Raw genomic sequence first — 236,783 nt, forward strand, 5'->3', positions numbered from 1 at the left:
TTGACTGTCACCCTTAAGGACAAATGAAGAGTGACAGACAAGTGGGGAATCGATATTTGTCAAGAGAATCTGAGGCTCTTTTCTACATAGAGGTATATCAAAACTAGGGATCAGTGCAAGGATAAAAGGAACTCAACCATCACAGTTATCAGTGAGCTGAATTGTTAATGAAAATGTTCTTAAGTTAAGTAGCTCTATATCAGATAATAATTAACTTGAGTTTTAGGACGGGCACAAAAATATCGAATAAATGCCTAATCTTTGTTGGGCTTCATGGACAGCAATTCATTTTTTCAAAGAAAATATGGGTTAAATATACAGGGTGGGCCATTTATATGGATACTCCGTAATAAAATGGGAATGGTTGGTGATATTAAAGTCCTGTTTGTGGCACATTAATATATGTGAGGGGGCAAACTCCTCAAGATGGGTGGTGACCATGGTGGCCATTTAGAAGTCCATCTTGGATACAACTTTTGTTTTTCAATAGGAAGAGGGCCATGTGACACATCAAACTTATTGGTAATGTCACAAGAAAAACAATGGTGTGCTTGGTTTCAACGTAACTTTATTCTTTCATGAGTTATTTACAAGTTTCTTTGTTCACAGCCATTGACATGTCGAAGAGGTTAACACGTGAGGAGCGGATCGAAATTGTGTTGATATCTGGTGAACACAGTAACCGGGTCATTGCAGCAGATTTCAATGCAAGACACCCTACGAGACGACCCATCTCCCATGCTACAGTTAGCAAGCTGCTTGCTAAGTTTCATGAAATTGGTTCAGTGTTGGATTTGCCAAAATGTGGACGCAAGAAAACTGTCACTAATGAAGAAACATCAGTGGCTGTCCTAGCTTCATTCAGCAAGAGCCCACAGCGTAGCACTCGCCGCATGTCACTGGAGAGTGGCATTAGTCGAACATCCCTTCGGCGGATATTAGCTACTCACAAATGGCACCCTTACAAACTCCAGCTACTGCAGCATCTCAACGAGGATGACCCAGATCGGCGCACAGAATTTGCAGAATGGGCAAAACAAAAATTGGAACAGGACCCTCAGTTCACGCAGAAGATTTTGTTCAGTGATGAGGCAAACTTTTATGTGAACGGTGAAGTCAACAAACAAAACCACCGCTATTGGTCTGACACTGACCCACATTGGATGGATCCCTCCAAGACTGTTGGAACAACAAAAGTGATGGTTTGGTGTGGTATATGGGGTACAACGATAGTGGGTCCATTCTTCATCAATGGAAACCTCAAGGCCACTGGATATTTGAAATTGCTACATGATGTTGTGTTTCCCTCTTTATGCACTGAAGCTGGCACGTTCCATGAGTTTTTCCAGCAAGATGGTACACTACCACATTATGGGTGCCAGGTCCGAGCAGTTGAACAGTTTGATGAACAGTTTCCTGGAAAGTGGATTGGTCATTGTGGGCCAGTCGAATGGCCCCCAAGGTCTCCCGATCTGACCCCCTTAGACTTTTATCTTTGGGGTCATCTGAAGACAATCGTCTATGGTGTGAAGATACGAGATGTGCAGCACCTGAAACTACGGATACTGGATGCTTGTGCTGGCATTTCTCCTGCGGTGTTGCTATCAGTGTGTGAAGAGTGGGAGAAGAGGGTTGCATTGACAATCCAACACAATGGGCAGCACATTGAACACATTTTATAAGTGGTCAGAAACTTGTAAATAACTCATGAAAGAATAAAGTTACGTTGAAACCAAGCACACCATTGTTTTTCTTGTGACATTACCAATCAGTTTGATGTGTCACATGGCCCTCTTCCTATTGAAAAAACAAAAGTTGTATCCAAGATGGCCGACTTCTAAATGGCCACCATAGTCACCACCCATCTTGAGGAGTTTGCCCCCTCACATATACTAATGTGCCACAAACAGGACTTTAATATCACCAACCATTCCCATTTTATTACGGTGTATCCATATAAATGGCCCACCCTGTAGATAACTGCCAATTGCTCTGATATAACACTAACACATCTAACACAGTGAAGATGGTTTGTGTTACATCTAGTGTCGTCTTTGTGAGTGTGGTGACAGAGATATCCTAGTTATTGGATGGATTATGATTAATGTGCTCCAGATACTCATGGTCCCCTTGGGATGAGTTGTATAACATTAGTGACCCTCTGGTTTTACACATTGGATTTGAGCTGAGCTAATGATACAAAAACAGCATTACTGTGGTAGATATTAACACCGGTGGGCATGTTTAATGTTTATTAGGATGGACTCCTTGTCTTTCTCTGCTGAATTTGCATGTTCTTCCCATGTTTGCGTGGATTCTCTACCAGTATTCCTGCTTCCTTCCACAGTCCAAAGACATGTATGGAGTTAGGTTAAGTGGAGATTTTAAACTGCTTGAATGTGAACATTTGTTTATGTGTCTTATTGGCCCTGCGATGGGTTGGCAGCCTGTCCATGATGTACTCTACCTCTCACCATGTAGGAGCTGGGATAGGCTCCAGCCCCCTGTAGCCCTGAACTGGATAAGCGGAAGAGAATGGATGGATGGATGGAGGGATGGAGTCCAATAATTCTGTGAATCCTTCTTTTTAGCTGCTCATTGATGGATTAAAAGTTTAGATGGACTGAAAATCTGGCTGGAGTAGCGTCACCTGTTCCTGACAAATCTCATGCTAGTGCACCCATATCCCACCAACTCATTACTAGCACATATTTCCAGATTGTTCCGTCTTTTAGAACTGATATGGGCTCTGTTATGTATTCACGTATTTAACTGTTTCCCCTTCATCCACCCTACATCACCTTTAGTGCCTGCTTCCCCTCGGGCTCATAATCAAACACTCACTCTGGAAAAATTATTCACCTGTGAAGGACCTCAGCAGCTTGCCCACTCTTCACCAACCCCTATTCAATATTGTGCATTCTGGTCTTGTAATAAAAACCCTAAAAGTGTGTTTGTTGTTATTCTGTCTCAGTACCTGCCTTTACATCTTCTAGTTTCAGCTAAAAACATAACAATATAGAGAAGACCATCACAGATCCTCTAAAGACTGTACAAATACGAAACACAGGCACAGATCAGACTCATACCTGATTAGTTAATGACTGATTAACGAGTGATTCTCACTGTTTTTAAAAACCAATATAGAAAGGAACCAGCAGGCGAGTCTGTAATGTTGGTATCAGCTCAAAATAAAGTAATAACCTTTTGTAAAGCACATCAGTATAATTATGAATACTTGCAATAATTCAAACATGTGAGTGAGAGCCACAGCGGTGAGGCTAAACGCGACATGGGCCAAACTAATCAGAGAATAATCAGCTAATGAGGCCAAAAGATAAGTTTTAAGTTTCACTCTAAAGGGGAGCCCTCCTGATGTCATCAGAGAAATTATTCCAGGGATTATTTAATTATTGTGAAGTATAATGAACACTGCAGCCTCCTGGGTCAGTTAACAGGGCTGTGGTCTGCTGTATTCACCACTGAAATGCACATAAGGACAATTTTATTAAGGAAGAAAATGCAACACAGAACTTGGAGTCTTTATAGCTGCCGTGGGGGGTTTGGAGCTCTATCTGCGCACTGTCGCTCTCACAGGGAAACCTCAAACTCCCGTTCCGTCAGACCACCCACGAACACTTATTCAAACGTAGGAGTGTTTTAAAGTGCTCACTCCAGCTGAGCTGCATGTCTGTGTGCTGTGGGAGGAAAGTGGAGCGCCTGGAGGACTCCTACTCAGACACACGGAGAACATGCAAGCCCCACGCAGAGAGCATCAGTTGCTTAGGAACAGAATTGTTCATCTGATGTGGGTGTGATCACTTTTACGTAGGGTGTGGGTTTTATTCATGCAAACGTGCGTGAAGCAGGGGTTTCATAACACTCATAATGCCTGGAGGTGGGTGGAAAAGGTGAGCTGCTGCTTATGCGCCATCTGCCAGCTGAACAACCGGTTGCTATAACAATGCTGCTGCAAAGAGGAGAAAAGGATTGTTTTAGAAATTCAAAGCTTTATGAAATATTTATATAAACACTTTTACTGTGTGATTCACCCTTCACTGGTGCTCCCCACTGTCATATCTTGCTAAAAAATTAGTTTCACTAAACTAAACCTGCTTCAGCCCCCTCCAGCTCACTCCTCCAGCGTTATGTGGTTCAGTTTGTGCCCAAAATAGGTGCACCTGCACACTTTTTATGTCAGCTGAACTGACATAAAGGTTTTAAAACATTGCCTTTGACCACTTACCCTTATTCGTACTGATTATTTGTCATTATGTCCTGATTGAGTTGAAGTTATGTTTCTGCAAAGTGTTGTCGTCTCTGCATTGTAATTTGAATGGCAGGCAATTCAAAGAGCACACACGTGCATGGCTACCAGCTGAATAAAGTAATCCAGGGTTGGAGAAAAAAAGTCAAAAGTTTAGATGCTGTTAAAAAAAATTTTAGAGTCTGTTAGTATCTGTCCACAGAAGTATACCATCCAGGAATGGTGACTTTTTTTTCTGCACAGAGGATTGGTGATTTAACTGTCACATCTCACACAAACCCTGCACAGGAGCAGGTTTGGTCTGCAGCAGGACGTGAACCACCTTAATATCAGTGAGAGCCCAGGCTGTTACCTGGATAAGCCCAAACCCTGCTTCCTTTATAGGTCTCCTGCTATGCTGGCATGTTATATTTTGAAGAAGCTAAATAAGTTAAATAAAGATTCTGCAAACTGTGATGTACAAGGATAAATATATTGATTTAAATTGATAAAATACAGGATGATTGCGTTTACAGTGTAGATTACTTGCTGACTTGTGTAGTTTAAATGATTCATTTTGGCATTACTCAAAAACTTTAAGTGGTATTTTTAGTGGTATTCCAGTATTCCAGAAATATCTCCCTGTATATTGTAGGTTGAGAAGTTTAACTCTAAAGGTATTATCATGAGGCGTAAAATTGCTAAATTTTGTAAAGGAATTGTATCTACATATGTTCAGATGCATTCCTTTCTTTTTCTTTTTTGATGATGTATATTGAATTTATCTGACAATGTTCACTGACAATGAATAAAGTTCAAAAATACCTTCAGCTATGCTCCTTCCCATTAAAATAATGTAGGTCCCTGCTTCAGATTTGTGCCCACACTTCCTGCCTTCCACCATTGGACTACCAGTCCAATCAATTTCCAGCTGATTTACATTAAAGCAGGGCTGCCAACTTTCCATTTGTTGCATCTGTGTTTTACGGTGATCAGTCTAACTTTGCATCTGTAGTGCAGGAGAACATGCAGAGGGTTGGTGTGAAGAAGACGCTACGGATCGGGTGAGATGGAGGCAGGTGGTGATCAGCTGTGCAGCTCCTAAAGGGGCATAGGTTGGAGAGGAGATGGGCATAGAAAATGTGGGTGTCCTAGTGTAGCCCTGCTCTTGTCATGTGTGACCCCCTCGTCTGTCCCATTTTCTGTCCATGGACTTTATGTGATTAGACTATTATATATCATAAATCAATGTTTGAATTTAATTTTATGTATTATGTTGTATTCACACTTTACCGGTACTATATCCAGTTGTCAAGTATGGCATTATTTTTTCTTTCAGTAAATCTTTGTCTAACTGTTTGATTTTCTTTACACAAAAATGTGCTTAATTTAAATCCAATGTATTTATTTTGTTAACATAAAACATTATCAAGGATCAGGCAGGTATAGCTGTGTGGGAAGCAGCACCCAGAACTCAGGATATAGGGTGAGGTAATAAAGTGAGCCTTTAATATTGTGCTAAAATAACAGAAAGTCCAAGATAAACCAAAAGTTAAGCTCAAACAAGGGAAAGCACATATTAAGGAATACCATGGGGAACACACAGCAGTGACTGATGACACAACATTGGGCAAGGAGAGACTCAGACAATATATATACATAAATACAGTTGGATTGATGATTGAGGCGTCCTTAGGTGCAAAGTTTTTAAGACATTTCAGCTGTTTTAAAACTGAATCCACATTGAGGTGCTTCGTGTTCTACATGACGCGCATCTGAATCTCAAGTTCAGTAAGAAATGTGCATTCTCTCTTCTGTCTGTCTTCAGGACATGACACTTTACCAGTCTGTCAAACTCAATTTCGTCATTATCACTCTCGTCCAACAGTTTCCTCAGGCACCATCTGCACGCCGATCAGCCTCTGTTCACTTTAAATCCCTGCTCGTCTGTCATTCTGCCTTTCAGAATCTCATTTGTGCGACCCGCCTCTTCCTGGTCACTCAGAGAACCTCTCCAGCTGCTCCATCGCCACCCCCACCAGCATTTACACTGCAGGCGGTCATGTTCTACTTCCTGCCATCATTGCACTCTAATTACCAGTTAGTTCATTACTCAAACTTTGTGCTTCCATAAAGTCATAAAGTGGGTTTAAATTTAAGTTTAACTACAGTCACTAGGTTTAATTTTGGTCTTTTAGAAAATATTATTTCAGTTAAATTTCTGTTGCTCATGGTTAAAAAGTCATCTTTCGGTTTGTTTGTTTGTTCTTTTGTTTTTGTTTTGAGCTCAGTATTTTTTTTTTATGTTCTGTTTTCTCTTGTAAAAAAAAAAATCCATTTAAACCTTTTAGCTGTGAATAAAGCTTCTCCACCTGCATCCTTAATGGTGCGCCCTGCTGTGCTGGGATGTAACTGCTGAGCTGTGCAGATTTTGCTTAACTTGCTTGACTTTTGTTTTAAAACTGTTAAGACGTTTGCTATTTGTGAAAATAATTTTCTATTTTTTTCAGTTCAATTGTATTTATATAATGCCAGTTTACAACAACAGTCACCTCAAGGCACTTTCTATGGTAATACAATAACACAGAGAAAGATAAGATCATTTCTCATATCCTTTGTTTCTCAAGTATGAAAAGATTAAAAAAAAACTTTTGAATTCCAATTAAAGACTCTTTAAAGTTTTTGTAAAACTGGAGAAAACTGCAGCGGGTGGTGAGGGCAGCAGAGCGGGCAACTTCACAACTTCACTAACCCCCCTCAGAGACATTTATACTGGCAGACTTCAGCAGAAAGTCAGTTTCATCATCAAGGACCCCTCGCACCCTGTACACTCCCCCCCTTCCCTCTGGTAAACGCTACAGGTCAATCAGGTCAAAGAGAAACAGACTCAATAAACATTTCTACCCACAAACTGTCAAACATATCCTACCTCCACCCTGATTAAAGGTTAACTTCACTGTTAACATTTCTACTGCATTTATAAACTGTCACGATTTTGACCCAGTGTTTTGAGTTTTAGTTTGTTTTTATGTTTAAGTCCTTTAGGTTTTCTAAGTTCATTTCTATCATGCCTAGGTTATTATTATAGTTCTTTGTTTATTAGTTTCCCCTTATGTTTTCAACCCCTGTGTTAAGTCTCCTATGTCCTTCATGTGTTTCATGTCTGCATGTCTTTTGTTAAGTTCATGTTGTCAGGTCTGCGTTTCATTATGTTTCCTGTTTTATTTTGAAGAGTATTGTGTTGCTGTGTTCATTGTGTTTAGTTTTACTCTTCCACTGTGACGTTGTTATGTTCATTTGTGTCAGCTGTTTCCCCATGTGTTTCCACTTCCCCTGATCACCTCCTGTGTGCTTTTAGTCTGTGTGTGTTCATTCATTCCTTGTCTGAGCGTCTGTTATCCTACCTTGTCTCCATGATTATGCATTCATGCAAGGTCTCTATGTCCATGTTCCACAGTTTTGTTATGTTTAGCTCACCCAGTTTAGGTTATGATTTAGTCTTTGCTTTTGTTTTTTTTATTGCTAAGATCAGCCTTCAATAAACAGTTCGTTTTAATTCAATATAAAGTCTTGTTATTCTGCGTGTCCGCACTTGGGTCCACCTTCTTCTGCCTCAGCCAGACTGTGACATAAACCATATTTATTGTAGTATAATGCAACCAACATTCCTACCTCTATTTATAAACCGTATTTATTATAATGCAACCTACCTCTAGTCCTACCTCTTACTCAGTGTGTGCTACCATTGATCACATCGCTCCCCATATTGCACCTGCTCCTTTATATGGCACATATAACTTGTACATATCTGTGTAGATACTTACGTTATTAGATACATTCCCTATGTAGGTGCCTCTTTAACTTTAAGTCAAGTTAACTCTTTTTTTCTTTTCTTTTTTTCTTTTATTCTAAAGGAATTTCAATGTAAAAATCTACATGCTGCTAACGGAGATTTGCTAAAATGTGTTTCATTGATTTTGCAACAGTAACAGTAAAGATCGATTCTAATTCTTATCTGTGTTTGTCGGTAATAACACAGTAATAGTGCTCACTAGTCCAGCCCTGAACTAAACTCAGCAAATCTGAAGGTCTCCAAAAACAAAGATCAGCAAGTCAGACTCCCTTTAACAAAAATGTTAGTCTTAAGTATAATTCAAAGTTTTTGAGAAAGGATCCCCCAAACCATCAGGCCAGATAACCAACCTATCCTGGGCTTGGTTCCGCAGGAGACTTGTTCCTATTAAAAGGGAGTTCTTCCTCCCAACCATCACCAAGTCCTGCTGGCAGGGATCGTTTGATTGTCGGAGTTCTCTGTAGGGTATTTACTTTGAATTTAAATGGGTAAAACTTCCTTCTTACCAGCTTTTGTTTGCAAAGAAAAATAAACTAAGTTGATATAAGAAATCATTGTAGCTTGATTGTCTGCTCTCTTTTTTGGCGTCACTTGCTGTCTGAGTTGTCTTTGCCTCAGGACGACCTCACTTCACCTGCTCTGCCTAAATGCGTCGTGCTTTTGGATCCTCAAAACAATTACTAGATTTGTCATTTGAGCGCTGGATGACTGGGCATATTTGGAGAGAACTGTCAGAGATGGTGAATTGCAAGAGGGGACAGAAGAGCTTTTGGCAGGATGAAGAGTGGGGTGACTAGCAATGCAGTGGATCTAATATAGATAGTCTACAGTATTAAATCAAAGCAGCAAATATGCAAATCCAATTAGGGAACTAATTTATTGTTGTTTTGAAGTAACAACAATAACTATACACAAATGAATCACTTATTTGAATCACATATCCCAAATGCAGTCGGCATCAAATACAGGCAGACTAACTGACACTGACAGCAAAGAATCAGACTGAGGCCAGTGTTGGGCTCCAACTGGTCCAGGTGGAGCTGTATTGGTGTTGGGCAGGAAGCTGGATTTCAACACTGGTAGTATAAGTTTATGTAGAACTACAGCCTTGTAAAAGGAAAGTTTTAATGCAGTCCTGAGGAAAAAAAACAAATGCTTATTGCTTCCATAGGAAATAAGAGGGTAAGCAGCAGCCAGGTGCTGCTAATCAAATGCAGCTGATTAACTGATCATCAGCAGGTGTGAGCACCTCAATAAGTTTTGGACAGTTTTTTGCATTTGAACAAACCACAAGCTTTCTGAATGAATCCCCTCTGGAAAGATGTGGAGTGAAGATGTTTGGCCATAATGTGCAGTTCCTTTGCTGATATGATGGGCTTGGTTGCTATAGCCAGACACGGGATCCCCAATTTGGGGTCATGTGACAGGACGATAACTCCAGCACAGCAAATCTACAACAGAATGGATGAAAAGCAACAGAATCAAGGTGTTGGGGTTTATGGAGTTCAAAAATACATATGTACAATACATTATGTTGGGGGGAAAAAGGTGTTACTGATCATACTGCCAAATGCTAAAATGGTAGTAATGAAAAGCAGACTCTTAAACAAGGCCCAACAAAAGCAATTTCACAGTTCAAAAGGTTTATTTTCACAGGAAAAAGTTTCACAGGAGTGGATGCCAGCGAGGAGGGTTCCAGGAGACTGAGCGAGACTTCACCGGGAGAGAGGACAGGCAGGTTAATCCAGGTGAGTTTGTACATGGAGATTTTAGCAAGCCCTACCTACAATTCCTGAAGGTAAAAGGTTTTTAACTGCGAGCAGCAGCTTACTTTGAGGTGCCACTGGTTTGCTCTGAAGCAGTAATGGAGGTTGGAGGAGGGTGTGTTGGCAGGTGAGCACTTCCTGAAGAAATGAACCAACTCAAAGAGGATAGGTGAATTTGCCTGAGATGAAAGTCGATTCATGGCATTTAGGAAACACTGGAAGGCAGTTAAATGTACAAACTTATAGGAACACACTGTTAAGAACAGAAACTCAGGATTGACAAATATGGGTAAAAAGATTTCTGAAGCACACCTGCATAGATGTATTTTTGACATCCTCACATATGTTCATTACTTTAAGAAAACAGTTAGTGGTTATACTGCATATCGTCTCCACACCAGCTGTAAAAAGAAACAGATTGTGCAAGTGTTCATGGTATTGTGCCCAAGCAGCCACCATAGTAATGATTCATTTTGTTTTAGCTAGCCATGATTCACATAGCATGTAAAAAGTCTATATGCATCTTCATTTTCCAGGAAAAGAAGATGCTTCCTGTCTCCACCACTACCAATACTATCCAATAAAGGCTGCATGCAATAAACCAGGACAGTTCCAAAAAGATGTGAAGTTCTTCTTTGCTACATGCTAATGTGTAGTGACAGGATCTTTTTTTTTTTTCCAAGGGGCAAAAAAACTACTTATGCATGATATTTCCCTTCTGTGTGCATGAGAGCCTCATTCATTCTTTCCCAAAGCCATTTCTGTTGTGCACAAAAAGAAAGTTGGCCTGTGTCTGTTTGTGTTTGTGTGCACGCATGCATGAGTGCAGGCATAGTAAACTGGCTTTTGTGCAATTCATTAGAAATTCTGCTGACAGAGACTTGCAGAGAAAGCAGTTGTGCGCGCGTGAAGGGAATAACAAGAGGACCACTCCTGCCCAGAGATGGCCTGCAGCTTTAAAGATATCAGCTCCCTCATATAAAGACTTATAACGTCTCTCACACACACACACACACACACAAACGCACAAACACTGACTGGACATCGATGTGTGGTTAGTATTCGGGCCCACAAACTTTTCTCATTACAGCTGGTATTTCTGATTAACACGGGCTGCAGTGAAAGAGAATAATGTGGCTGAATAATAGGCAGGAAAATGAGGTACAGTGTCATTAAGAAACAGAAAAATGTAGTTTGAGCCAGTGTTTGGGTTTTCTGGCTGTAAAAGCATTTTATTGCGAGTTGCACAGGTGCATGGTAAATTCACAGAGGAACTTCTGTAAGGTTAATGCAGACTAGTTGAAGTAAATAAAAGAAATAAAACCAACAAAAAGGTGTTTTACAATAAATTTTAAACCTAAGTGTCATGATATAATTAAATTAACAAGAATCTAGAATTTTTATCACGTCCAAGATAAATTCATTTATTTCATTTGCAGAATCAAATCTTTCTGAGTCTTTAGATGATGATGTCCTCTAGTTATTGCTGGTATTTTATTTTATTTTTTAAAGAACTGAGCTCAATATTAAATATTTAAAACTGTAATAATTTTTACATTAAAAGTCAGTCACAATATATATTGTTGCTTGCTGCATCAAACCCACTGAGAATGAGACAATTGTTTCAATCAGTCCTCATCTTTTCTCTTTTGATTCACTGCCTCTTCTCCTGTCAACCTTTGTTTCAGGTTACTTAGCCTGGCATTTAAAATAAAAGGGCTATAAACTCCCAGATAAACACAGCAAGCATCTGAACTTAAGAGCATTTGGCAGCTACAGGGACACAAGTTTGTATTGATAGACACCGGAGATAAAAGTATAGAGAGAGTGTCACAAAACAAGTGACATGGCCGTGAGAAGAAGCGAGCTGCACACACAAAATGACAGTTAATAGTTAATGAGGAATTTAAGCTAACAATGATGTGTGTGGTCGGTGTGGTTATTGCTGTGAGTGAGTGTATGAGTGCAGTGTTGTATAAGAAAACAAACCAGAGAGCAGCAAAACTCCAAAAGGGTGTCTCAAGGATTAGAATCACCCACAACTGAAATCTAAGGGCTTTCATAGAACACCAGTACACTGGGTCCAGGGTTGCCAGTGCTGGTTGTGGGCAAATCACATCTCCTTTCCCAATACCTGCAGAAGAGAGCGGCCACACAGGTAGCTGGAAAGAAAGGTGAATGTACACTCACCTGACATTTTTTAGGTACGTCTGTCTAATCAGCCAATCACATAGCTGTAACTGGGTGCAACTGAGCAATTAGACAAGGTCAGGACGACCTGCTGAAGTTCAAAGTGAACATCAGAATCGGGAAGAAAAATGATTGACGTCTGAGTGTAACTCCAGGACTACAGAGAATGCCCCGAAAAAGAGACAATATCCAGTGGGCAGTAGATCTCTGAGTAAAAATGCCTTGATGATGTCAGAGAAGAGTGGCCAGACTGCTTTCAGTTGATAGGACACCAACAGAAAATCAAATAACCCCTTGTTATTTGATTTTCCTTAAGTCCACACTTCAGCCAGCTAAGAACAGGAAATTGAGGCAACTATTTGCTCAGTCTCACCAATATTGGACAACAGAAGTTTGGAAAAATTGCCTGGTCTGATGAGTCCTGATTTCTGCTGTGACATTCAGGTGGTACGGTAAGTATCTATGTAAGCCTTTGAAAGAAAGCATGGATCCATGCTGCCTTGTATCAGTGGTTCAGGCTGCTGCTGCTGGTGTAATGGTGCGGGGGATATTTTCTTGGTACACTTTTGGGCCCCTTAGTATCAACATGGCATCATTTAAACTCCACAGCCTGCCTGAGTATTGCTGCTGACCTTCCTGTCCATGCCTTAATGACCACAGTGTACCCATCTAAATGCAGAATGATGATTAGATATCACTCTGTATTGGATAATTAGTTATTATTAATCTCTGGCTCTCCTCCACAGTGTCTTTTCCTGTCTTCCTCCCTTCACTCCCAAACCGTGAGAGGGGGAAGACAGAACCAGGCTCAGGGAGGTGGCCTCTCCCTGAGCAACAAACAGCGTTGCTCATCACAAATCTGTAGCTCTGTTTCCTAAAATCTGAGCCCCCTGGGTGGGCTCCATGTGGATCACCAAAGTTTCTAATCTACCTTTTTCATTGTTGTAGTTTGATAATCAAGTTACCGTACAATATTTAATTAAATTTTGACAATTTTAAAGAGTAAAAAAACAAAGCCACAGGGTTTAAATTAGGCGTTAGTCTTCCTTTATTGAAGGGGTTTTGACCAGGAAATGTAAAAATTAATACTTGGAAATAAGATGTTCTAGTGGCTATCTGATGTCTTAAGCACCACAAAATACTTCACCTCATGATTAAAGGTTTGAGGAGTCTTAATTTTCAGACTTCAAATTGTGACTCAGTATTTTTACCTTAAAGAATAGCTGCCATAAAGAACCGTCACCAACTCTGCACTTCTACTCAGTGGCACGGAGCATCTCACCATCATCCCATTGTTGTGGTTTTATGGCTCACAAGCTCGCTGTTGTAGTTCATTCTCTCATCAGCCTCATTTCCAGCCTCAGCGGGCAGTGAAAAAACCCTGCTAAACCGACTGCTGTTTGGCATAAGGGCTGACAGCATACAGTGTGCAGAGGTGTGAAATTGGACAGGGTTTAAACTTCTCTCTGGAACTCGCTTTTCATCCATCACACAACCTCTTTTTGTGTGTACAACTGAGGGAAACCAAAAGGCTTCTAAGAGAGATGGTCTGAATGTGTGCACCGTAATCTCCACCCTTATGATTCATCACGAGATAACAAAGGCACACAAAAGACAAAGCCAAGGCGATGCCGAGTGATTTGCACCACCCCCGAGTGAGCAGGTGTAAATGTTTCTGCCTTGAATGTGACTACATGACACTTTGTATTTGAAAAGAGACCCTCTCTCTACTCTTCTACTCCAGGATTCATTTTTTAGATTCGGCCAACTTGACCTAGACAGCTGAGAGGAGAGGACCTGTATGAATATTAAAATAAGCGCTGTAATCACTCTCCATTTACTAGCCCACAAACATATGCCATGCTTTAAACTGTGCCTGAATAGCTGCATTAATCTTTCAGTATGCACTCATCTACTGTGAGTTCATCATCCAGGGACCCTCACTCCCTCCAAGGCCATTCATTTTTCATGGAGCCCCGACGGTGATGGAGCATGTCCACGAGTGCAACTGGGAAATTACCGTGAGAATCTTCAACACTTTGTGGTACGAACGCATATTAAAAGAAAATCACATGGACCTTAATCTAACTAAATGTTGCTTTCTGCTTTTTTATTTTTTGTTGTTGCCACTCATCTCTGTTTTATATCCCAAGCTGCATGGGAACTACTTGAGTTGAGGTGCAAAACATCACTGCCATTATCCATCCGTCTCTCCTTTTGAGGGTACTGGAGCCTATTCCAGGTGTCATAGGGCCAAAGGCGGGGTACACCGTGGACAGGTTACCAGTCTAACAAACAGAGACAGACAACCATTTGCACCTATGGGCAATTTAGATTAATCAATTGACCTATCCACACAAACTGCATGTGGTTGGACAGTGGGAGTGCTCAGAGGAAACCCACACAAACACAGGGAAAACATGCAAACTTCATACAGAAAGACTTCAGTCTAATGGTGGAATTGAACTATGCAGCAACAGTGCTAACCACTGTGCCACTGTGCTGCCACTACCATTAAACCCTGTATTTCCCTTGCACATCTTTGCTGCTTGTTTAAGACTCTTAAAGCCTGTAAGCAAGTTTCCAAACCATCGGGAATATCTGCTTTATTTATTAACCCTCTCAGGCTCAAATTAAACTTTTTGTTGCTAATGCACAACCAAGTCCTACAGTGATACTTCTGAGTAGAAAAAACTCATAAAATATGTATGTGGGGTAATCAGGTTGTTAGTTTTTAACTGTTGCAAATCGGCAACGCCTGCCTCGAGAGGGTTAAATCCAGAAAGTTAATTTAATTTCAGAACAAAAGATTTATGGCTTTTCAGAAGCATTTCAAATCCTATATTTCTGATGAGGTGCTAACTCCCCAATAAATGGCTGATGAGCCTTTACAGTGTAAAAAAACACCCCAAAGCTTCAACGAGATTAATGATAAAAAAAAAAAATATCGGGACATGGATATGAAACCCATTTGTTCTCATATTCATACCCAGCTCTTTTTGCTTTTATGCTTGTCAAACTTTAGTGAGTATTTCTTTTAAAAAAAAGAAAAGTATAATGTTGTCAGAACCCTCGAAAGAAAATGACTTATGACTTGTGAAAAATACATTTATTTAAAAAGGAAAATGTGAAAGATCAGCTCATATCAGCTCATCAGTAATGTGTGTGGATCTGTGATCAGTGCAAAAAAAATAAATAAAAAATCAAAGCATAAAGTAAACCAAACGACTTGGAATGAATGCAATGGAGACCGATTGCAAAGGTCCTCAGTTGAACAATTAACCCAGGTGACAAACATCACTCTAAATAAGCCACACCTCTAATCCAGGTAGCCGCCACAACCTGTGAGTGGATACAGAAGCCCCATCACATTGATGTTAAATGATGTTAACATGTTTTCCCTTCTTTCAAGAGGTTTCTGAGAACTTTGGAGATTATTAAAAGTCACATTAAGCAGTGACAGCTGTGCAGCTATAACACATTAATTTCTACTTAATATCTCAGATTACTCTGCTCTTATGATATGCAGAGACCAGTGCTTTCAATACAGCTGCTGTGGTTGCGTTTCAGAGAGGTGTGGGCTAAAGTGTCTGAAAATAACCAACTCTGTGGGGGACATCAGAAGAGAGAAGACTCACACCTCTAGCTCACCTCTACCCAAGGCTGTATAGGACTAAAATAGCAAGTATTCTGCACATGTAGAGCATCATTTAACCTTTAATAGGTTCTTCAAAGTGTTTCGGAGGAACGCACATGCAGCCAACTCTGCGATTAGCGAACACATGGGTCTCGGCCACCCACTTGTTGGCTCTAAGCACAGCAATTTCCTGTTGATGCTCTTATTGTTTCATAGGCTGTGTAATATGACAATGATTTACATTCATACTGGGCAATTCAGCATCTCTTGTACTGAAGTTTAATTCCAGTGTGCAAACCCTGTGGCTACGATAATGAACCCAAACAGATTAACTCTATTCAATTCAGAACAATTTAATTTTAAATACGCGATTTTAAATCATATGTCTCTCGAATGAGGTCAGCACTTTAAAACTAAGAGAAACCAAACAAGTCTCCAGCGAACATGGACTCAGAATTAAAACTGTCCTTTATTTGTGGAGTTTCTTTTTAGAGACTTCTAGCTTATGTTTTGCTTTTCCCAGCGGCCTCACTAGCTGCTTAGATTCACTTACAACTGGGGTGTCAAACATAAGGCCCGAGCAGGCTGAAATTACTCAAATCTGGCCTACTGGTCAGCTTTGTAAAGGAGGACATACATTTCAGACATTTAAGTGCATTGTCATAGGTTTTATAGCTTTTTCTGTTAATAAAGACCTCCCCCATGGCCATTCATACTGTACCAAACTAATTAAGTAATTACTAATTAGTAAGTTATTGTAATTCCAGTGCTAAAACATTCATCTTTCCTATGAAATATGCCCTCCATACATTAAAAATAAAAAGACCAAAAATAAAAATAATAAAAATTAAATGTTGTCAAACAATAAAAACTTAACTTAAAGAAGAAAATGCACCCTGGAAACTAAACTGAATTAAAAACATATAGTCAAAGTGGAATAAAAGTAAAATCTAATTAGAAATTCCAAAACTACAACAACACTAATTTGTGGCAACCCATAGTTTTACAGACCTGCCAGATGTTGCCGATCCTGTCTATTGACAGAATCGATCACCTGGTTACTGTGTTGCTCTACGACGTGCTGAACCAGCAGCAGCTGACACCATCACAATCAACAAGACTCAACATGAGGAACTCTGGCTCTGTCCAGGCGGTGGGAGGGGCAGGCAGCACTGGATCTTCCAGTCTTGCTTGAGGTATCACGAACAATGGCTCTCAACCCTTCGATGAATGTAGGCGCTATAAACTAGAATACATGAACTCCACAGAAGCTCCTTTTACGCTTTTCCTTATCTTTTGTCATATACCTATATACGGCTAAAATGGTGGATGCTTGTGAAACATCACTGAAGATTCAAATAATGAGTTCAGCGTATGTAAAAGTAACCTTTGCACTCTAATTGCTCAGTTTCAGGCAGAATTTGCTACACTTGGCTCTGTATCATGTTCATGAGAAGAAATATAGTTAATATGGGGCATCACTTAAGGCCCAGGTTCAAGTCTGACCTGCTGCCCTTTGCTGTTCGTCTTCTCTGCTTTGACCTCCACTTCCCTGACTAATCTTCACTAATAAAGGCAAAAAATGTTTTTAAAAAAACATACCTAATATGGTTACTTCACTCAAAGCTCCAGGTGTGAGCACAGAAGCCCCACCCACCTGCAGTTCAAACCTTCTCTTTGCAAGAAGCAGCCAATCAGAAGAAAGCTGGCTAAAAAGAAGTAACAACAACTCCTCTAACAGAGGGGACAATGATGAGTTGGATGAAGGCCTTGAATTATATAAATAAAGATTATAAAAAAAATTGTGTCAATCATGGAATCATGCACAGCTACTCCAGTAGAATTCAGGTATAAACATGGCGCTGGAAAATATTAATAAAGGTTGCCTTTATAAATAATAAAACATTTCATTTCCCCTATGGGGCATCCTGTTGACGTTATTAGCATCCTTAATAAAGCAGTCTGCAACACTCTGATGGCACAGATGTAATCTGAGGCCTCGAATCCAGTTTGAGTAACTGATCCAGCATTTCAAAGGTTAATGAACACCAAAGGGCTGCACAGCAGCTCCTGCTTCTTAATATTTTTTTTAATCATTCCAGCAATCATTTCATCGTTCCTCTCCCTGCCTTTGAGTTGAACAGCAGACATATGGTGATTACGTTGCAAAATAATGTACCAGCCTGGCAATGATATTGTATCAAAGGCTGAGTGACTTTTAAAGCTGTGTTCACACCAATTTGAGAACAGTGCGAAAAAGTGAAGCCCTCTCATTCATTTGAATGACAACAGTCTAGCAACACAGGGAGGGTGTGAAGTTTATTGCCTGTTAAACCTCACAAATAGACAGCATAATGTTTACTGTGCATAAATTACCACTTTTCACACTACGAACTCAAACCCTCAAGCTGAGATACAAGGCTGCAGATTATCAGCATTACGAAACAAAAGAAAAATGGGACTACGCTCATCATGAAATAAAACAGAAGCCCACTGTTTGCATGAGAAAGCAGTATTAGTGGCATACGGCATATTCTCACAATGCTTTAAAGTCTCAGTAGGTCGAGGTGTCCTCGTTGTAGAAGCGTCTCCTCACTTCTCCTTCACCCACACTTCTATATTTGGAGTTTGTGTCACAATGCCTGCAGTAATCTTCCAGTCAGGGAGTTGAGCTTATCTCGGTCGTGATTTCAATTAGAGGCTTTTTTTGTAAACTGTTTCTACAGTCATGTGAAAAAAATAAAAATATATTTGAACTAATAAACACCTGAATTTCTTTGAAACAGTAGTAGAAGGTGTCAAAAATCAACAAAATGTTAGGTTTTTTTAGTCATAATGTAAAAGAGTTATTACATAGATAAGAGTGAACAAAAAAGCCTGACGTTTATCACAAATTCAAATGCAGAAAGTCTGAATCAAAGGTTCAAGAGTCTGCTAAACGTTTTTTATCAACAACCTCCAGAGAAAATGAGCTGTGGGTGTCTTCGTGGATAAATCATTCTACCAAGTGAGGTATATTTCAAATGATTGTCTAATAGCACGTAAACGGCAAGAAGAATCTACCAGAAGTGATGAGCAATCCTAAATGTCTTCATAGGTTGGGCAGGTATCTCAATCAGAAAGACTGTGCACAGATTTTATTGTCGTGGGAGGCGAGCCATTAAGAAGCCCATTATGAGAGCTGGACAAAACCTGAACTGGAAAAGTGTCAGTCTCTGATTGAACTACAAATTCTGCTTGAGCATAATGAGATTATATCTGTATCAAATTAAAGCTGAACCAGAAAGTGAACTTTCATCAGGATAATTATGATCCTAATTGCACTAAAAAAAATCCACAAAGAAATACACTCGGTAGTCACTTTTATGGTGAAAAACTTGCAAAGAAAACTTACAAAAATTGTATTACTTACGCCTTGCTAGGACCAGTCAGACTCCCTTCTACCTTTACTTTTCATGCCACAGATTTAAACAAAAAAAAACAGTTCAGTGGAATTTTGGTCCATCGCCACCAAAACCTGCAATCCATATTTAGAGGGCTAACTGTATCTGGCTGTTCTAGGCTGATATAAAACTTCAGCAGTGTGAAGATCATGTATTTGCCCCCAGAACCCACACACTGAAGCAGATATTGATTTCCAAAGTGTTTACTTAGCAGAGTTACACCTGCGACAGCTTGATTTAATGAAGAGTTAAACTGATTTTCAGCTGTAGATCTGTGATAAATGCACAGAGATGTTCTCCGAGCACAAATCCCATAAAGTCTCATGGTAACAAGTGTAGGTGTGGAGCTTTCTAGCAACTTTAGAAGCAAATGAAATCCTCACAGCATGCACAGACCTACAAATGAATGCAATTTCTGTTATTATAAAGAAGCTTAAAATCTTCATAGCATGTAGGTTTGCAGCATTTGACTGACCACACCCTCAGGAATGCCACTGATAGCTAATTTTCCTCCTTATTTAGTCACCAGGATGATTAGTGTTTATTAGTTTGCTGATTGGAATGAAGCGCACGCACCGGGGTCATGTTAATACATAAATTACATCTCAGGGTGAAGAGGGGGGGGAACAAACAACCCTGCCAGCTGACTGGTATAGGAGACCTTTAATGCAGCTGCAGCTCTTCATTCAGATGCTGAGTGGAGCAGCGGACGGCTGGAGGAGGAGGGACGCTTTTCCAGGAAAACCAGACACAGCTCTATTCTAATCGCATTTTTGAAAAGCCCACTTTGATGCATAGTGAGGGAGTTTCCCTCTCTACCTGAGATATTTAGCTGGGGGAAAGCGCCGTCCTAGATGCAGACTGAGCGGATTGCGGCAATCAAAGCGTCCTGAATGATCGGAGCTCAGCAGCAGCAGCAGCAGCAGCAACAGCATCACATTGTATGAAATGCGTCACCGCGATCCAGTTTTCCCATTTACACACATCGGCTCGCCACTCACGGACCGCTTCCCGCACTGACTGTTTTATCAGGTAAGACTCCAGCTTTTTTCCTCCTCCTGTTTAAATATAGCCTACCTGCCTGAGCTGATGCAGATTATTATACTCTGCGTAAAGATGACATTCTTATCTTAAAACGCTGCTGCGTGGAGCGCAGAAAAGGGCTTCTGTTGGGTCTAAATCTCGAAGGCCTACACATTACAATAGCTGATGTATTGTCCCGACTTCTGCTGTGTCTTACATTCAAAGCAACGTCCGAATTTAATTCATTCATTTATTTTCAACCTGACCTGGGCGTATTATCTGTTAGGAGTTGGCACATTTCATCTAACACTGGGATTCAGTGCCATCACAGTGCCATCACAGTGCCACTTGCCATCTTAATTGTCTCGGTTTGGTTTTGTTAATGTAGAATGGATCAGCTAATGGGGAAACTGGAGGGCGGGTTTCTAATGTTCTGCCTCCACTGGAGCTGATCAAGCGGGTCTCGTGTGTCTTCTTTTCGGTGCAGGTAACCACATGCGCGGGCCGGTGTCACCGCGCTGAGCCCGGAGAGCACGAAGGGTACAGGGGTCAGTGAGACTTGGAGTGGCCGGGATGACAGCCAGAACCGCCGAGGCCTCGGGGCTGTCGGTGCCGCTGCACCGCTGTCACGGGGGGTTCCAGGCCAGTAACGGCACCTGCGCGGAGCAGCTCAGCCTATTTCCGCCGTTCTCCTCCACCCTCGCGCTTCTCGTGCTGGTGGCCGTGCTCGTGGGGATCGTCCTCGTTTCCCTGGCAACCTTCCACTTCCACAAGAGGAAGCTTCGGAATAGGAAGATCCAACGCGCGCAGGAGGAGTACGAGCGCGACAGTCGCAACCCCGCGCGCGCCGGGGCGAGCGGGGAGCCCGTGAGGCCGTGCGTCATCGTCCGACCAGTGAGATGTGAGGAGAAGCTCTCGTGTCAGAGCGCGGAGAGCGCGGAGAGCGGGGACGTGGAGGCGGAGGACAAACAGGCGCTGCACGAGACAGTTTCTCTTGACTGTTAACTTAGTGCAACTTCAGGGAACGAGACTGTGGAATAAACAGGAAAAGCAATAAGGCACAAAGAACTCCCACACCCCTCTGCTGCTTGTAGATGAATTAGGAAAAAAAAATGCAGAATACTGAGCAGAATAGGCCTAGAGGTAACATTTCACGGACACACAGATTAGCTGTGATGCCACACTCCTCCCTAAAACACCACTATTTAGCCAACTCCTTTTGGGACTATGTAAAGTATTTGCCTGCTTTGACTTTTGGGCCTCCCTCTTTCCCCTTTCCCCCCCAGCCCTAAAATGTTGTTTAAACCTCAAATATGTTGAAACTTTAAATCCTCCCAGGGATGTGCACATCGTTGTGCTTAAATTATTGAGAGCTGGTGAGATAACACAGACCATAATGGCTCGCTGATCTTCCTTGGCATGTCCTCTGACACACTACCAGTATGTAGTTAGTCTATAATGGATGTTGTGGTGCTGTTAGGCAGTGCAAAGCTGCACATAGGCTATAGACAACGGCTTATTTGTTTGCTGTAGTATTTTTCCTTCAATCAAGTGACTTAGCATATTTGCATAAAGTACTGTCCTCCAATGTCTGATAGACATCTGTAGGTAGCTCTAGTTAGCCTGACAGGATGCAAAACCTTTTTGCTGTAGTTATGCACATAAGATTTTTTCTTTTTTCCTTTCAAGTGTCTTTAACGTAACTCTTTGGCGCTAATACAGTATTTTAATTTTTGAGTATTTATAATGTATTCTCTGAGATGTAATAAATTGAGAAATCTTCCAAGAGAGGCTTTCAGTTGAAGCCAGTCTTTTCTCTCTCTCTCTTTGTCTCTCCTGATCCTTAATATTGTATAATAGTGGGCCTACTAGAAATTCTGTGTCATTTATTATATGAATTCACTGTAAATGTATGCCATTATGAGAGCTGGAATGTTTGCAGTAACACCATCTTTCTGGAGTTCATTTAACCTGCCTTATCAAAGGAAAATGTGTAATATTCAAAGTTTCTAAATAAATACATGATATATATAAATACTTTATGTTAATCCCTTGAATGTGTCAGGACCACCTTTACTACTGAAGGAAATGTACAACTACACTGGAAACTGAATTGACAGGTACAATTTATCATCATGATTGCAGTACTGTATAGGTGACTGTCACGGCGGGGTGCGCCGGTGTGTTTTTTGAAACAGGACCCAAAAGCAGATGTGGACGAGGTGTTGCAGGTTTAAACAGAAAGTGATCCTTTATTTGGATGATTGCAGGGGTTAAACAAGGAACCCTAAGCAAACTAAAAACACACTAAGAAACAAATACTATGAAGGACAAGGACTATGACTATGACTATGACTATGGTGGGGATAACAGACAACCCGACAATGACATTCAGAAAACAGAGGACTTAAATAGGGGAAGTGGAGACACATGAGGAAACAGCTGACTAGGATAAACATAATGATGCACAGGGAAGAGTAAAACTAACCACATGAACACAGAACACAAGACCCTTTTCAAAATAAAACAGGAAACATGCAGACTTAGACACGACAACACAACTTAACAGGCCTAACACACATGACAGACTAGACAAGGAACCAAACATAACCACACAGACATGACGTATGAACCAGGGAGACTTAGTACAGGGGAGATGACATAACTAAGAAACAGGACTACACAGTAATCTAGAAATTAACTAGGTGAACTAAGCTAAGGCACAAATAAATACAAAAGATACATAAACTCAAACACTGGGTCGCTCGACCCAGGACCATGACAGGTGACATTATGAAAATGTTTACATTTACATTCTTACCATTGCCCAATCCTCTTGGAGTGAACAAATGACCTTCCCAAGGGTCTCTAAGAACCCATGAGCCGTGAACTACTGGTGCTGAAAGCTGTGTCTACTGAATACAAAATCACATTCACTGCATATAGGGCAATATCGTCCATACAGACCCTATCAGTCTTGCCCACAGACACACCATCCTTGAGCTCAACTTCTTTCTGCAAGCCCCATCACATCTTATTGGACATTGGTGGCCATGAGTCGGCATCAGACAGCACGTTGGCTGGGTACCAGGACACCATGTTCCTAATTGTCCCCAGCAAAAATGCTTGGGAATAAGAAGCAATCTTTGGCAAGATGCCCCCTCTGGAACATGCACTGACAGCCCGCCCATCTATCTTATCTCATTGGCATAAGTGCAACAAAATGAAGCCATTTATCCTCACAGGAAAATTGGAAAAAGTCAGTGAAAGATGACTGATGCATCCTACATTTAAACATATGTTTACTTCACAGCAATTTATAGATTTGAAACCAGAAGGTCAAACAAATTATTGACATTTAAAATAAATACGTAATAATTAGAAGGATACGGTGCATTAAATGTTGCAATTCTATGTAGCTAGATCTGGCCACAACCTGCAGCAATCATACTCATAATTACCTTGTGCAACTCTTGCCTCTGATAAATGTGGATCTAAATTTTATTTATTTGGACGTGCAGGCATCTCTTGCCAACAAGGCAGGATGAGGAAGTACACTGACTTGGTGTCAGTAGCAGTGAAAGAATGAATGTGAGTGGGCATGGGCGGATGGAGATCAATGATAACTAGATAGTTTAAATGATTGAAGGTCAGTGTCTCAGAAGAGGTGGAGGGAAGTGGAACACAGTAGCTGGGGAGGGAAGTGGGTTCACCAGCCAGGACTCTATTGTGCCCAATGACTACAAATTAGTGGAGGTCTGTGGCTAAGTCTTTTATGATGATTAGTCCCTAAGAAGGGGAAGTCTGTGGCTGTCAGTTGTGGGCAATTCGTGGGAGTGTGTGTGTTGCAGTTGGTGTAGATTACTTGTGGGGTGCTACTACAAAAAGAATAGGGTGACTAGGCTAAGTACCCAGGTGGAAAGAAGTAGCAAAGGGTGGATAAAGGTGATTGACTAATGGTAGGGAGTTCAGTATCTAAGAATGGATAGAAGGCTCTGGCTATGAATGGACAGAGAAATGGAAGGAGGTCAGCTGCTATAAAATGACGAAGTATGTAAATAAGATTGAACAGAAATGCATGGCTCAAACTGTATGAAGTACTGGAAGAGCTTATCAGCTAGACTTGGCTAGGGTTGTCAAAGTTCAGTGACTAGAAATGGTTGGAAGCTTTGAATCTTTTAAAAATCTGAGTCTAGGAACTGACAGTGGAATGGTAGCTGGGGATGGATGGAAATCAATGGCTAGGAATCATTTGAGTGTCTAGGAATGGACAAATGAATGGTGGGAAGCTAGTAACCATAAATGGATGGAGGTTACTAGATAGAAATGGACAGATACATGGAAAGATATCGGTTATAGTGAAAGAATAGTGAAAGTCCATGGATACAAGTTAATAGAAGTGTCTGGCTCAAAATGTACATGGTAATGGAAGAGCTCAACAGCTAGGTTTGGATAGAGCTGTCACAGTTCTGTGGCTAGAAATAGTTGGAAGTTAAGAATCTATTAAAAGTCAGAGTCTAGGAGTTGACACTGCAATGGTAGGATGGCAGTAGCTAGGAATGGATGGAAATCAGTGACTGAGAATCAGTTGAGTATCTAGTAATGGACAAAGGAATGGTGGGAGGTTAGTAGACAGGAATGGGTTGAAGTAACTGGATAGTAATGGACAGACAAATGGTGAGGGATCAGCAGCTAAGAATTGATGGAGGTCAGTGGCTAGGAATTTACAGAGGAGTGGAAGGGGACACTAGGTAAAGATGGAAAACGGTTGGTGGCTAGGATGGAAGTCAACAGCGTACAAAACGAAATGGAAAAAGGGCAGTAGCTGTGATTTAAGTAAAGTCATTGTCATTGCCTCAGAGTCACTGAGGGTTGCCAGTCTGGAAAGATTTAAGGAATTATGAGGTCTGTTTCGAGGAATTATTTAATCAGTGAGTTGAAATGGATAGAGATCAGTTGACGAATGTAAGCTGAAAGTCAATAGCTTTGAAATGGAGGTCAGAAGCCAGTAGCCGGGAATGGATTGTGATCAGTAGTCAGTAATTGGGAATGGATGGCGATAAGAGGTCAATAATCAGTAATGAATTATGACAGCTATTATCTATTATCAGACATATAGCTGCATTAGAAAGGCAGAGACAGAGGGCAGACAGAGACTTTTGTGACATAAGTTCACTTTGGGAATAGCCTACTTATCGTGTATAACCTCATTTAAAATTAATGGGGCCAGTTTTCACGGTTTTGTTGTCTCAGGAGGCATGCTCATCACCGCTCCAAATAGACTCTGCAAGGTGCGCTGGTTGGCCAGTAAGTGGAAATAGGGGCTCTAGACATTGTTTAATGTCTCAATGATGGTGCCATTATGGTTGTGAGTACTGTGTATGTCACCTAAGGCAACATGCCTTCATATAGGTCTACACATCAAAGTAAAACTATCTATATTAGCTTGCACCACCTTCTCAAAGGAAATGACTGCATTTTTTTTCTTTCTTTTTTGTCTTGTGGGATGATGTCCCAGCATAATTAGTAACTAAACATAATTTAAGGCTAAGCGGATAGAGAGCGACATCATCCAAATGATGATTTATAAATTCAATTCTCAGTTGTGAAGTAAATGAAGTGAAAATAATACAGTAAAACAGCTGCTAGTTTCACTTCTTTTAAAACATTAAAGTGACTCTACGTAGGTCAGCAAAAGGGGTGTGGCAGTTGGCATAATCGTTGCACAGAGTGTGCGCTTGTGGATGAGTGAACTTTGTGGTGTAGGATGTAGCACTTAATGGCATAACTCGAAGATGCATGGCGGGAGAGGGGAGAGAAAGAAAAAGAGCTCTATTCAGACGAGGGTGTGTGTGTGCAAGGATTTATGGTATAGAAAGATGCAGTCGCTGGTTTGGCTTGTTTCTCTGTTCCACACTGAGACATTGTTGCAAACTGTGTAGCTTGATGTTTGAAAAGAAAACCCAGAACATAAGGAATATTACCTCTGAATTGTCATGCGAAAAACAGAAATGTTTCTGCAGTGCAGGTGTAACATTACATCGAGACAGTGTGAAGATTTGGACCTTCTCCAAGCGGTGAAAGAACTCAGCTCAGGTTGTTCCTACAAGGCCTGGCAAGTAAACTACTGGGCGTGCCAATTAATGGGCTTCCGGTTGCACTCAATATAAAACCAACACTTCTGCCAACCTGCCTGCTGTGGAGCATCGGACTTTAAAGGGCTACACATTAACAGAAGCAGCATGAGTGGGGGATTAAAAAAAAAATAAAAATTGAGTGATAAACACTTCACAGTCCACTGCGTCAGAGATTGGAAGATTTCTCAGTCTTTGATATGCAGCAGGAATTCACTGGAATTAAAACATTTCTCAAGGTGAAGGGATGAATTAGACGCGCGTCCGGTTACAGCTTTCTCATGCTGATAAGGCTTTGCCTGCGACTTTACAGCTCGCTCCGATTATTCCACTGAGCTGCATTAGCAGATTGGTTCTGGGCTCCATATCTCGGCTCAGAGTGATGACAAGTGTCAGTTCACTGTCAGGAAGAGAGGGAACCACTGCTCCCGTTCTCACCCCTGCTGTCAGGGTTTGAGGAGGATGATTTGTCACCACCAGTGTCTGTGTATATGCTTCATTACTGCGGGTTCAAGCTGTGACTGTGAGGGTACATTACCAAGAACTCAGGCAAGTACCTTCATGGCTCTGTGGGCAAGAAAGAAGGAATCGAAAATAAGATTTGTTCAAAGTGTGTATCATTTTTGATGTGCTGTACTGTTCTGCCCTCATTCTCCTGTAATTCATATAGGCCTCAGTTTAACTAGAACATTACTAACAGAGATGCAGTGGTCTCTAAGAAAATGGGTGTTTTAAATGGAAGCCTTAGAGTCATTGAAAGAGTGGAGTAGTCGCATGTATGTGTGTGAACTACAACACAGTGTTTTCTGATCATGATAGTATGTAAGATGCTTGGTCCATAATTTGATCTAAACTATATAAACTACTGGCTACAATTGTAGCGACCAGATGATGACTCCAAATGTCTACATTGTCTCATGCAAATTATTTCTGCTGATCACAAAATGACAGGAACGCTCATGTGGTTATCAAAATATCATGCAGGGAAAAGGGCAAAAATAATCCTTATGGTCTGCATCTAGTTAAGTTCCTTAAGAGAGGTCTGTGATTTTTTTTAATGATTAAAATATATTTTTCGCTCAAGTAAATTATATCCATCTTATAAAAATAACTTCAAGTTAAAAATCACATTCGGTGGAAAACCAAAGCCTCTTTAGTGGGAATCGAAAAATTTTTGTATTTTTGAGAAAAACTCAACCAGTCCAGTTAGCTTCTATCAAAAGATTGTAGGGAAAAACAAATAAACAAACCCCAAAACAATGGCCTAAAAGAGACAAAAGTTCTGCAGAGCTGTGGGATTTGTTACTATGACTGATACAGGCAGTCACAAGATCTATAGTTAGTAAATAATTCAATAACAACATGTTATTGATCCATTGTGAGATTTTTTTTTGTTTCTCCTGATGTTGTGTATGGCTGTGTTCCTCTTACCTTCACCTAAATAAAACTCATGATGTGTATTGATTTACTGTGTGTTCACCCTGCTTGGGTATTACAGTGGGTGCATTTTACAGCCATCGAGGCCCCACAGGACACCAGAATGTGAGTATAGGCCCGAACAGCAAATATGTTTCTCGAATGTAAAACGGCTCCAGTTGATACCCTCCACTGAATTTTCTCGCGGTGGAGAGGGGCTTTAAGATGAGATTACTGATGGATGGGGCTGCTGCCTGTTCACACTTCTGGAGATTAATGGCTGCATGGCTTCATGTCCTGTATAGTAATCCATTTGTGGGACACTGCATCATTTTCTGACAGCTGAATTAGGGTTCTGTGTGATTGCTCACCTTAGTTTATAGCACAAAGGCTTGGAACATCATATCCTGTGAAAAGGACAGTGACATTTTTCCTTATAAGACTGTTATGTAATGGATACACATTTCAGTCTACACACGGTGAAGTGAATTGTCAGAGGTTCTCCATTTCACAGACGAAATTAAACTATCCTTAAAGAAAACACAGATTATCGCTCAAAGCAGGAGTCTTTGATGATTTTCATGACTGGACTACAACCAGCAGTGAACTGGTTCCAACGCTAACATTATGCTGAACATTTTGATGGTTTTCTTAAGTCAAAATGGATGTGCTGTTTTTTGTTTTGTTTTTTTAATTAGGGCATTAAATAATGTTAAAAATGTTCATTTATAAATATGTGCACTCTGTGCTGTCAGACACAAATACCTCTTCTCCACTGGCACACTGCACATCTGGATCTGGTTCTAGCTTCTGAGAATGAGCCTACAGCTACTTTTTTTTCTCCCAAATATAATTTGGCTCCTACAAAAGAGGCTTTGGTCTTCCCCTGAAAGAAAATCCCCAGGGCTGTGATTTATAACCTTAAGGGGTTTTTTTTTGTTGTCATTGTTTTGTTTGTTTGGTTTTTATAAATGGATATCATTTACTTAAGCTTAAAAATATATTTTGTTCACCCCCCAAAAAATTCACAAATCTCTGTTGAGTCCCAAACTTAACTCTATGCAACCCAATCAAGCTTAAGTGCAAAGCTACTACCACAAAGGCCCATTTTGAGCCACAAAGACCCATTTTTTCCAGCTGTACAAGCAGCAGCAGGGAACTACACTACCTGACCAATAAATAAATGAATAAATAAATTATCTGGAACTCTATGTGTCCCAAAATGAGGTCAACTAACTGCCTCCTTCCCCCCCCCCCTTTCTCCTGGTCTGTCACTTTAACCCTCAACACACTTTCTTCACTACAAAAGCAGTAAATTCTTTAAAGATTTAAACGTTGTTTTTTTTTTAAAGTAAGGTCTTATATTGCCATGAATACAAAAACAGCATACTGTCTTATTGAATCACACTGCTGTATTAATCCCCCAGCTACAAACAGTCCCCAACAAATGCACCATTTACCGGTAGTCCTGCTGGAGTAATGTTTTCCAAAACTCCAGAGCGCAGCTGTTTTAGGAAAATTATTGAACCTAATAAGCCTGGAGTACAGACATAATGGGGAAATCTCAGTGCACCAAGAAAGAAACGAACATATTTTGATGCCAGAAGAAAATCAGAACATTACCATAATGCTGATTCTTTATCTCTACATTACATTACTCTGTGAAAGGGCTAAATTGTAGTGATAAGCCTCAAGATTTATTAGTATCCTGCTGTTTAGTTTTTGTTCTCAAAGTCTTTTTTTTTTTTTTGTTTAAGCCTGAAAATCTGCTGCACACTACCTGCTCTGCACCAAACAGAAATGCAGCAAAAGAGCCCAACTTTGTGGAACAGCAAACCCAAAACAGAGCTAAAAGAGACGAGCTGGCCACAAAAGTGTGTCCAAAGTAATGACAGTGGGGGTCCATAAGAGTAGGATGAGTTAACCATTTGCCAACAACCTCATCATATTAATGAAAAAAAGGCAATGAGATGTCAAAATTGCATTCTCAACATACTTTTATAAAAATTTTACAGGTTTAAGATTATTTCATAAGCCCATGACTTTCCAGTATACAATTGGTTTGTAGCTCAGCCAGTAATCAGGAGCTCCAAAAACATTACACCAACACCTCAAGCCTGAACTTTTGATCCAATGCATGATGGATCCATGCTTTCATGTTTTTCACACAAGTCCTTGCTGTTTCTTTTTAACATTTTACATACCTGAATAACAAAACTACATAACTGTTCTGAAGTGGAGGCCAAGTTGATTAACTTCCAGGAGGAAACATCACATTTATTTTTCTCATAACAGCAGTCATATACTGGGAAAAATATAGTCTTTCTTAATTCACTTCCCACACATTAAAAGCCTCGTAATTTGACATAGAAAGATGTGAGAACCAGAGAAAGACGAAAACAAAGCGTCTTCAAAGGAAATTACAAAAACGTTTCTGTGTCCATTTAAATAGGAGTCTCCACATTACATCTGCCCTCCTCCCTCTTTCTTCTGTTTGGGCTTCTTCTTCTTCTTGGCTGCTTTGCTCTCAGACTCTGTTTTACTCTTTTTGGCTGGGTTGGGCTGTGATGCTGTCGCGCCACCATTGGGTCGTTTCTGTTTATTTTTCTTGTCTTGCTTCTTTTTGCCTTGTCCTTTCTCCGTCCCTGGTTTATCTGTGGAGGCCGTGTTGCCTGCTGCCGGCTCCAAAACAGGCTTATTGCGCTTCTTACGTTTTTTGGTTTCTGGCAGAAAACCCTTCTTCTTTGCGGGGCCCGACTCTTGTTCTGTCTCCTTCTCAGGCTTCGTTTTTTCAGCTTTAGGTTTCCTGCAACACACACAAGGTCAACATGACAGATTTTATTTTTAAAAAACAACTGCTGTGGTCAAGAAATAATTTGTTTATGTAAATAAAGTGCTGTATGAATCTACGGTTAAATGTGACTCGTTGTTTAAACTGTCGTCAGCAGGACTAGAAAAGCACTACATAAACACACATTAAGTATGCTAATGAATTTATGGAGTGCAACATTCGGCATCTTTCTTTAAGACACCTTGAGGTGTGGGCTGGAGTACCCAGGGATCGAACCACTGATCCTCCGATTTGCAGTCAAACTGCTCTACCTCCTGAGCATCGTAATCAAAGCACCGAAAACTGAATCATCAATCAATTTGAAACTCTATTAAAACACAGATTAACTACCCCAAACCTAAAACTTCAGAACAGTTTGTCCTTTAAATGTCCTTTACTCAGTATGTGAGGATTATGGAACTGAGGCAGGAACTTCTAATGGACATGAACAAAATTCAGAACAATCTAATCCAAAGAACGAGAAGACACTTAACATTCGTCCTTGATAAAATGCTGCTACTACTAACACTTCAAAATCCTTCCTAGTTATGACTTCCCATTTATTTTTACATTTTATTCTAGCAGAAATTACAGCAAGTCATTTATACCTGCAGCACACAAAAGAAAGGCTCAACTTCTTTGTCCTAGATTGGATCTTTGGATATTAAATACCATCACAGGCTGGCTTTTTTACATCCAGAAAAACCCGAGGAGATATAGAACAGATGGAGGTTTATTTAATCAATACTGGATATTCCCTTTGAGCAAAAAGAAAAAAAAAGAAAAAAAGTGGATACTTGGCTCAAGGTGTAGAAAAGAATAGTGTCTTATCGCTCAGACAGGAAATAGTGTTTCTATTACTCAGTCAAAGGGTTTCATAATGGCAGAGAGAAATGCGTATGCTCATCATCTGAAAGTGGAAAAGTGATTTCTCTCTCCCCGTCTCTGTGTAAAAGTGTTTTGTTCTTTCCTTTTTTTTCCAATAATGCTGGTCATTCTCATTTTTTATGCTATCAAATAAAACATTTGTACCTTCAAATGCCTTTAAAGACATTTGAAAATAGAGCTTTAAATCACATCAAACGATACTGGGGTATATTAATAAATGAATATGAGTTTTTACTTTACCATCTTTTCCAATCTGGGCATTTGAACTGAATATCAATCTTATACAGACTCAGAAATTTAGATTGTGGATGGCTAGCAACATGATCCATTTATTTCAGTGTTATTTGCTGTGCTTACTATTCAGCAGCAGTGGCTGCTGGCTGATAGAAGGAGAGCTAACATAGCTTGGAGGAAGCATACCACACTGCTTTCCTTATCCTGCTGTCTTAAGTGTAAAGCGACTTGTTTCATGTCTGCTCCACTCCACACAATAAGGAAGAGAACTACTGCAACCATGATTAAGAGCAGAATGCAGGAGATACTCAGGAGTCAAGATACATTTGGTGAATAATAATGCATACATGCATGCATGCATTATTTTTACACTTTCATGCATTTATCTCCCAACAGAGATAGTAGGTGGGGGGGGGGTCACATCAGGAAGAGCATCTGGTGCAAATTCAGTGTCAAATCAAACATGCAGAGCTACCCGCTGTGACGACCATTTGTGAATAATGGAGTAGCTGAAAGCCGCTTTGACTTTTGTTTTAAAGTCAGGAAAGCAACTGTTATTTGAGCCTTTATTTGATACCGGATCAGTACTCGGTCATCGGTAGATAAGCTGAGCTATCAATATGAGGATCCAAATTGAAAAAGTTAGATCCCCGAAACTTTAAAGTAATCAGCATATGAAAGGAAACGATGGTTTGCAGAAAGGTTTTGTGAGGTTACAGTCAGCTAGACCTTCAAACACCAAAATGTTATCAGTTCATCTTAAACAAGGGAAGATTTTTGCCATTTATCAACAAGACGACCCATAAATCAGAACTCCTATAATCAGTGCAGAAGCAAAATCATCGCAAGGATGTCCATCATTAAAAAAAAATCTCTGCCACTGAATGAATCTGTGCTGTTTAATACGTGTCAGTATTACAGGTTGAGAAAGTCTGCAAACATTAAAAAACTCCAGAAATACGACTTAGTGCACCGATCTTTCCCACTGAGTCCTTCTTGGGGGTTGGCAGCTATTAAGTAAAAGCCTGAGGATTACAATATGCACCCAAGCATGGTGTGATTTATACTTGTGAGCTCCTGGCACCCATGCGTAGCATTTAACAGAAGAAACGAGGATCGAGAACATACCCTTACATTGAGCTTCATTAATACGAGTTAAAATAAGCGACCCCTAGCACCAAACTGGTGTGTGTGGGCGAGGAAATCTGATTACTCACTTGCTGCACGGACACAAGGACTTTGCACAAACCTGATTTCTTCCTTTAATCTGATTTCTGCACAAGAATCACCTCTATAGCTCTTCATTTCAGAGATGCCGAAATAACTCACGTTACTCCAAAGTGTTTCATCACAGCCCAGTAGGTGTCTTCCAGCTTGCCGGTCTTCTTGAAAGCAATCACGCTGGTCAGGGACTGCAGGACCTGCTGGAGGGGCTCCAAATCCACAGACAGCTTCTACACATAGCATGCAACAGAGTCAGAAACTGGAAACACTTTACCTGCTTCTTCTCATCTCAACACTCCATGCAAACCTACCTGCTGGTGAACGTGCTTGACTATAAACTGGCAGAGCTCCAGAGTTTTCACCGCCTTCTCCTTCACCACCTTGCTCTCAGCATGACCAACTTGTCGAAGACTCTAGAAAGATGATGATAATGGGATTAGACTCATGTCCATGTTGGCCTTAATGCCTGATCCTGCTGTTTTCATTTGCTTCTGATTTGACAGCTTGGCCCATTATGCAACTACTGTTTATGGCCGCTGATTTAAACCTCTTGGTAGGTGAAGATGAACCTAATCAGTCAGCATTATCTTAACCATGTCTCCTGTGTTTATTTAAAACATGAGCTAATCACATATATACACTATACTCTGGGACCTTTTTCCTTTCAGATAATGATGAATGAAGGGGCTGCTCACAATCAGAGCGGTGTACCTGAGAGGACCATTTTATATTAGATCCACTCTCTTGGATCCAATAGTGGGAAAAAAAACCCCAGTCTGAAAGTGAGTATTTGGCTCACTTGCACATGGCTTCAGTATTTGAACTCCAGCCATGATTAATAGGAGTATCTACCATTATATAGGGCAGAAATAGAGGGGAAAACATAATAGCTCCACTTTAAGTTCTCTCTTTAGTTTCTCAACTCTAAACTGTCTTTTTATTCCATTTCTGCCACAACAAAACACAGTACAGACTATAGAAACCAACTGCATCTCAAACCTCCCCCCACCTCCCCCTTAGAGTACCAGATGAAGGATATAAACATAATCAGACGTCATCGAGTAATATATAAAAATAAGTGGTCATTTTGTTGCAAACCTCACGTACAATAACGACATTATGGTTGCGTGTTAATAATAGCCGCTGCAATACCTCCAACAAAGGATATAAATGGTAGGATATAATTTCCCAGCAGATCGTCTAATGGTGAATCTGATCTTTTCTAAATGAATATGACACATAACGTCTCTAATGGCCAAATGTTAGAGACAAAGAGTCCTTTTCATCTAGAAAGAAAACAGAGAAGACATCACATTCATAACACGCTCACAGTAAGAGAGATATCTAATGGGATCTATGTAGCTTTGTACATAGCCAACATATGTAACAGTGCAGCTCTGGCCCATCTGCATTCATCACACGTAGCATCCAGGTCTATCTGCATTTCTGATAACCTGACCAATAAAGACCATGTGCAACCTTAAACTCCATTACTGCGTGTCAAAGGCATGCTGAAGACGTATATATCCTCTTTATGACTTTTTTTTTTTTTTTGCCAAATTGAATCTGGGATGTTTTCCCCAGTTTCCTATTTAATTTAAAGATACTACACTGGTGAGCTGTGCATTGAATAAACGATACATTCTGCTCAAGATTTTCTTTGAGTCCATCTGGCCTTTAAAAATCAGATCTATAACTGACATCTGAGGACATAAAGGGAATCAATCTGAATTAGATGAAACAACTCGAAAACATTTTGACCTGACTTCATCTGGACAGCTGCTTTCTGTGGCACTGAACACTTCTGCTACACTCAGTCTGGCTACATGTCACTGCCTATCCCTTCATACAGATGGAGGTGGAACTGGAAGGTGAGCGGGGACCTTCTCATGCTACCAGTTAGGGCTGGGCCATATTATAACATGTTAATACCGGTACAATGTTAGGCAACGATAAGAAAATGGAATATCGCGATAGAATGTGGGTAAAAGGCGAGTGCCAGTGCCTTCGTTTTCATATGCACACGGCCGAAAAAGCATGACGGCAACGGAGAATGAGAAGGGAGAAAGCGGATCATTGAGTGAAACTGATGAACCAGAATTAGTTTGTAAAAATGGTGCCACTTCAGTGATGTGAAATTGGAATTTGTCCGTCAGACACATTTTTTTGTAGAACATGCAAGGGGGCCGTCATTATTGCCGTATTTGTCGGACTAAGGCGCTCATAAATCTCGGAGTAATCTGGGTCCTAACGAACACTGCAGCATCACTGACAGTTAAAAAAAATTGTCTAAATTCTTTCATCTTTAATAAAACGATCAGCATTGCTGCTTTACCAGGTGTAACTATGAAGTTTAACATCCAGGCATCCATAAAAACAGAATTTATTACACTTAAAGGAGTTAGAAGCTAGCAGGAAGTTAGCTCGCTAATTTCGCTAGTTACCTAAGTATGATATAGCATGTTCTGACTGAGAGATTTCTGAAAAAATTCAAACGTACAGCTCTGCTATCACTTCCAACATAAATGAAGACAGGAAACTAAACAGCAGTGACGTTTGTAAGGTTAGTGAAGTTGGGCTAGCTGGTTTATAATGATGTGCTACGTGATCGCTAGCGACACAGCTATGTTAGCATAACATTAGCACAGTGAAGCTGGAGGACGAGCGCTAATATTTTTCCACTCGATGAAAGTTAACGTGAGAGTTTCTGGTGGTTAGGGACAAATGCAATCACATGTCAGGATGCTACAAACGGACCAAACTTCAGTTAGGAAAACAACTGAGATAATCCATCCACAATACGAGGTTAGTTATTAATATACTGCACCAACACAGGAATAGAGCAGCTGCGAGAGAATTCAGTATTAATGAATCAATGGTAGGGAAGTGGAGGAAGCTCAGGTTTCGGCTTTCCCCATATTCCAAAAGTGCTTCGTCTCTTTGCTATTACTGCCGCCCGGCATAATTTGCAGACGATGTTGTTTGTAGCCGCTGCAATGCTTTCGACCAAAACAGGCGCAGCTTGATGATGACACCATCAACATGCTCTATCGCGGTAGAGCGGTATAGTCAAAATCTCTACCGTTGGCCAAATTTATATCGTTTCTACCGTATACCGTTTATACCGCCCACCCCTATTTAAAACACATTATAATGTAAATGTAAACACCCAAAAGGACATTTTAATGTTTGCTCCAGTACTTTACTATCTATCAAAATAAAAGCCCCCAAGAACAGATTGCAGAGGTTTTTAATTTAATAGACACTTATATTTGAGTACAACTATATCATGTTCCATTACATATTACCATAAATGTTTAAACATTACTTATAAATATTAAAACAGAGGAACAGCTGAGTTGGATAAATGAAAGCCTACACCTGCATTTTTGAAATATTGTTATTATATGATAAATAATTCTTGATGGAAGAGAAAAGCTAGGATTTATGTGCAATTTCTTTGAAAACACTTTTTTTCACGACTAAGTTTCTAAAGTAGTACAGCTGGTCGTGTCGTTTGGTCTGGGAGGAAAAAGACAGGAGGTGGGGTTATTTGCAGAAGACCTGCAGAAGCATGCAATTAGGCATGTCTTCACCCTCCACTCTCTGGAGGACACACAGAGGACAGCGAGAAGAGCAGCGGCTCTAATCATCATTTATCACAGGACGATGCAATCTCATAAACCTTCTGGAATAATATAATAAAAATGCGAACAAGCCTGAAGCATGCTGGTGTATGAATGCCTCTACTTACAGTGAGGACATGATGTGCAGCTATGGCCTCATGCTGCTATACTCAAGGAAAAATGACTTTCAATCAGTTCCACAAGCAGAGGTTTACAGAATTTAAATGAGGGAAAAGGCCTGCCATCGGGTTCAGTGTCTTGCCTGGGGAGGCTTTGTCATGTGAGGGGCAGAAGATCAAATCGCTATCTGTGCGATTAGTGGATAACTCGCTCTACCACCTGAGCACTGGCTATAATGCAGAGGTGTGTTGACTCACCGCTGCCAGCTGACCTTTGACCTTCTCGCAGAGCTCGGTCCACTGAGGGCCGCTCAGCTGCTGCTGAACCTCCCTGCTTTGCATCGCCCGCAACACCAACACACACGCTTGACCCTGAACACACACACACACACACACACACACACACACACACACACACACACACACACACACACACACACACACACACACACACACACACACACAAAATGAAGCAAGTAAGACAAAGAATTTAAAGTTAAATTGAGCACTTTAATCAAAAATTAGCATTTATGATTTTTTATAATGTGTCCATGGAATAAAAGGCAGCTCAGACACAATGCTAACAGAAAAATCTCACCTCATCTCATTTCGAGATAAGAATAAACATGCTGAAATGTTTTTTAGTTTATTTTAAATGTGTCAGACGCCACAGAAACACATTTCTGAGAAATGTATTATTCACAAGGCTGGTTATCTAGATCATACTCACAAACTCTTTCTTCGGGCAAAGTTACTTAAATTCCAGGATCTGGTTAATTACAATACATCCATAATTTTGTATAAAGCTTTTACTAAACTTTTACCGGCAAATTTACAAACTAGATTTGAAATTCGAAAAAAGGTTTATAATGTGAGAGGCTTTGGAGAATTCAAATTACCCAGAACTCGAACAACCCGTAAAGGCTTTTGTGTGTCTGTATGTGGTGTGAAAATCTGGAACAGTCTGAGTTTACAACTGAAACAATGCAAAAATATTCATAGATTTAAATTTCTCTACAAACAGTTGGTCTGGTCACAGTATACTCAATGATGGTTTTTAGTGTGCTCTATAATGTCTGTCCTCTTACCATTGCTGGTATGGATTCCAAAATAAAATAAAAAATAAAAAAGTGTGCGTATGTATGTACATATATGTACTTGTGTGTGTAGATATATATGTATGTATATGTATGTGTGTTTGTTACTTGTAGTTATTATTGCCTGTTACCTGTGGTAATGCAATTTATAATTTATATATTCTGTATTCAGTTATGAAGGCTCTAATTGTTGTTTGCGAGCTGCCGCTTAGATGCTTGTATGTGCCCGGGGCTGTTGATGGGTCTGTATGCAATGATGGGCGTAGCTGCGGGAAGTTTATTGTTTTTTTTGTTGATGAGTGAGTATAGGGGTGGGATTTAATAAGTTTTCTTCGTCCCACTCCTTTTTCAGGCAATTTTTGTTTTTTGTTTTGTGTATTTTATGTTCAATATAGGTATTTGTTGTGCCTGAAAATGAACAAATAAACGAATGAATGAAATGAAAACAGGAGTGGACAAAGGTGTGTAAATGGGAAAAATTGCCAGCAAATAACATTAAGTCTGAGGTTGTTGTTTTTTGGTTTGTTTGTTTTTTTAATCTCTTAGGATGCAGACAGTAAGTTGATGAACAAAAGCAGATTGCTGTTGTGTTTCTCTTTCGATTACTTTGTTATTGTTGTTCTAAAAAAAATGTGTTAATGGAAAAAAAAAACATTTTGACATGACAAATAAGTAAAATGCATAAATTTGGATGATGGCTCAGTTGCTTGAATTTTTTTCCTGTTGGAAAATGACTGCAAGTACTTTGCGGCAACCAACTGGTCATCAAAGGTCAAGCGTGCAACACCGTCAACTTCTGGGGGACAAATTTGGATTGCAGGGCGACTGCGCTGGTTGCTTGGTGGGAGATAATCTGTCTCCAAACAATTGCAGTCTGATGCAGACAGACTGGTGAAGTTTAACAAAATAACTTTCAATTCAGTTCAACTGTTTTTAAATAGTGCCAAATCAGATCAACAGTTGCCTCAAGGGGCTTTATATTGCAAGGTAGAGACCCTAAAATCATACTGAGAGACCCCCCTTGGAGCAACAACTTGTCGACAGTGGGAAGGAAAAAGTCCCTTTTAACAGGAAGAAACCTCCGTCAGAAGCGGGCTCAGGGACGGGCGGCCATCTGCCGTGATCGGTTGGGGGTAAAAGACAGAACACGGGACAAAAAAAACAAAAAAACATGCAGCTAATTTCTCACATAACTGCTGGCGTCTCATATAAATGCAGACAGATTGACTGATTGATGGCAGCATGTTGGCAGTCTCCACTGATGAGTGCAACTTGTCTGCAGTGAGTCCGTTTGCAATAGGGGCCTGACTCAACTGGTTGCCAGCTGATTGTATTCTGGATATATTCCTATATAAAAGTAAGGTTACGCTTATGTCATTTTCTAGTTAAATCACTGTTTTACAGCTACGTTGTCACTATACTTCTCTTATCCTTAAAGGAAACTCTTTAAAGGATAACTCTGGTGATACTCTAGGAGCAAAACCAGCAATACATTTATTATAAAGCAAGTAAACCCTATATGGTATAGAGTCTGTCGGTGTATTAAAATGATTTGTGATGTCACATGCTTGTTAATGTGCATGGACATGCTGTCCTGCTGTTGTAAATACTTAGTAGAGCGATAAATGTAAATTAATGCTTGCCAAAAAAGTGCAGTTTGCTCCCAGCTGTTTCAGTCTTTATTTATTATAAATATTTGTGAGCTATTTTTTAGTTTTATATCTCATTAAAGGAGGAAAAGCAGGGAGCTACTAAAAACAGTTGACTTTATTGCTTTTATGGAATCTGTTGACAATATAATAAATACAGAATATCACCAGTGCTATGTTTTAATATTGAAACACCATATGGTACAATAAGTCAAGGATCCAAACTCATGAACAGGTCTACTTATTCAGAGTGACACACCAACCGAGGACTGGGCATCACAGCTTTATTTGAAACTTTACTCTAGCAGACAGCACCATATGAGCCATATGTGCTCTAATTGTTTAACTTGCTCATGTGGGAGTTTTCCCAAAGTGAAGATGATCTTAAGTTCTCAATCAGTTAGTAAATGATATCATCTTTCAGTTTTATTCCCATGGCATGATGGGAGAAGAGAACTCTTTCATGTTTCTCATTTAGGATTAGGCTGCTTAACTGTTCCTATAGTAAACAACAAAAACAAAAAACAAAACAAACAAAATTGGGGGGTTTAAAACTTTTTACCTGCTGATGTTCTCTGACTCCAGATGTGATGTTCTGCACTGCTGTGTCCAACAGTTTCACGCATAAAACCTGCAAATAACACACAAGTGTCAGTTACTGCTTCAGAGGCGAGCGGCTGCACTCGGACGGAGGTGTGCGTTTTTACTCACGGGGAATCTGACGAATAAGTCGATGAACATCTGAGCAGTGAGTGGGCTCTTCCTCCGGCTCATGAAGGAGCACAGAGCATCTCTGAAGATAGTGGAGACCCGATCCACGTCGACATTACCCATGAACTTCAGCTGCACACATCAAATAGCAAACAGCAGACATCGGGGTTCAGATGCTAATTTAAAGCAAAAAGAACAAGCCTAAATAATAAAATTAGTCATGGCTGGATTCCAGTTAGCCATTTGTGTTTTTACTGGGAAAGCATGCGATTATTCAAGTAGACGATCGCTGCTACTCGTGCTACTACAAACACTTTCTAGTACAGGGTTGGAGCTCCTTTTGCTTTGAGCACTGCTTTAATTCTTCATGGCGTAGATCAAACAAGGTGCTGGAAACATTACATTTTAGTCGTTTTGATATGAGAGCATCACACAGTTGCTCAATATTTGTCAGCCGAGTACAGTGAACTCACTGAGTTCAAGAAACAAGTTTGAAATTAATGCTGCATCAGAAATCCAGACTCATCAGACCAGGCAACTTTTTTCTAATCTTTGATTGCCTAATTTAGGTAAGGCAGTGTGAATATTAGCCTCAGTTAGCAGCTGAAGAGAGAAGCTCCTGGTGTGGTCTTCTGCTGCAGTATCAGAGATGCTCTTCTGCATATCTAGGTTGTAACGAGTGGTTATTTGAGTTACAGCTGCCTTACTATCAGCTTGAAGTACTCTGGCCATTTCCCCCTGATCTACTGACATAAATAAGGCAATCAATAAGATGAGTATGTGGGAAAATCCCAGCAGATCAGCAGTTTGTGGAATACTCATACCCACAATGATGCCACATTCAAAGTCACTTAAACTGCCTTTCTCCCCCCACTCTGATCCTAGCAGTTGTCCAGGTGCATCTAATGAAAAGCAGTCAACTGTTTCATGTAGCCACTTGCTGCCAGACACCTCTCTCCATGACAGGAATTTGTATGCAAGCAAGACTTAAAGACATGACAGCACGACTAACTGAAGCAGCTTTGCAGTACTTTGATCTTGATTATGAGCAGCTGTGCGTAGGCTGCCTACTTGAATATGAGTAACTACATTGTGCACAGGTCTGTGGAGGGAAATCTGCAAGAAAAGAAATCTGCCAGTGCTACCGCGGCTAACATTAGCCACACTCAGCAAAATAATATTTGTTTAATAAAAAATGTGATTAATGGCTTCAATTAAGACTATTTTCTGAGTGCTTTAGAAAAGGTGATTAGTTAGTAGTTAGTTAGTTAGTAGGTAATTAATTTCTTTTCTTAATTAGTTGCTAAGAACAACTATAATTTTCACTTTGGGTATAAATGTGAGGAAAAAGTTGTGAGGTGAAAAATGTGGTGTATAAAATGATGTCAGAAAAAAAAAAAATCAAAACACAGAGAACAGAGGTGCCCCCCGAGTTCTGAGCGCTGAGGATGTTAGAATTAGGACCAGCAGTATTTCAGTGTACAGGCACAAACAAACAGAAACACACTTTCATTTGCATGTTTTAACAGATATTTGCACATCATTTAGATTGAAACTTGACTACTGTCGTGTCTGCTTGAATATTTGAAGAGAGAAGAGCCATTATTTAAAATAAAAGGCAAAAAAACCCCAAACAGATTAACGGTAACACTATTTGTGGAAAAAGAACATCCACTCACTGGTGTGGAGGCGTGAAGAGACAGATATGTCAAAACTGGGACAAACAAATCCCAAACTGTCTGCTGGAACAGAAGCTTATTTAAGGAATCTTTGTCAATACACTTTTAATAACAAGTCTTATGAAAACATCTGACAGCAGCAGCATCACGCAACGCTGGCGACGTGCATGGAACATCTGGTGAATGCCCCCCACCACCACACCACCACCAATCAGCCTGTCATTAAACTGAGGATTCACAGGACTCATTTCATTATTAACAGATCATTTTCTTAATTAAAATCAATATAGACAAGTTGTTTGGATTTAACTTATTGTTATCAAGCAGTCACTGATTTCATGATGTCATCGCTACAGTTAGCACAGACAGCGCTGGCATTAATATTGGCTTTCTGTAGGGCTCATGTTCGTGCTTTTCTCCTGCTGGGTATTAGCTCTCTTGGGATAATTAAGGCTTGACTGCACAACCAAAACAGGAAGAAGAAAAGTGCTTTCGTCTTCTCTGTAGCGATCAGTAGATTCCCTAAGGTAGCTGAAATAATGGATGGTAGAATAAAAGCAGTAACTGTGGAAGTGACAAGAGGAAAGAGTGCCCCACTGGCCGAGAAAGCAAGTAAAAAATGGAGAATCGAGGAAACTGAAAGTAACTCAAAACTGGACCACAGACGGGCAAACAAGTAGAAGAAGAAAACTTTCTACATTAATGTTAACTTTAGTACATCCTAAATAGTAATGGCTGGTATGGCTTATTTACAGTAAAATTAAAACTGAACTGGTAAAAACTGCCATGAAAATCACAGGAAACAAATGTTTCCAGACAACATAGGAACAAAAATTGTCATTCATCAGGCGCATAAAATGGTTAATGATCCCTCCTGTATCCTTTTTCACGGCACGAGCTATTACCCTCAGGGAAACAGTACAAAGCAAGCGGCTATAAAACAAACCGCTATAAGCTCTCTTTCCTCCCAGCATCTATTGCACTTTTAAATAGGACTTAGCCCAATTTAAAAGCTCTGGAGCCACATCATCGTGTAATCGAATGTTTGCTGGTGTCATATTATGGGATTTATTGTGGGAATGCTGCTATGTTTAGCACTGTTTGTCCAAAAAAAAATTTTCCCACGTGGGAAAATAAAGTTTATTCTTATCTTCTTATCTTAAAAGTTGAGAAAAACAGAAAATACTAAGAAGTGAGTAAGGACAAAAGTTCGTTCAAGGACGAGAGAATAATCTGGTCAAAAGGGGGCCGAGTTATCCAGGACACTCCTCTAACCCAGTAAAGTCCAGAAACAGACCTGGAATCTGGTGCACAGCTGAGCACAACATGAGAGAAAACATAAGAACAGTACCTGCCTGTTGTGTAAATGTTTAATTACCATCTGTCTACTGACCAACTGTGTGACCTACAAGCAAAAAAAAAAGAAAAAAAAAAAAGAAAGCCTGTCCTGTCCTTTATGTGACTTGTTTTGGGTAAAACTGGAAGAAAAAACACAAAAAAACAAAACGTACACATTCTGATCTAGACAGGCAACCCCCTGCAAGCAGGTAAACATGATGGCTGAAATTAGTGTGTGTGTCTGTGTACTTGTGTGTGAACATACGTCGGCCTGCTCCTCTGTGGTCTCAGCAGGAGGGGCTCCTCGCAGCACTTTCACCACATACAGAGAAGCACTGCAGGGAGAAAACAACACACTTAAGGCAAAAATAACTCTTCTCACACATTTAGAAATACGGTAGTGTCACATCATCTTCTCTTCAGCTCCGTAAAAAAACATCACTGCTGTACCTGAAGTAGTAAAGGGAGACTGAGGAGTCAGACAGCTTCTGGGATTTGGTGACCAGCTTCTCCAGCAGGTCATGGAGCTCCCCCTGTCTGTCACCGGCAGTCCTGCAGTAAACCTTGGACCTGCACAGGTGGTTCCTATAAAAACAGAGACATCAAACACTCAGGAGGACCTCAGGGGAAGCTGTCATTACTCATCCATTCATCCACTTTCTTAACAGCTTATCTGACTTACAGTTGTGGTCAGAAGTTTATACGTACTCGTCATGGGCATGAACGTCATGGCAATTTTATCCCCTTTGAACTGTTTTTATTTTTTATTCAGATGATTGTGCAGCCTACATCTTTAATGACTTCGAAAACAACAGGGAATTTGAATTTAATATGATTAATTTGGTCAAACTTATACATACACCCAGAAATATGTGGTTCAATGTCCCTTTGATGAGAGGTGCGCATCAACCAGATGCACCTTTGTCGGTTTCCTGGCTTTGTGGCCGAGTTGACAAAACCAGTGAAGGCTGTTCGAGAAACTTAATGTTAGCCTGCTTTATTTATTCCAAAACCAGTTTTAATGTGTTTTTGGGTGCACTGCCTTGTTGGAACACACAAATGTGTTCGAGTTTCAACCCAGCTGTTCATTTGAGGTGAAACTGAATTTTAAGGTACCGCTAGTCCTCCTTCATTACTCCACCATTCCAGTAACACTGGCAGCAAAACAGCCACAGAGCAGACCTACACCATGCTTGGTACAGTGGTAGATTTCTAAAGCCTCACCTTTACTCCTCCAAAGATATCTCTTGTCATTTTGGCCAAACAGCTCGATCTTTATCTCATCTGACCATAAAACATTTCCTGGGTCGTTCCTGAACATCCTAACCAATTTCCTCTCATCTGAGGATGATGCAGTTTGGATCTTCTTCCATACGTTGGCAAATTGGTGAAACATAAGAATAACTTGTACTTAATCTACAGTTTAAAAAAAGGCTCCAGAAGACCTACCCAACTTCTGTAAATCCACATAGCTCCTTAGATCACTTTCCCATCTGAGTATTGGTCAATCCAATGAGTGCTGTAACTGCAGTTTTGCAGGAGGGCTCGAGCAGCCATGTCAATTCAGAACAGAGTTCAAAGACAAACACACAGAGGGCTGAAACCCTGACTGACCTGAACTTAGTACTTAGATTCAAAGACATGAGCTTGGGCCATGTTAAAATCTATCACCTTGTCTTTTAGATACAAGCTGGGTACCTGAAACCTTCAACCTACTACTTAGCAGGGTAGGGTAAGAAGTGGATGTATGCACACCCTATTAATTCTGTGTGTGGTGGTGGGTTTGGAAGCCATCTGAAACCCCAGAGCAATAAAGTAAATTTTATTAATTTGAGAAAATCTGTTTTGTCTAATTCAGCAGATTAAATTGAAATTTACCCCACTGATGTTCGTAAAGTCTGTTATTGTAAAATTGTTCCTCCAAACTGATTTGCTCTGCCCACGTCAGAGATCTAATACAGTTAGAGAAACCAGCATCACCAGCTTTGAACTTGAAATTTTACAAATTGCAATAAATAAAATGAAGTAATACAAGCAAAAGTGTTTTGTAGTTGATCTCCAGTGGATAAAAACGCTGACGTGAACATTTCAAATTAAACATGAGACATAAATCGCAACACCAAAGATTTAAAATTAATTATGACACTAACAGTCAGCTCAGTCCACAGCTCACATGTGTTTACCTGAATATGTCTGCTGTCCGGCGCAGGAAGTCCTGCTCCTGCTGGTCACTGCCGGAGCTCATTCCTCGCTCGATAATGGCGAGCAGAGGCTCAACCAAGCCGAGGACGAGAGGGCTGCCAGCCTGCCGTGCCACAAACACTTCAATCAGGTCCAACACCTACAAGAGCAAAACAATGGGATGAGAAAGGTCTGTATTTTACTTCTCGCCGTCTCTCCTCTTAGTGTCATGCTGTGCTGGGTTAAAGATGTGTTTGACAGGACTGAGCTTAAGCTACCTTGATCTTAAACTCTCTGACCAGCGTCTTCTCCTTTTGTAGTTTTGTCTTCTCATCCTTCTTGGCCTGGAGCTTTTTCTTCTGCTCTGAGAACAGCGCTGACAGACTCTTATCCAGCTCCATCATGGCTTCATCATCCAGATCTTCATCACTGCTGGCATCCTCCACTGTGGCCTGAATATGAAGTACAACTGTGTTACTTTGACATTGAAGCACTGAATTATAGCTCTAGCCTGAGGTCTCTGAGGTGAAACATCTTCTGTTAGGCTCCACCTAAACTTAAATTATTCTAGCTGAGCTTCAAACACATGTAGTAAAATTAATAAATGGAACTGGGAGGGAGGTGGGTTGCAAAGAGGCTTGCAGTTATGCTGCAACTGAAGTCGGGCTAAAAGAGCTTAAACAGCAGACAAAATACAGAATACTTGCTCAGTTTTTATTGCATCTTTCTAAAAATTAGCTGTTAAACAAGTTACTGGTGACGTTCTGTTGCAATTTTATCTTCCTGCTTTAGGCTAAAGGATGACGATGGCATTACAAAATACAGCCCAAAATGTGGTGCTGAGGAATACAATCTCGTCATCCTAATCTCTAATGAAGAGAGAGGTGGACTAATGACAAGATGTATGATGAATATTAATTTGCAGGATTTTGCTTTTTTGTAGATTTCATGCCGGCACTGTGGACGATGCTGACTTAACGGCTGTGAAATTTTAATTTTGGTCACGTTTTCTATTTACGCACATAAAATTTGCTCCCAGGATGACAAAGATTAATGCACTTAATGACCACGGTGTCTTTACACAGAACACTTTGGTGAATCCTAATGAACACTGCTGCTGTGATGAGCCTCTGCTCGGCCTTAGTGGGCTCTTTGTATTAAAAGTTCATTTGAAATCGGAGCGGACAAGCTGAAAAGCCTGACCACCCACCAGAGCATTCTTCTGCTGGAGGACCTTCATGAGCTCCATGCGGAAGTTCTGGTCCACTGGTTCCTCGTCCATCTTCTCATCTTCCCCTTCCTCCTCCTCCTCCTCCATTGCTTCATCTTCAGAGTCGTCATCCTCGTCGTCGTCATCATCATCATCATCATCATCAGATTCATCAGATTTGTCATCCTGAAAAAAACAAAAAAAAAACAACTGAATAACTAAAATAAACAACGTTTTGTGTCTAAAAGAATAAACTGTAACCGTAAAGATAGAAACAATCGGCATGTGAAAGATAAATAATTTATGTTTGAGTAGAATTCAGTGCATAAGACAGAAAAAGGTTGATAACAGAAAATGCGTTTGACAACAACTGACCTCCATCTCCTCATCATCTTCCTCGTCATCCTCCTCGTTTGTTTTCTTCTTTTGTGTTGCGTTTGAGTCATCTTCGACAACCACAGCGGCGTCCTCTTCGTCATCCTTCTCTGGGTCTAAAACCTACACAAAATGTTGTTGTTACAAATAACACCGACTTTGTGCGGAAATCGCTGATGCATTCCTTTTTTGGCTGTTTGGCAAAATTAAGCAGGAAACTCATTATTTTAGGCAGATTTTACAAAAAATAAAAATAAAAAATTGCCGTGGCTAACCAACACATTACTCTTCACACAGGCTGTTTACCTGCAACCAAAGCCTCCACAGGTCAATAGCACAGGTGCAAAACAATCGTAAACAAAAAGCGTCCAATACCAGGAATCTGTTGTGTTTATAGATAAAGGCATAAAATAAATTTGCTCCATGGCTTTACTTCTTCAGGTCTGTGTAATCAAAGCCGAAAATAGATATCTGGCCTAAAATTAGAATAACATTGCTTATCTAGTTCTCTACGTAGCTATTACATAAATAAATAGCTACAGTTAAATAGCTGTTTGAAAATGGTTCCACAGAAAAGGCGTGAAAACACACTAACTTCATCACATGTTTTGATTTGGGGGTTTTATGAGCAAACTAATAACAGTAGAAAGCTGCAATCTGGCAGTTTTCCTATTAAGATGTGTATCACCACCCTGGAAATTTTTTTTCAGGGGAATTGGAGATGGTCAGATTGGAAGCATTTGCTCAGTTAATGTGGAATGAACCAAAAGTGTCATCAGGAAACCCTGAAAAACGCAGAAACCCCACAGCACTCTTGGTGTATCTTTGTCACATGACAAAGAAGTGGCCATATTTAGGTCATGTGATGAAAGAAGAACAGAAAAAAAACTTAACTAATAAAAGGCTCTGGTTAAAGTTACATTACACTGATAACCTGACTTATGTTAATTTCATGAGTGTCTACAGGGAATCCCGATAATGACCCCGTATGTGTTACTTACATCTAAGATGGCGGTGAGGGCGGCTGCAGTAACGTGGGGGCAGATGGAGGAGAAGACCGTCTTGCACACCTGTCTGATATGTCTGCTCTGCTGGGAGAGCAGCGACAACAAGATGTCCACCATCACCTCCACCCACTCGGGCTCCTCCTGTTCTGTGGCTGCATTTCAAAACATCCAACACATTCATACACTTAAAAGCAGCACTCGCTTATTCATTCTCTGGCTTCCTAAGAGAAAGCACAATAAGCTAAGAACACAAAATTCTTTTAATTTTAATTGGAATAAGCCGATTATTAAGAAATTCTGCAGAAGGTGAACAAAATTATGCCGAATAATCTGCTTTTAGCTTCGCTTTTGGTCTCCACCAACTGCATGGACATTTCTACAGGGAGTATGAATTAATTTAGTTGATTAATTTGATCAAAAACGGGAGTAATTACTGATACTTAAATACGGAAGTTCAGTCTTACCTTAAAAAAAAGGTACAGCTTACAGACCGTCAAATATGACGCTAAAATATGTTTGGATTTCTAGGTTGTTCTGCTCACTTTCATTTTCTGTGAGGCATATTTCAAAAGTTTGGGCATAGCGAGGTTGTCTGTGTCCTGCTGCTTCGAGTGTAGGAAGCAGTGGGAAGGTAAGCACAGACATGAAAACAATGTTGACCTTCTCATAACTCCTGGCATTGCCAAAAATGCTCAAGCATTTCTTTATATATATGAAAAGAGATGTGCTTCGTGATGCTGCTGCTTTTTAATCACAAGGCCTGACCTTCTTTTTTCTTTTTCTTTTTGGCCTTCTTCTCCTGAGCCTTCTCCATACAGCTCTGCAGGTCTTTCATGATGTCCAGCAGCTCCTCAGGGGCCTTTGGGAAGAAAAGTGTTACTACGCTGCTCTTATTCAGCTAATTTAGGTTTAATGTGTACAAATAACCAACTGTAAACAAGCTGATGGATGCTGTACCTTGAAGAGGTGCATGCCGACCAATAGGAAGAGCTGCTGGAACGCGCTGCTCTCTGCTGTTTGGCTTTTCTTTGCCTTCTTCTTCAGGTTTGCCACAGACTCCAGCATGCTGGAAGAAAACAAATCAAAAATGGCACAGGTGAATAAGCAAAACTCCTTTAAATGTAAAGATTACATCATATTCCAGCTTCCCTACCTGTCCCAGGCTTGTCTCTGCTCAGGGCTGAAGGGCTGGCTGCTCTGGACGTGTTTTGGCTGGTTAAGCAGGGCTTGCGCGTACTGAACCAGGTGGTAGATCCACATGGTGCCGTCAGCCGTCACACCCAGAACCCGCTTTTGGCTGACAGCTGCACCTTCGGTTGCGTCCTCAGTGAGCGGCATGTGGTGCATGGACAGGAGAAGTCTGGGTAGCGGAAAAACAGAAGACAGCTGAATGACAGCTCAATTTTTCTTGAAGAAAAAGATCAGAGAAATAAAGTACAGCCATCAGCGGGTGATATTTAAAAGCTGCAGAGAAAATGTCAATTCTCACCCGAAGAAAGAATTAACGAGCACGGCTCTGGTTTTATCGTCGATTGGGACAGAAAGCTTCGTCTTTGTCTCCGAGATGTCGGCCGAGGCCTTCTTGGCGCTGAAGAAAGCATGGAAAAAGACAAACCTGGGGAAAAAAAACAAAGAAACACTAGTGAATAACCTCCTCTTCATCAAACAAAGAACTTCACAGCGCTCAAACAAGTCTTACCTGGCCACATCCATGATGAGATCCTCTTGCTTCTTCACCTGGTGGTTGTCAATGATGGAGGCGAGCCGGGAAACAATCCACTTCCTCAGGCGGAATACAGATTCCTCCTTCCTGAGGAAAGATAATCAACAAGTTGCATTCATCCACTTTCCGTGCCTCTTTTGCCCTGTTCAGCACACATTCTCTGCACGATCTAGCAAAAACAACAGCAGATGCACTCACTGATCTTGTCCTCCCTTGCTGTCCTTCTTCTTGTGAGTACTGATGTCCAGCAGCTTGTCCAGCTGAGGCTGCAGGAATATGTCCTTAAGCCATTCCACATAGCCCTGCAGAGCTGCAGGCTGAAGGTGCTGCACCACCTTCCACACCGACGGCACCACGGGGTAGCCTCTGTTGGTGAGGGAGGAGAAACCCACCATCACTGCCAGCTGTTTGTCTGAGTCCCGACAGCCTTCCAAGAAGTCCGACACAAAGACGTCCATCTCAGGGGCCAGCTTGAAGCGGTCCGGTTTCTAAGAGTGAGAAAAGATGGAAGCGGACCTACATTAGCTTTAATATGTGTGAGTACGGCTTTAACATGGTGACTTGGCACTGATTCTGCAGGAAAGAAACCCTCATCAACAAGCTGGAAGTGATACAGTGCTTTACAAACCAGTGATATTGCTGCTTGGTGTCAACTAAAGTAAAATGATCACATGACCTCTGTGTTTGGTGAAAGACTGTAGGTCATTTGCTGGGAAATTTTCACTTTATGAATTATAGGCATGGCACATTTTACTACACAAATTACTACAAGTACAGTAACACTAGGCTCATTTTAGCAGGTCTTGTAGCAGAAAGCATTGCAAGCAATCTCCTCTAGTGTGCAGATTTTATTAGCTCGTCCCATTAGATGACATTGAAGAGTGGAAGCTGTTCTTTATAGTCAAGTCTAGACGGTGGCACTGACCTGAGCAGACACTACGTGTTCCCCATAGTTCATCATCACCTCTCCAGACAAGACGTCCTTCAGCTGGGCTGTGGACAGCAGAGGGAGGGTGCTGCCCAGCAGACGGAAGCTCATGTAACTGGACACAGATGGGAAAGCAGCAGAAGGGCTGAGCACAATGACATAATAAACAGGACAAATCAAAGAAAAAAGAAGAGTAAATCCTGCAGAAACAGGTGTGCTCTCTCTCCACCTCTGTCAAGTGTTACTAAAGCAAAGCAGCAAAGTGAGCACTAAACACAGCGACAATATAGTGTCAGATTTGCTGTTGCAGATTAAATCCTACACCCTCCTGCTCCAAGTTTGACTTTAAAATCAACACAAACTGCTGAGTTATTAATTTTCATGCTAAATTCCTGACATGAAGATGTCTGCACTTACATCTGATACAGGATAACGAAGTCAGTGGTATTAAAAAAGTGCTGTTTCATCTAGTGCAGCACTCAGTTGTCTACCACAGTTAGTTCACATCTGATAAAACCATTTCCAGTGAGCATAACAATATTTAATTACTTCATTTTAAAGGGCTAACTGTTCAACGGGCTGCAGGCTCCCTCTAAAGCTGACAGGACTCACTGAGTTGGCCCCGGCTGTTCCTTTAACATGCCATCGGTGATGGCTTTATTCCAGAAGAGCTCAAAGCTGTCTTCCTTCAGAGAGAGCTTCAGGAGGTCCAGGACCACTGCTGGGAGGATGCGCTCCTTTTTCACAGCGTGGGCTGCCGTCTTCAACACTTCTGTTATTCTGCCAGACATCAGATTAGACAGTTCAGTCAGAAGCTGCTGATTAGCAGACCCAGAAGGGGAAAGTGGTGCATAATTATAGGATGCACTTACAGTAGTGTAGCCAGCACAGAGCAGTGCAAGCTAAAATGAACATTCAGATCAGCAGCAGAAGATGTGCGTGTTTGTGAAAGCTTCTTACTTGGGTATGTTGTCAGCGTTGATGATGGTGGAGGAGCCCAGCAACTTCTTCAGTTTCTTGGGTTTGAGGGTTTGTGGGAAGCGCTGCAGAGCTACCAGCAGCAGCTGCAGCTGCTCCGGAGTCCTGAAAGCAGATTCCAGGTCAGTCTGCAGGGCTCCCATGAGGACCTCCTCAAACACCTCCTCAGGGACCTGATGGACAGGATGACATACACTAGAGTCAGAAAACCCCTGAAAATAGTTGAAAAACACTATTTTTGTAGCAGTAACTAGGCTGCAGCTGTCACCTCAGCGAGGATGTCCATCATGGTCTTGGTGGGTAGGTCCTTCAGGTGTTGTTTGTGCTGACTGAGGCTCTGCAGGAGCTGCACACATCCCAACACCACCTGCGGCTCCTGCACAGAAACAAGACAGAGAGCTCAGAGACCACAACGTATTTGACAGAGCATCAGCTGTCCTGGATCTCCTCTGTCACCTGGATCTTAAATCTCTCGTGAAATTTACAACCGCACAAAGATCTGAAAGTGATGATGATGACACGATTGGTATCCCTTAAATATTTGCAGGCATCCTCAGTATATTGTCTCAGGCACATTCTCCTCTTTAATGCAGCAAAATTTTTTCCAAGTATGCTAAAAATGTGAGAAAACTTACCTTAGAGAGGCGGTTGGACTGATGAAGGGCAAGAACACCAAACACGTTTCCAAACATAGCATTTCTGGAAAATTTCTGAAAGACAAAAGATGAAACAAGTTCAAAGATTGCATTCATCAATTTTGGTGCTAAAAGAGACCAAACACCCAAAACTCACCTTTTTAGCTCCTTGCAAGTTGTGCTTTTCTTTGATTCTGTTGAGTATACTCTGCAGGGAGACATCTTCAAAGGCACTCAAAACCTAAAAATAAGGGAAACTTTACTGCTTAGCTCAGTTATTATAGAGCACTTTCCTAACACTAGCAGCAAAACAGCATTTGTACACACTTCAAAACCCACATTAGGACCAATATATTCAGTTCAATACTCATCTTAAAATAAGGCAAAACTAGCACTTTAAATTGCATGACGCTGTACAGAAGGTGATACACAAATAAAGGGAGACTGTCCATGCTAGACAGAAAGCAAAGGATGATTCATTCAGGAGGTATGTCCATGTTTGACAAGGGGGAAAAACAAATTCCAGTGTACGTAATGACACCCTGGAAACTTCTGGCTACCACCCTAATTTAAGATGAATATAAAGCGGGGCTTTACAGCTGACTGGTTAGCTTTTAACATGATCACATCTACTCCTTAGACTTTTGAATTTGCTCTTTAATGAAGAGTAACAGCAACACATCTTGACCACTTTATTAGGTATATGTGTACATGCTGATGTCATAACCTATTGCTATACAAAGCTTATAGTGACACTTTTGTACGTACAAAAATGTGCCAAAAAAAAGGTGTGTATAAGTCTTTTACACACAAATCATCGCTTCTCTCTCTTTGTCTCTATCTTCTTTGTCTTCTTCATCTGCTTCTGTGACTTCTGTGACATTTGCCTCTTTCTCCTCATCTTCATCTTTGACATCTAAAGGTCATCACGGCAGATCATCTGAACATCCCCCCAGCATCTTCCTCTGTCGTGCCAACGCTCTGCAATGTCTTCCTTATCTACACATCATCATAAACCTGCTCTCTGGTCTTCCTCTTTTCCTCCTGGCTGGCAGCTCCGTATTAAACATCTGTTATCCTTCCTCTCTACATCTCTAAACCAACCTCAGCGTCACCCCTCTAACTCTTTAACATCTTTGAGATCAAAGCAGCTAAAAGCATCTACTCCCAGAAGCTGGAAGAACGGCTCTCAGCCAACGACCCTGCGTCAGTGTGGAGGGGCCTGCAGGAAATCACCAGCTACAGACGCCCCCCACCCACTATTGAAGCAAACAAAGACCTGGCCAACGAGTTAAACACTTTCTATTGCAGGTTTGAGACGGACAGACTCCCACCCCCCACCCTCCCCTCCCCAGGGACATTGCTTCAGACATTGACCCCCAACACACCTTCCACCTCTCCCCCCTTCACCCTGCCCCTCCCCAATCCAGACTCAACGACCACCACCACCCTCCCCAATCCAGACTCAACGACCACCACCACCCTCTCCAATCCAGACTCAACGACCTCCACCACACCTTTCACCCCCCTTTCCTCCTCCAGGAAACTCAGAATACACACTCAGGATGTGAGCCGACTATTCCAGAAACAGAAGCCCAGGAAAGCCCCCGGACCAGACGGCGTCTCTCCCTCCTGCCTCAAAACCTGTGCTGAACAGCTGGCTCCCATCTTTACTCGCATCTTCAACAGATCCCTGGAGCTGTGTGAAGTTCCCTCCTGCTTCAAACGCTCCACCATCATCCCTGTTCCCAAGAAACCCACCATCACAGGACTGAATGACTACAGACCTGTCGCCTTGACGTCTGTGGTCATGAAATCCTTCGAACGACTGGTGTTAGCCCATCTGAAAGACATTACAGGCCACCAGCTGGACCCTCTGCAGTTTGCCTACCGGGCAAACAGGTCGGTGGATGATGCAGTGAACATGGGGCTGCATTACATCCTGCAACACCTTGACCGCCCGGGAACTTATGCCAGGGTCCTGTTTGTGGACTTTAGTTCGGCTTTTAACACCATTGTGCCTGAACTTCTTTCCTCCAAACTCTCCCAGCTCAGCGTGTCACCAGCTACCTGTCAGTGGATCACCAGCTTCCTGACAGACAGAAAGCAACAAGTGAGGCTGGGGGAGATCACCTCTGAAACCCGGTCCCTCAGTATTGGTGCCCCTCAAGGATGTGTCCTCTCACCACTACTGTTCTCCCTCTACACTAACGACTGCACCTCCAAGAACTCGGCTGTCAAACTCCTAAAGTTTGCAGATGACACCACTGTCATTGGCCTCATTCAAGATGGTGATGAGTCTGCATACCGGCAGGAAGTTGAGCGGCTGGTACTCTGGTGCAGTCAGCACAATCTGGAGCTGAACACTCTTAAGACTGTAGAGATGACAGTGGACTTCAGGAGACATCCCTCAACTCTGCTCCCCCTCACCATATCAGACAGCCCTGTGTCAACTGTGAAGACCTTCAAGTTCCTGGGTACAACCATCTCCCAGGACCTGAAGTGGGAGACCAACATCAACTCCATCCTCAAAAAGACCCAGCAGAGGATGTACTTCCTGAGACAACTGGGGAAGTACAGTCTTCCACAGGAGCTGCTGATCCAGTTCTACACTGCGGTCATTGAGTCTGTCCTGTGCTCCTCCATCACAGTCTGGTATGGAGCAGCCACTAAACAGGACAGGAGCAGACTGCAGCGGACTGTACGGGCAGCAGAAAGGATCATCGGCACCCCCCTGCCCTCCATCCAGGATCTGTACCTCTCAAGAACCAGGAAACGGGCAGGGAAAATCATCGCAGACCCCTCACACCCTGCACACAGACTTTTTGATCTGCTGCCCTCTGGCAGACGGTACAGAAGCCTGCAGACCAGGACCACCCGACACAGGAACAGTTTCTTTCCCCTCGCCATCTCCCTTCTTAACAGTTGACCTGTCACACTGCTCCCACTGCAGCTGCACCTTATGTACATTTTGTAGTATTCATTCCACCTCATTCATTTCTGTATTTTATGTATATAAGTTTAGATTCGTTATTTATAGTTGGTTTACACAGCTTTGTGTATGTATGTGTAATGTGTATATATAGACACTTGTGTGTGTGTGGGTGTGTGTGTGAGATTTACATTGCTGTGCTTGAGAGCCACCATCTACCAAAACCAAATTCCCTGTATGTGTCTGCACATATACTTGGCCAATAAACACGATTCTGATTCTGATCTTTGGTTCTGCCACCTCCAACTCAGCTTCCTATTGTTTTGTCAGTCAAAGTCTCCAAACTATACATCATAGCAGGTCTCACAACCATCTCTTAGCACATAAAAGCCACATCCAGGAATTTTTATCACTTATGAAGATAAATAAAGAGGATTTTTGTTATTAAAAGTAGTGTTGAACTCCTGCACTGTGTTTATTACCCCCAACCCTGAAACAAAGAGATGTGGCTGAAGCTGTGGATGTGTGCGCAGAGGCAGGGCTGCAGACAAAGATAGATGGGGATAAACTCCACTCACCTGCCCCAGAGCGAGGCTGAACCCAGGTCTCGCAGTCTCCCGTGTGTGAGCCAGTCCATCCACCAGCCTTTTAAAGGTGTATTCCAACTCATCCTCCTGCAAAACATGAAGAAAGATGATTTAAAACTTTGAAACTACAGACACTTTAACACTGTGTGGAATCATATATATGCTGGAATATACTTATACAAGAAATACTACATACTAAACCTCAGACATTTTTATAAGTGCACTCTTTATGCTTCATCCTTGACCCTTGACAGTAAAATACTTTACTGTGCTTTACAGTATTTCTGCTTGCAGTACGGTAAGAAAAGGTTTACTATATTTTTAAGTAATTTTATTTAATGTTTTGATTCTTATACCGTATACAAGGTATTTTAACAAGTTTTGATAAAGTAGGTAGTTACGGTAATAGTGCCTTATGTTAATAATATAGGCCTGAAACTGTTATATGAGTATTTAAATTCTTGATACTTGAAATACTTCAGTGTGCCAATGACATCCTGTATGATATCCAGTCATATAATCAGTTACATATGAAAACATCTCCACCTCTCCATACGACACTATGTGTACAACTACTACTTCTAAAACTACTAGTGGAAAACTTCTGAGGAGTACATGTGCAGCGGGACCACGCTCCGTCTCTCAGTGACACCGATCGCAGTCTGCCTCACCTTGTTGTTGGTTTTTAGGTACTGTATCAGGTTTTCCACCGCCTTCAGTCGGACCTCTTGATCCGGTTTGGCCAGGTCCCAGAAGAAGTCGAGGAAGACCCGGTTCTGCTGCAGGTTACCGGCGGGCCGGAGCGGTTCCGCCGCCTTCACTGAGAGCTCCACCATCTCTACAGACATCTGTTCCAAATGCCACCACCACCTCAACTCATGCTGCTGCAGGGGGAACACGTGCCTCACTCACGGAAACTACATCCGGGTCAACTCACCAGCCATGTTTTTTTTTTTAAGAAGAAAAAACTTTATTGAGCGAGTCACAGAAGGGAATATATAATATAATATAATATAATATAATATAATATAATATAATATAATATAATATAATATAATATAATATAATATAGTTAAAAGAGTTGTTAGAAAATGAGCATATATAGCCACATATTCAAATAATAATAATAATAAATAATAAAAATGTATCAATGCATTTATTTATTGAATTACATTTAATTAATATCATAAAACATGTTTTTGTTACCATGAGCCTTGTTTTAAGATTTATTTCATCCAAATGGTTAAAATAAATGGTGACTTTTTTCATTTGATTTTCCTTGATTTGTCCATCCATTACATTTTCACTAGAATTGGAACATTTTATTTTAATTTAACATTGCACTTTGTGTGCCTTTGTTTGAATATAAAAAATTCACTTTATATTTTCAATCTTTCATATTTATATTTTCAGTGTGAGTAACAAAACAATTTCCCTCTGGGATCAATAAAGTATTCTGAATCTGTTCTCCACCCTATAAATGACTTATAATTTTTTATATAAACTACTCAAGCCACGCATTACACTGGATCACCCCGTTTTTCTGATTAATATAACAGGCCCATGTCTTGGTCTGAAAGACTGGAAAATAACTGATTAATGTTGTTTAAGGGAATATTATTTATTTTTTTGGTGTTGTTTTACAAAATATTCATTCTGACAGTCTTAAAAAAATACCAAAAAGGGCACAGAGATTCAGAATGTCTTCTATTAAAGCTACAAAAATTAATCCAGACTGCACAATTGAATTAAGATACTTAAGGCCTTATTTTATACCCAAATCCTCATACACAAGCACACTGTAATCAAATATATGCCTTTATTCAAAACAAGTTACAAATTCTGCAAATCCTGAGGATTATTTTGATATGCTTTAACTTTCTGGGGATTATAGGACGCTCCAGACTTCCCCGCTACAACTCTGTTTGTGAGGATCAAATACACCTTCAGTGGGCTGCTAGGATGGACTGAGGAATAAGCTAGTTTTTCTTCCCCAGTTTCAGTGACTTTGAAGGTTATTTTTATCACTCTGACAGATCCGAAGAGGTGGTTTCACCTGTGTTTTCAAGATGCCGGACATCTTGCTCACACTTCTTTCAGTTAGTTGTACTTAAAAGGCACCTCACAATTTACGTTCTGCTCTGAAGTCAAATCCTCTTATGGTATTTGCACTGAATTGTACACCCATGTGAGAGTGCACAGGTGTCAACTGAGGCCTAATTTTTAACTCTCAATAGCAATGCCATTAGATAAAGCTTTAAGGATTTCAAAGAGGAGATTTCCAAAGATTTACTTTGGCTGTAATAAGCAGAAAAGGAATTTTACTGCAGCGCCACCCTCTGGGAAAATATTACACTTTTAACTTTTTTCACAGCAGAAATTTTGACCTACCACAGTAGGAAAAGCAAAGGTGGACATTAACATTAGTTTGTGTTCAAAGTTTCACAGTGAGTCAGCACAGACAACACCTGGACTTGGAAATGAAGCACCCAAACCGACAGTGGCCATTAGATGTTAAAGGGACTGTTAATCTGTTCCTTTTTCCACATAGTGACTCTGAAGAACTATGAGACCAATTTCACAAACTATGACAAATCAAACACAATCACAGCACATCACACTCAGAAGTCCAAATGTCTCAAATCAAACGAAGCACTTCCATAAAAAGATACCTTTTATTAAACTGCATGCAAATCTCATCTTCACAGTCCAGATCATTAAGAGGCAGAGGTGACTATGCAAACAAATGATTAGCAGAGTCTGACACTGTCACATTCAGAGTGTGATTTCCTGTTATTTCTGTTTAGTTGGAGGGGGCAGCGAGCACAGCGTCCAGGGCACTCTGAGCCTCTTTGATCTGCTGCTGCAGTCTCTGCTTCATGGCCTCGTTCTGAGCCTTCCTCAGCATGTCCTGCATGTCTTTGATGGCAGCCCGGTAGCCCGGAGCATTGTGAAACACTCGGATAGCCTTGTCGCCACTGCACACCAAGAAGCGTCCGTTAATGTCAAACCTAAGGTCCGTGATCTCCATGCTGTGGACGCCGTGCATCTCCTCCTCCAGCTTTCCGCTGGCAGCATCGTACATGGCCACGTTGCAGCCATCGCTGACGGCCACCACCCGGCCGTCTGGAGACAAGGCCACCCGGCTGCCTTCAGACGAGCTGCAGGGAACGGTTTTCAGGAGGTAGGGATCCTGCTGCTTTTTGTACTCCACGTCCGTGTTCCATAGCTTCCACGTGCCGTCTTTGGAGACGCTCACCATCCTGAAAAATGAAAAGAAAGTATTACTGCTTAACACAGCAGGCTTCTTTACTCTCACCTTAACGTTTATATGCCATTTTATGTTGTCTCAGCTTATAAACAACCATTTATTTTCCATCTCAAATATTGCAGCGTATTACCTGCGAGAGTCGTTGGAAAAGGCAAATGCGTGGACTCCAGCAGAGTGGCCCTTCAGGTCAAAGGCTCGCACCACCTCTCTGAAGTCTCCTCCTTTGCCGAAGCAAACCTCCCACACCTTCACATCAGGAGTGAAGCCGCAGGACGCGACAAACCTGAGCGAATAGATGAAGCAGGATCAGAGCTCCCAAAGAGTGACACGCAATTCAAACACTTATTTTTATTTCGATTTTTATTTTACTGAATGGAATTTAAAAGTAAAAACAATATGAAGAAATCATCTTACATGTGGGAAAATTACTTTTCAGACCTTTACTTTTCTCAACAACAGTTTAAAGCAGAAGAACCTACAGCTCTTACTGTAAAACATCGCTTATAGACACTTTTTCTGTTTTAATGTCATGAAACAGTAAAACAATAAACTTACAGAGTAGATGTATATCATTTCTAAGCTTTCAAGTGTAAGCTGTGCAGTAAATAAGGAGTGGGACTGACCTGCCACACGGGGAGATGGCAGCATAAGAATTGGTTATCTGGTTCGTGTTGATAGAGGCCAGCACCTCTCCTTTCAGGTCCCAGATGTTGATACAGGTGTCGGTGGAGGCACTCATGATAAACTTGCCTGTGGGTGAGAAACACAATATCAGCCCCATAAACTGGTGACAAATACTGAAAAATCAATAAATCAATAAATCAATAAATAAGGTTTTAACAGATATTCCCTTTTTTGACAGCTTTCTTCTCATGTGAAACTAGAGTCAACTTTTGTTGCTTGTTGGTGGGTCGATTTTTTTCTTAAAACAGTTAGGCTGTCAAGAGGCTGACTAACCCAAAGACTGGACAAATAATCAGAGAGATGGAGCAGATGAATAAAAGAAACATTGAAATGAATTTACTGATTGTTAAATACTAAACCACAAATGGTTTCACACACTTTCAAAAACCCAGCTGGTGATAAAAACAAACCCAGCTGTGTTAACTGCGTTACTAGCCGATACTATAAGTAAAAACTTTTAAGTTATTTCGGCATTCTGTACCTGTCTCTGCGATGCCAATGTTGAGGATGGTGGCCTTGTGCTTCTGTGGGAAGTCCTCGGGAGCAGCTTTGAAGCTCATGGAGCCGTCATCCTTCTTTGTCATTTTGAAGATTCGTATGCAGTCTCCGTTGGCCAACCAGGTGATAAACGCCCTGTAGAGAAAAGGAGAAAATCAGTGAAGATTTTCTGAAGATTACCTCACCATAACTCTGGTTGTGTATAATACTTTGAAAAGGTATTGGTCCACTTACTGATTACTTTTCTTCATATTTTACATGCTTACATGTTTCAGATCATCAAACAAGTTACTTCACAAGTCTTTTCTAAACCTCTTTGACCTGGTTTATGTTAAACTTACACTAGCTCTTGTGTACAATTCACTTTCCTTAGGAAAGAGAAGAAATGCTTTATGTCAGTAAGTGTAGTTAAAGACCTGGAGTCAGGGCTAAACCGGACCAGCGTAGCGTGATCCAGCTCCACATTGGCTCTCAGACACTTGTGCTCGCGGTCCAGGAAGTCCTTGGTGCTCCAGATCCGAACAGTGCGGTCGTCAGCACAGGACGCCAGGTACTTCCCGTTACTGCTAAAATCGAGGCACGTCACATTTCCACTGTGGCCCTAAAAGGCACATGGAAACAAGTACACACATGCTGAAAAATGGCTATGGAGAGGGTGCAAGTGAAACCTTGTTAAATTATTTCAGAACAGCTCACTGAGCTGAGCGGCATCTAGACCAAAACAAAAGCAAGGCTTTTAACTCGCATAACCTACAGTGACTTAAAACAAACCAAACTCCGGTCTCTTATGAAAACTCTTCCTTGTCCTCTGAGGCTTTTACAATGTGTGTGTTTGATGATTGTTTCAGTTTACCTTCAGAGAGGCTGCCAGCAGCGGATGGCTGAAAGTGTGTTGTGTAGGTTTATCCTTGCGGCCACGCTGCTTCTCCTGCTTCTGCTTCTTGGATTGGGAACCCTTCACAGCACTGGCTTCAGCTGGAAGACACACAGGAAAAACATGACCATTGATGCCCACTAAGACTATTTTAAAAGGATATATACAAACTATTACTCAGATGGCTGTATATCAGGAGAATAAGCAGTTCTACTAATTGGAGCTTTGCTGCTTTGATCACTGGCTGCCTCAGTCTGCATGCCAAAGTATCCTTGGGGAAGATAGTGAACCCCAAGTTGCTCTCCAATGGGCGCATAGAGCATAAATATTAGGTAGTAAGTAGTTAGGCACAGGAAAAAAGTGCTTGTGTTAATAACTCTTGTAGTACAAAGCACTTACAAAACAGAACCAGTCCATTTATAATGCTATATGTTTAGCATTATATAGATAATAACATATCATATAGAATTTGTAATTTTGCACAATTTCTAACATAAATATAAACAAAATACACGTACTCATTTTGTTTTTTAGGTTTCCATTTTATTTCTTTACTTTTTATTATAAGTTTTTCTATTATCATTATTTAATTAAGTTGTGTGGTTTGTGTGGTTTGTCTTCTGTAATTTTACTAACAATATAAGTGTATCTAACTTTAATAAGCAGTCTAACAATAACAATGTACTCTTGTGAGCTGCTATGAATCCGTTATCTCTGGGGAAAAATCATTGATGGAAAGCTCTTGTTTATGGATCTTCTTCAACAAGCCTGCACATTAGCATGTATGTCAAAGCCCAGTCATAAGGAAAAGGCTAAGAACATAAAAAAAAGTTTTATTTCCACACATTTCATTTTAGAATAAACCATTGGTTATGCTATTTCTGAACATGATCTGGGTGTTATGAAGCATTAACAAACAGCTAAAAGATAATTGATGTGTAATTTTCCAATCCTTGGTATCATGACAACCCCCCCCAAAAAAAAAACAAACTCTGGAAATCAGGGAATTAGCTCTGGGAGGTTTTCTATTCACTGCATGCAATGTTAACAGAATGTGGAAAAACACTCTCAGCATGATTATTATAGTGAACTAAAATTAAATTAAAAGCCAAGAAAATTTTGGAAATAAGCTATACGATTGAAAACTAAGAAAATGAAAAAGTAACCAAAATAAAAATTTTTTTAAAAACGAATTACTTAACTTCCTCCTTTAGTATAAAGACATACACATTAGGTTAACTGGTGACTCTTAATTGGCCATAGGTGTAAATGTGAGTATGGGCAGTTGTCGGTCTCTAAATTAACCCAGCAACAGAGTGGCAACCTGTCTGGGATAAGTGGAAGAAAATGGATGGATGTGATGGATAAAAATCTAAACTAAAACATCCAAAATAACTCAAACTAACCTCAAAAGAAAAACAAAATTCAAAATGAAACACAAACAAAACCTATTTAGACAACACAAAACTATAATAAGTTACTATTAAAGTGATTAACTCCAAGGTTATAAAAATTATGCCCAGGATTATTACTGTATTATTATTCAATTATAAATCCTATTACCTGGAGAAAAAATAATAGTCTAACTACGTCTTTATTAGTCCAAAATTTAATTTAATGTAAATTCTTCTTCAAACATAGTTAAACAGACTCAACATCAGATGAATGTGCTAACCTTCCTCTGTTTTATAACTTTTAAGTACTATCTTTATACAGTGAGCTATTCTACTTTACGCTGTAAAGCGCTTTGGGGTCCTTAGGGACTAAGTAAAGCGCTATACAAATACAAGCCATTTACCATTTACATGTACAGGAGTGTTGTCATTAACTAATGTTACGTGGTACAGATACCGATTTGAACCTTTGTCATCAATGAAGCGTTAAAAAACAGGCAGTGACTCGACAGAAAGCAGTGCACCCATTGGTCTGTTAATGTGACAGTGACAGCCACTCAAAAGTTACCGTAGCTTGTACTTCTAGCTCTGAGTTCGTGTTAATATCGTTGGCACGGAGCTCTTTTGTTGAATGAATCGATTACTGAGTAAGTGAGTGAGTGAATGAATGAATGAATGAATGAATGCAGTATGACTGACTTGCCGCCTTCTCCACAGTCTCCCCCTTCTCCAGCTAGCTAGAGTTACGTTAGCCTGAGTGGCTCTTACCGGCAAACTCCGCTGCCTGCTCCGTTTCCTCTCTTATTTCTTCTTTCCGTCTGCCCACCGCTAACGCAACCAGAATAACCAGTGCACCCAGTAACAAAGTTAACGCGGCCAGAGCAGCTATCTCCATGTTGACACCCTTCTGCCACGTATTTTGCAACGCTAACGTCTCCTAAACTAACCCCGCACGACTGGGGCACCGCGCATGCGTCCTAATAGCACGCTTCATCTAAGGCTGCGTTCAGTTTACGACTGCAAATAGTAAATACGAGAATCCCCCGTCCCCAAACATTTCCGTGAAACATATAGTTTATTTTAAATGTATAAACATTCCGTTTCCATTCAGTTTGGCTTGCATGATTTTAACATGACGTTAAAAGACAACTTAATCTCTTAGATTATTCGTTTTCGTTTTTTTCTTAGTTTTAATGGCGTTACCTATCGTAACTGCCACAATTTTCACATTTCCTGTTCTGCGTGTAGTCATGAATGCAGCACAATCCGGGTATCAAATCGTCTCTAATGCCACCTAGCGGACTGGCGTGTGTGGAATGTTTGAAAACTTTTCAGGAAAAAGGTTGGAGCCATGCTTCCACGATGTTTACACCAACATTTATATCCTACCATCTGAGTATTTCTGTAAAAATCAAGACTCACCAGACCAGGCAAATTTTTTTCCAGTTTTTTACTGTCCGTTTTCTGCGATCCCGCGTGAAGAGTATCCTCTGTGTCCTTTTCTGAGCTGACAGGAGTGGCACTGATTGTGGGGTGTCTGCTGCTTTAGCTCACCTACTTCAAGGTTTAACATGCTGTGCATTCAGAGATGCTCCTCTGCATTCCTGTGTTTGTAACAAGTAATTAAATGAGTTTTTGGATCAGTTCAAAGTTGTCAGGCATTTTCACCTTTCAAAGTTTCTTAAATTACCCATCCCCATGCTGAGTTGAACTTCATTTTGACCATGTCTACAAGCCTAAATAAATGTGATTTAGATATTTGCATCAAGTATACCTGAAATATTTAAAGTAAAAGCATGTATTCTTCAGGAAAGTAGCCATTTACTGTTCCGTGGCAAGTGGTAATACTTTCAAATATGCTTTAAAACGCAGTGTGATTATTTTCTGAGAAGAAAAAGAAGTTTGGACTTATATCTAGTCTAACGTTATATTGAATCTGATTTCAACTCCAGCTTTCTTGAAATTAAATCACTTAAATTTATTGGGACTAACTCGTAGACACAGTGCCCAGTAAAACACTACTTAGATCTCTCAGAGTATGTTGGATATCAATTCTTGACATTCTTGTGCTGTAAGCAGCGTGTCATTAACAAAGCATTTTTCCAATGTGTTTCATGTTTTTGGCAGGGGAGAAACCCGAATTCAGAAGAGAAACCCACAGAAGCTTGGAGAAAAAAAAAATCCAGACTCCATAAAGAATCACTTTCCCTTCTTGCTCTGCTGTTCATCCACCATGTGTAGCAAACCCCTCTTTAAGGGGTTCTTCTGATTGGATGCCCCTCACAAAGAGAGGTGTTAAGGATTACTCCTCTCATAAACATCATACCGGTACAACCAGAAGTAGTAGAAGAAGAAAAAAAAAAAAAAAAACTATCAGAAACTGTGCGTTTGGAGAAGTTTGACGCCTGACAGGGTTTACTTGTTCATAAAGTGAACAAATTACTCAAAACTCTGGCCAAGTTTAATACGAGGATCCACTATTGTAACAGTATATACATGACAGAAAATAAGAACAATCATAACAGGTCCTCTTTAACTTCCTGCAACATTACTAAGCAATACTTGTATATCCACTACAAAAACAGCATACTGCTAATACACAGTATGAAGTATAGCCTCCACATCTTGGGAAGAAAATTTGGCGATCTTTAAAGGTTTAATGTGGAACATCCACAACTCACATTTTTATTTATTCAAATTTGACCATCCAAATAAAAAAAATAAAAAAAATAAAAAAGAAGAAAAAAGAAGAAACAAAGACAGACACCCCCCCCCCCCCAAAAAACAAACACAAAACCCAACTGGTAACGGCTCACTTTTCACAATAAGAGGTGATTATTACTGAGAACAGAGATCATTTGAATAAAACAGCTGACATCAACTGCTTTACTGTCCATGTTTGCTGCATGCTCAAAAACAAAAATAATAATAAAAACAAAAACGAAACAAAAAAAATCCCTGTATCGCTGTGAGAGATCCAATAGAACAGACTGTAATTTTAGTAAATCTGACATAAGGTAGCAGTGACATTTCTGAAGTGGGGATGTGTTGCTGTGCAGATATTTAAAAACTCACCATTTATCACAGTTACATGTGCATTAACAGCAGGTAGGCTGAAGGTAAAATGTAACTGATTCTAGCAGATTTGTTACGTTTCAGTGAATTAACAAGGATTCAGTGCCTGGGCGCAAAGAGAGGTAGTCTGGCACAACAAACACACACACAAGCACACTCTCATCTCAAGATTCTTTTCACAGGGAACAAGCTGAAGAGTTGGCTTTGGTTTGTCAGCGCTAGTCGAGTACTCATCCTACTCACATACTGACCTGCTAATTCAATCAGTTGGCAATCACTATCAAAAAAGGCCATCCACAGGAGGACTCTGGGAATGCTTGCAATGACAAAGAGTACGAAACAAGAACACAAGGGTCTGCACAAACTACGTTAAGACATTTACTAAGTCACCCTTTTAAGTGCAGAAACACATTATTCATTTACAGGGTCAGAGAGCCAATTAAAAAAATAATTTAAATGCAAACTTTACATTTACACTGCAGTGTTGTGTACCTTATCTGAATTGACTGTGCATTTCATCCCATTCAGACTCAGTCAGAGAATGTATTCAAATATCCAGGTAACATACAAACCAGCGAGCGTTTCACGTAAAAAAATAAATGTCTGAGCCCAGCTCCACCTTTAGCTCGACTCAACTTTCTCCTTAAGACGAACCAATGGGAGTGTCCGTGTATGGTAAAAGGAAAAAGAACTTTGGATATGCTTATGTTCAGCATCTATCAAATAGTTTTTTCTCTTTCAAGTATAGTACATCATTGTGGTTTCTCTCTCCTTACTGCTGCATTCCCTCACTGGGTCATGAACTCAGTAGGCTAATGTGCTCTATCTAACTCGTCTGCAAACTTCGGGCCAGCACAACCCACTGGAGGAGGAGACGGAGGAAGCAGAGGGCATGGTGGTAGCCTGATGGGGTGGGATGTTGGGCTTAGAACAGAGCAATGTTAGCCAGGTTAGCCATAGCAGCAACAGCTGGAGTCCTCCGAATGCGTTGTTGGAACGACGTGGCAGGCTACTTCTTCCTGTTGTGTTGTCGCCTCGCCTGCAGCCTCTGCCGTGCTCCGGATGTTTTCGATCCAGCTCCGATTGAGAAGGAAGGAGTTGCTGGAGATCCTAAACAAAATAAAAAATATATGGATATGTAACAATTTCTGCTACAAAGTATCCAGTTCTTAACAGTGGCATCAAATTTTCAAACTTCAAAACTGCCTCTTAATTTCATCTAAATTAGGATCAATATCAGGTCTGACAAGGAATTCTTATAGTGAGGCAACATGCTTTTAAGTATTTGGCTCCAATAAAAATTCCCATAAGCTTGCCTCAAGCCCACCTTTAATAACAGAACCCATGTGTTTCCACTTCGGCCTCACAGCAGTAGATAAACAGGCTAAATCCCACTACATTGCAATGCATAATGCTACAGTGTAGCATCCTATTACCAACAGAAGAGGTATAGAGTAATTTAACAAATTTATCAATAAAACTTTGTGATGGTGCTGCACTCTCACTAAATAAAATCAGAAGACTAATTTGTTTAAATCACTGGGTTACAGCTCCTTGAGAGCAACCATCGTTTAAACATCTAGCCACACATCCCTACTAAAGCCCCAGCTGGGCATCACCTCTAAAAAAAAAAAAAAAAAAGAAAAGAAAAAGAAAATTGATGCCTCACCAAACTGAACAGCATTGAAGCCTTGGAGTGGAGTTCCAGGACTTCCAAAGGGAATTGGACCTCCAGCAGCACTCTGGCCAAAAGATGGTGTTGACGTTCCTGCAGGGAAAACAGCATGCAACTTCAAACACCCAACACCTAAAACTCTGATAGACCAACATAGTAACCTAACCACAGAAATCTTTCTGTCAGTGTGTGGCACAGTAGGAAACCAGCACTCACACATAAGTGCAACCATACAGCGATGTAAACAAACAAAAATGCAGCCCACCCTCCCCACTACTGAGACCCGTTAATTCAACTACTGGTTATGTTTCAAATACCAATCATTTCAATTAATTTACTATCATTTACTGGTAATCAAAACTAAAATTATTTTAAGATATTCGCAACAGACAAAATTAGTGTAGTGGTTAACATCTTTGCCTAACACGAGAAAGATCCCTGACTTGAGCCCAGGAGGAGACACAAAAAGGTCACCCGGAGTAAAATCTGTGCCAAATCAAATGTCTGGTGTGATAAAAACCCTTTCAAGCAAGGGAACAGCCAAAAGAAATAGCTAGCCAACATTACATTCATTGCTTGAACCGCTCTACAGGTGGGCTTAAGACATAAACAAGCAAAACAACAACAGTCTTAATTCCTTACCAAAAGCTGGTTTGTCTGTAGCAGCAGCCCCAAAGTTGAAGCTTCCCATCTGTGGTGCAGGATTATTGGAAACTGGTGTTCCAAACTGAGGGCACGGCATTCCAGAGCCAAAGTTAAATCCACCGGATGCTGGCTGAGCTGGTCCAGAGGGAGCCGGCTGAGGAGCTGCACTGCCAAATCCAAAGGTGGGTGTGGAGGAGCTCTGAGCCTGGGTTGCTGCACCGAAACTTGGTGGAGCTGAGGGTGCAGCTGAGGGAGCGGCAGTGCCACCGAAAGCAAAACCAGCAGTGCTGGCTCCAAATGCTGGTTTAGCTGGGGTACCAAAAGTGGCTGCTGTGGTGGTAGGAGTTGCCCCAAAGTTGAAAGGAGCTGGGGCAGGGTTAGAAGCAGGTGTGGATGACGCTCCGCTGCCTCCAAAAGTGAATGGCTTTGGCGCTGCTGCTGTGGAGCCAAAGGTTGTCTGAGCTGCTGGGGCTTCAAAAGATGACTTTCCAAAGTTGCAGGTTGACTGTGTGGTAGCAGGAGCAGCAGTGGAAACTGTGTTGCCCATGGCAAAGCCTCCAAATGAAGCAGTGGTTGTGTTCTGATTGGGTGCTGTCTGGCCAAATGTAAATACTTTCTGGCTGGCAGCCTGAGCATCTGGCTGTGTGGCACCAAATGCAAAGGTACCCTGGCTGGAGGTTGTGGTTGAAGCAGTAGCAGGTCCTGGAGCTGGGGCCGTGGCTGCTGCTGTAGTAGTGGTAGCAGTTCCAAACTGAATTGTGCCGACAGCATTCTGAGCCTGATTCAAAGCTGAGTTGGTGGTACTTGTTGTAGATGTTGTGTTCCAGTTTCCAAAGAGGGATTTCATAGCTGGCTGTGGAGCAGGCTGTGAAGTGGGAAGGGAGCCTGTGGATGTGCCAGCTGTGGTGGTTGAGCCAGAAAACAGAGATGGGCCAGCTGTGTTGCTGCTTGTTGATCCACCAAATACTGAGGCTGTACTGCTTGTGCTTGAAATTGTAGAGGCTGCCTTTGCACTTGCAAGGGATGGAGGCTGTCCAAAGCCAGTAGCCGCAGTGGCATCTCCAAAGATGGGTTTGAAATTCTGGACAGGTGGTTTGCTTTCTGAAGCTGATGTAGCTGAAGTGGTGGTGGCGGTTACAGCAAAGATGGGCTTAAAGCCTGAAGCCATTAGTGGGTTGGTGTTACTGACTGATGCAGAGCTGCTGGCTGGGGCTGCAGTAACAGCAGTTGAGTTAGATGTTGAAGAAGCAGAGGAGGCGCTGACCTGACTAGCCACCCCAAATAGGCTTGCCATAGGTGGGGTGCTGCTGGCAGCCTGGGAGACCTGACCCAGCAGGACCTGAGCAAAGGCGGAGGACTGCTGCACAGACGCAGAGGAGGACTGGGAGACTGCAGGGATTTGTGGGGAAGCCACTGTTGTTGATGCCTTTAGGATTGAAACACTGGGTTGTGCGGGTGTGGTTGATACAGACACTAAGGGCACATTGGGAGGAAAAAAACATGAGTGTACAGAACAAAGAAATTAAAGGTAGTCAAAATTAAATCAAGTGAAGAGCAGTTGTACCTGAACTTGCACTGGTAGCGGATGTGGGAGAAGGAGCACTAGCTTTCTTCAAAGCCTCCAGCAGTGGGTTGGGGGATGCAGGCACTGTACCGGCACTGCTCACTGGATTGGGATCCAGGTTAATGACTGGGGTGGCAGAGCTAGATGTGGGCAAGGGAGCTGCCAGAAGGCTGCTCAAGGTTGTGGTGGAAGTTGTAGCAGTAGCAGTAGAGCCAGCAGAGGGGGCAGGCAGGGTGGAAGTGGTGGCTGAGGGGGAGACAGTCTTCTCAGGCTCTGGAGCTAAAAGAAAGAAGAGGGTCACAGACATTCTAGGGCTTTTTCCTCCATTTTGGTTGAAACACATTTATGTAGATTGACTTCTTTCACAATGGCTCTATAGTAATATAGATATATTTTATGTACATTTTATACATATCTCCATGCGATTTTTCTATACACATTTCTGTACATTGTTACCTGTATATGCGGACTTCAGTTGCTTATGTATAAACGACCACTTTGTGTCTTTGTTTTATATTCCCCTTACTATAAGAGCTGTGTAACAACAAAATTTCTCATCCGTGGGATAATAAAGGTTTATTCTTTTCTATTCTATAAATATTTTTTCTGGTGTTTAAATCTTTACATGTGAATGAAGGGTTAACAGATTGAACTGAATGCAACTTACCAGGTGTCTCCAGGACCTTCTGTATCTTACTTATACCAGCCTTTTTCTCCTCATCTAGATCTTTAACAGTAACTGTATAACCCAGTTCAGGAGGTGGGGGCTGGAAGGAAGCACAAGGAGAGACTAAAAGCACTGTAATGGCTAAGCATGAGAACAGAGGTTTCTAATGAGACTGCAGTAATCCTTACCAGAGAAATGTGATCATCCCGGTTGCTGGACACCAGTTGAATCTTCCTTTTTCTTTTCCCACTACCACCAGAGTCTGACGAAGTATTGAGTTGGACCTTGGGCAATGGAGCCAGTTTGACTGGAACATCATCATACAAGGCACAATAAATAGAAAGCAATTTAATGTCTCTGAAGGTTTTTTTCTTTTAAGTCAACTGCATTCATGTTAAATTTTTGGGGCACACGGATTGAACACTGCACAAATCCCAACTTGTTGTTCGTTCATTCAGACCCACTGAATGAATGAACATTTGCCACAAGAAGAAAAAAAACAAAAACAAAAAAAAAACCAAAAAAAAAAACCAACAGCCTTTCTTGGGATGTTTCTGGAAACCATTTTCTTAAACCGAGTAATGAGGGGTCAAACTGGCTAATCAATTTCTCTAAAAGTAAAGAAGCAATCTGAATTAAGCACAATTGCAATGATAATGTTCAAACGCATGAGTTTGAGTCCCATTTGAAAACTCTGATAATATTCTTCAACAGTCTTAAGAGTTAACTTAACAGTAGAGGGCCACTAAGATAAACCCCATGCTGGAAAATGGGTCTTTAGGGTACAAGTGAATGAATTTCTGGGATAAGGAATGACTTTGTGTAAATAAAGTCTAACTAGCATTACCTATGATCACTTCCCAGCAAATTAGCTCTATGGATTTTTAATTAGTAGTAGAACTTTTCAGTCAGTGTTGCATAAATCTAAATAATCTGCTGCACAGAGCTGCATTTCTAGGACAGATGAATCCCTACACAACACAGCTACTCAAGGTATGACACTCACAAGAGACAAGTGTGTTGTCCATAGACGTGTGATCTGACTTTGCAGAGGATGCTGAGCTGGGAGACTGCGTGTCGTCCTCTCTGGAAATGAAACTTAAGGTTACAATCCGCAATACTGGATTAAATGTCAACAACTGATCAGAAGCCTAACAGAGACACACCTGGGTCTTTTTGAGATGCCCTCTGGAGTCTGACAGCGAGATGATCCAGGGCTGGACAGAGGGGAGCTGGGTGCTGACGGCTTCTTCCACTGTGAAGGGAAAACAAGATTTAGAGTGTCATAGCTCCACTGTTTCCTCTAGAATCCTGTGCGTCCTTTAATGCAGCAGAGAAGAGTTACCTGGTTGAGACCCAATGAAGAGCTGTAGGAACTCTGGATGGCATTTCTCCTGGTGCCCGGGGTTCCTCTTGGAGCATGAGCTCCACTGCCAGAGCTGATTGAGGATGTCCGAGACCTCTTCATAATGGACTCCTCAGTCAGTGAGGTCATCCCTCTTTTCAGACTTCCTGGCCTGGGAAAAGGAAAGTATTTCTCTTAATGCACAGGTAGCACCACACTATACTTCACCCTGCACCACAGGCTTTCATAAGACATGATCTAACTGTATGAAAAGTTTAACTTACTTAGGAACCAGCTGTGACGGCGTGCCATTGGGCAAAAGGGGTTCAAAAGCAGAGTGTGCACTTCCACCGCTGTCATTACGTCTTAGGAAGTAAAAAATTAATTAAAAAATAAAATGGAAAAAACCAACAACCATTTATTATTTTGAAATATAACAATAGAGAAAACTAGAGCAGGGCGATATGACCAAAAATATTTATCACGATATACATTTGAAAATTTGCGATAACGATATAACTGATGATATAATTGACACTAGACAAAATACTTTACAATTCCACAACTTTATTATTGCAAAAAACCCATCAATGTATTTTCACTTAAACAAGCAGCTGTTTTTTATGTGCATTAAAGTTATATAAAAATGTAACAGTGCAAATTCCTTGCTGACAGTTTGATCAAAAGGCATTTCCAGTGGAAACTGGCCGACATATCATCAGCATAACCATGTATAATATCCACAAAACTTAAAAAGAGGTTATACACACACAATACGGTAATATTATGTTGAAGCACAGTACGTATCACTCCGCGAGGCGCCTGCCTAACATAGCCGTAATGCTCCGACAATCAATCAAGCGGTGCGGGTTCGTAGCTTAGTCGTACTAAAACATTTGACAGATTTTCGAGCGCCGTGTACGACATAAAATCGTTTCGAGGTCAGTAAACACAACCAGAATTCATACACAAGGCACACGGGATTATAAGGGGCACTGTCGATTTTCAGAAAAATCAAAGGATTGATTTTAAGTGTGCCGTATTTTCCAAACAACACGGTGATGACGACGGCCCGCTAACATGCTCTACCAAAAATAGTGCTTTGTTGTGTATCTGACGGACGAAAGCTAAACCAGTTCCACACCACTAAGGTTGCAGCATTTTTACAAACCAATTCTGGTTCATCCGTTTCATTCAACGATCCACTTTCGCTCTTCTCATTCTGCCTCGTCGCCATGTGCGTATGTAAACAAAGGCACTACGCACGCGTGTTTTACCCATATTCTATTGTGATATTTCATTTTCCTATCGTTGCCCAAAATTACACCGGTATTACCGTGAACGGTATGATATAGCCCAGCCCTAGAGAAAACCTATGTAAAATGTGCTGTGTTAAGTGTTAGTGATATTTCCAATTTTCTTGGCATCCAGTAACTCAAAACTGCATTTGAGCTTCGGTAATGTATTTATAGAAGACTTTAAGGCCACATTTGTACGTGTGATCTGTATCTATTCAAATTACTGGGGGAAAAAGGGAAGAAATGAATACAGCATTATAATGCAGATGTTATATGCATTCATAAGAATGCAAGGCCCCATGTGGGAGTGTATATTTTGTTGGAACATTACATTAGAAGAGTGAGCTTTCCAAGTGCACCACAAATGGACTGGGAAATGGTGTTAATAGGAAAAAGCTATTCATCCATTCTGTTTGCAGCTGTCCGTAAAGCTAAGAGACCGAGACAACTAAAAGCATCAACAGGCTGTTTTTCTGTAGCCTTGCTAATAACCACACTATGCATTACCTACAGACCAAGAAGGTTTAAACAAAACACATGATACTTTTTATGTCTTAGGTTTGCTGTGCGGGTATAGGAAGTCCTTTTTTTTCCAGTCTATTTTTTTAATTTATTTCAGTTGAAATGTTTTTATACCTACTTTTAGTTTACTATAATAACCTTACAGCTATCAGACAAAAAAAAAAAAGTGTCACCAAGCTACATAAAAAGGCAAAAATATAAAGCTTGTCAGCATTCATGTGCTGCCTCGTACCTTCTTTTGCTTTTCTGCTCAGTTGTAAAGCTCCTGTCCTCGTCGTCCACTTCTCTCTTGCGGCTTTCCTTCAGCACCTTGAGGACACTCTCTCTGGAGCACGGATCGGCAGGCGCTCTGGGGAGAACGGCATAACTCAAATGGTCCATGCTGAAACAAAAGAAAGGTAAACAGCCATTACAAAAGTTTTATCAAAAGGGTTTTGACATTAATCTCTTAAAACAGGTTATGTTAGAGTTTAAAGAGATCTGACTCAAGCTGATGATCTAGACTGAAACACTGTAATGCATAGATCGCACAGAGACCTGGGGGAGCTGTGGTCAGGCCTGGCGATCTTCACTGTGACAGGGCTGAGGGCAGCCGGGGAATTGCGAGGGCTGAGGATGTTTTTCTTTCTGAAACCGTCCCATTTGACGGGAGGAAGGATTCCCACTGACGAGACACCCGGCTGCTGCAGGGGGTAGTGGCGCTGGGGTGTGATGGTGAACCTGCTCGCTGCTCCCGGTGTCTCCCTGCAGGACAGAACAATTAGAGGCCAAGGCAAAATGAAGGGTCTGAAAGTCTGCTTTTCGTAATCCCACAAATGGCCATAATAGATTTTTCTGGGAAAACCCAAACATATAATACTCACTAATATTACAGAAAACGTGAACTTTTGTTCCTGTCTCTGATATTTCATGTTAAATACCATTCGTCAGTCTCTATAATGGTTGGGGCGATAGCGGAAATAAATCCGATTGTCAGGTAAAAGTCTAATGCTTTCTAAATACATTACTACATTGCCAATACAGCAAACCTGCTAAATATGCTTTTCAGTACTAAAGTAATTTATATGGCCAACAATTCAAGTTTTCTGTCATAACTGTTCACAGATTGGAAATGCCGGTACTATATTAGTAGTAAATTACTGTAATGAGAAACTCTTGCACATGACATAACCTGTACAGATATATACGCATAGGGTTGCAGTAACGTGTAGCACATTTGGATAGCTGTGTGGAGCTACAGAGATCGCTCTGACGACTCGAAGGTTAGTCATTAAAAACCGCCAAGCTGCACCTTTAACCTTTTGAATTCCAACAACTTAACCGCCTCCATTCAAAAAGACCGGGCTGTATTACGCCGGTAAAACCGAGATGTGATTGATTTGATTTTAGCCTGAACATACCCAGCAAATGAAAGCCTTCTGTTTGGAGTATAGACGGCGTGGTTGGGTCTGGCCAGCTTTTCCCGGAGCTGCTCTCGGGGATTTCTCACAGCTCTCCGCCTCCCCGAGTCGGCGGTTGGGCTCTCCGGTTTCCCGATGTAACTCCCCATGAGAAAATCCCGGGGGCTAAAAAGAAAAGACTCGCTTGATAAGGATTCCTTTCGATAAACTCCGCTTTCAGCGAGTCTTTGACTTAAGTGTCCCTCTGATTCCCGGAGCTCGGCTCTGTTGTTGCCGCTGCTCTTCGCTCTCCCCCGTGCGGGTACCGAGACGCCGGTCGCCTCCCAGCCCCACAGCCAGCGCCGCAGTACGGCCGGAACGTTTAGCCCACCCCGAGGATTCGGGCCTAACCTGGCGGGAAGCGGTTCTCCGCTATGATAATAACAGACAATACAACAAACTGCAAGAATTAAGGTCACATAAAGAAAAGTGGGAATATAATAAAAAGCGAGAATAACTAGGCCTAGAGCAGAGAGAAGCAATAAATGTTTTTCTCTAGGAGACATGGCGGCAACGCGCCGCCGGAGGACTCTCATATCCCATCATGCTGTTCTTCCGACATTACTTCTTGGATTTATATTTGTATTCACGCGCATTAGCGCCATCTACCGAGGTGGGGCTGTAAAACGCCGCCAGTGTTACTGCTCATTAAATTAATCTTCCTTTTGCTGAACCTTGGACAAATGTAATGTAAACTCTTGTGTAAAATATATGTATGATTATTATTTTTATTTTTTGCATATTGGTCACACTTAAATGTTTCAGATCATCAATTCAATTTTAATATTAATTTAATTTATTTAGGACAGTGCATGTTAATGAACATAAATGTAAAAAAAATTACATGAATGTAAACATACCAGATTATAGCCAAGGGCTAATTTCCATCTGTTGTCCATAAAACATAAAGACAAAGTTAACTGGAGTAAACATAGCATGCAGTTTGTGAAGGGGATCCTGATAATAGTTTGGGAATGGTCAGAGAGGAGTCTTTCCAGGGTCTGACGTGGAAAGTCAGCGCCACAGGTCTGTAATCCCGGGGGCCGCTGTGACGTCTTCCACTCTGCGGGCTCAGATTCACCATGAACAGTTAATGAAAGACTCCTCAAAGCTGGGGGCACAGGCCTTGAGGACAAGGGGACTCACCCTGTCTGGTCGAGCAGACTTGCCTGAGTGGAGTCTTCTCTGTTCTCTTTGAACCTGGTCACGATCGAAAACGATAGGTGTGGGAGGGGTGTCAGGATTTTCTCAAGATTTTATGGTGCAATGTGTAGAGAGAAAGAGAGTGAGTGGCTTGGCAGTGGATTGCAGGCTAACTACAGGTAGGTCAGTGGGGGGGGGGGGGGGGGGGGGCATTTACTGCAGTGTCAAATCTGTTGAAAACAAATCCAACTCATGGGATCTGCCCTCACCGAGGTGCTGAGTCTGTAACTGGGCTATGACAGAGTGCTAATGTCAAATGCAGCAGTGGGGTTAGCAGAGGGAGGAACATAAACAGCCACCAAGATTACATGGGTAAAATCCCTGGGCAAATAATCCGGCCTGAGTCCAACAGCGCACAGTTCAAAAATCACCAAACAACGGTGGACCTTTAAATTTAGATTTGCCATGCTACTCTTCTATTCATCTAGACAAGACCACAGACAAGTGACAGTGAGAGCAGGACATATGAAGCAATGTTGGTGAATCATTAGTAAAGAGGAACTGAGGGCATCTATGAATAGGATGAAAGTGGAAAGCCGGATGGTCCAGATGACAACCTGTAGAGGTATGGAGATGTCTAGTAGAGCGAGCAATGGACTTTTTGACCAGACTGTTTAACAGAGAATGCCTGGATGAGGTCAGGTACCCGGGGTCAGCCATCCAAACCAATGGAGAGGGGACAAGAAAGGTGAAAAAAAGAGTGCATGCAAGGTAGAATAGGTGGAGGCCGGTGTTAGGGGTGATTTGTGACAGAAGGATAGCAGCAGGAGTAAAGGGTAAGATTTACAAGATGGTAGTGAGACCTGCTATGATATATGGCTTGGAGCTGGTGTCACTGAGAAAAAGATAGGAGGCTGAACTGGAAGTGAGACAGCTGAAGATGTTAAACATTTTCATTGGGAGTGAGCAGAATGACAGGATTAGAAATGAGAATATCAGGGGGGCTGAGCAGTTTGGAGACAAAGTTAGAGGCAAGTCTGAGATGATTTGGACAAATGCAGAAGAAGGGATAGTAGATATATTGGACAAAGGATGCTGAAAATGAGGAAGCGCACAGAGAAAATGCATGCATAGGGATTGGTGTGACAGAAAAGGATGCTATGGATAGGGTGAGATGGAGGATCCACTATGGTGCCCCCTAAAAGGAACAACTAAAAGATGAAGAACAAAAAAAGAGGATAAATTTTATTTTACTTGATTTGAAATAAATCAGACACCATGTTATGTCAAAACATACAACAAGGAAAACAACAGAAATTATGGCCTCCCTGAGATTTATATTCATTAATATGATTGTCATTACTTCAGAGAATGTCACAGCTGGTGTACAAAAAGAGGTATGAAAGCCATGTTTGTCTTTAAAATTTAATAGATCATTGAAAATTACTCGGTTCACCTACTTACATAGCAAAATAATTAACTTTCCACATCAAGAAAGTAGATAAAATTACTACAACTGCAGATTCCTAGTTTCCACAAATAAGACCTGTTTTCAGTTTCTAAAATATAGATTCCTCATCCTTTGCATGGCTTCTGTTTCTTGCACTGAGTGGAGACATTTCGACTTCAAAGGTTTTGTCAAACGCACTGCAGTCCACGAGGAATGCTCCTTTTTCCAGGGAAATGCACGAAGCAAATCGGTGACCCCACAGAATCTCATCCTGTGTGTAGGATGTCCTTGCCTGGCATGTCATACCTGCAGAAAAGCATCAGCGGGTTAGGAACCGGTCACTTTATTGGAAAAAGATCCAACAGATTTTATCAGGACATAACTTTATTGTGTGCAAGTTTACATGAAAGCACATCTTTTTCTCTGCATTTATGCACTTTAGCCAGCACTGAGCCATAAGAATAAAGTTTTTTTTATAAACACAAATTTATTAATATTTTAGATGGTGAACAGTAACAGTAACCTTTTTCTTAGTTGGTTTCAGTTTGCCAACCACTCAAACAATGGCAAAAAAACTACCACAAAGCAGCTTTATGAAGATCTATGCTACTGTACGTGTTACTGTAACATCACAAAACAACCAGTAAACATCACAACAAGCAATAAAATCCCAGTTTAATAATAACACACATACTTAGCTCTTTTCAAAAATGACAAACAAGCAAAGTTGTAAACGTAGCTGTATCCATATTAAACAGCACAAGCACCACATTTCTACAAACCTGATGCCTCCACAATGCCTTCCAGGATAACGATAATCTCCAGTGTCTCCCTCTTCAAGCGCTTGGCCCCCACCTCCCAGAAGGGACTACTGTCATTGATGATATGGGCAATGGTTTGGGGCTCTACCAGGAGAAGCCTGTCTCCTCCAGTGTCATAGCCCAGATTGATCTCTGTCTGCTCCAGTGGGATGAACTCTCCCTCCTTGGTCTGCCTGGATTTGATCAGCTTGGCTCGGATCTTGGCGTCCACCATGTGGCTCTCTCGAAGGTCACCTATGCGGAAGAGCAAGCAAAGCTTCTCGTCACGCTCGCAGATGACGCAGTGTTTGCTGAAGATCAGTGTCTGGGCCCTCTGCTGTGGTCGGGAGATTTTAACGAACATACAGCCCACCATCACGGCATCGATAATGGAGCCGGTGATGGACTGGACCATCAGGAGCACCACACCCTCAGGACAATTAGCTGTTACCCTCCTGGTGCCGTACCCAATAGTCCTCTGGGTCTCCAGAGATAGCAGCAGGGCTGCGAGGTAGCTGTCCACATTTTCAAAGCATGCCTGCCACTGGGAGTCGTGGGCGTGTGCAATGTCGTCACGTAGCCAAGCATCTAAGAAGTAGATTGCACCAAAGGACATCCATGTGAGGATGTAACAGGCAGTGAAGACGAGAAGGAACCAGAGATATTTAAGATCTACTAATGTGGTGAAAATATCTGAAATGAAGCGACTCTTGTCTTTAATGTGTCCCAGATTAACCCTGCACTTGCCGTCCTTGGTGACGTAACGCTGGCGCTGATTGTTGGTAGTGACACATAGAGGCTGCTCGTCTCCCAGCAGCTTGCAGCGCCTCCTGAAGCTCTTTGCACTGTGCCACTTCTCTGTTGGAGAGAGAGCAATGTTGCCCCTGAAGGTTGATTGCCATTGAGAGCTCAAACGTTTAAAGTGTTTGTTACGATGCATGTGCAGAGATTTCAAGGTGTCTTCTACTGATTCTAGAGGAGTTTCTTGGATGACGTCCTGTTGATGAACCTCATGCTCAGCTGGAGCGAACACCTGAGAGGAACTCTCAGGTGGACACTGAGGCCCCTCTTGGGATGGTGGGTGTGACGAGCAGTTAGTGATCATCATGGATCAAAGTGAATTTATCTGCAACCTGAAATTGCAGAAAATATTACATAATATTCACAATATTCCAAAAATATTGCAGAAAAATGTGGATATGGATGATGTGATGTGGCCAACAATGATTCAACATTGCACACAGTTCATGCTTTATTGTCGGGGAGAGTTAGTGTACACAGAACAGAGTGGCTGAGTAAACCAATGGCTCTAGTCGTGTAGACGTTCAGAAACCAAACCAAGCATCATAGTGAAAAAGAAAGGTAATATGTGTGACTTCAGACATGACATGGTTGTTGGCTGAAACCAAACTTCCATTCTAAAGTAATTTAAATTAATTTAAAACAACAATCAAAATAATAAATCTGGTTCTTGTCATCCTTTTACTGAATAGAGAGAACACGACTCAGTCAAACTATTTATAATTATTTTATTTAATCATCTTCCGGAAGAGAGAGACATGCACAGCCCAAAGCCATTTTGCAGATCTCTAGCGTTAGAAACCAAAAATGGTTTGTATTATTTTGGTCCTTTACACGTCACACATAGTTTCGATAAAAACAACTCCTTCTGTGTTACTTAGTTCCTACTTAGTTCTGTCTGGTTTCCTGTATATGCCTCTGCAGCTCTGCACTAAACTTCCTGTTTTTCAGTCTGGCTGAGCACTTGGTTTATGAGTCAAAGCTGGCCTTGCTTTACAGGCCTTTATTATTAAAATACATAAAACAATATAATCTAAAAAAAAGGACTAAGAACATATATTTATTCTTTGACTATGTATTTACTTATTCATGCTGCCAGGTCATCCTCTATTTATATTCAGGTGATTCACGAGGTTACCTCAGATTCAGATCAGCATAACAGCAGGTTTCATCTGTCTGAAGTGGGCTGATCAGTCACCGCTGCAACTTGTTGCACATGCAGGGATTGTCCTAATCCTTAAAATTAATCTGAACTACACCAAAGAATACAAAGGATTTGAAAAGATTACCAACTGTATTTGCCTGAAGGCTTAAATCTAGAAAGTAGTGTCCAGATGTGGCCAAAATTCATCTTGACTACATGTGTGCCCATCTGTGTAATACATTTACAGCTATCAAGCAACATGAGTCAGGGAGACAGGATTTTACTACAAGGAAACATTCGAAAACAAATAACAACTTACAATCTTAAATCTTTCTAGCCCATTTATGCTTTAGAGTTGCTTAAGGATTTTGAGCAACTAGTAGCTGTTTGTAGATGAGGGTGTCGCATATCTCACGTGTTGTATTGATAATATAAAACACCTAGCAAGATTTTTGTTTTAAAAATAAGCATCAGCCATATGTGATAATTGTCAAATAAGATGTAGTCTATAAATAAAAAGTAAACTATTATAAAATATAGTAGTTTATATAGTTTAACAATGATAAAAAAAAATACTGTGTTACAATAGCCAGTTACAATCAATATAATTTAATATGAAGCTTAATTATGAACTCAGTCCAGACATTTTGTAAGGTGCAAGAGTATAAACAAATATGGTGGAAATACAGATTGATATTCAATTAGTATTATCTTCTACAACTTTGTAACTTTAGAGGTTTTATATAAACAATAGTCATTTCCATACATGTTGAACTGCTGTGGATGGGTTTCAGTCTTTTTTTTCTTCCTTTTTTGTTTCATTTTCAATGTAACCAGTCCTTGTGATGTTTTTTGTAACTATATTTACAATACGTTAATACTTAGTCAAAAAATATTTTGAGTAAAAAAAAATTACATTGCCAAATATTCCATGTTATGCTAAGCTGACCTGATTGGGGCACTCAGACTGACTGCTACTCCAGGCAACGAAAACCTGAAGTAAGTCGACAAGTACAGTATGCATGTATTTTTAAATTTTTAATGAGTTATTTCCAGGATATTCATTGGAAAGTAGAATATGTAGCGCAGTTTAATCAATAAGGGTACTGGCAGAAAATAATTCACCCACATTAGACTGTTTTTTTGTTGTTGGTTTTGACAGGTAATCTTTGATGTTTCCCTCAATTTTCACTTTTTTTTTTTTTACATTTTCCATATCCAATCAATCAGTTAACCAAATTAATCCAAATGTATCATTATGAATAAAAATTAATTTAATTTAGATTCCTGTGAAAACAAGCATTACATAAATACCACACAACAGTGTATCTGTGTTTTCTATTGCTTAAAATACAGGACAAGTAACTGAGTAAGTTTAGATAAAGAAAGCAAAGACAGTATTAATGTCTTATAGATTGAGTTCACATGTTCAGATTTATTTACTGAAAACGTGAAAACCCCACATACCTCTGCAAAGCATGTCTTAAGATGAACGCTGCTGCTGGTATAATGTAACTTCCTTCAGCTCATCGGGGTAATCAAATGGAGGAGGAGAGAGTTTAGAGTGAAGAGCTGCTGCTGTGGAGCTATGCAGCTGTTTGTCTCCTCCCCCTCAATCGTTCAGAGCACAAACACTGACAATGTTTTTTCATTCTTACAGTCTGCTTTCACAAACCTAATATGATTCACGGTGCATTCAAAAGCCTGCAACAGTTTTTGGAACATTTCAGCCCAGATACTCTCACCCTAGTCAGATAATTTAATCAGCCCTGAACATAATAAAACCTGGGTGTATACAGTTTTCTTTAACTTTTGTAAAGCGATTTGTTGAAATGATGCTGGAAAAAGTTCCACAAAAGCATGGACACTTAAGGCTGTTTTATAGGTCATCTATCAGTGGTGGCAGCTGTAAATGACACACAGACCCGACCGAATACAATACAGGGATCAAATTAACGAATGGAACTTACAAAAATAAGCTGCTACTATATTCTCTGCATACTGAGCATTATGAAGTTGTATGATGGCAAGACCCATCACCAAGAACACTCATCATTTCTATTCATCAAGAACAGCCTGGACAAGGTCTCGAAAAAATTGAGTGTTTCGGTTTATTTGGATAAGTTATATCAGAACACACAGACACACATGGAAAAATTCAGTTTCACTGCTCAAACAAGATAATTTGCAATACTAAGTGCAAGGTCCAGAGCAGGTCTTTCACAACATAATGGTCCTTTAGAGGCGCTTAGGTTCAAACAAATAAACTCCTGAAATCACATCAGTAAGTTTGATTAATGAAGTGCAGCAAAGTTACCCTGAATACAGCATCATGTGTCAATGGAGGGCAAGGTTCTGGTTACACCTCAGGGGGCTGGGGAGTAATAAATCCCCAGTGACAACACCTCAACCATTTATGTGATGAGCTGTTCAGCCTGTATACATGTAAATGTTTATATTTTATGCAAATAACAGAAAATAGAAATGAATAAAGGCAAAGAGTCCTTATTTCCACAGTGGAAAAGTGCTGTAGTATCTTGTTGGGATTTTTTCTCTTTCCAAGAATCTATTTGATTTTGGCCAAAGCTGCAGCTCTCCTCTCCGTATTCTGAAACAAAGCTCGGACCAGATTCTTCACCTCCGAACTCGAGAACTCCAAAGCCAGCGGACCTTTACTGTCAGCCCACCTATGGAGACGAATCAGAGACAAGTCAGACAGCCACACAAAAGAAAAGAGATATAGTAAGATACTTAGATCTTCCAGTCAAAGACTATTAATGGTCCCACAAAGTCATTTTAAGACCAGGGGGGATAAATCCTTTAGAACTGTGGCCCCCTCCAGCTTTAAGAAGCAGCTGAAGACTCATTTATTCAGACTGGTTTAACTAGTTTTAGGCAGTATGATGTTTTAAGTATGCTGTTATACATATTATGGCTATGTTCACACTGCAGGCGAAAGCGCATCAAATCCGACTTTTTTGACCCTATGTGACCCATATCCGATCATGGTATGACAGTGTGAACAGCACAAATCCGATATTTTCAAATCCGATCTGGGTCACTTTCGTATGTGGTACTGAATCCGATACATATCCGATGTTTCAGAAAGCGACTGCTGTTTGAACGGTGAAGGCGCATTAAATCCGTCTTTTACGTCACTGACACAAGACAGACGCCAATTATCAGCGCCGGAGAAGCGCCCGATAAGACATCGCGAACGCTTCCTGGCTATCAGGTGAAACTGCTGGGAAGACAACGTTGGAGAAACGTGACCATTTTATTTGTACTGCATAATCTGCAGATTCTGACAAAAATCTGCAACTATCCTTTGAAGCACCGCTCCTCTAAAACAGCAATAACGATAATTATTAGGTTATCTACATTATTATGTAAATAACAAAATAGCTTAAAGCAAAAAAATTGGGAAACGTAAAGTCTTTATATTAAGGGCCATCAGTCAAACAATACTGTTTGCTCTGGTCTAAACAGAGCGCGTTGTGTGTGACATCTTCTTTTGCGCATGCGGGCCGCTTTGAGCGTTCACACTAGAGCGCGTTTGCTGTCGCATTTTATTTGTAGTGTGAACGAGCAGACAAAAAAATCGGATTTGATCAAAAAATCGGAATTGAGCATTAAGACCTGCAGTGTAAACGTAGCCTATGTTTTTATCTTCTGTGCTTTTTTTTTTTTTTTTTTAATGCCAGTTTTTAATGCAAAGCACTCTGTGGATTATTTTCCTCCCCCCATGACAGGTACTGGATAAATAAATACATAAATAAATAAATATGCATGCATGTAAAAGCAGACTTATAAAAATTTATCAATGGAGAAATATCACTGTAAATTCCTACATACTAACTTTTCTTTTATAGCTATAAAAATATAACACCGTCACACTTACAAACAAGCCATTAATTTAAAGGCTGAATGGATTAAAAGTAATGACAAGCCACTGTTACACCACACCTTTATGTTATTTTCTGTGTTGTGAAGTTTCTTTCTTACCTGTCAACAATCTCCTGCAGATTGGCCTGCAGCACGATGACGAGCTCCTTGAAGGTGCCCCACTTCTTCACATAGAGGGGCACTTCCTCCTGATATTTCTTATTCTTCTTTTCCTCAGCCAGAGGGATAAAGACCAGCGGGCCTTCATCAATTATAGTTTGGCACAAAGTCTGGAGATGGTTCCCATCCTCAGAGGAAATGTCCTATAGTGACAAATACAATCCTTATTAAAGAGTAAATATGTCAACTCCGAGCATGTAACACAGCATCCTAGTATTAGAACCTGAATTTCATATTTCATCAACCAAAGACAACATCTTATTAGGGCTTTATTATGACAAATGTTTATTTGCTTGATTCGTCAACTTTAATTTCAGTAACGCAAACCTCTAGCATCATGACTTTGGCAGTAACTTCTGTGATGGCTGTGTTGAGGAGGTTGCCCATGGCTTTACAATAGATGCTGACCGGAAGGACATCCTGCCAGACTGTACCCAACTGCTTCAACTGATGAATAACCTGCAATCAAACAAAAAGATGAGTGGAGCATGAGTAAAAAGCACTGCACAGCCTAAAGGGTGAAAATGGACTAACATGTATGTAGTGCTTTCCTAGTCTTACTGACCACTCAAAGGACTTTGAATGGATATTTACATTATACTCATTAACTATTTAATAAGGATATCAATTAAGAAAGCATTTCAGCTGCCCCTCGTGTGGCTCTGATGGAATTGATCCCCCCATTTAGACACCCCTATTTACCACAGTCTTTGAAAAGCCTTATTGGAAGGTGTAACTTAACCTCATACGCCTCTTTTCCACTAGCACCTATCTGGCTCAACTCGACTCTTAGTGTTTTCTATCAGTTGGTACTACCTGGCACCGGGTACTTTTTAGTACCACTCGGCCAGGGTTCCAAGCACCCAAGAGTCGAGCCGAATGGCTCTCTTTTTCCTTAAGCCAAAGACCCAGCAGCAGACATTCCTCAGTGTCCTCCATTGTTGTGTTGCATTTGTGTCACATACAAATAATGTCACGGGCCTCCTTGCTCTAATGACCCCAGCTACACTGAGGTTATACTCAATTATAGTTCTTAAACTACAAAACCGAGTTTAGTCGAGTAAGAACAAGTGGAAAAGAGGCCTGATCATGATATACTTCTATTCAAACCTTCTTCTAACAACAGTGCTAACCACCACATCAGCTTGGTGCCCAAACTCTTTTTCTATAATGAGCATTTCTCCCCACTCACCTGCCGTACTGCTTTGCTAGCTGCAGTGTAGTTATCTTCATCATCCAGGTTGCAGAAATTGTGAGCAGTGGAAAGTCGCTCCAGCAGTTCAGCTCTCTGAACATTCAGCTGGGCTAAGAAGCATTGGGCACCTGCAAGAAAAAGAACAAAAAGGGATAAATGTTTTTGGAGAGATAAGTGTGCTCATATTTCAAAGCAAACTGTAGATTGAATGTTGGTCCTTGGTAGGAAACTTTTGCCCCGATTTTGCCATAAAGCCCCTTTCTCTCTTTGGTCCAGCGTGACAGAAACTTGAAATCAAATCTTGAGTATCTGAATCATTAATAATTTGCATCTGGCAACAACAGAGGGCAGTTCATAGTACGACAATTCATGACAGAATGCTTACCCAGTTTCCTGAATCCTGGCACCATGTCAACAAAAGTTGCGACGCCCTCGCTGAGAGGCTGCGGCAGGTGGTTTCTGAAATGGTGACCCAGGGTGAGTAGATGATGGGCCAGGTACATGCAGTTGTTGTGCTGGATGGCAGCTAGGTGAGGAAATTTGAGCAGGTTTTCCCTGAGTAACAGAGAAACAACAGTTACTCATTTACATTTTCGCAATACATGTACTGCTTTTGTCCGTCACATGTTATGTGATGGAAACAGCCTTACTTGTGGTACGTTGGCACAACATCGTAGAACAGCTGGAAAATGTTTCTCACAGTGAAGAAGAGCTGCAAAGCACTGCAAAGAAGAACAGAACAGTTTTCAAATTGAGTGCGTAAAGAATCAACCTTCCCCGTGCAGTGTAAAGTCTATATATAAATAAAAGGATATTTTGACCTATTTTGGACAGAGGTATTGAAATCACTTTGAAACTGCAACAGCTAAGGGACAGTATTAGATTTCTCATTTTAGAAAAGCACAGAAGGATTATTATCAGGACTCAAGCATACATCAACACAAAACACAGTGAGCTCTCTCAGAACTGTAACAGACCTTTGTGTTGAGCTCCCAACAGCTTCACACAGAGTGTCGAGTGCCAGCTCCATCAGCTGCTGCACTGACTCACTGATGCGACAGGCTGGCAGCCTCAGACTCCACGCAGACAGCTGCTTTGAGTTCTCCATTGTCACCTCCTCCTTTAAGCTCTCTGGCTTGACCTTGCTCTCTGAACTTGGAGCTGGCAGCTTGGGGAGGCGAAGTTTTGAGTCTGGTGTGATCTATTACATAAAGTTTGTAAGAAGGAAATAATTTGCAGCAGGGGTAATTACAAGCGTAATCACACATGCATGTAATTTTGTACAACTCCAGTGGAATAGTTATTTAAATACATCTTCACACAACAGTTTTTGTAGCATATTTAGGAGGTGGCCTGATGAAAACCATTTAATGATTTTTACACAAAGATCTTAAAAGGATAAGGAAAACTTCACAATATTAGCTAAAAATACAACATAATTCATTTTTTGACATTCTGTGGAATGTTTTTCACATTATGATAAGAGAACACTCAGACACTCAGCCTCACATACTTTGACTGTGTTATGCATCTTTGAGGTCATGAGTTTACGGGCTGCTACAATGACGTCCTTGCACTTCTTGCTGGCAAAATGACAGTTAACATCTCTGGCATATTTGAGCAGGTCTGTGGAATCACCCTGCAGATACTCCATCTCCTTTAGAGACTTCTCGAACTCCTCTGTTTCCTTTATCACCTTCAACACAAAAAGAGAACAAATACATAGTAAAAATGTAGTTGCGTGTATTATAATATTATTATACTAGACAAAGAGCTGTTAGGTCCATACAGTGTTGTATTTCTCCAGCTGGCTGCTGTTGGTGGGGATGGAGTGCACCAAGCACTCATGTATGATGGTGTGGGACATTTCCTCCCAAATCAGCTCCCCCAAGATAGCGGACAACTTTTTATCACCAATCGACACGTCTGGAAAATAATAAACAAGTGACTTGCCTCTTCAACAAGACTCAGATGCAATATTTCAGGTTAGCATGGATAATTTCTCCTCATATTCAGTCTGTCATTGCTTTCTATGTAATGACCCCAAAAGATGTAAAACCCAGTATGTATTTTACAACCAGTACGTGCAGCCATACTGTACCTAGGAGGTGTGAATGAAGCGTCTTGAGCACCAGCAGCAGCTTGTTGTAGACCTTTGAAGGTGCGCATCGCTCCTCGTCGCTCTCCTCCAAACACTGCAGGGCCAGCGTGGTTCCCTCACCCTGCTGCTCAGTCACTCTCACAGACAGAGATGCGTACATCACCAACGGCTTCAACATGTTCTTCAAAAGCACCTGACCTGAATATCAACAGAAAGCATAAGTGAGCGGGGTTCTGACCTCAGGTACATTGTGCTTCAGAGCTAAATAGATTAACCTGGCTGACTCACTTGAGAAACATCTTTAACAAAGAAAATTATGTTATAAAAATTGCAGCGCTGTACCACAAATATGGTATAGAACAGTCACACATTTATCATAAATATTTTAAATGAAATAAAGTACATACAAGGTATTATACACATTTTAAAAGAACACAAAAGTACTGCTGCTTTATGGCGGTGCTGCTTCTTCTTACTGAAGAGTTTGATCTTGTGCTGAAGGTCTCCCTGGATGGCCAGAGCTTGCAGGACAGAGCTCAGTAGTGTAGGTGGTTTCAGTTCGCCATCCTTACTGCAAGCACTGCTCAGTTTCAGCTCCACCTTCAAGAAAGACATCTCCCCTGCAGGCTCTGGGAACACACACCCAAAAGCTACAGCTCAAGTATACTTTAAGATTATCTTATAAAATCTAACTAATGTGTTCAAGCCTGTTGGGCACAATCGTGGATAACGTTCTCACCTGGAAAAAGGTGAGAGCTAGTTAGCAATAGAGCTTGGCTTGTTTATTTAGCACATGAAATGTGGAAAAGAGCTCACACAAAGAGTGGTACCCTGTTCTTTCAGGATGTCTTACCCTTTGTGGATGGTAACTTCCAGATGACGAGGCGCTTCCATTCATCTCCCAGGTGGTAAATGAGGTTCTCTCTCTGCACTGTCAACTCAGAGCTGAGAGCACTGAGGAGCGGCAGCTCAGAAGTCTTCCAGCGCTTCAGTGATCCCACACTTTTCCTTGCCTTCAATAAAAATATGACCCATGAAGTAGTCTGTTTATGTCCACTCAGCTACCGAGAGAAAGCATCTTACACAGGCAACAGGACAACAACTGTGGAACAGTAACCAGGTCACTTTAGGGAAACAGTTCCCCTCTTCTTCATTTAAAAGAGTCACATGTACGCAGGAGGCATTCCAGCCATCTTTTTCAGTCTATTTAACACAGTTGTCTGGGGTTCTCTTTTTGTATAACTGAACAGCATTGTTAGTGCAGCGTATCTGGTCACAGTAACTGACACACACACAGACCCCAAAGGAACTAAAAAAAATCTTTTAACAATGGCCCATTTTATCATGGTATTTGTGTGATTGTATTTGTTCTGCCTCATCTTTACTGACACAGTCATGCCTTTTGTTTTTCAGCTGTACTTCACTTAGCTTAAAGCCACTGTATAGGCTCACTGGGGTGAATTGCACATTGGATTAGATATGTCACAAAAATGCCATTGAGTGAAAAGGCCAAACATAGCTACCTCTGTTTGAATTAACTACAAACAGCATACAACACTGACTGGCAGTGCTTTGTTCTTTTTTGGAACAGCTTTTATTATAATCACATTTATTTCAGATATATTGTAAGTGAACTTTCTGAGGAAGCAGGCAAATATGATCAAGTCATTACACCAGTTTTCAGTCACCCTCTGCTTTTTTCACCTCCACATTTTGTATCACTAAATATTTTAACTTGTTTGTGAAACATTAAAACAAATTTCTGTTTATCAAAATGAAAGGAAATGAAAGAACTTGTTAAGTAAGGTAACACAGACTTATTACCTTAACAGTAAGTAGAATAAATTAAATAGTACTGGACTGATGGTTAATGATTGCCTTTCTAGTAAGTTGAGCACTCAAAAAGTCTCAGAAGCTCACATTTATCTATGCTTAAGCACTTTCTAACATTCACACGCACATTCAAACTCCAATGGATGTTATTCACAACTCAAGGTTTGGGATCTCGCTCAAGGACACTTTGGCATGCGAACCGGAGGAGTCCGCGACTGAACCTCTAACCTGCTTTACCACCTAACCTGGGGCTCATGTGTGCAGTCACCTTAAAAAGAAATTTCTGAGGCAGATAAATGCTGGTTTAGCGCTGAGTATTGTTTAAAGTAACCTAAGGCTGTGTGGACATGAATGAAGCAGCTCTTACTCTTTCCAGCCGGTTGGCAGCATCCACATACTTCTTCTCCAGTAAAGCCTTGTTGAATTCTTCCATTGCACTGTGAAACTGAGTCACACGGCAGATACATCAGTCACAGAAACATCTATACCGCCTTAAAAACAAACAAACAAACAAACAAACAAAAACCACACACACGCACAAAAAAAACAGGATCTTTGCTAATAAAACACTTTGTCAAGTGACAGAAGCTGGCCAGTTCACCCTATTTTTCAGGATAATTTACAATCATAACTCATTGTTATTATTTTTATCATTATTGTTGTTGTTGTTGTTGTTATATGAAAATACATTAAAAACAAAAACACTACATAGAAAAACAGAACACACAAATTCTCAAAAAATATAAACACAAAACATACAAGAGAATTAAAAACGAACATACATGCAATTAAAAACCGATAAGAGATGATTAAAGGATCACGAAAAGAACACAAACGAGAGAAGAAGAGACGCTATCACATCAAAGCAAATAATTAAAAATGTGTTTTCTGAAGTTTCATGAGGAAAAATTGATTTTGCAAGTCTCAGCTCGTCATGCAGGATTGTTCCATGCCAAGGGGTCCTATTACATTTAAGTGATGCTAAAACTAGTAAGAATATGAACTTCTGCATTTTGAAACAGTTGGTGTGCTTTTCTCTTTATATTAAAAAACAAAACAAAAAAACAAAACAAAACAAGAACAGTAGTAAAGTATCCTAGAGCAATAGAGACCTTTATTATGGGAGCTGTTTGGAGAAAGGACTGGTTGGAAGCATCCATGCAATTATTTGACTTTAATATAAAAACTCAAGAATAGTGTACCTCTTTTAGGTGTCCAAGCATTGTTATGATGACGGTATTTTTCTCCAGCTGTTGCTTCAGCTTTGTATATTCAGCCACGGCTACATGGACGTTCTGCACCTACGTCCACATCAACAAATACTTTAAAAGCATGCTACTAAGTTATACCACAAGAAAAACCTACTTCATGAAACAGAATGAGACCTGGTTCAACTTTCACTTTAAACAATTTCATACATACTTCATTCTCAATGCAGTTTTTTAGAGTGTCCATTTCTTTGGAGACTGCATCAACCTGTAACATCAGCTCCTCTGATGACTGGAGACTGGGCAGGAAATCGTTGTATCGCTTATTTATCATGTCGCACACCTCTTCCTGGAGAAAAGACATAAAGACAAACGAGTCTTTTATTTCATATTAATAATTATGAGACAACCATTTAACTTTTACTCATCTATAACCTGCTGAATAAGCTCAGATAGCACATTTTTGAAGTTTCTTAACGATTACAATTATTTGTGTGTTGTTGAAAATAAGCCTAAGGCTTAGTGTGTAGTGTAACTCCTATCAAAACACACAACAGTTGATATAAATACACTATGGTGGAAATCATGCAAAACCCAAATAAGAGCAGTTAAATTAATTTAATGCGGCAGACAAACGTGGAAGAAGGCTGTCAGAGCTGGCTAAAACTTTAACAGGTGTCCTGAAATCCTGTTAACTACAGCCTATTTATTACTATAAGTAAAGATATTAGACCTAAAAAAAAAAGATCAGCTGGCGATAACTAGTCACCTGGTGTTTGTATCACCTACGATGCCCAGCCAGAAACATTAAGCCTGTTTAACCACGGCACGGCAACTCACATCATTCATTATAAGATCTGCATCAGACCAAAAGTCGTCTCTAAATCTAGAGAAAGCATAACTTATTTCTTAAGCTTACACACCTCCTCCCGTTGTACAGTAATATTTACAAGCCACGTAACCTAGGTGTCAGTACTGAGTCTGTACCACAGATAGCTTAGTCCAAATCTTGCTAAACAAACGAAGTTAACTCGCTTTGAGCTTTACTGACAGTCTGCATGTATTATCAGATTTTCTGGTTAATTTCTACATGCAGCTGAGTGTAACTTCAGGTAGTAAAGTTAAAGCAATGACGGGGACTTAACCGTAAACCCGCTAACAGCTAAGAGTTGGTTCAAACTTTGCGTATCGCGACGTTAGCTGATGCTATGACGCTAGTCGGTGGTTACCTTTGTGTCCTCCACTTTTCGCGACATCTTGCTTATTTTGCCAGACAGATCCTCCTTCTCCAGTTTGCCAGAGCTGGCTAGAACTTCAGTCACAAACGACGCCATGCTTTTAGTAACGTTATATTGTCCTAGCAAAACTGTGACAGGTCAGCACAACAGCAGCAGCTCAGGACCCGCCGACCGCTCTGATTGGTCCTCACTGTCGTCTTTGATTACGCCTGCAAACTGCTGCGAGATCAAACCACTACCGCCCCCAGGTGTTCCCGCAGGGTAGATGTAAATATTTTGGAAAAAAAGAGAAGAAGCTGACGCAAAAAGACAGTCATAAAAAAATCTTGTTAGCCTTTCATAATTTTTAATTTTATTAAACTTTTTAAACGGTTTTAAACAATTTTAATTGTTTAAAATATATATAAAATACACACAAAAATACTGTCTGAAGCTCAAATTGTCTGGTTTATATGTGGAAATTTTGACTCGATTTTAACTTTATTTTATCCATGTCTTGTTTTCTTTTTCATTTACCTTTGGTCAATGAGCTGGTTTCAGTTTTTGTGCAAATGTACTGTTTATAAAGTTGGGGGATCCTGCAGTCAGGTGAGACTGAAAAAGTCACTTGGATGAGTGACGAAACGTTTCTCCTATTGTAAACGCTACGTCCAGATCAACAATTGTTTTGTTTCTTTAATTACCCTGCAAATTTTATTTGATTAACTTACTTATCTTAATGGTTAAATTTCATATACATAAATCCAAATTTTCTAACGCAAAACCATACTTTCAATGCTTTTTAAATGAAACCAAACTATATGTTAAAACTATACAACTTTCCCAAAATATAAAAGCTTTTAAAACCATAAACTAATGCTTCTTGTTAAATATTATGTGATTTTGTTTCTTGACTGTATCTATTTGTTTTTACACTAAACCCCCTGACATTATGTTTTGTTCATTTATATATTTACTTTGTGTTTTGTCAATAAAGTCTATTAAAAAACAAACAAACAAACAAAAAAAAAACCGTCCAGATGACCAGACTCAACGCTTTGGAGCTTTGGTCAATGGGTGGCGATAATGCTGCTGTAATCTGGTGTTCAAACCGCAAAAAACTAGAAGAAGAAGAACATCGTTTATCTCTATGGCAACGACAACTACCAATTTGCCTCGCTTTGTCCACAAGTGTTTCGATTTATATTTTTATACACATATATACATTTTTTTACTGCTTACATTTACACCTTTGACTAATGTCTTTCTTTACGAAATGAAAGTATCTGCACAAAGGCGTATGTGTGTGCTAACTGCAGCTAATAAAAAGTGCTACGTGAGGAGCTAACATCTCACCGCTAAATAGTCATGACAGATTGCTGGAACACAGACACCGGAGAAGCTGTCTATCGGTCCCGGGATGCTATCAAAAACTTGAAAATAAAGTAAGTAGCCTATGGTTGTATTAGATCGTATTTTATACGAGTATCGAAGGACAACTCATAAAGAAAATGAGTATTACTGAGACCGAGATGAGACATTTTTGAGCTGTTTTTTTCACCAAACTATTCCACTACTTTCACTGTTTTAAGGAAAGAATGTGAAGATTAGAAATCTACGTCTACAAACATATGTGTTAACGCCAAGACACGTTGTTTCCACGCTTTATTTCCATTTGTTCACATCCTTTAGGGTGCGCATAGAGAGAGTGACCTCCACATCAGCTCTCACACAGCATCTCCAGCAGCAGTTTCTGTCCCGGCAAGACAGAGGAGCAATTGAACTGGAAACACTGTCATCACAAGGCCAGACAGGTAAAATTACATTGAGAAACTACTTATTTTTTGCTTGGTTAGTGTTGAGTCGACGTTTGATTTCCGGCTTTCCAGCTTGGTTTTAAAATTTATGTTCAAGCTGTGATCATTTGCAGGCCTTGAAGTTTACTGAGGATGTTGCATGAGTTATTATGGCTACATAGCTCAAACCTCTAGCCAGTTTAAAGCTGGTATAAAGGTGGACTTTGCATGAAATAAAAAAGAGTGCTACATTTAAATTGGCAGTTAGTCGCCCTGAGTAAACTTTAATACTACAGCCTTTTCTGCACCAGTCCAAGCTGTCCTACAATACTTCCAACTACCCTGTTAAGCCTTCAAGCTTAGCCCATAAATAACAACACAACATTATTATCATTCTTTCTGTGTTTCAGTGTCACTTGCTGAACAGTCCTTGGTGTTGAAAATGATCAGTCATCTTTCCTCATTTTCTCTTTCCTGTCCTCTTGTTCTTAAATTCTGAGAACAAAGTTCTCTTATTTTTCCTCAGAAACTGGCTGTACCTGCAAAAAAGTATAACTGAATAGTATTCCAACCATAACTTAATTCACATTCTGCATGTATTATTAACATAAGTTGTCTGGAAGCAACCTCAGGCTGCAGCACCTGAAAAATTGACATAATTGATACAATTTCTTCATTAAAGCCTCTATTATAATTAATTATTTATTAATGGTGTTCTGAACTGGGGCGTGGCACTTGTATTTGCCCATATTAGGATGGCTCTTTCCTTTGAGGCTTATTTTAATATCTTGGCATTTATGCTACTCTGACATCAGGTGATAATGAAGAGGAGCTAGTGGTTGGCTGGCAGGAGAAATTCTTCAGTCAGGTAGAATTTTGAATATTTAACATCCTACTCTCACTGCAAATTATATTGAAAACAATTGAAATGTTTACTATTTAAAACTGGACACTGGACATTATTACTTTACATTTCTGTGACTGTCTGTAATTCCAGTATGAAATGGAGCTGTTCCAGAACGAAGCAGCATGTCAGACCCCTCTGGACCGTCAGTACCACACAGAAGTCAAAGCCCTCAACAGGGGCAAGGGTCGACGCAATCGCAGAATTTTCACATACACCGATCATGACCGCTACACCAGCTGCCTTCCAGTACATCAGCTGGTAGGTTGCACTGTATTCTCATTGTATTTGTCCAACACGACAAGCATATTTGCAGAGGTATTCCAAAAGTAATGTTTTTTTTTTTATAAATATATTTAAATGGGACACACTAAAGGCTAGATTTGGACCAAAAACATGTTGTAGGTTTAGAAGCAGTTACAGTATTTATCACCTATGAGTGTATCCCTTTATCATGTGACCAAATGGACGTGTTTACTGTAAAGGCTTTTTGCAGTCCTCTGTGTGTTGTGCTTGGTATTTGTGGCATAGTGCAGTCTGGCTATCCTTAAAAACCTTACACAGATCTATCAAGTAAAGTTTTGTGGATTATCATGTCTCATAAGACATGCCTGCCAGCAAAGTTCAAAAGCAATCCTTTTAACCACTCATTTAGTGGCCGCATTAGGCCCTATCATGATTGTTGTTGAACTTTTTGTGCCCAATAATGGCCATAATTTCAAATTTGCAGGGAACATGCAACACATTAAATATAAAAATGTAGTGCAGTGTATCCAAAGTGCAGGTGTACCTATCTTTAAGGTGTATTTTTAGTACAAGGACGTATAGAGTACATCATGCAGTTCATAATGCAGTTCATAGTGCAAATGAATGATACATCCATATAGTTTCAGTGCATAATGGTGCATAATTGCTCATACTTACTGAACAGGTGATGATGAGGGTGGGAGAGGTTAGTGATGATGATGCTGGCAGCCTTCCTCATGATTCTGGTGGCATATTGTGATGATATGGAGGGCAAACTGCAACCAGTGTTCTTGAAGGCTCTCCATAATACTTTTCAAGCTGCTGTTTGTCCTGACTGTTTTACCGTACCTGTCAGGATGGAGAAAGTAAGCATGCTGTCTGTGATGGCTCTGCTCACAGTACTTTCCCTGACAGTTTTTTTTTTTTGATAACTCTGATAGTTTGACAACTTATTTGCTACACATGGTCTAGACTTTTCTCTCCAAAAGCAACCAGCTTTGCAGATTTCTAATTTTTATTTATTTGTGCAAAATAAATCTAAGACCCCAAACTGTGCAGTTCCAGCTTCTCTAACTGTGTTTGTGTGTTTCTTGTGACCTTGTGGCCCTCGCAGCAGCATGCTACTGACATATTTACCACCAAATCCAACCCAACCTTCCTGGCTGAGAGGATGGCCAGTGTGAGACACAGACGTCAAGAAAGACGCACCATGTGGGTGAAACTATGTTTTCAGATTGATTAAAAACCTACATTGTCTTTCCTCATTACATTCTGTGTATTATTTTCTATTCATCTTCCTGTCTAAATCCATTATAATCCACCTAATGATTCTTTTCCTAATGAAAGTCAAGACATAAAAATAGGATATAATCCTAACTCTAGGTATAAACATGTAAAAAGTAATGCTATATTATTGGCTGGCATGCTTTGCAGGGATTCCAGTGTCCCAAAGTCAAAAATCATCAACTGGGAGCCAACAGAGGAGTTTGTGAGGAACAGGCATGTGGTCAATAATGTCATGCAGACCATGCACATCATGGGGGACCTGGGCGCCAGTGGAAGGTAAGGGAGTCGGCTTTGTTCACACTTTTGATCTCTCATAAAAAATGCAGAAAAAGTTAGTCTTCATTTATTAGGCTTCACTTTCTTAGAACATGTAGTCTGTACTCTGTGTTGGTGACTTTGCTGTCTCTCAGATCAGAGAAATCCATTACCATTAGTATCCATTAGTATGCAGTGTAGGCCCTGCTTGTTTTAGCTTTTCGAGGGGCAGCTTGTCTTGCAGCACAAAGTGAAGGAGTTAGGAAAACTTTCAGTCTATCAGGCATTTTTCTTCTTGTTCTCCTATTACTAGGGTTGATTTATTCAGTGTTTCTTATGTGATTTTTCTGTTTGTGTTTTTTGTTTCCTCAGGCTGGGCCAGAAAGAAAATGAATGTTTGCTGGCAACTATAAAAACCGATGGCTGTGGAACAGTGATTGTAAAACCTGATTTTAACAAAGGCAAAGAGCCCTACAGGCAAGTCTTCAGCATCAGTGGAGATGCGTAGCTCAAGTTCTCACTGATAAATTATTATTATGTTTGATACTAACTGAAAAGACAGCAAAAGATCATGTCAGAAGGTGATGAATTAAATGCAAAGCTGGTGTGATGTTTGTATTGTTGTGCAGGATTGTAACAGAGGGGGAGAGGAGAGAAGTCTGGCGTCTCACTGTTGAGAATGTATCGGCATGTATGAAACCTGAGGACAAGGTCAGGGAGCAGAACATGTACAAAGATGTGAGTTCATCTTCATGCTTATTTTTTCAGGCTTCAGAAAAAGTATAGTCAAATAACAGGTCTAATCACACAAATACATCTACCTTTCTCTCTTTGTAGCTGTACATAAGGCACAAGGAGTACTTAAATAGCCTCGTGGGACAGGACTTTGAAATGGTAAGACACCTAAGGTCAAAGGATATAGTCACAAATTGTCTTTGTTCTTACAAGATTTTATTCCTGTAGCCTCCTCTAGGTATTCTGCGTTACATGACGAATGGAGAGATAGGTGAGTAGAAATACTGTGCCCATTTTTACAGATACTTTAGGAAACTAACAGACTTCATCATTCAAATGTCCTTTTTTTGTTCTTCTCTCTGCCCAGTCTCAGCTCAAGGCTTTGAATATGATAACTTGTACATCCACTTCTTTATGGAACTGCCCAACAGTGAGTCACATGTGATACTTCCAGTATGCAGATGCACTGTGCACTTTATAATGAATTCATTGCATTTAATTTGCCAATTCAGCCTATATTATTATTATTATTATTATTATTATTATTATTATTATTATTATTATTATTATTATTATTATTATTATTATTATTTAAGATTGGTCCAGCCGGCCATTCCAGTCTATGTCAGGGGTTACCCAGACCTGTCGGACTAAAACATTAGGGAAGGTGTGTATTGAAAAGAACTATTTGTTCAATATATTGACAGCATGGCTGTTTGATGAGATATGTTAAACTCTGTATGTTCTTTCGGCTAACAGGAAAACGTAGCTTTCTTTAGCTACCCCTTCCACTTCGAGGCTTTCTACATGACCGAAAAAGAGAGTGACCGTTAGTATCAGTAACAGATAATTGTCTTTAGGTGATTCACTGTTTTAAAAGGTTAAACTGACACAAGTTTCTTGTTTCTAATTTCAGACTCAGTCCCACAGTGGCCAGTGCTCTACTTCAAGGTTCTTTCACTGGACTCCTGGCAGCGTTATCGAACTGAAGGCTATGGCTATCTGCTGTTTCCTGCTATGCCTGGTATGCTATGTGTACTGGAAAACTGATGGATTGAAATTAGGGGAAAAAATATATATTGATAATTTCTCATATTCTAAGATTACACATTCAGAATAAACAGAAGTCCCAAACCCAGTTCAGTTAATTTACCCTATATTATAAATAAGCATGCCCTATGTATGTAGCATTTTTGCTTAGAAATGACTAAAATGAATAATCTTTGGTTAAGATGTCCTGTTCATCAAATTTAATCAGCCAAATGTTGGAGCTTAAGTTAACATTTAGAAAATATATTTTTCCAATTATTAAAATTTTGCATTTTAAAATTTTTATTTCAGATAAAAATGTTTTGATTAGTTATAAAAATCACAACTTTTTATTGTCCTGCATTATATGTTTTGTCTGCATTTATGTGTGTGCACGCCAGGTAAACACACGATGACATGTCACACATGGAGACCCCTTCAGATGGGGACGGTTTCTGCACTCAGGCGCTTCTTTATTGGAGGTTCTCCAGAGCTTGAGGACCACAGCTACGTCAGAATACCAGGGACATTCAAGGTGGGGTCAAAACTCTGCAGAGGCTATATGGATCTGACAAATGTTTACACATAATTTAAGTGTATGTTTTTTTCTGTTTTGCTTAAAGAGGATTAGATTTAAAGATTTTTATTCTTTTTATTTGTTTTTATGAATAAAAGATTGCAGAACTTAACAGCTGCTTAAAATGCCAAACTGGATTATAAAGAAAATACTTAAACTTTAATTAGGATGTTTGCCTATTCAAATCATATTCTAATTCTTGATTTAATAATTAAATTATTTACATAATACAATTAATAAACCCAGTAGGCTTACTGCATTACTTAATTAAACAGGGAATGACTTATTTGTTAAACTACAATCTGTTAAACATTTAAATGTACCGTACAACAGCTTAACATAAGTTCTGGTTACAGCAATGTGTGCATACATGAGACCTTACAAATGCAGTGGATAAATTTAACTCCTGGTACAATTATGAAGGCATTCTTTAACCTTCTGGTTTTATATACATGTTTTATGTTATGTTAAATATGATCATTTTTGTTTTATTTTATTTTTTAATATGTCTGTATGTCTGTGTGTGGCTGCAGGGGGAGAGGCTCAGTCGCTTTGGCTTCTGCACTGAAACCACGGGAAGTGTCACTTTTAATCTCAACTGTATTCAGCAAGCCAGGTAAGTAAAGCCTGGCTTCAAAAAAGTAGCCATGCATAGAGTGCCTAAAAAATTTATTACACCACCACCCAATGTAAGGTTTATGCCACAGCTGCCCTAAATGAACAGTATTGGTAATTACCAAGATCTTTTCTAATGTTTTGTAATGGTTAACCACCAATTTACGTGAGCTATTTAATTGAAATTGAAATTGAAAATAGTAAAGAACACTATTATTGTTGTTAGTATTATTATTATTATTATTATTATTATTATTATTATTATTATTATTATTATTAATGAATGAAATGAAAACACGAATTCCAGTCTAATAAAAAGGAATTTGATTTTTAGTTTTAAACAAGTGTTTGACTGATTTCTAAAATATTTGTTTTCTTGTTTTTATGACAAGTAGTCTAATAAACTTGTTAAGTATTGTACCTAACATTTAATAGAAATACATGTACTACTTATATGGTTGGTATGCTCTACATTATCTGCATTGTTATAGATTATCACATTTCTTCAGTGGCTAGACTTTATTCGTTTCAACACAGCAGCAAATCTACAACTTCACAACTGTCTCCTATTTCACAGTCCCAAAATACACTGTAATTTTATTTTTATGTTAGTGCAGGTGTTGAAAATATAAACCTCTGTTTGTATGCATTCAGATGATCATCAGTGATAACATGAAATATTTTAATTTCATGTGCAGGGCCTTTGTTGATACCGCCATGTTGAAGAAGAGGAGACAGAGAGTTTTTGACCAGCTGGGAGGATTTAGTCAGCAAGGAGCTGTTTGCACCATCCTGGGTAAGAAGTCTGGATTTTCAGGACCCACTGAGCTTAGGCTATTAGTTTGAAAGCTAAACCCTGTGGGAGATCAACTCGCTGAGATACAAGTTTCTTTCAGCACTTCAGCCTGACATATGTGAGATATGGATGGATTGGTTATAGCTTGGTTTGTTTTCTGAGCTACAAAATGTAGCGTATTATTTCAGACCAGTTATATGTAAAATCAAGAAAACAGTTAACCTTTTTTTTCTTTGTTATTTCTGTTTGTATTCGTTATAAATTGCTATGTAAGCCTTCTCTGTATGTGTGTAGTATTCGACTGGTACTTTCTTCCTTTTGCAGAGGCCTTTCAGAGGGCCAGGAAAAAGATGCAAGAAGCCCGAAAAAGTCTTCCACAAGACCTGATCAGCAGCGCTTCCCAGCTACAAATCGAATCCTCTGCTTAAGTCTGAAAAATGGAGTAGGGCTGTTACTGTTATTTTTGGAAGTTTAGATTATAGATTATCACTGGCTGTGATATAAGTGCGTTTTTCTCACAAGAGGAAAACCATGTCTGAATGTTTTAATCTTTGTATTTATGGCTAACATAGTGGATGGTGTACTAATAAAGTTACAATATGAGTGAAGCTGGTAGTTAATAGAGAGCAGAGCCATTATACCTGCTGTGTATGGTTGTACCTGGTAATGCATTTTTTTTTTTTTTTAAAGTCACTGTTTATATTTGATTTCAATAAAGGGTCCGATTGTTGGCGTTAACTGAGGCTTTTAAAAACTTGTGAATATAAAGTAATGTTTTGAAAGTTTGGTTTTATATTTTCTGTTGGTTACTTCAAATCTCAATGTAGTTGCCATATTTGTTGTAATATAAACATTTTATATCAACTATTACAATTATCTTTAAATACTTAAAAAAAACATCTAAATCTTTTTTCTTCGTGCACTATATTTTATATTTGGTATATGATATTTAGGGGCATTCATACAGTAGTTTAAAGCTGTTCACACAGTCTAGATTGTTTGCTTCTTCCACTGAAGCACAGGTTTTGCTTAATGCAGTTCAGCATCTTAATAGATGACTTAAATTCAATAGGATTTCACGCTTTCATTACTCAACCTTAGTTATCTGTAAGCTTTAGATCAGGGGTTGGAAACAAGCAGGACAGCAGCCCTCGAGGCCTGGAGTTCGACACCTGCGCTTGAGATAGTGGAATTAGGGCTGCCACAAACGATTATTTTGATAGTCGACTAGTCACCGATTCTTTTTGCGATTAGTCGACTAATCAAATCCATTGAAGTAAAACGTACAGCTTATTGCACCAGCAGCATCTGCTCTTATATAACTATCATTAGCTTACAGATTTAAGTGTTTAAGGTCTGTGCTAACTAAAAATAAAGACAAAATGATAGTTTATTAAATTTTAATGAAATTTGCAGATTGTTTCGGTGAAGTTTAATAAACTCCCTTGCTATCTAAACTATAACAGGAAACCGGAGTAAATTCTGGAGCATCTCACGCTTCTGATAATCAGCTGTCTGCTTGAGGTTTATTCAGCTGTGTAAAAACTATAACTTTAATCTCAGCCAAACCGATTCACTCAGGTACAAATAAAATACTAAAAAAAAAAGCCAAACAATAACATTTTTAAGTTATCTAAGTGACTTATATATGTTTAACCTGAGTAGCATATTTGCCGGGAGTCCGGTGTTCTCACGGCTCTAGTGAGCCTAGCCCCCAGCTAGCTATGAGCTAGTGGGTAACAAACGTCTCCGAAAACGTCGGAGCGCTTTTGAAAGTATGTGGTGTCTTAATAAACTGAGCAGATATTTGAGGTTTACACAGCTACATTCTCGCCTGAAAATATGTTAAACATTTATTTTGTGACCCAGAAAGAATAATAAGAGTAATATTAAAACTAACTAGCTGCCGCCATATCACAAAGTCTTAGAAAAAGTAAATATTTTAGATAATGTTGACAAATGTAAGACAATCCTAAATAAGTGGTTACAAAGAGACATCACAATTTTTGGAAGAATATTATTAACCAAAATGGATAGTTTATCTAGATTTATATATCCAGCTTACTCTCTATCAATATCGAATAAAGTTATTAAAACAATTAATAGCTTGAATTTTAATTTTATTTGGAGAAATAAGTGCCATTATATATCTAAAGATGATTTGGTTAAACCATACATTGAAGGCGGTGGAAACGCAATTGATTTTGACATAATGAATGGTGTTTTGAAACTTAAATGGTTAAAATCCTTCCTAAATAATCCACACTCCATTTGATTTTTTATACCAAGTAAGGTCTTTAACACACTAGGGGGTATCGACTTTCTCCTAAAGTGTGACTTTGAAATTACTAAGCTACCTGCTAAACTCTCTGAATTCCATAAACAGGTCCTTCTTTATTGGAAAATGTTATTTAAACATAATTTCACTCCACATAATAGCCCAATTTGGAACAATAGATATATACTGATGAACAGAAAATCTATTTTTATTCAAGATTGGTTATCAAAAGGTGTTTGGGCAATTGCCCATTTTGTAGATGAGGAAGGACATGTTCTAGGACATCAAGATTTTTGCCAAAAGTTTAATATCCAATGTTCTAAAAGTAAATTTAATCGGGTTATAAAATCCATTCCATTGTCACTTAAAAACATAGTTGTAAATGATATAATATATTCTGACATCTCCCCCAAGTTAAGGCAATTATATATAGATGGTATTCGATTTTGTGATGTTAAATGCAACAATAAGTTTCTTAGATCTTCATTAAGGAGTCTTTATTCTCCAAATTTACTTAGACGTAATTACATATTAAAAGATTTCCAAAGGGAAGAAATTGAAAAAATAAGAACTGATTATATCACCTTCCCTATCCCTCCTAAAGGGAAAGAAGTCCAATTTAAAATCTTGAATAAAATTTACCCGACAAATAGACTCCTTAGTGATAGATTCAAAATAGAAACGGGTAATTGTGTATTTTGTGAAACAGAAGAGGAGGATTTGGACCATCTATTCTTTTTGTGCAATTTTATACAAATATTTTGGTTGGATTTTCATACCTGGCTTTATTCCAGTGGGATTCAAATTACCCCATTTACCTTAAATATGATAATGTTTGGAGTGTTTTTGAAAGAAAAGAAAGCTAATTATGGTGTTAATGTGTTATTAATCTTGTGTAAGTATTTTATACATAAATGTCGCTTTTTTAAGATTAAACCAACACTGGCTCACTGGAAAAACGACCTAAACCTGTTGGTTAAATCTTTGACTTTAGTTAAAAAGAAAAAGGCTGCTTTTTTTGTTTCCTTTGTAGAAGATTTTGATTTAGTGAGTTAATAATCTGTTAATTTATGTGACCCCATCTTTATATTTTATTTTCACTATATATGAAAGTTGCTAATATGTAAGAAATGTTTATTCTCTGAATCTGTAATATATGGTGCATTTTGTTTGTATGTTTATATTACTAATAAAAGAAAAAAAAACAAAAAAAAAACAAAAAAAAAACGGCAACTGGCATCCTTGTACATGTAGTGCTGCCATCTTCTGTTTCAGTCCGTTATTACACTCTTAAATCCTACTACTTATTCCTGCGTCTTTTGGGATCTTACAAAGCTTCAAACGACGTGTCGACTATTAAATTAGTCGTCTACGATTTTAATAGTCGACATAATCGTGGCAGCCCTAAGTGGAATTGTAAAATCTCCTTCGAGCCGGAGTTGAACCAGCGACCTAAGGATTCCTATTCCCATACACCTACAGTCCTCCGCTCTACCAACTGAGCTATCGAAGGGATCACATGTACAGTGTCTGGTTTGTTGGACCATCGGATACATGGGACCTGACAGAGTCTGTTTTGCAAGAATTCCATGTTTCAAGGACTTAAACATAACAAAACTGTATCTGTCTGATTCTACATGTTCCTTCATGCCTGAGGCACTGAACATATTTCACATCAACATGAGTATCCTTCCTTTTTCCAACTCTTGGGCTGCGTTCAGACGCAGGGGAGTACTTTGCAGCTCCTGATTTGAAACTGCTTTGAAAAAGCCAGGACTGTACAGTTGATAGAAGTAACTTTTAAGTTTAAACTGCAGATGTCTATTATTAAAAGATACCTCCGTTATAAAGCTTTCAAATGTATTAAAATGTTCATATATTTTTGTATCACATGCCATTACATCCTGACACACACACACACACACACACACACACACACACACACACACACACACACACACACACACACACACATACACATGCTAATAAGTAAGCTTGAAAAACAGGAAATGCTACGCAACTGTCTCTTGGTATAAATAAATCTGACTGCAATGCCTCGGTTGTGAGTATGATCCAATCTCTCACCCGTGCACGTAGTTCTCTGAAAACTCTCTGACTGTCTTGTATTCCTTCATTGTACTTAAAATGTCACAAAACCACTGACAACAGTGAAGGTGAAACGCTGATGTTATGGAATTCTTTTCCTGGCTGTGAGGACACGGCGAAATCCCTACCAAGAGTTCCCTCCAGTGTTGCATTCATGATCATAGGAAACCGTGCCGTCATATAGAGTCATTTATTATGTAATGTAAATTTCCCCTTTAAATACTAAAGTTTACACTGATTTATATTTGCCTGTGAATCCAATTACAAAAAAATATATAAACCCTACCGACCGATTTGTACACATGACCTCGAAACCGTGTGGTGTCATTGCCGTTAGTGGTTTCCTGGATTTGCATATACATTTTATATAATACATCATTTATATTCGCAGATCTTAACTATACAAACATCTACTAACAGCCGTTATAAAATCAACCAAATGTGTTCGCTGCAACAACGCATCCTGGTATTCTTTACCTCAGGAGGGAAGTTGTCCAGTTTCCGATGAGTGTGAACGCACCATCGTTATCCTGGTTCTCCATCTTCCTCCAAACAGACGAAGGAGCACCCTGCGTCTGACACCCAGTGGAATATTTTTCTCTTCTCACGTATACTCAGCAAGGTATGGGCGATATTATACAATACAGGACCTTCTTTTAACCTTGCTGTCATTGTGGTGTGATTTTGTATCGACTGTATTTTTGCAGGGCTGCTCATCGTTTAGCTACCGTAAAGGCAGCTCCTGGAAACTGGGCCGCTGCTCACGTTTCTATTTTGACTCCAGATTTAACATAACGAAATCTTGTCATATCGGACTGTAAACCCAGGTTGATGTTAGAAGTTGTCTGTGTTTGGAGTTTGTTGTTAATATTTGTGGTATCGCAGGAGGGAGCGGATGTATTTAGCATTTAGCTAACGCTAGCTAAGTGGAAGTGCTGTGCCTCCCGGTTAATTAAAGCTAACCTGATGTTTGTTGAGAGGTCAAACGTCGTCACACCCAGAAACACAGAGCAGTTAATGTCACCGTTAGATTAGAGTAGGTTCTTCTTCACCATACAGATGAAGAAAATGGCTAATGCCGGCTAAAGTAAAGGTTTAATTGTTTAAGATGTAACGCTAAGTACGTTTTCTTCAATGTAATAGCATGTTTTAGCTAGGGCTGTACAGATACATAAATGTGTGGTCATAGGTTTACATACAGTCATTATGGACATCGATATCATATGTTTGTGCTTTTAATGATTGCTCCGAACTTCGAATTCTTTTCCAGGTTTGCATGATTGTAGAGCTTACATCATTAATAACTCTGCAAAAGTTTGAAATTATGTTGGATTTTCTCTCATCCATACAGATTCAAATATATACATAAACCCCCATTAATATTTGGTTAAGTGTCCCTTAGTAAGTTGTATCTTCCCCAGATGCTTTTGCTAGCGATCAACAGCCATAATTCTTGACCACTCTTCTCGTCAGAATTGGTAAATAAATCTACCACCGCCGTGCTTTACAGCTGCCACTCTGTTCTTAGATTTGATAGCCCTGCCATTATTCCTCCAAACATATCTCTTGTCACTGTGGTCAAATCGTTGTCTCATCTGACCATAAAACCTTTCTACAGAAGGCATTTTGCTTGACTATGTTTCAAATTGCAGTTGAGCTTGAAGCAAGGGAGCAGGTGAAAGAGAGCCTGGAGAGGCAGAGATATGCTCTAGTGGCACTGACAAAAAAGATGGAAGGCCGAGCTGGAGCTGTCAAAGCACAATATGCTCAGACCACACTGGACAGGATTAGAAATGAGTACAGAGGGACAGCACAGGTTGAGTAGTTTGGAGACAAAGTTACAGAGGCAAGGCTGAGATGGTTTGGACATGTGCAGAGGAGGGATAGTGGAAATACCAGACAAACAATGTTGAATAGGAAACTGCCAGACAGGAGGAAAAGAGGAAGACTGCAAAGAAAATAAAAATAATAAAATTCATGCATTTAACGAAGGAGGGCATGCAGAGGGTTGGTGTGACAGAGGAGGATGCAAGGGATAGGATGGCAGATGATCCTTTGTGGTGACCCCTAAAGGAATCATCTGAAAGAAGAAGAAAGGGGAATGAATAATAACAAAAACAAATTAAACATAATAAAATTGCATTCTGTACTTCCCTAGTGTGGTGCATTATGATAAAATTAAGTTGCCTATTTCAGAGTTTACTAGAACTTCATATACTCTGTAAAACAGTTGGGAGTGTATAATTCAGACATAAATGGTTCTCCTACCCTGTGCCAAACCCAGGATCCTCCATTACAATTCCTGAAAATAAAGCCATATTAATGAATCCAGACTATGCGATTACAGTGCTCTGTAGTCCACTGGTTGTGTTTAACACCACTCCAGCTAATATTTGGTATTTTGCTTGGGGCTCATAAGCTTTCATTTCCACAACAGATTTTGCTCAGTTATTTATTGAAAGGGGTGTTCTCCATACTTGTAGTGTAACCTTGTATATTTGTAAGGCAGTTATTCATACATTCATTTAGAAACTAAACACATCAGGTTGGTCTGTCATAGAAGAAACCTGTAACATTTTTAGATTGGTTACTGGCTGTTGCAGTGTACTATGTTGGAGGCAAACCTGATGACTGAATTTCATTGAACTACTTTGTGGCTTGTCACCACGCCACTTAGTCATATGGCAGCCTCACTGAATGATTATGTAATATTTTTTTAAATGTATATATCTATTTATTTTTTTACAGAACTAAGGACCACAATCATGACGGACTCCAAATATTTCACAACAAACAAAAAAGGTGAGTATGATAGAGAAATTGTTTTTGTTCATGTAGGCATGTTAGAGATTGGAAATCTATGGCAGTGTATATATAAACAGTACTGCCGTCAACTCTTCATCTGATTCATCTTTCAGGGGAGATCTTTGAACTGAAGGCAGAGCTGAACAATGAGAAGAAGGAGAAGAGGAAAGAGGCAGTGAAGAAGGTCATTGCTGCCATGACTGTTGGCAAAGATGTCAGGTACACTGCATTTATGACATGCGCCACACAGGTCTATAATTATAACAGTGTGATAAGATAAGCAAATCAAAGTGACGTGGCGTCTGTGATTTCTCAGTTGTATTATGTGTTGGCACCGAATATCTTAAACAAGAAGAAAATTGTGTTGTGCTTACTGACCAACAGACAATTGGATTAAAGTCCTTCACTCTCCTAAGTAATTCAGCTGCTGATATTTAACTCTGAGTTTTGCTTTTGGAAAGCTGATTAGTCTCATCCTCAGTAGACTGATGTGTGGTCATTGTTTCCGGCTCTGCTTTTGTTTCCGCTGCTCTCTGCCAACTCCCAGGATATGTTCCTGGAACTGTCAGTGCTGCTAAGAGAGTAATAGTAAATAAAAGTCTCAGTATTGTTCAGGGGGCTCACTGCTTTGCTATTGATTGCCATCGGTCAAGGAAATCAGTCATTGCAAATTAAGAGAACACAGTAGCAGAGATTAAAAAATAGGAGAGAGCAGTTGCTAAGGTACTTGGAGCTCTGGCCATTTTCACTCTTTTTATATATCTGACCAGTAGCCTCAGAAATCAGGAGGTAAAAGTGTGAATGAAAGGATGTTTTTATTACTTTCAGGCTATTCAGACATCGTTATTGATGATCACTTTGCACACAGTGTTTTTTCACAGTGTGCTAAAGCTTTACAGACATTAATTAGTCATACTACAGTTGTATGATATGTCCGTTAAGCCGATTTGTACTGATGTGAGTTCAGGACAGTTACTCATGCAGTAAATTCACAGCTAGTGTGAGAGAACATGACAGTGTCGCAACATTGTCTAGTACTCCTTTTTGAAGTCAATTTGCTTTGCTCTCAGTTCTTTGTTCCCAGATGTAGTCAACTGCATGCAGACTGACAACCTGGAGCTGAAGAAGTTGGTGTACCTCTACTTGATGAACTACGCCAAGAGCCAGCCTGATATGGCTATAATGGCCGTTAACAGCTTCGTCAAGGCAAGACAGAGAATGAACTGTTGATTAACGGCATCCTACACTAATCTGCACTAAGGCAGTTAAATCTAAAAATACTTTTTATTGTTTTCCTGCTACCATAGTTTGTCCATGCTGTTGCACAGGATCGATCAATGGGTTTCCTACATGCCAATAGGGATTAAGATTTTTGTACAGTTTTCAGATGTGTCTTGCACACAAGCTCATGATTTGCTCCAAATTACAAAGTGAGTTAGTTTTTTAACTTTGACGCCCATTGTACCTATGTAAAATCTTTCTTCGCCTATTCCTTAGGACTGTGAGGACCCCAATCCTCTGATCAGGGCTCTTGCCGTCCGCACCATGGGTTGCATTCGGGTGGACAAGATCACAGAGTACTTGTGTGAGCCACTGAGAAAGTGCTTGAAGGATGAGGACCCATATGTGAGGAAGACTGCAGCTGTTTGTGTAGCTAAACTTCATGACATCAATGCCCAGATGGTGGAGGACCAGGGCTTCCTGGACTCCCTGAGAGATCTTATTGCTGACTCCAATCCCATGGTAGGTCTCAGTACTTTACACCTCTATCTGTATCTTTCCCAAAGTTGTGTTAGTGCTTTAAAAATGCTGTTAGTTTCCTTTGGATTACTATTAAAGAATAATTAAGTTAATATAGAGTTAATTATTGTTGAAATCATTATTGTTTCATATCTTGCATTTTAGGTTGTGGCCAATGCAGTTGCTGCGTTATCAGAGATCAGTGAGTCTCACCCCAACAGCAACCTGCTGGACCTCAATCCACAGAATATCAACAAGCTGCTGACGGCCCTCAACGAGTGCACAGAGTGGGGACAGACCTTCATCCTGGACTGCCTGTCCAACTACAACCCCAAGGATGAGCGTGAGGCTCAAAGGTAGCAGTCCTGTCAACTTTTACTTAAAACTACACCATTTGTGATATTAATCAGAGTTAGAAAAATCCTTTTAAGACCAGAGATAAGCCCAGCATTATCACTACATGACACCACTGAAAATGATGGGATTTCTGCTTCTTCTCCTCAAAGCATCTGTGAGCGTGTCACCCCCCGGCTGTCTCATGCCAACTCAGCGGTGGTGCTGTCAGCTGTGAAGGTACTGATGAAGTTCTTGGAGCTGCTGCCCAAGGATTCTGACTACTACAACACATTGCTGAAGAAGTTATCTCCCCCACTGGTCACCTTGCTCTCCGGGGAGCCAGAGGTCCAGTATGTGGCTCTGAGGAACATCAACCTCATCGTCCAGAAGAGGTATATTGTCAGAAAGGACAGAGAAAGGTTTCAAGTTGAGCTGCTGGGTTTAATATTAACTCTAAAAATATTTTTAATATATAGATTTTGAAATTTGGTTATTTCCTTATTGTAATTTCTTCATATTTTACTGTGTTTGTTTGTTTACACACTCTTATGACAAGCAATTGGAAGCTGGGAAAGACAGATTTCTATTTTTGTTCTCACCACCTTTTAATGTATATTTTTTGTGTGTACACACTGAACTGAACCTTAGCACACACACAGGATAAACCTTCTTGTCTAGCAGCTTAAGGGCTATAGCAGGCAATATTACTCTATGACTGACACTTACATGCTTAGTTGCCTGCTACTTGAAAAGCATTAAATCCCTTCTTGGGATTTTTCTTTTGGACTAGGTGCCACACTATAATGTGTCATGTATTGATTTTGTGCAGGCCTGAGATCCTGAAGCAGGAGATCAAGGTGTTCTTTGTCAAATACAATGACCCCATCTATGTGAAACTGGAGAAACTGGACATCATGATCCGTTTGGCTTCTCAGGCTAACATTGCCCAGGTACTTCACAGAAAACAAGACTAAAAGTATATTGTAGCAATTAATTGTTCGAAAATCTTTAACATTATTTATAGAAAGTAGTTTTAAAATGATTCACTTCTGTTCTGTGATTTGCAGGTTTTGGCTGAATTGAAGGAGTATGCCACAGAGGTAGATGTGGACTTTGTGCGTAAAGCTGTACGAGCCATCGGACGCTGTGCCATCAAAGTTGAGGTGAGAATTATGGGCCCAGTGAGCTAAAATAATGATGTGTCATTAGTAATTTAAAACTCTTTTCTGGTAGTAAAGGTGACAGATGTTTCTGTCCTGTTTCCCTTCAGCAATCGGCAGAGCGCTGTGTCAGCACTCTGCTGGACCTGATCCAGACTAAGGTCAACTATGTGGTTCAGGAGGCTATTGTGGTCATCAGGGACATCTTCCGCAAGTACCCCAACAAGTAGGTTTCTCATTGAATGCGTGAAAAGTGTTTATCGAGTAACTATCCAGTGCTCTATATAAACCTTTTTAAAAAATTGATGGACTGTGTAGCTCACATGTGTACATGTCATTTCATGTGATGTGTAGTGTGTAGTCCGATTCTTACTTTAGAGATATGGTGTTCTTTAGGTATGAAAGCATCATTGCCACACTCTGTGAGAACCTGGATTCCTTGGATGAGCCTGACGCTCGAGCTGCCATGATCTGGATTGTTGGCGAGTATGCTGAGCGGATTGACAACGCTGATGAGTTGCTGGAGAGCTTCCTTGAGGGCTTCCATGATGAGAGCACTCAGGTAAGTTTATTTAAAAAAAAAAAATACTCATGTAAAATAAAATACACAGATTACGATACAATATACGAGAGCAGCATTACATATTTCAGAAAGGCTAGTCTTGCTTACAAAAAAACATTGAGTTGAATTTTAACAGTTTATCTAGAATAATAAAATGTTTTCATGTATTTTATCATTTTGACTTTTTTAACAATGTCAACAATGTTCCTATGATTTGTAATTATATTGTGTATTGTTATGAATTAAATAAGAAAGGTTTCAATAATCTTATAAGATAAGATAAGATAAGATAAGATAACCTTTATTAGTCCCACACGTGGGAAATTTGTTTTGTCACAGCAGGAAGTGGACAGTGCAAAAGTTATGACGCAAAAATTAGAATACAATAAGAATAAATACAGTACACAGCTGTACAGAATAGAATAAAATAATATACTATATACAGTAGAATAAAATAGAATAAAAATATACAATAAGATAAAAATAGAATACGAATGCTATATACAACTGAGTAAAAATACAACGATGCCAGAAAAGATTATTGCACTTAGTCTTATTGCACATGTGTGGATGTGTGTGTTTGTTCAGTTAAAGTCTTTGTTGTGGAGTCTGACAGCAGTGGGGAGGAAAGACCTGCGAAATCTCTCCGTCCCACACCGTGGGTGCCGCAGTCTCCCACTGAAGGAGCTGCTCAGTGCTGTCACAGTCTGCTGCATGGGGTGGGAGACGTTGTCCAACAGGGATGACAGCTTAGCCGCCATTCTCCTGTCACTCACCACCTCCACTGGGTCCAGAGAGCATCCCAGAACAGAGCTGGCCTTTCTGATTTATGTTTCTGTAAATATCATTAAGTGTTGTAGTCGGGGATCGACTGTTTCAAATATTTTTTGACCTACCACAGCTATGATGAGGGGTTAGACTTTCAAAGGCATTGCATGTAAAACAGCCATATTCCAATGGTGTGTGTGTGCTCGGACTTGCAGGTCCAGCTTACTCTGTTGACCGCCATTGTCAAGCTGTTCCTTAAGAAGCCATCAGAGACTCAGGAGCTGGTGCAGCAAGTCCTCAGCTTGGCCACTCAAGTGAGTCGTATATTTTATTCTGAAGAGGCTTTGCATGATTTTGATGACTTGTTCGGTTTCCCTCTCTCTGAGAAGTGTTTCTTTCTCTAACATATATGAAAGTATTATTCTCAGATATGTAGCTTTCTTAGCTGCCACTTTTGTAACGACTTGTGAAACTGTGGTCCTCACAATCTTCTGGTATGTGATTTCTGCCTATGTTGAGTATAACTTGCACAACGTGTTGACCTCCTATGCAGGACTCTGACAATCCTGACCTGCGTGACAGAGGCTACATTTATTGGCGCCTGTTGTCCACTGACCCCGTAACCGCTAAAGAGGTGGTGTTGTCAGAGAAACCCCTAATCTCAGAGGAGACCGACCTAATAGAGCCCACCCTACTGGATGAGCTTATATGCCACATTGGTTCTCTGGCCTCTGTGTATCACAAGCCCCCCAGCGCCTTTGTGGAGGGAAGCCATGGAATCCACCGGAAGCACCTTCCTGTTCAGCACAGCAGGTCAGACACTGTTTTCAGTGCCATACCAGTTCTACACAATGTCATGTCAGCTGCTTTTACCAGCTGTTGTTCTGGGTGCCGGACGCTGTCATGCAAAACTTTTATTGCTTTCACTACTAGTCCATTGTACTAATACATAGAGCTCATACTTTAATATATGGCTTTTTGGACATGATGGCCTGAAAGATCAGTGTAATAAAACGGTTGAATTTTTGAAATTCTTGGAAGGAGCTTAACTTTAATAATCACACTGGCGTAAACTGATTATATTCAGATATTTCATATTGGTCGCACTTTGCTTTGCTTCCATTTTCCATATATAAGAGGAAGTATTTATCCCTTCAGCAGTTCAGTTCTGTTGCATGGAAAATTTGCAAATTGGCCAGGAAGGTCAGTTCATGAAAATGTGTCATATGTCGAAATTGTGAGATAAAATTACACAACCTGTAATTGTTGAGGAGTAGATTTTGCTTGATCCCTGGTGCTTATAAGCAGAAACACTATAGTGGCTATCGTTGTACTTGTACCACTTCATAATTTCCAGGAATGTGCCCGTATTGATCTGTTTGACAACAAGCAGCTGAGTCTAAAGTCTAAACTGTTAAAATTAGTGCTACTTAAAAAAAAAAAAAAGTAATTGGTGTGAGTGGTTTGATGTTTTTAAGATAAAGACAGAGTTTCTTATTCATCCAGCAGTTTAAAATGCAGTCTTCTGGTTTCAAAGCATTTGGTTTGGTTTCAAGAAAATGTTGGATAATACTTATTAATGTGATATTGTATGTTGTATATGTGAGCTGAGAACTGTTCAATTTGTTAATCATAGCTCAGTTTATGCTTTAAACTAGTTTCGAAAACAGGACATTGCCCAACTCTTAAGATATTGCCTCATGCCCCACTGATGTTGAAGAGTCAGGCAAAATCTTGTGTGAAAGAAGAATCTACAACAGGAAGCTGTGGACTTGAGGACTTTTAGATGAATTTCCGTTGAAGTGGATGTACTGTATTTGTCCCAGTTTAATAAGGAAATGTATTTACATAATGGAAACAAGTTTTATGATATAAAAAATTTGACATTTCTGTTCCAACACAGTGCTGTAGCACAAGGCCCTCTTTAGCAGTGTGCTTGTTTGCTGCTAGTTTAGCTCACAAGGTGAGATGGAAATCTCATGCAGCAGCCTGGACCCAATGGCCCTTTACTGCTCATCTTTGCCCACCTGCCTTCTTGTCTACTCTCCAGTAAATCTACTAAATGCAATAAAAACCTCCCCCAAATATAATGTTTAACTTCCTAGGACCTGGCGTCCACATATGTGGACATCACATTTTGGGTTATTTCGACCAAAATACTTAATTTTGCTCTACAAGGGACTGACATCCACCTACAAGGACAATATACTGCCACTGTTCTATCAAAATTTTAAACAAATATCCTCATATGTGGCTCTCATTTTTCTAAAAAACAAAAATCAGGTAAAAAACAAAACAAGAACTGGTAATTCTTTTGTTTTTACATTCATTGGGTCCCAATATGCCCAAATATCAAAGTTAAATTAAAAATGCATGCCTTAGGAGGTTAAAGAAAGTTGTTGCCGTGCTTCATAACTAAAGATTCTACTATTTTGCATTCTTTCATAATTTTCCAGTGATCTGTGATACTTTTGGAGCTCTTAGGATTTGAGTTTCCAAGTACATTTCATTTACCAGTCTACTGTTTTGCCTTACGACAGCATCGACACAGGTGAGAGCCCAGTGAGCGGTGGGCCAGCAGCAGCCATGGACCAGCCACATGTCATTCCCAGTCAGGGTGACCTGTTGGGTGATCTGCTGAACCTGGACCTGGGTCCTCCAGTCAATGTGCCCCAGGTCTCCTCCATGCAGATGGGTGCGGTGGACCTTCTGGGAGGAGGCCTTGACAGTTTGGTGAGCATGAGCATATTTATGCACACTTACTTTACTAAATTTAGGTAAAGATCCACTGAGCGATTGCACTTAATTGTCATTGCAGCAATGGGTCTTACGTGTTTGGCACATTGTATGGAATAATAATAGACGTTTATACTGTATTCAAGCTTTGACTCCCATTAGATCCTTCTATAGTTTACCAGTGCTGGTTACGTGATGCTACCTAGTGGTTATCACCATTCATTTTAATGACTCTTTCATCACATTAAGGAGGAAAGAGGCTGTGCAGGCAGTTGTAAAACATCTGGAAAGCTGAAATTTTCCCAAAAGAAATGGGTATATGATGAAAAGTTAGTTTTTCTTTGTTCCTCCTTAGGATTGTTATAGTTGAAGAAGACCTGTTCAGATCTTGTACCTGCTGACACCATTTTCTTTTCTACTGGGTTTTATGTGTTCATGCAAGTGCGCTTGTGATAAAAAGTAACTGTTATGCTCATATGCTGTATCTTGCTGTAACACAAATTTAAAATGTTTTAATACCGTAACATTGGCTCATAAACATGTTACTAGGTATTTGTCTTCTATTACCACTTCTCCGAGCTGCCGGAATATCTGGATTTCTTCATAATCTCCTTGCAGAGTGATTTTTTTTTTTTTTTTTTAATGTCTAACCTACAATGCAGAGATTAATATTTCCCAGAAAGTGAGGGCTCCTCTTGATGGGTTATGGTTGCTAAGAAAGTCTCTGTCTCTGTCTTTGTGTCTTTGGTCTGTCGATAATGTTTGGATGCTGTCTTTGGTGGCCTCTCCTCTCTCCTGTAGCTGGGGGGAGACCTGGGCGGAGGTGTTGGGGGAAGTCCAGCAGTAAGTCAAGCCCTTCTGTTTGGCCGTCTGCATGCTGCATGCTTCCTGAATTTAACCCACCACACTCGTCTTACTCACGCATTTTTCAACAAGATGACCACACGGATGTTTTGAATGTTTTAGCCCATTTAAGTCTTTGATGGGACACACAAAGGCATACAGGGGCAAACTGAAAGCCTTCTCCTTCTGTCAGACATCAGGATGAATACATCACTTAGTTCTCTTTCTCACTTCCTGTTAAGACCTTCCTTAAATATTCATAGTGTGGGAATGCAGTAGACATTATATTTATGGTCATTTTTGGGGGTGGGGGGGTGGTGGTGACATGGCCACTGACACCATTTATAGGCTTTAAAGAAAGGAAGAGGTCATTGTGTAGTAATGAGGACGCAACAGATTTTACTGTGTTGTAGAGCCATTCATAGACTAGAAACCTCTTTTCTAAATCCTTTGTAATTTTTTGGGCAACCAATAATTACAACCACCTTATGAAAATAGTAGATTTTCATATTTTCCATCAATATCACTTTCAATATATCAATATATCATAATTTTTTCCATCAATTTGAACATATAAAAATATACACAGAACTGATATATTTGTTTATGCCCTCTTTTCCATACTCTTGTATGATTTTATACATTGTAAGAGGCTTAGTTAATATGATGTTAATTTGGACTTCTAATGTATTTTTTCAAATAATATTTTTTATAACAAATGGACTCAAACAGGCAAAACAAAATTTTTACTCTTTTAAATTAATCTCACATTTGATTTTTTTGATTTGGCTAATCGTGATTTTGATGTGATTGAAATCTTGTTTTTGTTTTTTTTCTTCATAATCACAAAGACCAAATCAGTTGCTTCTTCCGTTGTTCTGGTCTAAGATTTTATTTTCTGTGTGACCCGTTTAGTAGATTTTAGTAAGTTTCTCAAGTCTTCTGCGATACTTCATAAAATTATACTTTATTAGATTGTGTTTTGTGTGTGTTTTTGTTGTGATTTTTGTTGCAGGTGGGACAAAATTTTATCCCGTCATCAGTCCCCAACACTTTTGCTCCTTCACCTACACCTGCACCTCCTGCCACCAGCAGTGGCCTCAACGACTTATTTGAGCTTTCCACAGGCATGGCCATCACCACAGGAGGCTATGCAGTCCCCAAAGCAGTGAGTTCACGCAACTTTTTCTTGGAAGGTGTAACGTAAGTAAAACACTGTCTGTGTTATTGACTGCAGTTGTACTTTTTACCAGGTATGGCTTCCTGCAGTGAAAGCTAAAGGGCTCGAGATCTCTGGAACATTCTCTCGCCGTCAGGGTCACATGTACATGGACATGACTTTCACCAACAAAGCCCTACAACACATGACCGACTTTGCTATCCAGTTTAACAAGAACAGGTCAGTGATCTGACTCAACAGGAATGTCATGTCGTTGCTTATTGCACTCTTTCAGAAACGTTTTAAAACTAACTTTAATATTAATATATGTTTCTGCAGTTTTGGGGTGATCCCCACCAGTCCTCTGCCCGTTCATACTCCACTGATGCCCAATCAGAGTATTGAGATCTCTTTGCCTCTTAACACCATTGGGCCAGTTATGAAGATGGACCCTCTCAATAATCTTCAGGTACAGCAGCACACAGTGGCCACACATTTTATCAGCAGTGGAACACATTTAAAGACCTGGCCAGGGACAGGTGTCTTGCTCTTTCTGTCTCTCTGAAATGTGTGTTTTGTTTTGTTTGGTTTTTTTTAATTATTATTTAGTGTGACATGGCCATTAGTTCAGAAATAATTTCTCAGTGTCTTGCAAAAAATGAAAATTCCAGGGTGTTTGCACTCAGTACAAGAATTGGAAACTGAGAAAAACAGCTAGCCCTCATAAAATATATTTTAGAAACTGATGTTTAGTTTACAGTTTTAACCTGATTGAATGCAAATGTTAGTATATTGGTTGTTATACTCAAGATGTCAAACTTACCATGTTCTCTTGTCTTTCCTATAGGTGGCTGTAAAGAACAGCATTGATGTGTTCTACTTCAGCGTACTCATCCCTCTCAATGTATTCTTTGTTGAGGATGGAAAAATGGGTAAAATTCTTAAAACCTTTTAAAACAGCAACAACAGTGTGGTACTATTCCTTAAATGGCTAATTATATTCCTCACAGCTATTGAAGCTTGACAAACATTGCTGTTACTTGGGAAATGTATATTCAGTCTGCTTTTGGGCTGTAAAAGTATGTTATAGGCAACTGAAACCTACCTTATTGTGAAGTGTAATTTCTATGGAATGAAAAGAATTCCTTCATCCCTAATAATAGATCTGAATAGAATCAAACAAAACAGTAAATCATTTAAAGGGCTTTGAATTATCAATGTCAGTGGTTTGAAACATCCAACACTTTCTACATCACTGCTGTCGGATATTTTGTTTTTTCTTCTTCAGAGCGACAGGTGTTCCTGGCTACTTGGAAAGACATCCCAAATGAGAATGAGCTACAGTATCAGATAAAGGACTGCCACCTTAATGCAGGTAGACAAATTTGTCAAAAATCTCATGAGCATGTTAAATTATTTTTACCTGCTTGTTTATTGTTTTCTTTCTCGTCCTCATAACTTGGCTCTATACTTCTTTATTTGGTAGTTTCTCTAACATATCAAAATATTAGACAATGCTTTTACTCGTGCAAAATATGGCAAATGGCACAATGATGCATTTTTGAAGTAGTTTTTCTTTGTTTCAATGATTGAATACAATTTAAGCTAACCATATCATCAGCGTGGTTGCATTAAATATATAGATGACTGATTAACACATTCTCAGCTCAGTGTTTAAAAACCTCTGTTATTTTTAAGACATCAAAAATACTCCAACTTATCCAAAAAGCCTTATTTCTCTCTGTTTTCTTTCTCCACCCGCATGCTTATCTTTGGATACTCTTTCTTTTTAACCAATGCTGAACATCTCCTTTCCTTTAAAAAAGTTCACAATATTTTTGCCACTATAATCCTAGCATTCTGATAGCTAAAAGTTGACCAAAGCAGTACTACTTTCAGAATATCTGTCCAGCTTTACTGACATCTAAAGGTTGAAGTTGATTAAAATCCTCACAAACCTAGTTTACCCTTTGCCAGTAGTGGACTTTGTATTAGCCCATGCATACATTAGTGTGAGTTCCTTAAAGTGATTATGGTTCCAGTAGTGATAGCACCCTCTTGTGTGTGTGTTTTTATGTGGCTTCTGAAATGTGAGTGAGGTGTAATCATAATCTGAGAAACCTTCCGGTCTTGCAGACACAGTTTCAGGGAAGCTGCAGAATAACAATATCTACACCATTGCCAAGAGAAATGTAGAAGGCCAAGACATGCTCTACCAGTCCCTGAAGCTAACCAATGGCATCTGGATCCTGGCTGAGCTCCGCATTCAACCTGGCAACCCCAACTACACGGTATAGCATCACAAGATTTACATTTTGACGCGCTGTTCTGGGTTTTAAAAAGTAATGAGGAAAGTTTCACCTTCGCTTACAAAGATTTTCTTGTTTTAGCTGACCACCAGTTAAAAGTTCAAAGTAACTATAAATACAGTGAAAATCAGTAAGTCATGGTATAGAATATAGTGAATCCAGAAAATAACCAGTATTTATTTATTTATTTTAACTTATACTACTCGAAAAGCAGCTAATGATTTTCAAATAATTACCGGTTATTTGTGTTAATGAGCTGATCATTTCAGTTGTGGACAAAAAGTGAGAATGCTGTAATAAAATGGTAAGGGAATACAATTACACAGCACTACCCTTCAGTAGGGGAAGCACGCTACAATATTCGTACAAGATCCTGACCCACATCCTGACCTTCCTTGTACACAGCACAAATCCTCAAAGTAAAATGGGAAAAGCACTGTCAATAACATCCCTCGTTCCAGTTTTACTCCTTTATTCCTCAGTTGGTCAGTATAAGCAGTGTAAACAGAGCTGTGATTGAGCATCTTTATAAATGTGTGAGTGAGTGCGTCTCCCTTTATAACTCTGCTCTCCTTTTGTCCACAGCTCTCTCTGAAGTGTCGGGCTCCAGAAGTGTCTCAGTACGTCTACCAGATGTACGATTCTGTGCTGAAGAATTGACGCACTTCACCACTTGCCGACTCTGCTTCATCCTGACAACAAACCGCAGTGTTTTTTTTGTTTTGTTTTGTTTTTTTATTTTATTTTTTTGTATGTGCAGCTGACTGCCAAAACAAGAGAATCCAAACAGTAAAAGATGGATACTAAGCAATTTTGGAGATTGTGTTTTTCCTCAAAGTGATCAACAGGGTAAATGTGAGATGAGACAAAGGGTATTGGGAGTGATTATCAAGCGTACTGTTGACATTTCCTTTATTTTGGCAGTTGAAAGCATCATTAAAATCCTCTTAATTCTACCCCCTATTTTTACATCTCAGTGAAAACCATTCCATCCTTAACATTACGTCTTATTGTTGTGAAGATGTGATTAATGATGAAATTGTCCTGAGTGGGGACTTGCTTTGTTCAGCTCGCACTTCTTTTAATTTAGATCCACTTTTGACGCTTTCTTTGCTTCAGTTGTACCTCCAGAGTCACAGCAGTATTCTGTTGTTTTGAGACCAGAAACGTCTGTCTGACTGCTTCTGCCACATCTGGTGGGATCACTTACAATTTGTGCAATTTGTTTAGAAACAAATGTCAACTTTTCTCCCCTTACTGTGAAGCATTGTACACTAATTGAGAAACTTAGCGATAAGTTAGCAACCCTGTAATTGCAAAATCTAGGCATTTCATTGTTTCCTTATGCCATTTATGGTCTTTCTGGCAGAGGCGTTTACAACCATCCGGTCTTCACAAAGCTCTAAATCCTTTTAATGACACTCCACCTTATCCTTTTCTTGTTAAAGCGTTCGTAAGCAGTTCGCTGTGCTGGTTCTGATATTAAACAACTTCAGTATAACATTTTATGAAGTGTGCTCTTCAAAAATTAAATAAATCCATAAGCAAAGGAAAAGTTACACTGTTTAGTCTTCTGATGAGCAGGTGGCATAAAGGACATTGATGGGTTTAAATTCTTAAAGTTTTACAACCACTACAAAAGCAAGAGCAGCCAATTTTGTGTTCACACTCCAGTGCCACTCTGTTTCCGGTTATTTGCTTGACACGATTTTTTTTTTTTTCTTCTCCTCCTCCTCTTTTCTGAAACGGTCCCATTTACTGCAGCCACACTTTTCACAACTATATTTTCATTCCTATTTATTGTGCATCTACCTCTGTGTGTTTTCTTTTCACAGGTGTTATTGTTGCATTAGTTTCATTTCCTTGATGTGCTTTACATGTCATTTGAATGCCAGTGTTTTTATTTTTTATTTTCTTGGGGGGATTTTCATGTAATGCTAAACTGTGGGAAATCCGCCAAGTCAGATTCACAGGACCACACATTTACAAAAATGAATTGCCAAGTTTATTTTTATTACTCTCAAAAGAATCCTTATAAAGTTGGCATAGTGTGAGCTATATGAACATTAGAGTACATATACCCAAACCCCCAGAGTTGTACTGTAGGCCAGTAATGGTGTAGTAAGAAAATGTTTAGTAACTATGTATAAAAATGAAGCAAAAATGCTTTCTCCCTATCCCAGTGTGTCAGTTGTGTTGGTGACGTACATGAGATGAGAACATTAATGTGCCTGCATGAGCTCGCTGTCATTTTACCCTTTCTTAATTTCAGCTGTGGATTTCCTCAAGTCTGAAATTCTGCTCCTAACCTACGTTTCATTGTAGATCCCATTAGTTTTTTATTTGTTTTTTTTTTTTCTAAACACAGCATCGTCTTAAACACACTCCTGCAAATAGAAATGTTTCCAGCAGCACAGAATGTGGGCCGAGGTCGGTCACGGCATCTTATGAAATGGAAAAGTTTGTGTCATTGCTGTAAGCTTGTTGTAAATGATTTGTTACTGTCACAGTACCACATCTTGTGTCAATAAATCGTCAAATCCTTGGTGGTGGTGCATGGTTGTTGTTTTTTTATTTTTATTTGTGTGTTTTGTAAGTCATGTGCAGCACAGCAGACCTGAAAAAGGGGGTGAGTGGTACAGAGGACTGCAGGTGGAAGATAAAGGGTATCCTTTCGTTACCTTTCATCTCCATGTTGAGGAAGTTGCTTTGGCTTTCTGTTTATCAGAAACATGAGAGCAAAGAGGGCTGCAGCTCTACCGTGCTGTGGATTCTTGCTAAGAGACTTAATCACACTCAAAAGTCTCCCAGAATTAAATAGTTGCCCCAAAGTACACTATTATTAACCTTTACCTACATGACCGGTTGCAGCAGATAGCCCCCCTCCCTCAGCCTTCCTGTTAAAAGGATGTTTTTCCTTCCCACTGTTGCCAAACTGCTTTCTCATGTGGGGTCATATGATTGTTAGATTCTCTACCTATTGTATGATCTGCTGTACAATATAAAACGCCTTCACGCGACTGTTGTTGTGATTTGGGGCTATTGGAATAAAGTTGAATTAAATTCACCTTGGAAATATCAAAACAGCTTCCTAACAAAACTTAATTGCAATGGCGTGTAATACCATTTCATAGTATAGCTGTACTCCTTTGAGTGATCAGTTGGAAAAGCAAAGACTTCTCTGTGTGTTGGAAGAAGACATGTTTCCTCCCACTTTACTCTAGTTTTCAGTCAGAAAGTAGGGCCAAGTCCTTAGGTCAAAAAAGACTGATCTACATTAAAGGTCGCTGACATTAAACTCCCACCGTCCTACAATCAAGTATACATTTGAGGGACACTGTAGGTGTATGGGAAATATCAAAACAGCTTCCTGTACTCCCTTTGACTTGATAAGGTGAAGGGTTCTAAGTCAGTAGCTATAGGTGCCCATGCAGTGTAACACACAGCGAACATAAGACATGTTCCAGACAGGTTAGGACAATTTTCAGAGAAAAAGTTGGGTGCAATCCCATGGTCCAACAGCGTTGGATCTACCAACAGTAAGGTAAGTGACATTCAAAAAAACACAGTCCTATGCTCTAGTATCAATTTCTCAAAATTGCTCCCTGTACTCCCCTGCGTCTGAACGCAGCCCAAGAGTTGGAAAAAGGAAGGATACTCATGTTGATGTGAAATATGTTCAGTGCCTCAGGCATGAAGGAACATGTAGAGTCAGACAGATACAGTTTTGTTATGTTCAAGTCCTTGCAACATGGAATTCTTGCAAAACACAGACTCTGTTAGGTCCCATGTATGCGATGGTCCAACAAACCAGACACTGCACATGTGATCCCTTCGATAGCTCAGTTGGTAGAGCGGAGGACTGTAGGTGTATGGGAACAGGAATCCTTAGGTCGCTGGTTCAACTCCGGCTCGGAGGAGATTTTACAATACCTTCTGTCTGTTCTGATTGAATGCAGCTAAAAATGAAAAAATTGATTGCAATGGCGTGTAATACCATTTCATAGTATAGCTGTACTCCTTTGAGTGATCAGTTGGAAAAGCAAAGACTTCTCTGTGTGTTGGAAGAAGACATGTTTCCTCCCACTTTACTCTAGTTTTCAGTCAGAAAGTAGGGCCAAGTCCTTAGGTCAAAAAAGACTGATCTACATTAAAGGTCGCTGACATTAAACTCCCACCGTCCTACAATCAAGTATACATTTGAGGGACACTGTAGCTGTATGGGAAATATCAAAACATCTTCCTGTACTCCCTTTGACTTGATAAGGTGAAGGGTTCTAAGTCAGTAGCTATAGGTGCCCATGCAGTGTAACACACAGCGAACATAAGACATGTTCCAGACAGGTTAGGACAATTTTCAGAGAAAAAGTTGGGTGCAATCCCATGGTCCAACAGCGTTGGATCTACCAACAGTAAGGTAAGTGACATTCAAAAAAACACAGTCCTATGCTCTAGTATCAATTTCTCAAAATTGCTCCCTGTACTCCCCTGCGTCTGAACGCAGCCCAAGAGTTGGAAAAAGGAAGGATACTCATGTTGATGTGAAATATGTTCAGTGCCTCAGGCATGAAGGAACATGTAGAGTCAGACAGATACAGTTTTGTTATGTTCAAGTCTTTGCAACATGGAATTCTTGCAAAACACAGACTCTGTTAGGTCCCATGTATGCGATGGTCCAACAAACCAGACACTGCACATGTGATCCCTTCGATAGCTCAGTTGGTAGAGCGGAGGACTGTAGGTGTATGGGAACAGGAATCCTTAGGTCGCTGGTTCAACTCCAGCTCGGAGGAGATTTTACAATACCTTCTGTCTGTTCTGATTGAACCCAGCTAAAAACGAAAAAATTGATTGCAATGGCGTGTAATACCATTTCATAGTATAGCTGTACTCCTGTGAGTGATCAGCTGGAAAAGCAAAGACTTCTCTGTGTGTTGGAAGAAGACATGTTTCCTCCCACTTTACTCTAGTTTTCAGTCAGAAAGTAGGGCCAAGTCCTTAGGTCAAAAAAGACTGATCTACATTAAAGGTCGCTGACATTAAACTCCCACCGTCCTACAATCAAGTATACATTTGAGGGACACTGTAGCTGTATGGGAAATATCAAAACAGCTTCCTGTACTCCCTTTGACTTGATAAGGTGAAGGGTTCTAAGTCAGTAGCTATAGGTGCCCATGCAGTGTAACACACAGCGAACATAAGACATGTTCCAGACAGGTTAGGACAATTTTCAGAGAAAAAGTTGGGTGCAATCCCATGGTCCAACAGCGTTGGATCTACCAACAGTAAGGTAAGTGACATTCAAAAAAACACAGTCCTATGCTCTAGTATCAATTTCTCAAAATTGCTCCCTGTACTCCCCTGCGTCTGAACGCAGCCCAAGAGTTGGAAAAAGGAAGGATACTCATGTTGATGTGAAATATGTTCAGTGCCTCAGGCATGAAGGAACATGTAGAGTCAGACAGATACAGTTTTGTTATGTTCAAGTCCTTGCAACATGGAATTCTTGCAAAACACAGACTCTGTTAGGTCCCATGTATGCGATGGTCCAACAAACCAGACACTGCACATGTGATCCCTTCGATAGCTCAGTTGGTAGAGCGGAGGACTGTAGGTGTATGGGAACAGGAATCCTTAGGTCGCTGGTTCAACTCCGGCTCGGAGGAGATTTTACAATACCTTCTGTCTGTTCTGATTGAACGCAGCTAAAAACGAAAAAATTGATTGCAATGGCGTGTAATACCATTTCATAGTATAGCTGTACTCCTTTGAGTGATCAGTTGGAAAAGCAAAGACTTCTCTGTGTGTTGGAAGAAGACATGTTTCCTCCCACTTTACTCTAGTTTTCAGTCAGAAAGTAGGGCCAAGTCCTTAGGTCAAAAAAGACTGATCTACATTAAAGGTCGCTGACATTAAACTCCCACCGTCCTACAATCAAGTATACATTTGAGGGACACTGTAGCTGTATGGGAAATATCAAAACAGCTTCCTGTACTCCCTTTGACTTGATAAGGTGAAGGGTTCTAAGTCAGTAGCTATAGGTGCCCATGCAGTGTAACACACAGCGAACATAAGACATGTTCCAGACAGGTTAGGACAATTTTCAGAGAAAAAGTTGGGTGCAATCCCATGGTCCAACAGCGTTGGATCTACCAACAGTAAGGTAAGTGACATTCAAAAAAACACAGTCCTATGCTCTAGTATCAATTTCTCAAAATTGCTCCCTGTACTCCCCTGCGTCTGAACGCAGCCCAAGAGTTGGAAAAAGGAAGGATACTCATGTTGATGTGAAATATGTTCAGTGCCTCAGGCATGAAGGAACATGTAGAGTCAGACAGATACAGTTTTGTTATGTTCAAGTCCTTGCAACATGGAATTCTTGCAAAACACAGACTCTGTTAGGTCCCATGTATGCGATGGTCCAACAAACCAGACACTGCACATGTGATCCCTTCGATAGCTCAGTTGGTAGAGCGGAGGACTGTAGGTGTATGGGAACAGGAATCCTTAGGTCGCTGGTTCAACTCTGGCTCGGAGGAGATTTTACAATACCTTCTGTCTGTTCTGATTGAACCCAGCTAAAAACGAAAAAATTGATTGCAATGGCGTGTAATACCATTTCATAGTATAGCTGTACTCCTTTGAGTGATCAGTTGGAAAAGCAAAGACTTCTCTGTGTGTTGGAAGAAGACATGTTTCCTCCCACTTTACTCTAGTTTTCAGTCAGAAAGTAGGGCCAAGTCCTTAGGTCAAAAAAGACTGATCTACATTAAAGGTCGCTGACATTAAACTCCCACCGTCCTACAATCAAGTATACATTTGAGGGACACTGTAGCTGTATGGGAAATATCAAAACATCTTCCTGTACTCCCTTTGACTTGATAAGGTGAAGGGTTCCAAGTCAGTAGCTATAGGTGCCCATGCAGTGTAACACACAGCGAACATAAGACATGTTCCAGACAGGTTAGGACAATTTTCAGAGAAAAAGTTGGGTGCAATCCCATGGTCCAACAGCGTTGGATCTACCAACAGTAAGGTAAGTGACATTCAAAAAAACACAGTCCTATGCTCTAGTATCAATTTCTCAAAATTGCTCCCTGTACTCCCCTGCGTCTGTACCCAGCCCAAGAGTTGGAAAAAGGAAGGATACTCATGTTGATGTGAAATATGTTCAGTGCCTCAGGCATGAAGGAACATGTAGAGTCAGACAGATACAGTTTTGTTATGTTCAAGTCTTTGCAACATGGAATTCTTGCAAAACACAGACTCTGTTAGGTCCCATGTATGCGATGGTCCAACAAACCAGACACTGCACATGTGATCCCTTCGATAGCTCAGTTGGTAGAGCGGAGGACTGTAGGTGTATGGGATCAGGAATCCTTAGGTCGCTGGTTCAACTCCGGCTCGGAGGAGATTTTACAATACCTTCTGTCTGTTCTGATTGAACGCAGCTAAAAACGAAAAAATTGATTGCAATGGCGTGTAATACCATTTCATAGTATAGCTGTACTCCTTTGAGTGATCAGTTGGAAAAGCAAAGACTTCTCTGTGTGTTGGAAGAAGACATGTTTCCTCCCACTTTACTCTAGTTTTCAGTCAGAAAGTAGGGCCAAGTCCTTAGGTCAAAAAAGACTGATCTACATTAAAGGTCGCTGACATTAAACTCCCACCGTCCTACAATCAAGTATACATTTGAGGGACACTGTAGCTGTATGGGAAATATCAAAACAGCTTCCTGTACTCCCTTTGACTTGATAAGGTGAAGGGTTCTAAGTCAGTAGCTATAGGTGCCCATGCAGTGTAACACACAGCGAACATAAGACATGTTCCAGACAGGTTAGGACAATTTTCAGAGAAAAAGTTGGGTGCAATCCCATGGTCCAACAGCGTTGGATCTACCAACAGTAAGGTAAGTGACATTCAAAAAAACACAGTCCTATGCTCTAGTATCAATTTCTCAAAATTGCTCCCTGTACTCCCCTGCGTCTGAACGCAGCCCAAGAGTTGGAAAAAGGAAGGATACTCATGTTGATGTGAAATATGTTCAGTGCCTCAGGCATGAAGGAACATGTAGAGTCAGACAGATACAGTTTTGTTATGTTCAAGTCCTTGCAACATGGAATTCTTGCAAAACACAGACTCTGTTAGGTCCCATGTATGCGATGGTCCAACAAACCAGACACTGCACATGTGATCCCTTCGATAGCTCAGTTGGTAGAGCGGAGGACTGTAGGTGTATGGGAACAGGAATCCTTAGGTCGCTGGTTCAACTCCGGCTCGGAGGAGATTTTACAATACCTTCTGTCTGTTCTGATTGAACCCAGCTAAAAACGAAAAAATTGATTGCAATGGCGTGTAATACCATTTCATAGTATAGCTGTACTCCTTTGAGTGATCAGTTGGAAAAGCAAAGACTTCTCTGTGTGTTGGACGAAGACATGTTTCCTCCCACTTTACTCTAGTTTTCAGTCAGAAAGTAGGGCCAAGTCCTTAGGTCAAAAAAGACTGATCTACATTAAAGGTCGCTGACATTAAACTCCCACCGTCCTACAATCAAGTATACATTTGAGGGACACTGTAGGTGTATGGGAAATATCAAAACAGCTTCCTGTACTCCCTTTGACTTGATAAGGTGAAGGGTTCTAAGTCAGTAGCTATAGGTGCCCATGCAGTGTAACACACAGCGAACATAAGACATGTTCCAGACAGGTTAGGACAATTTTCAGAGAAAAAGTTGGGTGCAATCCCATGGTCCAACAGCGTTGGATCTACCAACAGTAAGGTAAGTGACATTCAAAAAAACACAGTCCTATGCTCTAGTATCAATTTCTCAAAATTGCTCCCTGTACTCCCCTGCGTCTGAACGCAGCCCAAGAGTTGGAAAAAGGAAGGATACTCATGTTGATGTGAAATATGTTCAGTGCCTCAGGCATGAAGGAACATGTAGAGTCAGACAGATACAGTTTTGTTATGTTCAAGTCCTTGCAACATGGAATTCTTGCAAAACACACTCTGTTAGGTCCCATGTATCCGATGGTCCAACAAACCAGACACTGCACATGTGATCCCTTCGATAGCTCAGTTGGTAGAGCGGAGGACTGTAGGTGTATGGGAACAGGAATCCTTAGGTCGCTGGTTCAACTCCGGCTCGGAGGAGATTTTACAATACCTTCTGTCTGTTCTGATTGAACGCAGCTAAAAACGAAAAAATTGATTGCAATGGCGTGTAATACCATTTCATAGTATAGCTGTACTCCTTTGAGTGATCAGTTGGAAAAGCAAAGACTTCTCTGTGTGTTGGAAGAAGACATGTTTCCTCCCACTTTACTCTAGTTTTCAGTCAGAAAGTAGGGCCAAGTCCTTAGGTCAAAAAAGACTGATCTACATTAAAGGTCGCTGACATTAAACTCCCACCGTCCTATAATCAAGTATACGTTTGAGGGACACTGTAGGTGTATGGGAAATATCAAAACAGCTTCCTGTACTCCCTTTGACTTGATAAGGTGAAGGGTTCTAAGTCAGTAGCTATAGGTGCCCATGCAGTGTAACACACAGCGAACATAAGACATGTTCCAGACAGGTTAGGACAATTTTCAGAGAAAAAGTTGGGTGCAATCCCATGGTCCAACAGCGTTGGATCTACCAACAGTAAGGTAAGTGACATTCAAAAAAACACAGTCCTATGCTCTAGTATCAATTTCTCAAAATTGCTCCCTGTACTCCCCTGCGTCTGAACGCAGCCCAAGAGTTGGAAAAAGGAAGGATACTCATGTTGATGTGAAATATGTTCAGTGCCTCAGGCATGAAGGAACATGTAGAGTCAGACAGATACAGTTTTGTTATGTTCAAGTCCTTGCAACATGGAATTCTTGCAAAACACAGACTCTGTTAGGTCCCATGTATCCGATGGTCCAACAAACCAGACACTGCACATGTGAGCCCTTCGATAGCTCAGTTGGTAGAGCGGAGGACTGTAGGTGTATGGGAACAGGAATCCTTAGGTCGCTGGTTCAACTCCGGCTCGGAGGAGATTTTACAATACCTTCTGTCTGTTCTGATTGAATGCAGCTAAAAACGAAAAAATTGATTGCAATGGCGTGTAATACCATTTCATAGTATAGCTGTACTCCTTTCAGTGATCAGTTGGAAAAGCAAAGACTTCTCTGTGTGTTGGAAGAAGACATGTTTACTCTAGTTTTCAGTCAGAAAGTAGGGCCAAGTCCTTAGGTCAAAAAAGACTGATCTACATTAAAGGTTGCTGACATTAAACTCCCACCGTCCTACAATCAAGTATACATTTGAGGGACACTGTAGGTGTATGGGAAATATCAAAACATCTTCCTGTACTCCCTTTGACTTGATAAGGTGAAGGGTTCTAAGTCAGTAGCTATAGGTGCCCATGCAGTGTAACACACAGCGAACATAAGACATGTTCCAGACAGGTTAGGACAATTTTCAGAGAAAAAGTTGGGTGCAATCCCATGGTCCAACAGCGTTGGATCTACCAACAGTAAGGTAAGTGACATTCAAAAAAACACAGTCCTATGCTCTAGTATCAATTTCTCAAAATTGCTCCCTGTACTCCCCTGCGTCTGAACGCAGCCCAAGAGTTGGAAAAAGGAAGGATACTCATGTTGATGTGAAATATGTTCAGTGCCTCAGGCATGAAGGAACATGTAGAGTCAGACAGATACAGTTTTGTTATGTTCAAGTCCTTGCAACATGGAATTCTTGCAAAACACACTCTGTTAGGTCCCATGTATCCGATGGTCCAACAAACCAGACACTGCACATGTGATCCCTTCGATAGCTCAGTTGGTAGAGCGGAGGACTGTAGGTGTATGGGAACAGGAATCCTTAGGTCGCTGGTTCAACTCCGGCTCGGAGGAGATTTTACAATACCTTCTGTCTGTTCTGATTGAATGCAGCTAAAAACGAAAAAATTGATTGCAATGGCGTGTAATTCCAATTCATAGTATAGCTGTACTCCTTTCAGTGATCAGTTGGAAAAGCAAAGACTTCTCTGTGTGTTGGAAGAAGACATGTTTCCTCCCACTTTACTCTAGTTTTCAGTCAGAAAGTAGGGCCAAGTCCTTAGGTCAAAAAAGACTGATCTACATTAAAGGTCGCTGACATTAAACTCCCACCGTCCTACAATCAAGTATACATTTGAGGGACACTGTAGGTGTATGGGAAATATCAAAACATCTTCCTGTACTCCCTTTGACTTGATAAGGTGAAGGGTTCTAAGTCAGTAGCTATAGGTGCCCATGCAGTGTAACACACAGCGAACATAAGACATGTTCCAGACAGGTTAGGACAATTTTCAGAGAAAAAGTTGGGTGCAATCCCATGGTCCAACAGCGTTGGATCTACCAACAGTAAGGTAAGTGACATTCAAAAAAACACAGTCCTATGCTCTAGTATCAATTTCTCAAAATTGCTCCCTGTACTCCCCTGCGTCTGAACGCAGCCCAAGAGTTGGAAAAAGGAAGGATACTCATGTTGATGTGAAATATGTTCAGTGCCTCAGGCATGAAGGAACATGTAGAGTCAGACAGATACAGTTTTGTTATGTTCAAGTCCTTGCAACATGGAATTCTTGCAAAACACAGACTCTGTTAGGTCCCATGTATCCGATGGTCCAACAAACCAGACACTGCACATGTGAGCCCTTCGATAGCTCAGTTGGTAGAGCGGAGGACTGTAGGTGTATGGGAACAGGAATCCTTAGGTCGCTGGTTCAACTCCGGCTCGGAGGAGATTTTACAATACCTTCTGTCTGTTCTGATTGAACGCAGCTAAAAACGAAAAAATTGATTGCAATGGCGTGTAATACCATTTCATAGTATAGCTGTACTCCTTTCAGTGATCAGTTGGAAAAGCAAAGACTTCTCTGTGTGTTGGAAGAAGACATGTTTACTCTAGTTTTCAGTCAGAAAGTAGGGCCAAGTCCTTAGGTCAAAAAAGACTGATCTACATTAAAGGTTGCTGACATTAAACTCCCACCGTCCTACAATCAAGTATACATTTGAGGGACACTGTAGGTGTATGGGAAATATCAAAACATCTTCCTGTACTCCCTTTGACTTGATAAGGTGAAGGGTTCTAAGTCAGTAGCTATAGGTGCCCATGCAGTGTAACACACAGCGAACATAAGACATGTTCCAGACAGGTTAGGACAATTTTCAGAGAAAAAGTTGGGTGCAATCCCATGGTCCAACAGCGTTGGATCTACCAACAGTAAGGTAAGTGACATTCAAAAAAACACAGTCCTATGCTCTAGTATCAATTTCTCAAAATTGCTCCCTGTACTCCCCTGCGTCTGAACGCAGCCCAAGAGTTGGAAAAAGGAAGGATACTCATGTTGATGTGAAATATGTTCAGTGCCTCAGGCATGAAGGAACATGTAGAGTCAGACAGATACAGTTTTGTTATGTTCAAGTCCTTGCAACATGGAATTCTTGCAAAACACACTCTGTTAGGTCCCATGTATCCGATGGTCCAACAAACCAGACACTGCACATGTGATCCCTTCGATAGCTCAGTTGGTAGAGCGGAGGACTGTAGGTGTATGGGAACAGGAATCCTTAGGTCGCTGGTTCAACTCCGGCTCGGAGGAGATTTTACAATACCTTCTGTCTGTTCTGATTGAATGCAGCTAAAAACGAAAAAATTGATTGCAATGGCGTGTAATTCCAATTCATAGTATAGCTGTACTCCTTTCAGTGATCAGTTGGAAAAGCAAAGACTTCTCTGTGTGTTGGAAGAAGACATGTTTCCTCCCACTTTACTCTAGTTTTCAGTCAGAAAGTAGGGCCAAGTCCTTAGGTCAAAAAAGACTGATCTACATTAAAGGTCGCTGACATTAAACTCCCACCGTCCTACAATCAAGTATACATTTGAGGGACACTGTAGGTGTATGGGAAATATCAAAACATCTTCCTGTACTCCCTTTGACTTGATAAGGTGAAGGGTTCTAAGTCAGTAGCTATAGGTGCCCATGCAGTGTAACACACAGCGAACATAAGACATGTTCCAGACAGGTTAGGACAATTTTCAGAGAAAAAGTTGGGTGCAATCCCATGGTCCAACAGCGTTGGATCTACCAACAGTAAGGTAAGTGACATTCAAAAAAACACAGTCCTATGCTCTAGTATCAATTTCTCAAAATTGCTCCCTGTACTCCCCTGCGTCTGAACGCAGCCCAAGAGTTGGAAAAAGGAAGGATACTCATGTTGATGTGAAATATGTTCAGTGCCTCAGGCATGAAGGAACATGTAGAGTCAGACAGATACAGTTTTGTTATGTTCAAGTCCTTGCAACATGGAATTCTTGCAAAACACAGACTCTGTTAGGTCCCATGTATCCGATGGTCCAACAAACCAGACACTGCACATGTGAGCCCTTCGATAGCTCAGTTGGTAGAGCGGAGGACTGTAGGTGTATGGGAACAGGAATCCTTAGGTCGCTGGTTCAACTCCGGCTCGGAGGAGATTTTACAATACCTTCTGTCTGTTCTGATTGAACGCAGCTAAAAACGAAAAAATTGATTGCAATGGCGTGTAATACCATTTCATAGTATAGCTGTACTCCTTTGAGTGATCAGTTGGAAAAGCAAAGACTTCTCTGTGTGTTGGAAGAAGACATGTTTCCTCCCACTTTACTCTAGTTTTCAGTCAGAAAGTAGGGCCAAGTCCTTAGGTCAAAAAAGACTGATCTACATTAAAGGTCGCTGACATTAAACTCCCACCGTCCTACAATCAAGTATACATTTGAGGGACACTGTAGGTGTATGGGAAATATCAAAACAGCTTCCTGTACTCCCTTTGACTTGATAAGGTGAAGGGTTCTAAGTCAGTAGCTATAGGTGCCCATGCAGTGTAACACACAGCGAACATAAGACATGTTCCAGACAGGTTAGGACAATTTTCAGAGAAAAAGTTGGGTGCAATCCCATGGTCCAACAGCGTTGGATCTACCAACAGTAAGGTAAGTGACATTCAAAAAAACACAGTCCTATGCTCTAGTATCAATTTCTCAAAATTGCTCCCTGTACTCCCCTGCGTCTGAACGCAGCCCAAGAGTTGGAAAAAGGAAGGATACTCATGTTGATGTGAAATATGTTCAGTGCCTCAGGCATGAAGGAACATGTAGAGTCAGACAGATACAGTTTTGTTATGTTCAAGTCCTTGCAACATGGAATTCTTGCAAAACACAGACTCTGTTAGGTCCCATGTATCCGATGGTCCAACAAACCAGACACTGCACATGTGATCCCTTCGATAGCTCAGTTGGTAGAGCGGAGGACTGTAGGTGTATGGGAACAGGAATCCTTAGGTCGCTGGTTCAACTCCGGCTCGGAGGAGATTTTACAATACCTTCTGTCTGTTCTGATTGAACGCAGCTAAAAACGAAAAAATTGATTGCAATGGCGTGTAATACCATTTCATAGTATAGCTGTACTCCTTTCAGTGATCAGTTGGAAAAGCAAAGACTTCTCTGTGTGTTGGAAGAAGACATGTTTCCTCCCACTTTACTCTAGTTTTCAGTCAGAAAGTAGGGCCAAGTCCTTAGGTCAAAAAAGACTGATCTACATTAAAGGTCGCTGACATTAAACTCCCACCGTCCTACAATCAAGTATACATTTGAGGGACACTGTAGGTGTATGGGAAATATCAAAACAGCTTCCTGTACTCCCTTTGACTTGATAAGGTGAAGGGTTCTAAGTCAGTAGCTATAGGTGCCCATGCAGTGTAACACACAGCGAACATAAGACATGTTCCAGACAGGTTAGGACAATTTTCAGAGAAAAAGTTGGGTGCAATCCCATGGTCCAACAGCGTTGGATCTACCAACAGTAAGGTAAGTGACATTCAAAAAAACACAGTCCTATGCTCTAGTATCAATTTCTCAAAATTGCTCCCTGTACTCCCCTGCGTCTGAACGCAGCCCAAGAGTTGGAAAAAGGAAGGATACTCATGTTGATGTGAAATATGTTCAGTGCCTCAGGCATGAAGGAACATGTAGAGTCAGACAGATACAGTTTTGTTATGTTCAAGTCCTTGCAACATGGAATTCTTGCAAAACACAGACTCTGTTAGGTCCCATGTATCCGATGGTCCAACAAACCAGACACTGCACATGTGATCCCTTCGATAGCTCAGTTGGTAGAGCGGAGGACTGTAGGTGTATGGGAACAGGAATCCTTAGGTCGCTGGTTCAACTCCGGCTCGGAGGAGATTTTACAATACCTTCTGTCTGTTCTGATTGAACGCAGCTAAAAACGAAAAAATTGATTGCAATGGCGTGTAATACCATTTCATAGTATAGCTGTACTCCTTTGAGTGATCAGTTGGAAAAGCAAAGACTTCTCTGTGTGTTGGAAGAAGACATGTTTCCTCCCACTTTACTCTAGTTTTCAGTCAGAAAGTAGGGCCAAGTCCTTAGGTCAAAAAAGACTGATCTACATTAAAGGTCGCTGACATTAAACTCCCACCGTCCTACAATCAAGTATACATTTGAGGGACACTGTAGCTGTATGGGAAATATCAAAACAGCTTCCTGTACTCCCTTTGACTTGATAAGGTGAAGGGTTCTAAGTCAGTAGCTATAGGTGCCCATGCAGTGTAACACACAGCGAACATAAGACATGTTCCAGACAGGTTAGGACAATTTTCAGAGAAAAAGTTGGGTGCAATCCCATGGTCCAACAGCGTTGGATCTACCAACAGTAAGGTAAGTGACATTCAAAAAAACACAGTCCTATGCTCTAGTATCAATTTCTCAAAATTGCTCCCTGTACTCCCCTGCGTCTGAACGCAGCCCAAGAGTTGGAAAAAGGAAGGATACTCATGTTGATGTGAAATATGTTCAGTGCCTCAGGCATGAAGGAACATGTAGAGTCAGACAGATACAGTTTTGTTATGTTCAAGTCCTTGCAACATGGAATTCTTGCAAAACACAGACTCTTTTAGGTCCCATGTATCCGATGGTCCAACAAACCAGACACTGCACATGTGATCCCTTCGATAGCTCAGTTGGTAGAGCGGAGGACTGTAGGTGTATGGGAACAGGAATCCTTAGGTCGCTGGTTCAACTCCGGCTCGGAGGAGATTTTACAATACCTTCTGTCTGTTCTGATTGAACGCAGCTAAAAACGAAAAAATTGATTGCAATGGCGTGTAATACCATTTCATAGTATAGCTGTACTCCTTTCAGTGATCAGTTGGAAAAGCAAAGACTTCTCTGTGTGTTGGAAGAAGACATGTTTACTCTAGTTTTCAGTCAGAAAGTAGGGCCAAGTCCTTAGGTCAAAAAAGACTGATCTACATTAAAGGTCGCTGACATTAAACTCCCACCGTCCTACAATCAAGTATACATTTGAGGGACACTGTAGCTGTATGGGAAATATCAAAACAGCTTCCTGTACTCCCTTTGACTTGATAAGGTGAAGGGTTCTAAGTCAGTAGCTATAGGTGCCCATGCAGTGTAACACACAGCGAACATAAGACATGTTCCAGACAGGTTAGGACAATTTTCAGAGAAAAAGTTGGGTGCAATCCCATGGTCCAACAGCGTTGGATCTACCAACAGTAAGGTAAGTGACATTCAAAAAAACACAGTCCTATGCTCTAGTATCAATTTCTCAAAATTGCTCCCTGTACTCCCCTGCGTCTGAACGCAGCCCAAGAGTTGGAAAAAGGAAGGATACTCATGTTGATGTGAAATATGTTCAGTGCCTCAGGCATGAAGGAACATGTAGAGTCAGACAGATACAGTTTTGTTATGTTCAAGTCCTTGCAACATGGAATTCTTGCAAAACACAGACTCTGTTAGGTCCCATGTATCCGATGGTCCAACAAACCAGACACTGCACATGTGAGCCCTTCGATAGCTCAGTTGGTAGAGCGGAGGACTGTAGGTGTATGGGAACAGGAATCCTTAGGTCGCTGGTTCAACTCCGGCTCGGAGGAGATTTTACAATACCTTCTGTCTGTTCTGATTGAACGCAGCTAAAAACGAAAAAATTGATTGCAATGGCGTGTAATACCATTTCATAGTATAGCTGTACTCCTTTCAGTGATCAGTTAGAAAAGCAAAGACTTCTCTGTGTGTTGGAAGAAGACATGTTTCCTCCCACTTTACTCTAGTTTTCAGTCAGAAAGTAGGGCCAAGTCCTTAGGTCAAAAAAGACTGATCTACATTAAAGGTCGCTGACATTAAACTCCCACCGTCCTACAATCAAGTATACATTTGAGGGACACTGTAGGTGTATGGGAAATATCAAAACAGCTTCCTGTACTCCCTTTGACTTGATAAGGTGAAGGGTTCTAAGTCAGTAGCTATAGGTGCCCATGCAGTGTAACACACAGCGAACATAAGACATGTTCCAGACAGGTTAGGACAATTTTCAGAGAAAAAGTTGGGTGCAATCCCATGGTCCAACAGCGTTGGATCTACCAACAGTAAGGTAAGTGACATTCAAAAAAACACAGTCCTATGCTCTAGTATCAATTTCTCAAAATTGCTCCCTGTACTCCCCTGCGTCTGAACGCAGCCCAAGAGTTGGAAAAAGGAAGGATACTCATGTTGATGTGAAATATGTTCAGTGCCTCAGGCATGAAGGAACATGTAGAGTCAGACAGATACAGTTTTGTTATGTTCAAGTCCTTGCAACATGGAATTCTTGCAAAACACAGACTCTGTTAGGTCCCATGTATGCGATGGTCCAACAAACCAGACACTGCACATGTGATCCCTTCGATAGCTCAGTTGGTAGAGCGGAGGACTGTAGGTGTATGGGAACAGGAATCCTTACGTCGCTGGTTCAACTCCGGCTCGGAGGACATTTTACAATACCTTCTGTCTGTTCTGATTGAACGCAGCTAAAAACGAAAAAATTGATTGCAATGGCGTGTAATACCATTACATAGTATAGCTGTACTCCTTTGAGTGATCAGTTGGAAAAGCAAAGACTTCTCTGTGTGTTGGAAGAAGACATGTTTCCTCCCACTTTACTCTAGTTTTCAGTCAGAAAGTAGGGCCAAGTCCTTAGGTCAAAAAAGACTGATCTACATTAAAGGTCGCTGACATTAAACTCCCACCGTCCTACAATCAAGTATACATTTGAGGGACACTGTAGGTGTATGGGAAATATCAAAACATCTTCCTGTACTCCCTTTGACTTGATAAGGTGAAGGGTTCTAAGTCAGTAGCTATAGGTGCCCATGCAGTGTAACACACAGCGAACATAAGACATGTTCCAGACAGGTTAGGACAATTTTCAGAGAAAAAGTTGGGTGCAATCCCATGGTCCAACAGCGTTGGATCTACCAACAGTAAGGTAAGTGACATTCAAAAAAACACAGTCCTATGCTCTAGTATCAATTTCTCAAAATTGCTCCCTGTACTCCCCTGCGTCTGAACGCAGCCCAAGAGTTGGAAAAAGGAAGGATACTCATGTTGATGTGAAATATGTTCAGTGCCTCAGGCATGAAGGAACATGTAGAGTCAGACAGATACAGTTTTGTTATGTTCAAGTCCTTGCAACATGGAATTCTTGCAAAACACAGACTCTGTTAGGTCCCATGTATGCGATGGTCCAACAAACCAGACACTGCACATGTGATCCCTTCGATAGCTCAGTTGGTAGAGCGGAGGACTGTAGGTGTATGGGAACAGGAATCCTTAGGTCGCTGGTTCAACTCCGGCTCGGAGGAGATTTTACAATACCTTCTGTCTGTTCTGATTGAATGCAGCTAAAAACGAAAAAATTGATTGCAATGGCGTGTAATACCATTTCATAGTATAGCTGTACTCCTTTGAGTGATCAGTTGGAAAAGCAAAGACTTCTCTGTGTGTTGGAAGAAGACATGTTTCCTCCCACTTTACTCTAGTTTTCAGTCAGAAAGTAGGGCCAAGTCCTTAGGTCAAAAAAGACTCATCTACATTAAAGGTCGCTGACATTAAACTCCCACCGTCCTACAATCAAGTATACATTTGAGGGACACTGTAGGTGTATGGGAAATATCAAAACATCTTCCTGTACTCCCTTTGACTTGATAAGGTGAAGGGTTCTAAGTCAGTAGCTATAGGTGCCCATGCAGTGTAACACACAGCGAACATAAGACATGTTCCAGACAGGTTAGGACAATTTTCAGAGAAAAAGTTGGGTGCAATCCCATGGTCCAACAGCGTTGGATCTACCAACAGTAAGGTAAGTGACATTCAAAAAAACACAGTCCTATGCTCTAGTATCAATTTCTCAAAATTGCTCCCTGTACTCCCCTGCGTCTGAACGCAGCCCAAGAGTTGGAAAAAGGAAGGATACTCATGTTGATGTGAAATATGTTCAGTGCCTCAGGCATGAAGGAACATGTAGAGTCAGACAGATACAGTTTTGTTATGTTCAAGTCTTTGCAACATGGAATTCTTGCAAAACACAGACTCTGTTAGGTCCCATGTATGCGATGGTCCAACAAACCAGACACTGCACATGTGATCCCTTCGATAGCTCAGTTGGTAGAGCGGAGGACTGTAGGTGTATGGGAACAGGAATCCTTAGGTCGCTGGTTCAACTCCAGCTCGGAGGAGATTTTACAATACCTTCTGTCTGTTCTGATTGAACCCAGCTAAAAACGAAAAAATTGATTGCAATGGCGTGTAATACCATTTCATAGTATAGCTGTACTCCTGTGAGTGATCAGCTGGAAAAGCAAAGACTTCTCTGTGTGTTGGAAGAAGACATGTTTCCTCCCACTTTACTCTAGTTTTCAGTCAGAAAGTAGGGCCAAGTCCTTAGGTCAAAAAAGACTGATCTACATTAAAGGTCGCTGACATTAAACTCCCACCGTCCTACAATCAAGTATACATTTGAGGGACACTGTAGCTGTATGGGAAATATCAAAACAGCTTCCTGTACTCCCTTTGACTTGATAAGGTGAAGGGTTCTAAGTCAGTAGCTATAGGTGCCCATGCAGTGTAACACACAGCGAACATAAGACATGTTCCAGACAGGTTAGGACAATTTTCAGAGAAAAAGTTGGGTGCAATCCCATGGTCCAACAGCGTTGGATCTACCAACAGTAAGGTAAGTGACATTCAAAAAAACACAGTCCTATGCTCTAGTATCAATTTCTCAAAATTGCTCCCTGTACTCCCCTGCGTCTGAACGCAGCCCAAGAGTTGGAAAAAGGAAGGATACTCATGTTGATGTGAAATATGTTCAGTGCCTCAGGCATGAAGGAACATGTAGAGTCAGACAGATACAGTTTTGTTATGTTCAAGTCCTTGCAACATGGAATTCTTGCAAAACACAGACTCTGTTAGGTCCCATGTATGCGATGGTCCAACAAACCAGACACTGCACATGTGATCCCTTCGATAGCTCAGTTGGTAGAGCGGAGGACTGTAGGTGTATGGGAACAGGAATCCTTAGGTCGCTGGTTCAACTCCGGCTCGGAGGAGATTTTACAATACCTTCTGTCTGTTCTGATTGAACGCAGCTAAAAACGAAAAAATTGATTGCAATGGCGTGTAATACCATTTCATAGTATAGCTGTACTCCTTTGAGTGATCAGTTGGAAAAGCAAAGACTTCTCTGTGTGTTGGAAGAAGACACGTTTACTCTAGTTTTCAGTCAGAAAGTAGGGCCAAGTCCTTAGGTCAAAAAAGACTGATCTACATTAAAGGTCGCTGACATTAAACTCCCACCGTCCTACAATCAAGTATACATTTGAGGGACACTGTAGGTGTATGGGAAATATCAAAACATCTTCCTGTACTCCCTTTGACTTGATAAGGTGAAGGGTTCTAAGTCAGTAGCTATAGGTGCCCATGCAGTGTAACACACAGCGAACATAAGACATGTTCCAGACAGATTAGGACAATTTTCAGAGAAAAAGTTGGGTGCAATCCCATGGTCCAACAGCGTTGGATCTACCAACAGTAAGGTAAGTGACATTCAAAAAAACACAGTCCTATGCTCTAGTATCAATTTCTCAAAATTGCTCCCTGTACTCCCCTGCGTCTGAACGCAGCCCAAGAGTTGGAAAAAGGAAGGATACTCATGTTGATGTGAAATATGTTCAGTGCCTCAGGCATGAAGGAACATGTAGAGTCAGACAGATACAGTTTTGTTATGTTCAAGTCCTTGCAACATGGAATTCTTGCAAAACACAGACTCTGTTAGGTCCCATGTATGCGATGGTCCAACAAACCAGACACTGCACATGTGATCCCTTCGATAGCTCAGTTGGTAGAGCGGAGGACTGTAGGTGTATGGGAACAGGAATCCTTAGGTCGCTGGTTCAACTCCGGCTCGGAGGAGATTTTACAATACCTTCTGTCTGTTCTGATTGAATGCAGCTAAAAACGAAAAAATTGATTGCAATGGCGTGTAATACCATTTCATAGTATAGCTGTACTCCTTTGAGTGATCAGTTGGAAAAGCAAAGACTTCTCTGTGTGTTGGAAGAAGACATGTTTCCTCCCACTTTACTCTAGTTTTCAGTCAGAAAGTAGGGCCAAGTCCTTAGGTCAAAAAAGACTGATCTACATTAAAGGTCGCTGACATTAAACTCCCACCGTCCTACAATCAAGTATACATTTGAGGGACACTGTAGGTGTATGGGAAATATCAAAACATCTTCCTGTACTCCCTTTGACTTGATAAGGTGAAGGGTTCTAAGTCAGTAGCTATAGGTGCCCATGCAGTGTAACACACAGCGAACATAAGACATGTTCCAGACAGGTTAGGACAATTTTCAGAGAAAAAGTTGGGTGCAATCCCATGGTCCAACAGCGTTGGATCTACCAACAGTAAGGTAAGTGACATTCAAAAAAACACAGTCCTATGCTCTAGTATCAATTTCTCAAAATTGCTCCCTGTACTCCCCTGCGTCTGAACGCAGCCCAAGAGTTGGAAAAAGGAAGGATACTCATGTTGATGTGAAATATGTTCAGTGCCTCAGGCATGAAGGAACATGTAGAGTCAGACAGATACAGTTTTGTTATGTTCAAGTCTTTGCAACATGGAATTCTTGCAAAACACAGACTCTGTTAGGTCCCATGTATGCGATGGTCCAACAAACCAGACACTGCACATGTGATCCCTTCGATAGCTCAGTTGGTAGAGCGGAGGACTGTAGGTGTATGGGAACAGGAATCCTTAGGTCGCTGGTTCAACTCCAGCTCGGAGGAGATTTTACAATACCTTCTGTCTGTTCTGATTGAACGCAGCTAAAAACGAAAAAATTGATTGCAATGGCGTGTAATACCATTTCATAGTATAGCTGTACTCCTGTGAGTGATCAGCTGGAAAAGCAAAGACTTCTCTGTGTGTTGGAAGAAGACATGTTTCCTCCCACTTTACTCTAGTTTTCAGTCAGAAAGTAGGGCCAAGTCCTTAGGTCAAAAAAGACTGATCTACATTAAAGGTCGCTGACATTAAACTCCCACCGTCCTACAATCAAGTATACATTTGAGGGACACTGTAGGTGTATGGGAAATATCAAAACAGCTTCCTGTACTCCCTTTGACTTGATAAGGTGAAGGGTTCTAAGTCAGTAGCTATAGGTGCCCATGCAGTGTAACACACAGCGAACATAAGACATGTTCCAGACAGGTTAGGACAATTTTCAGAGAAAAAGTTGGGTGCAATCCCATGGTCCAACAGCGTTGGATCTACCAACAGTAAGGTAAGTGACATTCAAAAAAACACAGTCCTATGCTCTAGTATCAATTTCTCAAAATTGCTCCCTGTACTCCCCTGCGTCTGAACGCAGCCCAAGAGTTGGAAAAAGGAAGGATACTCATGTTGATGTGAAATATGTTCAGTGCCTCAGGCATGAAGGAACATGTAGAGTCAGACAGATACAGTTTTGTTATGTTCAAGTCCTTGCAACATGGAATTCTTGCAAAACACAGACTCTGTTAGGTCCCATGTATCCGATGGTCCAACAAACCAGACACTGCACATGTGATCCCTTCGATAGCTCAGTTGGTAGAGCGGAGGACTGTAGGTGTATGGGAACAGGAATCCTTAGGTCGCTGGTTCAACTCCGGCTCGGAGGAGATTTTACAATACCTTCTGTCTGTTCTGATTGAACGCAGCTAAAAACGAAAAAATTGATTGCAATGGCGTGTAATACCATTTCATAGTATAGCTGTACTCCTTTGAGTGATCAGTTGGAAAAGCAAAGACTTCTCTGTGTGTTGGAAGAAGACACGTTTACTCTAGTTTTCAGTCAGAAAGTAGGGCCAAGTCCTTAGGTCAAAAAAGACTGATCTACATTAAAGGTCGCTGACATTAAACTCCCACCGTCCTACAATCAAGTATACATTTGAGGGACACTGTAGGTGTATGGGAAATATCAAAACATCTTCCTGTACTCCCTTTGACTTGATAAGGTGAAGGGTTCTAAGTCAGTAGCTATAGGTGCCCATGCAGTGTAACACACAGCGAACATAAGACATGTTCCAGACAGGTTAGGACAATTTTCAGAGAAAAAGTTGGGTGCAATCCCATGGTCCAACAGCGTTGGATCTACCAACAGTAAGGTAAGTGACATTCAAAAAAACACAGTCCTATGCTCTAGTATCAATTTCTCAAAATTGCTCCCTGTACTCCCCTGCGTCTGAACGCAGCCCAAGAGTTGGAAAAAGGAAGGATACTCATGTTGATGTGAAATATGTTCAGTGCCTCAGGCATGAAGGAACATGTAGAGTCAGACAGATACAGTTTTGTTATGTTCAAGTCCTTGCAACATGGAATTCTTGCAAAACACAGACTCTGTTAGGTCCCATGTATCCGATGGTCCAACAAACCAGACACTGCACATGTGATCCCTTCGATAGCTCAGTTGGTAGAGCGGAGGACTGTAGGTGTATGGGAACAGGAATCCTTAGGTCGCTGGTTCAACTCCGGCTCGGAGGAGATTTTACAATACCTTCTGTCTGTTCTGATTGAACGCAGCTAAAAACGAAAAAATTGATTGCAATGGCGTGTAATACCATTTCATAGTATAGCTGTACTCCTTTGAGTGATCAGTTGGAAAAGCAAAGACTTCTCTGTGTGTTGGAAGAAGACATGTTTACTCTAGTTTTCAGTCAGAAAGTAGGGCCAAGTCCTTAGGTCAAAAAAGACTGATCTACATTAAAGGTCGCTGACATTAAACTCCCACCGTCCTACAATCAAGTATACATTTGAGGGACACTGTAGGTGTATGGGAAATATCAAAACAGCTTCCTGTACTCCCTTTGACTTGATAAGGTGAAGGGTTCTAAGTCAGTAGCTATAGGTGCCCATGCAGTGTAACACACAGCGAACATAAGACATGTTCCAGACAGGTTAGGACAATTTTCAGAGAAAAAGTTGGGTGCAATCCCATGGTCCAACAGCGTTGGATCTACCAACAGTAAGGTAAGTGACATTCAAAAAAACACAGTCCTATGCTCTAGTATCAATTTCTCAAAATTGCTCCCTGTACTCCCCTGCGTCTGAACGCAGCCCAAGAGTTGGAAAAAGGAAGGATACTCATGTTGATGTGAAATATGTTCAGTGCCTCAGGCATGAAGGAACATGTAGAGTCAGACAGATACAGTTTTGTTATGTTCAAGTCCTTGCAACATGGAATTCTTGCAAAACACAGACTCTGTTAGGTCCCATGTATCCGATGGTCCAACAAACCAGACTCTGCACATGTGATCCCTTCGATAGCTCAGTTGGTAGAGCGGAGGACTGTAGGTGTATGGGAACAGGAATCCTTAGGTCGCTGGTTCAACTCCGGCTCGGAGGAGATTTTACAATACCTTCTGTCTGTTCTGATTGAACGCAGCTAAAAACGAAAAAATTGATTGCAATGGCGTGTAATTCCAATTCATAGTATAGCTGTACTCCTTTGAGTGATCAGTTGGAAAAGCAAAGACTTCTCTGTGTGTTGGAAGAAGACATGTTTCCTCCCACTTTACTCTAGTTTTCAGTCAGAAAGTAGGGCCAAGTCCTTAGGTCAAAAAAGACTGATCTACATTAAAGGTCGCTGACATTAAACTCCCACCGTCCTACAATCAAGTATACATTTGAGGGACACTGTAGGTGTATGGGAAATATCAAAACAGCTTCCTGTACTCCCTTTGACTTGATAAGGTGAAGGGTTCTAAGTCAGTAGCTATAGGTGCCCATGCAGTGTAACACACAGCGAACATAAGACATGTTCCAGACAGGTTAGGACAATTTTCAGAGAAAAAGTTGGGTGCAATCCCATGGTCCAACAGCGTTGGATCTACCAACAGTAAGGTAAGTGACATTCAAAAAAACACAGTCCTATGCTCTAGTATCAATTTCTCAAAATTGCTCCCTGTACTCCCCTGCGTCTGAACGCAGCCCAAGAGTTGGAAAAAGGAAGGATACTCATGTTGATGTGAAATATGTTCAGTGCCTCAGGCATGAAGGAACATGTAGAGTCAGACAGATACAGTTTTGTTATGTTCAAGTCCTTGCAACATGGAATTCTTGCAAAACACAGACTCTGTTAGGTCCCATGTATCCGATGGTCCAACAAACCAGACACTGCACATGTGAACCCTTCGATAGCTCAGTTGGTAGAGCGGAGGACTGTAGGTGTATGGGAACAGGAATCCTTAGGTCGCTGGTTCAACTCCGGCTCGGAGGAGATTTTACAATACCTTCTGTCTGTTCTGATTGAACGCAGCTAAAAACGAAAAAATTGATTGCAATGGCGTGTAATACCATTTCATAGTATAGCTGTACTCCTTTGAGTGATCAGTTGGAAAAGCAAAGACTTCTCTGTGTGTTGGAAGAAGACATGTTTACTCTAGTTTTCAGTCAGAAAGTAGGGCCAAGTCCTTAGGTCAAAAAAGACTGATCTACATTAAAGGTCGCTGACATTAAACTCCCACCGTCCTACAATCAAGTATACATTTGAGGGACACTGTAGGTGTATGGGAAATATCAAAACAGCTTCCTGTACTCCCTTTGACTTGATAAGGTGAAGGGTTCTAAGTCAGTAGCTATAGGTGCCCATGCAGTGTAACACACAGCGAACATAAGACATGTTCCAGACAGGTTAGGACAATTTTCAGAGAAAAAGTTGGGTGCAATCCCATGGTCCAACAGCGTTGGATCTACCAACAGTAAGGTAAGTGACATTCAAAAAAACACAGTCCTATGCTCTAGTATCAATTTCTCAAAATTGCTCCCTGTACTCCCCTGCGTCTGAACGCAGCCCAAGAGTTGGAAAAAGGAAGGATACTCATGTTGATGTGAAATATGTTCAGTGCCTCAGGCATGAAGGAACATGTAGAGTCAGACAGATACAGTTTTGTTATGTTCAAGTCCTTGCAACATGGAATTCTTGCAAAACACAGACTCTGTTAGGTCCCATGTATCCGATGGTCCAACAAACCAGACTCTGCACATGTGATCCCTTCGATAGCTCAGTTGGTAGAGCGGAGGACTGTAGGTGTATGGGAACAGGAATCCTTAGGTCGCTGGTTCAACTCCGGCTCGGAGGAGATTTTACAATACCTTCTGTCTGTTCTGATTGAACGCAGCTAAAAACGAAAAAATTGATTGCAATGGCGTGTAATTCCAATTCATAGTATAGCTTTACTCCTTTGAGTGATCAGTTGGAAAAGCAAAGACTTCTCTGTGTGTTGGAAGAAGACATGTTTCCTCCCACTTTACTCTAGTTTTCAGTCAGAAAGTAGGGCCAAGTCCTTAGGTCAAAAAAGACTGATCTACATTAAAGGTCGCTGACATTAAACTCCCACCGTCCTACAATCAAGTATACATTTGAGGGACACTGTAGGTGTATGGGAAATATCAAAACATCTTCCTGTACTCCCTTTGACTTGATAAGGTGAAGGGTTCTAAGTCAGTAGCTATAGGTGCCCATGCAGTGTAACACACAGCGAACATAAGACATGTTCCAGACAGGTTAGGACAATTTTCAGAGAAAAAGTTGGGTGCAATCCCATGGTCCAACAGCGTTGGATCTACCAACAGTAAGGTAAGTGACATTCAAAAAAACACAGTCCTATGCTCTAGTATCAATTTCTCAAAATTGCTCCCTGTACTCCCCTGCGTCTGTACCCAGCCCAAGAGTTGGAAAAAGGAAGGATACTCATGTTGATGTGAAATATGTTCAGTGCCTCAGGCATGAAGGAACATGTAGAGTCAGACAGATACAGTTTTGTTATGTTCAAGTCCTTGCAACATGGAATTCTTGCAAAACACAGACTCTGTTAGGTCCCATGTATCCGATGGTCCAACAAACCAGACACTGCACATGTGATCCCTTCGATAGCTCAGTTGGTAGAGCGGAGGACTGTAGGTGTATGGGAACAGGAATCCTTAGGTCGCTGGTTCAACTCCGGCTCGGAGGAGATTTTACAATACCTTCTGTCTGTTCTGATTGAACGCAGCTAAAAACGAAAAAATTGATTGCAATGGCGTGTAATACCATTTCATAGTATAGCTGTACTCCTTTGAGTGATCAGTTGGAAAAGCAAAGACTTCTCTGTGTGTTGGAAGAAGACATTTTTACTCTAGTTTTCAGTCAGAAAGTAGGGCCAAGTCCTTAGGTCAAAAAAGACTGATCTACATTAAAGGTCGCTGACATTAAACTCCCACCGTCCTACAATCAAGTATACATTTGAGGGACACTGTAGGTGTATGGGAAATATCAAAACATCTTCCTGTACTCCCTTTGACTTGATAAGGTGAAGGGTTCTAAGTCAGTAGCTATAGGTGCCCATGCAGTGTAACACACAGCGAACATAAGACATGTTCCAGACAGGTTAGGACAATTTTCAGAGAAAAAGTTGGGTGCAATCCCATGGTCCAACAGCGTTGGATCTACCAACAGTAAGGTAAGTGACATTCAAAAAAACACAGTCCTATGCTCTAGTATCAATTTCTCAAAATTGCTCCCTGTACTCCCCTGCGTCTGAACGCAGCCCAAGAGTTGGAAAAAGGAAGGATACTCATGTTGATGTGAAATATGTTCAGTGCCTCAGGCATGAAGGAACATGTAGAGTCAGACAGATACAGTTTTGTTATGTTCAAGTCCTTGCAACATGGAATTCTTGCAAAACACACTCTGTTAGGTCCCATGTATCCGATGGTCCAACAAACCAGACACTGCACATGTGATCCCTTCGATAGCTCAGTTGGTAGAGCGGAGGACTGTAGGTGTATGGGAACAGGAATCCTTAGGTCGCTGGTTCAACTCCGGCTCGGAGGAGATTTTACAATACCTTCTGTCTGTTCTGATTGAACGCAGCTAAAAACGAAAAAATTGATTGCAATGGCGTGTAATTCCAATTCATAGTATAGCTGTACTCCTTTGAGTGATCAGTTGGAAAAGCAAAGACTTCTCTGTGTGTTGGAAGAAGACATGTTTCCTCCCACTTTACTCTAGTTTTCAGTCAGAAAGTAGGGCCAAGTCCTTAGGTCAAAAAAGACTGATCTACATTAAAGGTCGCTGACATTAAACTCCCACCGTCCTACAATCAAGTATACATTTGAGGGACACTGTAGGTGTATGGGAAATATCAAAACAGCTTCCTGTACTCCCTTTGACTTGATAAGGTGAAGGGTTCTAAGTCAGTAGCTATAGGTGCCCATGCAGTGTAACACACAGCGAACATAAGACATGTTCCAGACAGGTTAGGACAATTTTCAGAGAAAAAGTTGGGTGCAATCCCATGGTCCAACAGCGTTGGATCTACCAACAGTAAGGTAAGTGACATTCAAAAAAACACAGTCCTATGCTCTAGTATCAATTTCTCAAAATTGCTCCCTGTACTCCCCTGCGTCTGAACGCAGCCCAAGAGTTGGAAAAAGGAAGGATACTCATGTTGATGTGAAATATGTTCAGTGCCTCAGGCATGAAGGAACATGTAGAGTCAGACAGATACAGTTTTGTTATGTTCAAGTCCTTGCAACATGGAATTCTTGCAAAACACAGACTCTGTTAGGTCCCATGTATCCGATGGTCCAACAAACCAGACACTGCACATGTGAACCCTTCGATAGCTCAGTTGGTAGAGCGGAGGACTGTAGGTGTATGGGAACAGGAATCCTTAGGTCGCTGGTTCAACTCCGGCTCGGAGGAGATTTTACAATACCTTCTGTCTGTTCTGATTGAACGCAGCTAAAAACGAAAAAATTGATTGCAATGGCGTGTAATACCATTTCATAGTATAGCTGTACTCCTTTGAGTGATCAGTTGGAAAAGCAAAGACTTCTCTGTGTGTTGGAAGAAGACATGTTTACTCTAGTTTTCAGTCAGAAAGTAGGGCCAAGTCCTTAGGTCAAAAAAGACTGATCTACATTAAAGGTCGCTGACATTAAACTCCCACCGTCCTACAATCAAGTATACATTTGAGGGACACTGTAGGTGTATGGGAAATATCAAAACAGCTTCCTGTACTCCCTTTGACTTGATAAGGTGAAGGGTTCTAAGTCAGTAGCTATAGGTGCCCATGCAGTGTAACACACAGCGAACATAAGACATGTTCCAGACAGGTTAGGACAATTTTCAGAGAAAAAGTTGGGTGCAATCCCATGGTCCAACAGCGTTGGATCTACCAACAGTAAGGTAAGTGACATTCAAAAAAACACAGTCCTATGCTCTAGTATCAATTTCTCAAAATTGCTCCCTGTACTCCCCTGCGTCTGAACGCAGCCCAAGAGTTGGAAAAAGGAAGGATACTCATGTTGATGTGAAATATGTTCAGTGCCTCAGGCATGAAGGAACATGTAGAGTCAGACAGATACAGTTTTGTTATGTTCAAGTCCTTGCAACATGGAATTCTTGCAAAACACAGACTCTGTTAGGTCCCATGTATCCGATGGTCCAACAAACCAGACTCTGCACATGTGATCCCTTCGATAGCTCAGTTGGTAGAGCGGAGGACTGTAGGTGTATGGGAACAGGAATCCTTAGGTCGCTGGTTCAACTCCGGCTCGGAGGAGATTTTACAATACCTTCTGTCTGTTCTGATTGAACGCAGCTAAAAACGAAAAAATTGATTGCAATGGCGTGTAATTCCAATTCATAGTATAGCTTTACTCCTTTGAGTGATCAGTTGGAAAAGCAAAGACTTCTCTGTGTGTTGGAAGAAGACATGTTTCCTCCCACTTTACTCTAGTTTTCAGTCAGAAAGTAGGGCCAAGTCCTTAGGTCAAAAAAGACTGATCTACATTAAAGGTCGCTGACATTAAACTCCCACCGTCCTACAATCAAGTATACATTTGAGGGACACTGTAGGTGTATGGGAAATATCAAAACATCTTCCTGTACTCCCTTTGACTTGATAAGGTGAAGGGTTCTAAGTCAGTAGCTATAGGTGCCCATGCAGTGTAACACACAGCGAACATAAGACATGTTCCAGACAGGTTAGGACAATTTTCAGAGAAAAAGTTGGGTGCAATCCCATGGTCCAACAGCGTTGGATCTACCAACAGTAAGGTAAGTGACATTCAAAAAAACACAGTCCTATGCTCTAGTATCAATTTCTCAAAATTGCTCCCTGTACTCCCCTGCGTCTGTACCCAGCCCAAGAGTTGGAAAAAGGAAGGATACTCATGTTGATGTGAAATATGTTCAGTGCCTCAGGCATGAAGGAACATGTAGAGTCAGACAGATACAGTTTTGTTATGTTCAAGTCCTTGCAACATGGAATTCTTGCAAAACACAGACTCTGTTAGGTCCCATGTATCCGATGGTCCAACAAACCAGACACTGCACATGTGATCCCTTCGATAGCTCAGTTGGTAGAGCGGAGGACTGTAGGTGTATGGGAACAGGAATCCTTAGGTCGCTGGTTCAACTCCGGCTCGGAGGAGATTTTACAATACCTTCTGTCTGTTCTGATTGAACGCAGCTAAAAACGAAAAAATTGATTGCAATGGCGTGTAATACCATTTCATAGTATAGCTGTACTCCTTTGAGTGATCAGTTGGAAAAGCAAAGACTTCTCTGTGTGTTGGAAGAAGACATTTTTACTCTAGTTTTCAGTCAGAAAGTAGGGCCAAGTCCTTAGGTCAAAAAAGACTGATCTACATTAAAGGTCGCTGACATTAAACTCCCACCGTCCTACAATCAAGTATACATTTGAGGGACACTGTAGGTGTATGGGAAATATCAAAACATCTTCCTGTACTCCCTTTGACTTGATAAGGTGAAGGGTTCTAAGTCAGTAGCTATAGGTGCCCATGCAGTGTAACACACAGCGAACATAAGACATGTTCCAGACAGGTTAGGACAATTTTCAGAGAAAAAGTTGGGTGCAATCCCATGGTCCAACAGCGTTGGATCTACCAACAGTAAGGTAAGTGACATTCAAAAAAACACAGTCCTATGCTCTAGTATCAATTTCTCAAAATTGCTCCCTGTACTCCCCTGCGTCTGAACGCAGCCCAAGAGTTGGAAAAAGGAAGGATACTCATGTTGATGTGAAATATGTTCAGTGCCTCAGGCATGAAGGAACATGTAGAGTCAGACAGATACAGTTTTGTTATGTTCAAGTCCTTGCAACATGGAATTCTTGCAAAACACACTCTGTTAGGTCCCATGTATCCGATGGTCCAACAAACCAGACACTGCACATGTGATCCCTTCGATAGCTCAGTTGGTAGAGCGGAGGACTGTAGGTGTATGGGAACAGGAATCCTTAGGTCGCTGGTTCAACTCCGGCTCGGAGGAGATTTTACAATACCTTCTGTCTGTTCTGATTGAACGCAGCTAAAAACGAAAAAATTGATTGCAATGGCGTGTAATTCCAATTCATAGTATAGCTGTACTCCTTTGAGTGATCAGTTGGAAAAGCAAAGACTTCTCTGTGTGTTGGAAGAAGACATGTTTCCTCCCACTTTACTCTAGTTTTCAGTCAGAAAGTAGGGCCAAGTCCTTAGGTCAAAAAAGACTGATCTACATTAAAGGTCGCTGACATTAAACTCCCACCGTCCTACAATCAAGTATACATTTGAGGGACACTGTAGGTGTATGGGAAATATCAAAACAGCTTCCTGTACTCCCTTTGACTTGATAAGGTGAAGGGTTCTAAGTCAGTAGCTATAGGTGCCCATGCAGTGTAACACACAGCGAACATAAGACATGTTCCAGACAGGTTAGGACAATTTTCAGAGAAAAAGTTGGGTGCAATCCCATGGTCCAACAGCGTTGGATCTACCAACAGTAAGGTAAGTGACATTCAAAAAAACACAGTCCTATGCTCTAGTATCAATTTCTCAAAATTGCTCCCTGTACTCCCCTGCGTCTGAACGCAGCCCAAGAGTTGGAAAAAGGAAGGATACTCATGTTGATGTGAAATATGTTCAGTGCCTCAGGCATGAAGGAACATGTAGAGTCAGACAGATACAGTTTTGTTATGTTCAAGTCCTTGCAACATGGAATTCTTGCAAAACACAGACTCTGTTAGGTCCCATGTATCCGATGGTCCAACAAACCAGACACTGCACATGTGATCCCTTCGATAGCTCAGTTGGTAGAGCGGAGGACTGTAGGTGTATGGGAACAGGAATCCTTAGGTCGCTGGTTCAACTCCGGCTCGGAGGAGATTTTACAATACCTTCTGTCTGTTCTGATTGAACGCAGCTAAAAACGAAAAAATTGATTGCAATGGCGTGTAATACCATTTCATAGTATAGCTGTACTCCTTTCAGTGATCAGTTGGAAAAGCAAAGACTTCTCTGTGTGTTGGAAGAAGACATGTTTCCTCCCACTTTACTCTAGTTTTCAGTCAGAAAGTAGGGCCAAGTCCTTAGGTCAAAAAAGACTGATCTACATTAAAGGTCGCTGACATTAAACTCCCACCGTCCTACAATCAAGTATACATTTGAGGGACACTGTAGGTGTATGGGAAATATCAAAACAGCTTCCTGTACTCCCTTTGACTTGATAAGGTGAAGGGTTCTAAGTCAGTAGCTATAGGTGCCCATGCAGTGTAACACACAGCGAACATAAGACATGTTCCAGACAGGTTAGGACAATTTTCAGAGAAAAAGTTGGGTGCAATCCCATGGTCCAACAGCGTTGGATCTACCAACAGTAAGGTAAGTGACATTCAAAAAAACACAGTCCTATGCTCTAGTATCAATTTCTCAAAATTGCTCCCTGTACTCCCCTGCGTCTGAACGCAGCCCAAGAGTTGGAAAAAGGAAGGATACTCATGTTGATGTGAAATATGTTCAGTGCCTCAGGCATGAAGGAACATGTAGAGTCAGACAGATACAGTTTTGTTATGTTCAAGTCCTTGCAACATGGAATTCTTGCAAAACACACTCTGTTAGGTCCCATGTATCCGATGGTCCAACAAACCAGACACTGCACATGTGATCCCTTCGATAGCTCAGTTGGTAGAGCGGAGGACTGTAGGTGTATGGGAACAGGAATCCTTAGGTCGCTGGTTCAACTCCGGCTCGGAGGAGATTTTACAATACCTTCTGTCTGTTCTGATTGAACGCAGCTAAAAACGAAAAAATTGATTGCAATGGCGTGTAATTCCAATTCATAGTATAGCTGTACTCCTTTGAGTGATCAGTTGGAAAAGCAAAGACTTCTCTGTGTGTTGGAAGAAGACATGTTTCCTCCCACTTTACTCTAGTTTTCAGTCAGAAAGTAGGGCCAAGTCCTTAGGTCAAAAAAGACTGATCTACATTAAAGGTCGCTGACATTAAACTCCCACCGTCCTACAATCAAGTATACATTTGAGGGACACTGTAGGTGTATGGGAAATATCAAAACAGCTTCCTGTACTCCCTTTGACTTGATAAGGTGAAGGGTTCTAAGTCAGTAGCTATAGGTGCCCATGCAGTGTAACACACAGCGAACATAAGACATGTTCCAGACAGGTTAGGACAATTTTCAGAGAAAAAGTTGGGTGCAATCCCATGGTCCAACAGCGTTGGATCTACCAACAGTAAGGTAAGTGACATTCAAAAAAACACAGTCCTATGCTCTAGTATCAATTTCTCAAAATTGCTCCCTGTACTCCCCTGCGTCTGAACGCAGCCCAAGAGTTGGAAAAAGGAAGGATACTCATGTTGATGTGAAATATGTTCAGTGCCTCAGGCATGAAGGAACATGTAGAGTCAGACAGATACAGTTTTGTTATGTTCAAGTCCTTGCAACATGGAATTCTTGCAAAACACACTCTGTTAGGTCCCATGTATCCGATGGTCCAACAAACCAGACACTGCGCATGTGATCCCTTCGATAGCTCAGTTGGTAGAGCGGAGGACTGTAGGTGTATGGGAACAGGAATCCTTAGGTCGCTGGTTCAACTCCGGCTCGGAGGAGATTTTACAATACCTTCTGTCTGTTCTGATTGAACGCAGCTAAAAACGAAAAAATTGATTGCAATGGCGTGTAATACCATTTCATAGTATAGCTGTACTCCTTTGAGTGATCAGTTGGAAAAGCAAAGACTTCTCTGTGTGTTGGAAGAAGACATGTTTCCTCCCACTTTACTCTAGTTTTCAGTCAGAAAGTAGGGCCAAGTCCTTAGGTCAAAAAAGACTGATCTACATTAAAGGTCGCTGACATTAAACTCCCACCGTCCTACAATCAAGTATACATTTGAGGGACACTGTAGGTGTATGGGAAATATCAAAACAGCTTCCTGTACTCCCTTTGACTTGATAAGGTGAAGGGTTCTAAGTCAGTAGCTATAGGTGCCCATGCAGTGTAACACACAGCGAACATAAGACATGTTCCAGACAGGTTAGGACAATTTTCAGAGAAAAAGTTGGGTGCAATCCCATGGTCCAACAGCGTTGGATCTACCAACAGTAAGGTAAGTGACATTCAAAAAAACACAGTCCTATGCTCTAGTATCAATTTCTCAAAATTGCTCCCTGTACTCCCCTGCGTCTGAACGCAGCCCAAGAGTTGGAAAAAGGAAGGATACTCATGTTGATGTGAAATATGTTCAGTGCCTCAGGCATGAAGGAACATGTAGAGTCAGACAGATACAGTTTTGTTATGTTCAAGTCCTTGCAACATGGAATTCTTGCAAAACACACTCTGTTAGGTCCCATGTATCCGATGGTCCAACAAACCAGACACTGCACATGTGATCCCTTCGATAGCTCAGTTGGTAGAGCGGAGGACTGTAGGTGTATGGGAACAGGAATCCTTAGGTCGCTGGTTCAACTCCGGCTCGGAGGAGATTTTACAATACCTTCTGTCTGTTCTGATTGAATGCAGCTAAAAACGAAAAAATTGATTGCAATGGCGTGTAATTCCAATTCATAGTATAGCTGTACTCCTTTCAGTGATCAGTTGGAAAAGCAAAGACTTCTCTGTGTGTTGGAAGAAGACATGTTTCCTCCCACTTTACTCTAGTTTTCAGTCAGAAAGTAGGGCCAAGTCCTTAGGTCAAAAAAGACTGATCTACATTAAAGGTCGCTGACATTAAACTCCCACCGTCCTACAATCAAGTATACATTTGAGGGACACTGTAGGTGTATGGGAAATATCAAAACATCTTCCTGTACTCCCTTTGACTTGATAAGGTGAAGGGTTCTAAGTCAGTAGCTATAGGTGCCCATGCAGTGTAACACACAGCGAACATAAGACATGTTCCAGACAGGTTAGGACAATTTTCAGAGAAAAAGTTGGGTGCAATCCCATGGTCCAACAGCGTTGGATCTACCAACAGTAAGGTAAGTGACATTCAAAAAAACACAGTCCTATGCTCTAGTATCAATTTCTCAAAATTGCTCCCTGTACTCCCCTGCGTCTGAACGCAGCCCAAGAGTTGGAAAAAGGAAGGATACTCATGTTGATGTGAAATATGTTCAGTGCCTCAGGCATGAAGGAACATGTAGAGTCAGACAGATACAGTTTTGTTATGTTCAAGTCCTTGCAACATGGAATTCTTGCAAAACACAGACTCTGTTAGGTCCCATGTATCCGATGGTCCAACAAACCAGACACTGCACATGTGAGCCCTTCGATAGCTCAGTTGGTAGAGCGGAGGACTGTAGGTGTATGGGAACAGGAATCCTTAGGTCGCTGGTTCAACTCCGGCTCGGAGGAGATTTTACAATACCTTCTGTCTGTTCTGATTGAACGCAGCTAAAAACGAAAAAATTGATTGCAATGGCGTGTAATACCATTTCATAGTATAGCTGTACTCCTTTGAGTGATCAGTTGGAAAAGCAAAGACTTCTCTGTGTGTTGGAAGAAGACATGTTTCCTCCCACTTTACTCTAGTTTTCAGTCAGAAAGTAGGGCCAAGTCCTTAGGTCAAAAAAGACTGATCTACATTAAAGGTCGCTGACATTAAACTCCCACCGTCCTACAATCAAGTATACATTTGAGGGACACTGTAGGTGTATGGGAAATATCAAAACAGCTTCCTGTACTCCCTTTGACTTGATAAGGTGAAGGGTTCTAAGTCAGTAGCTATAGGTGCCCATGCAGTGTAACACACAGCGAACATAAGACATGTTCCAGACAGGTTAGGACAATTTTCAGAGAAAAAGTTGGGTGCAATCCCATGGTCCAACAGCGTTGGATCTACCAACAGTAAGGTAAGTGACATTCAAAAAAACACAGTCCTATGCTCTAGTATCAATTTCTCAAAATTGCTCCCTGTACTCCCCTGCGTCTGAACGCAGCCCAAGAGTTGGAAAAAGGAAGGATACTCATGTTGATGTGAAATATGTTCAGTGCCTCAGGCATGAAGGAACATGTAGAGTCAGACAGATACAGTTTTGTTATGTTCAAGTCCTTGCAACATGGAATTCTTGCAAAACACAGACTCTGTTAGGTCCCATGTATCCGATGGTCCAACAAACCAGACACTGCACATGTGATCCCTTCGATAGCTCAGTTGGTAGAGCGGAGGACTGTAGGTGTATGGGAACAGGAATCCTTAGGTCGCTGGTTCAACTCCGGCTCGGAGGAGATTTTACAATACCTTCTGTCTGTTCTGATTGAACGCAGCTAAAAACGAAAAAATTGATTGCAATGGCGTGTAATACCATTTCATAGTATAGCTGTACTCCTTTCAGTGATCAGTTGGAAAAGCAAAGACTTCTCTGTGTGTTGGAAGAAGACATGTTTCCTCCCACTTTACTCTAGTTTTCAGTCAGAAAGTAGGGCCAAGTCCTTAGGTCAAAAAAGACTGATCTACATTAAAGGTCGCTGACATTAAACTCCCACCGTCCTACAATCAAGTATACATTTGAGGGACACTGTAGGTGTATGGGAAATATCAAAACAGCTTCCTGTACTCCCTTTGACTTGATAAGGTGAAGGGTTCTAAGTCAGTAGCTATAGGTGCCCATGCAGTGTAACACACAGCGAACATAAGACATGTTCCAGACAGGTTAGGACAATTTTCAGAGAAAAAGTTGGGTGCAATCCCATGGTCCAACAGCGTTGGATCTACCAACAGTAAGGTAAGTGACATTCAAAAAAACACAGTCCTATGCTCTAGTATCAATTTCTCAAAATTGCTCCCTGTACTCCCCTGCGTCTGAACGCAGCCCAAGAGTTGGAAAAAGGAAGGATACTCATGTTGATGTGAAATATGTTCAGTGCCTCAGGCATGAAGGAACATGTAGAGTCAGACAGATACAGTTTTGTTATGTTCAAGTCCTTGCAACATGGAATTCTTGCAAAACACAGACTCTGTTAGGTCCCATGTATCCGATGGTCCAACAAACCAGACACTGCACATGTGATCCCTTCGATAGCTCAGTTGGTAGAGCGGAGGACTGTAGGTGTATGGGAACAGGAATCCTTAGGTCGCTGGTTCAACTCCGGCTCGGAGGAGATTTTACAATACCTTCTGTCTGTTCTGATTGAACGCAGCTAAAAACGAAAAAATTGATTGCAATGGCGTGTAATACCATTTCATAGTATAGCTGTACTCCTTTGAGTGATCAGTTGGAAAAGCAAAGACTTCTCTGTGTGTTGGAAGAAGACATGTTTCCTCCCACTTTACTCTAGTTTTCAGTCAGAAAGTAGGGCCAAGTCCTTAGGTCAAAAAAGACTGATCTACATTAAAGGTCGCTGACATTAAACTCCCACCGTCCTACAATCAAGTATACATTTGAGGGACACTGTAGCTGTATGGGAAATATCAAAACAGCTTCCTGTACTCCCTTTGACTTGATAAGGTGAAGGGTTCTAAGTCAGTAGCTATAGGTGCCCATGCAGTGTAACACACAGCGAACATAAGACATGTTCCAGACAGGTTAGGACAATTTTCAGAGAAAAAGTTGGGTGCAATCCCATGGTCCAACAGCGTTGGATCTACCAACAGTAAGGTAAGTGACATTCAAAAAAACACAGTCCTATGCTCTAGTATCAATTTCTCAAAATTGCTCCCTGTACTCCCCTGCGTCTGAACGCAGCCCAAGAGTTGGAAAAAGGAAGGATACTCATGTTGATGTGAAATATGTTCAGTGCCTCAGGCATGAAGGAACATGTAGAGTCAGACAGATACAGTTTTGTTATGTTCAAGTCCTTGCAACATGGAATTCTTGCAAAACACAGACTCTTTTAGGTCCCATGTATCCGATGGTCCAACAAACCAGACACTGCACATGTGATCCCTTCGATAGCTCAGTTGGTAGAGCGGAGGACTGTAGGTGTATGGGAACAGGAATCCTTAGGTCGCTGGTTCAACTCCGGCTCGGAGGAGATTTTACAATACCTTCTGTCTGTTCTGATTGAACGCAGCTAAAAACGAAAAAATTGATTGCAATGGCGTGTAATACCATTTCATAGTATAGCTGTACTCCTTTCAGTGATCAGTTGGAAAAGCAAAGACTTCTCTGTGTGTTGGAAGAAGACATGTTTACTCTAGTTTTCAGTCAGAAAGTAGGGCCAAGTCCTTAGGTCAAAAAAGACTGATCTACATTAAAGGTCGCTGACATTAAACTCCCACCGTCCTACAATCAAGTATACATTTGAGGGACACTGTAGCTGTATGGGAAATATCAAAACAGCTTCCTGTACTCCCTTTGACTTGATAAGGTGAAGGGTTCTAAGTCAGTAGCTATAGGTGCCCATGCAGTGTAACACACAGCGAACATAAGACATGTTCCAGACAGGTTAGGACAATTTTCAGAGAAAAAGTTGGGTGCAATCCCATGGTCCAACAGCGTTGGATCTACCAACAGTAAGGTAAGTGACATTCAAAAAAACACAGTCCTATGCTCTAGTATCAATTTCTCAAAATTGCTCCCTGTACTCCCCTGCGTCTGAACGCAGCCCAAGAGTTGGAAAAAGGAAGGATACTCATGTTGATGTGAAATATGTTCAGTGCCTCAGGCATGAAGGAACATGTAGAGTCAGACAGATACAGTTTTGTTATGTTCAAGTCCTTGCAACATGGAATTCTTGCAAAACACAGACTCTGTTAGGTCCCATGTATCCGATGGTCCAACAAACCAGACACTGCACATGTGAGCCCTTCGATAGCTCAGTTGGTAGAGCGGAGGACTGTAGGTGTATGGGAACAGGAATCCTTAGGTCGCTGGTTCAACTCCGGCTCGGAGGAGATTTTACAATACCTTCTGTCTGTTCTGATTGAACGCAGCTAAAAACGAAAAAATTGATTGCAATGGCGTGTAATACCATTTCATAGTATAGCTGTACTCCTTTCAGTGATCAGTTAGAAAAGCAAAGACTTCTCTGTGTGTTGGAAGAAGACATGTTTCCTCCCACTTTACTCTAGTTTTCAGTCAGAAAGTAGGGCCAAGTCCTTAGGTCAAAAAAGACTGATCTACATTAAAGGTCGCTGACATTAAACTCCCACCGTCCTACAATCAAGTATACATTTGAGGGACACTGTAGGTGTATGGGAAATATCAAAACAGCTTCCTGTACTCCCTTTGACTTGATAAGGTGAAGGGTTCTAAGTCAGTAGCTATAGGTGCCCATGCAGTGTAACACACAGCGAACATAAGACATGTTCCAGACAGGTTAGGACAATTTTCAGAGAAAAAGTTGGGTGCAATCCCATGGTCCAACAGCGTTGGATCTACCAACAGTAAGGTAAGTGACATTCAAAAAAACACAGTCCTATGCTCTAGTATCAATTTCTCAAAATTGCTCCCTGTACTCCCCTGCGTCTGAACGCAGCCCAAGAGTTGGAAAAAGGAAGGATACTCATGTTGATGTGAAATATGTTCAGTGCCTCAGGCATGAAGGAACATGTAGAGTCAGACAGATACAGTTTTGTTATGTTCAAGTCCTTGCAACATGGAATTCTTGCAAAACACAGACTCTGTTAGGTCCCATGTATGCGATGGTCCAACAAACCAGACACTGCACATGTGATCCCTTCGATAGCTCAGTTGGTAGAGCGGAGGACTGTAGGTGTATGGGAACAGGAATCCTTACGTCGCTGGTTCAACTCCGGCTCGGAGGACATTTTACAATACCTTCTGTCTGTTCTGATTGAACGCAGCTAAAAACGAAAAAATTGATTGCAATGGCGTGTAATACCATTACATAGTATAGCTGTACTCCTTTGAGTGATCAGTTGGAAAAGCAAAGACTTCTCTGTGTGTTGGAAGAAGACATGTTTCCTCCCACTTTACTCTAGTTTTCAGTCAGAAAGTAGGGCCAAGTCCTTAGGTCAAAAAAGACTGATCTACATTAAAGGTCGCTGACATTAAACTCCCACCGTCCTACAATCAAGTATACATTTGAGGGACACTGTAGGTGTATGGGAAATATCAAAACATCTTCCTGTACTCCCTTTGACTTGATAAGGTGAAGGGTTCTAAGTCAGTAGCTATAGGTGCCCATGCAGTGTAACACACAGCGAACATAAGACATGTTCCAGACAGGTTAGGACAATTTTCAGAGAAAAAGTTGGGTGCAATCCCATGGTCCAACAGCGTTGGATCTACCAACAGTAAGGTAAGTGACATTCAAAAAAACACAGTCCTATGCTCTAGTATCAATTTCTCAAAATTGCTCCCTGTACTCCCCTGCGTCTGAACGCAGCCCAAGAGTTGGAAAAAGGAAGGATACTCATGTTGATGTGAAATATGTTCAGTGCCTCAGGCATGAAGGAACATGTAGAGTCAGACAGATACAGTTTTGTTATGTTCAAGTCCTTGCAACATGGAATTCTTGCAAAACACAGACTCTGTTAGGTCCCATGTATGCGATGGTCCAACAAACCAGACACTGCACATGTGATCCCTTCGATAGCTCAGTTGGTAGAGCGGAGGACTGTAGGTGTATGGGAACAGGAATCCTTAGGTCGCTGGTTCAACTCCGGCTCGGAGGAGATTTTACAATACCTTCTGTCTGTTCTGATTGAATGCAGCTAAAAACGAAAAAATTGATTGCAATGGCGTGTAATACCATTTCATAGTATAGCTGTACTCCTTTGAGTGATCAGTTGGAAAAGCAAAGACTTCTCTGTGTGTTGGAAGAAGACATGTTTCCTCCCACTTTACTCTAGTTTTCAGTCAGAAAGTAGGGCCAAGTCCTTAGGTCAAAAAAGACTCATCTACATTAAAGGTCGCTGACATTAAACTCCCACCGTCCTACAATCAAGTATACATTTGAGGGACACTGTAGGTGTATGGGAAATATCAAAACATCTTCCTGTACTCCCTTTGACTTGATAAGGTGAAGGGTTCTAAGTCAGTAGCTATAGGTGCCCATGCAGTGTAACACACAGCGAACATAAGACATGTTCCAGACAGGTTAGGACAATTTTCAGAGAAAAAGTTGGGTGCAATCCCATGGTCCAACAGCGTTGGATCTACCAACAGTAAGGTAAGTGACATTCAAAAAAACACAGTCCTATGCTCTAGTATCAATTTCTCAAAATTGCTCCCTGTACTCCCCTGCGTCTGAACGCAGCCCAAGAGTTGGAAAAAGGAAGGATACTCATGTTGATGTGAAATATGTTCAGTGCCTCAGGCATGAAGGAACATGTAGAGTCAGACAGATACAGTTTTGTTATGTTCAAGTCTTTGCAACATGGAATTCTTGCAAAACACAGACTCTGTTAGGTCCCATGTATGCGATGGTCCAACAAACCAGACACTGCACATGTGATCCCTTCGATAGCTCAGTTGGTAGAGCGGAGGACTGTAGGTGTATGGGAACAGGAATCCTTAGGTCGCTGGTTCAACTCCAGCTCGGAGGAGATTTTACAATACCTTCTGTCTGTTCTGATTGAACGCAGCTAAAAACGAAAAAATTGATTGCAATGGCGTGTAATACCATTTCATAGTATAGCTGTACTCCTGTGAGTGATCAGCTGGAAAAGCAAAGACTTCTCTGTGTGTTGGAAGAAGACATGTTTCCTCCCACTTTACTCTAGTTTTCAGTCAGAAAGTAGGGCCAAGTCCTTAGGTCAAAAAAGACTGATCTACATTAAAGGTCGCTGACATTAAACTCCCACCGTCCTACAATCAAGTATACATTTGAGGGACACTGTAGCTGTATGGGAAATATCAAAACAGCTTCCTGTACTCCCTTTGACTTGATAAGGTGAAGGGTTCTAAGTCAGTAGCTATAGGTGCCCATGCAGTGTAACACACAGCGAACATAAGACATGTTCCAGACAGGTTAGGACAATTTTCAGAGAAAAAGTTGGGTGCAATCCCATGGTCCAACAGCGTTGGATCTACCAACAGTAAGGTAAGTGACATTCAAAAAAACACAGTCCTATGCTCTAGTATCAATTTCTCAAAATTGCTCCCTGTACTCCCCTGCGTCTGAACGCAGCCCAAGAGTTGGAAAAAGGAAGGATACTCATGTTGATGTGAAATATGTTCAGTGCCTCAGGCATGAAGGAACATGTAGAGTCAGACAGATACAGTTTTGTTATGTTCAAGTCCTTGCAACATGGAATTCTTGCAAAACACAGACTCTGTTAGGTCCCATGTATGCGATGGTCCAACAAACCAGACACTGCACATGTGATCCCTTCGATAGCTCAGTTGGTAGAGCGGAGGACTGTAGGTGTATGGGAACAGGAATCCTTAGGTCGCTGGTTCAACTCCGGCTCGGAGGAGATTTTACAATACCTTCTGTCTGTTCTGATTGAACGCAGCTAAAAACGAAAAAATTGATTGCAATGGCGTGTAATACCATTTCATAGTATAGCTGTACTCCTTTGAGTGATCAGTTGGAAAAGCAAAGACTTCTCTGTGTGTTGGAAGAAGACACGTTTACTCTAGTTTTCAGTCAGAAAGTAGGGCCAAGTCCTTAGGTCAAAAAAGACTGATCTACATTAAAGGTCGCTGACATTAAACTCCCACCGTCCTACAATCAAGTATACATTTGAGGGACACTGTAGGTGTATGGGAAATATCAAAACATCTTCCTGTACTCCCTTTGACTTGATAAGGTGAAGGGTTCTAAGTCAGTAGCTATAGGTGCCCATGCAGTGTAACACACAGCGAACATAAGACATGTTCCAGACAGGTTAGGACAATTTTCAGAGAAAAAGTTGGGTGCAATCCCATGGTCCAACAGCGTTGGATCTACCAACAGTAAGGTAAGTGACATTCAAAAAAACACAGTCCTATGCTCTAGTATCAATTTCTCAAAATTGCTCCCTGTACTCCCCTGCGTCTGAACGCAGCCCAAGAGTTGGAAAAAGGAAGGATACTCATGTTGATGTGAAATATGTTCAGTGCCTCAGGCATGAAGGAACATGTAGAGTCAGACAGATACAGTTTTGTTATGTTCAAGTCCTTGCAACATGGAATTCTTGCAAAACACAGACTCTGTTAGGTCCCATGTATGCGATGGTCCAACAAACCAGACACTGCACATGTGATCCCTTCGATAGCTCAGTTGGTAGAGCGGAGGACTGTAGGTGTATGGGAACAGGAATCCTTAGGTCGCTGGTTCAACTCCGGCTCGGAGGAGATTTTACAATACCTTCTGTCTGTTCTGATTGAATGCAGCTAAAAACGAAAAAATTGATTGCAATGGCGTGTAATACCATTTCATAGTATAGCTGTACTCCTTTGAGTGATCAGTTGGAAAAGCAAAGACTTCTCTGTGTGTTGGAAGAAGACATGTTTCCTCCCACTTTACTCTAGTTTTCAGTCAGAAAGTAGGGCCAAGTCCTTAGGTCAAAAAAGACTGATCTACATTAAAGGTCGCTGACATTAAACTCCCACCGTCCTACAATCAAGTATACATTTGAGGGACACTGTAGGTGTATGGGAAATATCAAAACATCTTCCTGTACTCCCTTTGACTTGATAAGGTGAAGGGTTCTAAGTCAGTAGCTATAGGTGCCCATGCAGTGTAACACACAGCGAACATAAGACATGTTCCAGACAGGTTAGGACAATTTTCAGAGAAAAAGTTGGGTGCAATCCCATGGTCCAACAGCGTTGGATCTACCAACAGTAAGGTAAGTGACATTCAAAAAAACACAGTCCTATGCTCTAGTATCAATTTCTCAAAATTGCTCCCTGTACTCCCCTGCGTCTGAACGCAGCCCAAGAGTTGGAAAAAGGAAGGATACTCATGTTGATGTGAAATATGTTCAGTGCCTCAGGCATGAAGGAACATGTAGAGTCAGACAGATACAGTTTTGTTATGTTCAAGTCTTTGCAACATGGAATTCTTGCAAAACACAGACTCTGTTAGGTCCCATGTATGCGATGGTCCAACAAACCAGACACTGCACATGTGATCCCTTCGATAGCTCAGTTGGTAGAGCGGAGGACTGTAGGTGTATGGGAACAGGAATCCTTAGGTCGCTGGTTCAACTCCAGCTCGGAGGAGATTTTACAATACCTTCTGTCTGTTCTGATTGAACGCAGCTAAAAACGAAAAAATTGATTGCAATGGCGTGTAATACCATTTCATAGTATAGCTGTACTCCTGTGAGTGATCAGCTGGAAAAGCAAAGACTTCTCTGTGTGTTGGAAGAAGACATGTTTCCTCCCACTTTACTCTAGTTTTCAGTCAGAAAGTAGGGCCAAGTCCTTAGGTCAAAAAAGACTGATCTACATTAAAGGTCGCTGACATTAAACTCCCACCGTCCTACAATCAAGTATACATTTGAGGGACACTGTAGGTGTATGGGAAATATCAAAACAGCTTCCTGTACTCCCTTTGACTTGATAAGGTGAAGGGTTCTAAGTCAGTAGCTATAGGTGCCCATGCAGTGTAACACACAGCGAACATAAGACATGTTCCAGACAGGTTAGGACAATTTTCAGAGAAAAAGTTGGGTGCAATCCCATGGTCCAACAGCGTTGGATCTACCAACAGTAAGGTAAGTGACATTCAAAAAAACACAGTCCTATGCTCTAGTATCAATTTCTCAAAATTGCTCCCTGTACTCCCCTGCGTCTGAACGCAGCCCAAGAGTTGGAAAAAGGAAGGATACTCATGTTGATGTGAAATATGTTCAGTGCCTCAGGCATGAAGGAACATGTAGAGTCAGACAGATACAGTTTTGTTATGTTCAAGTCCTTGCAACATGGAATTCTTGCAAAACACAGACTCTGTTAGGTCCCATGTATCCGATGGTCCAACAAACCAGACACTGCACATGTGATCCCTTCGATAGCTCAGTTGGTAGAGCGGAGGACTGTAGGTGTATGGGAACAGGAATCCTTAGGTCGCTGGTTCAACTCCGGCTCGGAGGAGATTTTACAATACCTTCTGTCTGTTCTGATTGAACGCAGCTAAAAACGAAAAAATTGATTGCAATGGCGTGTAATACCATTTCATAGTATAGCTGTACTCCTTTGAGTGATCAGTTGGAAAAGCAAAGACTTCTCTGTGTGTTGGAAGAAGACACGTTTACTCTAGTTTTCAGTCAGAAAGTAGGGCCAAGTCCTTAGGTCAAAAAAGACTGATCTACATTAAAGGTCGCTGACATTAAACTCCCACCGTCCTACAATCAAGTATACATTTGAGGGACACTGTAGGTGTATGGGAAATATCAAAACATCTTCCTGTACTCCCTTTGACTTGATAAGGTGAAGGGTTCTAAGTCAGTAGCTATAGGTGCCCATGCAGTGTAACACACAGCGAACATAAGACATGTTCCAGACAGGTTAGGACAATTTTCAGAGAAAAAGTTGGGTGCAATCCCATGGTCCAACAGCGTTGGATCTACCAACAGTAAGGTAAGTGACATTCAAAAAAACACAGTCCTATGCTCTAGTATCAATTTCTCAAAATTGCTCCCTGTACTCCCCTGCGTCTGAACGCAGCCCAAGAGTTGGAAAAAGGAAGGATACTCATGTTGATGTGAAATATGTTCAGTGCCTCAGGCATGAAGGAACATGTAGAGTCAGACAGATACAGTTTTGTTATGTTCAAGTCCTTGCAACATGGAATTCTTGCAAAACACAGACTCTGTTAGGTCCCATGTATCCGATGGTCCAACAAACCAGACACTGCACATGTGATCCCTTCGATAGCTCAGTTGGTAGAGCGGAGGACTGTAGGTGTATGGGAACAGGAATCCTTAGGTCGCTGGTTCAACTCCGGCTCGGAGGAGATTTTACAATACCTTCTGTCTGTTCTGATTGAACGCAGCTAAAAACGAAAAAATTGATTGCAATGGCGTGTAATACCATTTCATAGTATAGCTGTACTCCTTTGAGTGATCAGTTGGAAAAGCAAAGACTTCTCTGTGTGTTGGAAGAAGACATGTTTACTCTAGTTTTCAGTCAGAAAGTAGGGCCAAGTCCTTAGGTCAAAAAAGACTGATCTACATTAAAGGTCGCTGACATTAAACTCCCACCGTCCTACAATCAAGTATACATTTGAGGGACACTGTAGGTGTATGGGAAATATCAAAACAGCTTCCTGTACTCCCTTTGACTTGATAAGGTGAAGGGTTCTAAGTCAGTAGCTATAGGTGCCCATGCAGTGTAACACACAGCGAACATAAGACATGTTCCAGACAGGTTAGGACAATTTTCAGAGAAAAAGTTGGGTGCAATCCCATGGTCCAACAGCGTTGGATCTACCAACAGTAAGGTAAGTGACATTCAAAAAAACACAGTCCTATGCTCTAGTATCAATTTCTCAAAATTGCTCCCTGTACTCCCCTGCGTCTGAACGCAGCCCAAGAGTTGGAAAAAGGAAGGATACTCATGTTGATGTGAAATATGTTCAGTGCCTCAGGCATGAAGGAACATGTAGAGTCAGACAGATACAGTTTTGTTATGTTCAAGTCCTTGCAACATGGAATTCTTGCAAAACACAGACTCTGTTAGGTCCCATGTATCCGATGGTCCAACAAACCAGACTCTGCACATGTGATCCCTTCGATAGCTCAGTTGGTAGAGCGGAGGACTGTAGGTGTATGGGAACAGGAATCCTTAGGTCGCTGGTTCAACTCCGGCTCGGAGGAGATTTTACAATACCTTCTGTCTGTTCTGATTGAACGCAGCTAAAAACGAAAAAATTGATTGCAATGGCGTGTAATTCCAATTCATAGTATAGCTGTACTCCTTTGAGTGATCAGTTGGAAAAGCAAAGACTTCTCTGTGTGTTGGAAGAAGACATGTTTCCTCCCACTTTACTCTAGTTTTCAGTCAGAAAGTAGGGCCAAGTCCTTAGGTCAAAAAAGACTGATCTACATTAAAGGTCGCTGACATTAAACTCCCACCGTCCTACAATCAAGTATACATTTGAGGGACACTGTAGGTGTATGGGAAATATCAAAACAGCTTCCTGTACTCCCTTTGACTTGATAAGGTGAAGGGTTCTAAGTCAGTAGCTATAGGTGCCCATGCAGTGTAACACACAGCGAACATAAGACATGTTCCAGACAGGTTAGGACAATTTTCAGAGAAAAAGTTGGGTGCAATCCCATGGTCCAACAGCGTTGGATCTACCAACAGTAAGGTAAGTGACATTCAAAAAAACACAGTCCTATGCTCTAGTATCAATTTCTCAAAATTGCTCCCTGTACTCCCCTGCGTCTGAACGCAGCCCAAGAGTTGGAAAAAGGAAGGATACTCATGTTGATGTGAAATATGTTCAGTGCCTCAGGCATGAAGGAACATGTAGAGTCAGACAGATACAGTTTTGTTATGTTCAAGTCCTTGCAACATGGAATTCTTGCAAAACACAGACTCTGTTAGGTCCCATGTATCCGATGGTCCAACAAACCAGACACTGCACATGTGAACCCTTCGATAGCTCAGTTGGTAGAGCGGAGGACTGTAGGTGTATGGGAACAGGAATCCTTAGGTCGCTGGTTCAACTCCGGCTCGGAGGAGATTTTACAATACCTTCTGTCTGTTCTGATTGAACGCAGCTAAAAACGAAAAAATTGATTGCAATGGCGTGTAATACCATTTCATAGTATAGCTGTACTCCTTTGAGTGATCAGTTGGAAAAGCAAAGACTTCTCTGTGTGTTGGAAGAAGACATGTTTACTCTAGTTTTCAGTCAGAAAGTAGGGCCAAGTCCTTAGGTCAAAAAAGACTGATCTACATTAAAGGTCGCTGACATTAAACTCCCACCGTCCTACAATCAAGTATACATTTGAGGGACACTGTAGGTGTATGGGAAATATCAAAACAGCTTCCTGTACTCCCTTTGACTTGATAAGGTGAAGGGTTCTAAGTCAGTAGCTATAGGTGCCCATGCAGTGTAACACACAGCGAACATAAGACATGTTCCAGACAGGTTAGGACAATTTTCAGAGAAAAAGTTGGGTGCAATCCCATGGTCCAACAGCGTTGGATCTACCAACAGTAAGGTAAGTGACATTCAAAAAAACACAGTCCTATGCTCTAGTATCAATTTCTCAAAATTGCTCCCTGTACTCCCCTGCGTCTGAACGCAGCCCAAGAGTTGGAAAAAGGAAGGATACTCATGTTGATGTGAAATATGTTCAGTGCCTCAGGCATGAAGGAACATGTAGAGTCAGACAGATACAGTTTTGTTATGTTCAAGTCCTTGCAACATGGAATTCTTGCAAAACACAGACTCTGTTAGGTCCCATGTATCCGATGGTCCAACAAACCAGACTCTGCACATGTGATCCCTTCGATAGCTCAGTTGGTAGAGCGGAGGACTGTAGGTGTATGGGAACAGGAATCCTTAGGTCGCTGGTTCAACTCCGGCTCGGAGGAGATTTTACAATACCTTCTGTCTGTTCTGATTGAACGCAGCTAAAAACGAAAAAATTGATTGCAATGGCGTGTAATTCCAATTCATAGTATAGCTTTACTCCTTTGAGTGATCAGTTGGAAAAGCAAAGACTTCTCTGTGTGTTGGAAGAAGACATGTTTCCTCCCACTTTACTCTAGTTTTCAGTCAGAAAGTAGGGCCAAGTCCTTAGGTCAAAAAAGACTGATCTACATTAAAGGTCGCTGACATTAAACTCCCACCGTCCTACAATCAAGTATACATTTGAGGGACACTGTAGGTGTATGGGAAATATCAAAACATCTTCCTGTACTCCCTTTGACTTGATAAGGTGAAGGGTTCTAAGTCAGTAGCTATAGGTGCCCATGCAGTGTAACACACAGCGAACATAAGACATGTTCCAGACAGGTTAGGACAATTTTCAGAGAAAAAGTTGGGTGCAATCCCATGGTCCAACAGCGTTGGATCTACCAACAGTAAGGTAAGTGACATTCAAAAAAACACAGTCCTATGCTCTAGTATCAATTTCTCAAAATTGCTCCCTGTACTCCCCTGCGTCTGTACCCAGCCCAAGAGTTGGAAAAAGGAAGGATACTCATGTTGATGTGAAATATGTTCAGTGCCTCAGGCATGAAGGAACATGTAGAGTCAGACAGATACAGTTTTGTTATGTTCAAGTCCTTGCAACATGGAATTCTTGCAAAACACAGACTCTGTTAGGTCCCATGTATCCGATGGTCCAACAAACCAGACACTGCACATGTGATCCCTTCGATAGCTCAGTTGGTAGAGCGGAGGACTGTAGGTGTATGGGAACAGGAATCCTTAGGTCGCTGGTTCAACTCCGGCTCGGAGGAGATTTTACAATACCTTCTGTCTGTTCTGATTGAACGCAGCTAAAAACGAAAAAATTGATTGCAATGGCGTGTAATACCATTTCATAGTATAGCTGTACTCCTTTGAGTGATCAGTTGGAAAAGCAAAGACTTCTCTGTGTGTTGGAAGAAGACATTTTTACTCTAGTTTTCAGTCAGAAAGTAGGGCCAAGTCCTTAGGTCAAAAAAGACTGATCTACATTAAAGGTCGCTGACATTAAACTCCCACCGTCCTACAATCAAGTATACATTTGAGGGACACTGTAGGTGTATGGGAAATATCAAAACATCTTCCTGTACTCCCTTTGACTTGATAAGGTGAAGGGTTCTAAGTCAGTAGCTATAGGTGCCCATGCAGTGTAACACACAGCGAACATAAGACATGTTCCAGACAGGTTAGGACAATTTTCAGAGAAAAAGTTGGGTGCAATCCCATGGTCCAACAGCGTTGGATCTACCAACAGTAAGGTAAGTGACATTCAAAAAAACACAGTCCTATGCTCTAGTATCAATTTCTCAAAATTGCTCCCTGTACTCCCCTGCGTCTGAACGCAGCCCAAGAGTTGGAAAAAGGAAGGATACTCATGTTGATGTGAAATATGTTCAGTGCCTCAGGCATGAAGGAACATGTAGAGTCAGACAGATACAGTTTTGTTATGTTCAAGTCCTTGCAACATGGAATTCTTGCAAAACACACTCTGTTAGGTCCCATGTATCCGATGGTCCAACAAACCAGACACTGCACATGTGATCCCTTCGATAGCTCAGTTGGTAGAGCGGAGGACTGTAGGTGTATGGGAACAGGAATCCTTAGGTCGCTGGTTCAACTCCGGCTCGGAGGAGATTTTACAATACCTTCTGTCTGTTCTGATTGAACGCAGCTAAAAACGAAAAAATTGATTGCAATGGCGTGTAATTCCAATTCATAGTATAGCTGTACTCCTTTGAGTGATCAGTTGGAAAAGCAAAGACTTCTCTGTGTGTTGGAAGAAGACATGTTTCCTCCCACTTTACTCTAGTTTTCAGTCAGAAAGTAGGGCCAAGTCCTTAGGTCAAAAAAGACTGATCTACATTAAAGGTCGCTGACATTAAACTCCCACCGTCCTACAATCAAGTATACATTTGAGGGACACTGTAGGTGTATGGGAAATATCAAAACAGCTTCCTGTACTCCCTTTGACTTGATAAGGTGAAGGGTTCTAAGTCAGTAGCTATAGGTGCCCATGCAGTGTAACACACAGCGAACATAAGACATGTTCCAGACAGGTTAGGACAATTTTCAGAGAAAAAGTTGGGTGCAATCCCATGGTCCAACAGCGTTGGATCTACCAACAGTAAGGTAAGTGACATTCAAAAAAACACAGTCCTATGCTCTAGTATCAATTTCTCAAAATTGCTCCCTGTACTCCCCTGCGTCTGAACGCAGCCCAAGAGTTGGAAAAAGGAAGGATACTCATGTTGATGTGAAATATGTTCAGTGCCTCAGGCATGAAGGAACATGTAGAGTCAGACAGATACAGTTTTGTTATGTTCAAGTCCTTGCAACATGGAATTCTTGCAAAACACAGACTCTGTTAGGTCCCATGTATCCGATGGTCCAACAAACCAGACACTGCACATGTGAACCCTTCGATAGCTCAGTTGGTAGAGCGGAGGACTGTAGGTGTATGGGAACAGGAATCCTTAGGTCGCTGGTTCAACTCCGGCTCGGAGGAGATTTTACAATACCTTCTGTCTGTTCTGATTGAACGCAGCTAAAAACGAAAAAATTGATTGCAATGGCGTGTAATACCATTTCATAGTATAGCTGTACTCCTTTGAGTGATCAGTTGGAAAAGCAAAGACTTCTCTGTGTGTTGGAAGAAGACATGTTTACTCTAGTTTTCAGTCAGAAAGTAGGGCCAAGTCCTTAGGTCAAAAAAGACTGATCTACATTAAAGGTCGCTGACATTAAACTCCCACCGTCCTACAATCAAGTATACATTTGAGGGACACTGTAGGTGTATGGGAAATATCAAAACAGCTTCCTGTACTCCCTTTGACTTGATAAGGTGAAGGGTTCTAAGTCAGTAGCTATAGGTGCCCATGCAGTGTAACACACAGCGAACATAAGACATGTTCCAGACAGGTTAGGACAATTTTCAGAGAAAAAGTTGGGTGCAATCCCATGGTCCAACAGCGTTGGATCTACCAACAGTAAGGTAAGTGACATTCAAAAAAACACAGTCCTATGCTCTAGTATCAATTTCTCAAAATTGCTCCCTGTACTCCCCTGCGTCTGAACGCAGCCCAAGAGTTGGAAAAAGGAAGGATACTCATGTTGATGTGAAATATGTTCAGTGCCTCAGGCATGAAGGAACATGTAGAGTCAGACAGATACAGTTTTGTTATGTTCAAGTCCTTGCAACATGGAATTCTTGCAAAACACAGACTCTGTTAGGTCCCATGTATCCGATGGTCCAACAAACCAGACTCTGCACATGTGATCCCTTCGATAGCTCAGTTGGTAGAGCGGAGGACTGTAGGTGTATGGGAACAGGAATCCTTAGGTCGCTGGTTCAACTCCGGCTCGGAGGAGATTTTACAATACCTTCTGTCTGTTCTGATTGAACGCAGCTAAAAACGAAAAAATTGATTGCAATGGCGTGTAATTCCAATTCATAGTATAGCTTTACTCCTTTGAGTGATCAGTTGGAAAAGCAAAGACTTCTCTGTGTGTTGGAAGAAGACATGTTTCCTCCCACTTTACTCTAGTTTTCAGTCAGAAAGTAGGGCCAAGTCCTTAGGTCAAAAAAGACTGATCTACATTAAAGGTCGCTGACATTAAACTCCCACCGTCCTACAATCAAGTATACATTTGAGGGACACTGTAGGTGTATGGGAAATATCAAAACATCTTCCTGTACTCCCTTTGACTTGATAAGGTGAAGGGTTCTAAGTCAGTAGCTATAGGTGCCCATGCAGTGTAACACACAGCGAACATAAGACATGTTCCAGACAGGTTAGGACAATTTTCAGAGAAAAAGTTGGGTGCAATCCCATGGTCCAACAGCGTTGGATCTACCAACAGTAAGGTAAGTGACATTCAAAAAAACACAGTCCTATGCTCTAGTATCAATTTCTCAAAATTGCTCCCTGTACTCCCCTGCGTCTGTACCCAGCCCAAGAGTTGGAAAAAGGAAGGATACTCATGTTGATGTGAAATATGTTCAGTGCCTCAGGCATGAAGGAACATGTAGAGTCAGACAGATACAGTTTTGTTATGTTCAAGTCCTTGCAACATGGAATTCTTGCAAAACACAGACTCTGTTAGGTCCCATGTATCCGATGGTCCAACAAACCAGACACTGCACATGTGATCCCTTCGATAGCTCAGTTGGTAGAGCGGAGGACTGTAGGTGTATGGGAACAGGAATCCTTAGGTCGCTGGTTCAACTCCGGCTCGGAGGAGATTTTACAATACCTTCTGTCTGTTCTGATTGAACGCAGCTAAAAACGAAAAAATTGATTGCAATGGCGTGTAATACCATTTCATAGTATAGCTGTACTCCTTTGAGTGATCAGTTGGAAAAGCAAAGACTTCTCTGTGTGTTGGAAGAAGACATTTTTACTCTAGTTTTCAGTCAGAAAGTAGGGCCAAGTCCTTAGGTCAAAAAAGACTGATCTACATTAAAGGTCGCTGACATTAAACTCCCACCGTCCTACAATCAAGTATACATTTGAGGGACACTGTAGGTGTATGGGAAATATCAAAACATCTTCCTGTACTCCCTTTGACTTGATAAGGTGAAGGGTTCTAAGTCAGTAGCTATAGGTGCCCATGCAGTGTAACACACAGCGAACATAAGACATGTTCCAGACAGGTTAGGACAATTTTCAGAGAAAAAGTTGGGTGCAATCCCATGGTCCAACAGCGTTGGATCTACCAACAGTAAGGTAAGTGACATTCAAAAAAACACAGTCCTATGCTCTAGTATCAATTTCTCAAAATTGCTCCCTGTACTCCCCTGCGTCTGAACGCAGCCCAAGAGTTGGAAAAAGGAAGGATACTCATGTTGATGTGAAATATGTTCAGTGCCTCAGGCATGAAGGAACATGTAGAGTCAGACAGATACAGTTTTGTTATGTTCAAGTCCTTGCAACATGGAATTCTTGCAAAACACACTCTGTTAGGTCCCATGTATCCGATGGTCCAACAAACCAGACACTGCACATGTGATCCCTTCGATAGCTCAGTTGGTAGAGCGGAGGACTGTAGGTGTATGGGAACAGGAATCCTTAGGTCGCTGGTTCAACTCCGGCTCGGAGGAGATTTTACAATACCTTCTGTCTGTTCTGATTGAACGCAGCTAAAAACGAAAAAATTGATTGCAATGGCGTGTAATTCCAATTCATAGTATAGCTGTACTCCTTTGAGTGATCAGTTGGAAAAGCAAAGACTTCTCTGTGTGTTGGAAGAAGACATGTTTCCTCCCACTTTACTCTAGTTTTCAGTCAGAAAGTAGGGCCAAGTCCTTAGGTCAAAAAAGACTGATCTACATTAAAGGTCGCTGACATTAAACTCCCACCGTCCTACAATCAAGTATACATTTGAGGGACACTGTAGGTGTATGGGAAATATCAAAACAGCTTCCTGTACTCCCTTTGACTTGATAAGGTGAAGGGTTCTAAGTCAGTAGCTATAGGTGCCCATGCAGTGTAACACACAGCGAACATAAGACATGTTCCAGACAGGTTAGGACAATTTTCAGAGAAAAAGTTGGGTGCAATCCCATGGTCCAACAGCGTTGGATCTACCAACAGTAAGGTAAGTGACATTCAAAAAAACACAGTCCTATGCTCTAGTATCAATTTCTCAAAATTGCTCCCTGTACTCCCCTGCGTCTGAACGCAGCCCAAGAGTTGGAAAAAGGAAGGATACTCATGTTGATGTGAAATATGTTCAGTGCCTCAGGCATGAAGGAACATGTAGAGTCAGACAGATACAGTTTTGTTATGTTCAAGTCCTTGCAACATGGAATTCTTGCAAAACACAGACTCTGTTAGGTCCCATGTATCCGATGGTCCAACAAACCAGACACTGCACATGTGATCCCTTCGATAGCTCAGTTGGTAGAGCGGAGGACTGTAGGTGTATGGGAACAGGAATCCTTAGGTCGCTGGTTCAACTCCGGCTCGGAGGAGATTTTACAATACCTTCTGTCTGTTCTGATTGAACGCAGCTAAAAACGAAAAAATTGATTGCAATGGCGTGTAATACCATTTCATAGTATAGCTGTACTCCTTTCAGTGATCAGTTGGAAAAGCAAAGACTTCTCTGTGTGTTGGAAGAAGACATGTTTCCTCCCACTTTACTCTAGTTTTCAGTCAGAAAGTAGGGCCAAGTCCTTAGGTCAAAAAAGACTGATCTACATTAAAGGTCGCTGACATTAAACTCCCACCGTCCTACAATCAAGTATACATTTGAGGGACACTGTAGGTGTATGGGAAATATCAAAACAGCTTCCTGTACTCCCTTTGACTTGATAAGGTGAAGGGTTCTAAGTCAGTAGCTATAGGTGCCCATGCAGTGTAACACACAGCGAACATAAGACATGTTCCAGACAGGTTAGGACAATTTTCAGAGAAAAAGTTGGGTGCAATCCCATGGTCCAACAGCGTTGGATCTACCAACAGTAAGGTAAGTGACATTCAAAAAAACACAGTCCTATGCTCTAGTATCAATTTCTCAAAATTGCTCCCTGTACTCCCCTGCGTCTGAACGCAGCCCAAGAGTTGGAAAAAGGAAGGATACTCATGTTGATGTGAAATATGTTCAGTGCCTCAGGCATGAAGGAACATGTAGAGTCAGACAGATACAGTTTTGTTATGTTCAAGTCCTTGCAACATGGAATTCTTGCAAAACACACTCTGTTAGGTCCCATGTATCCGATGGTCCAACAAACCAGACACTGCACATGTGATCCCTTCGATAGCTCAGTTGGTAGAGCGGAGGACTGTAGGTGTATGGGAACAGGAATCCTTAGGTCGCTGGTTCAACTCCGGCTCGGAGGAGATTTTACAATACCTTCTGTCTGTTCTGATTGAACGCAGCTAAAAACGAAAAAATTGATTGCAATGGCGTGTAATTCCAATTCATAGTATAGCTGTACTCCTTTGAGTGATCAGTTGGAAAAGCAAAGACTTCTCTGTGTGTTGGAAGAAGACATGTTTCCTCCCACTTTACTCTAGTTTTCAGTCAGAAAGTAGGGCCAAGTCCTTAGGTCAAAAAAGACTGATCTACATTAAAGGTCGCTGACATTAAACTCCCACCGTCCTACAATCAAGTATACATTTGAGGGACACTGTAGGTGTATGGGAAATATCAAAACAGCTTCCTGTACTCCCTTTGACTTGATAAGGTGAAGGGTTCTAAGTCAGTAGCTATAGGTGCCCATGCAGTGTAACACACAGCGAACATAAGACATGTTCCAGACAGGTTAGGACAATTTTCAGAGAAAAAGTTGGGTGCAATCCCATGGTCCAACAGCGTTGGATCTACCAACAGTAAGGTAAGTGACATTCAAAAAAACACAGTCCTATGCTCTAGTATCAATTTCTCAAAATTGCTCCCTGTACTCCCCTGCGTCTGAACGCAGCCCAAGAGTTGGAAAAAGGAAGGATACTCATGTTGATGTGAAATATGTTCAGTGCCTCAGGCATGAAGGAACATGTAGAGTCAGACAGATACAGTTTTGTTATGTTCAAGTCCTTGCAACATGGAATTCTTGCAAAACACACTCTGTTAGGTCCCATGTATCCGATGGTCCAACAAACCAGACACTGCGCATGTGATCCCTTCGATAGCTCAGTTGGTAGAGCGGAGGACTGTAGGTGTATGGGAACAGGAATCCTTAGGTCGCTGGTTCAACTCCGGCTCGGAGGAGATTTTACAATACCTTCTGTCTGTTCTGATTGAACGCAGCTAAAAACGAAAAAATTGATTGCAATGGCGTGTAATACCATTTCATAGTATAGCTGTACTCCTTTGAGTGATCAGTTGGAAAAGCAAAGACTTCTCTGTGTGTTGGAAGAAGACATGTTTCCTCCCACTTTACTCTAGTTTTCAGTCAGAAAGTAGGGCCAAGTCCTTAGGTCAAAAAAGACTGATCTACATTAAAGGTCGCTGACATTAAACTCCCACCGTCCTACAATCAAGTATACATTTGAGGGACACTGTAGGTGTATGGGAAATATCAAAACAGCTTCCTGTACTCCCTTTGACTTGATAAGGTGAAGGGTTCTAAGTCAGTAGCTATAGGTGCCCATGCAGTGTAACACACAGCGAACATAAGACATGTTCCAGACAGGTTAGGACAATTTTCAGAGAAAAAGTTGGGTGCAATCCCATGGTCCAACAGCGTTGGATCTACCAACAGTAAGGTAAGTGACATTCAAAAAAACACAGTCCTATGCTCTAGTATCAATTTCTCAAAATTGCTCCCTGTACTCCCCTGCGTCTGAACGCAGCCCAAGAGTTGGAAAAAGGAAGGATACTCATGTTGATGTGAAATATGTTCAGTGCCTCAGGCATGAAGGAACATGTAGAGTCAGACAGATACAGTTTTGTTATGTTCAAGTCCTTGCAACATGGAATTCTTGCAAAACACACTCTGTTAGGTCCCATGTATCCGATGGTCCAACAAACCAGACACTGCACATGTGATCCCTTCGATAGCTCAGTTGGTAGAGCGGAGGACTGTAGGTGTATGGGAACAGGAATCCTTAGGTCGCTGGTTCAACTCCGGCTCGGAGGAGATTTTACAATACCTTCTGTCTGTTCTGATTGAACGCAGCTAAAAACGAAAAAATTGATTGCAATGGCGTGTAATACCATTTCATAGTATAGCTGTACTCCTTTGAGTGATCAGTTGGAAAAGCAAAGACTTCTCTGTGTGTTGGAAGAAGACATGTTTCCTCCCACTTTACTCTAGTTTTCAGTCAGAAAGTAGGGCCAAGTCCTTAGGTCAAAAAAGACTGATCTACATTAAAGGTCGCTGACATTAAACTCCCACCGTCCTACAATCAAGTATACATTTGAGGGACACTGTAGCTGTATGGGAAATATCAAAACAGCTTCCTGTACTCCCTTTGACTTGATAAGGTGAAGGGTTCTAAGTCAGTAGCTATAGGTGCCCATGCAGTGTAACACACAGCGAACATAAGACATGTTCCAGACAGGTTAGGACAATTTTCAGAGAAAAAGTTGGGTGCAATCCCATGGTCCAACAGCGTTGGATCTACCAACAGTAAGGTAAGTGACATTCAAAAAAACACAGTCCTATGCTCTAGTATCAATTTCTCAAAATTGCTCCCTGTACTCCCCTGCGTCTGAACGCAGCCCAAGAGTTGGAAAAAGGAAGGATACTCATGTTGATGTGAAATATGTTCAGTGCCTCAGGCATGAAGGAACATGTAGAGTCAGACAGATACAGTTTTGTTATGTTCAAGTCCTTGCAACATGGAATTCTTGCAAAACACAGACTCTGTTAGGTCCCATGTATCCGATGGTCCAACAAACCAGACACTGCACATGTGATCCCTTCGATAGCTCAGTTGGTAGAGCGGAGGACTGTAGGTGTATGGGAACAGGAATCCTTAGGTCGCTGGTTCAACTCCGGCTCGGAGGACATTTTACAATACCTTCTGTCTGTTCTGATTGAACGCAGCTAAAAACGAAAAAATTGATTGCAATGGCGTGTAATTCCAATTCATAGTATAGCTGTACTCCTTTGAGTGATCAGTTGGAAAAGCAAAGACTTCTCTGTGTGTTGGAAGAAGACATGTTTCCTCCCACTTTACTCTAGTTTTCAGTCAGAAAGTAGGGCCAAGTCCTTAGGTCAAAAAAGACTGATCTACATTAAAGGTCGCTGACATTAAACTCCCACCGTCCTACAATCAAGTATACATTTGAGGGACACTGTAGGTGTATGGGAAATATCAAAACAGCTTCCTGTACTCCCTTTGACTTGATAAGGTGAAGGGTTCTAAGTCAGTAGCTATAGGTGCCCATGCAGTGTAACACACAGCGAACATAAGACATGTTCCAGACAGGTTAGGACAATTTTCAGAGAAAAAGTTGGGTGCAATCCCATGGTCCAACAGCGTTGGATCTACCAACAGTAAGGTAAGTGACATTCAAAAAAACACAGTCCTATGCTCTAGTATCAATTTCTCAAAATTGCTCCCTGTACTCCCCTGCGTCTGTACCCAGCCCAAGAGTTGGAAAAAGGAAGGATACTCATGTTGATGTGAAATATGTTCAGTGCCTCAGGCATGAAGGAACATGTAGAGTCAGACAGATACAGTTTTGTTATGTTCAAGTCCTTGCAACATGGAATTCTTGCAAAACACAGACTCTGTTAGGTCCCATGTATCCGATGGTCCAACAAACCAGACACTGCACATGTGATCCCTTCGATAGCTCAGTTGGTAGAGCGGAGGACTGTAGGTGTATGGGAACAGGAATCCTTAGGTCGCTGGTTCAACTCCGGCTCGGAGGAGATTTTACAATACCTTCTGTCTGTTCTGATTGAACGCAGCTAAAAACGAAAAAATTGATTGCAATGGCGTGTAATACCATTTCATAGTATAGCTGTACTCCTTTGAGTGATCAGTTGGAAAAGCAAAGACTTCTCTGTGTGTTGGAAGAAGACATGTTTCCTCCCACTTTACTCTAGTTTTCAGTCAGAAAGTAGGGCCAAGTCCTTAGGTCAAAAAAGACTGATCTACATTAAAGGTCGCTGACATTAAACTCCCACCGTCCTACAATCAAGTATACATTTGAGGGACACTGTAGGTGTATGGGAAATATCAAAACAGCTTCCTGTACTCCCTTTGACTTGATAAGGTGAAGGGTTCTAAGTCAGTAGCTATAGGTGCCCATGCAGTGTAACACACAGCGAACATAAGACATGTTCCAGACAGGTTAGGACAATTTTCAGAGAAAAAGTTGGGTGCAATCCCATGGTCCAACAGCGTTGGATCTACCAACAGTAAGGTAAGTGACATTCAAAAAAACACAGTCCTATGCTCTAGTATCAATTTCTCAAAATTGCTCCCTGTACTCCCCTGCGTCTGAACGCAGCCCAAGAGTTGGAAAAAGGAAGGATACTCATGTTGATGTGAAATATGTTCAGTGCCTCAGGCATGAAGGAACATGTAGAGTCAGACAGATACAGTTTTGTTATGTTCAAGTCCTTGCAACATGGAATTCTTGCAAAACACACTCTGTTAGGTCCCATGTATCCGATGGTCCAACAAACCAGACACTGCACATGTGATCCCTTCGATAGCTCAGTTGGTAGAGCGGAGGACTGTAGGTGTATGGGAACAGGAATCCTTAGGTCGCTGGTTCAACTCCGGCTCGGAGGACATTTTACAATACCTTCTGTCTGTTCTGATTGAACGCAGCTAAAAACGAAAAAATTGATTGCAATGGCGTGTAATTCCAATTCATAGTATAGCTGTACTCCTTTGAGTGATCAGTTGGAAAAGCAAAGACTTCTCTGTGTGTTGGAAGAAGACATGTTTCCTCCCACTTTACTCTAGTTTTCAGTCAGAAAGTAGGGCCAAGTCCTTAGGTCAAAAAAGACTGATCTACATTAAAGGTCGCTGACATTAAACTCCCACCGTCCTACAATCAAGTATACATTTGAGGGACACTGTAGGTGTATGGGAAATATCAAAACAGCTTCCTGTACTCCCTTTGACTTGATAAGGTGAAGGGTTCTAAGTCAGTAGCTATAGGTGCCCATGCAGTGTAACACACAGCGAACATAAGACATGTTCCAGACAGGTTAGGACAATTTTCAGAGAAAAAGTTGGGTGCAATCCCATGGTCCAACAGCGTTGGATCTACCAACAGTAAGGTAAGTGACATTCAAAAAAACACAGTCCTATGCTCTAGTATCAATTTCTCAAAATTGCTCCCTGTACTCCCCTGCGTCTGAACGCAGCCCAAGAGTTGGAAAAAGGAAGGATACTCATGTTGATGTGAAATATGTTCAGTGCCTCAGGCATGAAGGAACATGTAGAGTCAGACAGATACAGTTTTGTTATGTTCAAGTCCTTGCAACATGGAATTCTTGCAAAACACACTCTGTTAGGTCCTATGTATCCGATGGTCCAACAAACCAGACACTGCACATGTGATCCCTTCGATAGCTCAGTTGGTAGAGCGGCGGACTGTAGGTGTATGGGAACAGGAATCCTTAGGTCGCTGGTTCAACTCCGGCTCGGAGGAGATTTTACAATACCTTCTGTCTGTTCTGATTGAACGCAGCTAAAAACGAAAAAATTGATTGCAATGGCGTGTAATTCCAATTCATAGTATAGCTGTACTCCTTTGAGTGATCAGTTGGAAAAGCAAAGACTTCTCTGTGTGTTGGAAGAAGACATGTTTCCTCCCACTTTACTCTAGTTTTCAGTCAGAAAGTAGGGCCAAGTCCTTAGGTCAAAAAAGACTGATCTACATTAAAGGTCGCTGACATTAAACTCCCACCGTCCTACAATCAAGTATACATTTGAGGGACACTGTAGGTGTATGGGAAATATCAAAACAGCTTCCTGTACTCCCTTTGACTTGATAAGGTGAAGGGTTCTAAGTCAGTAGCTATAGGTGCCCATGCAGTGTAACACACAGCGAACATAAGACATGTTCCAGACAGGTTAGGACAATTTTCAGAGAAAAAGTTGGGTGCAATCCCATGGTCCAACAGCGTTGGATCTACCAACAGTAAGGTAAGTGACATTCAAAAAAACACAGTCCTATGCTCTAGTATCAATTTCTCAAAATTGCTCCCTGTACTCCCCTGCGTCTGAACGCAGCCCAAGAGTTGGAAAAAGGAAGGATACTCATGTTGATGTGAAATATGTTCAGTGCCTCAGGCATGAAGGAACATGTAGAGTCAGACAGATACAGTTTTGTTATGTTCAAGTCCTTGCAACATGGAATTCTTGCAAAACACAGACTCTGTTAGGTCCCATGTATCCGATGGTCCAACAAACCAGACTCTGCACATGTGATCCCTTCGATAGCTCAGTTGGTAGAGCGGAGGACTGTAGGTGTATGGGAACAGGAATCCTTAGGTCGCTGGTTCAACTCCGGCTCGGAGGAGATTTTACAATACCTTCTGTCTGTTCTGATTGAACGCAGCTAAAAACGAAAAAATTGATTGCAATGGCGTGTAATTCCAATTCATAGTATAGCTGTACTCCTTTGAGTGATCAGTTGGAAAAGCAAAGACTTCTCTGTGTGTTGGAAGAAGACATGTTTCCTCCCACTTTACTCTAGTTTTCAGTCAGAAAGTAGGGCCAAGTCCTTAGGTCAAAAAAGACTGATCTACATTAAAGGTCGCTGACATTAAACTCCCACCGTCCTACAATCAAGTATACATTTGAGGGACACTGTAGGTGTATGGGAAATATCAAAACATATTCCTGTACTCCCTTTGACTTGATAAGGTGAAGGGTTCCAAGTCAGTAGCTATAGGTGCCCATGCAGTGTAACACACAGCGAACATAAGACATGTTCCAGACAGGTTAGGACAATTTTCAGAGAAAAAGTTGGGTGCAATCCCATGGTCCAACAGCGTTGGATCTACCAACAGTAAGGTAAGTGACATTCAAAAAAACACAGTCCTATGCTCTAGTATCAATTTCTCAAAATTGCTCCCTGTACTCCCCTGCGTCTGTACCCAGCCCAAGAGTTGGAAAAAGGAAGGATACTCATGTTGATGTGAAATATGTTCAGTGCCTCAGGCATGAAGGAACATGTAGAGTCAGACAGATACAGTTTTGTTATGTTCAAGTCCTTGCAACATGGAATTCTTGCAAAACACAGACTCTGTTAGGTCCCATGTATCCGATGGTCCAACAAACCAGACACTGCACATGTGATCCCTTCGATAGCTCAGTTGGTAGAGCGGAGGACTGTAGGTGTATGGGAACAGGAATCCTTAGGTCGCTGGTTCAACTCCGGCTCGGAGGAGATTTTACAATACCTTCTGTCTGTTCTGATTGAACGCAGCTAAAAACGAAAAAATTGATTGCAATGGCGTGTAATACCATTTCATAGTATAGCTGTACTCCTTTGAGTGATCAGTTGGAAAAGCAAAGACTTCTCTGTGTGTTGGAAGAAGACATGTTTCCTCCCACTTTACTCTAGTTTTCAGTCAGAAAGTAGGGCCAAGTCCTTAGGTCAAAAAAGACTGATCTACATTAAAGGTCGCTGACATTAAACTCCCACCGTCCTACAATCAAGTATACATTTGAGGGACACTGTAGGTGTATGGGAAATATCAAAACAGCTTCCTGTACTCCCTTTGACTTGATAAGGTGAAGGGTTCTAAGTCAGTAGCTATAGGTGCCCATGCAGTGTAACACACAGCGAACATAAGACATGTTCCAGACAGGTTAGGACAATTTTCAGAGAAAAAGTTGGGTGCAATCCCATGGTCCAACAGCGTTGGATCTACCAACAGTAAGGTAAGTGACATTCAAAAAAACACAGTCCTATGCTCTAGTATCAATTTCTCAAAATTGCTCCCTGTACTCCCCTGCGTCTGAACGCAGCCCAAGAGTTGGAAAAAGGAAGGATACTCATGTTGATGTGAAATATGTTCAGTGCCTCAGGCATGAAGGAACATGTAGAGTCAGACAGATACAGTTTTGTTATGTTCAAGTCCTTGCAACATGGAATTCTTGCAAAACACACTCTGTTAGGTCCCATGTATCCGATGGTCCAACAAACCAGACACTGCACATGTGATCCCTTCGATAGCTCAGTTGGTAGAGCGGAGGACTGTAGGTGTATGGGAACAGGAATCCTTAGGTCGCTGGTTCAACTCCGGCTCGGAGGAGATTTTACAATACCTTCTGTCTGTTCTGATTGAACGCAGCTAAAAACGAAAAAATTGATTGCAATGGCGTGTAATTCCAATTCATAGTATAGCTGTACTCCTTTGAGTGATCAGTTGGAAAAGCAAAGACTTCTCTGTGTGTTGGAAGAAGACATGTTTCCTCCCACTTTACTCTAGTTTTCAGTCAGAAAGTAGGGCCAAGTCCTTAGGTCAAAAAAGACTGATCTACATTAAAGGTCGCTGACATTAAACTCCCACCGTCCTACAATCAAGTATACATTTGAGGGACACTGTAGGTGTATGGGAAATATCAAAACAGCTTCCTGTACTCCCTTTGACTTGATAAGGTGAAGGGTTCTAAGTCAGTAGCTATAGGTGCCCATGCAGTGTAACACACAGCGAACATAAGACATGTTCCAGACAGGTTAGGACAATTTTCAGAGAAAAAGTTGGGTGCAATCCCATGGTCCAACAGCGTTGGATCTACCAACAGTAAGGTAAGTGACATTCAAAAAAACACAGTCCTATGCTCTAGTATCAATTTCTCAAAATTGCTCCCTGTACTCCCCTGCGTCTGAACGCAGCCCAAGAGTTGGAAAAAGGAAGGATACTCATGTTGATGTGAAATATGTTCAGTGCCTCAGGCATGAAGGAACATGTAGAGTCAGACAGATACAGTTTTGTTATGTTCAAGTCCTTGCAACATGGAATTCTTGCAAAACACAGACTCTGTTAGGTCCCATGTATCCGATGGTCCAACAAACCAGACACTGCACATGTGATCCCTTCGATAGCTCAGTTGGTAGAGCGGAGGACTGTAGGTGTATGGGAACAGGAATCCTTAGGTCGCTGGTTCAACTCCGGCTCGGAGGAGATTTTACAATACCTTCTGTCTGTTCTGATTGAACGCAGCTAAAAACGAAAAAATTGATTGCAATGGCGTGTAATACCATTTCATAGTATAGCTGTACTCCTTTGAGTGATCAGTTGGAAAAGCAAAGACTTCTCTGTGTGTTGGAAGAAGACATGTTTCCTCCCACTTTACTCTAGTTTTCAGTCAGAAAGTAGGGCCAAGTCCTTAGGTCAAAAAAGACTGATCTACATTAAAGGTCGCTGACATTAAACTCCCACCGTCCTACAATCAAGTATACATTTGAGGGACACTGTAGGTGTATGGGAAATATCAAAACAGCTTCCTGTACTCCCTTTGACTTGATAAGGTGAAGGGTTCTAAGTCAGTAGCTATAGGTGCCCATGCAGTGTAACACACAGCGAACATAAGACATGTTCCAGACAGGTTAGGACAATTTTCAGAGAAAAAGTTGGGTGCAATCCCATGGTCCAACAGCGTTGGATCTACCAACAGTAAGGTAAGTGACATTCAAAAAAACACAGTCCTATGCTCTAGTATCAATTTCTCAAAATTGCTCCCTGTACTCCCCTGCGTCTGAACGCAGCCCAAGAGTTGGAAAAAGGAAGGATACTCATGTTGATGTGAAATATGTTCAGTGCCTCAGGCATGAAGGAACATGTAGAGTCAGACAGATACAGTTTTGTTATGTTCAAGTCCTTGCAACATGGAATTCTTGCAAAACACACTCTGTTAGGTCCCATGTATCCGATGGTCCAACAAACCAGACACTGCACATGTGATCCCTTCGATAGCTCAGTTGGTAGAGCGGAGGACTGTAGGTGTATGGGAACAGGAATCCTTAGGTCGCTGGTTCAACTCCGGCTCGGAGGACATTTTACAATACCTTCTGTCTGTTCTGATTGAACGCAGCTAAAAACGAAAAAATTGATTGCAATGGCGTGTAATTCCAATTCATAGTATAGCTGTACTCCTTTGAGTGATCAGTTGGAAAAGCAAAGACTTCTCTGTGTGTTGGAAGAAGACATGTTTCCTCCCACTTTACTCTAGTTTTCAGTCAGAAAGTAGGGCCAAGTCCTTAGGTCAAAAAAGACTGATCTACATTAAAGGTCGCTGACATTAAACTCCCACCGTCCTACAATCAAGTATACATTTGAGGGACACTGTAGGTGTATGGGAAATATCAAAACAGCTTCCTGTACTCCCTTTGACTTGATAAGGTGAAGGGTTCTAAGTCAGTAGCTATAGGTGCCCATGCAGTGTAACACACAGCGAACATAAGACATGTTCCAGACAGGTTAGGACAATTTTCAGAGAAAAAGTTGGGTGCAATCCCATGGTCCAACAGCGTTGGATCTACCAACAGTAAGGTAAGTGACATTCAAAAAAACACAGTCCTATGCTCTAGTATCAATTTCTCAAAATTGCTCCCTGTACTCCCCTGCGTCTGAACGCAGCCCAAGAGTTGGAAAAAGGAAGGATACTCATGTTGATGTGAAATATGTTCAGTGCCTCAGGCATGAAGGAACATGTAGAGTCAGACAGATACAGTTTTGTTATGTTCAAGTCCTTGCAACATGGAATTCTTGCAAAACACAGACTCTGTTAGGTCCCATGTATCCGATGGTCCAACAAACCAGACACTGCACATGTGATCCCTTCGATAGCTCAGTTGGTAGAGTGGAGGACTGTAGGTGTATGGGAACAGGAATCCTTAGGTCGCTGGTTCAACTCCGGCTCGGAGGAGATTTTACAATACCTTCTGTCTGTTCTGATTGAACGCAGCTAAAAACGAAAAAATTGATTGCAATGGCGTGTAATACCATTTCATAGTATAGCTGTACTCCTTTGAGTGATCAGTTGGAAAAGCAAAGACTTCTCTGTGTGTTGGAAGAAGACATGTTTCCTCCCACTTTACTCTAGTTTTCAGTCAGAAAGTAGGGCCAAGTCCTTAGGTCAAAAAAGACTGATCTACATTAAAGGTCGCTGACATTAAACTCCCACCGTCCTACAATCAAGTATACATTTGAGGGACACTGTAGGTGTATGGGAAATATCAAAACAGCTTCCTGTACTCCCTTTGACTTGATAAGGTGAAGGGTTCTAAGTCAGTAGCTATAGGTGCCCATGCAGTGTAACACACAGCGAACATAAGACATGTTCCAGACAGGTTAGGACAATTTTCAGAGAAAAAGTTGGGTGCAATCCCATGGTCCAACAGCGTTGGATCTACCAACAGTAAGGTAAGTGACATTCAAAAAAACACAGTCCTATGCTCTAGTATCAATTTCTCAAAATTGCTCCCTGTACTCCCCTGCGTCTGAACGCAGCCCAAGAGTTGGAAAAAGGAAGGATACTCATGTTGATGTGAAATATGTTCAGTGCCTCAGGCATGAAGGAACATGTAGAGTCAGACAGATACAGTTTTGTTATGTTCAAGTCCTTGCAACATGGAATTCTTGCAAAACACACTCTGTTAGGTCCCATGTATCCGATGGTCCAACAAACCAGACACTGCACATGTGATCCCTTCGATAGCTCAGTTGGTAGAGCGGAGGACTGTAGGTGTATGGGAACAGGAATCCTTAGGTCGCTGGTTCAACTCCGGCTCGGAGGACATTTTACAATACCTTCTGTCTGTTCTGATTGAACGCAGCTAAAAACGAAAAAATTGATTGCAATGGCGTGTAATTCCAATTCATAGTATAGCTGTACTCCTTTGAGTGATCAGTTGGAAAAGCAAAGACTTCTCTGTGTGTTGGAAGAAGACATGTTTCCTCCCACTTTACTCTAGTTTTCAGTCAGAAAGTAGGGCCAAGTCCTTAGGTCAAAAAAGACTGATCTACATTAAAGGTCGCTGACATTAAACTCCCACCGTCCTACAATCAAGTATACATTTGAGGGACACTGTAGGTGTATGGGAAATATCAAAACAGCTTCCTGTACTCCCTTTGACTTGATAAGGTGAAGGGTTCTAAGTCAGTAGCTATAGGTGCCCATGCAGTGTAACACACAGCGAACATAAGACATGTTCCAGACAGGTTAGGACAATTTTCAGAGAAAAAGTCTGGTGCAATCCCATGGTCCAACAGCGTTGGATCTACCAACAGTAAGGTAAGTGACATTCAAAAAAACACAGTCCTATGCTCTAGTATCAATTTCTCAAAATTGCTCCCTGTACTCCCCTGCGTCTGAACGCAGCCCAAGAGTTGGAAAAAGGAAGGATACTCATGTTGATGTGAAATATGTTCAGTGCCTCAGGCATGAAGGAACATGTAGAGTCAGACAGATACAGTTTTGTTATGTTCAAGTCCTTGCAACATGGAATTCTTGCAAAACACACTCTGTTAGGTCCCATGTATCCGATGGTCCAACAAACCAGACACTGCACATGTGATCCCTTCGATAGCTCAGTTGGTAGAGCGGAGGACTGTAGGTGTATGGGAACAGGAATCCTTAGGTCGCTGGTTCAACTCCGGCTCGGAGGAGATTTTACAATACCTTCTGTCTGTTCTGATTGAACGCAGCTAAAAACGAAAAAATTGATTGCAATGGCGTGTAATTCCAATTCATAGTATAGCTGTACTCCTTTGAGTGATCAGTTGGAAAAGCAAAGACTTCTCTGTGTGTTGGAAGAAGACATGTTTCCTCCCACTTTACTCTAGTTTTCAGTCAGAAAGTAGGGCCAAGTCCTTAGGTCAAAAAAGACTGATCTACATTAAAGGTCGCTGACATTAAACTCCCACCGTCCTACAATCAAGTATACATTTGAGGGACACTGTAGGTGTATGGGAAATATCAAAACAGCTTCCTGTACTCCCTTTGACTTGATAAGGTGAAGGGTTCTAAGTCAGTAGCTATAGGTGCCCATGCAGTGTAACACACAGCGAACATAAGACATGTTCCAGACAGGTTAGGACAATTTTCAGAGAAAAAGTTGGGTGCAATCCCATGGTCCAACAGCGTTGGATCTACCAACAGTAAGGTAAGTGACATTCAAAAAAACACAGTCCTATGCTCTAGTATCAATTTCTCAAAATTGCTCCCTGTACTCCCCTGCGTCTGAACGCAGCCCAAGAGTTGGAAAAAGGAAGGATACTCATGTTGATGTGAAATATGTTCAGTGCCTCAGGCATGAAGGAACATGTAGAGTCAGACAGATACAGTTTTGTTATGTTCAAGTCCTTGCAACATGGAATTCTTGCAAAACACAGACTCTGTTAGGTCCCATGTATCCGATGGTCCAACAAACCAGACACTGCACATGTGATCCCTTCGATAGCTCAGTTGGTAGAGCGGAGGACTGTAGGTGTATGGGAACAGGAATCCTTAGGTCGCTGGTTCAACTCCGGCTCGGAGGAGATTTTACAATACCTTCTGTCTGTTCTGATTGAACGCAGCTAAAAACGAAAAAATTGATTGCAATGGCGTGTAATACCATTTCATAGTATAGCTGTACTCCTTTGAGTGATCAGTTGGAAAAGCAAAGACTTCTCTGTGTGTTGGAAGAAGACATGTTTCCTCCCACTTTACTCTAGTTTTCAGTCAGAAAGTAGGGCCAAGTCCTTAGGTCAAAAAAGACTGATCTACATTAAAGGTCGCTGACATTAAACTCCCACCGTCCTACAATCAAGTATACATTTGAGGGACACTGTAGGTGTATGGGAAATATCAAAACAGCTTCCTGTACTCCCTTTGACTTGATAAGGTGAAGGGTTCTAAGTCAGTAGCTATAGGTGCCCATGCAGTGTAACACACAGCGAACATAAGACATGTTCCAGACAGGTTAGGACAATTTTCAGAGAAAAAGTTGGGTGCAATCCCATGGTCCAACAGCGTTGGATCTACCAACAGTAAGGTAAGTGACATTCAAAAAAACACAGTCCTATGCTCTAGTATCAATTTCTCAAAATTGCTCCCTGTACTCCCCTGCGTCTGAACGCAGCCCAAGAGTTGGAAAAAGGAAGGATACTCATGTTGATGTGAAATATGTTCAGTGCCTCAGGCATGAAGGAACATGTAGAGTCAGACAGATACAGTTTTGTTATGTTCAAGTCCTTGCAACATGGAATTCTTGCAAAACACACTCTGTTAGGTCCCATGTATCCGATGGTCCAACAAACCAGACACTGCACATGTGATCCCTTCGATAGCTCAGTTGGTAGAGCGGAGGACTGTAGGTGTATGGGAACAGGAATCCTTAGGTCGCTGGTTCAACTCCGGCTCGGAGGACATTTTACAATACCTTCTGTCTGTTCTGATTGAACGCAGCTAAAAACGAAAAAATTGATTGCAATGGCGTGTAATTCCAATTCATAGTATAGCTGTACTCCTTTGAGTGATCAGTTGGAAAAGCAAAGACTTCTCTGTGTGTTGGAAGAAGACATGTTTCCTCCCACTTTACTCTAGTTTTCAGTCAGAAAGTAGGGCCAAGTCCTTAGGTCAAAAAAGACTGATCTACATTAAAGGTCGCTGACATTAAACTCCCACCGTCCTACAATCAAGTATACATTTGAGGGACACTGTAGGTGTATGGGAAATATCAAAACAGCTTCCTGTACTCCCTTTGACTTGATAAGGTGAAGGGTTCTAAGTCAGTAGCTATAGGTGCCCATGCAGTGTAACACACAGCGAACATAAGACATGTTCCAGACAGGTTAGGACAATTTTCAGAGAAAAAGTTGGGTGCAATCCCATGGTCCAACAGCGTTGGATCTACCAACAGTAAGGTAAGTGACATTCAAAAAAACACAGTCCTATGCTCTAGTATCAATTTCTCAAAATTGCTCCCTGTACTCCCCTGCGTCTGAACGCAGCCCAAGAGTTGGAAAAAGGAAGGATACTCATGTTGATGTGAAATATGTTCAGTGCCTCAGGCATGAAGGAACATGTAGAGTCAGACAGATACAGTTTTGTTATGTTCAAGTCCTTGCAACATGGAATTCTTGCAAAACACAGACTCTGTTAGGTCCCATGTATCCGATGGTCCAACAAACCAGACACTGCACATGTGATCCCTTCGATAGCTCAGTTGGTAGAGCGGAGGACTGTAGGTGTATGGGAACAGGAATCCTTAGGTCGCTGGTTCAACTCCGGCTCGGAGGAGATTTTACAATACCTTCTGTCTGTTCTGATTGAACGCAGCTAAAAACGAAAAAATTGATTGCAATGGCGTGTAATACCATTTCATAGTATAGCTGTACTCCTTTGAGTGATCAGTTGGAAAAGCAAAGACTTCTCTGTGTGTTGGAAGAAGACATGTTTCCTCCCACTTTACTCTAGTTTTCAGTCAGAAAGTAGGGCCAAGTCCTTAGGTCAAAAAAGACTGATCTACATTAAAGGTCGCTGACATTAAACTCCCACCGTCCTACAATCAAGTATACATTTGAGGGACACTGTAGGTGTATGGGAAATATCAAAACAGCTTCCTGTACTCCCTTTGACTTGATAAGGTGAAGGGTTCTAAGTCAGTAGCTATAGGTGCCCATGCAGTGTAACACACAGCGAACATAAGACATGTTCCAGACAGGTTAGGACAATTTTCAGAGAAAAAGTTGGGTGCAATCCCATGGTCCAACAGCGTTGGATCTACCAACAGTAAGGTAAGTGACATTCAAAAAAAACACAGTCCTATGCTCTAGTATCAATTTTTCAAATTTGCTCCCTTGTACTCCCAGTATTAAGGTAAGTGACATAAAAAAAACAAAAACAAAAAACACAGTACTATGCTCTATTATCAATTTCTGTACAATGGAGAAGTCAAAATTGTTAGCTTTACTCCCCTGGGTCTGAATGCAGCCCAAGAGTTGAAAAATAGAAGGATACTCATGTTGATATGGATAATGTTCAGTGCCTTAGGCATGAAGGAACATGGCATAAATTACACCATTTCTTTATGTATAAAGAAAGCAAAACTGTTAAAAGTACCACATTTTTCCTCCTCCTGCTCATGCTGAACATTTGAAATTTACCTCTGTAACAAGGCCTACGTCCTTCAAGACCGATTAGTATAGACTGGTAAGTAAAAATTAGACACCCATGTCCTAAAATGGGAACATAGTTATGATGAAAACTTCTTTTTGATCAGCGGTAGTGGACATCAATGACAGTTGTGTCACTGTCATCTGATGGGATCTTCCCTGTTTTCTCTGTATTATTGTAGAGGGTTTACCTTGCAATATAAAGCAGCTTGAGGCAAATGTTGTTAAAAATTAAATCTACTAATCTATCCATGATAAATGACAAGCAAACAAGGACGCTACTTGTTCAAGTCAACTGGCACAGGTCAGTCTTTCCAAAATACCACAAAGACAAATTTCTGATAATTCTACATTTTTATTAAAGTATGTATAAAATTCAAATACCATGGCCCCCTATCCTACCCCAACATGGTTTTGTCACTGTATACACATAAATTAAGCAATCTAGTAGAACTAAAATACTAATTTACATTATTTCACAAAGTAATCTGTATTTTTATGTATACAAAAAATTTGACATAACAGAGAGATAACAAGTCAGTTATATGTCTGGAATTGTCTGGAATTGACATGTAACAAACTGCAATGGTGTTGAGTAACAAACCAAATAAAAAATGTAAATCATAAAAACTGAAACATTTTGACTCTAATGTCAAACTGTCCTCATATTTCATTCCAGGCTGTGCTACTAAACTTTAAAACAACTGTTATTTAAGTTACAGTGTTTAATTCACAGCATTTTCTTCATTTTACGACACTCTCCACGATGTCTAGAGTACTTTGCATTTCGGAGCAGTAGAATATAGAGCATGTAACCTTCTGTTTGTTGTACTGTGGACTGTTTAAACCGATGACCCATCAGGTATGCTTACGGGAGATGTGAGCAGGGGAACCAGCAGTAAGAGTAATAGGATCAGTATATGTGGGGGAAGTGGTGTAGCATGGTGGGTTGTCAAGTTCAGATGGAGATCCAATACTGTTGCTGGAGGAGTCATCTGTGGAAGGATCCTGCAAAACACAGTGACATGAGCCCAACTTCACTCTCCAAAAGTAATATTTTACTTTTATTAAATTTCATTGTGGCTATTTGTGTAGATGGCTCTCAGATTACCTAATAGCGAAACTCACTGGTTTCGGTTTACTGAGCTTAGCCTGTGAGACTGATAAGGTGCTATTAAATGACCAAAAAGACTTTGATAGCTTGGTTTTGAAGTATATGCAGCTAATGAGACAGTTTATAATGAGCACCTTATAGCTGGTCTGTCTGTCCATGCAGCTATTAAACTGGCTAGCCTTGAGTTTTATAAACATTCCTTAGTACTTTTTTTGCCAGAACATAATGTTGCATGTATTCCTTGTAGTGACTTGTGGGTTTTATGCCTAAAGATTATGCAATAGAAGACAAAATTTGTTAGATGATAGTTTCAGATTGCTTCAGATTTGTTGTGGTGTTATTCACGACTCACAGAATGTAACAAAATAAGACCGTTAATGAAAAGTGTTACCTTTTGCTGGAGGATATAAAGTGAAGTTACTGCATTTATCCCATTGTGCTGTGGCATTTTTGGAAGCACACAATCTGTGATGAAGTAAAATAAATAAATAAATAAATAAATTAGTATTCAAATTTATTATTATTTGAATACAAATTCACACTTCGTTTTCACATTTCATAACTGTCGTCACAGCTATACTTTACCTGTGTGATTGATTGGTGTTTGGTGAGAGCGGTTATAAAACCTGGAGAGGTGCTTTCTAGGGGGCTGTCTTGGTCTGTGTAGACAAAATATTTGATCAGTTTTGTGATACTTGGCATTGAATTCAATTATTTAATAGCCAGTCTTACTTTTTAGAAGGTGTCCAGCAGGCACATATAGTCACCAAGGTGATCAAAAGAAAGATGCCTCCAGTAGAAAGGATGATATAAAGGGAACTTCTTTCTGTTTAGAATGTACAAGATTACAATTAATGAACAACACAGGCACTGACAAAACAAAATGTGCAACTAGAGCGAATGGTATAACACACAGTATTCCTTCTCTTTATGCCCATGTGACACACATATACCTTCTGGGTCTGCTTTTCACTATTTTTGTACTGTTTGTACCAGCCTTTCACATCACTATCACATTATCATTGATGAGCAATGTATATGTTGTCAACCCTGCTTAAACTTGATCTTTTAACAACAGTCAACTGTGGCCAACTGTGGTTTTTTTTATATTACTTTCCCGCTCCTCCAGAGATCTGAGTCATGAGATGTTACTTACTTACTGAGCTGTGTCTTTGACGACCTGCTCCATGCCTCATGTGTCTGCTGTGAATGGCAGATACGCAATGCATTATGCAGGTCTTTCAAAGACACCTTTCTTTGGCTTTCAAAAACCTCAGACTTTTCCTCCATCCCTACCAGAAGGCAGACATTTGTAATTTCTGAGAGAAATCTGTCAAAAGATTTAGGGAAAATTTAGTAATGTAGAAAAGCATCCTCTCTGATCAACTGAAGGAACTATTTTCTTTACTTTATGTAGACCTGCTGTGTTCTTACAGCTGCATAGTTATATAAGTTATGTCACCCTCAGGACAGCCTGAACCAGTCTTTCAAATGAGCTATTAAACTGTTAACGGAACAAAAACTAAACACCTGAAATTATACTACTGAATTTAATATTTTAGGCAGTGCACTGCAATACTTAGTAGTCAAAATCACCACCTTTATTAAATTGTGCAATTATTTACAGGCCTTGAGATGAAACTTGTTTTGAACTGAGGCTATAAAAATAAAACTGAATTCAACTGAAATCTGCTGCCCATGTCTCTGTGTCTACCATGATGTTTTTAACCCTTGTTGACATTGCAATAACTAACTAAGGCAGTGTTACTTACTGTATACAGTCAGTCTAATTGGCAGACTTGTCATATTTCCCACCGGATTCTCCACTGTGCAGCTGTAGACATCATCATCTGCCATCAACACCCGCTTGATGGTCAAAAGCTTCTGATCAGGAGAAAACACGAACCTTGTCTCATTGGTCAGGAGTTTTCCACCTTTGAACCACCTGTATGTAGTCCTGGTTCCATTGTCATGAGAGCAGTTGAGGACAACATTTTCGCTAAGCTCCAGTAATGATGAAGACTCCATGTTGATATAAGGCCTGGATATAGATTCTGGATACAAGAGACAGTAGATACAATAGTTCTGGATATGTTAGCAGATAAAAACAATAAACATGCTTCTGTCCTTTTTTGAAGTCGTTTCTTTCTTGTAGTCTTTACACATGCAAGAAACACTGAAGGAACTTTTGAAATAAATTATGCCAAGAATATTAGTTTTTTTTTTTCTAAAGGGTGGGCCATTTATATGGATACACCGTAATAAAATGGGAATAGTTGGTGATATTAAAGTCCTGTTTGTGGCACATTAGTATATGAGAGGGGGCAAACTCCTCAAGATGGGTGGTGACCAGGGGGGCCATTTAGAAGTCGGCCATCTTGGATACAACTTTTGTTTTTTCAATAGGAAGAGGGCCATGTGACACATCAAACTTATTGGTAATGTCACAAGAAAAACAATGGTGTGCTTGGTTTCAAGAAGTCAGTCTATTACTTATAATTTCTCAGGGAATAACTTCTATCATAACATCAGACAATATATTAATCTTCTCCTTTTGCATGGTCCCTTTAGGGGTCGCCACAGCTTCACACTATCCCTTGCTATCCACTAAAGGCACAAATCTTCTTTGTGGTCTAAAGTTGCCTCCTGCCTGGTAACTTTAATATCCTTTGTGTAATATATCCACTATCCCTCATTTTGCACATGTTCAAACCACCTCAGCCTTGCCTCTTCAACGTTGTCTGCAAACTGTTCAACCTGAGCTGATGTGAATGTCTCTGCTGGCCACACCTATACTCACTATTATATATTTGTTTTATATACACAGATAAAAGGTTTGGTGTGCATTCATTTAGTTTGGTTGACCTCTCCATTCCTGTTATCTTCACCTTTTACTGTGAGATAAATTAAGTCTTTTATCAGTTTATATAAGTGTTTTCCAAAACCTGACTAGAACTATCCATCCCATCCATCCATCTTCATCCGCTTTATCTGGGGCCGGGTCGCAGGGGCAGCAGCCTAAGCAGAGAAGCCCAGACCTCCCTCTCCCCAGCCACCTCCTCCAGCTTATCCGGGGGAACACCAAGGCATTCCCAGGCCGGCCAAGAGATATAATCTCTCCAGCGTGTCCTGGGTCTTCCCCGGGGCCTCCTCCCGGTGGGACATGCCCGGAACACCAACCCCAGGAGGTGCCCAGGAGGCATCCTTGTCAGCCCGAACCACCTCAGCTGGCTCCTTTCGATGTGGAGCAGCAGCTGCTCTACTCTGAGCCCCTCCCGGATGGCCAAACTTCTCACCCTATCTCTAAGGGAGAGGCCAGCCACCGTTCGGAGGAAGCTCATTTCCGCCGCTTGTATTCGCGATCTTGTTCTTTCGGTCACTACCCACAGCTCGTGGCCATAGGTGAGGGTAGGGACGTAGATCGACCGGTAAATTGAGAGCTTCGCTTTTACACTCAGCTCCCTCTTCACCACGACGGACCGGTGCAGCATCCGCATCACTGCAGCCGCCGCACCAATCCGGCTGTCGATCTCCGGCTCCCTTCTCCCATCACTCGCGAACAAAACCCCGAGATACTTGAACTCCTCCACTTGGGGCAGGAACTCATCCCCGAAAAGGGTGGGCACTCCACCCTTTTCCGGCTGAGAACCATGGCCTCAGATTTGGAGGTGCTAATCCTCATTCCCGCTGCTTCACACTCGGCTGCAAACCATTCCAGTGCGAGCTGGAGGCCCTCACCCGATGAAGCCAACAGAACCACATCATCTGCGAAAAGCAGAGATGAGATTCTGAGGCCACCAAAGTGAAAGCCCTCCGCCACTTGGCTGCGCCTAGAAATCCTGTCCATAGAAATTATGAACAGAATCTGTGACAAAGGGCAGCCCTGGCGGAGCCCATCACCCACCGGGAACGAGTCCGACTTATTGCCGGCAATGCGAACCTAGCTCTTGCAACAGTTGTATAGGGATCGAATGGCCCATAGCAATGGGCCAGACACCCCATACTCCCGCAGCACCTCCCACAGGACACCCCGAGGAATACGGTCGAATGCCTTCTCCAAGTCCACAAAACACATGTAGACTGGTTGGGCAAACTCCCATGCACCCTCAAGTATCCTTGAGAGGATAAAGCGCTGGTCCGTGTTCCGCGACCAGGACGAAAACCGCATTGTTCCTCCTGTATCCGAGGTTCGACTAGCGGACGAACTCTCCTTTCCAGCACCCTGGCATAGACTTTCCCAGGGAGGCTGAGGAGCGTGATCCCCCTGTAGTTGAAACACACCCTCCGGTCCCCCTTCTTAAAGATGGGGACCACCACCCCGGTCTGCCAGTCCAGGGGTACTGCCCCTGATCTCCATGCAACATTGTAGAGGCGTGTCAACCAGGACAGCCCTACAACGTCCAGAGCCTTCAGTAACTCGGGGCGGACCTCATCAACACCAGGGGCTCTGCCACCAAGAAGTTGTTTAACTGCCTCAGTGACCTCGCCTCTGGAACTATTTATTTATTTTGTTTATGCCAGTGGTTTGCATTCCATTTAAATTCAACAAGCAAAACAGCACTTGCTGCTCATGCCAGCTCAAACTATTGTGGAAAAAGTTTGAGCTGGCATGAGCATTTGCATGCTCATCTCAAATAATATCGATGAAAAAGTCTCAACAAAATGTCTCAGAGCCTAAAAAGTAAAGGAAAAATAAAGTTAAAGTTAATTATTGTTCCATAAATTTATGCTAATAAAAATTAGATGATTTACATCTGTGTGCCTGTCTGCTAACAGCCGACATATCAGTACAGCCAAATAATTCATGGAGTGACTTCATGAGATTCCCAGCATTCTTTCAGCCACCTACAACTTGAACAGTAGCCCAATCAGGCAAAGAGAAAAACATGTGAATGTGTAAGGACTTTAAAACTGTCTGGAAAGAAAGCTGATTACAAAGCGTGAACAGTGCAGTACAGTTTAATAAAATCTTTTGCATTGTGGGATAAAATGTTTGCAGAAGCGCCTGAGTGTTTGAGTACGTCTGAAACACACAATGATTCAGAAACCTGAACTCAGAGCAAGACTAATGGTGTGCAATATGAACAAAGAGCCACAAAGACTCATAGGCAGCATAGCAGGAGGAAAGAAAGATAAATATGAGTGTTAAATTATAGTTCAGCAGGTTTAGCTCCAAATTTTCATGCTGAACAGTTCACTAATGGCTTTTTTACAGTCTAGGTAAGTGTTTTGAATCATCATGGTTTAAACTTATAGTTCAGACAATAAACACATCTCTCTATATATATTAAAACTGATAGTATTGCATTCTGCAACAGCAGACAAGGGTTAATAAAATGTGCTTTTACACCTGAAAACATTACAGAATTGTACAAATGGACATGTCCTCCTACCATCCACAGTGAGTGTGATGCTGCCCTCTCCTGGAAAGGTATCATCTGTGATGGAGATCTCTACGTCATATGTTCCATCATCAGCAAATCTGAGGTTGTGGAGAAGCAGAGTCCCATTCCCAAATACCAGGATACGATCCCGGTACTCGGGCCTCAGCGTCCCAATGATGTCCGTTCCAATTGACTGGACAACCGTGACAGATTTTTCCCTTTTAAGTAGCCACTTGATAACTGGCAGGTCTAAGCTGAAACTATCATAGCGGACTGACAGAAGGGCCTCCCCTCCTAATTTACCTCTAATGAGAGTATTTGGGATAGTCATATTCACTGCCAACACTCCACCTGCACAGAAACAAAGAAGAAAGGTCCATGAGAAGTTTCTTTTCCATTTTAAACAAATTCTAGTATCAGTTAACTTTTACAGAGTTTTAAGATGACTGGCTTTTTGGGGAGCCAGATTTTGGGGAACAATGTTTTTCCATCAAATATTCCTAATGCACTTTACAACAACTACACTGGCATGAAAAATAGCATCATGCAGCTCTACACCAATAACTGTAGAAAACAGTCATTGCTCTACACCAACACTCTCCACCATTAATTAGAGGCGCCTACACCCAGATGATCAGAACTCAATCAGCAACTCTGAAAAAAGGTAAAACTTTTTCATCTTGAAAAATCTTTTTTTATAATAATATTTTTTTTCTACTAAGTATACTTAATAAACTGGTAACTGAATACAGAAATGTTGTGTAGGCTACTTTAAAATCATCCCACTCCACTATTTCATAGCCAATCTCAACAGTGAATACTTTAAATTCTCTAAACACTTCAAAGACTGCAAGAGTTTGTTAGTTTTAGGTCATCTTCTTAAGAGAACAAATTTTGAATGATTAGGTTTATCTGGGCAGCATTATCAGCAGTTTAAGTTAGTTGAACAACAACTAATCATGTAAAACATCACAAAACAGATTATGTGACTGCGCTTGTTGCCACACCTCTGTAACTGGTCCTGTAGTTTCCTCTGTTGCAACTGCAAGCAGCGCAACCTGTAAATGGGCTCCTCCCAAATAAAGACTGGAGGTTGCATAACTGGTATGATATTCTAGTCAAAACTAGATGTGTGTGAGAATCTTTCTAATGTTTGATGCTTTTCAAATATTTCAGTGAAGGTTTTTGCTTCAACATGTAATTTTTAGACTTCTTTCTTTATGCTATTCTTTTGTCTGCTTACTTCCCTTGGCTGCCCTTCTTTAGCTTGGTGGTTGAGATACTGTTGCCTCCTAACTTTTCCCAGTGAGTTATTTATATGACCCTGAATTCATATCTACAGCAATGTAAGGTTGACCTTACAACATAAAATACTACAAGACTGTTTTGTGATTTGGTTGTATAAGATTAAAATTCTATTTAAAGTTTAAGATTTTTTGTGGCTACTTTACATTTGTACCATAAAAAGAAAAAAATTGTTTTTAGTGTTTTTGTACTTAAAATGTCTTTTTAAAATAGTTGAAGTTATTTTTCTGCTGCCGTGAGTTTCCTGAATTTTACTGATTAAAATAAAGATAATGAAGCTTTAAGTTGAAAATCTTAGAAATATGGTACCAGATTCTTGCTCTGGATGGCATTACCTTGTCCCCCAGTAACACTGTGAGGAACCTTCATAATTCATTTGACCATAATATGTCCTTCAATGCACATATTAAACAAATATGTAGGACTGCTTTCTTCCATTTGAGCAACATCTCTAAAATTAGAAACATCCTGTCTCAGAGTGACGCTGAAAAACTAGTTCATGCATTACTTCTAGGCTGGTTGTTGCAATTCTTTATTATCAGGATTTCCTAAAAACTCCCTGAAAAGCCTTCAGTTAATCTAAAATGCTGCAGCAAGAGCACTGACAGGGACTGGAAAGAGAGAGCATATTTCTCCTGTATTGGCTTCCCTTCAATGGCTTCCTGTTAAATCCAGAATTGAATTCAAAATCCTGCTCCTCACGTACAAGGTCTTAAATAATCAGGCCCCATCTTATCTTAATGACCTTGTAGTACCATATCACCCCATTAGAGCACTTCGCTCTCACACTGCAGGCTTACTTGTTGTTCCTAGAGTATTTAAAAGTAGAATGAGAGGCAAAGCCTTCAGTTTTCAGGCCCCTCTTCTATGGAAGTAGCTTCCAGTTTAGATTCGGGAGACAGACAGTATCTCTACTTTCAAGATTAGGCTTAAAACGTTCCTTTTTGGTAAAGCATATAGTTAGGGCTGGATCAAGTGACCCTGAATCCTCCCTTAGTTATGCTGCAGGTGTAGGCTGCTGGGGGATTCCCATGATGCATTGAGTTTTTCCTCTTCAGTCACCTTTTTCACTCACTATGTGTTAATAGACCTCTCTGCTGATATTAATCTCTGGCTCTGTCTTCCACAGCATGTCTTTTATCCTGTCTTCCTTCTCTCACCCCAACCGGTCGTAGCAGATGGCCGCCCCTCCCTGAGCCTGGTTCTGCCAGAGGTTTCTTCCTGTTAAAAGGGAGTTTTTCCTTCCCACTGTCGTCAAAGTGCTTGCTAATAGGGGTCATATGATTGTTGGGTTTTTCTCTGTATGTATTATTGTAGGGTCTACCTCACACTATAAAGCGCCTTGAGGCAACTGTTGTGATTTGGCGCTATATAAATAAATTAGGGTCAATTCAATGTTAACTAAAAAAAAAAAATGATACTCTTGAGATAAGAAATGTTCTGAAGCAAATGCACGAACCTAGAAAAAGTAAGTAGAAAATTAACACACAAGAATAGCGAGGCTATGCATAATCTTAAAATATAAGTTTATATTATATCTATGAATCAGACTGAGTTATCTTAACTTTTTACACTCTATGCTGAAAAATGTAAATTCTGCAAACTATAAATATGTAATATTCATATAACCAGCAGTATTTAAAGAGGAAGTGCTGCAACTGGACAGTCCTGAAAGCCTAGTGACTTTTTTTTAAGACATAAAAACCCTTAATACACCTTCCAGCTTGACAAAGTTGATAATGAATGTATTGTTTACAATTGGAAAGCTTCAATGATTTAAAAGTAACTACACACCCATCCGTTTTTGAATATTATACCTATCTGAATAGAATAAGGGCCCAACTAATCTACTGCCAATGAAGAATTTGTGCACAATTAAATAATTTATATAAATATATTATAATTTATCAGTATTTTAACTTTGGGAAGTGATACAGTGGTTAGATGAAGACCAAATACTTTATCATTGTGGGAAAGCGGGCACTGCACCCCGTCACTGTTGTATACTGGAAGCCTTTGCATGACAGATCTATATTACCATGGTGATGGCTTTTAGACTTTGGGATGGGCCAGCATGAACCAACAAAAGTGAGGATTGTTTGTTGAAATTTCCTTCTTGGCAGTTCATGAAAAGAGCAATGGGAGCAATCCAGACACCACGCTAGCTCTGCAGAAACAGAGCAGCTCAGTAACTCTGTTGCTAACCACAACAATGGCAGGACAGTGATGACACCCAGCCACAGCTGAAAACAGCTGAAAACACTGGCTCTAGTCTGTGAGCCCTTATTAATTAGAAGAATGGGCACAAAACACCCCCAGAACCTCATGTAATTAAATTTAAATATATATTCTCTGAAGCCGTACTTTTTGTAATACCATTGAAACTTTAAAATAGGCAAAATGTTGCAAAAATGATCAGAAACTAGTGATCATACCGTATTTCTCAATACTATATCTAATTAGATCAAAGTATGCAACCGTATCTGGAGCTGTTGTTGCCATTTCCATCCACGTCACAGCTGGCAATTATAAAAACTCCACCTGCCCCTATAATTCAGTTATTCTGAAAATGTTTGTTAATTTGCAAAATCTACTAGAAGCATCTGTTCATTTAATGACTTGGTGATGCAATAACATGAAAAATGACATTTAAAAAGAAGCAAATTTCAGTTTTCTAAAGATTTGCAAATTTCAGCAGTACATGTAGACAAATGTACTGCTACACATTGTTTTATGCACAAATCCTAATAATCCAGTACATTAAGAATATATAGACTTGTACTAGGCAAGTATTTGCTCATCTGGAGAATAAGTTTGAAGCACCCATATAAAAGAAGGTAACATACCTGAATTGCAGAAACCAAAACACACAAGCAAAAAAATCTGGTAAATTATTTTGTTTTTCAATGGAGCACCCTTCTCTTCCTTCATCTTGGGTCTCAAGCTTTGTTTTCCTCCCAGACGAGCAGCATGATTTGTGCTTCTGGGTTGGACGGAGGACACAGTCATTCATTCAGGCTCTGCTGGAACTGAGTACATGTTGTTCACAAAAGCCACTGTAGAAAGAGGACAAAAGCGCGTGTGTGTGTGTGTGTGTGTGTGTGTCTATAGATGGGTCTACATTTTTATTGGGAAAAACTAAATTTCATATCAACAATGCTTCACTGTGGTGAGATTTCAGTGTTCATAAATTAACAAAATACAAACATTGAGATTAGGCATCCTGGACCAAACATTTATCACTGACAAAGCACCCAATGTGTAGCCTAGACAATTTTATCCATTGTAATCTGCTTCCATCTAAACTTTTAAAGACAATGCACATATAATCTACAATCATACTAACATACACTATTTTTAGACAGAAAGATACCAGTGGTTTAAAAGAGAAGTAAATAAATAAACAGAGGTGCTTTCTATTTTATGAGAAAATGCTGCATTGTGTAAAACCCTGAAACTCCTTTTCCAGTCATAGTCACATTAGTCATGTGTTACAACCTGTGTGGGGGCCAGGACATGGCCACAAGAAGGCAACCACTTCTTGACCATGTCAACCACTGAGAAAACCCATAGTTGCGTTTATTACTCAAAAATAAATAAATAAAAATTAAAAATCCTGAACAAATAAACTGGTTTTTCCCGGTTCAGTTCAGTGCAGCACCATCTGCTGGCTTGAGTGTTTAAGTTTTAGATAAAGGGTGACCCAGTGTCCATGTGTTTGTGTATGATTGATATTCCTTGGTTTTGTATCAGTTGGTTGTTGTGTTTATGCTACTGTTCCGTCCCTATTGGACTGTGTTTTGGGGTTAAAAGAATATTTAGTTTAGGTTCTCTGAGTGGTTTATGTTAGGTTGTTTAGTTCCTTGCTGTTAGTGATCTATTTTTTTTTTTTTTTTTTTACCTCCCTAAGTGTCTACTCAGGTGTTGTGTTTTGTGAGTCTTGTCTCTGTTTCATTCCTCCAGTCCCAAGTGTTAAGCTTACATGTCTTGAGTTCAGCCTGTGTGTTTGTCTTACTTTGATAATCCCTGTCCTTTGTCAGCATGTTCTGCTTTGCTTCCTTGATCTCGTTATGTGTAATTAGTTGTTTCTGTTTCTCACTCCCTTGTTACCACCTGTGTATTTAAGCCCTTTTCCCCCCTCTGCTTGTTGCTGGTCCACCTGTGTATAATTCTTTGAGTCATCGTGTTCTAGCTGCAGGTTTGTTTAGCTAGCTTTCCCAATTTAGGTTTTTCTAAGTTTCTGTCCTTGCCATTTCCACTTCTGTTTGAATTGTCACCATTTGAAAATAAAAGTTAACTCGCAGTAAAGCCAGTGCCAGCACTTGGATCCTTCTCTTGTAACTCCACACATCTGTTGCTGAAGCTGTGACAAAGGGTGGGTAATTGTATGATCATTAGTTTCATTGCTTTGTGTTTTCTTTCATTATCTTGTATTCTCTTTTTTTTCCCCCCTCATTGTGCTTTAACAGTTGCAATATAGCATACTGATTACATTGGTGGGCCCAAGGAGAAATCTTTTTACTTTTGCAGTGGCTTAAACCACTTAGAGTCACAATGTCATTATCTTTGAGCAGTTTAAGTTCACCTATTCACACCTTTGTGTTCTAATCATCTGTATAATGGCCATCTACATCAATTATTCATGTGTACGTTAAGCCTCCAACTGATTGTTTAAAAACATGGAACTCAAAGCTGAGTCTTACACTCAAGAGAGTTTTAAAAAGTCATTAAAATGAAGATAATACTTGATTACATTGTGATAAATGGAAAATCTTTAATATATTGTTTAAGAAGCTTGGAAAGAAAAGCGTCTGGACTTTAAGTTGCTCAAAGATGTTTCACCTCTCATCCAAGACTTTTGCAGTGGCTTAAACCACTTAAAGTCACTCGTTAATATTGTAATCTATTTGGAATAAAATGATGTAATACATAGTGGAAACTAAAATCAACCATTGGAATTTAAAAATTACCAATAGATAATTAAAAACAGTTATCACTACATAGAGCCTGAAGACATTACAATAGTCAGTCAGGCAACCTAAAAAGGACATTAAAAGAAACCAACCTGAAACTTTTAAATTCAATCATCATGATCAAAAGGCATTGCATAAAAGCCTCACCCTGCTCCAATTCCCTGAAAAGGATTACGGTAAATGTGAACAGAGCCCTGTAATCACTCATGCTAATGAGCCACCTGACTAATCAGGTAGGCTGAGTAGTCGCTAGCAATGCAGACAATGGCTACAGGTCACTATAAATTCAGGGTCATCTGTAGTCTGCCTTTCTTTCAACAAACAGCACAATGGCACCACAGAACACATCAGTCAAGCTCTGCAAGGCAACCAAAAGGAAGGCCAGTTCTGAACAGGCCTTCAGCAAAAGGACAAGGCTGTCAGAGTCTGTGACAAGCAGGGGAGTTGGCGAGGGGCCTTTGGACTACAAGGAGAATGATCCAACTTCATCCTCGGTGAACACTGGCAGAGGTATGCTTGAAATTCTGAATCCCTCAAACCACATTGTGTGCTTAATTTAACACTCATTAAATACTTAATCTTAGATATTCCCTTGTGTTAGAGTTCAGGTAACACTGGTACCATATTACCATAGTCCTTTCTCACACGTTATGAAACCAAATTGGTTCTTGATTGTGTCTGTTCAGCTGAATTTGAAGCCAGATACATCCAGGAGCATCAACTTGGTGAAGGAGGGTTTGGATCAGTGTTTGCTGGCTATCGTAAAGCAGACAATTTACCGGTAAGGATCGTTACATGTTTTTCCATGAACAGAATGCAAACTATATCATCCTGAAGCGCTAACCAAAATCTTGTTTGTTTCTTGTAGGTGGCCATAAAACACATTCCAAAAAACAAGATTTTTTGGGAAAACAAGGCAAGTGAGCAACACCAGTTACTACTCTGATCCATCACTGAAATAACTGATGTTTATTTATGAGTTTGAGTTTCTGTAATGCTCCAATCTTTTGATTTGGTGGTGATGCAGGCTGAGGATGGGAAGTGTCTTTCAGTGGAGGTGGCCATTATGTTGAAACTCCAGGATGGAAAAACTGGACAGCTGCTGAACTCGACATCTGTGTCCTTGCTGGATTGGTACAATCTACAGGAGGAGCAAATTCTGGTGCTTGAGCAACCAATCCCTGCACAGGACCTCCTTCAGTTCATTGAAGTCAATGGAGGTTGTGTAAAGGAGGGCGTGGCCAAGGTAAGATGATTGGGGGTCTTTATAAGTGTGTATTAAACATTTCTATTGCTGATACTAAATTGCCTGTAACCTTTCACCATTTCTACATTTGAAGGCCTCAGACAAAATTTACCTATAATTCAGCTATGCTGAGGAGGAGAATTAAATTTATTCACCTCCTGAGCACCTAAACAAAGTGTGGAATTGGCAACATGTCCTGCAGTTTTCATTTTGGTCATGTAAATGCCATCTTTATACAAGTAATTACAGTAATAGGACTGCCTTGTGGGGATGGCAGTATGGCACTTTGAACTAGCAATGCATAGAAAACCCCCAATTCTCACACAGCATGTTTATTTGCCTCTTTCAGATCATACTGAAACAGCTGGTCGCTGGAGCATTGGCGTTTGAGGACAAGAACATCTTTCACCGTGATATTAAGGTGGAAAATGTTCTAATAGAGACTGGCTCAGATGTTCCACGTGTTTGGCTGATTGACTTTGGCCTTAGCTGTTTTGTGCAGGAAGACTCTTTCAAAGTGTTCTATGGTACGTTGTCCTGCTTCAGCCTACCTATTTGTTTACCAGTTTACCCATTTGCTTTAATCCTTTTCTTAATGAGGTCTCATTCCTGTATTTTGCAGGCACAGTTGCTCATGCTCCTCCTGAGTGGTACAGCTGTTGCAGCTACAGTGCTGGTCCTACAACAGTGTGGCAGCTGGGAGTGCTACTTTATGAAAGCCTCCACAGAAAACAGTTTGAGACCCAAGAGTTTATCAGGCACAAACTAAAGATCAGCAACAGGCTCTCAAAAAGTAAGAAACACACTCTTGCATGATGAACTGTCAGCACAGGTCTGGTGTAGTTCACCTTCTTAAATCACTGTAGATCTCACCACATTTCCTTTGGTTGCTCCTCAGATTGCCGTCATTTCTTGAGAACTTGTCTAAATAAAGTTCCTGAGCAACGTCCCACTCTGAAGCAACTCTATCAGCACCCGTGGCTCTCAAACTGAAATGGTAACGCACACACACGATAATATTGAACAGAGTTATTAATTTTTGGCTTTCTGTTAAGGTGACGTGTAATATAAGCTAGACAGTCTCTTATGTTCTTTCCCCACATTTCTGTGACCATCAGGTAAAATGGGTACAGAGTGGTGCATTCGATTCACCTGCGGCACTGGTTCTGCTACAGTGTGCAGAGGACTGAATACAATCACCAGATGGAGTACAGCGAGCAGAGAAGGCCCAGAGTCTGGAGAAAAGGTTTGGGCTAATAGATTGCACCAGTTCATGTTTTTGATTTCTCCAGTGCCTTCAACACAATCCAGCCCACAGTGCTAAGGGGGAAGCTGCAGGGAGTGCGAGTGGACCATCTGTTGTCCACATGGATTGTTAACTACCTTACTAGTAGACCCCAGTATGTGGGACTGCGTGTCTGAGGTGGTAGTCTGTTACACAGGGGTCCCACAAGGAACAGTACTTGCCCCTTTTCTCTTCACTGCGGACTTCGGTTATAACACAGACACTTGCCATCTCCAGAGGTTCTCAGACGACACCGCCATTGTGGGTCGGGTGTCAGAGGGAAACTAACTGGAATACAGGGAGTCATTAATGATGTTCTCAGCTGGTGTGAACAGAACCATCTTTGCATTAAGCCAGCAAGACAAATCATAGCCTAACCTAAAGACAAAAATAAGAAATCATCCGACTTAGTCGTGTAAACTTAAGCAGATCTCTATTGATACCTCCACCCCAATTAGACTCTGCTTTCTGATGTGAAGATGGAGTTTTTGTTTGCCTTCCACAGGTTTCATACTGGCCTATTTGTCTTAATTGCTTGTGTAAGGAGAAACTACTAAGGGAAAAAAAACAACAACCCATATCTGTGCTTTTTACACCTATGTTCCACATGTCTTGCTGATTGACATCGTCCAAGCAGTTTTGTGCAGCTTCCATAGCATGATGCATTAACTGGTATTTTACCAATTTCCCTCTCTGTTGCCCTTATGGGTAGAGCCATTGTGGAACTGAGTGCAGCAGGTACTTTGATAGAAGAGATTCTAGTTCCAAATTACTTTATATTCTTGGAGAGATACGATTGACCAATTTGTCAGATTTTAGGTCAAGTCATTTGTAACAGTTTAAAGTCTCAACTTTGACACACCACCATCACTTACGGCTATGACTGGACACAAGCACTCCTGATACAACTGTGGTCAAATCAGATTTAGAATTTATCAGAGTGCCATCTGTTGTCAGAAAGTGACATTGCAGGTAACTGTCAGTATGGGACATTTAAGGTAAAGTAAAGGGACAAACCAATTTTGCTCATTATACAGGATGTCCTGCTAAAACCGAAGAGTTGACAACCTTCGAAACAGCCCAGCATGCCTCTCTTGCACCACCATTTCAGCATGAATAAACTGTCCAGATTTCTAGAAATGAGAGCTGCTCCATCCAAAGTAGGATGTCATCTCTCCTAATAAGACTAGGTTCCCCAATCTATAAAGGCCATGTCTTTTTAGACACCACTCAGACTGCAATATGAGAACATTCAACTAAACATGTCACTCCTGGTCTTATTTGGGAGGGGACAAAAAACAAAAACAAAACCACAAAAGTCCAACAGCGTTTGGCAATGTCACACTTAGATTCAATATTAAATTTGGTGAATTCCAAATGACATAACCAGGTGTCATTACTGCAGCTACAAGCAGTGTCTGCAATGCAGACAATGGCTACAGGTCACTATAAATTCAGGGTCATCTGTAGTCTGCCTTTCTTTCAACAAACAGCACAATGGCACCACAGAACACATCAGCCAAGCTCTGCAAGGCAACCAAAAGGAAGGCCAGTTCTGAACAGGCCTTCAGCAAAAGGACAAGGCTGTCAGAGTCTGTGACAAGCAGGGGAGTTGGCGAGGGGCCTTTGGACTACAAGGAGAATGATCCAACTTCATCCTCTGTGAACACTGGCAGAGGTATGCTTGAAATTCTGAATCCCTCAAACCACATTGTGTGCTTAATTTAACACTCAGCTACAGTGCTGGTCCTACAACAGTGTGGCAGCTGGGAGTGCTACTTTATGAAAGCCTCCACAGAAAACAGTTTGAGACCCAAGAGTTTCAGGCACAAACTAAAGATCAGCAACAGGCTCTCAAAAAGTAAGAAACACACTCTTGCATGATGAACTGTCAGCACAGGTCTGGTGTAGTTCACCTTCTTAAATCACTGTAGATCTCACCACATTTCCTTTGGTTGCTCCTCAGATTGCCGTCATTTCTTGAGAACTTGTCTAAATAAAGTTCCTGAGCAACGTCCCACTCTGAAGCAACTCTATCAGCACCTGTGGCTCTCAAACTGAAATGGTAACGCACACACACACGATAATATTGAACAGAGTTATTAATTTTTGGCTTTCTGTTAAGGTGACGTGTAATATAAGCTAGACAGTCTCTTATGTTCTTTCCCCACATTTCTGTGACCATCAGGTAAAATGGGTACATTCCATTCACCTGCAGCACTGGTTCTGCTACAGTGTGCAGAGGACTGAATACAATCACCAGATGGAGTACAGCGAGCAGAGAAGGCCCAGAGTCTGGAGATCAGGTTTGGGCTAATAGATTGCACCAGTTCTTTAACAGGTTTGACTCAGAAGCCCTTCCCTCCCCCATCCAAAGCTCTTCACAAGTCTCCACAACCTCAGTCTGGTGAGGGTCCTCAGGCTATGGAAAACCTCCTGCATGGTGCAAGTTCCAAAGACAAGGTACACAAAGGAACCGAATCACTTCAGACCCGTTGCCCTGACTTCACACCTAATGAAGACACCTGATGTAAGAGTCATGTTTTTGATTTCTCCAGTGCCTTCAACACAATCCAGCCCGCAGTGCTAAGTGGGAAGCTGCAGGGAGTGAGAGTGGACCATCTGTTGTCCACATGGATTGTTAACTACCTTACTAGTAGACCCCAGTATGTGGGACTGCGTGTCTGAGGTGGTAGTCTGTTACACAGGGCTCCCACAAGGAACAGTACTTGCCCCATTTCTCTTCACTGCGGACTTCGGTTATAACACAGACACTTGCCATCTCCAGAAGTTCTCTGACGACACCGCCATTGTGGGTCGGGTGTCAAAGGGAAACTAACTGGAATACAGGGAGTCATTAATGACGTTCTCAGCTGGTGTGAACAGAACCATATTGGCATTAAGCCAGCAAGACAAAAGAGCTGGTGATTGACTCCAGCAAGAAGTCACCCCCTATTACACCAGTGAACATCCGGGGTTTGGACATTGAAACTGTGGGGGAGTACAAATACCTGGGTGCTCACCTCAATAACAAACTAGATTGCTCCATGAATACAAATGCTCTTTACAAAAAGGGTTTAAGTAGTCTTCACCTGCTACGGCGGCTGACATCCTTTGAGGTGAACAGGACTTCTAGGGACGTTTTATGACTCTGTCGTGGCATCTGCCTTTTTTTGTATTATTAAATGCTGTGGTCGTTGGAATGGCAGAGGGGGACTGGGGAAACTAAGCTAATATCCATCATGGACAACACCTCCCATCCCCTGCATGAGCACTGAGCAGCTCGTTCAGCAGTGAACCCACAGTGAAGGAAGGAGCACTACCGCAGGTCATTCTTGCCAGCAGCTGTTAGACTCTATAACAGTTTAACATGGTTACTCATCATCGGTTTAATTGCTGCTACTCATTGCATCTTGTTTGTACACTGTATATTTCACCAGTATTCCTACACCCCCCCCGTGTGTACATATCTGAACACTTATTTATGCATATGACTTTCAGTTGCTTAGGTCTATATTCCTCTTGCTATAAGAGCTATGTAACATTCATGGGATAATAAAGGTTTATTCTAAATGAAGGTGGCACTGTTTGAAAATCTCTACAAAATTGATGGTTTGACACAATCACTCATCTCAATCTGAAGAGGTACTGCATGAATTGAATACAACTGATAAGGCTGTAGTGATTAAAGACATCTGTACAAACTGCCTTTCTTCCCTTTCAGGAGCAGCAGGACTTCTTGATATTTGACGGTCTCCTGATGGAGCAGCTCCAGTGTCAATCATAGCCTAACCTAAAGACACAAAAATAAGAAATCATCCGACTTAGTCGTGTAAACTTCAGTAGATTTCTATTGATACCTCCACCCCAATTAGACTGCTTTCTGTTTGCCTTGCACAGGTTTCATACTGGCCTATTTGTCTTCATTGCTTGTGTAAGGAGAAACTACTGAAGGAAAAACAACAAAAATAAAAAACCAACAACAACCCATATCTGTGCTTTTTACACCTATGTTCCACATGTCTTGCTGATTGACATCGTCCGAGCAGTTTTGTGCAGCTTCCATAGCATGATGCATTAACTGGTATTTTACCAATTTCCCTCTCTGTTGCCCTTATGGGTAGAGCCATTGTGGAACTGAGTGCAGCAGGTACTTTGATAGAAGAGATTCTAGTTCCAAATTACTTGATATTCTTGGAGAGATACGATTGACCAATTTGTCAGATTTTAGGTCAAGTCATTTGTAACAGTTTAAAGTCTCAACTTTGACACACCACCATCACTTACGGCTATGACTGGACACAAGCACTCCTGATACAACTGTGGTCAAATCAGATTTAGAATTTATCAGAGTGCCATCTGTTGTCAGAAAGTGACATTGCAGGTAACTGTCAGTATGGGACATTTAAGGTAAAGTAAAGGGACAAACCAATTTTGCTCATTATACAGGATGTCCTGCTAAAACCGAAGAGTTGACAACCTTCGAAACAGCCCAGCATGCCTCTCTTGCACCACCATTTCAGCATGAATAAACTGTCCAGATTTCTAGAAATGAGAGCTGCTCCATCCAAAGTAGGATGCCATCTCTCCTAACAAGACTAGGTTCCCCAATCTATGAAGGCCATGTCTTTTTAGACACCACTCAGACTGCAATGAGAACATTCAACTAAACATGTCACTCCTGGTCTAATTTGGGAGGGGACCCCCCCCAAAAAACAAAAAAAAAAAAAAAACCCCACACCACTAGAGAGTCCAACATCGTTTGGCAATGTCACACTTAGATTCAATATTAAATTTGATGAACTCCAAATGACATAACCAGGTGTCATTACTGCTGCTACATGCAGTGTCTGCAATGCAGACAATGGCTACAGGTCACTATAAATTCAGGGCCATCTGTAGTCTGCCTTTATTTCAACAAACAAAATGGCACTGCAGGCTCTGCAAGGCAACCAAAAGGCCAGTTCTGAACAGGCCTTCAGCAAAAGGACAAGGCTGTCAGAGTCTGTGACAAGCAGGGGAGTTGGCGAGGGGCCTTTGGACTACAAGGAGAATGATCCAACTTCATCCTCGGTGAACACTGGCAGAGGTATGCTTGAAATTCTGAATCCCTCAAACCACATTGTGCTTAATTTAACACTCATTAAATACTTAATCTTAGATATTCCCTTGTGTTAGAGTTCAGGTAACACTGGTACCATAGTCCTTTCTCACACGTTATGAAACCAAATTGGTTCTTGATTGTGTCCGTTCAGCTGAATTTGAAGCCAGATACATCCAGGAGCATCAACTTGGTGAAGGAGGGTTTGGATCAGTGTTTGCTGGCTATCATAAAGCAGACAATTTACCGGTAAGGATCGTTACATGTTTTTCATGAACAGAATGCAAACTATATCATTCTGAAGCGCTAACCAAAATCCTGTTTGTTTCTTGTAGGTGGCCATAAAACACATTCCAAAAAAAAAAAAAAAAAACAAAAAAAAAACAAAAAAAAAAACAAGATTTTCCTGGGAAAACAAGGCAAGTCAGCAACACCAGTTACTACTACTCTGATTCATCACTGAAGTTTATGAGTTTGAGTAAAGCTCATCCTGTCTTGATTTGGTGGTGATACAGGCTGAGGATGGAAAGTGTCTTTCAGTGGAGGTGGCCATTATGTTGGAAACTATCAGAAAAAAATAAAATAAATTGCAAAAACAAAACCCCCCAAAACAGTTTTATATATCACCCTGGGTCACTTATGTGAAAAGGGAAAGACCATCTTTGAATCGAGGAGGGTGCCTAAGGGTACATCTGTCAACATCTTACAATGCTGTGGTTGCAGCCATTTTAACTCTCATGCTACTCATGGCCACTGATCAATGGTATTTGATCAATGTCATGACAGTTTGCATGTTAATGATCAAGGAGTTGACCTCTCAGCCCATTGTTCATTTAGTGGGCTAGTTGTGCAAATGTACTGTTTATAAGGTTGGGGAAGCCTTCAGTCAGCTGAGACTAAAGGAGTCACTTATATGAGTGAAGAAACATTTCTCTCACTGAGAACACCCGTCCAGATGAACAGAATCAACCTTTTGAGAGTCATAAGTGAACAAGTGGACTTGTATTGAATGTAAGCCTTTCCCTTCACCTATCCCTGCCAGCTGAGCTAGAGGCTGTTGTTTGACTTCCATAGGTTTCACACATTTTCAAACTTAACAAAAATAAATACTAATATCACCTTAGTGGGCAAGTCTTTGGATCAGTGTTTTGATTTGCATGCATGCTTATAATTTGATTCTTTAGTTTATAAAAAAAAAAAGGTAGGGATTATTAAAATATTCTAAAATAAGCAGTATCTCCATGTTTAATTCTGCAATAGTGTGTCAATTTGAATGTAATAACAATGGCCAATATATCAACCAATTTATGAAATTTCTACCTTGCAAGCATGTTTTGCTAGTTTTTTGTTTTAAATAGGAGCATTAAGATTTTGATGAATTTGTTTATCAGGGTAACACAAAAAAAAAACAAAAAAAAAAAACACACAAACAAAAACCCCCACAAAGGATAAGCAAGCATGATGGCAAAAAACTGAGCACTAATGATCCACATTAACCTGATGAAATTTGATATCAAACCTGTGTTCTGCATTCTCTTGAACACTGAGAATAGAACATCCAACCAGCAATAATGGCACCTATCAAGGAACAGGACCATGGCACAATAATTAAAAAAATATAAATAGTATTTTTATATTTAATATCATTAATTTAGTTCAGTCTGTTACTGTTTGTTGTGATATTTTGATACCATGGTAGCATTTACAGGATATTGTTTTATAGTGATATTATACAGGAAAACTGTTACTCAATAAGGCCCATTTACTAGTTTTTTCCTCTTTCTCTGTGACCCAAGAATTAATGTGTAAGAATCACAGGCTGGTACCTCAAGGTCGAAAATACCACGGAGATCACTTCCTTACTCCCATCATCCCTTCTTTATCTCTTAGAAAAGGGTTTGTTAAAGGCCAGGTGGTTTGTTTCAGAATTCACTAATGAAAGAACTCTGTATTCTATGTCTAGGAGTGTATTTCGCTGGGATAATCATAAATTGTAGCTGAACTGATAAACTATACAAAGGATACTTCTTTGCTCAGAGGGCAGGAAGACGCTTCCTTATTTGGTTTGTACCAGTTTGAACTGAGAATCTGCTGACACACGAACCTTTTTCCTCTATATAAACTGTTATATGATGAATAAACCTTTGAGTTGGTTTGGGAAGGCAACCTGAAGCAGTCTGTGTTTCCTTGTTCTCCCAAGCTACTCCCGACGTCGTAACTAACCTGCTGAACAGCATACCTGAGTGTTACTTTGAATAATTTTGAATCTTATAGGGTAAAGACAAAACTCTGCTTATAGGTGCCCACGCCTCGGAGGAAAACCCGATCCACGGATGACCCGGGATGGAGATTTCTTTCACTCTTCTTATTGTAACTATCACCACATGATTAATAAAGTATTCTGTTCAAATGCAGGTTAAACAAAGCTAGCCTTAGAGAACAGCAGTGATCCATGATGTGCAATTTAATTAGAGCTCTCCCACTGACTGCTTACCAAGAAACTTACTAATCTCAACCCTAGTCTTCATGCAGTTACTTGCAGTGGGTATTTATGCACTGAAAACCACAAGAGTGAGAAAGGCAACTGTATAAACAGCAACCCCCTCGAGTCTAGGGATGTGCCCCCGAGACAACTGCTCTGACCACTTTCACTGCAACACTACCAAGAGTTTATGAATGAATCCCAAAGGAGAAACATTCCTTCATCCTACCAGGGAAAGCTCCAATTCCTGCCTGTGCACACCAGACAATCAATGCCATCACTGTGGTATTAAAATCACCAAGTCTTAAATTAAGGGAAGAGGCAGAGATTAGGTAGGGTTGCTTTTTTTGCCTTCTAAGATCAGCATTGTTTTTAGGAAATATAGAAGGATGGTGAGCAACATAGAAGTTGCTTTGAATCACGTTAACATCTCAAAGAATAAAAATCCCTCTCAATTTCTTATTAATTGCCCCTTATAATTTTAACAGCAGTGTTAGTTGAAACAGCACCAATATTTGCCACTTAGCAAGCTCAGAGGGTAAATGAACGTTTACCCTCAATTTTAATAGTCCAGAAATGTTTTAGAAAGATTTCCAAACGTCACTCCAAACAAATATATTGCAGAAGGATTCGTAAGACTTCTCAACACACTGATGTTAAGTGAAAGCAAGAAATAGACATTTTAAGATTAGCTAACAGATTAGCTAACACTTAACTTCAAATTAAAGGGAGAAACTCTTTCTAAATGCCTTTGTATGGACTCTGTTTGCATTTGTACTTTGGGAAATCATTAAAAAAGCTAGTTGGTGAAGCTAAGATACTGTTAAGCTACTATTACAATAAATGTTTAAGTCCTCAATTTTTTCTAGAAATAACATACACAGAGACGGATAACTAAGTCATTAAAACCACTTAACTCTTCCTGGGTTCAGTATTTCCCCAAGGGTTAGAGCTTCAATGGACTCCCAAAACAGTGGAATCAGGATGCAACTAGAACACTTCTCCCAAAATTAAAAGTAAAATAGGCTGCTGCTGCTGCTGCTGCTGCTGCTGCTGCTGCTGCTGCAGCTTGCTTGGCTGAGGCACACGCTACACTCACCAGCTTCCTCACTCCAGAACAATACATGCCTGTTCACTGAGCTCCTTTAAATACTTTCAGGCTCTCCCTCCCACAGGTGCAGTCACTTACCGTTCTACAATGCAGAATCTACATCATCGCCAACGCCCAATGAGCGATAACGCTGAGTTGCTTAGCAACAGAACCCATACAAAAAAAGCGGAAGCGGACGTGCTACTTGTATCTGCGTTTACCTGGCAAGTCAAGCTTTTCGGATCGCTTGCTGACAGTAGTTTTCCAGTTCAGTGTTTTCTTGTTACAGCTGTCCGTGTGATGGCTAAAATCGTGATGTGTGAGACGCTTGAGCTCTACAATATCCTCAATCAGTGCCGACGTGTGCCCAGACTCGCAGAGATCAACTACCTGTGTTTGATTGGTAAGAGAAAATCGGCCAGTACCAACATTTGTCTGGTTAGATAAGTCCTATGCTTAATTACTCTATGTGTTGTCTATGGGTATGAGTGCTATAGCACATGCTTTTTGTTTCTTTAGGAGACTCATTCTCACAACTTTTTGTGCATAAAGTCTCACCTTTGCAAAAGATATACCCAATTTTGTGCTGGATGATTTTATACTTTTATCAAAACCTTGCCCATTAGCGCAAAAAACAAAACAAACCCGCAGGCTTGATTTAGAGTAAAACGTAAAAAGTGTTCAAACACAAACATGACACTTAATGGATTTACTTGTAACTTTATGCAATATTATATTTTGCAATATAATTTATTTTCTTATTTCACCTGCTCCCTTTAGCAGGGGCGCCTCCAGTCTTTTTTATAGTGGTGGCCATATGGGGGCCAACAAAAATATTGGGGTGGCACATTAAAAAACTGAATTTCCAGTTTTATTATGCTGTTGTCAAATATAGGCAAAATTACATATATCTAAAAAAAAGAGAGAGAAAGAAAAGAATTGATAATAATTGACAAATACAAAAGTTGATATCACTAAAAATATGAAAACCAAATAAGATTGTGAGATTGATAATAATCTGTTTTAATTGATTGATTGATTGATTGATTGATTGATAGATAAACTTGATTCCGTTAGTTGTAACTTTGTTCAGTGTTGTATGTCTCTGTTCCAGATGCTAATGAAGTCAAAGATTACTACAGGAGTCACATCATAACTGCTAAAAATGCTAAAATGGTATGGCTATCATTGGGCCCACAGTTGACATGTGTCTGTGTGTGTGTGCAAAAACCCAGGGCTCAAACTACAAATTTCTCCTGTACATTTAGTCAGGCTTTAACCTTTCCTCTAAACTTTTTGCACACGACTGTACCAAAACTTTCAAATTGACTTTTTCCAGGACTCAGAGGGGACATTCCTTCTTCCAGAGTTTGTGGAGGTTGAAAGTATGGAGCATGTGGTGGTCTACGACAACAACACAAGCTCTTTACAGGAGCAAGGTTAGAGTGGTAAATGAGAGATTTCTTCAGAGCAAGTCCACTTTTATGCATTTTATTTGCATTGTTGTGCCAAAAGAAAACAACTGGTTTCCTGCAAACAAACAAAAATAAATAAATAAAATCTGTATTTCAGCCTTAAAAGCAATGCTTATTGTGGCTCTCTCCCTGTGATTACAGGCAGAGCAACTTCGTGTGCCCAAGTGTTCGCTAAGGCTAGCCTCAATCCAGTCAAGATATTGAGAGGAGGCTTTCAGAGATTCTCAGCTCAATACCCTTTTTTGAGGACTGAGAAAATCCTGAACACCATCATGGTAGAACTCTCCTAAAACACAAACATTCCTGCCATCATTTTTTTTTCATCAATTTAAGATTATGGGGGGGCTGTCTTATCTGGAGCCAGGTATACAAATCTTCCATCAGCATTCAATTAATTGCCAAATTACATATGTTGCAATATAAGGTAACATAAGGCCAGTGTTTAGCGGCTACAGGGCAGTTTCTTACTCATGTGTTCCCACATATCCAGCTAAAGTGAACTGATTCCAGTTTCTGCCTAATAAATATAAAATGTGTCAGGTAATTATTGCACTGCCACCTTGCATGCAATAAGTTTCCTGTTTGCCACCTACTGGTTAACCTGGATGTTTACCCTTTTCCCAAAGTACTCCAGTTTCCTGTCATGGTCCAAAGACATGCATGTTATGTTAACCGGTGATTATAAATTGGCCTTCAGTGTGGATGGCACCATTGAGTATTTCTGTCACTCTGTTAGCCCCATAACAGCTGAGATAGGCTCCAGTCTAAGCAGTTTGGAGAATTGTTGTAATTGATTGTATATATCTGTGGGCTACCTCAGGAGCTGGAAAGCCTTAAGATTTACCCAGTGGAGATCTTAGCCGGACTGCTGTACATGGGCGATGAGAAGCAATCCATGGACTTCACTCTTATCAAAGACCTGAAAATTGGTGCTATCGTCAGCATCTCAGAGAGTGACACTCTCGAGTAAGGCTGGGCTGGATATTGAGTATTAGAGAGAATAATTAACATATTGCTTTATAGATCTTATTAGTTGTTGTTTTTTTACTCTTTTAAATTCCTTCAAATCAAGGTTCATGAAGGAGATCCATACCTTGCTTATCACCCCTGTGGCTGACTCAGTGCGGTCTGATTTATATTCAAGCTTTGAAAGGATCTGCAATTTTGTTAGTAAGTTGTTCCTTTGCTTTCATTAACAAGACGTTTAAAAATCTGAATTTTATAATTTAATTCATAGAAGTCAGAAACTAGTGAATTATAGGTGTCTGAATTTCTTCAGTTGGGCAAACTCTAGAAGGAGAACAGAAATAATTATATAAATGCAGTTGGCTGTCTTAGTTCAGGTAAAAATTTCAAGATCTCAAACTAAAAAAAACTGATTGCATATTACTCAAATTCTGAATTATTTTGTTTTCTGATTATTTTGTTATTAATATGTAAAAAATACAACAGCTTCAAGACTGTCCATCTGAAAGAAATGCATCATGTATCATGAATCAGAGTCATAGCGTTAACTTAAAATCACAGAGTGTAACGTTAACTTACTGAATGTATTTTAAAAAGAAAATTATTATTTGAGGCAATGTGTATTATGCAATGCAATCCATCCACCACAAATTGTAATGAGTGATTTCAGATTTTTCTAATTTCTGTTTTTTGTTGCTATAAATGTAGTAAGTGTTGCACAGAACAGGTGTTGCAGAGGGCTTTCTTGTTATCTCCTGCTTTCAGGTTCCCACATCAACATGGGCTCTCGTGTCCTGATAGTTTCCAAGCAAGGCAGAAGCCGCGCCAGCGCAGTGGCCATTGCATTTCTCATCCATTACCTCAAATACACACTAAAGGCAAGTTTGTTTCGTTCAGTTTAGTGGCAGTATGTGCACAAAGTGTGGCTCTTGTGTCCTCAAATGGCAAGAAAAACAATATATTTTCCAAAATGGCACCAAGAAAGAACTGATCCTAATTATAGAAAGTACAGTAAATACAGTGCATAATGATGTTGGTTTAACTTTTTCAGGAGGCCTGGACGCATATGCTCAAATGTAAACCCATCATGAGGCCAAACACAGGTTTTCTGCAGCAGTTGTCCAACTGGGAGCTTCACACTTTGGGAACAACAACGACTGATTTTGTCTCACATTTTTAACAAAAGAAGAATTTTTTTTAGTCATCTGAACTCTGGATTCTGTATATGTGGCCCATGCAACATTTAAAATATCTGATATACCTACATTGACTGCATGCAAGTCTGTAACTTCACAGAACCTTGGTTTTTAATCCATCCATTCTTTTCCGCTTATCTGCGGGGAGGTCATGGGTGCAGCAGACTAAGCAGAGAGGCAGGCCCAGACCTCCCTCTCCTTGGCCAGCTTGTCTAGGGGAACACAAAAGCGTTCCTAGGGCAACCAAGAGGTATAATTTCTCCCGCATGTCATGGGTCTGCCCCAGGGCCTCCTCCTGGTGGGACATGCCCAGAACACCTCACCCAGGAGGCGCTCAGAAGGAATCCTTGTCAGATGCCCAAACCACCTCAACTGCAATGCACAGGCAGCAAGCGGAGGGGGATACTAAGATACCTATCCCAGTCCACCACCTCTCATCAAAGCAAACTCCAGACTGGAACAGAGTCAAGACCCTCTCCAGGAGACTGGTTCCAGAGCCCAAGCTGTGCGTTGAGGTCAGCCTGACTATATCTAACCAGTACCTCTCAACTTCACGCACTAGCTCAGCCTCCTTCACCACCAGAGAGGTGACGTTCCATATCCCAATTGCTCGGTAGCCCGGTGATTGTTCTGTCAGGGTCTCCGCCCCTGCACACACTGCACCCTACCCCATAGCGCCTCCTGTGGGTGGTGTCCCCTCTTTGGGCTGTACCACTACCACCACTACCATTACCACCGGGGCTGGCTCCAGGGCAGGGCCCCAGTAACCCTGTAACTCTATCCTGGGCAGGGTGAACTGTTCCCTAGATTTCACACTCACAGGGGTTTTTCAATCGCTCTTTGTCTGGTCACTCACCTAGGACCAATTTGCCATGGTAAACCCTACCAGGGGGGCAAAAGCCCCCTGACAACATAGCCCCCAGGATCCCTTGGACACAAAAACCCCTCTACCAAAATAAGGCAGCAATTCACGGAGGGGACAGGGGAATTGTATTTTAATTAAGATACAGATTAGGTTCATTCAGTATTAGTTCATTTAATATTGGATTGAACTGTTTAAATAAATACACTGAGATTTATTGGAAACGTTGAAAGTATTGAAATGTCCAGTGACTTTAAGTGGAAATTTGATCCAAAGCAATGAAATCTCCAAACATTCCCTTTCATCACAAAATTTTGGGTGTAATTTAAAGGATCAATTTCAAGTAAAAATGGTTAATAAAACTGTATTTAAATAAACTTTTCTAAATAATGAATTTCTCCATTCATTATTCATTACTGCTTTAAATGCAAACAAATAACCTTTTCACCATTTTTATGGATTTTTAAGGTTAAAAAAGCAAGGATTTCAATTTCAGGTGTTGATATAGTTTTACAATACACAAGGATAAAAAAAAAAAATGAAGGTAACATCTTCCTTTTTTATTTTTTGCTTTTTTTGTATTTTGCAGAATTTAAAGGACCTGGTTTGTATTGACAAAGGTTTTGTTGATTTAGGTTCTTAAATGGCCCTGCCAGAGGCGCTTACATTATTGACGTTAACACTTTCCCCTATTTGCAGTTGCACAACGTCACCTCTAAAAATACAGGCCACAGGCCAAGTGGTGGGCAATTTATAACCCTAGATTTTACCTTTCTGGTGAGAGAATGCCTTCTCTGTAAAATCCCAACTGAGTAGTAACATATATCCTAATTATCTGTGTTTCTGTAGTTTCTAGCATGGCTAGGATTAGATGACAGTTTAGGGTAATGTGGCAAACCCGGCTTATTAGCTTGGTTAGTTTGGATGGATAAAAAGCTGTTGTATTGCCTGAAAGATATAACTCAGGGCACTATTTCCTGATGTGACAAAGCGGCTCTAAAGATGCTAGAGCTGATTGGCTGATAGGGGAAACCGAAATGCCAGCCTGACATCTGATTAGCCTATGATTAACCGGATGGGACATTTAAAAAAAATAAAAGCATACATTTTTAATCCTTGAAATTAAATAGTACTGTTGTTAGTGTAAAGTGGTTTTGGAGTGAACAAAGTAATATATTTGGACTTTATAGGATTACTGCTATCTATACTATTTGAAAAAAAGATATATATGAAATTATTCTGTAAGCCACCATTCGAATACATTATGTTCGTGACAGAGCAGCAATGAAATAAGTAAATGAAATTACAAATGAAGTTAAATTAAATTAAAACAAATTCATGTTAAAATAATAGACTTACAAATAATGGTGGTTTAAGCCAAAATCAGACAAACACACAGACACACACACACTATAATTACTGTGTTTACATAATGTGTGTCCTTCTACCTTCTGTTTTTATTTATTTATTTATTTATTTATTTTTTATTGGGGGGGTGTTTTTGGTTTTTTTGGACCATCGGTGTCAGTAACAAAAACTCATTGAAAGTACCCCATAAACCACTTATTCATTGGAAACTAAAACATAAATTAATAAAATATTAAACCGCAATTAGTTACAACACATTTGTAATTATGTTTAACTAATGCCAATTTACGTATTTTATTATCCATCCGTTTTGAACTGGGAACGTTAAAATACCTCAACACCTTTATTATGAAGGTGCTTGCAGGAAGTAGCGCCAGTTTATCTGTTAAGCTTTAATTCTGTTGGGTGGTACAACTGTTGCTCACTCGAGTGTGATTATTGACCAACTCCGCGAGGTTTCCTGATGCCAGAGGGAAAAATGTTGTTCAGTCCAGGTGGTTTATCTGAGTGCTTACGCGAATGGGAGGATTTAGAGAAGGACTACCAACAGATTCAGGTATTTTAACTAAATGGTGTGTCCATCCCTGGTTACCCCTGCCCGGGTAAGCTAACAGTCGGGGGTAGGTGGGGGAAACGCACAGGCTACAGAATGAGGGGCTTGCCTTCAGCAGCTCAAGATAACTGTCTTGTGACAGCCAAGAGATGCAGAAAATGTAATTGAAACGTAAGCTTAATTCCTGCGAGGACAACAGCCTCTTTTTTTTTCCTCCACCGTGACAGCTGTCACACTGTTAAAGGAAGAACCTCGGGGCTATGGGTGTTGGTTTGTTGTTATCGTTGAGAGCTTAGATCCGTTACAGTGCACATATATTGATATAGGCCTGGTTAGTTGTCGTTTATAGGTGTGGTGTTAATATATAACTAAATGGCAGGCACTGAAATGCGTTTGTCACTTGTCAAAGGAAGTGTTCAGGTCCTAAACCAGCATCAAGGTAAGAAAAACTAAATTTAAAAACACAATTGTTGGAGCAATATACTGAATGTGAATTTTGGTGTAACTGGAAATTTTACATTTTAAAAAGGCGAGCATTTTAACTGCAAGACAATGATGCAAACACATAAAATAGATTTTATATATTCAGTGTGTCTTTGCTAAGATTAATACATTGAGACAGAGTTTTTTGAGTAGGTCTGTTTATGCTAGTAAATGTAGCACAATACACAAATATTTTTCTAGGTAACTTGTCTTACCATGTCAATTTACACATCATATTAGAGCAGCTGTGGTTTGGGTGGTACAGTGGGTTGTCTACTAACTGGAAGGTTGTTGGATCAATTCCTTTCAAAGTATCCTTGAGTGGGATACTGAATACCAGATTGCCCTTTATCAATATGTGTGTGTGAATAGTAAAATGCAAAGTAGTAACTGCTGTCTGCAGTTGTAAATTCTGCGTAAAATTGCATCACTTTCCGTCATATAAAAGAGGGCACAACCATTTCTCTGTCTCTTGTGCAATTCTGATTGCTCAGTTCTGGGAATTTGCCACAATATGAAGCCAAGGGGGTAAAAAATTATTCCTGTGCCCAACTTTTACAGAATCAGTTTACAGAAAAATTTGGCAGTTAAAAGTGTCTTAAACTTGTACAAACCAACTGTGATAACCAGTCACATGTTTTCTGGAAAGCAACATACTTACGTCTGATTATACCTACCTCAAATATATAGTTAAATAATTAAGGTACAATAACTTATTTAAATGCTTTGGAAGCTAGACAGATTTTCTCATGTAATCATTTAAAATATCTATGGGTTAGGGTTAGAATCCAAGAATCCATTAACAATAAATCCATGATTATTACATGATAACCCATTTAGCAGCCTGTATTGCAACCATTAAAGAAAAACATGCAACAGCATCAGATTCTTTGGTTAATTTTAATTGCCCCTTGGGGATAAATAAAGTCTTTCTGATTCTGATTCTGATTGGTTAAAGCTTTGGTTGGTTTTTATCTTTTTGTGCCCATCCTACCTTGCAGATTTCATCATAATTAAAACTTTTGCATTACACCATACATATTTATATTATCCTCTGGATTTTTTTTTTCTTTTTAACCCCAGGACACCCATCGTCTATATAAACAGAAACTTGAGGACGTGACCAAACTGCAAGACAGCTGCTCAAACGCTATCGCACGTCAGAGGAAGAAACTGAAAGAGCTTACTGTGTCCCTAGAAGAGTAAGTATTGATCAGAAATGAGGCAAGATAACTTGAAATATGTGTATATAATGTTTTTGTAAAAGCATTTGTGTCATCAGCTCATTCAGGATACAGAAGCCCAAAAAATGAATTGGGTAGGAATTTATTCTGGCTTTTTAGTAGCTGGTTGTTTTCAGGGACTTTTTTCCACTTTCTCCAATATTACCAGACATGCTTTTTAAAGAGTAACTGCAGCTTTTTATGTTTAGTTTAGCAGTTCAGTATTAATTGGCATTTAAAGAAGCTTTGTTTCTTTTTAAAAAACTTCAGCTGGGTGTTGGAAGACTTTGTGCTCTACAAAAAAACATGAACTTAGTATGACAGATATGGTCAGTGGGAGTATAAATGCAAAAAAATGTGAGGACTTTAAAAGTCAAGTAAGAGTTATATTTGAATGTACTTCACGTAATACTTTCTTCAGATACTAAGGGTTCATAATTCAGACTTTTTAAGTTCATGGATATATCATTGTTTGATTTGACACTCTCATAACATGGAGAGTGTTACTATTAAAGCTGGGATAGGTAGTCATTTTTGGCATCACTGAGCAAAAAATTGATAATCTTTCAGCATGTTATAATCATGTGTGCTAAGGAGGATATTAAACTCCTGCACCTCCACTGAGTTCTCAAAATCTAGCCTGCAATAGGAGGATCTGACCAATTGCAGGCATTTTCCGAAGGAGGGCATTATTATGGATTATAACTGCCACAACAGAATCACAACCTACCTCGTCCACAAACTGGATCTAAAATCAAAAGTGACTCTGTGAACATCTTCCTACATGCATGAAACCTAACAATTGTCCTAACAAATCTTTTTTTTCCATTAGATGCAAATCAAATTCTTCAACAGCCAAATTAAGTCCAGAGGAAGAGGATGCCATCGCAGAAATCAAGGACTCCATCAAAGACAGAGCACATACTTTCTTTGAGATGGAAGCATTTCTCCCCAAGAGGAATGGGTATGATTCTAAATGAGAATGATAAACAGCTACAATTTTCTTTGTCCAAATGGAAGTAAACAAGGAAAATGTTTAAAGTAGAGATGGCACGATACCACTTTTTTATGTCCAATGCCGATATCATAAATTTGGATATCTGCCGATACCGATATGAATCCGATATAGTGTGTTTTTTAATCAATAAAACAGTTTTTTTAATATCTTGCTGCATTTTGTATAAGTTCATACTCAAGTTTAAATAAACAACACTAAAGCCATTCTGTTATACCTGTATGCAAAAAATACACTGCACCCAAAATATTTCATAGTTCAGCAATACTGATCAATCTAATAAACTTAAACCTACACCATCCTCCCTATTCTGGTATTTTAAAGAGTACTTAACAGAAATATTAAGCAACCTAACCAATAGGGTTGCAAACTCCCAGCAAAAAAAAATAGAGAATCACCCCCCACCCTCCACCTTATGATGCTTAATCGACGTAATCAACTTTAATTTGATGCAGTGTGAAGAAAAAAAAAATGCACAGAAATAAATTATTTTTCAAGAATAATTAAATAGATTCAACATCTTTCTTCAACAGAATTGCAGACTGCACAGATGGTACCTTCCCAAAGGAAAAAGTACTAGAGCTTACTAGGGTATATTAGACTTAACAGTTACTATATACAGTAATGGACTTCTATATATTTTACATCAGATTAAAACTTTAGGTGTAAGATTCAGATAATTATTTATTTAAAGCTAGACATTTTGAATGAGAATAAGAAAGAAAAGTATGTCTTTGTGCCCCCTTTTCCCTGTTCATGCCCTATCGGCCCCCCTGGCTAAACTTTGCTAGATCCGCCCCTGCACAGTTACCAGCCGTCAGCTGCGTAGAAAACGATCCTGGTGTAGAAAGAAATATTAAATAAATTCTAACAACAGCTGATCAAGCTTAAACGTGCTGCTGTTGTTCAGCGCTGGTTTCCTCTTTCTGGTGCAAAGTGGGCCAAAAACAAAGAAGGGAGACGGACTCGCAACAGAAAAGCCGATCAGCTGATCATTAAGCAGTTTCATGATTGAAGTAGCAGCAGGAGAGAGAGAGAGAGAGAGAAGAGCCAGTCACTCCATATATCAGTTGTTAAGCTTAACGTGGGAATGCTTTACAAACATTCAGAGATGAACTTGCACACTTGCTTTACTTCTCTCTGGGATAACTTCCTCGGAGATGAAATGCCGGTTTGGTAGCGAGGCTACAAATACACACAGCCGCTCTATCAGGCGACGCACGCTGCTCCGACGTGCTACGGTTATGGGCCGAGTTACGCCATGTCGCGAGTTTTGTGAGGTGCTTTTTTGATATTTAATGGATTGGATTACATTTTTTATTTCTCTCCGATATCCGATCCAGTAATTTACGTCAGTATCGGATCGGTCCATCTCTAGTTTAAAGTGGATGAGTTTTGCGTTTTAAAAATAAAACATATTTATATAAGATTTGAGGACATTTTGGATAACTAATGCCTCTTCCTGTTTAGGTTATATCTCAATCTTGTTTTAGGAAATGTCAATATAACACTCCTCAACAAACAGTCAAAGTAAGTCCAGTATAAGGGTAATTTTCTTCTTCTTTCAAACCTAAAAATGCCTCTTAAAGTGCGGCCACATGAGCACCACAATAATAATCATTTCTATTCTTTCATGAAACAGATTTGCCTACAAAGACGAATATGAGAAGTTCAAACTGGTCCTCACTGTCATCCTCTTTGTATTCTCTTTTACGTGTCGCTTTTTGTTAAGCTACAGGTATGATTCCCCACACCTCATTACTGTTTTGTTTTGAGTTGGTTTTCATGAAACTTGTGGATGATGTTGTCAGCTCGCTCATTATTGGCAAATGTTTGTAGCAGCAAGTAGTAAATGTTGAATTATCTGCAAATCCACTACAGGTCCCATGTTAATGTATAAAGGAAGATAATCATCATCATGTTTGTTGTTTTTAGAGTCCTAGACGCCCTGTTCAACTTCCTGTTGGTGTGGTACTACTGCACTCTCACCATCCGGGAGAGTATCCTCATCAGCAACGGCTCTAGGTCTGTGACCATTTTATTTCCTCTGTCTCCACTGTTTTTCTTTTAATGATAATAGGAGATTATATGCAAAGGCTTTGTAATAAAGCAGGGCATTGTCAACTACAGAAAGCCTTATTCTTAAGCCTTTCTGTAACTACTGTATGTGACCAGTTATAATGACTATGATATATTTTGTTTGGTTTATCTTATTTATGAGATGTTATTTTCTTGTTGGTATCCCGTCTGTAATCCTTCAATCTTCCAAATTGTTTCAGGATCAAAGGCTGGTGGGTTTTCCATCACTATGTGTCAACCTTCTTGTCTGGAGTCATGCTCACTTGGTGAGTGATGTTTTTGCACTTTTATCACAGTTTTAAAATTATTCAATAATACAATAACTGTTTGCATCCCTGCTATCGAAATCCTTTCCGTTTTAAATGACATACATATTATGTGGGTGTGCTTTGTTTTTATGTCCTTGTTGACAGGCCTGAAGGTGCACTCTACCAGATGTTTAGGAACCAGTTTCTAAGTTACTGCTTATACCAAAGTAAGAGACTGCCCCTGTTTCATTGACATGCTTGCAGTATGAGTTGTCAGGTGATGATTTTGGCTTGCAAACTCTTAAAATGAAGCTGAGCCTACCTAGCAGAACTGCATATTTCAATTTAAGGATTCATTCAGGCCTAAATTATCCAATAATTTACAACAAATGCAAACAAAAACTGAAAAAAAAGAAAAGCATAGAAAGCATATTTTTCCCATAGTCATTTAAATATCTTGTGGGGACTCGATTCTCATCATGGGAAGCATCATAAAAGTGCATAAAAGCTGTATCTGTCTCTTAGTATAGAGACCGAAACATTAGATCAGGCACCTGGAATGTGGAAATGAATGCACTTTAATAAAGAATTTTGTACAGTTAGGGTTCTATATGCACAAGCCTCAATCAGGAAAGCTACATGAATGTACTCATTCTGATGCGTTTCCTGCATGCATGTCATTCTTACACGGTTAAAATGTGTAAACTGTTGATAATATTCAAAGTAAGCAAGTCTGTTTGTGGTTGGTCCTCGTCTCACTTGTGTCACAAGAAAGAGAAGTGCATGTATAACTTCATTGTTGGGCAAGATGCCCAACAATGAAGTCATACATGCACTTCTCTTTCTTTTAGGTTTCATTCAGTTCCTCCAGTACTACTACCAAAGTGGCTGTTTGTACAGACTCAGAGCACTGGGAGAGAGACATAATATGGACCTTACAGTGGGTGAGTACACCAGCTTGTTATTTATATTCATAAATGACTTTGAAATAACGCAAGCCGAAGAGGAAGGTGGTACAGAACAAGATAAAGCATGATATATTTATCTGGCTGATCTTGGCATCTGACTTCAGGGTGTTACAGGTGGTACATTTGGTAATTTACTAATAAATTTACTGAATGATAAAGGTATGTCTGAGGCAATGAAAACAGTTGAGATTACATTTTAGCATCACCACCAGGTTGGTTATGCTGCCTGACTAAAAAGTTTAAGCCAGAAACTGAAGTTCCCAGACTGGCCACTTGAGGCAGGCTTCAAAAGCAAGTTTTCACAAAAAAAAAACATTTGTTCTTTATGGATTAGTGCCTTTTATCTGACAAATAAGGAGTTTTGCTTCAGTTTAGGCGAGTGAAATTCTCTATGTTTACATTTATTTTTGCATTGTAGTGTTTAACTTTTTATCAATGCAGTTAGGGCTGGGCGATATGACCCAAAATTCATATCTCGATATTTTTTAGCTGGATGGCGATATAAGATATATATCTCGATTTTTTTTTTTTTTTAAAGCTATAAGTTAAGAACAAAAAGAGAGTTCTTAGTCACACTGTGTCCCAGATGTCACACGGGCACTTTTATTTACATACAGCGTAGATGTACATGAAGAAATTACTCAAAAATAAATTATCAGCATTTATTAAATAATCATGGTCCATAAATAAAAGAAAACAATGTTGTTTTTGTGCATAACAAAAAGCTCACAATTGTGCAGTCAAAATGTAAACTAATAGACGCTGAGCATAATAACAAAGAGACAGATTTCACAGCTGCACCACATCTCTGAACAGGTGCCGTTTGTGGTCCTTATACACACACAGTACGTATCACTCCGCGAGGCTCCACCTTGGTAGCCGTAATCCTCCGACAATCCATCAAGCGGTGCAGCTCCGTAGCTTAGCAAAGTCATATTAAAACATTTTTTTGACAGATTGCTGAGCGCTGTGTACCACATAAAATCGGTTCGCGGTCAGTAAGCACAACCAGAATTCATACATAAGGCGCACTGTCGATTTTTGAGAAAATGAAAGGATTTTAAGCCGTGCAGTTCCTCCGGGCTGCATGTCGTTAGCGCGGTTAGCTCGTTAGCGCGGTTAGCTCGCTAACACGTTGACGCCGTCCAGCCCCACGCATATGGAACGCCAGGACTGCCATAATGAATTAATTAAATACACCATTAAATAATTAATTAAATGTGGCAATAATTAATTAAAATTGGAATTAATTAATTAAATAAATAGTTATGATATATGTAATTAATTAATTATTGACACATTTAATTAATTATTTATGTATTTCACGTTTTAATTAATTATTGACACATTTAATTAATTAATTATTGACATATTTAATTAATTATTTATGTATTTCACATTTTAATTAATTATTGACACATTTAATTAATTATTGACACATTTAATTAATTATTTAATGATATATTTATTTATTTCATTTTGGCAGTCCTGACGCCTGGCTCTCATCATGAAATAATTTTATCTGTCAGCCTCACCCATCAAACTCAGGGGGCGGGGTTAACGCTGATCGAGTCAAAACCATTGCTTTGGCCTGGTGGCCATTGTTTCTAGCACACAACAACCGGCATGTGGAAGCTAACAGAACTGAGCTTTGAAAAACCCTGTTTGTGTGTTACCAAATACCGTTTTAATATTTTTTTAGCCGAGAATGTAGTGGTTTAATCTTCATGTGTCTGGTCGGTTTGTCAAGATACAGCCTCTTTGCAAAAGTGTTTCGATGATTTCGGAGATGTCTGCCCAGTCTCATGGCAAAGCGTGGGATAGACCCGCTCGCCTCGCAAGCAATCCCACCGACAAAGCGCAGGCCCCGGTACACAGCTGTAGTAACCCCCGCTGACTTCTTTTACTGAGGTTATATTTATCGGTGTTTTATTTCCTGATGTTCTTATGTGTCCTACGTGTTTCAGTCGCCAATTCTGAATTATAACTAACATTAAAAACATGTTTAAGGAGGAGAGAGAGCAAATAAATCTGTTTAACATCTGATCTTTGGGTTTTTGTTCAGTAATCAGCGTGACCTGTATAAACACATAAAAGAGATAACGTTGGTGTTTCCGTCATGTAGTAACTGCTGGCTTTAACTGTACAAAGGTTGTTCGACACTATGAAACACATACAGACTTCATGATGTTCGGCTAATATTTTTATTGTGAATATTAATCATGCTGACCTCGCTCTGTACACCACGCAGCGAGGTCAGCATATCCACGATATCCTCAGCTCCATGAGTTAACACAAAGTTTCCCAGCTGACTATCTAACTGCCAACTATTCCAGAGACGTGAAAATATACAGCATAAAGAAAAGTGTAAGAGACTCAGCAGCAGATTAGAATAACAGTTATACATTTAATAAATCACCAAATGAATCCAAGAAACGAGCAAACCTGTTCCGACAATTTGAATTTGTATTCCCTCAGCTGCAGACTCGCTGCTGTTTAAATGTTTGAAAAGGAAGATTAGATATAAACAAACGTCAAACATAGACTCAGTCTGCCTTCACATTTGATATGAGGCCAGCACGTATAGTGGCCTCAGCAGGCTATTACTGAAATACACATGCTATATCATAAACTATGATATAAATAGGGAGGTCCTATTAACATTTTTAGTTTTAAAGGACACCTTCCTGCCTTTAGTCTCATTCATGAGCAGTATTCGTTTTTTTCTAACATCCAGAAGTCTGCACAATGTGTTTCATAGTTTGTAACAAGCCTTTGACAGGTAAACATAACATGACCGAAAAAGCAAAAAAAAAAAAAAAAAAAAAAAAAAGAGAGAGAGAGAGAGAGAGAGTGTTGACATAAGAAGAGAAAATGCTCTCAATTATGGAGACAGGCAAATGGTTCATTTATGTTTGATGTGTGTTTATTCCTCCCTAAATATCGTCGGTGAAGTTCGCCATGCACGTCAGATTTTCCTGCGCATTTTTATACCTCTGCCAACAGAGAGAGAAAAAAATCACATTCTAACAGACAGCTGGTGCTTAGAATACAGTTGAATAACTATTAAAAAACAGATGATATTTAGATGATAGTTCAGTCTAACACATGTGCCAGTGAACCATTAAACGTCTGTGAAACTATGCAGTTATGAAACGTAACTTTAACCTCAGCCAAACCGATTTGCTCAGTTGTAAATAAAACAGCGAAGTAAACGTGACCCGACAGACAGAACCTGAGTGAATGAAGTCCAGCGTTTAACCACTGAGAGCTAAAACTCAGCTGAGGTTTGAAAGCTGTGTGCTGGTGATTGGACATCAGCCGCTGATAAAGCTGGCTCGCCTATAAAGTGCTCTGTAAGGAAACAAGCTCCAGCAGCTCTGCGCTCGGGGAAAATACTATATTTACTTATCTTGTGCAGAAAAATGCGCTGACATTGCGTTATATCGAGCACCGGCTGCCCAGTTAAACTGTGACTATCACCAGGTAACTAGGCGTGTTTCTTGAATTAGCAGCAGGTGTTAAACAGCTGACAGATGAGGAGGAGGATGCATGCAGGTAAACTGAGGGTCTGCTGAGCTGATCGCTGGTTTCGTGAGAAAAATGTCAGCTCGTTCTTTATGTTACAGAAGCACAGAGACACAAGACCAGGCGGAAAGAGACGGTCGTTCGGTGAAAATGAGAATCTGCGAATGCAACATGTGGAACACGGAGAGTGGAATATGTAAACAAACCGGTTAATGTACCCCCTCGGTGCGCTCTGCATGCTAACTGTTAGCAGAGCTAGTGAAATCTCTGAAAACATCTGAGCACTTTTGCAAGCATGTTCTATGTTGACAACCTGACCAGACATACGGCGCGACATTCGCGGCTAAAACACTGTTAAAAGTGTAGCTGGTGACAGAAAAACGGGGTATTTTAAAACTACACCACCACCATTGCTGCTTGTGATTTGATCTGCATTCTGGGATAACTGGCTGCCCCAAGTCTACACAAGCAATCGATTATCTAGGATCGACCTGTTTTGACTTACTTTGCACGGCAACCAATCAAATGTTAGAGAAGCTGCATGGGCAGCGTTAACCCCGCCCCCTGAGTTTGATGGGTGAGGCTGACAGATAAAATTATTTCATGACGAGAGCCAGGCGTCAGGACTGCCAAAATGAAATAAATAAATATATCATTAAATAATTAATTAAATGTGTCAATAATTAATTAAAATGTGAAATACATAAATAATTAATTAAATGTGTCAATAATTAATTAATTAAATGTGTCAATAATTAATTAAAATGTGAAATACATAAATAATTAATTAAATGTGTCAATAATTAATTAATTACATGTGTCATAACTATTTATTTAATTAATTAATTCCAATTTTAATTAATTATTGACACATTTAATTAATTATTTAATGGTGTATTTAATTAATTCATTATGGCAGTCCTGGCGTTCCATACACGCACGGTAACTCGCTAATGGAGATTTTCCGCTTTCATCTTGTCATTGCCTGCAGGTGAAGCTATGGGGGAGGCGGAGTTGTGTTCAGTGAAGGAGAGGCGAGGCCGAGTAACGTTGCGTAGAGACAAAAGTGGACGAAAGAGAGGCAAACCTGCGGCTCCACAAGTATAATTATAACGTAACATAGACTATATCGATATAAACGATATTGTCACATCTTATATCTCGTATGAAAATATATCGATATTTAAAAAAAAAACTCGATATATCGCCCAGCCCTAAATGCAGTTTACTTGCTTTAACAGATAACTTATCAGGGTACCCTCACATAAAAAGACAGTCATCTCTGGATCCTAAAAACGCTAAATGGCCTGTATTTGTATAGCGCTTTTACTAGTCCCCCCAAAGCGCTTTACACACCCAGTCATCCACCCATTCACACACTGGTGGAGGCAAGCTACAGTTGTAGCCACAGCTGCCCTGGGGCAGACTGACAGAAGCGAGGCTTCCATATCGCGCCATCAGCCCTTCTGGCCAACACTAGTAGGCGGTAGGTGAAGTGTCTTGCCCAAGGACACAACGACCGAGACTGTCCGAGCTGGGGCTTGAGCCGGGGCTCGAACCGGCAACCTTCCGATTACAAGGCGAACTCCCAACACAGTGTAGAGTCCAGAAACCAAGGGGTGATTTGATTGGCATGTTGGCAGCTGGTTTATAGTTAGACTTGTTCAAATGTAAAATGTTTAACTTGGCACAAACAATATTATGATCCCTGTACTACCATGTTTGTACATGATAAGTATTTTTAAATCCCAGTGTCTCATTTACATATTAACATCTTATTTTATGTCAGCTGTGTACTATGTCTATAGTCCTCCTACACACATGCATCGTCTCAGTGTCTCTCTTATACGAGTGCCTCTCTTCTCTCCCCTCTTTGTGTTCAGAAGGGTTCCAGTCCTGGATGTGGAGAGGCTTGACCTTCCTCCTGCCCTTTTTGTTCTTTTATCATGTAAGTGGCTCTTTTCTCTTTTCTGTAATACTGTGAACTCTTTACTAGATACTAAATTAGAAAATTCTTGCAGGAACGTGTTTTAGGACATTTTTGACTGTTAACTATTTGTTCTGTTACAGTTTTGGCAGCTTTACAACAGCATAACACTCTTCAGGATGTTTCAGCTCCCAGAATGTAAAGAGTGGCAGGTTTGTACACCAGAGCTTTCACAAGTTTGTTTTTTTAAATTTATTTATTTTATAAATGAGGTCATTAAGCAAAAATTACATGAAAACAGATATTTTAGTGAACACATCCTCATAAAAGGTATACATTTTCTGTATTTAGAATTATTTGTGTGTATTATTTTTGTTTATTTTGCTGTGGTCTAGGTTTTCATGTGCGGCTGCTCTTACTTGGTCCTCTTCATGGGAAACGTCTTCACCACGCTGGCAGTGGTTTACCAGAAATACATGAACAACCAGGACAAGTCTAAAAACGTGTAAGACAGTAATCCTTAATGAGACGGCTTCTCCAATTCTCCAAAACTCCGTCCTATATATGGAACGGTAAATTCATATAATTACAATCACTTTAATGTTTTCTTAGGAGGAGCACGTGGTCTCTATTATTGTCCATGTGTTTACATATACAGCTTCTTCTATTAATTTGCATCTTTGAAGTCCCTTTCATTTCATATTTCTCCAAATGTTGGTCAGACCACCATGTTAAAGTATTGTCACAATGACTTACTTAAAAAGAAGTAATCAGATACTTTGTTGGTCTTAATAAGTTACACTGTGAGATCGCTGGGGCAGAATTATCTGTCTCTCTTGGTTAAACAGCTTGTTATTTACATTGTATTTATTTAGGAAGCTCTAAAGTTTCTCAATCCTGAGCTGCTTTGTATCTTAGCCTTGGAGAAAGTGCATTGCTGAATAAAAAACACTCCGCCATCCTCCACGTGTTTTGGGTTTTAGTACTATGCAGGGCTCATAACACACAGTGAAATATTAACTCTTTATTATGCTGCACTATTGTCTCTGTGTACATACGTGCCTCTAACGTGTCTTAGGTACAATTTCATCCTGTAGTTCTGTTTCTGACATGTACTTTTAAACATTTTAATGTTTTTAATTTAACATTTTAATTGTAACAAGTTTAAAGGTTTTATCACTTAAGTTAGGTGCATTTTTTTCCTTGAATGATTTATATGACAGTGTTAAGTATCTTAACAAACAAAGAATGAAAGTGATCAAGTGCAAGGTACAAATAAATTTTCAGAAAGCTTGGAGAGCTATTGCTCACAAACACTTAAAGAATAAAACCGTCTGGCTCCTGGAAGCAAAAAACGAAGGATGGTTCAAGACTGTTGCAAATTTCTGTATGCTATAAAGCAAAAGGAAGCTCTCTTACCTGAAAATTGAAACTGATTGCACATTTTAATATGGTGACAGCAATGGTAATGTTAAAGTGTACAGCTGTTGTTTGAGAAGTTTTGTTTGGTACTGCAATACCTAAACTGACCACAAGATGGAAGCACTGAATTACACTAACTGATGGTGAACACACTGGACCCAGCTGCAAAAAGACTGTATACATTATTTTATTTTTATCTTTTTTTTTTTTTTTTTAATTTTGGACAACACACCCATCTTTTGAGGTGTGATCTTTCTGTGCCTTCTGGGGCTGAACTGTTGTTTAGGTGCTGTCAACACAGCCACATTGTTCAGAATCAGTGCTTTAGGTGCAACACTGGACTCAGAGATAAAGAGTAATGTCGACAGTAGACTGAGGACTCTTTTCATCATTAGTCTGGCTTCTTTAATGTTAGTCACATGAAGATCATCACTGATAATGCTCCTTTTCAGGTAAAGGTCATGCTGTGAGTTCACCACAGGTGAACTCTGATGATTTGATCTAGATTTGGATCTTATCTTTGATTTTGAAAATGGAAAAATGGAGTGGTTTAATAAAAAAACATGTTCTGTCATTAAAATATATATATATATATATATATATATATATATATATATATATATATATATATATATATATATATATATATATATATATATATATACACATTCCAGAGTATACTGATTATTTTTAATGTAGGGACATTTAGAAAACCCTGAAATCCCAAAAAACGATCTTGTAACCAAAAATAAAAAAGTAGTAGAGCCACTTTTCCATTGCTTTATGATTAAAACATGTCCACAGCAGAACCAAAGAGCCAGGGCACTAGAAATAAAGGCTGGAAAGAAATTTGCACATAAGATCAGAGGGAATAATACCTGAAATTTTAAAAGAAACTACCCTTGTTACTGATTTATCACAGTAAAACTCCCCCACCCCAGTAAAAAGTCTTAGATGAGTTAATGCTGGAGGGCCAGTGAGAGCGAGGTTGTACTGAACAAATGGGACGAGGAGCAAAGTGAATGGGGTGGTAGAAGGAGATGAGGGGAGGAGGGTTGGGTATTCTCCCAGCCTGCATTTCTTTCATCTTTCTCATTAAAGCTGAAGCAGTAGGGGCCATCAAGAATGAGCCCAGGGACATGGGGATTGGGGACTGAGCCTGAGCCTCACATCAGGAGGTGGAGGAGGTGGGAGGAAACAGCCAGCGCAAGCAGACGGCGGCCATGTCAAACCTTCACCTTAAACTTAACCTGCCTTCCTTTGGGGCCCAGATAAAGACCTCTTATCTGTGCTCACCTTCTCTCCCAGCCTGGGAATGGCTAACAGCTGCAGAGAGGCCGAGGGGGCGTCTCTGGTTGAGTAGGTCCGAAATGCACAAGCTTTCTCTCAGGGACTGTATATGAAAGAGGAGGGCAGCCCTGATGAGCCTCCATCTGGGAAAGACTGATTAAAAGAGAGGCGAGGAGAGGAAGTAGTTCATGACAGAAGGGTTGATTCTGAAGAAAAAGGCTGATCCACATGGGGTCTTTAACTGGAGCGTTTCCAGTGATACTCCCATGTTTAGGTTTATGGTGTTTAAAGCCTGTTTTTTTGTTGTTGTATTTTCTCCCACAAAGTTTATTTCAGGTTATGGGTGGCTGTAGCTCAAGTGGCAGAGTAGGTCAGCCACTAATCAGAAGGTCGGTGGTTCGATCCCAGGCTGCCTCCTGGCTGCATGCCAAATATCCTTGGGCAAGATACTAACCCCATGTTTGCCTAGTGGTGGTGGTCAGAGGGCCCGGTGGCGCCAGTGTCTGGCAGCCTCGCCTCTGTCAGTGCGCCCCAGGGCAGCTGTGGCTACAACGTAGCTTGCCATTGCCAGTGTGTGAATGTGTGTGAATGACTGAATGTAGTGTAAAGTTCTTTGGGGTCCTTAGGGACTGAGTAAAGTGCTATACAAATGCAGGCCATTTATAGTTTAGTTTAGCTGTATAGAATTTATAGTTGCAGATGTTTGATGCTGCCAAGAAAGTAGTTTAAGTTTAGCTAGCAACAGGCCACCATCACCAAGACTTGAGAGAATAATCACTTCCAGCCAAGCAGAAAGTCTGGTTTTGAAAAATGGAAGTGGCTAAAACCACATTCCTGCAAAGGCCACTGGAGGCTAGTGAAAATGAGCCAGCCCCCACTTACTCACTTTCATGGTAAAATGCCCAACTTTAGCCATGCAATATATTTTTATATCCTGGATCAAGAAGCGTTCATGGACTTGTCTATTTTCCCCCTGTATACTTTACAGAGGTGGATTTTATACCTTATCCATTTGGAAATTGTTAAGGCCAATGCGGTAAATAGGTGTTCTGACACATACAAATAATACTCTACAGATACTATGAATGGGGAAACTATCGATAAAACAGAAGTGTTCTGTCAGGGCAAGCAAGGCAAGCAGTGCTTGTCCAGTTAAATCTGAAAGTGAAATAAAAGTCAAAGTGAAAGTGATCTCTCTCTCTCTTTACGTTTCAAACACTGTTCCATTCCAAAAGATTCTCTCATTACATTCAATCATTTTGTGGCAGCAGTTAGCAGTTATTGTAGCTGGAAGAGAACTTAACTCTGCTTGTCTATGATTCCACTGAAATCTGTAGTCGCTGGAATTCATGTGCATGTCCAAGTCCTACCAAAGGCTTGCGCTGGACAAGCTAAACGGTCGACAGTTTGTTCTGGTTATTTGCACATGCACAGTATAGACAAGCGTCTGATCTTGAAGACTAGTGTGTTACAGCTCTGCTTTTACTGCTCTGAGAACAGTTACAATCTACACATTTTGCAGAAACTGAGCTAGAATTAACAAATAAAATGCCCCCTGGTTTAACATCACAAAATATAAATTTTCTGTTACTAATCAGTTTGACCAACATGTGTAATGTAAGAAACTTTAATAATTTCTTTAGCATGTTAGGAAGGAAAGCTTTGATGATAGGAAGGAAACACAAGGCTCCTGCTTTTACCAGTTAAATAAATAGACAGAAAAATACATGCAAGTTGAACTGGTGCAGGCTCAGCCAGCACTTTTAAATGAACATCTGTGAGAAATCACTTGGTTGACTGAATAGTTCAATTT

General features: G+C 40.7%; 13 protein-coding genes, 1 long non-coding RNA gene and 76 other non-coding genes across 103 annotated transcripts; 83 read left to right on the plus strand and 7 right to left on the minus strand.

Annotated features, from left to right (window-relative positions):
* Nucleotides 1-9,358: 9,358 nt before the first annotated feature.
* On the plus strand, nt 9,359-10,767 carry LOC145431318 (uncharacterized). Its single transcript, XR_013911615.1, has 3 exons — nt 9,359-9,585; nt 9,756-9,847; nt 10,402-10,767. It is a non-coding gene; the product is annotated as an uncharacterized LOC145431318 (long non-coding RNA).
* A 9,052-nt stretch (nt 10,768-19,819) lies between these two features.
* On the plus strand, nt 19,820-22,195 carry LOC113030535 (uncharacterized protein C11orf87 homolog). The gene is made up of 2 exons (XM_026182060.2): nt 19,820-20,167; nt 20,646-22,195. The coding sequence occupies exon 2, from the start codon at nt 20,732-20,734 to the stop codon at nt 21,161-21,163; it is 432 nt and encodes a 143-aa protein (XP_026037845.1). The 5' UTR covers nt 19,820-20,167; nt 20,646-20,731; the 3' UTR covers nt 21,164-22,195.
* Nucleotides 22,196-29,687: 7,492 nt separating this feature from the next.
* On the minus strand, nt 29,688-56,575 carry mybbp1a (MYB binding protein (P160) 1a). The gene is made up of 27 exons (XM_026181528.2): nt 56,331-56,575; nt 55,651-55,746; nt 52,298-52,381; nt 52,141-52,215; nt 51,774-51,881; nt 51,488-51,678; nt 51,140-51,307; nt 50,525-50,642; nt 49,798-50,087; nt 49,576-49,686; nt 49,366-49,491; nt 49,030-49,236; nt 48,834-48,942; nt 48,642-48,735; nt 47,871-48,028; nt 46,870-46,992; nt 46,495-46,680; nt 45,563-45,736; nt 45,287-45,444; nt 43,554-43,688; nt 43,369-43,438; nt 40,087-40,218; nt 39,938-40,006; nt 36,888-37,001; nt 33,196-33,297; nt 32,990-33,114; nt 29,688-30,514 (listed from the first exon to the last, which is right to left on the minus strand). The coding sequence occupies exons 1-27, from the start codon at nt 56,505-56,507 to the stop codon at nt 30,172-30,174; spliced, it is 3,843 nt and encodes a 1,280-aa protein (XP_026037313.2). The 5' UTR covers nt 56,508-56,575; the 3' UTR covers nt 29,688-30,171.
* Nucleotides 56,576-57,464: 889 nt separating this feature from the next.
* Nucleotides 57,465-63,362, minus strand: tbl2 (transducin beta like 2). The gene is made up of 7 exons (XM_026181529.2): nt 63,149-63,362; nt 60,966-61,087; nt 60,529-60,713; nt 60,096-60,247; nt 59,554-59,680; nt 59,061-59,213; nt 57,465-58,922 (listed from the first exon to the last, which is right to left on the minus strand). Exons 1-7 carry the CDS (start codon nt 63,273-63,275, stop codon nt 58,463-58,465), a joined length of 1,326 nt encoding a protein of 441 aa, XP_026037314.1. The 5' UTR covers nt 63,276-63,362; the 3' UTR covers nt 57,465-58,462.
* A 1,665-nt stretch (nt 63,363-65,027) lies between these two features.
* Nucleotides 65,028-75,187, minus strand: pom121 (POM121 transmembrane nucleoporin). The gene is made up of 13 exons (XM_026182600.2): nt 74,572-75,187; nt 73,709-73,915; nt 73,404-73,553; nt 71,636-71,716; nt 71,352-71,523; nt 71,173-71,261; nt 71,013-71,092; nt 70,195-70,313; nt 70,007-70,106; nt 69,340-69,618; nt 67,773-69,248; nt 67,125-67,223; nt 65,028-66,565 (listed from the first exon to the last, which is right to left on the minus strand). Exons 1-13 carry the CDS (start codon nt 75,144-75,146, stop codon nt 66,465-66,467), a joined length of 3,528 nt encoding a protein of 1,175 aa, XP_026038385.1. The 5' UTR covers nt 75,147-75,187; the 3' UTR covers nt 65,028-66,464.
* A 1,785-nt stretch (nt 75,188-76,972) lies between these two features.
* Nucleotides 76,973-81,499, minus strand: LOC113030612 (G protein-activated inward rectifier potassium channel 3-like). The gene is made up of 3 exons (XM_026182210.2): nt 81,416-81,499; nt 77,986-79,136; nt 76,973-77,509 (listed from the first exon to the last, which is right to left on the minus strand). The coding sequence occupies exons 2-3, from the start codon at nt 79,109-79,111 to the stop codon at nt 77,313-77,315; spliced, it is 1,323 nt and encodes a 440-aa protein (XP_026037995.2). The 5' UTR covers nt 79,112-79,136; nt 81,416-81,499; the 3' UTR covers nt 76,973-77,312.
* A 537-nt stretch (nt 81,500-82,036) lies between these two features.
* On the minus strand, nt 82,037-91,798 carry zw10 (zw10 kinetochore protein). Its single transcript, XM_026182209.2, has 16 exons — nt 91,580-91,798; nt 90,565-90,699; nt 90,345-90,443; nt 89,510-89,587; nt 88,163-88,322; nt 87,786-87,938; nt 87,310-87,507; nt 86,998-87,134; nt 86,722-86,904; nt 86,186-86,409; nt 85,859-85,930; nt 85,594-85,763; nt 85,206-85,336; nt 84,341-84,472; nt 83,954-84,156; nt 82,037-82,635 (listed from the first exon to the last, which is right to left on the minus strand). Exons 1-16 carry the CDS (start codon nt 91,682-91,684, stop codon nt 82,515-82,517), a joined length of 2,301 nt encoding a protein of 766 aa, XP_026037994.2. The 5' UTR covers nt 91,685-91,798; the 3' UTR covers nt 82,037-82,514.
* An 870-nt stretch (nt 91,799-92,668) lies between these two features.
* mks1 (MKS transition zone complex subunit 1) lies at nt 92,669-100,545 on the plus strand. 2 transcript variants are annotated; one of them, XM_026183192.2, is made up of 18 exons: nt 92,669-93,012; nt 93,260-93,381; nt 94,179-94,231; nt 94,361-94,528; nt 95,628-95,725; nt 95,948-96,076; nt 96,428-96,532; nt 96,685-96,793; nt 96,893-96,949; nt 97,019-97,061; nt 97,158-97,220; nt 97,387-97,457; nt 97,550-97,619; nt 97,707-97,814; nt 98,221-98,354; nt 98,930-99,012; nt 99,710-99,807; nt 100,132-100,545. In XM_026183192.2, the coding sequence occupies exons 1-18, from the start codon at nt 92,936-92,938 to the stop codon at nt 100,233-100,235; spliced, it is 1,692 nt and encodes a 563-aa protein (XP_026038977.1). In that variant the 5' UTR covers nt 92,669-92,935; the 3' UTR covers nt 100,236-100,545. The 2 variants fall into 2 exon arrangements, with proteins under 2 accessions (XP_026038977.1, XP_080163415.1); XM_080307289.1 differs by having other exon boundaries at nt 95,631-95,725.
* A 2,964-nt stretch (nt 100,546-103,509) lies between these two features.
* Nucleotides 103,510-103,598, minus strand: trnay-gua (transfer RNA tyrosine (anticodon GUA)). The gene is given in 2 exon segments: nt 103,510-103,545; nt 103,562-103,598. It is a non-coding gene; the product is annotated as a tRNA-Tyr (tRNA).
* A 1,077-nt stretch (nt 103,599-104,675) lies between these two features.
* On the plus strand, nt 104,676-121,154 carry ap2b1 (adaptor related protein complex 2 subunit beta 1). Of its 4 annotated transcripts, XM_026182022.2 has the most exons (22): nt 104,676-104,813; nt 106,940-106,993; nt 107,110-107,215; nt 108,067-108,202; nt 108,494-108,739; nt 108,902-109,092; nt 109,243-109,464; nt 109,902-110,022; nt 110,140-110,235; nt 110,343-110,458; nt 110,629-110,794; nt 111,778-111,876; nt 112,116-112,375; nt 114,103-114,295; nt 115,100-115,141; nt 116,157-116,309; nt 116,395-116,540; nt 116,640-116,769; nt 117,148-117,232; nt 117,589-117,675; nt 118,437-118,591; nt 119,195-121,154. In XM_026182022.2, the coding sequence occupies exons 2-22, from the start codon at nt 106,957-106,959 to the stop codon at nt 119,267-119,269; spliced, it is 2,862 nt and encodes a 953-aa protein (XP_026037807.1). In that variant the 5' UTR covers nt 104,676-104,813; nt 106,940-106,956; the 3' UTR covers nt 119,270-121,154. The 4 variants fall into 4 exon arrangements, with proteins under 4 accessions (XP_026037807.1, XP_080163413.1, XP_026037808.1 ...); XM_080307287.1 differs by lacking the exon at nt 115,100-115,141; XM_026182023.2 differs by lacking the exons at nt 118,437-118,591; nt 119,195-121,154 and adding an exon at nt 118,127-118,305.
* A 1,286-nt stretch (nt 121,155-122,440) lies between these two features.
* trnay-gua (transfer RNA tyrosine (anticodon GUA)) lies at nt 122,441-122,529 on the plus strand. The gene is given in 2 exon segments: nt 122,441-122,477; nt 122,494-122,529. It is a non-coding gene; the product is annotated as a tRNA-Tyr (tRNA).
* Nucleotides 122,530-123,313: 784 nt separating this feature from the next.
* Nucleotides 123,314-123,402, plus strand: trnay-gua (transfer RNA tyrosine (anticodon GUA)). Its single transcript is given in 2 exon segments — nt 123,314-123,350; nt 123,367-123,402. It is a non-coding gene; the product is annotated as a tRNA-Tyr (tRNA).
* A 784-nt stretch (nt 123,403-124,186) lies between these two features.
* Nucleotides 124,187-124,275, plus strand: trnay-gua (transfer RNA tyrosine (anticodon GUA)). The gene is given in 2 exon segments: nt 124,187-124,223; nt 124,240-124,275. It is a non-coding gene; the product is annotated as a tRNA-Tyr (tRNA).
* Nucleotides 124,276-125,932: 1,657 nt separating this feature from the next.
* On the plus strand, nt 125,933-126,021 carry trnay-gua (transfer RNA tyrosine (anticodon GUA)). Its single transcript is given in 2 exon segments — nt 125,933-125,969; nt 125,986-126,021. It is a non-coding gene; the product is annotated as a tRNA-Tyr (tRNA).
* Nucleotides 126,022-126,805: 784 nt separating this feature from the next.
* On the plus strand, nt 126,806-126,894 carry trnay-gua (transfer RNA tyrosine (anticodon GUA)). Its single transcript is given in 2 exon segments — nt 126,806-126,842; nt 126,859-126,894. It is a non-coding gene; the product is annotated as a tRNA-Tyr (tRNA).
* Nucleotides 126,895-127,676: 782 nt separating this feature from the next.
* Nucleotides 127,677-127,765, plus strand: trnay-gua (transfer RNA tyrosine (anticodon GUA)). Its single transcript is given in 2 exon segments — nt 127,677-127,713; nt 127,730-127,765. It is a non-coding gene; the product is annotated as a tRNA-Tyr (tRNA).
* Nucleotides 127,766-128,549: 784 nt separating this feature from the next.
* On the plus strand, nt 128,550-128,638 carry trnay-gua (transfer RNA tyrosine (anticodon GUA)). Its single transcript is given in 2 exon segments — nt 128,550-128,586; nt 128,603-128,638. It is a non-coding gene; the product is annotated as a tRNA-Tyr (tRNA).
* A 771-nt stretch (nt 128,639-129,409) lies between these two features.
* trnay-gua (transfer RNA tyrosine (anticodon GUA)) lies at nt 129,410-129,498 on the plus strand. The gene is given in 2 exon segments: nt 129,410-129,446; nt 129,463-129,498. It is a non-coding gene; the product is annotated as a tRNA-Tyr (tRNA).
* Nucleotides 129,499-130,282: 784 nt separating this feature from the next.
* Nucleotides 130,283-130,371, plus strand: trnay-gua (transfer RNA tyrosine (anticodon GUA)). Its single transcript is given in 2 exon segments — nt 130,283-130,319; nt 130,336-130,371. It is a non-coding gene; the product is annotated as a tRNA-Tyr (tRNA).
* A 771-nt stretch (nt 130,372-131,142) lies between these two features.
* trnay-gua (transfer RNA tyrosine (anticodon GUA)) lies at nt 131,143-131,231 on the plus strand. The gene is given in 2 exon segments: nt 131,143-131,179; nt 131,196-131,231. It is a non-coding gene; the product is annotated as a tRNA-Tyr (tRNA).
* Nucleotides 131,232-132,015: 784 nt separating this feature from the next.
* Nucleotides 132,016-132,104, plus strand: trnay-gua (transfer RNA tyrosine (anticodon GUA)). Its single transcript is given in 2 exon segments — nt 132,016-132,052; nt 132,069-132,104. It is a non-coding gene; the product is annotated as a tRNA-Tyr (tRNA).
* Nucleotides 132,105-132,888: 784 nt separating this feature from the next.
* On the plus strand, nt 132,889-132,977 carry trnay-gua (transfer RNA tyrosine (anticodon GUA)). The gene is given in 2 exon segments: nt 132,889-132,925; nt 132,942-132,977. It is a non-coding gene; the product is annotated as a tRNA-Tyr (tRNA).
* A 784-nt stretch (nt 132,978-133,761) lies between these two features.
* Nucleotides 133,762-133,850, plus strand: trnay-gua (transfer RNA tyrosine (anticodon GUA)). The gene is given in 2 exon segments: nt 133,762-133,798; nt 133,815-133,850. It is a non-coding gene; the product is annotated as a tRNA-Tyr (tRNA).
* A 784-nt stretch (nt 133,851-134,634) lies between these two features.
* Nucleotides 134,635-134,723, plus strand: trnay-gua (transfer RNA tyrosine (anticodon GUA)). The gene is given in 2 exon segments: nt 134,635-134,671; nt 134,688-134,723. It is a non-coding gene; the product is annotated as a tRNA-Tyr (tRNA).
* A 773-nt stretch (nt 134,724-135,496) lies between these two features.
* trnay-gua (transfer RNA tyrosine (anticodon GUA)) lies at nt 135,497-135,585 on the plus strand. Its single transcript is given in 2 exon segments — nt 135,497-135,533; nt 135,550-135,585. It is a non-coding gene; the product is annotated as a tRNA-Tyr (tRNA).
* Nucleotides 135,586-137,242: 1,657 nt separating this feature from the next.
* Nucleotides 137,243-137,331, plus strand: trnay-gua (transfer RNA tyrosine (anticodon GUA)). Its single transcript is given in 2 exon segments — nt 137,243-137,279; nt 137,296-137,331. It is a non-coding gene; the product is annotated as a tRNA-Tyr (tRNA).
* Nucleotides 137,332-138,115: 784 nt separating this feature from the next.
* trnay-gua (transfer RNA tyrosine (anticodon GUA)) lies at nt 138,116-138,204 on the plus strand. Its single transcript is given in 2 exon segments — nt 138,116-138,152; nt 138,169-138,204. It is a non-coding gene; the product is annotated as a tRNA-Tyr (tRNA).
* A 784-nt stretch (nt 138,205-138,988) lies between these two features.
* Nucleotides 138,989-139,077, plus strand: trnay-gua (transfer RNA tyrosine (anticodon GUA)). Its single transcript is given in 2 exon segments — nt 138,989-139,025; nt 139,042-139,077. It is a non-coding gene; the product is annotated as a tRNA-Tyr (tRNA).
* A 773-nt stretch (nt 139,078-139,850) lies between these two features.
* trnay-gua (transfer RNA tyrosine (anticodon GUA)) lies at nt 139,851-139,939 on the plus strand. Its single transcript is given in 2 exon segments — nt 139,851-139,887; nt 139,904-139,939. It is a non-coding gene; the product is annotated as a tRNA-Tyr (tRNA).
* Nucleotides 139,940-140,723: 784 nt separating this feature from the next.
* On the plus strand, nt 140,724-140,812 carry trnay-gua (transfer RNA tyrosine (anticodon GUA)). The gene is given in 2 exon segments: nt 140,724-140,760; nt 140,777-140,812. It is a non-coding gene; the product is annotated as a tRNA-Tyr (tRNA).
* A 784-nt stretch (nt 140,813-141,596) lies between these two features.
* Nucleotides 141,597-141,685, plus strand: trnay-gua (transfer RNA tyrosine (anticodon GUA)). Its single transcript is given in 2 exon segments — nt 141,597-141,633; nt 141,650-141,685. It is a non-coding gene; the product is annotated as a tRNA-Tyr (tRNA).
* A 773-nt stretch (nt 141,686-142,458) lies between these two features.
* trnay-gua (transfer RNA tyrosine (anticodon GUA)) lies at nt 142,459-142,547 on the plus strand. The gene is given in 2 exon segments: nt 142,459-142,495; nt 142,512-142,547. It is a non-coding gene; the product is annotated as a tRNA-Tyr (tRNA).
* A 773-nt stretch (nt 142,548-143,320) lies between these two features.
* Nucleotides 143,321-143,409, plus strand: trnay-gua (transfer RNA tyrosine (anticodon GUA)). The gene is given in 2 exon segments: nt 143,321-143,357; nt 143,374-143,409. It is a non-coding gene; the product is annotated as a tRNA-Tyr (tRNA).
* Nucleotides 143,410-144,193: 784 nt separating this feature from the next.
* Nucleotides 144,194-144,282, plus strand: trnay-gua (transfer RNA tyrosine (anticodon GUA)). The gene is given in 2 exon segments: nt 144,194-144,230; nt 144,247-144,282. It is a non-coding gene; the product is annotated as a tRNA-Tyr (tRNA).
* Nucleotides 144,283-145,055: 773 nt separating this feature from the next.
* Nucleotides 145,056-145,144, plus strand: trnay-gua (transfer RNA tyrosine (anticodon GUA)). The gene is given in 2 exon segments: nt 145,056-145,092; nt 145,109-145,144. It is a non-coding gene; the product is annotated as a tRNA-Tyr (tRNA).
* Nucleotides 145,145-145,928: 784 nt separating this feature from the next.
* Nucleotides 145,929-146,017, plus strand: trnay-gua (transfer RNA tyrosine (anticodon GUA)). The gene is given in 2 exon segments: nt 145,929-145,965; nt 145,982-146,017. It is a non-coding gene; the product is annotated as a tRNA-Tyr (tRNA).
* A 771-nt stretch (nt 146,018-146,788) lies between these two features.
* trnay-gua (transfer RNA tyrosine (anticodon GUA)) lies at nt 146,789-146,877 on the plus strand. The gene is given in 2 exon segments: nt 146,789-146,825; nt 146,842-146,877. It is a non-coding gene; the product is annotated as a tRNA-Tyr (tRNA).
* A 784-nt stretch (nt 146,878-147,661) lies between these two features.
* Nucleotides 147,662-147,750, plus strand: trnay-gua (transfer RNA tyrosine (anticodon GUA)). The gene is given in 2 exon segments: nt 147,662-147,698; nt 147,715-147,750. It is a non-coding gene; the product is annotated as a tRNA-Tyr (tRNA).
* A 773-nt stretch (nt 147,751-148,523) lies between these two features.
* On the plus strand, nt 148,524-148,612 carry trnay-gua (transfer RNA tyrosine (anticodon GUA)). The gene is given in 2 exon segments: nt 148,524-148,560; nt 148,577-148,612. It is a non-coding gene; the product is annotated as a tRNA-Tyr (tRNA).
* A 784-nt stretch (nt 148,613-149,396) lies between these two features.
* trnay-gua (transfer RNA tyrosine (anticodon GUA)) lies at nt 149,397-149,485 on the plus strand. Its single transcript is given in 2 exon segments — nt 149,397-149,433; nt 149,450-149,485. It is a non-coding gene; the product is annotated as a tRNA-Tyr (tRNA).
* A 771-nt stretch (nt 149,486-150,256) lies between these two features.
* trnay-gua (transfer RNA tyrosine (anticodon GUA)) lies at nt 150,257-150,345 on the plus strand. The gene is given in 2 exon segments: nt 150,257-150,293; nt 150,310-150,345. It is a non-coding gene; the product is annotated as a tRNA-Tyr (tRNA).
* A 784-nt stretch (nt 150,346-151,129) lies between these two features.
* On the plus strand, nt 151,130-151,218 carry trnay-gua (transfer RNA tyrosine (anticodon GUA)). Its single transcript is given in 2 exon segments — nt 151,130-151,166; nt 151,183-151,218. It is a non-coding gene; the product is annotated as a tRNA-Tyr (tRNA).
* Nucleotides 151,219-152,000: 782 nt separating this feature from the next.
* On the plus strand, nt 152,001-152,089 carry trnay-gua (transfer RNA tyrosine (anticodon GUA)). Its single transcript is given in 2 exon segments — nt 152,001-152,037; nt 152,054-152,089. It is a non-coding gene; the product is annotated as a tRNA-Tyr (tRNA).
* A 782-nt stretch (nt 152,090-152,871) lies between these two features.
* On the plus strand, nt 152,872-152,960 carry trnay-gua (transfer RNA tyrosine (anticodon GUA)). Its single transcript is given in 2 exon segments — nt 152,872-152,908; nt 152,925-152,960. It is a non-coding gene; the product is annotated as a tRNA-Tyr (tRNA).
* Nucleotides 152,961-153,742: 782 nt separating this feature from the next.
* On the plus strand, nt 153,743-153,831 carry trnay-gua (transfer RNA tyrosine (anticodon GUA)). Its single transcript is given in 2 exon segments — nt 153,743-153,779; nt 153,796-153,831. It is a non-coding gene; the product is annotated as a tRNA-Tyr (tRNA).
* A 784-nt stretch (nt 153,832-154,615) lies between these two features.
* trnay-gua (transfer RNA tyrosine (anticodon GUA)) lies at nt 154,616-154,704 on the plus strand. The gene is given in 2 exon segments: nt 154,616-154,652; nt 154,669-154,704. It is a non-coding gene; the product is annotated as a tRNA-Tyr (tRNA).
* Nucleotides 154,705-155,488: 784 nt separating this feature from the next.
* On the plus strand, nt 155,489-155,577 carry trnay-gua (transfer RNA tyrosine (anticodon GUA)). Its single transcript is given in 2 exon segments — nt 155,489-155,525; nt 155,542-155,577. It is a non-coding gene; the product is annotated as a tRNA-Tyr (tRNA).
* Nucleotides 155,578-156,361: 784 nt separating this feature from the next.
* Nucleotides 156,362-156,450, plus strand: trnay-gua (transfer RNA tyrosine (anticodon GUA)). Its single transcript is given in 2 exon segments — nt 156,362-156,398; nt 156,415-156,450. It is a non-coding gene; the product is annotated as a tRNA-Tyr (tRNA).
* Nucleotides 156,451-157,234: 784 nt separating this feature from the next.
* Nucleotides 157,235-157,323, plus strand: trnay-gua (transfer RNA tyrosine (anticodon GUA)). The gene is given in 2 exon segments: nt 157,235-157,271; nt 157,288-157,323. It is a non-coding gene; the product is annotated as a tRNA-Tyr (tRNA).
* Nucleotides 157,324-158,096: 773 nt separating this feature from the next.
* On the plus strand, nt 158,097-158,185 carry trnay-gua (transfer RNA tyrosine (anticodon GUA)). The gene is given in 2 exon segments: nt 158,097-158,133; nt 158,150-158,185. It is a non-coding gene; the product is annotated as a tRNA-Tyr (tRNA).
* A 1,657-nt stretch (nt 158,186-159,842) lies between these two features.
* Nucleotides 159,843-159,931, plus strand: trnay-gua (transfer RNA tyrosine (anticodon GUA)). The gene is given in 2 exon segments: nt 159,843-159,879; nt 159,896-159,931. It is a non-coding gene; the product is annotated as a tRNA-Tyr (tRNA).
* Nucleotides 159,932-160,715: 784 nt separating this feature from the next.
* trnay-gua (transfer RNA tyrosine (anticodon GUA)) lies at nt 160,716-160,804 on the plus strand. Its single transcript is given in 2 exon segments — nt 160,716-160,752; nt 160,769-160,804. It is a non-coding gene; the product is annotated as a tRNA-Tyr (tRNA).
* A 784-nt stretch (nt 160,805-161,588) lies between these two features.
* trnay-gua (transfer RNA tyrosine (anticodon GUA)) lies at nt 161,589-161,677 on the plus strand. The gene is given in 2 exon segments: nt 161,589-161,625; nt 161,642-161,677. It is a non-coding gene; the product is annotated as a tRNA-Tyr (tRNA).
* Nucleotides 161,678-162,450: 773 nt separating this feature from the next.
* Nucleotides 162,451-162,539, plus strand: trnay-gua (transfer RNA tyrosine (anticodon GUA)). The gene is given in 2 exon segments: nt 162,451-162,487; nt 162,504-162,539. It is a non-coding gene; the product is annotated as a tRNA-Tyr (tRNA).
* A 784-nt stretch (nt 162,540-163,323) lies between these two features.
* On the plus strand, nt 163,324-163,412 carry trnay-gua (transfer RNA tyrosine (anticodon GUA)). Its single transcript is given in 2 exon segments — nt 163,324-163,360; nt 163,377-163,412. It is a non-coding gene; the product is annotated as a tRNA-Tyr (tRNA).
* Nucleotides 163,413-164,196: 784 nt separating this feature from the next.
* Nucleotides 164,197-164,285, plus strand: trnay-gua (transfer RNA tyrosine (anticodon GUA)). The gene is given in 2 exon segments: nt 164,197-164,233; nt 164,250-164,285. It is a non-coding gene; the product is annotated as a tRNA-Tyr (tRNA).
* Nucleotides 164,286-165,058: 773 nt separating this feature from the next.
* On the plus strand, nt 165,059-165,147 carry trnay-gua (transfer RNA tyrosine (anticodon GUA)). The gene is given in 2 exon segments: nt 165,059-165,095; nt 165,112-165,147. It is a non-coding gene; the product is annotated as a tRNA-Tyr (tRNA).
* A 773-nt stretch (nt 165,148-165,920) lies between these two features.
* trnay-gua (transfer RNA tyrosine (anticodon GUA)) lies at nt 165,921-166,009 on the plus strand. Its single transcript is given in 2 exon segments — nt 165,921-165,957; nt 165,974-166,009. It is a non-coding gene; the product is annotated as a tRNA-Tyr (tRNA).
* Nucleotides 166,010-166,793: 784 nt separating this feature from the next.
* On the plus strand, nt 166,794-166,882 carry trnay-gua (transfer RNA tyrosine (anticodon GUA)). The gene is given in 2 exon segments: nt 166,794-166,830; nt 166,847-166,882. It is a non-coding gene; the product is annotated as a tRNA-Tyr (tRNA).
* A 773-nt stretch (nt 166,883-167,655) lies between these two features.
* trnay-gua (transfer RNA tyrosine (anticodon GUA)) lies at nt 167,656-167,744 on the plus strand. The gene is given in 2 exon segments: nt 167,656-167,692; nt 167,709-167,744. It is a non-coding gene; the product is annotated as a tRNA-Tyr (tRNA).
* Nucleotides 167,745-168,528: 784 nt separating this feature from the next.
* On the plus strand, nt 168,529-168,617 carry trnay-gua (transfer RNA tyrosine (anticodon GUA)). Its single transcript is given in 2 exon segments — nt 168,529-168,565; nt 168,582-168,617. It is a non-coding gene; the product is annotated as a tRNA-Tyr (tRNA).
* A 771-nt stretch (nt 168,618-169,388) lies between these two features.
* On the plus strand, nt 169,389-169,477 carry trnay-gua (transfer RNA tyrosine (anticodon GUA)). The gene is given in 2 exon segments: nt 169,389-169,425; nt 169,442-169,477. It is a non-coding gene; the product is annotated as a tRNA-Tyr (tRNA).
* A 784-nt stretch (nt 169,478-170,261) lies between these two features.
* Nucleotides 170,262-170,350, plus strand: trnay-gua (transfer RNA tyrosine (anticodon GUA)). Its single transcript is given in 2 exon segments — nt 170,262-170,298; nt 170,315-170,350. It is a non-coding gene; the product is annotated as a tRNA-Tyr (tRNA).
* A 773-nt stretch (nt 170,351-171,123) lies between these two features.
* Nucleotides 171,124-171,212, plus strand: trnay-gua (transfer RNA tyrosine (anticodon GUA)). The gene is given in 2 exon segments: nt 171,124-171,160; nt 171,177-171,212. It is a non-coding gene; the product is annotated as a tRNA-Tyr (tRNA).
* Nucleotides 171,213-171,996: 784 nt separating this feature from the next.
* trnay-gua (transfer RNA tyrosine (anticodon GUA)) lies at nt 171,997-172,085 on the plus strand. The gene is given in 2 exon segments: nt 171,997-172,033; nt 172,050-172,085. It is a non-coding gene; the product is annotated as a tRNA-Tyr (tRNA).
* Nucleotides 172,086-172,856: 771 nt separating this feature from the next.
* trnay-gua (transfer RNA tyrosine (anticodon GUA)) lies at nt 172,857-172,945 on the plus strand. The gene is given in 2 exon segments: nt 172,857-172,893; nt 172,910-172,945. It is a non-coding gene; the product is annotated as a tRNA-Tyr (tRNA).
* A 784-nt stretch (nt 172,946-173,729) lies between these two features.
* trnay-gua (transfer RNA tyrosine (anticodon GUA)) lies at nt 173,730-173,818 on the plus strand. Its single transcript is given in 2 exon segments — nt 173,730-173,766; nt 173,783-173,818. It is a non-coding gene; the product is annotated as a tRNA-Tyr (tRNA).
* A 782-nt stretch (nt 173,819-174,600) lies between these two features.
* On the plus strand, nt 174,601-174,689 carry trnay-gua (transfer RNA tyrosine (anticodon GUA)). Its single transcript is given in 2 exon segments — nt 174,601-174,637; nt 174,654-174,689. It is a non-coding gene; the product is annotated as a tRNA-Tyr (tRNA).
* Nucleotides 174,690-175,471: 782 nt separating this feature from the next.
* trnay-gua (transfer RNA tyrosine (anticodon GUA)) lies at nt 175,472-175,560 on the plus strand. The gene is given in 2 exon segments: nt 175,472-175,508; nt 175,525-175,560. It is a non-coding gene; the product is annotated as a tRNA-Tyr (tRNA).
* A 782-nt stretch (nt 175,561-176,342) lies between these two features.
* trnay-gua (transfer RNA tyrosine (anticodon GUA)) lies at nt 176,343-176,431 on the plus strand. Its single transcript is given in 2 exon segments — nt 176,343-176,379; nt 176,396-176,431. It is a non-coding gene; the product is annotated as a tRNA-Tyr (tRNA).
* A 784-nt stretch (nt 176,432-177,215) lies between these two features.
* Nucleotides 177,216-177,304, plus strand: trnay-gua (transfer RNA tyrosine (anticodon GUA)). The gene is given in 2 exon segments: nt 177,216-177,252; nt 177,269-177,304. It is a non-coding gene; the product is annotated as a tRNA-Tyr (tRNA).
* Nucleotides 177,305-178,088: 784 nt separating this feature from the next.
* trnay-gua (transfer RNA tyrosine (anticodon GUA)) lies at nt 178,089-178,177 on the plus strand. Its single transcript is given in 2 exon segments — nt 178,089-178,125; nt 178,142-178,177. It is a non-coding gene; the product is annotated as a tRNA-Tyr (tRNA).
* A 782-nt stretch (nt 178,178-178,959) lies between these two features.
* trnay-gua (transfer RNA tyrosine (anticodon GUA)) lies at nt 178,960-179,048 on the plus strand. Its single transcript is given in 2 exon segments — nt 178,960-178,996; nt 179,013-179,048. It is a non-coding gene; the product is annotated as a tRNA-Tyr (tRNA).
* Nucleotides 179,049-179,830: 782 nt separating this feature from the next.
* Nucleotides 179,831-179,919, plus strand: trnay-gua (transfer RNA tyrosine (anticodon GUA)). The gene is given in 2 exon segments: nt 179,831-179,867; nt 179,884-179,919. It is a non-coding gene; the product is annotated as a tRNA-Tyr (tRNA).
* Nucleotides 179,920-180,703: 784 nt separating this feature from the next.
* trnay-gua (transfer RNA tyrosine (anticodon GUA)) lies at nt 180,704-180,792 on the plus strand. The gene is given in 2 exon segments: nt 180,704-180,740; nt 180,757-180,792. It is a non-coding gene; the product is annotated as a tRNA-Tyr (tRNA).
* Nucleotides 180,793-181,576: 784 nt separating this feature from the next.
* trnay-gua (transfer RNA tyrosine (anticodon GUA)) lies at nt 181,577-181,665 on the plus strand. The gene is given in 2 exon segments: nt 181,577-181,613; nt 181,630-181,665. It is a non-coding gene; the product is annotated as a tRNA-Tyr (tRNA).
* Nucleotides 181,666-182,447: 782 nt separating this feature from the next.
* On the plus strand, nt 182,448-182,536 carry trnay-gua (transfer RNA tyrosine (anticodon GUA)). Its single transcript is given in 2 exon segments — nt 182,448-182,484; nt 182,501-182,536. It is a non-coding gene; the product is annotated as a tRNA-Tyr (tRNA).
* Nucleotides 182,537-183,320: 784 nt separating this feature from the next.
* On the plus strand, nt 183,321-183,409 carry trnay-gua (transfer RNA tyrosine (anticodon GUA)). The gene is given in 2 exon segments: nt 183,321-183,357; nt 183,374-183,409. It is a non-coding gene; the product is annotated as a tRNA-Tyr (tRNA).
* A 782-nt stretch (nt 183,410-184,191) lies between these two features.
* Nucleotides 184,192-184,280, plus strand: trnay-gua (transfer RNA tyrosine (anticodon GUA)). Its single transcript is given in 2 exon segments — nt 184,192-184,228; nt 184,245-184,280. It is a non-coding gene; the product is annotated as a tRNA-Tyr (tRNA).
* Nucleotides 184,281-185,064: 784 nt separating this feature from the next.
* trnay-gua (transfer RNA tyrosine (anticodon GUA)) lies at nt 185,065-185,153 on the plus strand. Its single transcript is given in 2 exon segments — nt 185,065-185,101; nt 185,118-185,153. It is a non-coding gene; the product is annotated as a tRNA-Tyr (tRNA).
* Nucleotides 185,154-185,935: 782 nt separating this feature from the next.
* trnay-gua (transfer RNA tyrosine (anticodon GUA)) lies at nt 185,936-186,024 on the plus strand. Its single transcript is given in 2 exon segments — nt 185,936-185,972; nt 185,989-186,024. It is a non-coding gene; the product is annotated as a tRNA-Tyr (tRNA).
* A 782-nt stretch (nt 186,025-186,806) lies between these two features.
* trnay-gua (transfer RNA tyrosine (anticodon GUA)) lies at nt 186,807-186,895 on the plus strand. Its single transcript is given in 2 exon segments — nt 186,807-186,843; nt 186,860-186,895. It is a non-coding gene; the product is annotated as a tRNA-Tyr (tRNA).
* A 784-nt stretch (nt 186,896-187,679) lies between these two features.
* trnay-gua (transfer RNA tyrosine (anticodon GUA)) lies at nt 187,680-187,768 on the plus strand. Its single transcript is given in 2 exon segments — nt 187,680-187,716; nt 187,733-187,768. It is a non-coding gene; the product is annotated as a tRNA-Tyr (tRNA).
* A 782-nt stretch (nt 187,769-188,550) lies between these two features.
* On the plus strand, nt 188,551-188,639 carry trnay-gua (transfer RNA tyrosine (anticodon GUA)). The gene is given in 2 exon segments: nt 188,551-188,587; nt 188,604-188,639. It is a non-coding gene; the product is annotated as a tRNA-Tyr (tRNA).
* A 784-nt stretch (nt 188,640-189,423) lies between these two features.
* trnay-gua (transfer RNA tyrosine (anticodon GUA)) lies at nt 189,424-189,512 on the plus strand. The gene is given in 2 exon segments: nt 189,424-189,460; nt 189,477-189,512. It is a non-coding gene; the product is annotated as a tRNA-Tyr (tRNA).
* Nucleotides 189,513-190,722: 1,210 nt separating this feature from the next.
* On the minus strand, nt 190,723-214,400 carry LOC113030373 (hepatic and glial cell adhesion molecule-like). 4 transcript variants are annotated; one of them, XM_026181783.2, is made up of 9 exons: nt 214,195-214,314; nt 201,037-201,246; nt 196,895-197,236; nt 193,408-193,555; nt 193,274-193,335; nt 192,234-192,327; nt 192,087-192,160; nt 191,893-191,966; nt 190,723-191,395 (listed from the first exon to the last, which is right to left on the minus strand). In XM_026181783.2, the coding sequence occupies exons 2-9, from the start codon at nt 201,197-201,199 to the stop codon at nt 191,246-191,248; spliced, it is 1,107 nt and encodes a 368-aa protein (XP_026037568.1). In that variant the 5' UTR covers nt 201,200-201,246; nt 214,195-214,314; the 3' UTR covers nt 190,723-191,245. The 4 variants fall into 4 exon arrangements, with proteins under 4 accessions (XP_026037568.1, XP_080163416.1, XP_026037567.1 ...); XM_080307290.1 differs by lacking the exon at nt 214,195-214,314 and adding an exon at nt 214,377-214,400 and having other exon boundaries at nt 193,274-193,555; XM_026181782.2 differs by having other exon boundaries at nt 193,274-193,555.
* On the plus strand, nt 201,522-209,349 carry LOC113030378 (serine/threonine-protein kinase pim-2-like). 5 transcript variants are annotated; one of them, XM_080307292.1, is made up of 12 exons: nt 201,522-203,673; nt 203,850-203,944; nt 204,032-204,079; nt 204,191-204,409; nt 204,759-204,936; nt 205,032-205,202; nt 205,308-205,406; nt 205,528-205,655; nt 207,188-207,555; nt 207,661-207,759; nt 207,883-208,157; nt 208,253-209,349. In XM_080307292.1, exons 1-7 carry the CDS (start codon nt 203,493-203,495, stop codon nt 205,400-205,402), a joined length of 987 nt encoding a protein of 328 aa, XP_080163418.1. In that variant the 5' UTR covers nt 201,522-203,492; the 3' UTR covers nt 205,403-205,406; nt 205,528-205,655; nt 207,188-207,555; nt 207,661-207,759; nt 207,883-208,157; nt 208,253-209,349. The 5 variants fall into 5 exon arrangements, with proteins under 5 accessions (XP_080163418.1, XP_080163419.1, XP_080163421.1 ...); XM_080307294.1 differs by having other exon boundaries at nt 201,528-202,565; nt 203,489-203,673; nt 207,883-209,349; XM_080307293.1 differs by having other exon boundaries at nt 207,188-207,372; nt 207,883-209,349.
* LOC145431323 (uncharacterized) lies at nt 210,464-213,132 on the plus strand. Its single transcript, XM_080306934.1, has 4 exons — nt 210,464-210,783; nt 210,950-211,044; nt 211,131-211,214; nt 213,070-213,132. The coding sequence occupies exons 1-4, from the start codon at nt 210,621-210,623 to the stop codon at nt 213,130-213,132; spliced, it is 405 nt and encodes a 134-aa protein (XP_080163060.1). The 5' UTR covers nt 210,464-210,620.
* Nucleotides 214,401-214,475: 75 nt separating the features above from the next.
* On the plus strand, nt 214,476-219,260 carry styxl1 (serine/threonine/tyrosine interacting-like 1). Of its 2 annotated transcripts, none has more exons than XM_080307291.1 (8): nt 214,476-214,770; nt 215,461-215,543; nt 215,707-215,806; nt 215,984-216,117; nt 216,663-216,808; nt 216,915-217,012; nt 217,574-217,686; nt 217,860-219,260. In XM_080307291.1, exons 1-8 carry the CDS (start codon nt 214,476-214,478, stop codon nt 217,986-217,988), a joined length of 1,098 nt encoding a protein of 365 aa, XP_080163417.1. In that variant the 3' UTR covers nt 217,989-219,260. The 2 variants fall into 2 exon arrangements, with proteins under 2 accessions (XP_080163417.1, XP_026037570.2); XM_026181785.2 differs by having other exon boundaries at nt 215,482-215,543.
* Nucleotides 219,261-220,595: 1,335 nt separating this feature from the next.
* On the plus strand, nt 220,596-233,219 carry tmem120aa (transmembrane protein 120Aa). 2 transcript variants are annotated; one of them, XM_026181786.2, is made up of 12 exons: nt 220,596-220,790; nt 222,354-222,472; nt 223,326-223,457; nt 224,979-225,038; nt 225,151-225,246; nt 225,444-225,533; nt 225,788-225,853; nt 226,001-226,062; nt 226,687-226,779; nt 232,215-232,279; nt 232,402-232,470; nt 232,654-233,219. In XM_026181786.2, the coding sequence occupies exons 1-12, from the start codon at nt 220,698-220,700 to the stop codon at nt 232,765-232,767; spliced, it is 1,059 nt and encodes a 352-aa protein (XP_026037571.2). In that variant the 5' UTR covers nt 220,596-220,697; the 3' UTR covers nt 232,768-233,219. The 2 variants fall into 2 exon arrangements, with proteins under 2 accessions (XP_026037571.2, XP_080163423.1); XM_080307297.1 differs by lacking the exons at nt 224,979-225,038; nt 225,151-225,246.
* Nucleotides 233,220-236,783: the final 3,564 nt, after the last annotated feature.

Source organism: Astatotilapia calliptera, chromosome 10 (genome assembly GCF_964374335.1).
Source record: "Astatotilapia calliptera chromosome 10, fAstCal68.1, whole genome shotgun sequence".
NCBI classification, from domain to species: Eukaryota; Metazoa; Chordata; class Actinopteri; order Cichliformes; family Cichlidae; genus Astatotilapia; species Astatotilapia calliptera.

Coding starts and splice junctions, on each gene's coding strand:
- LOC113030535 (XM_026182060.2), top strand. CDS start 20,732: ATGACAGCCAGAACCGCCGAGGCCTCGGGGCTGTCGGTGCCGCTGCAC.
- mybbp1a (XM_026181528.2), bottom strand. CDS start 56,507: ATGTCTGTAGAGATGGTGGAGCTCTCAGTGAAGGCGGCGGAACCGCTC. Junction 33,298..36,887: donor TCAAAGGTCAGCTGGCAGCG/GTGAGTCAACAC, acceptor TCATCTTTCTAG/AGTCTTCGACAAGTTGGTCA. Junction 30,515..32,989: donor ATGAAACACTTTGGAGTAAC/GTGAGTTATTTC, acceptor TGTGTGTTGCAG/GAAACCTAAAGCTGAAAAAA.
- tbl2 (XM_026181529.2), bottom strand. CDS start 63,275: ATGGAGATAGCTGCTCTGGCCGCGTTAACTTTGTTACTGGGTGCACTG. Junction 61,088..63,148: donor GCAGGCAGCGGAGTTTGCCG/GTAAGAGCCACT, acceptor TGTGTCTTCCAG/CTGAAGCCAGTGCTGTGAAG. Junction 60,248..60,528: donor CGGTTTAGCCCTGACTCCAG/GTCTTTAACTAC, acceptor TTTTCTCTACAG/GGCGTTTATCACCTGGTTGG.
- pom121 (XM_026182600.2), bottom strand. CDS start 75,146: ATGAGAGTCCTCCGGCGGCGCGTTGCCGCCATGTCTCCTAGAGAAAAA. Junction 73,554..73,708: donor CCTGACCACAGCTCCCCCAG/GTCTCTGTGCGA, acceptor CTTTTGTTTCAG/CATGGACCATTTGAGTTATG. Junction 66,566..67,124: donor CTTCAATGCTGTTCAGTTTG/GTGAGGCATCAA, acceptor TATTTTGTTTAG/GATCTCCAGCAACTCCTTCC.
- LOC113030612 (XM_026182210.2), bottom strand. CDS start 79,111: ATGATGATCACTAACTGCTCGTCACACCCACCATCCCAAGAGGGGCCT. Junction 77,510..77,985: donor AGGCATTGTGGAGGCATCAG/GTTTGTAGAAAT, acceptor GCTTTTCTGCAG/GTATGACATGCCAGGCAAGG.
- zw10 (XM_026182209.2), bottom strand. CDS start 91,684: ATGGCGTCGTTTGTGACTGAAGTTCTAGCCAGCTCTGGCAAACTGGAG. Junction 87,508..87,785: donor GCACAAGATCAAACTCTTCA/GTAAGAAGAAGC, acceptor GTTGATATTCAG/GTCAGGTGCTTTTGAAGAAC. Junction 86,410..86,721: donor AGATGCATAACACAGTCAAA/GTATGTGAGGCT, acceptor TTTATGTAATAG/ATCACACCAGACTCAAAACT.
- mks1 (XM_026183192.2), top strand. CDS start 92,936: ATGACAGATTGCTGGAACACAGACACCGGAGAAGCTGTCTATCGGTCC. Junction 94,232..94,360: donor AGGAGAAATTCTTCAGTCAG/GTAGAATTTTGA, acceptor CTGTAATTCCAG/TATGAAATGGAGCTGTTCCA. Junction 99,013..99,709: donor AACTGTATTCAGCAAGCCAG/GTAAGTAAAGCC, acceptor TTTCATGTGCAG/GGCCTTTGTTGATACCGCCA.
- ap2b1 (XM_026182022.2), top strand. CDS start 106,957: ATGACGGACTCCAAATATTTCACAACAAACAAAAAAG. Junction 115,142..116,156: donor GTGTTGGGGGAAGTCCAGCA/GTAAGTCAAGCC, acceptor TTTTTGTTGCAG/GTGGGACAAAATTTTATCCC. Junction 116,310..116,394: donor GCTATGCAGTCCCCAAAGCA/GTGAGTTCACGC, acceptor ACTTTTTACCAG/GTATGGCTTCCTGCAGTGAA.
- LOC113030373 (XM_080307290.1), bottom strand. CDS start 201,199: ATGACTGTGTCCTCCGTCCAACCCAGAAGCACAAATCATGCTGCTCGT. Junction 192,161..192,233: donor TGCTGGACACCTTCTAAAAA/GTAAGACTGGCT, acceptor TTGTCTACACAG/ACCAAGACAGCCCCCTAGAA. Junction 191,396..191,892: donor TTTATATCCTCCAGCAAAAG/GTAACACTTTTC, acceptor TGTGTTTTGCAG/GATCCTTCCACAGATGACTC.
- LOC113030378 (XM_080307292.1), top strand. CDS start 203,493: ATGGCACCACAGAACACATCAGTCAAGCTCTGCAAGGCAACCAAAAGG. Junction 204,410..204,758: donor TAAAGGAGGGCGTGGCCAAG/GTAAGATGATTG, acceptor TGCCTCTTTCAG/ATCATACTGAAACAGCTGGT. Junction 204,937..205,031: donor CTCTTTCAAAGTGTTCTATG/GTACGTTGTCCT, acceptor TGTATTTTGCAG/GCACAGTTGCTCATGCTCCT.
- LOC145431323 (XM_080306934.1), top strand. CDS start 210,621: ATGGCACTGCAGGCTCTGCAAGGCAACCAAAAGGCCAGTTCTGAACAG. Junction 211,045..211,130: donor ATAAAGCAGACAATTTACCG/GTAAGGATCGTT, acceptor TGTTTCTTGTAG/GTGGCCATAAAACACATTCC. Junction 211,215..213,069: donor GATTTTCCTGGGAAAACAAG/GCAAGTCAGCAA, acceptor TGAATCTTATAG/GGTAAAGACAAAACTCTGCT.
- styxl1 (XM_080307291.1), top strand. CDS start 214,476: ATGCAGAATCTACATCATCGCCAACGCCCAATGAGCGATAACGCTGAG. Junction 214,771..215,460: donor CAACTACCTGTGTTTGATTG/GTAAGAGAAAAT, acceptor AACTTTGTTCAG/TGTTGTATGTCTCTGTTCCA. Junction 215,544..215,706: donor CTGCTAAAAATGCTAAAATG/GTATGGCTATCA, acceptor GACTTTTTCCAG/GACTCAGAGGGGACATTCCT.
- tmem120aa (XM_026181786.2), top strand. CDS start 220,698: ATGCCAGAGGGAAAAATGTTGTTCAGTCCAGGTGGTTTATCTGAGTGC. Junction 232,280..232,401: donor CCTTTTTGTTCTTTTATCAT/GTAAGTGGCTCT, acceptor GTTCTGTTACAG/TTTTGGCAGCTTTACAACAG. Junction 232,471..232,653: donor CAGAATGTAAAGAGTGGCAG/GTTTGTACACCA, acceptor GCTGTGGTCTAG/GTTTTCATGTGCGGCTGCTC.